The sequence below is a fragment of the Brachionichthys hirsutus genome, chromosome 18 (assembly GCF_040956055.1).
Source record: "Brachionichthys hirsutus isolate HB-005 chromosome 18, CSIRO-AGI_Bhir_v1, whole genome shotgun sequence".
NCBI lineage: Eukaryota > Metazoa > Chordata > Actinopteri > Lophiiformes > Brachionichthyidae > Brachionichthys > Brachionichthys hirsutus.
In genome coordinates, this window is record NC_090914.1 from 1,892,085 (window position 1) to 2,180,442 (window position 288,358).

The 288,358-nt window shown below is 41.8% G+C and overlaps 9 protein-coding genes across 11 annotated transcripts; 5 read left to right on the plus strand and 4 right to left on the minus strand.

Annotated features, from left to right (window-relative positions):
• Positions 1-27,680: 27,680 nt before the first annotated feature.
• pcare1 (photoreceptor cilium actin regulator 1) lies at positions 27,681-32,592 on the minus strand. Its single transcript, XM_068752412.1, has 2 exons — positions 29,327-32,592; positions 27,681-27,816 (listed from the first exon to the last, which is right to left on the minus strand). The coding sequence occupies exons 1-2, from the start codon at positions 32,590-32,592 to the stop codon at positions 27,681-27,683; spliced, it is 3,402 nt and encodes a 1,133-aa protein (XP_068608513.1).
• A 1,622-nt stretch (positions 32,593-34,214) lies between these two features.
• spdya (speedy/RINGO cell cycle regulator family member A) lies at positions 34,215-35,986 on the plus strand. The gene is made up of 6 exons (XM_068752353.1): positions 34,215-34,461; positions 34,550-34,608; positions 34,673-34,758; positions 34,833-35,004; positions 35,091-35,406; positions 35,931-35,986. Exons 1-6 carry the CDS (start codon positions 34,215-34,217, stop codon positions 35,984-35,986), a joined length of 936 nt encoding a protein of 311 aa, XP_068608454.1.
• Positions 35,987-36,250: 264 nt separating this feature from the next.
• trmt61b (tRNA methyltransferase 61B) lies at positions 36,251-40,003 on the minus strand. Its single transcript, XM_068752367.1, has 7 exons — positions 39,288-40,003; positions 38,241-38,343; positions 37,713-37,903; positions 37,254-37,345; positions 36,792-36,973; positions 36,627-36,710; positions 36,251-36,550 (listed from the first exon to the last, which is right to left on the minus strand). Exons 1-7 carry the CDS (start codon positions 39,996-39,998, stop codon positions 36,516-36,518), a joined length of 1,398 nt encoding a protein of 465 aa, XP_068608468.1. The 5' UTR covers positions 39,999-40,003; the 3' UTR covers positions 36,251-36,515.
• Positions 40,004-40,511: 508 nt separating this feature from the next.
• wdr43 (WD repeat domain 43) lies at positions 40,512-50,009 on the plus strand. The gene is made up of 18 exons (XM_068751866.1): positions 40,512-40,712; positions 41,503-41,637; positions 42,510-42,631; positions 43,816-43,936; positions 44,053-44,171; positions 44,252-44,354; positions 44,602-44,666; positions 44,991-45,150; positions 45,456-45,539; positions 45,679-45,804; positions 45,915-46,064; positions 46,150-46,236; positions 46,555-46,586; positions 46,714-46,777; positions 47,500-47,613; positions 48,057-48,126; positions 49,173-49,231; positions 49,323-50,009. The coding sequence occupies exons 1-18, from the start codon at positions 40,512-40,514 to the stop codon at positions 49,458-49,460; spliced, it is 1,950 nt and encodes a 649-aa protein (XP_068607967.1). The 3' UTR covers positions 49,461-50,009.
• A 27,872-nt stretch (positions 50,010-77,881) lies between these two features.
• Positions 77,882-241,301, plus strand: alk (ALK receptor tyrosine kinase). Its single transcript, XM_068751629.1, has 29 exons — positions 77,882-78,593; positions 144,169-144,279; positions 151,311-151,475; positions 187,299-187,503; positions 199,242-199,375; positions 208,571-208,702; positions 212,187-212,321; positions 212,916-213,016; positions 214,682-214,842; positions 216,213-216,307; positions 218,293-218,397; positions 222,427-222,592; positions 223,826-223,973; positions 224,729-224,839; positions 225,811-225,952; positions 227,994-228,161; positions 228,549-228,647; positions 229,239-229,394; positions 230,417-230,530; positions 231,586-231,772; positions 232,516-232,606; positions 232,828-232,892; positions 233,153-233,282; positions 233,426-233,523; positions 234,938-235,030; positions 238,600-238,701; positions 238,978-239,112; positions 239,381-239,471; positions 240,237-241,301. The coding sequence occupies exons 1-29, from the start codon at positions 77,882-77,884 to the stop codon at positions 241,299-241,301; spliced, it is 5,217 nt and encodes a 1,738-aa protein (XP_068607730.1).
• Positions 241,302-247,160: 5,859 nt separating this feature from the next.
• adprs (ADP-ribosylserine hydrolase) lies at positions 247,161-252,150 on the minus strand. The gene is made up of 6 exons (XM_068751949.1): positions 251,830-252,150; positions 250,650-250,746; positions 250,338-250,545; positions 250,035-250,222; positions 249,130-249,230; positions 247,161-248,790 (listed from the first exon to the last, which is right to left on the minus strand). Exons 1-6 carry the CDS (start codon positions 252,011-252,013, stop codon positions 248,408-248,410), a joined length of 1,161 nt encoding a protein of 386 aa, XP_068608050.1. The 5' UTR covers positions 252,014-252,150; the 3' UTR covers positions 247,161-248,407.
• Positions 252,151-253,092: 942 nt separating this feature from the next.
• Positions 253,093-271,320, plus strand: LOC137907522 (zinc finger MYM-type protein 4-like). The gene is made up of 30 exons (XM_068751867.1): positions 253,093-253,173; positions 254,908-255,499; positions 256,489-256,538; positions 256,624-256,770; positions 256,922-256,985; positions 257,750-257,949; positions 258,146-258,270; positions 258,881-259,103; positions 259,233-259,448; positions 259,600-259,750; positions 259,925-260,040; positions 260,141-260,485; positions 260,588-260,738; positions 261,121-261,296; positions 261,387-261,573; positions 263,086-263,199; positions 263,473-263,516; positions 264,002-264,140; positions 264,790-265,263; positions 267,563-267,702; positions 267,787-267,913; positions 268,866-269,121; positions 269,294-269,363; positions 269,467-269,596; positions 269,686-269,828; positions 269,912-270,026; positions 270,320-270,568; positions 270,724-270,856; positions 270,960-271,028; positions 271,173-271,320. Exons 1-30 carry the CDS (start codon positions 253,135-253,137, stop codon positions 271,318-271,320), a joined length of 5,133 nt encoding a protein of 1,710 aa, XP_068607968.1. The 5' UTR covers positions 253,093-253,134.
• A 1,815-nt stretch (positions 271,321-273,135) lies between these two features.
• LOC137907526 (tubulin beta-4B chain-like) lies at positions 273,136-275,852 on the minus strand. Of its 3 annotated transcripts, none has more exons than XM_068751869.1 (7): positions 275,718-275,852; positions 275,389-275,497; positions 274,828-274,938; positions 274,487-274,731; positions 274,082-274,404; positions 273,634-273,978; positions 273,136-273,543 (listed from the first exon to the last, which is right to left on the minus strand). In XM_068751869.1, the coding sequence occupies exons 1-7, from the start codon at positions 275,772-275,774 to the stop codon at positions 273,396-273,398; spliced, it is 1,338 nt and encodes a 445-aa protein (XP_068607970.1). In that variant the 5' UTR covers positions 275,775-275,852; the 3' UTR covers positions 273,136-273,395. The 3 variants fall into 3 exon arrangements, with proteins under 3 accessions (XP_068607970.1, XP_068607971.1, XP_068607972.1); XM_068751870.1 differs by having other exon boundaries at positions 275,380-275,497; XM_068751871.1 differs by lacking the exon at positions 275,389-275,497 and having other exon boundaries at positions 275,741-275,774.
• A 1,184-nt stretch (positions 275,853-277,036) lies between these two features.
• nrde2 (NRDE-2, necessary for RNA interference, domain containing) lies at positions 277,037-286,886 on the plus strand. Its single transcript, XM_068751868.1, has 19 exons — positions 277,037-277,094; positions 277,312-277,417; positions 277,797-277,958; positions 278,060-278,200; positions 278,462-278,730; positions 279,417-279,643; positions 279,983-280,207; positions 280,349-280,538; positions 281,277-281,410; positions 281,905-282,025; positions 282,131-282,303; positions 282,380-282,551; positions 282,656-282,876; positions 282,961-283,444; positions 284,254-284,639; positions 285,093-285,232; positions 285,535-285,676; positions 286,369-286,440; positions 286,555-286,886. Exons 1-19 carry the CDS (start codon positions 277,037-277,039, stop codon positions 286,678-286,680), a joined length of 3,549 nt encoding a protein of 1,182 aa, XP_068607969.1. The 3' UTR covers positions 286,681-286,886.
• Positions 286,887-288,358: the final 1,472 nt, after the last annotated feature.

A 288,358-nucleotide genomic window follows, 5' to 3' on the forward strand; every position in this document is an offset into this window, starting at 1 on the left:
TCAGATCCCTAACCGTGCCTCGCGCTCGCTCCCCTGGATACATCAATGCCAGCGCCTCATAGTTCGAGACAGGTAATCAATATCGGTAGCCATGGCGTCCAACGTCATATCGATTTTGTTTTTCAGGAAGACTCCATAAAGAGTCGCTGGGGAGATTCTGCCATTGCCTGTTCCATCCCCGAGCATTAAGGCCCCCTTCATTGCCAATGAAGTCGAGAAGTTTCGGACAAGCTCTGCTGCCCGTATGACCACTAGAATATCAAATAAGACAGAATTGAGACAACACTGCCTCTTTCCAGCGCCATCAAAGTCAAGGTTCAAGATTGTGATCAGATTTCGACACCTGTCTCCTGTGGTTGAGTGGCGACACCATATTTGTTTGATTATTTTAGGTGTATTTTTTACATTTATGAACCCTCCCTGCACTGGTATCAACCCACCCTCTACTGTATTACACATTTGTATTCTAATACAGTATGAGAAAAAGCTAGGAAGAGAAACTTTGAAAGTTGGATAAATTTAAGCATCTCACATGGAGATTATGAAGAGATTATGGAGATTTTTTTTTTTACCTTTTCCATTGATTACCGGTACACATAACCCACTAGATGTATTTAGATGAAATTGCATAGAATTACTGATGTAACAAGGATGAGGTTATATTAGATTTGTAATTTTCGCACTATTTTAACTTTTGCGCAATCCACCTGACAGATTCTTGCGAAACGCAGCCAATGGAGCTGTTTAATATAAAGATGGATCAAGTTTACAAGGCGGGTACATGTTTTTATTTATTTTTTAATAGCTGTAACAGAAACCTTAGACGAGTCATTTCAATAGTGTACATGTTTGGCTAAAATTGAATTAGGGTTTAATTTAATTCGAGGCGACCTTGGTGGTCGTGTCCAATCATTGTTATAGTTTTCTCATACATATCACAGCTGCTTTTACAAACTTTGTCTCAAAACTGATGTTCATATATTATATAATTAAAGTGGACAAGGAGTGGGACATACATTAATAGCTTGACACTGGAGAGAAAATTATACTGTACTCTAAATGTTCTTCCTGCCTATAGATTAAATTTTACGAAGCACCCTTAGAAATATTGAGGTTTTAATGAACAACATTTTACAGTAATTAATACATTTTTATTGCTGTATTGCAAGGTGCCCTGCAAAACCCGATGGAAATGCTATGTGCTGTACCTACTCAGCTGTTTTAGCATGCAATATATTCAGCCTGCCTATGTCTCAAGTCTCTTTCTACAGCTCACACACACAAATGTAATTATTTGTGGAATCATGTAGGAAGATAGACTCTTGTCTGCGATAATTCACCGGCAAAGGAATCTATGCAGTGACGACACGTAGAGATGTACTTACAGAGCACACAGGCGAGATTATTCCCAGCATCCTACACATCCCCTATAGGGAACATGTGGGATAATCCCATTAACAAGAGGCCACAGCTCATAGCTGTCACAATGATGTCGGGAATAGAACAGGTGACAAAGCTCGGTGGATAAGTGAGGACCATCTTCATTTGCTGTAGTATAAGATGCAATGGGTGAAATGAGTCTCCATTCTTCACTGTGGGTCTACAGGAGTGGAGTGTGGGTAGTACTGGGCGTGTATGCTGATGATGTGTTAATCTTGTGTACTAATGAAAGCCCAAACTGACAGTCAAACAGCTGGTGAAGGGCAACTCAGGCGATCGCTTTTAGATACGTCCATTAATCATCAAACTTTATTTTCCCGCGCTGCCATTCCCTTATTTCACGCTGAGAGCTCATGCATGATGCATCCCGACAGAACGGCTTTCTCTTTCTGTACTTGCAAACAGACGCGGTTGATACGGTATGCAGCATTATTAGATTAGCATCTCAAATAGAAAGCTGGACCATATCAAAAGTTTACGGTTTGGACTTTTCATGTTCATACTTTTGTGTTATTATTCTTTGAACGCTTGTCTGCATGATTAAAATCAATAACCTTATCTCGCACTACTGCGTGTTTAGGACTGATGAGAATTAGCTTATTGTATATGAAAAGTAATATTTTATATTGTTATGAGCCTCACCAATCCAGTTATGAGCTCCCAAAGCCCTGGTGGCATTAGTTTGTACCCTTGTTTGCAAAGCAGGTTCATTATCAGTCAGATAATTGTGACAGACTAATTTCCATTTACACAGCTGTTAGACTTTCCATTGATTCACTGTATCACCAGAACTTCTCCTTCTCCTCTAACTCACCTCCTACCTGTGGAGCGTACCCACTAACAATATTCAACATGACACCCTCAATCTCCAGCCTCAAACTCATCAGTATATCTGACACTCGATTCACTTCTAGAACACTCTGCACCAACTCTTTCTTCACGATAACGCCTACTCCAGTCCTCTTTCCATCAGAATAGAAAAGAATAGAACTTTATTGTCATTGACAGCACAGTACAAGTACGGTATGAGTGAGCAACATTCCTCTTTCTATCCCCTCCGTTATAAAACAACTTGAATCCTGCTCCTCAGCTTCGAGCCTTGCTTCCTTTCCTCCTGGTCTCCTGGACACACAACACATCAACCTTCATCCCCATCATCATGTCCACCAGCTCTCTAGCTTTTCCCGTCGTGGTCCCAACATTCAAAGTCCCTTCTCTCAGTCCTAAACTCTTCCATTTCTTCTTCTCTCACTGTTGATGTACCGGTCTTCCTCCTCTTCTTCGTCTCCGTCTTCGACCCACAGTAATCCAATTTCCAGCAGCGTCCCGTGGGTTAACAATGGTGCTGGCAGTCATTGTTAACCTGGGCCTCGACCAATCCGGTATGTCTTTCTTATTTACGGTGATTTGCATATTTTAGTTCATGCCATTCCTGACGCAACTCTCTGCATTTATCCGGCCTTAAGACCGGCACAAAGGAGAAACTGGCAATGCTACTTTAGCTCCTCCAAACCGCACTGCCTGTACTGTTGTTTTCTTTTCTTTTACACCGTAGCAATAAAAGGCACTCATTTTTTAAATGATAATTAAAATGGTGACTATGCATCAAAGATTGTATTTTAAGACGGAGACGTCATGTTATTGAGCTTTTTTCATCACTGGAATCTTCCTGTGTGACCTTCAGCTGGCTTGTACAAAATCGGAGCAGTTATTAAGAATCACATCAGCATAGCAGCAAAACACAGACTGCCACACACACCCATTGTGAATGCCCCAGATCATGAGTCTGGATAAATTGCAGAGAACCAAATAATGATAGCAAACTCATTCAAAAGACAGATGGAAATGCAGTGAGTGACATCAAGCGTATACAAACAGTCTGAAAAGAACAAAATGCATTTCATCTCCTTGCTGCCTGATAATGCACACTACGCCAAGCCCTTTTTTAAGCCTGCTTGTTTAGTGTTGGGATTCCTTTGTCTTTCTTTTTTTGCCTTAACATATTCAAATTCCTGAAGTGCACCTGATCTGCCTTCTCCTCTTTTTTCCTTCCCTGCTTCTGTTTCCAGCATGAACATGATATAAATTTTAATGCAACTATTTGTTTTTAAATTAGTGCTTTAAAGCTAATTATTAATTTACTGTTGTATTATCTTGTAGCTTGTTAGTAGGAGAACGTGTTTGAGAAGTCGCATCATGAGATCTTGTTTGAGAAAATCAAATTCAACCTCAAACCATCCGACATCATAAAATAGTCTGGATACGACCAGAAAAGGATTGTTGACAACGGAAAGCAGAACAAATAAGCCTTTGGATGAATAAACATTACAACTAGCATCTGTTCTCTGATATCAGCTGAGAAAATGATAATAGATGTCTGGTTTCAAATTGAAATACCAATTACTTTATCATCCAGACAGGAAAAGAAGCTTCTCAAGAATTAGTGGTATGTCAAACAAAACAGCTGCAATTCTTATTGAATTAATGTGATGTTTTTGTTTTTAACTCTTGATGATTAACAGAAGTGCTGACAGGCAATTATAGTGCTTTTTGGAAAACAAACAGCATTCTAATGTTAATAAATAATGAGTGCCAGTGACTGATTTCAATAATTATCTCTCACCACTTTAGCAATTCTGTCAAAAAAAGGGGAAACAAAATATACATATTCATCCAAAAATATGAGTTCTTAGACAGGAAAGAACAACTAATTCTTCTCAGGAAAGATGTTTAAACTTTTGAATGTTGAAGTACAAATATCACCTGGAGATGTTATTAACCGGTGAACCAAATAATTCAACTGATATGTATGATAGTGGTGGATTTAGATTTAAAAAGCTCTACTCACATCTACATCTCTTTTAAGCCCCCTATTTAGATTTTCATAACTGTAACAGAAACCATGGAGCCAATTATCGATCAGCTGCAGGTACGCTGGCATTCATTAGGAGGACGGCTTCACCATTCTGCCACTTGCCTTCGACTCATTTTTCCACAGGAGACTGGACGAAACACCAGCTGCTCCCGTCACAGCCAATCCACACGCTAATAGAAAAATAAAATGAAGATGGAATCCATATACTGTGTGAGCGAGGAGCAGACAGGAAGTCTTCACAGTGATGGGAACTAATTGGAAGTGACAGTGAGCTGGGGGATGACATGACTCAGCTCCTGGTAACACTGAGAATCTGATATCATTCACCACCTAAGAATGTGTTCTTTTACTACGGCTTTCTTTTCAATTATCACACCTTTAATGCAGTACGTAATGTGTTGTGACCTGCATCACACACATTTATTAATGAGTGCATGGAAATGTATAAATATCAATCCCACACCAATTTGCTTTAAAGATTAATGTTTGTATTTCTAATAAGGCTGTAAACTAGCAAAAACGAGTAAAAAAAAAAACAATAGTCTTTTTTCTTTAGTAAGGGGAGAACTGAGGAGCCGGAAGAGGAGCCTACAACCTCCAAGAAAAGAGTTTATTTTAACAGTCATACTTAAAATGCGGCTTTGCTGCAGCTGACTCATGCACGAAGTCCACTCTGCTTATTATGTGGAGACAAGCTAGCAAATGAAGCCTTCAAAACTGCTTCGGCACATACAAGGACGAAAAGGACTAAAATATAAGAACCTGGAATTTTTTTAAAGAAATAAAATGTGAATTTTTGAAGGACAGAAATAATTATTGAGCCCACAACTTCAACAAATGTCTGTGAGTATTGGTGTAATAATTGTTTAATAGTTATTAGAACTCTGGCACAGTGGTTAGTTTTGTCTAGCTGCATTTCCCTCTTTCCAAATAATCATTAGCAATTTCTGAACTGAAGACATGGCATCATCTTCCAATGAGATGGAAATGCCATCTATCATTTTCAAGCTGCTGCTGGCATCCATGTACTTTATGCAGATTCCCCCTGCTATCAGTTAATTCCTGTCACCTGTGCTCCTGTCACCACCTGCAACACATCTCTCATCTCGTCAGCCCGGGCTCTACTTAAAGGCTTCTGCCTGTTGAAGGGAAGTTTTTCCTTGCCTCCGTTGCCAAAGTGCTTGCTCTTGTGGGTCAAGTTGGGTTCTGTCTTTCCCTGCTACTCCTGTAAAGTGCCTTGTGATGACTTTCTGTTGTGCTCTGGCGCTAAATAAATAAAACTGAATTGAATTGAATCTCATCTATGGGAAGATGCATGGATGCATGGATGGATCCATTAAAATGAAGAAAAAAATCTATCTTATTGTTGCCTCTTAAAATAAAGCAATGTCACATTTAATCCCCCAAAGCATCGAGTATTAATCATCAAGCATCTCCAAATGAAGGGTTATTAATAAAATGTCCAAACTTAACAAGCATGAAGATTAAGCCATTACAATCGCACTTCATGTATGTGAAGCTATTACTGCTACCACAGGCCACTGACTATTAACCTGTCTCCTCTGATTAAGTGCGGCTATGAAAGCGCCAGCCGTCGAGAAGAAGAGAGAGATTTGGAGCAAAACGGTTGGGACGTGACAAGCATGATGGAAATGGAGCAGTGCAATGACTATATTTCTGTCCAACATTGAAAGGGTTCTGCAATTAATTTTGTGTCATTTAGATAATTTTAACTGAATATAAAAAAGGTTCTGAAGATCAAAAGTTGCCAGTTGGAAGCAAACATTAGTTTTCCATTCATCTAACCACACACTGCTACTAACTGAGGATTTAACATTAATTAAAAGTGTTCCTCGAGCAACCCAAGCTCGAGGTCAGTTTCTGTGCTACACACACAGACCATTTTGTGTAAACTCCATATTTTTTATTCATTTCATTTGATTACATCATTAAACATGCAGAATGTTTATCATTTTAGTCTCTGCAAAAGGGAAAGCCTCCCTGATCATCAGCTTTCCCTTATCCTTTGTGCTCCTAATCAAGTTACCAATAAGCATTATAAAACTAAACTGTGCAGAGATTTAAGGTCTTTAGGGTCAGATCAGCTTTTTTCAGACTTAACTGCATTTCATGCATGGATCATTTGCTCATGCGGCAAGATTACTCTACGAGTGACAGAGCCCTGAAATGTTCAATTTCTTTCAGGTTGTGGAATGTTGGAATACAAAAATTGATGATTTCAGCTCTTCATACTTCAAGATTCTGCTCCTTACAGCACATATTTTACCAGTTTGACAAGTTATGTTTTTTTCCAAAACTGTTTTTCTGAAGATGACAAATGGAAAGTGTCAACATTGTTAATGAGGAAAGAATGCCAACCTTAAACCATTTTTGAGCTGCAGCAGTGATACCAAATGATCTCTGTCCTCTGAGTCCATGACAGATGATCAAACGCTGACCTGAGACCAGCCCCCCCTGCATGAAACAAATCATCACAAGGTGCACCAAGCAATATCCCTTGATTTATTGAAATATAGATTTTGTTGGTAAATTTCAAATTTAAAAGGGCTGTCTTGGTGACATATGGAGAGGGAGATGCATGATTAATGTTGGGAAAAAAACATACAACAGAAACTGTAATTTAATAATTGCATCAGTGTTGTGAATTCAAAATGAGGCTGATAGGGGTGGATGGGAGAATGCAGGGTCTCATCCTCATCCAGACATACAATGCTCATTATTCATGCTAAATCCTCTGGGTTGCATATATTTAATGTGATATCTTTTGAGAAATATAGCAGTTTTATCGTGTTTCAGCAGACATATAAATGTAATGTAAGAGGTCAAGTTTTAATCATTTCAATGCACCAATAAAATATTTATGTATATTGTGCATGGAATAAAAATATGTACACTTGTTTATTCGCTGCCTAAATCATGTTTCTCATTTTATTCATTGTGCTTCTTGTTCTGTTTCTTGCATTTTCTGAAAATATAGCAGCAGACAAACAGTCCATTTCAAAGAATTTCATTGTGATTTACTAATACTATCAAAATATTCCATTAGAGTACTCCAAGCAAAAACAGCTTATAAAGAATAATGACTCTATAAACTGCAGAAAACATGCGCTTAATGAAAAATATATGCACTTTCTGTGAATGCCAAGCATATTCCCAGCACATGACTACTCACTGGCAGGCAGATCTGTAATTGTTTTCCATACTTGAGAAACTACCTAGCTTTTCTTTTTGTTTTTATAGAGTGCATTATTAGCGTGTGCAATGCAGGTAATTATGCTGTATCTGTTCTGCTCTTTAGACGTCCACCATGGACAATGATGCCTCCCTGGAGGAAAGGATGTGAGAGCAAAGTGAGTATTTAAAACTAACCTAGATGAAGAATTTTGAAACAGCCCCACCTAAATGAATGGTTTAGTGTATCAAGTGCCCACCTAGATCTAAAAAGATAGGAAAGGGATCAATAATCATAAATGGGTTGTATTATTGTATCAGAGAAAAGAGTGTCCATCTTGAAAAGACTGCTTCACTGACTATCGGGAAAACTGAGTGTCTGAACGGTGTTTCTTTGCTAAAGCATTCTTTTATTGGATGATCTGAATGCAGCATGTCAGCCAATTACCACTGATACCGTACAATAGTTTAATACTTTTATAGCTCAAGTAGTGCAGTGTCACCATCTTAAGATCAAGTACAGTTGTGATATGTAATAAAAGTGTACCGTGAGATATACACCGGCATGGACAGCTCCATTCAATCTCAAGGCAGACCAGAACACTTTATAGAGGCACAGAGTGAATCAAAAATAAGACAGTAAGAACATAAAATACATTAAAAACATGAGAGACCATTAAAAGACAGTAAACACAAAATTTAACACAGAGCATAGGAAAGATATTATGATGATAAACAACAGCAGATAAAAGGTGTCTTGAATTTATGGGACAGTTTCATTAAACAGTAGAGCTTTAAGACTTCATTTTATATGAGCTGACAGTTTGAGCAGACCTCTGATAGTTTGTTCTGCAGTCGAGGTGGGCGAAAAACAAAAGCTGGCTCACACTGGTTAATTTTGAATGAACAAACACGAAGTAATCATGTTCCATAGGACTGGAGGGGTCTGGCTGTCTCAAAAATAAATCTGATATGTATATTGGCCAAAAACAATGTAGTGCTTTAAAGAGTTGGCCTTACGATATATATTTTGACACAATGAAGCCAGTGCAGTTTCCTGCAGCAGCACTCTGGAATATGTTTTTTGCATTTCTGCAAAGTTTTATCACGATATTTGGTGAAATTAAAGTGATGTTGAATGGCAACGGTAAATTGACAGGTCTCCGAAATGCCTAGCCTCATCAAAAATACAAATACACCAGTCTCATTCAGGACCTCCTGCACCTCTATGTCGCCTACAACCACTGGGTTTTTTACAACAACAACTTCTCTTTGAGAGCTTTCTTAAAACAATAATCTTTGTACAAAGAGAGAAGAGACGTTTCAGTCGATAACTGTTGGTGAAACAGTATCTTTATACACGGAAATGAGGTAGTGAGTGGATGTAGGCTACTGATGCGTTGCAAGATAAGCACAGCTTGAAGTCAGCCGATTGGATTTGCCTTCCAACAATCAAAAGGTATCGCATATCTCTCTAGACAAAAGGATAAGAGGAAGCAGCACGTTGAGCAAAACAGAGCTTCCATTAATGGTCATTATATATTAAACCTGTTCACGTAAGCATTTTCCATTACAGAGACCATCTATGTTTTAACATGGGTTGACTGGAACCTATGCCAGCAGACATTTCTCAGAATAGTTGGGTTTTGCCAATTTGTATAGCAACAATATGTGTGACATTTTCTAAAGATTACACTCTGGAACCTTTTTGTATTTCTGAACCCCCACAATGCCACTGTGATTTGCTACAGGTTGTGGACCCATGGGGCTCCAGCTCCATGGAGTTTATTTAAACAATTCTAGATAAAGATAAAGCTCCTGCCACCAGACGTTCAACACCAAACTCCAGAAAGTGCTGCTGGCATTAACATGAATGAGGTGGAACAAGTTTTTGCCAAATCATTGAGGTTAGCAGAATCCAGCCTGCTACAGACCATGCAACATACTGCAGGATAATGCAGTAGAAAATCTGTCCATCAATAAATCAAACAGTGTGTCTTATAGTTTCTACATTTTTCTAAATTGCTTCCTCATAAAATATTAAACTCTGGAGAAGTGGATGCCTTTTCAGTGAGCAGGAATCCTACTGCTGGATAATTTTTTGGCTGCATTTCAGAAGTACACGGACAAATCTTCTGCGCAAATATTTCTCTTCGACTCTTCATTTTCCCTGTTCTCAGTCAATGTGTTGTGACATTTGGTGCCGCTAGCTCGGCTAATTCCTGTCTGCTCAACGCTTAACTCAAACACCATTGGCTTTATGTTGTTGACACTATTCATAACACAGCGTCTGTTGCATGTCTGCTGGGTGAAAAAAAGTCTCACAATTTACTCTCAGGCACTTGACTTGGTTTGTAAAAGGATTATGTTTGAAGGTTGTCCACTTACATTAATTGACATAGCATGAAATCATTTAAACCAATCAATCAGAACAAGAGGTTCAGCTCTATAAGAAGAAAAAAAAGCAATTACTGCAATTACACTGGCTGATAATATAGGTCACCTGCTCCCTTCAAGCCAGTCATCTGGGTAATAAATATTACGACATAGTCAGTCAGAACAGGGTCAAAAGGTCAACTTATTTACGCGTCCGGGGGGGGAGCCTCCCTGTTGGTTCATGTCGCACCGGGAGGAGACCACGGGGAAGACCCAGGATGCGCTGGAGAGACGATGTCTCTCTGCTGGCCTGGGAACACGGAAGAGCTGGAAGAAGCGGCCGGGGAGAGGGAAGTCTGGGCTTCCCTGCTTAGATGATTCAAAGCATTTTTATTCCATTTATGTTGACAGTTTTTACAACATTGTTCATCACATCGCCCCGCTGAACAGTCTTGGCACACAGTGCTTCTTGGTGGACTTTACAGTGCATCCGAACAGCCTCACCTCCGCTCTCTTTTCCCTTGGTGCCCACCATCGATGCCATTCCTTTCAGCTCGCCCGTCATGGCAAGCTCAGTTGTTGTCAGTTGTTACTCCACAGAGCTTGTCCCATTTAAGCCTGTTCTTTTCATCTGCCTCTGACACAGCTTCTGAAATATCACTACCCCTCGTTGTGTCTTTTAGGCTCATCATATCAAGCCGCTTCTCTGTACATCAAGTGTCTGTGGCTTCTGTGCTCTCATCGCATGCTATCGAGGAACATTCAAAAGCACAAGCTTTGTTTCAGCTGAAAATTTAAGTTAGCTGACAAGTCCTCGATTCTCAGCACCACTGTATTTCTGGATAAGCTCACGCTGTTAAAATCCTGCACTTTTTCTGGGCACCTTATTGGCACTTGGCATCACTTAATTCTCATCATAGCTATTCTTCCCTACGGGCCCCAAAGGGAACCCTGCAACGCTTACTTTGCGAGGAACTGTGATAACTAATACATATTACCTAAACATAATACGCCCACAGTCCTCCACATTAGCAATGAGCACACAATTATCAAAATGTATCTCCCTTTGACCTGAGATATTTGTGCTTTCTAGATGGTTGATGAATAAAACAAAATAAACTGAATTGTTCTGTTATCTTATTTTGTGAATAAAAATGATCCTTGAAAAAGTAGTTAAATGAAATGCAATGAATCATGGCATCTAATTTAACTACTTTTTTATGTATTGCAAAAAGAATTTATGTATTGCAACATTAGTATCATAATGATACTAATGTTGCAATACATAAATCCATTTTTAATGAGACTCATTTTATCCTTGTTGGGAGTCTTACTTTTCTGAGAGGCGAGTTCCTGGGACTCATTACATTCCAGAGGTAAAATGACCTCTGCATGTTTGCCGCTTACTAGGGAGTTAAAAAAAATCCCAGACACAAATTGATTGTAAAGATCTCAGTATTTAGTTATTGCCATCCCTGTTCATGCCAAGCTTTGCCATCTAGAATAGAGCATACCATTTTCAATGATGACCGAGGCAGATTCAGGACTTTGTGCCATCCTTGTGTAATAATGGATTTGTACATGAAAGGTGTAAAACATGAAAACAAGTTATTTGAAAATGTGAACCTGCAAAATATCACAAATCAGTATTTTCTGGTGATTTTTGTATTCAGTAATGTGAAGACTGTCAGCTAAACTTCTCAAGACTATACCGGTACTCTGTCTAGAACAGGGGTGGGCAAACATTTTGACTCACGGGGTACAAAAATTTGACAGCTGGACCGGGCCAGGAACAGATGGATGGATGGAGTGTTTGAGTGAACTAATATAAATGACACGTAAAAGTCATTACCTAAAAGGGTTTGTCCTTTTACAGGTAGCATTACAGGGAAAATATCAAATGAAAGAGGCTTAATTCTAATCAAATTTAATTCAATGATATAATTTGGACAAGTTCGGCGGGCCGGATTAACAAGCCCCCGGGCAGCAGTTTGCCCATGCCTGGCTGAGAACAACATAGTGCCTCTGACATTACCATTAAAACATATTTCAAGGGTTGTTGGCAGTCTCAATTCAGATTGATGGCGCATGACTTCAACACAGATAAGGTATTAAAACTGAGTTGATCTCATAGCTAATAATCAGAATCAGACTCAGAATACTTTATTAATCCCAGAGGGAAATGTCATCAGCAATATAGCTCCATTCAAAATCTCGCTGTGTTAGACAGGGCAGCAAAGAGTAAAGGCAGAAATGAATGTGCTATCTCACAACCTTGAAAGTCATGCAGCTTTTTTACTGGTGGTAATAGGAGCTAATTCGCTTGTAGCTGACATTTGAGGAGCACTCGGTTAAATTAATTCCATCTCAGCTCTAGTGCTTCCGCCCCTGTCAAGGAGATTATACATACTTACTGGTCTGTTGAAAAATCGACTGAACTGATGTCCATGATACTTTGTGTTCCAAGTCATGGATGCGGCAACCTAAAACAGATAGGGCATTCCTACACCCTTGTCAAGCAACACTGCCTGCTGCCATTCTAGCTTGTTTTAAAATGTGAATAAGGAAAGCTTTGCTTTCTTAGATATTTTGTACTTGAATTATTCCATGTGATACATCCCTCTTAATGTCTTGAATATGACTTTAAAAACCTCGAGGTTACATGCTGTGCTGACATTGTAGCAGAAAATATTGGTCACCAGTGTTGTACATTTAATGGCCAAATGCACCACAAAACCCATAAAGACAGCATAGTCAGGCTTGCATGTGGTTCCTACAGCGCTAAGGGCTAGTAACAAAACAGCAATAAACTGAATTCCCTGTCGGCAGTTGGCAGAGATCCAAGCGTTCTATATTTACAGACCATTGTTTTTTAAGTGGTAAACTGCAACTGACAGGCTGATGCTGTGTGTTAGACAGGGCAGCAAAGGGTAAAGGCAGAATTTAAATAAGGGATCAGAGCGTCTCAAAAATCTTTGTGGAGTTTCAGACCACTACAAAGGGGCCAAGAGAGACATGTATTTTAGTGGAAAATTGGCATGGAAAGTCATGCTTCTGCATGTATTGTGATGCCAACAGCTGAGAAGAGAGAGCAATGCAGGAGGAACATATTTTATTAACTACTCAACTCTGAAGGGTTTAGAGGGGCAGTTTGGGCACCTAAAGTGACTCTCCAGTATATGTGCTCAGACTTGTGAATTATTTCACTTTTTATTCCATGTTGTGAGCCCCTCTGCACCACTGAGAGAGAGAAAATAAAGAGAAGCACATCCACAGGCTGGTTTGTCAGGGTGGCAGCACATCTGGCCAGATGCTACTTGACAAAAAAGATGAAGACATAGACAGGTGAGCACTTGCAGGTATAAGTAGAAACAAAACAACAACAAATAAAACCAACATGCTACATTTTGGAATATGTGAAGTTTAAGTTTACTCCTGCAGCGCAGCTGGAGATAGACCGTGAGCAGAAAGAGTCGTTAGTTTCACAGCGTTCAAAGACCTTTTTTTTTTGCTTTGTTGTTTGTGTTTTGGTTTGTTTTTTGTTGTTGTTGCTTACTTTCTTTTTTGGAAAGCCTTTCTGTGGGGTAAAGCGCTGCGAGCTGCGTTTTGTTGGCATAGGAATTAAAGTCAGTGTTTCGACGCCTCGTGAAAATGTAAGAAACTAGAACAGAAGCAGAAACAGTCTAAATGCAGACATTCCTCAGTTTCCGAGTCGGGACCTGAGCCACCGGCAAACAAAAGTCAGACATGAGCTTTGTTATGTTTAAAAATGTTCCAAAAATAATGAAGTAGCTGTAGGTGAGTATTTAGAAGTGTCTGCTGTTCCTTTCATCAGTGGCTGGAAGTTGTTAGGAAGTCAGATACTTTGTAAAGTTTTCAACAAGACAGCCAATTTGAATCACGGCGCTCCTGCCACAATAGTTCTAGTCGAGCAGGTTTAATTAGAGGCAGCACCAACATGTAAAAGCTGAACGCTGGGTGCATCACTTTCAAGAAAGGCACATGCATGTGGAATGCACACAGTTGTTGATCTTATTGTAGAATAGAGAGCGTGTTTCAGAGTGTTTGTCCTGAGTACACTGCCATTCAGCCATTGTTTCTGTGCAGCAGCAGCCTTCATGTTTCACCTTCCATTTTAAATTGAGAATTGGTTTGCTTTTATTTTATTCAAAGTAAATGAGTTGAGATGGATGATTTGGGTGCTGCCAGCTCATCTTTAGGGGGTCAACATCAGGTGACAGGTCCCAGTTCAGGTCCCACAACGCTGGAAGTCAAGTCTCACTGACGAAGTGCGATTGGTCCTATTAGGAATAAGAAAAGAAGCACAAGCATCCAGTTACACACTCCCCTTTCATTTTGCGTCACATTTGACCATTGCATCCTCGTTATACACTTAAAGATGATGTCAGGGTTCCTTTTGGTCATCGATTTTGTCCGTTTGTGTTCCTTGTGTTCCCTCACATTCATTCTGTTTTCCTCTCAGCAGTAACTCTAAGAGGATGGATTGGCAGAGCGTAGCAGACACGCCTGAGACCCATCTTCCAACCTCCAGGCTTAAATCACTGCCCACCTGTTCTATTGTTCAGCGGATTATGCTTTTGTCTAGTGTGCCTTTATGCCTCCATGCTGTCCTCATCACCCGTCTCTCTTCCCCTGTGATGTCAGTTGGTCTTCTGCCAATTTGCAGGTTGTATTTTTGTCTTAAGAATTGTGGTGCTGTATTCTTTTGCTTTTGTTTTTTTGTTATTCCAGCCCATCTACCTTGGTTTCCTTTTTGGCAGTGGATGTTTGGTTGCATTTTTTGACATCCAGCCCGTCCCTCCTCAGTGTGTTTTTCTGCTGAGTGTTTTTTGTTAGACTTTATTAAACTGACTCTCTTGTCTCTGTCTCCGAATTTTGGGGTCCACATTTCTTCTAGTTTCAGAGTGGAACTAAAACTGTGGCCTAAAACTCCACCAGCATCAAATCATCTCAACACTGTCATTGTTTCACAAATACTTTGTAAACACTGTACACTACTAATATATTCATACATTTTATTCATAAGTAGAGTGTGTATATCCAGTCATCTTTTATTCTGCTGAGGAGGGATATGAGCTACCATCAAATCCACCCACCCGTGGCTTACCCTAAAAACACACACGAGCTGTAGTGTTTTTGCAGATCTGTATTTTCCATTGTGACAGAAATGTCTATGCTTGCAAAATTACATCTTTCTTGTTTGGCTTTTTTTAAAGCATGGGATGTTGTGAGACTGTTTTCTCTTTTGATCTCTGTCCGTCTCCCTGGATGTCTGCAGGGGGATGTACTTTAAGTTGGTTGCTCTTTTATTCTTACTCTATCTGCTGTCTGAAGGATACATTGTTGAATGATTGCTGAATGATTGTTCCATTGTTATAGGCACTAGTGATGACCAGTGTAAAGACGAATAGAAGGTCTTTTTACACTCTTAGAGATTTTGTTTTAAATCTCACTTTCAAGTCTTTTATCTTTGTCAGGGGTGTATAGTCAATAACAAACACAATAGTAGATTAAGATTAAGATTTCATGAACACAAATCAGGTACAAAGTCGGTGAGGATACAGTGCTGGATGCAGTTTCTTGCATTTAACTCATTGAGTGCCAGCTGTTTTCAACCCAGCTATATGCTGAGTGCCCCAGTTTCCGCGCAGTTTTCCAGATTTTCCAAGCCCCACGGAATATTCTTTACTACCGAATCTACCACAAGAAGGATTGAAGCATCTTCTTTTATCAGTAAAAGAAAGTGTGTTCCTACCACGGAGTTATTGGCCGTTGAAGAGAGGCAGATTTCAATGTCAGGGTTGGCAGTGAATGTTTGAGTTTCAATAAAACGTCTTTAGACGTGGATGGCACTCAAAGAGTTAAGTTTCAAAAAGTACAAAACTTTCTGAAATTAGAAAAGTTCGCTATCAGTCTCAAATTCTAAGGATCCATCCAGTCTTCCAGTCTCGGAGAATTCGCCCTGAACATAAATATGAGGTGTAGAAAATAGACCTAATTACTACAGCTGGTTGGAGCAGTGGTGATATATTTAACATTGATTTAAGCACAGCCACTTCTCACCTGGACCTTGCGATGGTGCCACCTCGGTCTCTTGAACATGTGAGATGGGGATGCAAGGTTGCCATAACTTGTCGAGCCATGGCGCCTTCTTGACCTTTTGTCTTGCAACCTGTTCATTAGTCTGCCACTGGCTGCAAGCTGTGGCTGTGAAGATACGGCGGGAGGGATACACTTCCTTGACAGCTGAGGCTGCTATGGCGGCTCAGAGATAAAGTTGACAGGAACTTGAGCTGCCTCCTTATGATGTACTGCATATAAAATCACCTCTGTTACTGCTTCATGCCAGCGGTACTTCGCCCTGTAGTAGAGGCTTGTCAGTGAAGAGGGGCTCATCTGTCTGCTTTGGCCACTGCTATGTTCTCTGCAGGCTTTCATTGTGTGTACTACTGCGTGTGCATAGATGTCAGCTTATAGGAACTGTCAACCAGTCCTTGCAGGAGAGTGCACACTTGAACTGAGTCTATACTTCCCATATCCTCCAACCCACACATAAAAACTGAACTCACACATTTCCAAATTAAAATGTACCTGAAGTTATTTTTACATTTAAGGAGGAATACTTTGTTGGACATGTTAGAATTTGTTTTATTGAGTAATTGATTCAAGCTCTTCGGCCATTGCTTGAATAAAAGGTCATATTTGCTAAGGGGTATTTATTTATTTATTTATTTCGACCACGTAAACAACAAAGAATAAAATGATAAAACAACGCCAAATACATGCGCACACATATACATTAACATATATATACTGTACACACATATATAAAGACATATTCACACACACGCAGCACATGTAACATTAATTAACAATAACTCAAACAATAAATAATATCCATAATGCACTAACTATGCAATTTACGTGAGCGAAAAGGAGTAGGAAGAAGTATTAAGAAAGACTGGCTGCAGGCACAGTGACAGGACTTCAATACTGGTTCATGGTCGGGAAATAACTTATTCCAGGTTCACTGGAACAATCTTACAACGTTTGCATTCCAAGCATCATTGTTCAGTTCCATTGAGTTCCATTAATCAGATTTGCTTATGTTGATGATTCACATTATCTGAATGAATCTGTCCTTCAAATGGAGCAAACTCATCGTACTCAAACTGAAATGAAGAGAGAGAGAGAGAGAGAGCAACTGCAGTTGGAGTTGTGTTCACACAGTTCTATAAGAGATCATATTTGCATAAGATTAAGAAGAAAAAAAGGCTCGGTTTAGCCCTTGTAATGCAGTAATGAACAATGTTCTCCTCTCTGACAGGGGCCGGTGTTTTATCAGCACATCTATCCACACTGGCCTCCTCGCTATGTAACATCACCCCACCACCAACTGAAGTTCTCCTTTCACAATCAAATATAGTTTATAGTTTATAAAATATAGTTTATCCAATATAATTGAATCAGATGTCAGTCCAATTACTTTTTTTTTTAGGTAAATGGTCCATTACCAAGTGCTGTGAACGTAACAGTTGGCGCCTGGTCTCATAATTTGTAAAAGAAATATGATCACAACAAATCAGCCGCAACTCTTTCCATGTATTTGTCTGATGTTTCAGTTTGGTGTGTCATTTATATATATTTTTTGCCAATGCAGCGGATGTTTGCTCTTGATTGGTCAGATTGGTGTCATTTACTGTGAGATGTGAGCTTATTAACAGGAAGCCTCCTCAGTGCACAACATGGCTCTCGGTGGTCATAAATCATGGCTGGGGACCAATCTTCTCTGGCATCAGATGAATTCCATCCCTCAGTAAATGTTCCGTATCCAGGGGAAATCTCAGTCTGTCACTTGTCTCTCCTGCTGATTCGTCTGTTGCTGCCTCCCCTCGTCTCTTTGAGGACCTCAACTCCGGGTTCGACAGTCATCGTCGTCTCACACGTCGAGTTCTTTTCTCAGTCACTGGCACACTGGTGCGAGGCGGCGAAATGCAGCACAGTATCCGCGAGTAATACAGTCCAATGCTGTGGGATCTCAGACTGGGCTCGTTGTTTGAAATGTTGCTGATCAACCTGAGAGACCAAAAAAAAAATTTCAGAAGTCAGAGCGACTGTAAACCTGTTTGATATTTCAATCAACAGATCAGTGGGAAATGTTTTCTTCGTGGCAAACCTGCTCTCTCAGCTGCAGGAACCGCTGAGCATCCAGTTTGCTGTCTTGCTGGACAATAAAAAAGTGATGCTTTTGACAGTGTGCATTTCGTACTGTGATCTAATCGCATTCCACTAATCTACACCCTTATAGCGCTCATGTTTAAACAGTTTGAATGACATGTTAATCACATTTGTTCCCCTTTACCCCTTCGATTTAAAGCAGAGTCCTCTCACGGTTCGTTCATGATTTAATTCCTCTTTTCATAGCAGATGTGAAGCATTATTTTGTCCTCCAGACAACACTTTCTCAGAGTCAGCTGCGCTGACACAAGTAATATCTCCATGGACATAAAACAAACAGAGAACAGTTGTGTCTTCCAGGCATGCGTTAGACAAGACTGCAGTTTGTCTCAATTTATTTACAAATCACATCTAAGTTGAAGCTTGGAGTCAAATAGAGCTTCCAAATGTACAACTTGTCTAAGTGGGTTTTGAACATGGGGTGCCTTGGGGAAGGCTACGCCGTCCTCTGTTATTCCTGTTTGTGTGGCTGCTGTTCCAGAGCTGAGGGCACTCAAGTGAAAACACTTACTTTGCTATTTATGACTTTCACAACAGCATGTTTTCAATTTTGTACAATTCAGGAATGTGAAAAACAAACTATTTGAATCCTAAGTTTCAAGCTGACGTTGAAATTTTATTGCACAATTGTATAATAACAAATAAAGCTGCTATTTCTACAGCTGTATTTCTTCGAAAGTGCAGCCGTAACCACGTCTGTGCGCCTGGCTAAGCTCCGAGGCGGGGAGGGCTTCGAGGATGCAACAGAGGACGAGTTTGATAGACAAACATGATGCCCCCTTAAATGACGGCATGCTGTGGACGAGTAAGGAATGACTGACACAAGAAGAAAAAGATTCCCAAAATGAAGAAGAGCCCGAGGAGTTATCTGGGCTAAATACATTTAATCACATGTTAACTAAGGTTACGTTCAGACAGCAGGCTAAAGTATCCCACATCTGATTGTTTTGCCCCTATGCGACTTGTATCTGATCTTTTCATGAGAATCTGAGCAACACAAATGTGACCCAGGCTACTTGGGCTACGTTCACACTGCATGGCTTAATGCCAAATTTAAATGTTTTTGTGTTAAATCAAATTTTTGAATTTATGACAATTTTTGTCACACAGTCTCAGGCAGACTAGTACTTTAACTGCTTGGGTTCCATTTGTTAAAAGGCAGCTATGTGACGATACCTCAAGAATTGACATCCAGCCTTCTTGAGTGTCAGAATAAAAAGGAATGAATGACTGGTGTTAAAAGCAGAGATGAATTCAGTAAAAAAAAAGAGAGAAAAAAAAACCAAGCAGAAGCAAAACTTTTCCAGAGATCAGTAAACTTTTGAATATCTCAGACTTGTTGAACAGTGTGCCACTGTATTGGTGTTAACTCTTCTCCACATGTTTTAAAGAGAAGATATCACACAACCTTTTACCCAGGTTAACTCTATTCCTGGTGGCTTGAATGCTGTGGGATCAAACACGATAGGAATCAGCCTCAACTTCCTGCAGATTTTGATTATTCATTCATTCATTTTCTACCGCTTTTTCCACGGGTCACGGGAGTTGCTGGAACCTTTCCCAGCTTGCTATGGGTGAGAGGCTGGGTACACTCCGAATCCATTGGCACCGCATCGCGGGGCCACACAGACACAAACAACCACTCACGCACACATTTGCACAGTTCGGACAAGTTAGGGCAGCCAACTGACCTAAATTGCATGTTTTTGGAGGTGGAAGGAAACCGGAGAACCCGGAGAAACCTCACGCAGCCAGGCGAGAACATACAAACTCCACACAGATAGGATTCAAACTTTCTCACTGTGAGGCGGCAGTGCTAACCACCCCGCCACGCCTGTGATTATTCAGTAAATCTCATTAGTCATGCATAGATATTATTCCCCAAAGTCTCTGGAGCTGTGTTTTAGAAGCAGCCAGTGCATACTAATATGTGAGTAAGTGTGTATGTGTGCGTGTATGTAATATTTCTGCAGCTGTGGGAGTTCATCTGGTGCAGTTGGCAAGTGTAAGAGCGCGCAAAAATGTCTCAACTGTGGGAAGGCAATCGTTGTGACGGTGACGCATCCAGAATGCTGAAAGAGTCTCCCACTGAGACATCACTGAATATCAGACCAATGGTTGAACTTGATACACTGATGTTGAATAAAACACACAATGAACTACATTGTATGGGCAAAGGTATGTGGACGCGCATCTTAATCATGGGTGTTTCAGTCAGACTCATTCCCACAGGTGCATGAAATCAGCGAATCAGACATGTTACCTATATTTATAATTAAGAATGATTTGTGTTAAAAATAATGATGATTTAACTCACAGCTCTGATAGAGAGACTCCTTTGTCTCCATCCACAGATGGGGAGCGCTCCTGATCTCAGTCCCGAGGGGAAGCTCAGGCCTCCAGGCTGTATGTGCTGCTGGTCCACAGTGGATTTATTGTAATTTATGTAGTTTATTGTCATTCATTGTCATTTTGCATCGGTGGTGTAAAATAATTTTATTTTTCTAATGTTACTTTGCATCAATTGAGTAACTGAATATTGGTTTTATTTTTATTTGTCTTGTGAAATTTGTATTGTTAAATGTCGATGATTTGTACGAAGGACTTTCAACGGAAACAAGACCGCAAGGGCTTTTTAGAAATGCTCCTCTTAGACAGGATGTTTGACTTTATTTGTACTGTAATACATGCTACTGTGTGACTGTACTTGTACTCTAACATTCTATCTAATATATTCATCATCATCATCATAAGGAAAAAAGTTGCTGACACAACTGTAGTTAAGAACCGGCAATGCTAAAGACGACTATAACAATTTATTTGGATCAGTAATATCCAATTCTTTTGTGTTTAAAAAAAAAAACATGTTTCAAAACAGAAAGAACGGGAAATGTAATATTTAAGAGGAACTGCATTTATATTGTTGAGTTTATTTTTGTGATTCTACTTCCAGATTGGATAAATCCTTTGTTTTATTCACTTTTCAGCCAAAGTTGAAAATAAATGTTTTATGTCTTTAGTTTAGCCTTGCCAGAATTAAACTTTTTATATAACTAAGAAGCCTTAACAGTAGTTAGTTATTTAAATATATGGTAATTTGTTCCTGTTTCCAAGCTGCATTCAAACAGATGAAAACCACTGAATAAGTTGACTTCTAAGTTGCCAGAGATTTGTGAAAAGCTCCCGCCTGAGTCAGGGGAAAATAAATTACAGTATTTAATCATCTTGTTGAATAAAGTTTCTGTTGCAGTGAAATTAAGATGTAGGAAGACTGAAGATGGAAATCAATAGCACTCCTTTAGATGTGGGTTTTGTTCAAAATATAATTACAAGTTTGTGGGAAAGACAAGACACATTTTTTGGTAACATTTTTGACCCTGCAATAAACTGGCGACTTGTCCAGTGGCCAGGGTGGGCCCAGCCTCCGCCCGTAGCCAGCTGTGAAACACTCCAGCATAAACCTAGCTGCGGCCGTGATCCAGATAAGCACCTGAGGACAAGATTGATTGTCTCCCCTTCAAGAGAATTAATGAATGAAAGTTTCTTTCAAGTGAGCACGTTATCAGTGAAACGATTTTTAGAACCTGCTCTTGCCTCGAGATGCTTTCCTTAGTACAGGTGCAGTTTAATGTGGTGGAACCGGGAATGTAGCTGCAGTGGAGCAGATGATGTTAGGGTCCTTGGGCTTCACCTTAGGGGTAGCAATAAGGTTCAGATTAAGAGACCTTGATATACTGACAGATCAACTGGCTCTACAAAGTGCTTCTCAACAGTCATGAAATGTCATCGCTTTTGCATTCTTAAGGACATTAATTTGTATAAAATGTAAAACCAGAACTATTATAAGGAGCCATGACGTACAAGACTAAAATGTGCTGTCTCCTTCTCCATTCAGTGGTGCATGCTTGCTGATGAAATCTCTGAGTGCTTGTCCCCCCTTTCCCCCCCAGGCCAGATTTTGTCACTCTGTTTACATCAACTGCGGCCTACCTCCAGGCTAGGAATGCTTGACACAGGCCATCGTCAGATTGTTTTATCTGGGCTTTATTTGTCGTGTTCGGGGCAGCGCTGGGCACATGCAGGGCCTGATAAGAGGCCTCCGTGGCAGCTGGTGGGTTTATGCTTCTCCTCAACCCTGCTGAACCAGCGAGTTCAGTCGCAGTGAGCCAGTCCAATGATTCAGGCTGTGCAAATAGGATACAGAGAAACAGCGTGGACTTGTGCGTTTTAAAATGTTAACGGCTGTGTGTGTGTGTCTTTCTCTTCCCTTTCTTCATCCTCTTCCTCTATTCCTCTACTCACCATTTTTCAGTAAAGGTGGTGTGAAGACGTCCACTTGTACAGATCTTATATTCACTAATGCACCTGAGCTCTGTTCAAATGCAGTGTCGAGGACAGTGGGTTGTAGCGATGCCGAAATCAGGGGTCAAAAATGTAATCCAGATTTATTTTTATCTGTCATTAACAGTCTGCAATGGGCTGATGTTTGTGACCAACTGGATGTAAATATTAAAAATGTTTATGGAAAAACTAATGGGCGTCAACAAGCACGCCCCAGGCATGGAAGAGAACTGTCAGGGGTAACAGTGCACCAACTTCAGAGGGGCAAGGACAAAGCTGCTGCTCAGCTATCAGGGAATTATGTGAATAAATGATGCTAATCCTAGAAAACAAAACTGTGGAAGATGTTGAATATACTGATGTGTAAAAGGAAAAAGTCAACTCCAAAGTTTGTGGCATGCGAGGGGACATATATCACCAGGCCAACAGATGTCGCCAATTATTTTAACAATTTCTTTACCAACAAAGAAAATGGTTTGAGGCCTCAGATGAATTCAACTGACATCTGCTGTGCAATTATTCACTTTAATCTCAAGACAGTTGATCATAAAACTGATAAAAAAGATGTTGAATGGTCTCTCAGAGGACACAAACAAGATGACCAACATGATAACACAAGCTGAGATGCATGAAAGCAGGGAAGGCAATAGGGAAAGGCGGAGGTTACATGCTGTCTGTACGTCCGTCTGTTAAATAACTCAGAAAGATCTGCACGGATCTTGATTCTATAATTAGCTCATCTTGAGGAGGCCCTGTCTGGAACAATGTCCCTCAATTAGAATTTAGTTCAAAAGCTAAAATCATGTGTTGATTCAGATGCTGTCCGCCTGCTACTTTGATCAATCTGGAAATAATGCAAGCTTGAACAAATATGAACATTCCCAGATGATAATGCTACTGTCTTGTCTGCACTTGCAGCACACAGCTTAAAGTTCTTCTACAGGGACAAAAATCCCCATCTACGAATGTAAACAGCAACAAGCAATCCTAATTTATCCATCCATCCATCCATTTTCATCCGCTTATCCGGAGCCGGGTCGCGGGGGCAGCAGCCCAAGCAGGGAAGCCCAGACTTCCCTCTCCCCGGCCACTTCTTCTAGCTCTTCCGGGGGGATCCCAAGGCGTTCCCAGAGACATAGTCTCTCCAGCGTGTCCTGGGTCTTCCCCGTGGTCTCCTACTGGTGGGACGTGCCCTGAACACCTCACCAGGGATCCTAATTTATATTACATATAAAACAAATTAGAAATAAAATGTATTTCATAAATAAAGTAAGCCTACTCAGAACTAATTTCTGCTCTCATCTCTGCTTGCTGTCTGCAAAGCTTCCTTTTTTTAAAATTGTTAATAGCCTTGATTTATTTCTTCCAAGAGCTGCAGAAACCGGATTTTGGATAGTAATAAATCATTGGGACAGCAGTTTTTTTTTAAGAAAAATAAATAACACAGATGACCACCACCAGACTTTTAACGATTTTAATTGCTTCTTCAATGCTGGTGCAGCATGACTTCCAAATAGCATGAACCTTTTGCTGCACCTGTTACTGGGAGCCTTGGAATAGTACAAGGGCATCATTGTTTAATGGATTGTGGAGGAAATTTCCATAATAGGAGGAAATTGCACATGCTGCTGCACGCTTACACAACAAAGGGACTGCACTGAGTTTTACTTGATCAATACTGATCATGTTAAATCACAGCAGGGTGCTGGTTTCCCCACCAACTTTGTACATGAATTACATTCATTAAATGCTTAAACTTTTCTTAACGTCTCTTTATTGACTATAAACCTCGGACAGAGATAAAAGAACCGAAGAGAGATTTCAACCCAATAGAGACGGAGCAAAAATAAATCTCTAACAATTGTGAGTGCCTGCCTGATCAACTTGCACAGCTTGAAAAGAAGTCCTGACTCAGAAGCAGCATCTCTGTGTTGTCTGCAACGTTTCACTGTTTGCTGATAATGGTATATCTCAGGATGCTGCTTTGTGACACTGAAAAGGGTTTCATTCAGCTGAGTGGACGGGAGATGTGTGGCAAGATAGTCCTCTGGTGGAGAACAGATCTCATTGCAGCCATGGCTTTACAGAGCCTAAGGGGTTAATTAACTGCGGATAGGTTGATGCAAATCTATTTATAACCAATATTTTTTGCAGAGACCACTTTTGCAGGAGTCAAGAAGTAGCAACAAGTCAATCTTTTCAAAAGGAAATTTCAAAAAGGTTTTTGGTAGATTTCGATAACATCTGCTTTTATTGAGAATGTTTTTATTACATAAAATGGTGTGATTGTGGTCAAAGCATACTTCACTTATTATCTTAATGTGCAAACCCTTGCTTTTGGAATTTCCATTTTTTATTTATCATTCTCATTATTTTATCATATATAATATAATATAGTAACATAATAGTTTACATATTATATAAAAATGATCCCTACATATTTGAATCTCTCTTTTCTTTTTGTCAGTGTTTGTGTTTCTCTGTTAAATGTGTTTAACGTCATGAGCATCTCATCAGAGAAGGGAAAGGTAACGTGGCCCTCACAGGAAAAGATTTGGGGACCCCTGGTATAAGCCAATGACAGGCAGGTTGTAATGAAGAAAAGCGTCCGTTTTGCATAATGCTACTAAAATTAGCTGTCATTACTTAAACACAGAGAATGTCTGCGAGCATGAAAAGACTGTTTACAGCGGAGGGAAGAGTCCACATGTCCTTGCTGCAGTGGGGGGAGTCGTTTTGTAAAGGGAAATCAGGCGCATTTGTCCACAGCCTTGGAGGAACTCTGCCAACGACACGTGGAGACAGGGGGAGAGAGAGCATTATGATGAAGTGTCTCTTAATGAAGGTCAAGAACTCCGGCTGTAGGTTTGTATTCATCTCAGTATTCATCGGCTCGCGGCTTTAGTTCCCAAACTTTCCCAGCTCAAACACTAACAGCCACGCCTCTGGAGCTGCAGGGTGCAACCTTGATGTAAAAATATGACACAGATCTACCAAAGACACAATAGAAAGAAGAACATCCTTTGTTTCAGTAATATGAAATGTACGACGTTTGCTCAGACCGCCTGACTCTTACAATTTCAGTTACTGAAAGCAGAGTTTGAAAGTGTCAAAAGTCATAATTGATTAAATGTTAAAATAGCACTTGTGTAAAATGCAGTCACTAATATGAAGAGACTTAAAGTTCATTCATTCATTTAAAGTACCTGATATAACACAACTTAAATATGACTATCTGAAAGATGAAAAACATAAATAATTTAAAAATGTGTAACCACAGCATCAAAATGCAGTTATAAATGGACTGAAATTCCCACATTTGCTGTGCCCAAAGCACTTTGCATTAGGCCTCACATTCACACTGCCATCGCAACTATTGCCACTCCAGATACTGCCAGGCCGACTGGGAGCAGTGTGAAAGTCAGAACCGGGATTCGAACCGCTGACGGACTGGTCACTGGATGACCTGCTCTACCAACAGCCACAGCCGCCCTGTAATTTCAGGACACTGTGTTGTTACTGTGCCTTTCACCCCAAATAAATATCTAATAATATTATAGAACATTTGGGAAGTTATCACAATTTGTTTCTCTTTTCATTTTACTCAGCATCCCAACTTTTTTGGAAATGTGAATACTCAAGTGTTCTCATGGTTGATAAAGCAGAAGCTGCCTCATCTTTGCCAGCGGAGAAGACAGTGGGAAAATGGCAGTGATGACGGGAATTGATAGCAGCTAAATGCATACCTTTTTACTTAGTTCAGAAAAAAGACACCGATTTCAGTGTCCTATACAATATGATATTATCATTGGGTAGTACTTTGTGCACTTTGATGCACGCTTGGCCATCAGTATGGAGGGCAGCATGTGTGATTCCAGAGATACATATTGTGTATCGACAGAATATTTTAGAAGCTCCAGTCTCTGAGTGAAATCAATGCCACATATCCTCTGCCTATCATCTCTGCCAAGCAGAACTTTGTTGCCCCTGCTCCACGCCATTGTAGGTGGAGGTCAAAGCCATACCTGCAGCTGGATTCACTGTGGGTTGTTGTCTTTTAAAGATACTTCATGGCCTTCATAACTTTGACGTGTGATATTTTTGATGCCTATCATTGAACGTTGCAACACAAGCACAAGTGACGGCCTCTGTCTTTATTCAGGAATTATAATACATATTTAGAGTACAATATCAGATCAGATTAGAATCAGAATCAGCATGGTCTTTATTGGCATCTGCCATAAAGCATGATTTCCCATTGGCTCTGTCGAAAGCTTCATATAAAATATGAATACAAATACAGGATCAATGTGAATATCACTTTAATTGAGAAATTGTACTGAAATACACATTGTGCAAATCACCCATTATAAATAAAATACCATTCAAAATACATAAAGTAAGTACATATAACATAAAGAATAAAGAACATATCTGTGGATACTGGCAAAGAGGCAGGTCCAACATTCTGAAGGAAAACAATGCAAGTCCTCCTAAAATAATGCATAAATCATGATGGATGTCCAGTTCTAGCAATATTTCCAGGTTACCGGTAGCTTGATTTATTCTGTAGTTCTCGTTGGATGGCCAGATCAGGTGCATGTAAAACAGGCCCTGGTGGAGGTATGTGCTCTATTGGGTGCAAATCCAGTTTCCAAATGTGACTCGTGAATCAGAAGTAAAGTTGTTGTTTTTAAATACAAGATATGTTTTCCCTACAGCCTGAGTAAAGCAGCTCCAGTGAAGGAATCGTGTGGCTCCTTACGCTTGCAGGCGCATCAGTTCGGTTCCTGGCTTCTCAATAGAACATGTTTGCAAGTAAACACTACTCAAGAGTGTCCTGAAGGCATTTTTCGGAAATTCCAGGCTTCTGTGGACATTAAAGAGGGGAATCAGTAATTTTACACATGAAGGTCAGCATAACTATATATATATATATATAAGGACACTGTAGTAAAAAGCAACATTTTTCATCGGTCTCTGTGTTGAATAAAGTCAACTGAACTTGTAGGAAAATCTTGGAAACGTTTTGGCTCTCATTCAAGCGGCTTCTTTCACATACTGTATTCTCATCATGATGGAGCTGTGTTAATGTGCCAAAGTGGGTAAAATTAGCTCAGCCTCTCTTCCCAGTGGAATAAACAACATCACGTTAAATCCTTGGTAAGGCCTTCTAATCCATAATCCCACTGACCTTTCATTGGCCCATTAAGTGTCTTTGCAAGGCCCGTCCAACAACACACAGGTCCGGTTGTGATGCAGAACGGCGAGTAGCTCTGAGAGCTGATTGGCTCGGCCATAACTCCTCCTCTCTTGTAGATTCGTCATCCAGCCTGTGCCAATGAAAGGAGAACGTCACTATTATTATTATCAATTAGGAAAATGATACAAGTAGGTTTGTTTTCAACTTAAATGGGGACGGTGTGATAAAATACATGTACTGAAAAGGCCACTACAGACTACTGTAACAAATGGCCCTCGTTAAACTAAACATTTGAACACGATGCAGCATCCATTATATGCACAGCAACACTAATAACTACGGAGAGTTAAATTCTGAATCTAATTGATTGTGAAATAATCAGTTATCATCTATGTCCTTGATGTACGGTACTTTCAATAGATGAAAGCAATTCCAAGTTGGTTTTGTACAAAGAAATGTTATTAGATTATAGATGATGATCTAACATTGTATAAGAACTATGCACATAATCCTGAATCAACATGCTGTCAATGAAGCTACTTACTCAGAAAAAGAAAAAACGAAACAGCGAGTAATCAATTTACCAAGCTGGAAAATGTGTGCTTACATCAGCAGGTCACCATGTTTGTATCATGATAGCTGTGTTAAATATTCTGATGCCAGCAAAGCTAAAGTAGAGGTTGATACCAGCATTCAGTAAAAATGGCTTATATTTGTGTGGGTCAGTCTTGTACACTGTAAATAGATGTTTGAGCAAAAACATAACTGTATCAGAATGATCCCTTTTAAGGAGATCTCAATGGATTAACAGTGAGCTGTTGGGCCTCTTTTGATTTCCATCATTATTTAGGAAATCCTGTTTGGTTTGCTTGTATATAGGAAGTTGAAAGCATTTAAAAGGTACGTTTGGAGGACTGAAGAATGTCACATAAATATACAGTATGACAAAATGAAGATGCTCCAAGTGCGGTTGAGGTATAGGTAAATATATAATAATCTAGAGTAGCACTCAGTGAGCGCAGACCTCCGCCAAGGGGCTCATTCCCCTCGTAAGTGGATTTACATCATCCACGTGGTGATCTGGATCATCATCAAAAGGTTATAAATCTTTCTTGGTATCTTTATATACAAACCATGAAACCATGACTGTGTCAAATTCCATAAACATCTGCCAATAATCAACCGAGATATTGAGGAACAAATTTTGACTGCAGCGTTAACGAAAATTTCAAAGCCATCCATAATCCAGGATCGAATCCAGAATGAGGTCAGGAAATAAAACAATTATTTTAACATTGAAACAGCCATTTACGGATGAAAAAAATGATGATCTGGATCTGGACGTAGATGGTGTAAATCCAACTACGAGGGGAATGAGCTGCTTGGTGGAGGTTTGCACTCAATGAGTGCCTTTATAATTTTACTATTATACTTTGTTTATAATACAAATAAACAAGCTTATCATTTTCCTGTCACCAATCTAAATGGTACTGAAATCCTAAGCAATAACAGCTACAAAACAAGACTTTACACAGTCAAACATTTAAAAAGAAGATTGGTATATGCTTAAACTTCCTCCAACGATGACTGAAATGCCATATTTAATGATTTATGTTGTGTAAAACATTTTAAACACTAACTCCTGGGAATTTATTGCAGGCTCGCTCCCACAAGTCTCAGCCACTGAGACGCCTGGTGATCTTGGGGGCAGACTTGGACTTGGCCTTCGGTCTGACTGGGTACGTCGGATGAAGGTTCGAGGTCCCCGAACAGATACAGGAAACCTGCCTCGATTCCACCAAGTGCGTGAGAGAATAGAGACACCAGTTGAGGTCCATGCTTCAGGGGGTCGGGGAACTGGACAAGGCTCGGCTTCAAACAGGGATGGAGATGCAGGGCAAAAGACAGAACGCACATTATTGATCATCTGAGAACTAGATGGGTCTTCGCTGCTATTCTCCCTGGAATCCCTTTGTAGTTTTGGCGAGGCCGTTGGAGTTGCTGTTTTGAACGGGTGGGAAGAGGATGAGTTGGAGCTCGTAATGTTCTGCTTTGCAGCAGGTGGACTGACGAGTCTCCTCTGAACGGCTGGTGGCGTAGGGAGGTTCCCGTTAATCGAGGAGTGCGCTGAAGCCGTTGGAGAGGGTTGTCTCTTAAAATTGTAGGGACTTGGAAGTCTTCTCTGCAGACTGTTTGGAGTAGAAGGAGTAGATGGTAACATCCGCCCCCTTGCCATGGGTGGGGTAGCAGACGCTTGGCTACTAACTGCTGAAGAAGGAGTCACATAAGATTTATTATTTCCAGAAAAAAAAAGGTTAATGCCGTCTTGTACATCTGCCAGTTCTCCGTGACTAGTAGACACGTGACTTGGTGATGATCTCTCTGAGTCTAGAGGCTGTTTTAGCTGCATGATCTTTCTGGCTTGCTGGTTCAAGGTATCTTTTTTCTCTCCTGGATTTTTCTGAAGTTCAACGTCTGATGGGCAAACCTTGGATGTGTCCTTTTGATTTGTTCTAGCAAGGGGCGTAACCTTGGAAGATTGTGGAAGGCTGCCTTTGCTTGGCAACACTGTCACTGAGTGAACGGAGGCCCTCAGTCGTTGGGACACCACAGCCCTTTTTAATAACGGTGATTTCCTGACTTTTGTTGCTCCTTCATCTGTGACACCAGCTGAAACACTGTTTGCACTTTCAAAGGAATTGTCCATTAATACTTCAGGTGGAGGTGGAGGAAGGCTATCCAGATCAAAAGAATCCGATTCTGGTCTACAACTGGTTATCCCACTGCTTAGCACGGCTTCTACATTTCCTAAACCGGGTAACACAGGAACACCACACTTCCGAACGCCTTTGAGAGGCCCCAGAGCTTCGGGGTTATATAGTTCCCCTATACCTTGACTGAACGTATCAATCAGTTTCTTAACTGAGTTCTGACCTCTGTGAATGCCAGAAGATGGTCGTGGTGATGAAGGAGGAGTCGGGATGAGTGTCTGGGCTTTGACAGGATCTTTGGATTCCTTGTCATTAGATTTACCTTGTTCAACGTTGTTGTTTTCTGCCTGTTTTTTAACGCTGAAGCTTATGAGGCCAACTCTGTCTTTTAGTGGTTGGGGATGGATGCCGTCTTCTTGTTTGCGAATAATTGCTGGAGATTGTACTTGTGAAGATCCTTTATTTTCTTTCGAAGGAACAGTCCTAATGTTTCCATTTCCCTTATTTTTGTTCATTCTCTGTAACCTCTGGTTTAAGTCCTTCTGGGTTCTGCTTAGTTCTAGTAAAGTAGGGTCTTCCCCTCTGCTCCGTAGGGATTCTGCTGACCGGGAACGTCGTTCCATAGCTGCAGGGGTCTTCTTTACTGCTGGCTTTCGAATAGCTGCTGCTGTTTGAGGTCGTTTTGAACATTGTTCATCGACATCATTCCACTGGCGTCTATTTGTTTTTGGGCTGCCAACTCCCTTTGCTTTGACATCAGAGTTCTGTGATGGGACAAACTGTATCCTTCCACTTATTGCATTTTTCATTTTGAGAGTCATTTCTACATTTTGGGGATTCTCTACATGATTTGGGGGTAGGCGACGTGGGCATCGTTCAAAATTTACAGGTGAAGAATTGGATTGCTTTATAAACCCTAACTGCATAACTCCTATGCTTCTATCCATCTTCTCATCATCATCATTATCATCATCATCTTCTCCATCATCTAAAGAGACTGATCCCAGCACTGAGTCTCTTTGGTCATGAGCCAGCATGGTGTTTGTAGAAGATATTGAGTTGAGTGAGGACAGTGAAACACTTGGACTTATTTTCCTGCCAAGCCTTTGCTTTAACACTGAAGAAGTTCCATTTGTCCCAGCAGACTCACAACTCTCTCTTCTATGGCATCTTTCAGATCCAGCAAGGGATTCGATCTCAGCCCCGATACCACTGTCCTCACTAAAGAGAGCAGAATCCTCCGTCCCAGGTTTCCTTAGAGAAGTCATTTCAATACAAGATAAAAGCTGCATCAGCCTCGTCTCTAATGCACGTTTGACTTTTAGTTTATCATCCAAAAGTTCTGAAACAGAGGCGAAGTATTCCACTGCCTCCTCCAATGCGGAGTCCCCAATACAACCGACAGTCTGGCTCACGTTTCGCATTCTCTGTGTGGTGTACTGTAGCAGCTGTTGCAGCAAATCTGGTGGACAATCAAAGTTAGCAGAGTCGCATTTCCGAGTTGACGATGGGAGATCTTTCATTTGTCTTGGCCAAGCAAGATGTTCTCCATTTTCTTTCAAGACTTGTTCTCCTTCTTCCGCCATCTCTTCCAGCTCCTGGATGATTTCGTCGTAGCGTAGAGCCATGAAGCAAACCATTGGCTGGACAGAAACCTGTGTTTGGGTTGCCTGTTCCAAATGCCCAAGAAGAATATCATATTTGTTTATGCTTGGATTCAAAAAGGCATAAGCAGCTTTGTGCGCTTTCACCAAAGGTTCTGGGAAGTCAACTTTCACGTCGATAGGTGTTCTTTCTTTGTCCTTGCCTTTCTTTTTTAGCACCCTAACACCTTTGGCATTTTTCTTTGGTTTCCTGCCAGACTTTTTTTCTGTCGTTCCCTGCTTGTCAATGAGTTTCTCGTTTTTCTGTGAAACTGTGATGCTGTCCATTCCTTGACTTCCCATTTTATCCATATTTGCAGTGAGTGGGTCAGTCACAAATCTCTGTTCTTTGGGTGTCATATGAGGCTCTTTCTGTCCAGGTGTCTTTCTCTCCTTCGCACCCCCATCTGTTGGTCCAGTTGAATTATAATTCTCAGCATTTTCAAACTTTGAATCTCTGAGGCTCTCTGGAGGTGCAGAGGGCAGCATTCTCCCCTTCCTGCTGGGGCCCAGTGTCCCAAAATCGTTCCCTTTGGATGGTGAGCAGCCCATTTCTGATGTTATATAATACAATTAACAACACAACAATAATACAAGAGATCAACAGTTCAGAGAATAATTCAAAGAATGACCCAGCTCTTTAGGAATCCGCTGTCTCTTTCATTTTTGGATGGCTGGAGTACTGATTAGATCCCTTTCCAGGAGTTTATCACCAGAAAAACGATTAAAATAAATCCATCATGCAAATTTCTCCTCCATGTCATAGATGGCAAAATAAATCCAGGGATCAATGGCCATTTCGCGAAAGAAATCTTTGGGTTGTGCTCCGAAATATATATTCCCCTGTACCTTGCGACAGGACAAGCAGCTGAAAGGATTAGAGAGGCTTTCTGTGAACGCCTCAGCACGCACACGTCATGTTAATCCATGTAAAACTCACGTACTTGTAAGAACATAAGCTCATTTAATGCAGGATCTCTCTCTCTCTCTCTCTCTCTCTCTCTCGCTCACACTCACACACACACAACCCTGTAAGGATAAGCATCTACGAGTGAAAAAACAAAACCAAGGTTAGAATGGACTCGAGTCGCAAAAGCAAAATACACAGCGACGACAATAAACACAACAATACAACCTTAACCTTGGCAGAGGACTGATTGGCAGCATGTAGCAAAGCACATATAATCAGGGTAGCACAGCACCATTAATGTTATTTTTATTGATTACAATTATTATAATTATTACTATAATAGTCGTTTTTACATTTCCTAATAATATCAGTTAATTTATTTTTGTAATTTTGTATTACCTTTCTTTATCTCTGGTTCTATATTTAATACATTCTCTATATAGTGTATTCTATGTCTTACAGGCGTTTGACAGTCCCTTTGTCATCCCAGGCTTGTCCAAATGCCTTAGATTCTTCCTGAATTGTAGCGATGGACAGTCTTTGTCATATTATACACGGAATGTGTTTAAAGCATCATATGCTGAGTGATTCCCTTTTCTCTGCTCCAGAACATTCAAACTAAATTTAAATATGCATAGCAAGTACTTCTCAGTACGTTTTCCTTTTCTTTGTAAAGAAAAGGAAAAATATCATCCCCAATTAATCAGCAAAAGTATTTATTGTTATTGCATCCTGTCCATGAGGGAGGGGGGGGGCGGGACTGGCGGGGCCCTGAGGCGCGCGCGTGTCGTCATCACCTGGAGGGGATTACGTCACGGCTCGTCTCTTTCAACTTTCTCCGCGGTTTATCCTTACTATTGTCCTCTTTTGTTCGCCTCTGCAGGTAACGCAGCGGTACTTACTCCGTTACTCCTGTGGAAGAAGCTGCTCTTCGCAAGTAAGTCAAAAGGAAAGAGCTGCGGAGGTGAGAATTAGTTTTACTGGTGTGAAAGTGCGAATTTAAGAGATTAGCTGGAGCTACAGCGTTACTACAAACGAGGATGACGTTTCATGCTAGCCCGGAAGCAGCTAGCTTCCGTTCTCCTCCAATGCTGCAGTGGAAACTCGTGGGAAATTGGGGCCTTCTCCTGACGTCACAAGCCTGTTAACATTCATTGTGAAGGAACTTTGAAGCTGCAGCTTGTACGTTTTGTCACACCTTCCTATCTTTGCTCAGAACGCGCTGCAGATCTCTGGACCGCGGATGAGCCGGGCTGATTCCACGATGAAGCGCTCACACAGGCGATGCAAGACTCCTCCGTCGGTCACGGTGAAGGTCAAACCCAGCAACAGTTCACGCTCCCTCCAGGCCCGGAGGGGGCTGTGGCTGCGGGGAGCCGGCGGCGCCAAGGCCCCGCGAGGAGCCAGTCAGCGGAGCCGGTGCTGGGACGTGATGTATCACGGCAGAGCCGTCATGCCCCCGACTATTGTCATCCATCGGCAGGAGATGACGTCGTTCTTCAGACTTTTTAGTACTTAAAATGAGTCGATCAATCGTGCACGACCTGGAATGGTGAAGAATGTGTGTTATTTAATCGTCCGTTTTGTGTTTGGCTGCAGACGATGACCTGATCCAAGACTTTCTGTGGATGGACTCTTGCTATAAAATGTCTGACAAGGTAAGATGTTGGATTATCTTCTGGTGAAGCTCTATGACCTTAACTCTATTCCCATATTCACCAGTACCTTCTAGCCATGACCTTCGTGTACTTCAAAAGGGCCCACTTTACTACTGCCGAATACACCAGGAAGAATTTATTCATTGCACTGTAAGTCTCCTATAAATCAATCTTGCATCGGACCTTTGTATCTCGCCTTTACAAACATGGCTTTCCATCTCTAGGTATCTTGCAAACACCATGGAGGAGGATGAGGAGGAGAGTAAGTATGAGATCTTCCCCTGGGCGCTGGGGAAAAGCTGGAGGAAGGAGTTTCCCAGTTTCCTCCAGCAGCGGGACAAGCTGTGGGCTCGCATCCAGTTCAGGGCAGCCGTCAGCAGGTGGTGCTGTGACGAGGTACACGCGAGAGCGATGAGAACCGTTCCCATTGGTTCGTGTTCACGCCAGATTCTCCGTCTCTGTTGTGTCTCTCTGCCCTCCAGGTGATGACCATACTACCCGCTCACTTCTTGTGGAGACGAGAGCGGTCGGAGCGCCACGGCGGCGCTCGGAGGCAGGGCGGCGCCCCGGACGGAGCTCGTTTCCCACGCGGGCCCACGGCCTCCCCGGTGTCCTGTGCCATCTGCAAGCGTGACTCCAGGATACGGGAGGATGCAGCTTCCTGCTCCAGAGGCACTTCTACACAGAGGCCACACCCACTCACCGTGAGTCTGGAAGTCACCCCTCCGAGAGCTGCAGCCTCTCGCAAGAACGCGCTGGAACCAACAACCTCCTGTCACTGCGCTGAGAAGGTTCCCCGCCGGAGTCGCTGTGAGTCTCGTTCCCGCCTGCTCGCTGTGAGCGTTACTGCACTAAGTCATCTGCGTTACGTCTGTGGGTCACGACAGAACTCTTAATAAGGCCCTGTGTCGTATGACGGACCCGAATTAAACTTATTTTAATGTCATTTTTAACTTTAGAGGGATCATATGTGTAGTTCCTTCTGAGGTGTGATGCAAACAAAATCCCATCTGAAGGGGGCTCAGGAACTTCAGCTACTGCAGTTACTTTGATAATTAATGCTGTATGTATAATTTCCTACACTTACACACAGCGTGTATAATTACAAGGTGAATTTGTGAAATTAAAGCTGCTAGAATCTAGATAATGGCTCCTCTAAAGTTACGTCTTTGCTCGGCGTATTCTTTGAACTTCAATGTTTTAGCCTAGCGTGGATTACACGGTAAAATGGAATGATCAATCATGGGAGCGAATCCAGACTGGACAACAACTGAAACGCTCCCTCGTACCAAATCGAGTCTTTCTACTTTCCCATCTGTCAGGCGACGAGTCTTGTTCTGCATACGACACCTCGATGGACTGGATCTGTGAGGAGTAGAGCAACACGCCTCCGACTGAAGCACAACTCGTAACGTTGTTACTGGTTCGACCCAACTGGTCAGGACAAAGTTCCCCTGCAAGTTACTAGAAGGAGCCACAAGCGTGGCGTTGCCCTCAGGAGGGTCTAACTTATACTCCGTGTTATTTAAGCTGTTCTTACATTGTCTATTTATTTACGGTCAGCAGGAAATGATGTTCAAAAAGGAACATTTAACCAGACTTTTGCATCTTTGACATGCAACATGTTATTTATTTTGTTGGCATAGTGCCCATTTAATGAGTTCTAAATTAAAGTTCCCTGTTTTTATGTGCTTCATTTTTCCTCTTCTTCACACGTAACCATTATATTACAGTATATACACCGATAAACATGCAGCACATCATAATGAAATCTTTTGCAGAGGCAGTTTCACCAACTTCTGTGTGATTTTGATTAAATTCCTTCTTAAATAAAAACTGAAAGCACCAACACTTCTACATTGGCCTCGTTTATTTTCAGCTGAGAGAGGAGGCGACTCGCAGGACATCTACGGCATGCACTTCCTCAGCTTCACCAGGAATGCTGAAAATGGAGAAGGAGACGATTATTTCTAACATCACATATGAACAAAAAATACTGAAGTACAGTCATATCTGACCCGAGTGGCTCCTCTGTTCATGATTGGGTCGGGTAATGTAGGGGATACTCCCGAAGGCCGGCTGGTTCCCGAAGCTCGTTTCCTCTGAAGCACAACAGCAGAACTACAATCGATCAAAAAGAAGCGGCGCGGCGTCTCTCTGGTGCTACCGGTACTTTGAATCACCTTTGTCGGTGTCGCCTGACGCCCCGTCCTCTCTCAGCTGTTTCCTGATAACGTAACGGCCATCACTCAGGAGGGCCGGCGTCACCAGCCAATCCCGGACGGGAACCTCGATGACGTGCTCGCACAGCAAAGGCAGCGCCAAACATCGGACGCTTTCCAGGAGCTCGACGATTTGTGTGATACTGTTTCAGAGGGACAGTGAGGAAACAGTCACGGCTGGAATATGATGGCGGTTAAAGATTCACTAACAGTAAAGACACAAATAAGGCTTGATGAGAGTCTTATATTATCCAGTTAACAAAAAAAAAAAAAGATTCATCATCAATTTCACTGAAGTCTTTAAAAGAAAAGTGGGACGGGCAACCAAAGACTGTTAATTTACATTTAGTTATAAAATAAATATAAATAATCAAGACCAGTGTGATACATTGCCTGAATGGGGGGGGGGGGGGGGGTACACACTTGACGAGGTAGACGGCACACACAGCTCCCGGCTGCAGGTGTGGAAGCACAGCAGGTAAAACCAGATGAGGGCTGAGCATGTCGAGAGCCACCTGCAACAGATGGAATCCAGCCAATCAAAGCGTCTCCATCACAAAGTTCCAAGTGAGACGACATCAAGGGCCATCTGAGCCCCACCCCCTTCAGCTTTAAAGGAACAGTTCACCTCAAATCATGAACAGCAAACGGGTGACGCGTCTCACCACGTATCTGGTGCTCCGCGAGACGTTAGACAGGAAGTCGTGGTCATTTATTGGATACATGTTCGATCCAAATTTTGGGAAAGTAACCCACCCCTCTGTCTGAAATAATGCTGCATCACTGTGCTGCTGTGAAGCTCCAGACATTTGTTGGACCAATACGCATCGCCTGATTTTAAATCGTCAAGACCCGAGTACCCCCTTTTTAACAAACACTGACCGCATGGAATTCCTGGCCTGCGAGGAAGGAGGGCGCTGTGCGGAGGTCGGTGTTGTGAAACTGGACGTTGTCGGGCCACTCCTCCCCTCGCCGCACTTCCCACGATGCCCTCCAGCGCTGGTAGTTGCGCACGGCCCTGCTGTGGTGGTCCTCCCTGACCTCCACGCTGACGACGCCGCCCTTAGAGCCAACTGGGGGAAACAAACGCCGACGCCTTCGGCTCTTTTCATTGCAACAGGTAGAAAAGCACCGCAAGCATCACACTTAAATACGCGTAACCTTTTCTGCATCACCTTTTGTGACCTTCGGTGAGCAGAAAATAGACACACCGACACGTTCCTTAACCACAAACACACAAGGATACTCAAAGTTCTAGATAAATAGCTTTTAATGGCGTTTAATGAAGATTGGTAGCAGTTACGGAGCATTTTGTGGAACCTAAATTTCTTTACTTGTTATTAGTGCCTGTAATCAATACCACAATATTAACCAGTTCCTTTTATTCTATACTTGAGCTGCATTGCAGACCTGCTCTGGACAGGAACAGAGACATGCTGCCGGACCCAGAGCCGGACTCCAACACGCGGTCCCCCTCCGTGACATCCATCATCATTAACATGGCGCAGGCATCCTGGGGAGGTCAGCAGAACAGCCACTGATCGATACGGGATCATTACACACAGGTGCACGTGAAAAGACGTCTGCTATCACAGACCCGTCATTTAATTCAAACAGTGCAACTCTCATTTTGTTTCGTTTTATCCCACGTAAATAAATAGAAAACATTTCAAGCCTTGTTGTTTGAATTTTGGTGATCAGGAAAACCGGTTCCGAGCGGTTTCTGTGGACGGACGCAACGCCGTGCTGGAAAAGGAAATCCGAATCCTCCAGACTCCGGGACCTGGATTTCCAAATGAAGCGTAAAAGTCGCTTTCATCTGAAAAGAGGTCTTTGGACCGGTGAGCAACGGTCCGGTTCTTCTCCTTGGCCCAGGTAAGCCTCTCCTGAAGTTGACAATAGGAAGGAGACACTTGTCGTCCATTTCCTGGACACGTCCTGTGCGTGGAGGCCCTCACCGCTCCGAGCGCAGCCTTCGTCCACGTCTCGTGAAGCTCCCGTAACTCGTCTTTCCTTTAGCATCGTCTCAAGGCCGCCACCATCCTGCTGCTTGTGGACATTGTCCTTCCACACTCTGTCCATCCAGACATCTTTCCCATGAATATGCTTTGATGCCGGGCTCTGTGAGCCGCCAGCCCCTCCAGCAATGATCTTCTGAGTCTTCCCCTCCTTGTGAGGAGAGACAATGAGTGTGTTCTGGACAAATGTCAAGTCAGCATTCTTCTCCATGATTGCAGTATTGTGTATTGAAACTACGATTCATGTATTTATACTGCATAAACAGTGATTTACTCAAAGTATTTCAATATTTTGACACACTGTACTTGTTCTATTTTGAGCTGTGCTTATCTAAATAAATAAAACATGTTAGTTCATACGTAATGAGTCTCGAGTATAGTTTTCATCTCCCGAACAAACGTTTCCACGACGGTCTAATTTCCTGAAATGCATCTGTACCTTAGGGAGGGTGATGGCCGCCCCCCTCCTCATATACAGCACGTAGTCCTCCAGACTGGCCCGGCGGACGAGGATGGGGACACCCTGGCTTGTCTTCAGGGACTGACCAGCGGGCTGTCCAACTATGTCACTATGCCTGATGGCCCCCCAGCTGCTCTGGAGACTCATTCCTGTCTGCAGCTGGAACATTTTCCTAAACTCCACCACTCCTTTCTTACGGTACTCAGCAATAAGCAGCTCCCCGAATGCCAGCAGGCACTTCCCGGGAAGTGTGGATGATGCCACAGTTCCTTCTCCATCCAGCTGAGTGTCAAAAGTATCTGGGTCCTTTCCTCCATCTGACGCAAGCCCGTTCTCTGACTCACCCTCTTTAGGGACGACTACATGTCCACTGTCCTCTGGTGCCCTGTGGACGGCTGCTGGATGGTTGTTTGGGTCTCCCTGGAGCTGCATCACCTCTGGACTCAGTGCCTCCGGAGGCAACAGGCCACTGATCCGCTCCAGGGGGGACAGGGGTCGCCTCCTTCTGGACAGGGGTGTCTCGTTTCCTCCATTCTCGTCACATTTCTGAGAAGCGCTTGAACCAGTTCTCATCTCCCGCCTGCATCGGTTGGCTTTGTCCGTGTTCGTGGGATGTCTTTGAATGATGCCGATACTCCTCACGAGTCGGTGCATGAACAGAACTCTAGGAAAGGGCACTTTCACCGCCATTACGTCACATTACAGCCCACACAAACTGAAAGTTCAGTTTATAAATCCGGAGGCAAACTTGTTGTTTTAAAAAAAAAAGATAAATCAGAGTGAAGGTTGAAGTTTTTAAAAGCAGTGGGATAAACTCCGTTCGCAACGCTGCATCCGCCCGGCTGCACAAAAGGAGGTCGCCGTGCAAGAACACGTGTTCGATGCGTCATAATCGTGCGACACACGCTTTGATTTTAATTGACCAGAAGATGGCGATAGACAGAATAACTGTTTATTTTGTTTGGTTTACTTCTTTATCATCATCATGTAAAAATTGACAGTACAGTACAATTAATAATTGATAATTTTTTAACCAGAGTGAACATGTGGCGCCGACATTTTTGCCTCGTCAGAGAATGACGCGCTAATGCGCATGCGCACACATTGTCACACGTGGCTAGTGCGACCCCCCCCCCCCCCCCCCCCCCTACACACACACACGCACACACACACACACACGCAGATTCCAGCAGTGGCTCAGAAATGGCGGCGGACGGTGGTTGCGCCTCGCTACCTTGCGTGTTTTCACCCAAATCGCGACAGTACTTGGCGGTGTGCGCGCAGGACGGCAGGCTGCGCGTCTGGAACACAGACAGTAAAACACTTCACCAAGAATACGTGCCTTCAGCCCACCTGAGTGCCGCCTGCACCTGCATTGCGTGGGGACCATGCCGGGCAGCCAAGGTACGTCAGGGCTGCTTTAGATTAGCATGCTAGTAGCTCCGGTAGCTAGCGAGGCCTTAGCTAGCCGCTTGTGCGTTACTAACTTAAGCGTACATTTTAAATACAAAACGTGTTATTGCTTGAGGCGGAATTATGTCTGAATTCGCGGGACGGTCGGTTCGCTTTCAGCGCAGACGCGTCCTCGTATCGCGCGTACTTGTTTTAACATAAGTGCTAGCACTTAGCGTCGGCTAGCTCCCGACTTCTGCTGAGGACGCACATGTTAGTCCCACATGGCAGTCAGGAAAGCGTGGGCAGCGTCTCAGTGTGGTTATTTCAGTTTGAAATCGCTGCCAAAAATAATAACAAACACTCCTCACAACGGCGAAAAGTCAAGTTACTTATCATCGTGTCGACGCGCGTAACGACGCAGTAAAGTCGTTATACACGCTAGCACTAGCTTATCGGAGCGTCGCCATTGCTACATCTGGAAGGACTGTTAACAAAAAAGTTTACATTTGTGGTTAACCGTCTCAAAAGTCTTTAGATTATGACTCGTGTGAAATAATAATTTGAAAAAAAATGCTGAAATAAATACTGCTTAGAGTCGATCCTATCCGTGACGGCGGTGGCTTTGGAATGTCAACTATTGACAACGAATAGTAGTTTATTAAAATGATTTGCATAAATACAAAATTATAATTAAGACAGAATTATTTAATGAATAAGCTGTCACTGCTAACGCAGCCTTCCACCATTACTATTCCTATCCGTTTAGTCGAATAACATGCTTCTCTCTTTCTTTCTTTAGGAGGGACCTCAGAGGAAGAAGAGGAGATCGGAGGCGAGTCGGGCGGAGGAGAAGTCGGACCTGTTGGCGATGGGCACAGCAGCAGGCGACGTGCTCATCTACAGCACGGTGAAAGGAGCGCTGCACTGTACTCTGGTGAGTCCGATCGCCAACCACGCATGCATGTTGTAGAGGAGAATGTAGTTCTGTCTCAGTGCATGCATCCCTGTTTTATAGTCCGGCACGTTCACAATCTGCTTGCGGACAGCCGGTGATCCGTGTCTGTTCTCAAAGCCCTTAAATCAGAATTGAGTGACTTAGGTCAACAATGTAGAACAGGGGTTTGGGAACACTACATATTTTTACATGTAATTCCGTGAGAGCCATAAAATATGTTTAAAAGTGCATTTTATGTAATAACACTGTTAAAGTACAATAAGTCTCTGAGTACTTTTTAATTACATTGTTATGCTGTTGCCAACCAATGATGGATATTTCTTGCCATTAAAGCGCATTCTGGGGCTGCGTGGTTTTGCTGATGTCTCTGCGACTACAAAGTGAAAAGTACGATACTCCTCGTCCTTTTTCTTTCAACCATCTTCTCAAAAGAGTTTCTAAAATTAGCGAGCTGACAACGCGATTAAAAGAAGGGAACCGGCTTTCTAGTCGCCGGTTCGCATGCACAAAGGAGTGTAACAAAACCATTTTTATTATAATTAAAGATTTGTCTGCGAGCCAGATGCAGCCAGCAAAAGAGCCACAGGTTCCTGACCCCTGATGTAGAACATCATCGGGGTGTACCCGGGCTCTCGCCCGTCGTTGGCTGGGGTCGGCTCCAGGAGGATAAAGCGGCTGGAGATGAGACGATGGAAATGTTTCATTTATTTCACACAGTTCCAGATGTCGTACTTTGGCATCTGAAGAACCTTTAATTTTGGAATTAAATGTCACATTTGGGTTAAAGTATTGCTCTTGTGATGAATATTGAGTGTCTGTTTGCCATCAACTAATCCCCAACCCTTCATCAGGATGGAGGCCATGTCGGAGGAGTGAATTGTGTCGAGTGGCATCCTGAAGAGAGTTTATTGTACAGCGGATCCGACGATACAAACATTATCGAGTGGGAACTGCAGACGGGCAAGAAACGAAGGTCAGTGTTTTAATGGATGTGTGGCTCGGGAGAGGGATGCTCGTCCAGAACGCACAACTGTTTGAAGCACATTCAAGTTGAAACCAGTGACATTGTTAATATGGGGTTATTTGGGGTCATACAGCGGCACAGACCCGGATGTGGACCGGTAGAGGGAGGCCACGCTCACCTGGGGGTCCAGTAGTGTCTCCGATGTTTATCTTGGTGGTGCGATGGATCTGAAGGATCTAAGATCTGTTCCCCGTCATTAAATCCCACAACAGGCTGCCCGCAGGGCGGAAGCTCCACCTCCTTTATCATCTAGCATGAGATCCAGGATAGATGGTAAAGATGGTAAACGGGAATAATCAGCAGGTGAACCGAGTCGGGGAAGTTTGTGTGTTTGGCTTCACAGTATTTGTCAGGTTAAAACAGGCTCTGAGAAATAAATCTTCTCTTCACCACCTGACATTAACTTTCTTTGTCCTTATTAAGGGGCGTTTCAGCAACGTCTCTTTCGGTGCATGAGAGAACTTTGCTCCAAAGAACGTCTAACATTGTTTTTTTTTTACAAGGGAGAGCCTTGTTGTTATTATATTATTTATACAAAGGAGGTGCACACATACCTTTATATGGTGAGCATGCGCCTGCTGGCTCCTCCTCCCCTGAGGTCAGAGTGCGTTCTTCTATAATGAATGGTTTCAAGCAGCACATAGGAGTATTACTGCCACCTTCTGGCAGTAATACTTTAGTACTATCAGCCGCAGGGAAAGACAAGGGGAAAACTTTCTTATGACTAAAGGATGTGTAATTTACTAGCAACTCATCTAATACTTAAAGATCAGTGCCCATCCCCTGCTGACGTCGTTCAGAAAGTAGGAGCTTTAACTTGATTTATATTCAGGTTTTATTTAAATGAAGATGTGGGTGCAAAAAAGTCCTCCTTTTCTTCTTTAGAGTTTTTCTTCAGAAATACATAAACGTCCCTTTGAATGTCGTCATTTCCTTTGATAAGAGGATCATAGCGGTATGGTTTTCTTGGCTTCCTCTCGTGCGTTATAATAAACGGAAGGATGACCATGATGGGACTATATCATGTTAAATCACCGGTGGAGGAGGAATCAGAATTAAAAAAAAATGCTGTTTAATAAGCATACGCTAAAATTTTCAAATCACAAAGAGTCCTTCTGGGTTTCTGCTTTCAGTAAATGGAAGGCGGACCGCGCAGCAGTAACCAGCCTGTGTGTTAGCCCCGATGGCAAGCTGCTGCTTTCAGCCGGTCAGACCATCAAGATGTGGGACTTGGACACCAAGGAGATCTTCAGGGTGCGTACGCCTCGCCCCAACGGCTGATTGACGGCACGATTGTTGATCTATCCGGCCGTTCTCTTTTCTCTTTGAAGCCTGAGATGCGATTTCTGACTGTTTTCTCTCCCGTGCAGACGTTCACAGGACACTCCACCACTGTGACGATTCTACGCTTTGCCACCACGCGACCTCCCGATGGCAACGGCCTCTACTTCCTGTCTGGCGCGTCGCACGATCGGCTGCTCAGCGTCTGGTGAGCGCGTTCGTAAATCCCAGGGCTCTGTTCACAGCCGCTGCCGCGTCAAGGATTCACATGGAGTTTTGTCCCGGCAGGCAAGTACGAGAGGACGGAAAGGACAAGAATTCCGTGGTGTCTTTCACGCTGACGGACGAGCCGAAGTGCATCGACCTCATCGCGTCTAACGGAAAGGAAGAGGTCAGAGTGACGCTGGGCTTTTATTTCTACTGAACTCTTATGCCCTGGGTCACCCGGTGCGAAACGTCTTCCATTTTTTTCATATCACAAGATTTCATTGACCAAAATAAACATATTTAAATGCCCCCCCGAGTCACGCAGCCCTGATCCGTAACACTCGCTGAGGAGGAATTGTGTCTGAGGTCCCGCTTGCTTGCTTCACCTGCCGCCATCATTAATATGTAAACGCGTGTTCTGTTTTCCGCAGGCGCTGAGGCTGGCGGTCGTCTGCAACGACGGGCAGCTGCACCTCTTTGAGCACTTTCTGAACGGGTACAGCTTCTAGCCCTTTATTGCATGTTAGACATTGTGATGGAGACACAAGAAGGGCTTGCTGTTTGAGTTGGGAGCGCATTTTCTTTTTGTTGTGACGCTCTGGTGGAAGAGATGCATGTTTAGATGTTCCTTCCCTCTTGTTTGGTGTTTGCTCCTAACGGCCATTATGGGGCGCTTGATTACCGGCAGATAACAGCGATGAGGGAATATCCAGCTCTCCTCTTGTAGAGTTTGATACGAGGTCCAGTTTTTTTTTTGCATGTATTTATTTTTTGCTTGATTCCGTGCTGAATGCTGAGGTCTGAACATCTATGCCCGCAGGCCCTGCAGAAAGCCCCTGTCACCCTCGTCTTCGGTGCAGGTGTCGGACAACAAGGACTCCCCGTCGCCTGTCCCGCTATTGGCCGCTGTCCTCGGCGCTGAAATGCGGTCCGTACTCCTGGCCTACGGGAACCACCTGCAGCCGGTCATGGAGCGAGTGGTGAGTCCGTTCGGGGTGGGCTGCTGCGGCGAATCGTTTGGTACTACGCTGTAATATAGTTATATTTACTGTGATAATCCCGACGCAGTCTCCATCAGAACTGGAGGGAGGCGTGTTTTGAGGGCTCATCACCTGTTATTCTGCAGGCCTAACGCCGAACTTTAAGACGCCCGGCCGTTGAAGCGTGGGCCTTGCTCTGCTCTGATGGCGCGTTATGGATTATCTGTGCACCATTAAAGGTGTTCCGCCTGGCTGACTTGTGTTGATCGCTCTCGCTGGTTCTGCCTCGTTGTCCCTCCCACCAGGAGATCAGCACAGAGAGAGACGTCTGCTTGACCCGGGATGTCCACGCCAGCTTGGCCCTCTCCATTAAGACCACAGTTTCCAAGGTAACGGTGGAGCCTTACGTTTTTAGGAGTCTGCTGTGTTATCGTGGTGACACCCGCACCTCGTTAGGGCTGGTTTTACGGTGCTCTTTAAATAAAAACTTTAACTGGGCTGCATTTGAAAACCTGCGTCTCGTTTCAGGTCAAAACCCCAGTGAGCAACGCCAAGAGCAAAGTGCTGGTGCCGGGGCTCCCAGGTCACCAAGCCCCCATCCGGGCGGCTCCTCAGGGGTCAGAGAAGAGAAAAAAGGGCTCCGATGTGAAGCAGGTGGGTTCAGCGTCGATCGTACACCGATCCATGCCCCCGCCACTCCTCTGCTTGCTGCTGCGTTGGCGTTTCGGCACACAGCTAAGCTAACGGCCCGCGTTGCACTGCAGATGTCTATCACAGAGCGACTTGGAGAAATCGATCTGTCTTCAGTGTCCGGCGGGAAGAGCGCGCGCAAAGGGACGGACGCCTTGCAGACGGATCATTTTGCGGTGCTGCTGGTGCAGGGTCTGGAGAGCCGCGACGCCAACATCCTAAATGTGAGCGTTCCGTTGATTAGAGTGCAGCTCGGTAGAGTTCAACGCTGAATCGTTCCACCACTCGGTGATGTTTCCCCTTCCACAGAAAGTCCTGCAGACGTGCAAAGAGACGGTGATAAAGAAGACCGTTGCTCGGTTACCACTGCCTGCTGTTTTACCTTTGGTGGAAGAGGTGAGGGTCGATTATTCGGTGCCATTAATGCTGCAGCTAATAGTTATTATTTTCAATCGAATAATCAGCCTAGTATCTAATCAATATAATGCCAAATAACTTTTAAATATCTTGCTTTAGAATTACCCAGAATCCAAAGTGGCAGCTTGAAATAGCTTCTTTTATCCAACGAATTTAAGAAGCTGCAACAACAAAAGGGAATTGATCGAATCAACATCGCAGCAATGAATTTCCGCGTCAACCTCTGCACGTCTTCCTTCGCGCTGCGCGTTATTGATCGCTGCCCTTTTTTAATCAGTCTTGTCTTTGTGTTTGTAGCTCACAAAGAGGCTCCAGGGACACCCCTTCATGTAAGTCGCCGCTCAGCTGATCGCTGCGCATTTGATTGATCGCTGCTGCTTGACTTTCTGCTATTAAATCCGCGCGGACATTTTCCAGTCGGACCGTTTCAGCTCGTACCTTTGTTCTGTCCCACAGTGCGTCTTTAATGGTGCGCTGGCTGAAGGCCGTTCTCATGCACCACACATCGTACCTGGCATCGGTGAGTCCGCCCGGCTCTGACATTTCTGCTGGTGCGACGCCACCAAACTCCGGTTCATGCGCCGAGTCCGAGTCACCGAAACGACACCGGGCAACGAAGCGGTCCGCCGCGTGCATCGGTTTCCTTTTGTCAGCATTCACATGTTATTTCATGCAGTGAGTTTTAAGTTGATGATTGATCCCACAAGAAAATGTTTATTTCTACATCGCTTTACTGCTGCCGGCAGAGTGGTTTATAAAATGCGTTGGCAGATAATAAATAAAGGCCAAGAAGCGACTGATCAATGCTGCTGAAGTCCACTGGGGACCAACTAGAACCATTAAACCCTGGAGAAGTCATTTAGCTTGTTTTGATGCTGTCCAAGTTGGTTCTATACTCATTTGTTGCTCGGCGAATGGTAGCGCAGCCACCCGATCAGCCGTAAGGCCCAAAGGAATCGCGTATGACCAAACCGGATTCCCTTCAGCTGGACGGCTAAAGGGGATTGAATGCATGTCTTACATTAGTTTTTTTTTTTTTTTATGTAAATGGTTAAAATCAGTTGTAGTTGTTTTTTGTATCCGGAGCGGTACCAGGATCACTTGCAAAATTTAATGGGATCTAATTTGGACCAAGACCCACCTTCATCAGCATTTTTCTGTAGTCCTGCTAGAAAACAAACCAAATCCCATCCAAACCATGGCCTCCTTGGCCGAGGCAATAATCCAACTGTGTGTTAACAGCTGCCGGACCTGGTGGCCCAGCTGGGAGTGCTTCACCACATGATTGAGAGCCGAGTGAAGATGTTCCACAAACTAACCAAGCTGCATGGGAAGCTGTATCTCCTCATGACACAGGTTGGTGTTCCAGGTGGAATGAAACTGTCTGACGGGCACATATAAGTTGAGCGAAAGCTTTAACTGGGGTGAAGTAAATGTTTCTCCCATTTCACCCGTCTTTCAAAGGAGCAGTATTTTAAATGTTTGCTGCTCTGATACTCTGATCCAGTTGAGGTTGTACAGAATCTGAGGCCTGTAATTGGCTGAGAGTTGCAAGAGCAGGACAGAAGAGAAGTGTCGGGCTGATGAACAAACATGTAGGCAGATGAGATTTACAACCATTTAAATGGCACAAGTTCATACTTTTTTTTTGGAAATGATTTAAGAACGATCAGGGCTCTGTATTTGATCACATATTTTTATGTGAGTACGCGCTAAATTAGAAGTGACTGAATAGAAGCTGAAAACAGACGGGATGTTGCCGCAGATATTGGATGACTAATACTTCCTTTCGCCACTAGGTGGCAACAAGCGACAGCAGCAACGCCGTTGCAGGCGTAGACCACACAGCTAAGCTGGTGTACGAAGAGGGTGAGTCTTCCACTGATGTGCTCAGTCTTGTTACTCTTTGCTTTAAACCTGCTTCCCGGTGGGAGCGCCGCTTCTTTCGACACTCTGGTCTGGTGTAGAATCCGCATCCAAAAGTCTCAGCGACGGTTCCGTCTGGTGAGCAGCATCAGCTGGCGGACAGAACAGATCATCACTCCCTAATTCATCACACGGCCGTATTGGATGCGTGACTGGATAGAGTGGCTCCTCATACCTGCTGGGTTGCGACTGGTCGCCCCGTTCACGCCCCGTTCACACCCCGTTCACGCGGCGTTCCATGCATCTGACTGACATCGTTTCGACATCCGTCCTGTCTGTTCAGCTCAAGTCATCCTGGACGCTCGTGGAAACTGCGCAGAATCGGTTAACATTTATCAAGGCAGCGTTGCCCATCATGTGGCCACTCTTGACAATGCACTGCACGCAAACATGGCTTCTGTTGCCTGGCAACCTGACCGGCAGCTTTCAGAACCTTTTGAGCAGAACACAAATGTTCCGCTGTGTGTACTCGCCTTTCTCCGCACCGTACTGAATAAATGCTTTATTCAAACTCACAAAAAAATTAGCTTTCAGGAAATAATTACGCTGCACTTGGATCTGTTCACGGATATCAGTGGCCCTGCTGTTAAGGATCATTTAAAAAAAAAAAAAAAAGTCCCCAAATGGAGCCGATGAAGAGGAGGGGTGTGACTAAGTGGTTCCGAGTTGGGTCAGGTTGTGTGGACTTTGCCTGTTGCCTCAGTTCCAAGATATTTAGTGTGTTTAGTGAGTTCCACTGGTGAATGTTTGCAGTCGATCCTGCTTGGCTGACCCACTGGGGCAGATTGCCACAGCAAATCACGCCGCCGTCCCGCCTTCCTGCACCAAAGAGCGTTGTCACGGCTGAATGCAAATAGCTGCCATGAAATGTATAAACGGTTGAAAGCCCAACAGATTTATCTTTTGCTCTCACTGCTCTCTGATGTAGGCTGTCGGAACCGATTCAGCAGCGTCAGCTGACGGATGTCTTTTCCTCTGTGCGCACTTAGAATCGTCTGATGAAGAAGAGGCCTCTGGTGATGAGGGTCTGCCTCATGATGACTCTGATGTAAGTTTTAAGAAACAGACCTGTCAGATGTTCCCACTTTAAATTGTTGTTGTTGTTGTTTGTGCGACTGAAAGTGACGCTTGGTCCTCAGAACTGGGAAGAGGAGGAGGCGATGGAAGAAGACAAGAGCGAACAAACGGATGAGGAAGAGGATGACCCAGTCAGAACAGGTTCCAAAGCAAATGGAGAGGAAGACATGGAGCACGGGAACGAGTGCGAAGAGGAATGAGGATAAATGGCGATCCGATGTTAAAATGGACCTGAAAGAGTTCTATATACTTTCATTTTATTTTCATGCTTTGATTTTATTATCAGAACAAAGTGCGGTTTTTACACAACCGGGGCCAGCTTGGCCCATTGTCTCCCCGCAGCCCCGTAAAGCCTCCGCGCCGCAGATGCCACATTCTGGGAAGAGATGCGGAACCAAATCCAATCATCTTTGCGACGGCAGCGCCGGTCCTGTGTCACAGCCACATCGATTTGTATTGAAAAAGACTAGACGTGTGAGGCGGTGTCCAGTTCCCTGTACTCTGGTCTGCATTTGACATTTTGTTTGTAATAAATGCTATTTGGTGAGTATTGTACGACCGGGTCAGTAACTCGGGGGGTGTCCCGGGGGTCCATTCATCCTGAAATGCAAAGAATGGTCCTTGGTTCCAAGGCGAGACCACACTTCCGGTTTCTACACAATGTAAATCTGTATGTACAGCTCTTCCCTCTACCCCCCCGCATTAATCTTGGGGATTAAATAAATTCCTGTAGAATCTCTACAGCAGTATTTTTGTGCATTTAGTTTTTGACCATGCTCAGAGGTCGACCGTCTTGAACCCACGGCGGAATGGAGACGGTACAAACCTTAAGCAGATGGATAAATGCATTTTCCAAAAGGCGTGCTGTGTTGGGAATGGAGGGGCAGGGATGCGGAATAAGTCTGGCAAGACGGACTGAAAGCCGTACGTGTCTTTATTAGTGTGCCCGACGAAGGCAGAGCAGATTCCTTTCAGGGATGTCAAACGAAATCATACGACTGCAGCTCAAGATGGACTGATGGGGGGGCAACACTTGAACTGTCGAGTTCAGTATCTGCAGTATGAAAGCGGCAGCCAGGCTGAGTTTGACAATTGTGTGAAACCATTTAAATTTTAGGATCATTTATTGAATGGCTAATGTGAAGATCACGCAAATACAATATTGCCACAGTGCTGGTACTTCGACACTCCTTATGGATCTTATTCTGCCCATCTGTCTATAATCATCGCTCCACTGCCGTCTTAATGGGCGCCATCGATTGGTGCGACTTTCCTGGAAGACAAGACCTTACACGTTTCATCAACTTGTTCACATCTAATGAGAAAAACTAGACGTTTCTTCAGGGGCAAAGAAGATGACGTTCAAAAGTAAAAGAGCGCTCTGAGCGCAGACTTGTTTTCATCCTGTAAATGTCAATGGGGCTTCAGTAAATTACACTTTGATTAAATTGACTGTATTTATGTGGAGCCCTGTCGTGATAACTGCTTCTATTGGGTGACATATTACCCTGGAGAAATATCAGCCCATTAAATTAGTATCATTTTAGTAGTCACTATAATTTCTTGTTTACGCGGCAGAGGGCAATAAGAAACATTTCAATATAGATAAAATCTTCATTGCTATTATAGCTTTAAGAAAAACATATAATGCCCCATAAAAATGTCCTTTTAATTTGGTCACTACTAAATCTCTTTCAATGAAGGGTTTTTGAACTGGTTCCAAGAAATGCAGTAAAACATTTGTATTTTTTTTGCAAACCATGAAGAGCAGGAGCTGTATTATATTTATTTTATCTGCATGCTCGGCAGGATTGATATGGCCTCCTTATCTCTGGACTGCCATTGGGTGGATGGATCCTCTGTATTTTTCTCACCAGCAGATTCAGTTGATTCTCGCTGAAGGGTCATAGATCAATGATCATTTTGTTCTAACTCCTCCAGGTGAAGATCTTCCTCTGATGGCGGAGGCTCAGATTATTCAGAATTGGGATTTATATGTTCAGGAATAAAATTGAGCTTGACCCCGGAATTTTCCAGTATTGATTGGTTGGCACCTCAGTACTCCGTGTTGGGATGAAGCGCTGCCCTTCCAGCAGGTTTCGCATCGCTAGCTTTGAAGCATTAGCCCTAAAATGAAAGAATACAGTTTCTCCCTCTCGCTGCACATGCAGTAGCAGCTCCCGATGCTGGTTCTGATTCAATCTTATGCTGCCAAGTCAGATAAATCTGGGTGCAGCGATTTGAGTGATGCATTCACATAATTTGGTCCCATTTGGACCTTACGTATTCCACATTTCCAATGTGACTGGAAGGCAGCATGTGTAATTCAATCATTGTGTCTGACAGAAGAAATCAAATGTGTTTCAGGGTGACTTTCCAGCTGCAGAATGATATGAGTGAACGTTGATAATGTTTTTGTTGTTGTTGGCTTTATTTTTTGCTTTTTATGTTCCTGTTTGTGCCCAAAATTGTACCACACGATTTCTTCTGAGTGTACCTGCGTGCCAGTGATCACATAAAATATCAGGGTTTAATTTGGAGTGAATTTATGATGTATGAATGGGAGGAAGGAAGATGCTCTCAGTGCAGCAAAAGCGCTTTGTGATTTAGGCTGCCAAGTCAGGTGGGAAGCTCAGAATGTCCTGCAAAGTGTCTCTCTTGTCATTTCATTGGTCGTTTTACAGGAGTAGTATCCATCATGCATTCTCCGGGTGATGTTTGACCTCCTCTAAAGGAGTCCGGGCTGCATACCAACCGGGTCACGTCAGGAGAGTACTTGTGAAACAGAGAATATGGCATCTAAAAACCTATACAGTTGACAGAGATGATGGAGGTGATGGAGCATGAGCTCTGGCTCCCCTGCTTCTGGACAGTGTTACAGTCGATCTGACAGACTGGAACGCTGTTTTCTTCCAAATTGCCCCTGGCTGTTCTGAACTGTGAACACAAGAGAGAATGCTGCCCTTATCATGCAAACAAATGTTTGCACACAGCTCTCGTGGGCCACAAAAGATTTAGTGGCGTGCCACATTTGACACATATGTTCCAGTGTGTATGTGGTAAAAGCAAACTGCAGTGTCTCCTTCCTGTAGGAGGTACCAAACCTACTATGACATCATCATTGACCTTAAATCTGGATGGTTTTCTGCTGTCTAGAGAGGCACATGTGGTTTTTGCTGCAAAACCATGAAACATTACAGTACCTGTACCTGACATGCAACCTTTGAAGTTTATTTAGCACAATTTGGAGGGGATGACCCTTTTGACTTCAGCTCAAGGCAGCCCGGTGGTAAGCAGTGGTAAGCGCTGTTGCCTCAGAGCAAGGAGGTCACGGGTTCGAGTCCGACTTGTGGCCTTTCCGTGAGGAGTTTGCATTTCTCCCCGTGTCCGCGTGGGTTCGCTCCGGGTTCTCCTGCTTCCTCCCACCAACAAAAACATGAAAGTTAGGTGAAATGTTGCACTAGATTGCCCGTAGGTGTGAGTGTGTGTGTGTGTGGCTAATTGTCTGTCTCTGTGTTGCCCTGCGATGGACTGGCAGCTTGTCCCATTGACTGCTGAGATAGGCTCCAGCTCGACCCGTGACCCGGTTCCAGACAAAGCGATTGGATGGATGGATACTTCAGCTCATGAAAAATTTGACATTTACATTTTCTGTCGAGCATATTTTCCTTCTTCCTCACAGTGCAGAATGATGCATGGATTTGATACAACAAGGATGTTTTCATATATATCTGCTCATAGCACTGTGTTTCTCTGTGCTCAAGATAAATCGGATTTAAAGGAGGGGGCCGAGAGCCGCACTGATATCACGACTCATTAGGAAGTCAGTTGGTGTGCTGGAGAAACTGAAGCCTTTGCAGTAAATCTTTTCAAATGAATAATTTATATATTCTTAGATTCTGGAATTTAAAATGATTGAGTGGATGTCCTTTTAGTGATCACTTAGTGATGTAAATTACACTATTTGTGTTTGGTACATATCTGGAGGGGATCTTTAATACCTTTTGCTTCTTGTCAACAAGTTGTGGGCCAATTTATTTACTTTTTTATGGTTATTTTATGCTTTTATAGCTGTTTAATGTCATGTTGCATTTTGCAAATGATTATTTTAGTACTTAAAAAGAGAATTATAAGGAACTGAGCAGCACCAAAAACAAAAGTGTAAGTTCAGCTCTACTCAGGCCGAAGTATAACACACTGATCTCTCCCTGCGCCCTGTGTCTACCAACAACTCTTTTTATACTGCTTTATTCAGCCTTATTTCTTTTTAACTCTCTTTAATTACTAAGTCATTTGTGTTGGAGAGGATGGAAGCATTGGAGTTAATGTGACTGAGCAAAAACCTTGTTAACGATGCACTGAATGAATCCACCCTAAAAACAAGCTGAGCACCTAGCTGAGTTAACATTCGCAGCAGTTCAGAATCTCCCCCTGGGATCAGCGTCGTCGTGTAGCCCTGACATCAAACATCTGTGAAAAGCTGCATTCCTAACCATGACTCTGCTCTAATGGGGGCTGGAGTGTGATTGTATCTCTCTGTAATCCAACTTTAAACTGCCAAATCCTTTTGGGAACTGAATAAAAATAAATCTTAATACTCTGTCAAAAACAGTCATTGTTGTTTTTAGCTGTCCTCCGGCTCGACGCTTTGAATGACTCTGTCAACGATCCACTCATCATTTACAAAGGGAAAGGGATCAGTGGGTGATAGCTGTTTTATTACTTATGTATTTATTGGTCTTAGAAGAAGATATTTCTGAGCCAGTGGGCTTTGTAGTCATACTGATGGGATCTACTTCGCATTTGTCAAAAAGCAAAACTGTGGTTTTCAACTAGATTTACATGACTCATAAATCACATAAATCACTGATAAAATGTTTAACAAAGGAAAGGAGCCATATCCCAATTTAAACTTTCCACATTTGAGGATTTATGTTTCCTTTCAACAATTTTAAAAATGTCAATTAGCTGTTGGTTGAGGTTTGGCCATTCATTGGAACACACTATAGATTTTGAAACTTTTCACACCAAATGACCAGCTGAAATAAACTCAATGGCACAACCAGGAGACCCAGCGATAGGACACTGCTATGTTCGCTACGTTTTGCTTGTTTTTTTAGTGTCTTCTATGGAGTTGTCACAGCATGTGCCCTTTCCACACCTACTTCAGATTCGCCCTGCCATCAGCTAATTCCTGTCACCTGTGCTCCTGTCACCACCTGCAACACATCCCTCATCAGCCCGGACTCTACATAACCTCACCTCAGACACCACACCCCTGCCAGATCATTTGGTGACATGCTCCTACTCCTTCCAGCACCCTTCCTCCCTTTTTTTTTTATCTTAGACTATTCTTTTTGCGATTTTATGTTTCGTGTTGCACCGAGAAAAAAATCCTAGTTTGTGAATCATTTTCTCTGACAATGGCAAACAAATCTATTCTGATTCTGATTGAATCGAATCAATACTACCAATAATATAGTAGATATTCAGTAGTATTCCTCTCCAAGAACAATCTGCAAACATAGGTTCCTCAGCTTCCACTCATGGGATGGAAGCATGGAAATCTTAACTCACCTGCTGGATTTGAATTCTATCGTCACGCTTCTGGTTCCTGTATAAATGTATGTAATCACAGCTGATCACAGTCCCACAATGCCTTGGCACCTCTGTCAGAAACTTCTGGATGTGGCTCCACCAGAACTGCCTCCATGAATTTCCATAAGCCCCAGTAAGCGTTGTCCCATTTCAACTGAGCAAAGCACAGGAGATGAAGTGGGTACAGGACATTGCTAGATGTGCTTCAACTGCCAATGAGAAATGTCATTTCCTCCCACAGACAAGGAATAACAAGTAGTCCCTTGAGTGCCTCAACAAAAAGAAAATGGCGGCTGCAACAAACTAAGCGCATGGCGTGTCTAAGGAGAATTATGTATGACATGAGGAAGAACAGCCTCCTGATGCTGGGGCAATTTATCTCATCTAGTGTTTGGTGACAGTTTGACAAGGGCATCTCACATATTTCACCACATTTTTCAGGGAATGCAGCCAGGACCGACATTAAGAGCCATAAATATAAAAGGTTAAGTGTTATTTACTTCCGATATATTTTATTTTGAGCTGAATATTGATTCAGTGTTTATGTCACAGATCAGCAGAGATGCTTATTTCAAGTCAACATTTTAGTCCGAAACCCCTACACTGGAGCAGTGCGGTTGTGGGAACTGGCCCCTCGGTTACAGTTCAATTTTGGTTAATTCTTAAAGAGTTGAGTCTAGGTTAATACACAAAGACACGAACTTTGTCAAGGCAGCCAGAGAACAGGTGAACGTGTTTGTGTTCTCTCCGAAGCACTGTGTAAAGGTGTTAATCCTTTGGTGCTTTTTGCTTCCTTGGGCCATCACAAAGAGGTTTCCTACACACACCCAATTCAGAAGAGTCCACAGAATATGTGCTGGATGGTATTATTGGGGAGATGGAAATGTAACACTGACCTTTTCATGTTATACAAATCGTTTGCTGAATAAACCTCTGCAGCTCTCATCAGCTGGGACTAAATCTTAAGACTGACAAATATTCATACATGTTTATCAGGTAGTTATGTCGTCAAAGTCTGAACTTTTTTGATGTGTTAAAGACAAATATCTTACTCTGAACAACCTCATGCATATCATCTCAAGAAGCCAAACACGGTTGTTTCTTTATAGCTAAAAACAAAAAGCAGGGTAGGGGTTTACAAAAAATATTTAAATTTCAAAATATCAAATATGATGTTCATTAATCCCTATCCCTTTCTTGTGCCTTTGCTTCAACATGTGCTCAATTATAATAGAATTACAGTGGTACTACATTTCCAAATAAGCTCCATTGAGACATCACCAAATTACACTTCAGCCTTGGTGACTTGTCTTTCAAATCACATTACTAGTTGTAAAATGAAATGACGTGTAACTGCTGATTAGAACAGTGTGTTTCCACATGAGCGCGACAGGAAGCACACAATGGCAGTTTTCTAATCGCCGGGTGCACTGTCGCGTGGGATTACGGGGATGAACTATTTGCTTCGGATGAAAATTGCGGCAAATCAATTTTCCATTTTCTTTTAGGACTTCACTTATATCTGGTGTCAAGATAATGACATCATGAACCACTGGGACGGGAGTCATTCATCAAAAGGGTTTAAAGGCAAATGGCAAGCCGATGCTTTTCTCTTCACTCATTAGTTCAGACAAAATTATTTCAGAGGCGAGATGCTTGCAACTATCATGTTCTGCTTGTAGGGGTGGAGCTGAATGAATTAATACAGTTTAAATTTGGTTTGACATACTTATGATTTGATGGTTAAACACATGCAGTCTGAATGTTCCGGATGAATCATTAGGCTAGGACAGACACGTATTGATTTAAACAGTTGACAGACAGTTCGTTCACATGGAGTGTAATATCATCTCACATCACAAAATGTCTCATGAAAACTATGCAGACACTGGTGTAAAACCGAGAGAAAGAAAGTGGAAATGACATGAATCTCTCATTCATGAGCACTCTCATTCAAAGTGCTTACCGCACACTAAAAATGTTTAGCCCATTTTCACAGGAACATGAGTTTGGCAACACTGCCGTAGAGCGTGGATGGGCAGACACACAATTAGTTGCACATAAAAAAAATTATGTTCCAATATTTCTAATCTTCTTCCTCTACCTCTGTCGCTGCCATGATTCACTATAAACAGAGTGAGAGGCAGGCATGTTTCTAGGCATCAACATTCATGAGCTGCTTTCCATTAGCCAATTATGGGTGAGTGTGTGGATACGTGGAGCATTGGAAGTGAGCCAGATCCATGTGTGCATGTTTCTAAGTAAATTCATTTATAAAAGTACTGTTCGCAGGCCATGGTGCTCTGAATACTTTTGTCTTCACATTATATGCAGCCTTTGCACTGTTACGTAAGACCATTGTAAGTGAAAATCAGCTGTGCTTTGAAAACGGGTCACTACACAGTCCATTTTGTCCATTTCGTTTTGTCTGTTTGTCAGCAATACCGCTAGTACAGAAAAACTGCAAGACCAATTTTAATGAAGCATAGCAAAAGACCTCGGAATCACCCAATAAAGGAGCCATTAAATTTTGGAGTGCAGCTAAATCACAGGGCAGAATAATATTTTCGTCTTGCAATAAGTAGGTCGGACATTATCATATAGAGATAATCACATTTCCATCCTTTCCTAAGCCACATTTGCTTGTCATACTCAAGCAAATAATGCAACAAATCTTATAGATAACAGCTGCACTTCTTTTCCTATCACACATTCAAACACAGAGCGGGTGAGAGAGAGAGGCCACAACAGTTATACCCCGCTCATATTTGTATTTGCACACTGTAAATACTGCTTGAAAAACAATTCCCCCTCTTTCCATCATCACTTTGCTTTCACATTGCCACAGTGGAAAGATGTACAATTGAACATCTGCATACACAACTAGAAAAGGACTCGGAGAGCGCAAACCTCCACCCAGTAGCTCATTCCCCTCTTGATTGGATTTACACCATCCATATGGTGATCCGGCGCATCATCAAAAGGTTATAAATTGCCCATTAAATTCCATTAAAAGTAAATGGGAAAATGCAGATTTTATTGTATCCAGACGGGAATCCGGATCGTCTCAAAATTTAATGGGATCTAAGTTAGACTGCTCATGTTGAGAGTGATATTATATGTTACATATGTGCCCTGGCTTGTAGATGCTAAATAAACAAATAACACGTTAAATGACAAACTAACTACATAATAATCATTCAGTGAGACAATGTCAATGTTTATCTTATAAAATATAATGGGATGTCAAAGGTATGTTTGAGGGATCTCAGTCACCATGGAGGAACTCGGAGTAGAGACGCTGCTCCTCCACAACGAGAGGAGTGCTGAGGTGGTTGGGACATCTATTTCGGATGCATCCTGGACGTCTGCCTGGGGAGGTGTCCTGGGCGTGTCCCACCGGGAGGAAGCCTCAGGAAAGACCTAGGACATCTTGGAGAGACTATGTCTCTCTGCTGGCCTTGTAACATCTCGGGATCCCCCAGGAAGAGCTAGACTTGAGGAAGTGTCGGGGGCAAGGAAAGTCTGGAAATCCCTGTCCGACTGTTGCGTTCATGACCCGGCCCTGGATAAGCCTTGGAAGATGGATAGATGAATGGATGTCTACAAATGTTTTGAGGTTTTAATTTTCTAAATGTCAGCTGTTTTTTTGGCTTACTAGGCAGGCTTGTACTTCAGTTAGGATAGCTAGGTTGGCTAGTACGTTAATGGCCTTTAGATGTTCCTTTATGCTTGAAGTGGAGTCTTTGTTGCTGAAGTAGAGCTTGAACTGGACTGTGATGTCCAGTTCTTCATCATTTATCTGGTCTTGATATGTTGGCAGGTCGGTTGCGTCCAGATATGATGCATTTCCTTGAGTAAAAGTCTCCCGGGTAATGCGTTTTATGGATGCAATTTAATTTATTTCATTTGAGAGCTAACATCTAGAGCCCATCAATCAATAATTTCAAGTCATCTATTGAATGTTCTTATAATCTAACTGTATTAAAATGACCACTGCCATAAATGGTTACTCTACTGTCATACAGTCTGCTTGTGGTTTGTATTCACTGACATTACTTAACATTGGCTAAAAAGATAACAATTCTCACATTATATAGAGAGCATTAATTATATCATAAAGAATGAATATAGCTCAAGTTAAAGTATCATTGATTAAATACGATTGTTATTCTCACTGGAGCCTTCTTTTCTTCATAAAAATATGGCCCAATTTCTAAGCTCACAACAAGCAGGGCTCACTCCATCTCTGACAGCTGATGTCTTCATTTCTGGTTTATATGGAGGTGCAGAGAGAAAGAAAAATGGTTCTCTTCCATCTTAACAGCTATGATTGCAGAGCGGGAAAAGCTCAATTACTTTCTCACAGACAGCGTAACTGGAAGCAAAAATGTGCTTTAATGACAGGCTGTTACTTACTTACTACTTTTCGATGTATCCCGAATTCACCATATTCTATTGTTACATTAAACGCAATTGGACCCCTATATGTGAACAAAACTCAGCCTTATGAAGCTGGCCAGGAAAAAAAAGGTCTGAACATCCTTGAACACAGAACCCACACTAGTGGAACAGGTCATTGCATATATAGCCAGAATTATTCACTTTATGATACTAGCATGACATTTGGTACATATACTCTTCAAACCTCACTCTTTTCAAAACTAACGCTGGCCATTCAAAATTCCAAGATGGCTGCTGCAAAATTCTGTTTATATTTACATAGTCATAGTACACAATATTCTGTGGGTCTTGGAAAATAGGGCAAAATTAGCGAAAACAGCTGAAGCTCTGGGGGATGGCTGTTCTGAAAATGCTGGCACTCAAATAGTTAATAACTCGAAATGCATTGATTTTAAGCCCCATAAATGTATTAAAATTTACTATAACGTTGGGTATTTTTGATACCAAGTATATGTCTGTATTACAGCTCTTGAGATACAGCATATGAATACTTGTACAAACTCAGGGGAGCGAGACATTTGTAAAATTGATTGTTATCAAGTGAATATGGTTATTTGAAAATTTTATTTTCATAACTTGAAATTTTCAGTAGGGTTATGACTTAAAATTCTAAAACCGTCAGGATCCGAGTGTTGATCCTTGGTGTGTGTTTTTCTGGAGCGGGGCGGGGCCGGAGTCACCACTCACCGGCACACCTGCCAGCCATCAGCAATCAAGCCACCTTCACTCCACTCTGAATATAACACCGGCCCAGTTCACGGCTCATTGCCAGATTGTCTGCTTGCCTACGCATTCATGTTTTTTTTGCCGTGACTTCTCTGGACCCTGCACATTCCATAATGACAGATTATGAAAATAAAACTTTCATGTAACTATATTCACTTAATAACAATCAGTGTTGCAAATGTCTTGCTCTCATGAGTCTGTACAAGTGTGTATATATGCTGTATCTGAAGAGCTGTAATAGACACAGACATATACTCTGTACCAAAATATCCAACTTTATATTCAACTTTAATACAATTATGGGGCTTAAAATTAATGCATTTTAAGTTATTAAGGGTGAAAATTATTTGGGCAGCCATCTTGGACATTCATGGCCAGCATTATTTTTTAAACAGAGTGCGGTTGGAAGAGTATATGTATCAAATTTCATGCTTGTATCACAATGTGAATGATTCGTTCATTGTCTGCTCCACTACACAACGAAGCCGCTCCCACGCTCTCTTTTATGTCCCTTATCTTGTTGTCTGAGGTACTCGCCTTGCCTTTAAATCATTTTCCTCCACATGGGTTAATAAAGTCGAATTGAATTGAACACGAACCGGAGCAGATGTGAAGATGTGAAGGTAGTGTGGCAACACTTTTTCAAATATTGAAATGAAATTTAATGTGCTTATCCTTAAATGCCTCTGACAAGGAGGATTTAAGGTCTTCCCCCTGAGGAGTTCAGCGTTAACCCCCCTTCATACACAAACATACACACCCCACAATTGTGTCGTAATTGCTTCGGTTTGGTTGGAGGATGCAGGAGAACACATCACTCTGACTCACTGATTCAGAAGTGTTATTTATGTTTGGTCAACTCTGCTGCTGGCTCTGGGCGAAAACTGGACCTTCTCTGTCAGCATCGTGTGTTGGCTGTAAAGGAAAATGTAATGACATGCCCTGCGTTGCTCTTGTTTTTCCAGACGACTAACACTATTTAAACCGTGGACGAGCACTTCTTGGGGCGGTGCTGCTGGTACTAAATGTGACGTTTCCCCGAACATAACTTACTTTAGGAGGAGTGTGTTTCATGCATGTAATCCTGTGATAACATGAAAGGAAGAACTTGATTTTCTTCTGTATTAAATAATACATTTTGTGCTCCGGTGCAAATGTATCAATACACCCACTCACGGTAATGATACTGGCAGCGATAATGATAAACAGCCCGCAGCATCATCCCAGAGGCACTGTCAAATGACACAATTTATATTCAATATTTGGAATCCTTGTTACAGAAAAACATCCCACGGTATGCATCCGTAGTAAGATTTCCAGCTTTACTGCTCCACGAAAGAGGCATAATTTACCTCAACAGCTGGTTCCTGCAAGGTAAACCCCCAAAGGGACAGGACGGCTCTAACCGAAGGATTTCGCGGCTCGCATCATCGCATTCGTTAGGCTGAGAGTGCATCCTATTCCTGTCACCAGCTGTCATCCTGAGCGAGCGTTTGAGCTGCAGCATGTCTTGATCACAGCGATATGGTAAATAGTGCGATACTGCTAAATAGCTTATAAGGTTCTCGGGCAGATGGCAACTTTAGATTCAGGGCCTATACATTATCTTCGTTGGCAAGGAGCTCACTTTTGTTGCCTTTGATGAAAATGTCATCAACTGAAAAATAAATTGAAGGTAAAACTAACGTTTTCTGAAGTGGCTTTCAAAAGAAATGGTTGTTTTAGTCATAAAATATCACAGTCTCTTGCACTACATTCGGTAGGAGCAAAAGCAGTCCACATGCAAGCTCATCTTTGATTCATTCCCCACAGTAGCACTGCCTTAACTGTGATCCTGCTTTCCATTTTAAATGACAATACTCAATGTTTTAACACAGCTCTCATCCCTCTATACCACTTTTTCCTTCTACAGCCACTTAATGTATTGCCCGGTAACATCCAATCATATAAGTTTTATGCTTTCCAATGTGATGTACATAGTTTTTCAAATAATTTTCCTATTATGAAAACCCTTCATCTTATCAGCTTCATATTTGGCAGGTGACTTGCTGGGGGCCCGTGGAAATAATTTCATCGCTTTGGTGCAATGCGATTATGTAATACTCCAAACATGAACACATTTATAATAACAGGCTAACAGAGCTCTATGCAGTTGAAAAAGAGCAATGCCAGACATACAACTTCCCTTTGAGTTTCTTTTTGGAACTCTTCTCAGCCCTGGCTTATAAAGGAGGAACTCAGTCTTCAGATTTGAGTCATCAGCATGTTAATATCCTGCCATGATGGCCTTGCATGTCATTAAACAGCACCATGGAGATAAATGGAAATTATTCTAGGAGCAATTAAGGACAACGTCGCAATTTGTCTGCAGAACATTCATTCACAGTCCCCTTGGCCACAGAAATGGGAAAGATAAAACAAATAAATGATGCACAAACAAAATATGCAATTACAGAAACTGAAAGACAAAGAAATAAGAAGTACTCTCATATATTGATGCATAACTATGTTGAAGATGACTAGATGAGTGCAGTACGTCACCATGTTCAGTGCACCAGAGGAAATTATATACATTCCCACGCCGCTGTGAGTCATGGTTGATGATTATTACTTTGCCTCAGGTTAAAATGATTCCATTAACAAGTTCTACAAAGCAATTATTACTTGGATTGAATTGGACTTCTTGGGTTTTACCGGAAAACAAATATGTGGTGATAATAAAATTTCTTCATTCAAGAATATTAAAGACTACACAAACTGTCATCCCTTTTTATTAACCCAAAGATGTTAAAGTTTTATTGAATTTGATCTGCAAAGCCAATCAAAAAACGATATATGAGTATCCGATGGTCTCACTGAGATGAAAAAGAGTTCTGCAGGTGTCTTTATGTATTGATCACATTATGCTGTTCTGATTGGTTGGCTGTCCCAAACGCCACTCACACCAGGTCGACACTGGTTTAAGCTTCTGCTTTCTGAATATTCAAGTTGCTTTCAAGATTAATTTTCATTAAGAGCTACAGAGCTCGTGCAGGCTAAAATTGCAGATGCATTTTTCATGTATGACTTGTGTGATATACATATAAAGTTATCTTAATCCAAATAAGATCAACTGTAATTTGCCAATCACTCAAGGTAAAGCTGCAATGATTCAGCTGTGTTATATGGTTTATATCTGATTCATTTGTATACGCTTTTTCTCACATCTGGCTGGAGCAGATAAACTGTTGAATTACATTGAAAGGAGCCAAATTAGGTTTAATTCTCTAATCATGCAATCATCTATTGGACCATTACCTTTTGGAAGATGTCCTGGTAACTTTAAATAGGAGGACGCATGTCCCTGGCATAGTAACAACTTGGGATCCACTGGGAGGAGCTGGAGAATGTGCCTGACATTGGAATGACACGAGAAAATGGATAGATGGATGGATGGATTCCACAAGACGTGGAGCTTCTGCCATTATTTCATAATGTTTGCACAGGAAGATGATTCATACTGACTCCTACGTGTCCTTAACATCAACCCATTCACGTCTGTTGATCATTGTTGGCCCCACAAGCAGCTCAGAGGGACACAAGCACCAATAATGTCAGTCTGGTATTATGCAGCAAATTGTGATGAAGTGAAAAATACACTTGGCTCTAAGTGCTGCTCTGAACTTCACACCTTCAGAAAGTGGATTAAGAGGAGAGTGTGCTGTGTAGGAGTTGGGACTGGCCCGGACACTGGCAACAGTAAACCTACATCCAATGTCCCTTTCATTACCCATAATGCTGTGCAAAAAAGTAACAGAGGAGCTGCTCATAGAAACAACACCTTGGATATGACAGCTTCTTTTTGGGGAAATGCTTAGTTTGGTAATTCTTAGGCAAAGTCAAAGGTTTTCTGAGGACAGGCTGCAGTATGTTGTATCCTTTAAGAAAATATAGTGTGAAATTCAATTCAGGCTGCACTTAAACAACACCAACGCGCCAAACACACCTTACTCCACATTGTCTGCACCTACCTGACGCATGCACAATGTAGTTTTGTTGGAACTACATTGTCTTAGTTTTGTATGAGTCACACATAATAACTTGTTTTATAGCTTCACTTAATGTGCAAGTTTATCATTCTGAATAAGTGTGTGACTGAAGAGTCTCACTCGCAAGCTATGAATCGTTCACGCTGCTAGATTTTGCACAATGGCCTTGCCAACACGAACACTCACAGACCAATTGCATACATCAGCAGCTACACTGGGAGAGAGACTCCCGACACCCTGAGAAACAGTTGGATGTTTAATGTGCAATCATTGTGAAAAGGAAACCACCCACGAGTAGCTCTCATCAAGCATCTTCATTTGAAGGAGAGGATGAACATCAGCAAGCCTCCTGCGGTGGCCGATAGTATCGTCTCTGACTCTGCTGCATGGCTATAGCTCTTATCATCTCAGCATTGATGCTTCATGATGACACAGTTCATGAAGAGAGAGTTGTCTACTCATGCAAAGAAATGTATCTCACTTGACTGAAGCCCAGCAGAAGCAGATTCATAAACTTGTCCAACATTGACACCAATGGAACCGAGACTTGTTTTAAAAGGAAGACGGGATTAAAATTGTACTTCAGGAATGTTCACACTGACCCATGAAGGCCGCATTGTGTAGAATATTTGCATATAGATTATAGTCTGAAATATGTCAAAGTTGTGTATTAAACACTTTGATTTTATGGTTGTTATTGGCCAGAATAACAAGTTTGTCAAGTCGACTCAAACGGTTTACTTTAATTAATCCTTCTGTCTGTCTGTCTCACACTCTCTTCTGAGCTCACTCTGCAATAATGGATAGACATTTGAATCATGCTGTCGATAGAATACGTTTTTTTCTGAGGAACATTATTGCTAAAGAGAAAAGATGATCAGCAGAAGTGACGATCTTCATTGATTTAAAGATTGAGCTGAGTAGCAAGTGCGATAAATTAAGACAAATTACACAGCAAACTGCGATATTACTTGAGCGACAGCTGTTTTAGTGGCATGATATAACCATTCACAGTTTTTATTTTAGACTAAACTATGTCATAAAAAGTCCCGGCAGTAACTGCTCACTAAATCACTGAATTTAAAGTATCCATCATCTCTCTTGCATTTATTTCACCAGGGAACCAGGCCTTCAAACACGAAGTTGCTAGACTCATCTCTCAGAGAGCCCTGGTGCTTAAATCGCGTGTTTCCTGCCTCTGTCTCTTGGCATCATCAGGGAGGTCCACTGGAGATTTGCAAAAAATTACCTAAATATATAACAAGAGGTCCAACGGAGAGACACGTGAATGATTAATGTTTTGCTCCAGGCCCATTCAGATAAAGGCTTGATAAGGTACATTGGTTTCAATTTTAAGTAAGTAGACACAGGAAAGTGTGTTATCTCTAGCCCCTCTGGTCCGGACATCTAACGGGAAAAAACACTGCACAGGTTTCACTTTATTTGTCTCTCCATCGTCACCCTTGAAAAGATGAGTCTCAACATCAGATGTTTTCACTGTCTGTTTTATAGCCGTCTACAGTGCCTCTGTTTTCAGAAACTTGAAACAGAAATGAACTGCAGCTAATTCTAATGTAACGACATTTACAGTACCAAGTGTTTTAGTTGTGATCACCCATTTGATGTGTCTGTTCTTTTATGCTCTCCAATAAGTTTTAATAATGCATAGGGCCGCTGTGCAGTAGTGCTGAGAGAGGAAAAGTTCCGTCCAGTTTAATCAGCCATTGTAGTCTACCTAAACAGAGCTTTTGCAAAACGACCAGGAACAGCGCTTGCATATTTTATCAGTGCCCAGGGCTTCTGTGAAACCCAATAAAGTAGTTCGCACTGGGTTGGGATTTAATCACAACACATGTGATTGTGCTACTCTGGCTCTGTCATGGTACTTAAAATCCATCAAGAGTGAGAGATGGTAGCCCTTTGCATTAATCGATACCCAGGAAGTAGTTCTCAGCTTCAAAGACGTTGGTGACCACTGCTCAGATGTGGAGGAGACTTTGGTTCCAATTGTGTTTTGGCTGAATTAAGCCACAACACAAGTGATGGAAAACAACAGAGAATGATGCATTCCTGATTATTAATGTTGTGACATGAGCAAGAATCATAAATTGGCCTGATCACTAACCGTGATTTGATTTGTCTGTTATCAACAAAAGAGAAAAGGTTATGGATGGATCTGGATTAAATTTGAAACAGATGATTACATTTGAGTGGTGATCCAGATCACGCTTACTAAAGAAGATGCATGAATACAAGCTACCTTGAAGATGCAATATACAGAATTAGCATTGAAATCAAATGTACTTAATAAGCTATATATGTTAGCGGGCTAAAATCAGATATTAAAAAAACCCAATCTACTGCCATGATGTAATTTTTGCAGCATCCATTACAGTATATATCCATCAATTCACAGCTTTAAACTCTAAACAATAAGATGAGTTTTAAAAACTATTTAATCAGAAGTCATTTTAGATCAGAAACTGCATTCATCCACTTTTCAGTAATTAACCTTTAGCCATCCTGTTCAGTTGTTGAGGAAACAGAGGAAGTACAATCCCTGCGGTCACGGCAGGATTTCTGTCTGACATTTATTACCCACCGTGTGCAGAAACAGATAGAGATGATTAACAATGAATTTGTCTGATTCATGTCTCCAGTCATCTTCTCATCTTTTACTCTCTTTTCTTTCTCTCTTAATAACACCTCACACTGCAGCACACTCACTCTCACCTCGCTGGTTTCCAGGTGGCAGATGAATTTATTATATCTGGTGTAATGGCGCTACAGAGGAGTGTTGAAATCCTGACAGTGGTGTTCATGTGGGTGGCTATGTCAGAAGGTGGAGATGGAGGTATCAATTAATAGCAGCAGGAAGTGCAAACAATTACAGTGTTTGTAAAAGAGACAAGGTAGTGCTGAATGCCTCAGTACAGGGCAGAGTGAAGGATCAGGGATTAAGTTTGCAATACTTGGAACTGGATTGACTGCTCTGCTTAATGAAGATATTATTTCCAGAATGAGGTCACAAAAAATATTGAATTTTAACATTGAAAACCCCATTTACGGATTAAATAAATCTGTTAAAAATACAAATCAACTCCGATTCACTTCATGGTTGGTGTATAAAGACACCAAGAACAATTGCACTCTGCAAACTCTTCCAGTTCATCAGCTATTCTATGTTCTGAGTTAAGACTTCTGTGACTTCTGAGTTATTTTGAAATGTCTTTGTTGATGTATTATCAGAAAGGAAATGGTTTCAGTAAGACCGAATGAAAGAAGAGTCCAGAGCATCATCATCATCATCATCATCAGGATTTAGATATATTCTTATAGATGTTTCTGAGATTATTGCACATTTTAGGTTATTATAAATTTAAATACTGCATGTTTTAAAATGACTTAGTGTTCTGTTTGTGAAACATGTTCTAACAAAACAATATAAGATGCACACGATCATCTCTGAGATAATTTCTGTTGCAGCATATCAACGATTTCAACCCTCATCCATCCTAGCCAATTTTGGAAAAACAGTGGAATAACAGGAAACGTTCAAACACAAGGGCAAACTTTCTGCAGCATCAGTAGACATCATTCTTCTTCATGTCTTTGCTCCTCTGCCCGGTGCATTTCAAACTCCAAGCTGATGCAACTCTGTGCAGGCAGAATAAGCTTATTTTTGTCTTTGCACGATTCCCCTTTTATGTGGCACAATAGCAAATCCTTTTAAGCCTTATTGACGCAGATGAAGGTTGCAGTATTGTGAAACAGTTATAAAAATCATGCTAGTAAATTGCCTCTATGACTGAAATCAATAAAAGGTAAATCCTGCATGGTGACTTTTGATTTACTGTTTGCTGGTTAACAGAAGTTTAAAAACAACAACATATTTTTCATGGTGAACAATGGTGAACAGTGACAACCCAGTTAGTGCTGGGCTCCATTTTCTCATGCTAATGATTGGAGGAGAAATCTCCAATCACTATGTGTTCCTACCGTTTTCCGTTCTGGAGTTATCGGCCGTTGAAGAGAGGCAGAAATCGCCAAAATCAGCAGTTTTCAACAGAAAACTGAGAAAAAGAGTTTTTTGTTCAGATAAACTTTTCAAGCTGATCAATGATCAACTCTAATATTTATTGCTTTAGTGATATATCAAACATCTCAACAGTTGTTTAATTCTAGATAACAATAAAAACAACACTGAAAAAGAGCTTTTGATGTTGTAATAACACATTTATTTCCAAACAATAATGACTGAAAGTAAAAAAGAGAAAAATAGCCAAATAGAAAAACTAGAGGAAAAGCAGACAAACAAAAAAAAAATCCAAGAAGACTTCCTAGATGGAATATGGGTAGAGCTCAGCTTTATTTATTTATTAAAGCGTGGAATGGAGACAAAGTTAATGTGTATATAAGTTGGAATGGTCTGAAGATACAGGCAGGAGTTTGTATGTGAGTAACGGAAAGACTGAGATTATATGGATCAAGTCAAAATACACCCCAAAGTACCAGCCCTCCACCACAAGCCCTGAAAAGCTGGAAGATGAAATTCTTGAGTTCAAAGCGTAAACTTTGGTAAGAACGTGTTTTTGAGGCGGCTGTGAAGGAATTCTAGTGTGGCCGCCAGCTCTTAGATTTCCATTCTTCAACACATATTCGGTGGGAATAGAACGACTTGACACTTTCAAAAGAGACTCTTCTGCAAATATGTGAGATTGTGTTCAATACGAGAATGTCAAATAAATCGGATCAAACAAACCTTGCCTTTTTTGTTGCACCTTCAAACCGCGAGAGGCATGCCTTCATTGCCTCCGTGTAGATCCCACATGTGTGTCAACCCCGTGAATTGAACGCGTCTCAGCTGCAGAGTACAAAAGCTTTTTTTGAAGAGATGCTGATGGTAGCGTGCGTCTCAGGTCCCTGCTGTTTCCCTTTTCCCCCAGCGAAGTGCGGCGTCTGTCTAACGACCGTCTCCTTCTCTGTCAGGAAGTTTGCATTGGGTGAAGTTGATGCCGAAGGCTTGTTTACAGCCCCCCCCCCCCCCCCCCATGGGAGTAACGTGATGTGAAATAAGAGCTGGCTGAGCTGTTAGAGGGGCTAAGGAGGGATCACGCTTGGATGTGACGGCGCTGTTGTTTAAAACCCTTTAATCCTATGGGAGGAGTGCAGAGTCAGCATAGAAGCCTTCTAAAGTCTGCAGGTCTTGCACTTGTGATGCAAAGTGTCTGTAGGAACAAGGCAGAGCAGCAGAACGTCCAGTGAGGATTAAGTGGAGCATCCTGAGGGACAGCAAACGGTTTCAGGAGAAGTTGCTGTAGACTTGATTGTTTCAATCGGATTTCCATGTGCATTAATGATGCAGTTACTGTTGGTTTCTTTCTGCATCGGGAAACATGAAGATATCTCGTTTGTTTTCCATGGAGCCTTGGAAAGAAGCTACTGATGAGATGAAAGTAGATGAAAGTAGAAAGCGAGCGCATCGCCACCAAAGCCACTGTTAATACAACAGTCCTTTCTGATAACAAATTAAATGAAAGCCATTCCCAAATTCTTTGCTTGCTCCCAGGTAGAGTAGTGGGTCCCGTTTCTTTAGGGAATAGAGGCCATCTAGCCCGCCAGATTGCGAAATAGAGATTTGAGATTATACTGAAAATGGCCAAATTCATTCTGATGTGTATCTGCACAGATTTAAAAAGATAATACAGATACGTCACAGCCTGTTAATTACTTTAATAGTCCTTTATTATTGAGAGACAGACAGTGATCAAATATAATAAATGGTAAATGGACTCCTCATAATTGTATTGTTAACCTATTCTGCTTACCTTCACTGTTTCGACATATAAACAGACCAGATTTTTCTCTGTGTTCAGAAGCCGCTTTAGCCTACGCTGTACATATACTGCCAGACTGACGCCTCACTGCTACCTTTTTCCTCTGCTCGCTTTTACACGCTACATGCCAGTCGCTCACCCACGCCGAGTGACTATTATAATAACTGGGATAATGCTGCATAATTCCAACTAATTTATAAAAAGGACTCCCATCAGAACAAAATAGGAAGTATACATATGGTGTGCATTTGTAAAGATACTTTTCAGTAGCACTCATACATATGTATTCACAAAGGAAAAGGAATGACGCAAATGCCATCCAGGTGGTCAGCTTCAAAGAAAGCTGAAGAGGTTTCTGCTCTCAGAACATTCCCAAATGCAGGCAAAGGAATATTTGAATGGATTTCCTGCTGCTGCAATTGAATGCAAGTTCGATTCTCTCTATGGAGCACTGGTTGGCAGTATGTGACACATTATGAGCACTGATGATCCTTTAGTTTGCAGACTGCATAGGCAGCTATAAATTGAATGCATGGAAAATTGTTGATGCCTCCTGCATTGCTAGGCAAAACACAGACAGTATAAAATGTTACTTTAGTAATGCTCAGAAGACCAAATACGAGACGGACATCAACATTTTGTGCTTATGTGTGAATAGCCCCTGCAGGTAGGCCAGCGTTCGATCAATACATCTAAGCCAGGGCACACATGAGCAGGATGGGTGTGGGAGTCAGGGATAGTGTTTGGAGCCTGTGTCACAATAAACTAAAGCAAAAGCAAGTGAAACATTGGACCAGAATGCCAGTTGATTTGGGATGTGCGGGTGGAGGGGTTGGGGGTGCATGTGCTTTTACTAGTAGCAATTTGGAGAAAACAAGATACTGAAATGAGGGCAATTTCTTTTCTGCTGGCTATGTCCTATTTGGATGGTCAACAAATGCTCTAACTGCTTGTCCTCTTTTCTGCATGAGATTTACTGTAGTTCATTCGGAGTATTGGCAATATATTCCCGCAGCTGTGCTTGTGCAGTCGTGTTTTGGAAGGAAGGAGAAATGAATTCTCTCAGACATGCATACTAAACCAACGCTGTGATTTATATTCCTGCGGACGAAAAGGATCACACACACGCATATCTGTTACTAAGAAACAGGGGTGAGATGGAAAGAAATAGGGAGAGGCAAAATAGACTGATGCCGCTCCCAAGAAGAGGGAGAAGGAACCCGACATATTGAAGATACACAGATGAGTGGAATTGCTGAATACTATTTTAATGATCCCCCCCAGGGCTTTACCCCATGTGCCACGTGTATTCATTTTCAGCTCGAGTCCTTCATACAATGTTTGCTTACTTCAAAGACGTAAATAATTTTTTAATGCTCTTCCTGGTTGTGTTCATCCCCAGACACCGACCCTCCCTCTCCTTCCTTGACAATAGGTAATTGCTTATTAATTCACATCTAACCTCTCGCCTGTGATGCAGTAAGTTAGAGTCAAATACAGAGCAGGGCCTTTACCCTGCACTAAAACAGCACTGTATAATTTTCAATCTTCAACATCTTGCAGCACAAATCTGGCAAATCGACAAAGAGCCAGTGAAAAATCACCCCGTGCCCTCAATGAGGTCCTCTTCTCTCACATCCTTTATGTCTGAGAATCGTGAAGATTGAATTGGCATTTGTCATCCAGCCACCAAATTGCCCATCTCCAGTTTCAGAGTGTGAATACATCAGACGTGGTGCTGAATTTGATGGCCAGTGGCCTATTAGGCTCTCGCAGGTCGATGGTTAACTAGTTGAGGAGAGCTCGGTGGTTCCTCCGCCCATCCATCCGATCCATAACTGCGATTGAATGATCAGTCAAAATCCCAGTCTACTCAGGCTGCCTTGATTGGTCAGGATGACTTATATGTTGAACTCAAACGGATGTTGATGCAATGCGGCATGAGGAAAAGCCTTTCTCCTCCGCATTCACTTCTGCTGGATAAGGAATAGTTAGAGTTAGGAAGAGTAAACCAAGTTCCAGTCGTTCTTTCCGACATAGTTGGGAGTAAAAACTTCAGAGATGAGACAGATAAAGCGAAGTCAGTAAAATCAGCGTGAGCAAAAGAGGCATGAGACTGAAGCTATCCACCGACAGGCCAGACATTTCACAGCTGAGCCGTGAGAGACAAGCACAGCAATCCCACTAATCTGCTTCTTCTTCTTCATGCCTGTAAGTTTTGTTTGTGTCCTACACAACACTGATTTATAGATGTGCACTATTGCATATAACGGTCAACTAAGGCAGTTGGTAGTTAAGTGAACATGTTTAAATACTGCAGTAAAAACAGATAATTTACAAATGATTTTATTAAAGAAGTAAGTGTTGGCACTTTGGGCTTGAGTATATTGTCGCGTCTTGAAAAAGGTTGCCTCGCCCTGATATACTTTTTAGGGCAGCCTATGTGACAGTGCATCACTTTTTCTCTGCTAATAAGGTACCCAAGAGAATACTTCATAAGACTGTCCTGCATATTGATACCACACTGGAGTACACATTACTATCTTTTGTCCAGCAGCAATGCAGAGTGTATCCTACCAATTGATCATAGTGTCCAATCAATACCTCTGTGCGACAGTTTCAACAAAAAGTGAACATTATAACCTGGCTGAGCTAAGATTTAGTCCATGGATGTTGAATTAGACTGCAGTATTTTAAGCTCAGTGTATCTACAGTACAAAACTGGCAGCTGAGTGTTTATAGATGAAATGCAGATTACATAAGTGAAGTCAGTGTGTCTCCAAATCCTCCAGAGCCAATGAAGACATTATTTGACTGTTTACGCACGCTTAGCGGTACTCAGAGACTTTAATGCGTAAACGTGACAAGCACCTTTAAGTGCTTATTTCCATTTATGCAACACAAGGCTGAGACGCTGTATTTACATCTTAGAAATAACAAGGGTGCATTAATATATGCATTATTGTATAGTATGGAAGCAGCAGCAGGAGAGATATTAGTTGGCTGGTAAATGTCTTGGAGCAGAGCTAGTCGGGTCAAAAGAGTCATGACAAAGATGCCCTGCGCCGCATATACGCTAAAGATTTTGGATTGATTATCCACTTTGCGTGGATCTAAGAATTCAGGCAGTTTTTCACACCTTGCCCAGGAGAATCTGTCTCACGATCTCAGCCTTTACAATGACTCATTTGTGCCATTAGTCCAAATAACTGGAGCCACTGCTCATCTCTGTCTGAATCACATTCCCTGTTATCAAGGGAATTGTGGAATTTATCGTCTAACATTTAACAATTTTAATCAGAATAAGACTTATGTACTTTGGGGATATAGGAATAATTTGTGCAAGTCAGTACTGCTAGCGACATGCTAACTACCTGGGTAACGTTAGACTCATTAATCATTGCCTTGGAGTGCCATGATTAATGTGAGCACCGTTCATGCTAAGAGATCAGTGGACTGTAGCTAAAAGGCATTTTTCAAGTCCACTACCCGGGGACTTTCCACTCATCACAAGTTTATCCCTGCACCTGCGAATGTGCCCCGTAAGAGATGACTGCCCCAAACTCTTATTACAGCTGTCAACAGGAAACTCCAAGTCCTAATGCTTTCTCTGCAAAATCCGCTTTTTCTCCTTCCCCCAAAAGCCATTTTTCTTGTGTTCAGTTTGTCAAGTCTAGGAGCTTGATTTATGGAACAAAGAAAAAAAAACACCCTGAGCTGGGGAAAGCCAAAGGAAGCTGGCCTGTTGCCTCGGTGCAGCAGAATGCATAACTCGGGTGCGTGAATCTCAGCAGCTCATTCCTCAATCATGGCGCAGATGCGTTGTCCATACCTGAACCCAAAAGCAGACCAAGGACGACAGTTCACTGTATTAAAGCAGGAGGAGAAGTGGAATGACAACTTTTGAGGAATGTGTTCACATTTAATTTGAAACATCTCTGCTGCCTTCCGCGTTGGAGCCCTGATGAAACATGCAGAAGTGTATTAACCTGGCTGTGAAGTCAGGTGACGCTGGCTGGATGGACTCAGCTACTGATTTATGAGGTTTACCAGACGACGGGAAGAGAGGTGCTTTATGGGGGACGGCTTTTTGTAGGAACTTATCTGTTTGCAATTTATCACACTACCACTCCCCGCTGACCTTTTGCCACCTGTGAGCTGGATACCAAACATGCTTCAGATGACATGAACAGCGTAGCTTGTCATTAAAGTTTAGCGCTGTTGCATTGTGGGGGTAATGCATATCCAGGCTTTGGTTCATGTTGCAGCATAAAGACTTAAAAATAAAATGAGTGATCATGTTGTGAATTAATGAAGTTGTCCTTGGTGGCCTGGTGGATGGAGTTTAAAGTGCATGCACATTTCAAACCGCCGTGGATCTCTGCAGCCCCCAGAACTTTTTTTTTTTCTTTGCCCTGCAATGCTCCAGCATCAAATCACATGGATCACAATGATGCATACATATTTATTCATCAATTTAGTGTGTAAAATTGAGCTTGACTTTACTGGGTTCTGTCTGGAATCATCAATGCATGTAATTTATTATTAACAAGTCCAGATGTTGTCTTGTTTCAGTGAACACTTTAAACTTAGCTGCAGCTGCATGATGAGGAAGCTGCAATCTATGGCTTACATCTGCACCTCAGCAAGAGCAACTTTCCACAATGAATGTACAATATGATGTTTAGACATAAAGCATCACACCAACAGCTTGGCACTTGTGGGTATAGCTTTGCAGATGAGCTATTGAACGGAATCCAGAGTCAGCATCTCCTGCTCCATACAGGCCTTCCTCCGGGCCGTTTATGGACCATTACGTTCTGCTATAACTAAAAGGACTTGCTATGAATAATCTTGTGACATGATAGAAATAGAATTTCTTCTCTGATGGGTTCTTATTTGCTGTTGGTGCTACTGTGTGTCATATGAAAACAGCAACCAGTGTTTTATTCTTTATTAACTTACTTTATAATAAACTTAATTTAATCAGCCAACAAACAGGGAGACCTCATACATTTCTCATGTGACACAACTGGAGTGTACAATAATTTACAGCGATATTACTGTGTCCTCCATCAGCATTGCAGCAGTAATCCTCCTCCTCATGGATGGGAACATGAGGTCATCCTGTGGGATGGGAGCCCACTGTTCACTCAGAGCTGCTGAGTCTGTGAAGGATGTCCAGGCTGGAGCACTGAACCAGCCTCACAGGGGTTTTTGTTTTTTCAAGAGGTCGAGAACTTCCAAATCACCTCCAACATTCTGAAAATGCAATTTTCTACCCAATCTTCACATTTGTTCAAGCATGTCAAAACTTTATATCTTGAGAATTATCAAACAACCTGTTCTAAATATAGATGAAGCACCAACTTTAAAATAGAGATGTTTTTCTCAAATTTGAGAAAAACAAGCAATTCCTCTGCTATATGAGCATGACTTTGCAGAAGGAACAGATGCATGCACCAGGGTCAAATGGAAGTGGGGAAAACATTGAATTTCAAGCAATCTCAACTCTGTACCTGTGTGTCTATACTACATCGCGAGTAAATCAATACTGGCTTGCCCAGTCTTGGCATTGGAGTATATATCATGGAAGCAGACGAATAGGAGAGTAGAAACCCTGGATCCACTCTGCAAAAGGCAATTCCATTATTTCAAAGTTATTATGCAGGAAAAAAAAGTGATCAATAATAAATGCATCCATAAATGTCCAAGTGCATTTCAATTAACTCATCAAATTGTTTTCTAATCAGGACAGAAGAAAGATTAATTTGATAATACATTTGGAACCAAACACAAGTGATGTTGCTTTACGAGTGAAAGATGGTAAACTTATAGCGGTTTTCCAGCTTTGCCATGCCCGATTTACAATTTGGTCTCACATTCACCCATTCACACACTCATTCACAGTGCAGTGGGCAACTGCCATGCAGTCAGGGCCGAGATTTAAACCTCACATTTGAACTGAGTGCCTAACATTAATAATGTATTACAATTGTCTATATGTTGATTGCATCTTAAACAAGGAACCTGCAAGACAAATTGCAAATAATATAGGATTAGAACATCTCACACTATTACTATGGGATGGAGATAATAAAGGCTTTGGTAGCTCTTTGTACTTGACCTTTACGAACACCACTTGCTCATTTGTAATATATGGGGAAGAACTGGCTGGTCAGCATGTGCACACACTAGGGATGGGAATCTCTGGTCTCTGTCCGATTCGATTTGTATCTCGATACACTTGTCATGAGCTATAATCGTGATTAACCAATACAATAATCTGAAATATGATGTACTCTAAAGTCTATCCCTTAAATTAATCGATCCGCCACTGCACACGCATCAGTGTGCAAAATGGTGTATCAATACAAATCGGTTTATTTCCTCAGCACACACACAGACGCACACACACTTCCCTGAGAGAGGGGTCGAGGATGTTCCTGACTGGAACATATGACCGTACTTCTGGGCTGTACCCCCTCCAGTCACTGGAGACCCCTCCCCCATCATCCTGACCTGAGGAGCTTCTAATGCATTGGTTTTATATGGTGCTTTTCTTTTCTATACAGAAACTGGGTGACGTATCTTGCCCAAGGACACAACAACAGTGAGCACTTGCCGGAAATCGAACCGCCAACCTCTCGAACCACCTGTGCAACCGTCGACCCTAAGCTTCACAAGCAAACAGACAGAAACTAAGGACAGAAACCCGACTTCAGTGTTGACTATTTGCCAAACATTCCATATGTCTGAGCTCTGACTTTATTCTGTGGATTTTTCTGGGATTTCTTGTGTGAAGCATTCAGGCCCTTATCCTCCTCTACAGATAAGGTTTTAATGAGACAGTGTCATAAAAATTTCACAGCCATTAACGCATAAACGGATGTCAGAGTGGGAATTACCATGAGGATGTGATTACGCCATCTAGTGGAAGTCTCATTTAGGGAGAGAGAGAGAGAGCGAGAGAGAGACCCTTGATTCCCCCATTAAGAAGTAATGCTCAGTGTAGCAAATGAACTGACAAGACGCAACAGTGACTCTTGACGTTTTAGGGACGCGCCACAAGACAGAGAGCCAAACGGGCTCCAGTTTAAAACGCCCCTCTGAAGCTATTCCATTTGCGTCAAACCAAAAGAGCGCAAATTCAATCAAACAATCACGACAGGAAGGCTGTGGAGCTGCGATGCCATCGCTTCTGGCATAATTAATTTTAATAACGACAACCAGGGACCTTTAGCTTGAGCGGCACGCACGATGCATTCGCGTTTGGACGAAACTGCTTATATTGACGTCAAAGGGACGCGTGATCGACTTGGGCGCTGCAATGACGAGCGGAGAAGCAACTTCTGAGCAAATGAACACCGAAAACAAGCAATTCCTCCGCCAGCCTGCCCAGAGCCATTCACGTGTGAGGAGGATGTGCGCCGTGATCTGTAATCTGTGACATTTCATTTTTAATCCACGCCCTGCTTCTCCAAACTCTGTGAATTCGTGATTTACTTGTGAGGGGGGGGGGGGGGGGGGGGGAGACGCTGCGTCCCTCTGATGACAGAGACCACTTGTACCGCTGTACCAAAAGATAGGCAGTCTTTGAAAGCCACCGGAGCGGACCGGACTGGCATATCAATCAGCGTCCCGGAGAGCGCGTCGCTGGGCTCACATCGCCGGTAAACGCTGTTGTCTTTTGTGTGTGTGTGTGTGTGTGTGGGGGGGGGGGGGGGGGGGGAAGCAGAGAGGGGAAATGGCAGTTTTTATCCATTTGAAGAAGTAACGACAGCAACAGAGAAGCAGTGTAGAAAACACATGTAAAAAAGCCCGTCTTTCCTCGGGTGCGCGCCGGCTGAGAGGCGCAGGACCCGCAGAATCACCGATTCGCACTTTGCGCTGCGTAAGCGAGAGAAGAGCAGAGAGGTGCGCGGTGGGATTAAAGACTCCCCGTGAACGGCAGGCTGATATTCAACCATGAGCGCCAGGATGTTCTTTTTGCTTGTTTCTTCTGCGGCATTTCTCGCCGAGCTGCAGTGCGCCTCGCTAAGAATCACCGCGGAGACGGACCCCCCCGCCGCCGGCTTCAACGGCGGGGAGACCGGGGGCAGACGAGATAACAACCAGACCCTAAACTCCAGACTCAAACGGAAAACCTTGGCTGTGGATTTTGCGGTCCCGTCTCTGTTGCGCTATTACCTGGCAGACTTCATCAAAAGACCTCCGAAAGGCGACGGTTACGCGGTGCGCGCAAACTTAAAGATGCATTGTGTACCTTTGCAGAAAACCATCTCTGCTTTCATAGACAGTCTCTCTGCCACCGACTCTGCGTTGAGGAACGCGAGCGTTCAGGGACAGTCCCCCTTCTTCCAGAAGCGACCCGCGTCCAAAGTTCTGAAATTGGACTTGACGAAAGCGAGCAGGAAATCAAACCAAGTCGTGGTGGAAATAGGAGAAGATCTAGTCAGGATGGGATGCGGGGGGCTATTGGTGCACGAGGAGGCCCCCTGGCTCACCTTGGAAGTGGACCTCACGACTATCCTGGAGTGGTGGCTTGGCGCAGACGGGGGGAGGCTCCGGGTCCGGCTCATGCCTGAGAGAAAGGCGCAGGTAGCCGGTGTGGAGGATCGGTACACCGCGGCCATACGCGCTGCAGACCCCCGCCTCTTTTTTCAGATATCCTCCCGGGGTAAGTTCTTTCTCCCCCTCCCTGTCCCTGTGACACCCCCTTCCTCATCACCACGCATAAACACGCACATACACAACCCGATTTGAGTTCTGCTGTGATTCATTTTTGATGTCGGATCCTGCGCGTTTGGGCCGGCTCTCATGGAGAACGACCTGATCGCCTGCAGACCTGTGTGGAGACAAGGGTGACTGACACTGTGTGTCAGAAGAACGAGCCCCATGCATTGAGGGTGTTGCTGTAATACATACTCCTGTTTCATTTTTGTTGCCCAAAACAGTGCATGGAAATGAAATGCAATCTGAAATAAGTCCCCAGCTGGAGCCACCTGTGCATTATCTTTCAATGTATTTAACATTTCATTTCAAGAGGGGGCTCATTTCCTAATGAAACGACATGTGTACGTCATATCAAGCTGGTAAAGTGAAATTTAAGGCCCTTGCCTATAGCTCCCACTCATCGCCATTGTCTTCTCCTCAACACTGTCGTCTCAGTTCACAGAGAACGAAGGTTATGTATTTAAGAGAACAGGCTTTATTTTGATGAGGCACAAATTAAGCCATTATCTCCAAGAAAGCTTTAACACTCAATACCCTCGGGTCCACCTCTCGTTCTTCTGAGCATCGGCACAATCAGTGTAATTGCTTAATCACTTTGATGAGGTAGGATGGCTCACACAAAAAAAAATGCAGTGGAACCAATTAGACTGAAGCAAGAGAGAGGAAGCAGGGGGAGGGGGGGGGGGGACCCTGCAGGTTTCATGCATGAATGTGTGTGTGCTTGTGTGTGTACAAATACACAGACAGAGTGCATGACGTGCCGTTTGATTCTTTTTATGTGGATCACTGGCATGACGAATGTAACAGAAATGCCAATGGAGGAAACGCATCGGCTGCACTTCTGTGAAGGCAAAGATCCGCACACAGCTGGGGTGCAGAAGCATCTGAGGACCCCCCCCCCCCCCCCCTCCAACAGCTCCCAGCAGGCATCCCGGCAAAACAGCTGGCAGTCTGAGCATGGGTGTGGTGCTGTTTGTTTTGGCTGTTGCATCATCGCAACCATCTAGTCGCCTTTGGGGAAATCATCAGGTGGATATTCTCAGTAGATCAGGCTGCTGGGGATTGTGTGGCTGTGAATGTGTCGTGTTGGGGTTACAGATTCGTGCCTCGTGTTTGACAGTAAATATCTGGATGTAAATTCATGTTTGAGCGCTCCAGCTATGCACATTTCTGCAGTCGGCTAAAATGAATCATTTCATATCTCCGCAAACATAACCAAGGAGCTTCTGTGACCATCCCTGAAAGTGCAGCAGCATCAGGCGGCTGCATCCATCGCTCCTCTTTCATTCTACTTAGATTTAATGTGTCCACTGCAGCTCCCAGCAGGCATGTCAACCAAAACAGCAGCTTGTGTTTGCAAGTGGGAAACTGGCAGCGGATATCTTTTCATTAGAGACCCAACTGGACTTTTTTTTTTTACTATCCAACCACAAGTCCGTCCCCCCCCCCCATATTTAATTCTCTGAGTGGCTATTACTCTAAAAGGAAATCATCTAAACAAGTTAAAAACAGTCTCATCCCCGCAGCAGTGATATTTCAGAGTTTTGAAAGACCCAGAAAAATATGATTAAGTCCTAAAAGGGTTCAAATGAGGAAAGGCTTCTACTTTCCAATCAGGAAATTTAGGAGCATCAATGAGGAACTTATTTCCTCATTTAGTTTCAATCACAGAAGAAATTCAACTACAAGACACGAGTTCTCTCATTCCAATTTCACAAAAGTGTCCTTCAAATGATAAAAATTTGAGATCAGTATATTAAAGCACAAAATATTATTTTAGATTCCTTTTTTAATGTGCCCTAATATGTGTGTGAAGGGACAGCAGTCAGGCTGCCATCCATTGTTCCGCTTCAATGATCAGTTCTCTTATTTAAGGTGTCCTCCATCTTCCATCCTCACATACCCCCGAGAATGATCGAGCCTGTGATCATCAATGACATCTGCTGCTCAGAGGAGCAAGGGGACAAGTCCTGGAGGAGGCTTCGATGAGTGTGGGAAGGGGACTTAATTTTCACATCGTTTCACACATAACTTATAATAACAGTGTTCGTCATAAAAAACCTAAAAATATCAGAGGAAATGTTTTTTTTTTAAATGATGTCACATGTCTGTAATCTGAATATTACAGACATCTGCATTTCATCTTAAAGTGTAATCATGCAACTACAAAAATGTGAGTTAGAACAGTGCGTTTTGCGCAATTAGTAGTAACATTTGGTTTAAGTCAAATGCACACATCCTGATCAATACATGATATTTGTGTTTTATACAACTCGTGGGATGCTGTTGAGTTTCTGTAAGTTTTTTGTTGCAGCTGTTTTTGAATCAAAGACCAATTTCTTTTCACCTCGTCCTTATTGTCTGGTAAATAAAAGTGCTGTTATGAATAGTAAAGACATGATGGCTTCCCCTGCGTAGTTTACTCTGCTGCATGTTTGCAGGTCTACCATAATTAATAGGTAATTACATTATGAGAGTCTACAAGGTGCAGTTGTGCTTACACATGTGCTACACATCTTCGTTGTCCCTCCTGCCTTTGTTGCAGACTCCATCCTCCAGGTACAACGCCTCATCTCCAGTGTGCATCAGTGGGGTTTTCCACCACTGATTGGCTGAGTGCTTCCATGTTTATGTAATATGCATGCTCCACTTGTTTATTCCAGCCTCTGTTATGATGCCGACTATTAGCATGAGATAAATACAAACCATTACGACCGCAATAATTTGATGTTTAGGCAAACATGCCAGTGGGAGTTGAGACGTTAAACTCTGCCCAATACATTTGTTCTCAGTCACCTGATGGGAGGGATCATTAATGGGAAACCTATGAGTTGCTGTAGCATCGGAGAGCAGAAAACGGTGCCTAGTAGGTGGGAGAAGGAGTTGACCTCTACTTTATTAACCTCGGTTATCTTCGCCAAGTGGTGCCATAAATAGGTTGCAGGAGATTCATTAAATTATCTCGCAGAGGAAGTGGGAGGAAACAAGACCCCTGCTCCATTAACCTTCCCATACATACTGCTGTGCTTTTTTAAGATGCTGAAGCTCTTTGGCAAACAGTTTACAATGGAATCTTTGTTAATCAACCTACCAGAATGCGATTGGAGCCTCAAAATTAGCCGCCGCCACAGTCACAATGGCGAGGAGAAACTGTGTGCGCTCTGGCTTTCCTGCCCTTGTTTGCCCCTCAGCACTGTTCCACAACCAAACACACACACACACACACACACACACACACGCACACACACTGACAGTTTCCTGCTGAGTCTCGTAACACTGGCATTTCATTTCAGAGGCTTAGAACAGAATCCCTGCGCGTAGACGTTTGAGCCGTTAGGCAAATATCACAATATCTTCTGAGTCACAACAAAATTCATCAGTACATTTGTAAAGTGAGATTACACACATGGTGCTTTGTTTCCTCTAAACTGCTAGTAGCCCCTTTGGAATAAATGTTGCCTTTTTAATTTGAACCCTCTCAAATTATTAGGCCCGAGCGCCTATCCTAGGCGTAAGGGGCTATTGCTTTTGCAACGCAGAAACCGAACCGAACCGAAATTATATTTTAGTTTACCGTTACACCCCTAATAATTACTGTCACAAACACAGGAACCAGTGTACAGGTCAGCTGACCTGGCCTGCATGAGTCGGTGGGACTGGTCATCAGGTTGTTTGTGTTAGAGCTAATCCGTATTACTCTCTCGATAACATGGTGCTATGATCATGAAATTCTGGCTATAACATGAGCTTCCCATCCAGTGACAGTGACCATCAGATAGCTTGCCAACCTCCACCGAGGATGACCATTCAGTAATTCAATGTCCATCTGTTCTACTGAATCTGAATATTCACCCTGTGAAACCGATCATGTCCCAGGCTGTCCATTACAGCAGCTACCTGGCCTCTGCAGGTGACTCCAGATGCCAGACAATCACAGAGCACAGAGATTTATCAGATGGCGAGATAACACTTCTTTTTCAAAGGCCTGTTATATCTAAAAGTAGGACATTTATTTTGCTTCCTGAGATCCTGAAGATTGTTTGTTTGTTTTGTTTGTCTGATTGGATGAAGTTTAATGTTAAAACCTCGTATTTACAAGTAATTAAACTCACTTCAAGTCGAGTTAATATGTAGAAAAAAGTCATCTAATTACTGATTAATCATTTAGACTGAAGACAACTATTTTTCAATACTGAAGTCAAAACATAACAAGCAAGTTTAAAATGGCATAAACAGCAAATTGCTCAGCATATCCTCTCGTCACGGAGTTAAAACAACAGATCATTTTATATCTAATGTTATTTGAACATGAGGCAAAACGATGCCTTATTATCACTGTATTCCGCCATGGAAATGAGACGTGTGAATCCAGCTTGGTGAAGTTGTGTGGATTTCACTCCCATCACTGTAAATAAGGAGAAAGTGCATGAACACTTTGGTTCCTCAATACAGCACACCTGTTGACTTTTAATTGAGCCCACTCAGGCTGCAGAACCACAGGACAAATGACATGACATTACAAGAGAGTGTGTGCACTTTTGGCAATCAATGATGCTCTCGACATTTAAAGCTTCTATCAATCAGCAGCTAATGGGAAAATCAATGCGAAGTCAGGATGACATGCTACTTTATTATTTATGCATTTCTATGATCAATTCCCTCAAGGAATCTGTCACGCCCACAGCGCCCTGGCAATCCCCCCAGGCCCCGCCCAGCTGATAAACACGTTAGCCGGCAACTCATCTCAATTTGATAAAGGAGCAGGTTGTGTAAATGTTTTCTTTGGGTGAGCTAGTGAGGAATTCGAAACGAAAAGGAGAACTCGCTTCTCATTCTCGGACACTTTGTGATAAGTGCCACGGTTGTGTAGCGGTGATGACAGAGAGTGTGTGTGTGTGTGTGTGTGTGTGAGATGTTTCATCAGAAGTAGCTTGACTGATTAATTTATTCTTCTTTCAAAATGTGAATAATGAGGCATTCATGGCAGCTGCAATTTAAACGCCTCCAATTTTTTTTTTTTTTTTACATTTTGTGGGCAAGAAGCAGTGATATCATTCCTTTACAGTCACCATTTCCACAGTCACACACACACACACACAAACACTCTGTGTTGTGTTTCTGGCACTTTCTTCCCTGATGGTCCCTGGTTAAGAACTCCACTCCATGTCGGTGTTGATAGTGAAACAAATCACACTTCGTATCGACATGACTTCTGACTATGCATCAATGTGGCTCCTGTCGGTGTAATGACATGTTCCTGGGATGGTATATACTTTATTGTCATTGGCAGCACAGTACAGGTACGGTACGACAGCGAAATGACATTCGATGAGTGATCATCGGGCTGCAGCAAACGCTGTCGCGCTGCCATTACTCCCTTCTTCGAGCCATTCGAGGGACGGATAGATATGGGATACAGAAGTGAAGAAATCAATTTGATCTCCCTGACGGTGAAATATATGGCTTTACCACCAGCCCTCACAGCAGTTGGCTCCACATCAAGAGGACAGCTGTTGCCCAAAGAGACAAGCTGTTAGCATTCCATAACCAGCATTACTTAAAATGTGAAGCTCACCAAACATGGAGCCACAGATAAACACCTTGACAATATAAACAGCAGCTAATATCTTTTAAGACATTAATAACGCTCATTGTAGTTAATGCTTGTGTCACTGTTTTCTAAATTAGCAGGACTGAAGGTGACTTTGGCTGTAATTTCCCGTTTTGCTTCTTCTTCGGGACTGTCTTTTTCCCGCTGCTTTCCCCTGAGGTTTTAGTTATTTATGCCACTTGCTTGTTCTTTCAAAAAAAGGAAAAGAAAATGCAAGCTGCCTGTTTGATTAATGGTGATGCTTATAAGAAGCCTTGGCGCAGGATTTGGGTTCTGAGCGAGGTGCTGAGGGAATACTGTATGTGGAGGAGCTGCACGTGAAGCTCACAACCCCAACATCATCCACTTTTATAATGAGAGAGAAATAAATGTGCATAAAAGAGTGGCAGTGCTCTGCTGGAAGTTATATATATTATAATATGATATCATTATTGCTGTCAAGAGATTTAACAATTGGAGATATTAACTAATAATAATCTGTAATTAATTAATCTATATAATGTGTTTTTAATCTCACTGAAAAATAGCTGAGAAATTCAATTTAAATGCAAAAATTGCTTCACACAGGAAATGTGGGGGAGGTGTCTTGCCCAAGGACACAACAACAGTGGAAACAGGTGACATAGCTGGGAATCGAACCACCAACTTCTCAATCATAGGACTACACGCTCAACCACCTGCACCACCTTCACATATTTTAAGGTCCCTTAAGGGCATGTTAAAGACAGAACTCCAGAGATAGGACGATGTATAAAAGGGTGAAGCGCTTTGAGATGTTAAGCTGTGCTTTTCCCTGTTCTAAAGATTGGTCTTGGTTTTCACACATCTTAAGTCAAGCCTGCATTTTAGATAATGATGCTAACTGTTCAGCATAAAGCAGCAGACAGGAACAAAGAGAGTCTGAAGAATAAGCTCACCTACAGTCAAAAAGACGTTAACAGATGTGGCACAGACGCACACAGTTGCTCCACAGACAAAGTCGGGGCAGCCGTTGCAGTGCAGCCTGAGAGCTCTCGGGACACATTCCCAGCTCCCTTTATGATCTGTAATGGGATTGTTGAGGAGCGCCAGCAGAATCCTCATCACAGGACAAAATCCACTTAATGGGATATGAGTCGCCATGAAAGGGCAAGGAAGAGTTTCTCACTGAACCCACTTATCCCCTGAAACCTCCACATGCCCCGCATCCACAGCCTCTGCATTCACCGTTACAAGAGGAAGCTGGTGTGTCGATTCAGCTTTGCATCACCCCTGCCTCTACTGTGGCATAGCGTTGTGTTAGCGAGTGTGTGTGTGTGTGTGTGTGTGTGTGTGCGCTGGATGGAGAACTGAACTGAAGAGAAAGAGAGTGCAGAAAGATGCTCTTTGTGGCTTATCTGAGCATGACGTCCCAGCAATGGCCTTTGTGTTTACGGGCAGAAGGGATGCTGTGATCGCTGGAAGTGTGCCGTCACCGTTTTGAGTTCACCAGCCCCTCAAGTCGGCTTATCTTCTCAGCTTGAGCACAGAGGGGCACGCTGAGAAAGTTTGATGAAGACTTAAATTTGATTTGTTCTAACTTGTGGCAACAGGAAACATGAGCCAAATGCATGAAACAGTCTTAGTGTGTAAATAATCGCAGTCTTTACTGAGATTGGAGTGGGTGATTATCCAACAGAGAAGCAAACAATCCAAAACCTGGACTGGGAGGCAGGGAGAGGCTTTTCAGGACTTCACACAGGTTTGGCACAGAATGGCAGGAGAACACAGACAGGACAAGAGGAGGTGGGAATGACAAGACACAGTTGAAGACAAGGCCCGGTGGGAAAAAGAAACATGAAGGAACCTGTAAAACCGGAGGAAGAGGTAGCAGAGAGACGACACAGAAAACAGGACAGGTAAAAAGAAAGACATGACCCATCAAACAGGATAGCTTGTTTTTGTGAATGGAACAGCCGAGTCAAAAACACAGACGATTTAGTTCTTAGTTTTGTTCATAAGGATGGATAAAAGTTAAAGCCACAACAAAACAGCACAAAAGCAGATTTTACAAAGCTGCTAAAACAGTTTTATCTTTTGTATCGCTGGGTGAGCTTTCCCTGACTGAGTAGCCTTGATAATGTGCCAGAATTATGGTGTTGTCATGGAGACTACAGATTTTCAACAGAAGGCTTGTGATATATTTACCAAAGAGGCAAAAGACCAATAAAAGAGACTGATAAAATGTTTACATTTCCCGATACAGTGGAGCCTCGGCTCTTGGAGAGCTCGGTTTTCGAACAAAAAAAAGCAAGTTTAAAATGCCTCGAAGGTGGATGAATCACTTTAAATGACTTTTTTACCCTTCTCATTAGCTCAGCGTTCTTAAGAAAAGTTGAAATCATTGATTTTGACATACAGTATGTACTACGCAGCAAGATCCGAAACACGGACGCTGTTTCCATATTTGGTGATAATTTCCTTCTTCAAATGAACAGTTGTTCTCACTACTTTCCTCTTTTCTTTGCCAGGCGTCTTTCTGCTGTCTTTCTTTGGATCCTTCTTTGGAGAGCTCAAAAGAATAAATGTGAAAAAACATGCACACAGAGCGAACGATTTGAACAGGCAGGTCGACTCAAATCGAACCTACGCCGCCTTCTCCCGTGTGTGTTCGGTTCGCCTCCACTCGTCTTCGATCTCCAAAAATCTGTTAGACTCCCGAGGCATTTTAAACTAAATTCTTTTGGTTAATAAACAAGTTCAACTTCCGTGTCGGTCGAGAACCGATGTTCCATTGTACTTACATGCTACTGCACATTCTGAAACTTGCCAAGATACTACTATAGATCACAAGTGTAGCGAATAAGTTAAACTATGGTAATGTGGGTTAAGAAGTTCCATCCATCCATTTCCTGTGCTCCGTTGTCGAGTTCTGGGGGGGTTGGAGCCTATCCCAGCTGGCGTTGGGGGGGAGGTGGCGGGTATGGCAGTGACAGAATATCACAGTGCCAGGTATGAAATAATTTCTGGACTGTGGGAGGAAGCCTGAATACCCAGGGCGACACAGGGAGGAACCTCACAGGTCCTCAGCTGTATGCGAAGCCAGAGCCGTGTTGCTGTGATGCAGCAGTGTCACCCACTAGACCACCACGCCGTTGGCTTTAAACATGAACATCCATCTGTGACGGTGGCGTCACTCAGTGATCCACTGCAGGTTTATTTCAGACCACAGCACAAAGCTGTCATGGTCACTTCCCCACTATTTGATCAATAAAAGAGGTATGCAACTGAAAAGCTTTCTGATTTTAAAACCAGTGTCACCACAATGCTGAGAAATGTTTTTACACTAGTTTGCCACTGCTAGGGGTTTTGTCCTTGCTATGAAATCATTGACAGATTTAGGATATTTCTAATTTAGGGACCATAAATTGGTAAATCTGTTGTTTGTTTCCTATTTTGTATTTTTTGTTCTTATGTTCCACTTATTTGTGTTTTAATCTGCACATGTACAGCACTTTGTGTCAGCTGCGGTTGTTTTAAAGTGCTTTATAAATTGACTTGAGAAATCTTTTGCACAGAAGTCACATATGTGCAACGTCCATGCTAATGCCATTCAACGAGATTCATCCAGCAGAGCCACACAGTGAATATGTTTTGGAAACTGCTTTGACCACAAATTATGGGTAGAATTTCTTCCGGATTCCTCCCACCACCAAAAACATGCAATTTAGGTGAACTAATCACTCAAAATTCTGCGTAGGTGCGAGTGCGTGCATGAGTGGTTGTCTGTCCAAGTGTGGCCCTTTGATGCGCTGGTGACGTGTCCGGGGTGTACCCCGCTACTTGCCCGTAGTCAGTTGGGATAGGCTGCAGCAACGCCCATGACCCCCAAGGCGAATAAAGTGGCTGTACAATCATCTACAAGATGATGAAAATTCTTCATTTTAGATTTTTTAAAAAGAAGTGTAGAGAAAATGCAATACGGAAAATATATTTTTCCAAAGTATGCATTACATGAAATACATTTGCAGTAATACTATACATTTTTACATTATACTTGACACATTTTTGAAGTAATATATTTACAGTGGGAAATTAAACCATCCATCACCCAAGTAGAGTTCAGCGTCCCTGGACCTGGTGATCGTCCACCCAAAAAGCATTATTGCAGGTACCGAGTGGAGGATGGTCACAAATACCAGAAGATGCGTTACTCGTTTTAATTATTAATACAAGATTCAAGTAAAAAAATGTTTTGGGGAAATGCTGCAAAAAGCTACAGGGGAGACGATCTGACATGCACGTCGCTCAGAGAGAAGTGACAGGTAATACGGTGATAATATGAATAGAATAAAATTATTTTATGCCAGAATAACATTTTTGTGTTCCTTATTCCTAATCACAGAGAGTCCGCTTCATGATTAGGTTAAAAAATATTATTAAGTTCATGTCTTATACTGTTATTTTGGTCACAAATTATTAGGACAACATTAGCCTCATAGTTTTACTGGACCAGTAAAATGCACATGACTCATTATTCAAAATATTTTATATAGTACAGAAGCAGTCATGTCTCTGACCTCATCCTTCCCTGCAAATGTGCGTTCGTAGAAATGGAGTGTGACAGGCAAACACTGAATCCCCGTCAATCTAAACCTACCACTGGATGCCGAGGTGCTGGAAAAGCAGGCAGTACTACAAACAAGCAGCAGCATTGATGGGCGGAGGAAGCGCAGGGCCACATATAGAGGATGTGTTTACGGGCATCCCAGAAGGATGGTTCCATGTGTACACAGCAATGCAGCTCGCATTGTGTGCCTTGCTGGCTCACAGGCTTCACTGCATGCATGTGGACAGAACAAGGACTGTCCCACCTTTCTATAGTGAAGCATAGGAATCCCTGCTTATGATCCCAGAGTGAAAGGTAACAGTTATAGTGATCAATATGTCTTTAAATGCACATGGTCATGAGTGAATATTTATGCTTGTAAAAAGGAACTCTTGGTTTGGGTTCAGTCATTTTCATGAAGGAAACCAATATATTCCAGTTTGAAAAGCTTTTTATGCAATGGGGCCAAGACATAATCATCCACAGTGGGTTTTGGCTTTCATATCACATACCCCCCACCTACTTTTAAACTCCACACACATGTGGACGTGTGTGTTTGTACTTGTGTTCAATTTCGTGTGCATGTCCGCCAGGGAGCACTGGGGTGTTTCAGGCAACACAAAGCCTCCTCTCTCCCTCTCTGATCTTACTGGTACAATATGCCGGGGCCAGCAGCCGCTCCAGCAGTGCCACATGGACCAAAAAAAAAAGCAGCTCTGTGTTTTGTTTTGTTCAGTAGTAGCTGGACGACATCATGTTGACCTTGCTGTGTTTGTACGGCCATGAAATCAAGTCACGGCTCTGGCCTCAGCACCCTTTACACAATGCACACAACCTCTCTTTCTTTCTATTTTGCCGAACATAAAACATGACAGACGCACATTTTTACATTCGTAACTGAATAGAGGTACGTTTTCCACTGTTATGCTGTTTTATTTTAAATCAAATCTTGCTCTAATTTGTAAATCTTGGGATTTAATTGCCTGATCATGTTTGCTTTTCATATTCCTCTCTGTGCTTTGTGAATGTGGTTTGACAAAGATCACTGTTAGGTCGATATGTTGCTGAATTAAAACTGCCGGAAGCTATTAGCAAGAAGTGCAGATCCTTTGTTTGATTCTTAATGAGTAGAAGAACACAGAGTTGTGTGAAACAAGTCTTCTGCTGCCGGCAAGTGGAACTGCTCACACACCAGGTGGTACTTCATTCCATTACAGTGCAGATTTGCTTTTCCGTAAATCTAAAGGGTTTTGCTGTCCTCTTTCATACTTGAAGGTAATTGACCTCTGTGAAAACAATCTCTCAGGCTGGACACTGCTGAAGCTTTGCAGCTGCAGATGCCCTGCAGGAAGTCTCATGTGTAAATTGCCACCACACATCTGCAGTGGTTTGTCAGTCCAATTATGTCCAAAATGCCCCTTCTGTTGTCTGCCTTTTGGTTGGGTGCATCCCTAATTTAGACGCAAATTAGATGTGATTAGCCAGATGCAAAAATAGGTAAGATTCTTTTAGCTACAGGACCAGATGCAGATGCAGTCAGTTGGGCGAAACCTCATGTAAGCAAAACCGGGAAAAAAATTGATTTTCAAGTAGCACCATTTTTTTCTGCAGCCCTCTGAATGAGACTGTTTGAATGGCAATGTCAAATGCATCATGTAGAGATAACAGACACTTATGGTGAGTGCCATATGGAATCTCATTTTGGAGACATAAGCACTTTAAGAAACATATGATTTAATCTTTGACTCTTACCTGCCACTCTAAAAAAAAAAGCCTTGCTCCACTGTCGTGTACTCCAAATTCACGCTTCAAGTTTCCACTGGGCAAAGCCGCTGACAGACAAGCATGAGAGGGACCTTATCTGTCACCTTACAGACATTTCATTATAAAACTGCTTGGCTACTGCTCTATCAGAGGAAATATGGTGAATGCAGCTGCCTTGAGGCTGACAGGGCAAAAAGCAGACATGCTTTGGGCCAGATTATGTAAAGGTTACAAAGTGAATTTGGACGCAGTCGCTTTTGTTGCAGCCCGAGACATTTTGCTTTGTTTGACTGTGTCAGTATATTTCTCACAGCTCCTTGTCTCTGTGGCAAAATACCACAGGGCGTCACTAAATGACACAAGTGACTCAGCCTGTCGACCCAAAGCAATGACAAATCACGTAATGGACTTGGTCCGGTGCCTCAGCCTCCTAACTGATGGTGTGGCTCTATGGAGCATGACAACTTTGACATGGTCAGAGCAGAGCTCATGTGGTCAGGCCACCAGCCCATTTAGAAAAAGGCCAACGCGGTGGGGAGACCATCTTGAGCTAATGACCTAGAGAGAGGTTGAGAGTGTCTAGATATATCTCAACGCCTTTCCCTTCTGCCCGAGACACTGGTTTGTTCACTGCTGAGGAGCCATGCTCATTTAGCTGCCCAGTATTTACTGCAAAGTGCTCGGTAATGACTGTAAGTGCAAACACGTTATTATACGAAAGCGGCGTTTAACTGATGAAGAACAATAGTTCACATCCCTCTGCAGCAGGGTGAAATGTGTGTGCTTTCAGATCTTTAGCTAAGGGCATGGCTTCACTTTCAGGGATGACATAGTAAAGATGGAGGGTTGAGCCTTGGTCATAGAAGAACACAGATAATTCATTTTTACTGGAAACATTTGCTGCGTGACAGAGATGTTGTTTGGAGAGATGCTTAATTGCTATCAACTTGCGTTAACTCTCTGCTCATCGTTTCCTGCTCCCACAATAAATATACCTTCGGGACAGTTATGGAAAATTAGCAAGATCTTACCCCATACTTTCGGCTTGTCCCGTGAGGGGTCGCCATAGTGAATCAAGTTCTTGTTTTGGTGTCAATCTCAGCTAACCATCAGCGACTTTGTATGCAGGAAACAAGGCAGACATATCTTCTCATCATTTTTATCCTCCAAAATTTTAAATGTTACGGTGGTATCAAACAAAAACATTTCTGTTTACGTGAACAAAAAGATACTACACTTTCAATCCTTTCATCCTTAAATCATCAAATTACTTCAGATGGGAGTGGCTGCTCATCTGTAGCTATCGCTCCTTCTTCTTCTCCTTCAGCTTGCGTCTGTTAATAAACAGCTGTCAGTGCATCCATCTTTCCCAACTGATTGCCATCAGCAATGTAATAACAACGCTGAGGCACATCATTTATAGTCCACACCATGTCAGAATGTGGTAAATTTAGCTCCAATAATTTGTGTGTCATCTTACATAATGCTCCCTGGCTCGCTCACACAAAACTGATCACTTCTGAATCTGCTGCAGCTGTACGTGCAATTTTTCACAATGATTCATGTCACATCTGCGATTTCACCTGTGTCCTAAGAAAAGTTCATTTTAGCGTAGCATCTTGTTATCAAATCAGCCAAGTCCTATAGATCTGCGGCAAACATAAAAATGTCAAAACATACTTTACGACGTTTATTAAATTAATCAACTCGTTGTTTGAGGAAGAAAATTAAAAAAATATTTCAGAGTTTGAAGTTTGTGACTTTATGAAGTTTTATATTTGTTTAATCTGTCTGAAATGTTTATGAACTCATGCATTACATGCAAAGCAAAAATTGGGGTGAGTGAACTTTATATAGTGTATATATGTATAGTGGGATGAGTAGAAATATCTTCTTGATGAAGCAGTTTGGATGATGATAGTGAACCTTGTCTGTGAGTATGGGTTAGTGAGTGGAGGCATTAATCACATGTGGCTGTGAGACATTTGTCTCCAACCCACTTGCTGCTTACGTATTGACCAGGACTCAGGCAGACCAGCAGTGAATGCCAGCTGGCTGTTGGGGCAGTCGAAGAAGAAACAAAGAAAAAAGGGAAAAATGAATTTGTGCCAGCAGAAGTGTGGCGAAAACCAGCTCTTACCCTGATTAAACATCAGAGCAATCAAAGCGGAGGAAGCCATTAGAGATAAAATGTATTGACGATGAGGCGATCTGAGATTCTACTTTAAAGGAAGACTTGTCAGCACAGAGAAGTTTGGGTCTTTTGTCCCACACCAAGGATGTGTCCGGTCAAGTCGAGTGAAAGGAGAATAGCTTCTAAATATGGATTGAGTTTTAATTCATTCAGTGCAAATGTTTCTAAGTAGCGTTTGCACACAAACAGTCCAAGGCCAAATCATTAAACAATAAAAAACATATGCAGAGAACTATCACCGGATAAAATCCATTGTTTGCAATCATGTATGCAATGAAAAATCTCTGTTTGAGTATCGAGCTGTGCAAAATATAAAATATGAGATTCAAATAACCTCACAAGTCACAGAATATTATCAGTCATTCATTTTCTGAACCACATTGTCCGTTCCTGGGTCCTGCATTTTACCCAGATGTCGTTCACATACCTGAACCAATGGATGAGTGTCGTCCTTGTAAAAGAGGCCAGGTCCTTGCTTTCCACCTCTTTCCATATGCAAGTTGGCTACTATCGGCGATACTGATGAGCCCATGGCACAACCATGTTTCTGTCTGTATTAGTTTTCTCTGTAATGGAAGTAGGTGTTGGTCTGTTCTGTAGAGTTTGGTCTTGCAGAAGTTCTCTTTTGACTGCCTTTACTGCTTCTGTAGTGGGAATGCAGATGAAGAGTGATCAACAAAATAGCTCACCTGAGGATGCGGACACCCCTTCACCTTACGGACGCTAATGAATCGTGAGGATTCATTAGACAGGTTTTAATGACTCCCGGGGAGTCTTATTGTCTTGGTGGTTTCTGTCTTTTCTTTATTTTCTGTTACAACAGAGGTTTAAGTGTCGAGACCCCCTGCCAGTTATTTACAACTGAAGAAGCATCTTGGAAGAGAGATGAAACATCTTCAATAAAATGTGTACCTGGGATGACTGAGAACCGACACAGATAACTGCACAATAAACCCAAACTCTAACATTTGACATTTGAATAAAAAGGGAGAAACACTTGTACAACTATGTAATAATTTAGATGAAACGTGTGCTATTAAATAATACAAAACATCTACAGTGCTTATGGTATGATACAATACACTTTATTCATCCATACAGACAGAGTCCTCTGGAAATTGAGGTTCTCTGGATGCAACACAGAACAAAAGCAGGTAAAAGAAAAAGGATAAAGATATAAAATATAACAATTTATATTATACATACCACACAAGTATTCACATTAAATATTAAATAATTAAGTAACAGTTAAATGATGGTGACTTCATTGTACTGATGTAATTGACAAAAAAAAAAACCAAGTAAGTGAACATTAGAAAGCACTTTTTTTCCACTTTCTCCATGAATTTGCTGGGCAGTAAGACAAGCTTCTTATCACCGAAAGGTGATAAACTTGCTCGTGGGGGGGCCATTAAGCGTGTTCTCCAGGTCACTGTCTCATTCTGATGTCATTGCAGTGTCAGCACATTTTGTGCAGGAGAAGCATTCAACCCGTAGATGCCCTCGCTTGAGGAAGCAAGCTCCGGGCCGAATCCCAATGATGAGGACAGAGACTTGAATTGCAAAGCAAAAATCTTTAATAATGCACAAAGCACATCAAAGGTGAAATGATGAGAAATCAATGCGGGGGACGATTCGAACACTTCTTTCGCCTCGTTTAAATGAGTTACAGCTTTTCTTCCAGTGTCTTATTCGACCTTTTCTAACACCTAGTACTGAAATTGCAAAAGCAGCCCTTTTTTTGACCCAGTAGAAAGCTGTGATTAATTACATCTCTGTACATTGTCTTCCACCTGGCAGGGTTACTTATCTCCCCAGGATAAATTACTGCTTAAACTGCCACCATTTCAGTTGAAAGTATTGGCACTTTTTGGGCAGAAAGTCACAATAATTTCAGTTTAAATGAGCCCATTTTTCCATTTATGGAAAGTAAGTTCTTATTAATGTGCATTTGCAACACTTTTTGTGATATTAGACAGCCGTGGCTCTGGACCTCAAGGTATTCCCAAACAGTTCAAGGAAAATATGGTTTGAGGTTTGTGCTGTGAATGACGGCTTTCAAATAAGGTCAGATATTCCTGGAGACAGAAAACATTCCTCCAAAACATCTGTCTGTTAACAAATGAGCAATCGTAATGATTTAAAGTGAAATCATGAAATAACCAGGACAAAAACCGATACAATTGTCTACAAGTATTTTTACTAATCCATTTTAAACACTAGAAAAGAAAATATTTGTTTTGGTTTTTAAACATATTTTTCATCTCTGCTTTTAGAAGCTATGTCCTTCGTACATCGTGTATGTCTCATGTCATTCTGTAGGGAGATAATAGGTGACAGGATTTAGCTTGGGTGGCGAGAAAGGAAGGGAACACTGCTGAGGTATTCAGGCGTCTTCAGACTGAGCATTCAAAATTGGAGAAAATCTTGCACATCGCTCATCTGTCTTATCCTTTTGGGTATTTTTCTTTTTGAAGTTCTCTGAGTTGAGATCAGGGTTCATTAACTGTCTTTTAATTGGAAGGGAAAAGTGTTTTTTTATTCCCGTATTTTGTTTTATCTTATAAGCTGGTCTGGTGAACAAGCTTATTTAAAATAAATAACTCTTCAATCACAATCACCTGTGGCTTCTCAGTTCTTTTAGATTATTATTTCAAGCAGAAGAAAGGCTTTGGAATTGTTACCTGTGTTTATTCTGTTCCAGCGGTAACAGGAAGAACTGGGAAGGAAGTTTCACTCAGAGGAAATGAATTAACCTCTTTCTGAAAAATAGATCACAGCTATGTTAGTTATATTCAAGTGTTTGCAAGATGGGTAGTGAGAAAGGGCATAAAGTGTACAGATGATGAAACAAAGTGTTCTAATGAAGATGCACAGCTAAACAAGTGGGCATATGCCTTCTTAGGTGCAGCAGTAGATCCGACTCCAGAAATGAACAGAACCACATTCCTAACTCAATGGAAAATATTGTGTGTAAAAATTATACATCCCCATTTACAAATGAAGCACTTTGTTTTTAAGAGGTTACTTTCCACACTGGTAACCAACCATAGGTGCAGGAAACATATCGACCCCTTCTCCTTGACCCAACATCTGAAATTCTGCCAAAAGTATATTTTATTTCAAAACAGAACTTCTTTGACAGATTAATATCCTGCTAACGTTTAAAATGACAAGCACATTTCATCAAGAAATAAAACACAAGAGCTCAGAGTCCATCTTGGACTTAAATGGATTTACTCTGAGCTGGTAACAGAACTTTAGAGCATTATGCTAAAGTTAGTGTCTGGGGAGGCAAGGCGAGAATGTGTCCAGGCCTTGATATCGCCTGCTTCGATGGGTCTCTGAATAGTGAATCAATGATGCTCCACAGCTTTGTAACCCCCGCCCCCCAGCTCTCCATGAGCCTTCGTCTTTTTGTGCCCTGTAGAGAGCACTGTTCATGCATTGTCCACCATTTATCTGAATATCTCAAGCGTGGTGACCATGCTGCTTGCTCACACAGAAACTTTACAGACGGCTTCAAAGTGTGTATTTCTTGAGCAAAGAGTCTCGCTGAGAAAGGCGAGAGCTAGCAAATTTTCAACGCTTTACACAAAAAGGGGTTTTACAGTTCAAGGCTGCACAGATACGAACAAACCTTCAGTTTACATTAGATTCAATATACATTTCTCATAAGCGGTGTAACATGAACAGGAAGTGCAGACGTTTATACAGGAAATGAGGTTGGCTAAGAAGAAGTAGGACATTGAGAGGACAGAAGAGAGTAAACAGGAGGACAGGGAGATGAGACTCAAGGCAAAGGCCAAACAGAGGCTAGATAGATCTGTACAGGCTGGCCAGACAGAGAGACAGAGATGGGAAGGATGTTCAGCATGTTAGAGTGATGTAGGATAGAGATGACAAGGTGACAGAGGCCAGCAGTGTGCGAGGAAGATGCAAGAAGTATTTTGAAGAATTAAAGAATGAGGAAAATGAGAGATACATACAATGAAGTTAGGTGGTTGAGGCTAGACTGTGGCATGGAGGCTTTGATCTGATATCTGGATGGTCAGTAAAAAACATCCCAATGAGAAGAGACTAGGAAGAAGCAATGATGCACTGAAGATAATAAAGTGATGTAATTTATTATGAAGCAGAGTTTAGTCTCAACGGTTAGACCATGACAGGAAGTACATCACTAAGGGAAGTTGTCCAAGGAATTAGAGTTTCTGCTATGAATGAATATATTACATTAACAGCTGATGGCTTTTTAAAATAAATGGAAGTCAAATCTAAAATTAGCCCGCAGTGCTCACAGCACTTTTTCGTGCTCAACATGAAATGACAACACCATGCATTGTCATTAGCTGAACCCCCTAGTTGAAGCTGTTCGCTTTTTCAAGTCTTTGCAAACTGACTTTCAGCACACGCTGTGTCCACTTAACTCTGAGCTCATCCCCCGTGCAGAAGAACCAGATGATGAAAGATGACCTAGATTGCTTTCGCCAATTCGGGCTTTGTGCAGTCTGTGTGTGTGAGTGTGACAGAAAATGAGGTGGCATATCTGGGAAGCTAAGCTAGCCGTAGTCCCTCTGGCCCCATAAACAACAGGCACACACATTACAATTCTCCACAGACTGGTAGAATTAAAACTGTCTGAATACTTACGCATCCTTATCTTTGTAATGTGTAAGCTTTTATATCTCTTCACGACGAGCTTCGGCAGATATTCTTGGCAATGTCTCAGTCTAACTCACATCCAGCCATCTTAATAAGACAAGTGTAATTTCTATAATTTTGCCTTTCTCCAGCGAGCTCCGCCATCCAAACAGGAAAACGAGTGAAAAGCATTTATCCAACCAGAGCGCTGCATCGCGTTACATATATTCTTGAACACCGCTGACCTTCATGATAATTCAGAAACTTTCAGCCATTCTTACAGTTTAGAATGATCCCAATCAAATTGGCCTTTGAATTTAAATCTCCTTCACCGCTGAACACAAAATGGGGAAATTAGAATGTAGCGCCCCACAACCGCTATAATTAGCAGGCAAAGAATATGACTTTGTTGAATAAATCAAAATCTGTGTTATTTACAAATGCAAAATTGGGACTCTGCTAATGAGTAGTTAATCACGACTGCTATACTCAGAGCACACACTCAATACTGTTCATAGGAAGTGTTTAGTCAATATGATTCCAGCTGGGGGTTTTTGAAATTGTGATAAATACTCTTTGATTTCTGGAGTGTAGTAAAATTAAGATTTTTAATCTGTCACACAAGTTCCCACCTCCTGCCCCAATGCTGCAGAGCTTAATAGCTGTATCATGGCTAAGAGAGTCTCCTTAAATAGAGAGCGTGCATTCATCCCCATCCCCATGAAGGTTAAAAGCAAACATCACAGTGGCATTTTATTCTAAAGTCTGGATAAGAGTGAGGAAGGCCTGTCAAAAATCTTTTGTTTGTTCATCATAAAATCTCAATAATCACTTACTTTAACAGCACAGTAGACTTTTTTTGTTTTTGTTTTGTTTTGTGTGTGTGGGGGTGGGGTGGGGGGGCGTTGATTTAAAATTCATGGAGTAGTACACAATTACATGCCATTTGGCCAATGGCAGCCATCACAGTAAATCCTGTGTGGGAACATCTGGACATTTTGCTTTAGAACCGTCTGTAAATGAAAAGCAGTCAAATTTGGCATGATTGCTTGAAGCAGACAAGGAAATGATGTTGAATGAAAGACAGTGATTGCTTTAAACATTTTGACTTTCAGCATCTGCGTTAGGCAAAGAAAGTTGTTGTTTCATTACATTGTTTTTGGGTGTACACTCATCCTTTATTGTTATTCAGCTGAATAACAACAACACATTACGCTTCTTTTTGCATTGTCAATCATTCAAAACTGCAAAGATAATTTCTACAGCTAAAAGGGTCCCAATCAAAACTTCAAATGTAAGTAAAGATAACTCAGGAGTGTGAGAAAATCTTAGGGTTATGCAGGAGGAGCTTGGTAGGCTGCCTAAAATGAATGGAGGTCCAACTAGAAAAGCGCTCAATCAGATTTATTATGTTTTTCCCCAGCTTGGATTGTTGTGAAGTATGTTTATTGACAATGAGTTTTAGTATACTTTCACGTATTTACCCAAAATACGTGAAAGTAATAGAGTTTATCACTTTACCAGTAAAATTGTCCCTGAACACCACAGCAAGGCCTCATCCATGCATCCCATAGACCGAGCATCCGTCAGGACAGAGTCCATTTAAATGAATGAACTCCGCTTCTCTCTGCCAAGTCTGCCAAGAAAATCCAGATTATTCCTGGGAAAAAGTTCATTCAGGGAAAAAGATTTGTTTGCAATGGCGATCCCAATTCCAGAGTTGCAACAGTTCCAGAAAACCGGGCACTGCGATCCGGAGATACTAGTCCAGTGCGACGATCCCTGCATGTACAGCCCGTCTGCGCTTGAGTTGGATGCCAGACCTAGAGCCTCATTCCCTAGTGGTCTTATAAGGACTCAACTACATGTCCTTGATGTCCTCCCCATAGGCACATCACTGGCTTAGCCAACAGATGGAGTAATTTAATTAATGAATTCCTGATTGTGTTTCATTACTGTGGAAATTATTTTGTGATGGCTCAGAGCTTGGTGTCTCTTTTCAGCATATCGTAGTACAATTATATTAATGGCAGAACACATAGCTTCCTTTTTTTTTTTTGTTGTTGTTTTTTTTTGTTTGTGGTTTGTTTTCTTTCTTTTTAGTTTAGAACACATAGCTTCCTGACGACAACAGGAAATAAGAAGCGCAAGAAAATAATTTTTTATACCAATGTGTGTTGGTTCTGTTGGATTCTGTTCTTTGTATTTCACGCCCCAGCAGGAATGAGTTTTTAATCTTCCAGAGATGCATATTGAAGGCACATGGCGTGATCCCTTCATGTTTCCCAGTGACACGTTGCCGAGGTTGACAAAAAGGGGGGTTTATTTGGAAGAAGAGGTTTTTAGTGCACGAGGTCAGCGGAGGGCCTGAACAAATGAAGACGGCAAGTGCACAGAGACAATATTCACACACACAAACACTGAGCTGTCGGGTTAATGAGCACATGACGAGCATGTGATGTTTAAGATGCATGAAATCCCAGCAGAAAGTACTGATTGTATTTTTAATCAGTGCATCATTATCCCTATCTGTGCGGTTTGTATGTTCTCCCCTCTGCATCGGTTTTCTCCGGTTTCCTCCCACCTCCAAAAACATATAATTTGGGTCAATTCATTGCTCCAAATTATTCGTTTGTTGCTCATCTGCAAGAAAACGGACGGATGGATGCATCATTAAGTTTCCCCACATCCAGCTGCAATCAGAATTTCTTATTCTTTCAGTTCTCTTCTAGATTTTCACACAGTTATACTTAGCAACAGTGACCCAGATAATGCAGACTTTAAATCATGATTCAGGACACAAGAGGATTCTGGTCATCCTTAACGGTTGTCTCATCCTTTCCTTTTTCACCAGCTTCCAGCTTGAATCAACATGCATCGGCTGTAATTAAGACGAGCGTCTGATAAGAGCGATCGACAGGAAACATATGATCACATCAGTAGCGTTTATTGATACATTTCCCTATTATAAATGGAGCTCCGGAAATCTCTTGCCTAATTAGGACCAGATAAGAGTGTGGCTGCGAACGATGGGGGTATTCTGTGAGCACCTGCCTATCGAGAGATCCCCAGACCCCAGCACCACAACGGCTGGTTTAACAGCCATTTAACGCTGCTATCTCTGTGCACCCCTGAAGCCTATGAAGGCCTCTGTGCACGCTATTTGAAATGGACTGAACTGATGTGCTTTCGAAGACAATACAAAGACAGGAATCACTCGAACAGCATTTACTTGTAGTAATTGACAGCTCGGTCAGTCAAGTAGGTGGTCTAGTGCCATCTTGAGGTCGGTGAATTCCCTCTCGCTGTCATCGATCAGCTTGGGCAGTTCAGGTACAGGAACAGGCTGCTTCGGTGGCTGGAAACTGTATGAAGACTGCGGCATGGTGTGCTGTGTTGGGAGAACATTATATGCCTGAGGAGAAGGACCTGGCATCATGGGCACCGTCTGGTAGAAAGGCTGCACTACAGGAGGAGGCTGAGGCTGGATAACCTGTTTTAGAGCCAGTCCTGGCTGGTAGCTTTGTGATTGGATCATGGACTCTGCATTCACACCAAGCGGAGGTTGTTGACTTGGTCAGAACGTCATTTTGGCCACGGCTGTGGCTGGGGGGAGCGGCTCTCATAACTTGGGGCAGAGGCGCTGTGTTTGCGGTGTTCACCCAAGTTGCATCCTCTGGCATGAAGCTTGAGTCAGCTTGTGGTGATCACTGTGAAGCTGGAGAACCTGGGTGACTGAGGCAGTAGTCTGTGAAGGTGTGGCTTCACAGGCTGAATCCACTTAGGGCAGGAGATTGTGGCCTTCCACACACTGTTGGTAAGCTAGGATGTGCGCTAGTTTGTGGTGCTGTGTTCCACTGGTTCACCTTATCGACTGCTACTGCTGGGGAATGTCAACATGGGAGCCTGAGTGCCGGGAGTAGCTGGCCATCATGAGTAGCAGATCCAGTGTGCAGACTAAGCGACTGCAGCTGCTGGAACTAAAGTTTTCACCCTGCTGAAGAGCAGAATAAGGCATGAGGGACTGAGGAAGGCTGACCTGGTAGCCCTGGAGGTGAGCTGGTAGCTGCCGTGGCCGTCCTGTTGCTTCACTTGCATTAATTGATGCTCACCTTGTATCCATTTGGCTGATATGGGTGAAGTAATCCGGCTCAACTTGGCTTTAATGATGAAGCACGACTTTGAACAACACAGAGCTGTCTAAACGCCTTTCACATCTGTCTGATTGATTCTCTGTACTGGTATCTGCAACGGATAAATGAACATACATGAGAATGTGTGCTAGCTTAATGAGCACATTAACTTCAACTTAGTGAACAGTTACCAGACTGTTAGCACATTAAACATCAATATAAACACTGCTACACAAGGAACGTTAGTTTAAATTAGAGGCGAAATTGGCGGTTCATTTACATATTAAACATCTTATTAGTGATCGTTACGACCCACCTTCATCACAAACGCAGACAGGCATCAACGCAGAACAAACTAGTACGTCGTGAATAACGGAACATTGATTTCCCCAAGGACCCCTGAGCTGCCCAAGGTGCCTGATGTAAAAACACTAAATTCAGCACTGGACAGTTCCTGTATAAAACACACAGTCATAATAGGGAATTTACCACAGTTACTAAGTGTATCTAAACAGGTAACACAAAAGTGTATCTAGTACGAAAAACAAAAGCATAATTAAAGTTAATTTAACACAATTCTATATCATTTACTACCCTTTTGACTGCGTGTTGGCAGGGAGGGAAGGTAGAAGGGTTAGTCCTTTGAAAGGGAGTTCTCCTCCATAAAATGACTGTGTAACTGTCCTGCGTTTTTTTACGTTCTCTTTTGCTCAGCTTTCTTTTGTGTGTGTGTGTGCGCACACGTCTTTATGTTTCTGCTTGTCTGTATGAAAAATAATGCACAGTCTCTCTCCCCCTCCCTCTGTCTTTCTCCCCTTCTCTCTCCTCCCTCTCTCCACCTCCTCTCCTTTTCCAGTAGTATTACTGCTGCCTTTCTTTAGATCCATTACTAAGACACACACAAAGCAATATATTTACAGTCTTTCTCCTACAGCAGGTCGACTCAAATTGAACGTACTCAGTTAGACTCCGTCTTTGTTCGCATCTTTGGTTTGCCTTGGCTCCTCTCGTGTGCTCGATTTCCCAAAATCTGTTGGAGTTCTGAGGCATTTTAAACAAAAAAAAAATTGTTCGAAAACTGAGATGTTCAAGAACCGTGTCGTTTGAGAACCGAGTCTCCACTGTATTTTTAATTAACTAATGTATATTTACAAATCAGTGAAAAAAGCGGCTGCATATGAGACGTTGGGGATCTCATCTCGAAGAAAATGATTAAATATACACATTGCATCCTTTGATACTATTTATATAGACATGTATTTTTGAATAATAGCTATAATATAACTGGGTATCTCTGTGATATTGACTTTATGTGGGTTTTCTGTGGACAACTTACATTTATGGACGCTAATCAATACTGATCAATAACTCACTGAGATTATCCGGCCTGACATAGAACCACAGCTTTATAGCCGGTAGCTAATGATAAGTATGGCAGAGACTTATGGCATGAGTCTCATCCACTGTTAGCATTAGCATCTCTCGATAACCGGTTGGGACAATGATGAGCCCGACTGTCCGGACAGCAGCAACATAACGGATCTGTCATTTGCAACATTTGGGGGTCACTTTTCTTCTCTCCGCATCTTCAAAACTTTTTCTTGAAGGAAGCCGGGCTTCCTCCCAAGCGCCTTATTTTTGTTGCTGATGTAGCTCAATAACCAGAGGGAGTGAAGAAAAAGGGGTCTTATCAGGAACTAATTAAAAACTTGCTCATGAGAGAGAGTGCCATCCCTTTTAATCAGCTATAAAGACATCGCCTCCACAGATGTCCCACTTTCTGAAGGAGAAAGGGGGAGGCTGGGATGACTCAAGGTGGTTTTGTGTTTAGTTTATGAAGCCCCATTTTAAGTCGAATCCAATTGGCAATGGTAATGCTATTAGGATGCTTGATAAGGATGAGGGAGAGTGCATGTTTTTGTATGAAACTTTTCTTTTCTTTTTTTTTTGCTGAACAGGAGGCAAATTAGAAAAAGGTGTCAGAGTGAATGTTTGGAATTAATTACATTTAGTGCCTTTGAATCAAGGATGTGAATCAGGCTGTTTAACTTATGAGCAGTTTCCTGGTTGAGCATTAAACGGCTGTAATACGGCATTGTGAAAAAAAATGTACATTAATTTCAGAACACATCATGATGCATCAATGCACTGCTGTGGCACCAGCAGGAAAAGAAAAAGATGCAGCATTCACTACATGTAGAGCGGTGCAAAAAAAATAACAATAAATCTGCAAACACATTCCCTCATCTGTTGTTATCACACAGCGGTTGATCACATTATCATAAAATATCATTCTCCTTGATGGTTGATGTCGCACCAAACAGCCGGGGCAGATTTCTACTCGTAAAATCCGGCCTTAGGCACAATTGTAGCTCTAATCTGTAGCTCATGCTTTGGTGGAGAAACACAGATGTTTCATTGCATTCAAACAGCCTTTTTCACATCTGTGCCACTGAGTGTTTCTCACTTTTGCTCGTTTTTGCAAACACAAAGCTGTTGCTTTCCTATTTTTCTGCTCTCGACAGTCTCTCAGCCCTCTGACATGTTCACATTGGGATTTTCCGTATCAACACATGATGAATAGATTTGTTTTCGCTGGAAAGACGGTCAGAATGAAGCACATTTTCAATACATGTGCTTCATAATTCAAATGGTGTAAATGCTTCTAATGAGTCAAAGAAGGACGCTCTCTTGCTAATCCATGATGGGATATTTGGCGAGTGATTCATTGACACCACATTTTCACATGATGGTATTTGCACAGCTCTCAGATTTCAGATTACTTTGGTTATTTCAGCCAGGATAGCAGCCACTACTGTAATATTCATGTTTATGGAAATGTATAGCTCACTCCTGAGAAAAAGGCAGTTTGACTGCATTTTGAACCCATTTCATGCAAATGCCTTTCCCCTTAATTAGATCTGCAGGTCTGTTGTTTTCCTCTAGACCCCCCCCCCCCCCCACACACACACACACCATCCATAATTGCATTAGCATCAATTTTGTGGTGTAGCAGAAGACAGCTGTGCAACCCAGTGATGGACATCCCAGTCAATACTGAAAAATAAAAACCAAGCCAGCTCTTTTTGTGCCATCTGATGAAGGGTGTGTGTCAGCCTCTGCAGAGAGACGACAGACAACCCGGCAGCCACACTGATTGTGATTATCGGAATAATTCCATTAAGCCGTTTACATGCAGTAGAGGAATCTCTATTAATAGTCCCATTTCCATGCAATCTTCCCACAGTGATTGCTGATGGAGTGGATCATCATGATTCTCTGCCTCCACCAGTTAAAAGCCACATGGGGGGTCATATTGCTCTCTGTTGTATTTCTCTCAATAACATATTGCATTCTCACAATCCGTCCATAAACAAAACTTGAGAGCTAAAGTCTGAAAACTAATGTCAAGGGGCTCTGTATGCTTACAGGAATAATAGACTTAATATGCTTTTTTATGTCAGTAAAATTGTTGATCAAATGCCATCCCACAACTTTATTTGACCACATCTAACATGTACATGCAATTTGAAATTGGATTGATGATGTATCAATCAACCAAGCCCAAATCAGACACTTACCCTGGTATTATTTTGACGAGTTGTATTTGCTTCAGTAAAACCGTGTTACGCAGATAGAGTACAAAAACAGCAAATGCATTTTAGTATGTGCTGCTTTTTTGACATTTTTATACTCCCACATCATCCTAATAAGTAAGCACCAATTTCACATCTTCAAACCAATTATTAGATACCAATATCACTAAAGAAAAAAAAAAACAGCACACACTTATTTGAGATGACTTAAGAGCAAAGTATTTGTTCCTTAAAGATCACATATTATACTCTTATAGGTATCGCAGTTCCCAGACACTTATATGAAATATCTGTAAAGGTTTTTGTCAAAATAGCAAACAGATGCTGCAGGACAGCTTCCCTCTTTTCTGTCTCAAACAGCTCTGTCAGAAAAGCCTCTGAAAAAGAAACTGAAACTAAGTTAATTGCGTGCCCGCAGCTGTGCGCATGCACACAATGAATGTGCATGCATGTACGTGTACATCTTGTGCACGTTTGCCCTCTGTGACATCACAGGGTTCATGTGACACCTAATTTGTGCTGCAGCTTGTTATTGTCCCGGATAAAATACCAGCCAGATGAGCCCACCATCAATAATTAACTGGCATATTGGCTTTCATGTTCTATATGTTTAAGAGTAGATGCAAGTACACACATTGCACATTTTATCATCTCGGTTCATAACATCATAAACGGTTTCTTTTCACCTCCCTCCAGTCAGACAGAGCAGGAAATAAGAAAGTTTACGATAAATCCTATCAAGAATAATTATTTTATACCTCATTGATTATGCACAGAATGTTCTCAACCTGTGTCAGCACTGATAACACAATTCATATTCCCACCTTGCTACTGATCTGTGCCGAAATGATGTTTGAACTCTCCTCATTTCATTTGAATTCCTGTATTTTAAAGGTCAAATCATGTATATCAAAATATAAAAACTTTATCAGAGATACCAAGGGCTGCTAGGCAGACAGAGGAACCTATGTTAGTATTACATTATAGTTAGTCTGTTTGTTAAAAAACAAGTAATAAAAAACTGTGTTCAGGATACGACATTAAAATTGAATTCAGAACACAGAAGTACTTTTTCTGCATTGCAGAGCAATGCAATACAAGTGTTCAAAAATAGATGACATTCCACGAACTCGAGCTGCTGAGGTCTCCAGAGCTTTCATCTGTACGCTCAGACACCCTCCCTTGTATACACATCAGGCTTGCTCACCTAAGACTTGTCCGCCTACACAGTTGGAGGCTATAAAAAAATAAACTGATCACACTCGCTTCACGTTTCCTCTACAAAACAGAACAACTCTGATGCTAACAAATTTAGCACATTACTCACTCATCAATATTTTCATTCTCAGCAAGAAGACAACGCATTCACCCACTGCAATCAATATCAGAAATCTAAAATAAATCTAATACGGTAATTCACATGGATGGATGGATCTCACTACGCACTTGAGCTGAACACGAAGTTGCATCTTTGCATTACCAGCACGCAATGCAGTATCTCCACCACACTTTCTAAAGCGTATATGACCTTTAAATATAATTACATTTGCATTGACTCTGCTGTTGAGCAACAAATACATTCAAGCACGCACTTACCCCAATGCTCTGCAAAACAGAGAAGTAGGGGTATGGCACAGTCTACAAAAACACACACAAACACACATACTGAAACACACGAATGTTTTCCTCAGTGAGAGGTTAAATCAACAGCAAACACACCACTCCGTTTCTATTTGTATGGCATTGATGTCAGACTAATGCTCCCTGGAGACCAGAACGCTTCTCTTCCTTCTTCCTAAGCCCTGGACAAATGCATCCACATTGAAATATGCAAATGTTTATAGCTGATGTTACCGATGTGCGTGCACTATTTAACTGTGATTTTGTTTGATTAACAGGCCTGCATTCATCCCCCCCATGTCAAAGCAGAATATTTTTTGATCACTCCAAATTGTCCGTAGGTGTGAGTGTGAATGGTTATTTGTTTATGTGACGTGTCTCGGGCGTAATTCACCTCTTGCCGGTAGTCAGCTGCGATAGGCTCCATCACTATACTTTACTATAAATGCCCATATATATATATATATATATATACATAAACACATACATACATCCACTCACACAAGTACATATACATACATGCATGTACATTCACACCCACCCAAATACCTAAGTCCGCAGACTACCATACACACATACCTTTATGTCGCAATTTTGCGACTTTGGTGCTGTAGGAGTAAATGGACTGCACTTATATAGCGCTTTTCCACCGCTTCGCAGTGCTCAAAGCGCTTTACATGTGGCCTCACATTCACCCATTCACACACACATTCACACTCCAGTGGGCGACTGCTGCCATGCAAGGTGCTGCCAGACCCACTGGGAGCAATTCGGGGTTCAGTGTCTTCAGGAGTTAAGTCATCCACCTCTTGATGATTGATCATAGCACGCGAGACTGCTTCATATGATTCTAATAAAAAGGGCATTAGCAATTGGGCAAGGAGAAAGTGAGCAATCAAATTTCCTGATTGATGTCCTTATTAATCAAACACATCTTTGAGACTTTCGATAGATTGCACAACACTTTTCATCCAAGCAAGCACGGAACATCGTCGCACAAGAATGCAAACTCAAATCCGGCAGGTGTGGGTGTTGGGACTCAAACACTTGACCATTTTGCTGTGACGCAGCGCTAATACACAGACATTTATCAAAAATAAGACAACGCTGTCCAATACAGATCACTTTACTGTGCCTTTGCCATCCAAGTGCACAAACATGTTTGTCAAAAGCCAACAAATTCTCTCTTCATTCCCACCACAAACAGAACAGATGGAAGAGACGCACAAAGAGAGCAGCGCGAGCACCTCCGGGAAATGTCTTGGCAACTTAGCAACTTCATTTTGACTTATCTGCTTCACAAAGTACAATAATGAGAAAAACAATACTCAAACAGCCGTTTATCCAATGAAAACCAGGGTGGTGATTTCCTTAAACTGAATGTTCCATGTAAGACATGCCCTCCCAATGTCCCTGTACCTAACGGTACGCCGCTCTTGGATTGGTGCCGAGATGATTCTCGTGTTCCAAACAGGCTGGGAAACCTGCCACAGCTGCCAATCCTCATCTAATAAAAGGGGAGCTATATGATCTCCAACAAGGTTACTAATCCTCTGAAAATCAGGTTTTGTGTTACGATTGTAGAAAGAGACAATTATCACTCTAGCATTCAGATTTCAATGGCCAGCCTCAAAAGTCCTGTCCAGCAATCTTTAGACACAGTGAGCTCCTCTTTTGTTCTCAATCATAGTGACTGCATTCGCATCATGAAAGCATCAGGAAATCATTTTTAATCCGACTTGGTTTCACACTAACCCAGCATGGCCTCAATTACGGCCTTTCTCAGTCACACAGAACGTCATAGCCGTAATTTATGAAAATAGTATGAAGTCAGTCGAATCGCGCCTATTCTTCTAGGAAATACAAATCTCACTTTGGTGCCGAATGTTTAAAGGAACCTAATTTAGCTACAATCTTTGTGATAAATTAGCTATGATCAATCACTTCATTCCAGAATGGTGTCACTGTCAACAGGGTGTGCCAGTAAATTAGCCTGTTTCTCGTGTCTTGCAGATATGCAACTGTCAGATTTGATTGTGTTGAGGTGTTTAGTTCAACCATCAGAATGTCATCCAAACAAATCACATTTTCATTGCTTTCAGTGTGAGAGCGAAGTAGGGAGCCATCTGCTTTAATTTCAATAAATAGATGTTGATTTATTTTGAATTTATCCCTCATAAACGGGCAGATGCACTTTATAAATAAATGATTATAAGGATAGCCTTTGCAGGTGATTGGCAGAATAAACTAATCGCAAACAATTTAGATTAGCATTGCTGACGAGAAAAAAAAGGACATCTCTCTGAAATATCATGAATCTGAAAAGATTGCATAATGAAGATGTGCTAAGACAGACATGGGCAAACCCAGGCCCGGGGGCCATATGCGGCCCGTTGGTCTTTTTAATCCGGCCCGCCAAACTTGTCCAAATTATATCATTAAATGAAATTGTATTATAATTAAACCTCATACATTGGACCTTTTCCCTGTAATGCTACCTGTAAAAGGCCAAATCCTTTAATGCAATAGCTTTCATGTGTCATTTATATTAGCTCACACAAATACTCCATCCATCTGTTCTTGGTCCGGCCCCTCTGTCAAATTTTAGAACCTATTGTGTGGCCCGCGAGTCAAAATGTTTGCCCTCCCCTGTGCTAAGATCATAATGATCCTGTTCAGCAGATGTCCTTTATTGATTCACAGTTTTTCTTGAAGGCATGCAGTCTTGATTTGCATTCTGTGGAGCTGAGCGGTAAGAGTGAAATGGGAGGGAACGATCACAGCGACAGCGCATTTGTTTTCTTTCAACAAGAAATTACTTGAGGGTTGACACCAAAACTTGAGCTGATTGTTCGATTCGCTAAAAGATTTAAACCACCGTCTGATTGCAATTTGAAGTTGTTAACCTCTGGGTTGACGAAATATTTTATTTTTGCCATATACAATCTGTGCCTTCTAAAATCACCCCAAAATCAGATGCAATAACATAGATTACCTGTGTTTAAACCATTATAGCAGATTCGACAAATTCTACATACATGCTCAAGAAATTCCTCATTTACAGCAGCAGTACAATGTACAAGCAAATTATTTATTAAATTTACAAGCAATACACTCAAAATTTGCATATTATTATAACACAGTACAAGCAACATGAAAAAAATTGCATGTTCATTATCCATTTTGCCATTATCACAAGCAGCAGCTGACTCGCGTCAGATTTTCTAATTCCCTATTTCAGAAGCTTGAGAAATAAACGCAGACGTTCAAACTGTAAAAACTATTAATTTCTTCAGCCCCGTAGTGTCATGACATCATATTACCTCCATAAATGCCATATTTTATGGGTGGAAGATGTGCCAGTGGTAGACTATATTGTTTAGCCGCAGTATTTTAACACTTCCTTGAATCTTTAGTCTGAGATTGTTGCTCCAGCGCATCCTGGCCTCCCAATGAACCAGATGTGGTCACAGCAGCATTGTGGTCTTTTTGCAAACTTATTATTGGTAATGAATAGTAAGGCTGGAAATGAGTGCTTTGGCTTAAAGGGCCAGAGGCAGCTCTTGTAATAAAGAGCCACGGATCTGATCATGTGATTAGGCATCTTCGTTTTGCCGCAAAGCCTCTTTGAGGCAAGGTTGCTTGCTAAAGTACGACATTTAATCGCGACCGTCTGGACTAAACAACTTCTCTATCCTCCCTAAGCAGCCTTTCACTTACAGTGCAGTTCAATTACAAACAACATTACCCTCTAGATTCCATAAAAACAACAATTCATCTCGGATTAAAGGGGACTGGATTTAAAAGTATGTTGTCTCGCCTGTGCAAGGTTCCGCTACCTCCTTCCATTTGTTCTGTACGAGCAGATTATATGTCTTTGTTTGAGTCTGTTTAGATGGCTTGTAAATCGAGCCCACAATGTGGCTAATAAAAAGCAGTTGCTCTCGATGGCTTTCACTACCTCGCCGGTATGGGTATCACATTGAATGGGAGCAGCATAATGCTATTTAGACTAGCTCACAGACGGCACCACACAAACGACTGACGGTGCACTAACTGCACACCAGCAGTACCTTGAAGGCTGGGATGGGGATATAAAGGTCAAGGTGCTTTATATCTCACAAAATCAATTCAGTCGATTTTGCTCTTTCTTTGTAGCTTCAAACATGAAATTATTCACATCAATAGTGTTATTAGTTGACTGCTCTGACAGCAGTGGGAAGTCAAGATGTTTGATTTATCATCGGTTTAAAAGAGGTTTAAATGTACAAAATTATCCCCACATTAAACAACTTGTTCGCCCCCCCCCCCCCCAAGTCTGCTCACCTTGAGGAGACATAGCATCAGAATGTCATTTGCAATCTTTATAAAACATCGTTGTAATTGCCTCTGCAGTCAGTCATCCAGTTTATAACCTTTACAGTTACAAAGGGAGAAAGTATGAAAGACCTGCAGGCATCTGGGGAACTGACATCCAAAGTATATGAGGTATTTTCAGCTGCTAACAAGAAATAGTAATAATATCCAGCTCAGACTTTTATGTGACAGGGGAGGTTTCTAAAGGGTTACTACGCAGGGGTGTCAAACTCGATCACACAAGGGGACAAACTTTAATACACGGTCTGTGTTGCAGGACAAGCAGAATGCATATTTATTGATCACCTGGACTTGTTTAAGTTTGACTGAAGACGTTTCACCTCTCATCCAAGAGGCTTCTTCAGTTCTAAATGACTGTGGCTCAGTTGGTGGAGTGGGTCGATCAGTAAATCAGCGGTTCAAATCCCAGCTCTGACTGTCCGCTCCGCTCTGACACTGAACCCCAAATTGCTCCCAGTGGGCCTGGCAGCACCCACTGGAGTGTGAATGGGTGAATGTAAGGCCCAATGTAAAGCACTTTGAGCACCACAAAGGTGGAACAAGCGCTATATAAATGCACACACTCTGTTGAGCTGCACCCAGGTGTGGCTTGGGCTGTGGATTTTGGGTGACCAAGGTCAAAATGTTTACCAACCCTCAGCCACACCTGGATGCAGCTCACCTGAGGGTTGGGGGGGGGAACAACAACCCTTCACATATTGAATACTAATGACTCCTGGGGAGTCGTATTGTCCCAGTTTGTGTTTCACTCCAACAGGGGTAAAAGCATCTGGATTCAATACCAGTCATTTAGAACTGAAGAATGGAGGAGAGGTGAAACGTCTTCAGTCAAACTTGAACAAGTCCAGTTGACTCTTCATTTTTGCTCTTCTCGATTTACCTCCACTTGGATGACTAAGAACCTGCAACAGACATGCAGGAAATAAGTGTTTCAAATGTTTTCACAAGCACTCGTGACCAAGGCCGCTGGGCGTCATGTAATACCTTTGGAAATCTTCTCTCCTCAACTGGAACACTCACATTGTTTTTATGGCATCTGTACAGCTGAAATGAAGATATTGGGGAAACTGTCAATAACTTGCCTCTAATATTGTTAGACCTCTCCTTTAGAATTGATCCACCGAGTTTAGGGAATCTTTGGGCATTTGGTGAAGATTCAGTCTCATAAAAGCTGGATTTCTGAATTCATGCATTTAATAATATTGTGTAAATATATTTCAGCATAGAAGTAGCAAATAAAACGAAACTTCAGAAATGACTCAGGGTTTAAATGCTCCTGGATGACAATGCTAATAAATACTCTCCCGGCTGTCTTTAAGGACAGGTTGAGTGTTAATCACTTACTCACTTGTGAGAAACACTTGCCTCCTATTTGTTGTCTGTTAAATTCTTTATCCAATCACTGCACTGAAGTCCATGCTCAGCTGTCCTCCTCTTTATCCCCACCAGTTTAGTATGCAAAAAGCTAATCTCCTGAGAAAGGAGGGCGAGAGCGCGGCCTAGTGAGAGTAACTGTAATCACAAAGCAAGAATAGGCCTGTGTGTTTGGTCTCATCAGCATCTGGAGAAAACCATGACGCAGTGGAGCAAATGTGAGCGATGTAGCCTGACAGAACACGGAAAGGGCAAGATCTGCCCCCCTCCCCTCCCCACCATCACCATATGCACGGTGAATGCTGATGCACTGATCTGAAATCAAATTATGAACACTAGGGAGATTTTGCCAGAAGGGATTCTGGGAGATGAGCAGCATGTGTCTGTATTATATGGGCATGCACGTCTCAGCATTCCAAAGACACACCAATGCCCTTAGGCCAATAGGTATGCGTGTGATCTTCTTTCACTCGTTCCCATTATACCTGTTTCTCTTTATGTATGTCTGTCTCCATCGCTTCGTACATTCCTAGAGCTCTCGCCAGATCCAGAGGGGTGAGCTTAGCATCCACATTGCAAGCGAGGACTTTGAACAAGTGCAAAGCGGCAGACCAAAGCAGCTTAGAGAGGTAGAGCACACAGAGGCCTCGGTGTCAGTGTCTTTATTTAGCCACAATCATCTCATGTTCTCAGCGGGGCGTTTGGGGAAGACGCCAGTGTGTGATCGCACATGATGGAGACCAGGACAGCGTGTGTCTGCCTCAGCGTAATGCAACAGCCTCGGTGTTGCTCTCTGGCTGCACTCCAGCCATTTGAATTTCATGTGCCAGAGACTTCTACGTTGCTTTGATGGTTTAAAAGACAAACTGCATGTCTTTAGCCATGCATTCATGACATACAACTGCTGCCTTTTTGTTTTGGGATATGATGCTCTTTAACATTTGCCCTTTTCTTTTATTCTTTGTTTTTAAGCGATGCAAACGTTTGTAAGCCAAGTAAAAGTAAACGGGGTTCCAAAAGGTTTAATGGTTTTGTCAAGATTTATTTTAAAATTGAAAAGATAATATCATAATTTCTTTCCTCCTGGCTTTACAGTTGCACCAATACTCAGCTGATTAGCACGTCAAAGGCGGTAGTTAGTATGGCAGTAGCAGTTGCCTGCATCGCTGCTACTCCAAGTAATTTGAGCCTAAAAGAATTTTCAAAGCATTATGCTGCAGGAAAAACAGAATGAATGAACCCTCCATGTAAAACGCATGGAAAGCAGAATATATACTCTATTGCAGTTGAATGAGAGAATAAGGGAATTTCATGCATTTTCTACACATTTCTGAAACCTACTGATCCTCGTCTTGAGTAAAAAATAGCATTGCAAGACATGTGGTCCTGAAACCACTTTAATTGCAAGTTATCGTGTCTGAAGCAATATTACTTCCCTCCTTAACAGCTGAACAACACTGCACCCGTGTTTTTCTAGTAAGGTACATTTACAGGCTGTCAAATCTGGGATGAAGACAAATCTAGCTGTCTGTTTACTTCTCATCTCCATTTTTGGCTTTAATATATTAAGTTATGCTAAAATCTGCACTTCATCTGCATCTTATATTTTTGCACCCTGAATGAGACCTCACCTCATTACCTGATAGGTTCGGCTGTACTGATTCTCACTTTAAGACTCTCACATTAAAACTCCTAACAGTACTTGTTCCTCTGCTGAATTCTGTGAAATGCTTTTTTTTTTTTCACAGTGTGTGGCCTATTTTATTTGATTAGCACACACTTACATCGCCTTGGAGAACAGGAATCACATTTCCTGCGAAAGGCAAACGTATAACTGTGGCATTTAAGTGAGACTCCTGCCTGCAGTGTAGCCTGGCTCATGGAGAAGTTGTGCAGCGGTGTTGCGAGCCTGTAGTGACTGCTGCTGAGGCAGACAGTATGGGGGGGGAAGTCAGGCAAAGCTGCCTGATGTCAAATCTTTCATGCTGTGTCCATGTGGGAGCAAGCAAGATTAACTCTCTATTAGCAGTCCATGAGAAGAACAGCTGCTCATGAAGTGTTTCACCTCTCGTATAGCATGGGGGCATTTCTATGCATGCACTGTGTGTATTGACTGTCTAGGATGTGGGTGTACAACCTTCTCCATCCTTCTTGACTAGTGAATTCTGGACTTGCAGTCCTTGTTACACTTCCTATTGTCCAGTCTTCCGGCCGACAGGTCACTCACATGTTCTAACTTGTGCATCGAGCCCTTGCAGCACTTTGGTTTGGACCCAACAGGAGGTCAGGAGTTGTTGAGTTACACCAGAAAGGCTGTACAAGTGAGCCTGAGAACGGCGTTGCAGTGTTTGTGGACGTCTGGAGTTGAACTTGTGTGCATGTGGGAAGATATGTGGGAGTTAAATTGCCCGTTTTCTTCTTCACCATGGGCCATTCCTTGTTTCTTACCAGTGGAAGTGAGGAGTATTATCTTGAGTTAAAAATGCCTAAAAGTGCTCCCAATACAGGGGACTCATGAGAAAATAGTTTTCATTGCTGAAAATCCTCAACTGGCAGGAATCATTTTGGATGGATGAGAAAATGTGATTATATCTCTATGCACTGGCATGGCATACAGTGGCTGTACTGTTGCTGCTACAGGTGAGGTTCATTCATTTCCTTTCAGGTAGAACTTCACAGCCTGCACAGCTTTAACGTTTAGCAGAGCAAGGTAAATAGCATGCCTCTGCATGGAAAAGAAGACAGTGGTTCATTGTACGTCGCAATCTACCATGTCGTCTTGTTACCGTGCTGCAACAAAGAAAGATCAAACTCATAAATATTGCGTGTTCTGGGACTAACGAAGAACAAACAGCCAATTAAAATCCAGCTTGCCTTTGCTGGTTCTTGCCTTTCCGCAGTCCCCCTTTTTCCATCTTCTTGTTCTGTCTGTCAGTTTGTACGATTTATAACCTAGGTTTCAGAACTAGGTTGCAAAGGCAGCTACAGCGTATTTCAATGATTAGGGCACAGGTAGCCCGGTCTACCAGAACCTCTCCTTCATGTCAAGCCAGTACGTTTCGTGTCTCCTTTTTTTATTTTATAAAATATACACGATGCTGATCGAATCTTTTTTTCTAGGTCACATGACTTTGTATTTAGAACACTTTGGCTGTGTTCTTGCCCTTTAAGGTGGTGGCAGCTGCACTGTTGTCTTTGTCCTTTGCTGGGAAAGGAACAACCCCATCCTACGCAATGGTGTCTTGTCAGTGTGTGTGGTAAATTCCCTATTATGACTGTGTGTTTTGTACAGGAACTGTCCAGTGCTGAATTTAGTGTTTTTACATCAGGCACCTTATGCAGCTAAGGGGTCCTTGGGGAAATCAATGTTCCGTTATTCACGACGTACTAGTTTGTTCTGCGTTGATGCCTGTCTCTGTGACAAAGGTGGGTCATAACAAACCGTTAATGATCGCTAATTATTTGTTTGATATGCAAATGAGGGCCGAATTTTGCTGCTAATCTAAGATAACATTCCCTGTATAGCAGTGTTTTATATTGATGTTTTTTGACTGTCTCCTGGTTTTGTAGCGTGGCTGGAGCAGAAAAATAGGTCCATCACATACCTGATCTGGGAAAGCACAAACACATTCACATCGTGTCACCTTCTCTGTTTTGCGGAAAAAACTTGGATATTGTCTGCCCCACTTGGTAAACTAGGCAGAATTTTAGTCATTCTTCACTGTCAATGCCTTCTACTTCTTGAAGCTTGTCAAATCTTGTCAAGCCATGTGTCAGTATAGAAGAGGCCGATTAGCTTTGCTTACCCTCTCCTTCACTCCTTACTCCAATGGCGGATGCCTGCCAGCTTTTCATGCCCTTGTTGGATTCCCTTCGGCCCCTCTCACTTCTCCCCTCAGTGTTTTTTTGTCGGGTGAGTGTTCACCATTCAGAAGGTTATGCCAGTGAAGGAAGGGTGTGAAACATGTTCCAGTGTATTTTTGAAAAGTCATTTTCCATTTTCCCCCAGTGAGCTCATTTGAGGTGAGATGCTGAGACATCGAATGAGTGAGGAGCAGTGCTGAGTCGGTTAAGCTCAATTCACTGTTCTACTTATTTTTGCAGTCTTTCATTCCCTCCTCCTGATTCTCAGTACTGAAGTTACGACTGACAGGTCTTATCGTGCGTCATATGGAGTTTGGAAACAAGGTGAACAACTTCAAAAATGTAAGAAGTTAGGAAATAGACAATCGTGGTTTCTGGAGCTGGACTGTGGCTGTCTTTCAGTGACTGAAGACTATTAGCGATTTATCCAGGCTGCTCATAAATAGGTGAAGCCATGGGCGGAGTTTGACATTTGTGCCAGGGGGGAGCAATTTTTTTCAAAGTTCAGTGACATCATGGCACGCATCGCAACGTCCCATGTCACATGACTGCTCCAAAATGAATTTGTCATGAAAACAAACAAAACAGAATTTAGATTTGTTTATTGCTGTCATTCCATGTGTTATATTATACAAAATTACCGTGGCATTGCTATGGTCTCTTGGGGCTCCAAGCAAGAAATCCCTGGTGCCCCCACCCGTGTACCCCACAAACATTTGAACATATTAAACAATATTACAAACAACTACTCACAAACTATGGACTTTTTTGTGTGCCAAATTCACCTAAATTGCCTGTTTTTGAAGGTGGGAGGAAACCGGAGGACCTGGGGAAAACCCACGTGGACACGGGGAGAACACACAAACTCAGCATAGATAGGAATCAAACCCGTTACCTTCTTGCTGTGAGGTTTCAGCGCTACCCACTAGCAAATTCCTGATTGTTGTTTTAAACTTGGACTCTTAACAAGTTGCTCATGTAATGGAAAGGGAAATTAACCAATTATTTTTGTATAGATTGTGATTCAGACTATTTTTAATTTTGATTGTATGAGTAAAACGTTTAGCCCAGGGATAATTACATGGATCATTGTTTACTGGCATCACTTTGATATCTCTTATGAAAGACTAGTAGCATACTACATGTTGTATTCTTATGATATGGAATTTAAGGCTAAATTATCACTCTGAGAAAATGGAGCAGATCTCGGGCATCGAGTCTGAAGATCCCATTAACTGTTCTACTGGAGCATGAAGGCACAAATAGCTGCTAAGATGAGTCCTAAAGGCCTGTCTGTGAATGTGGGGCTCTTGCTCCAGTGAGTCAAAGCAAAGATAACGAGCAGACTGTGCGTTGACCAGCTACCATTGGCAACAGTTTAATTGGCTAATCAATAAGTCAGTCATTTGCTCAACTTTCCCATTAGTTACTTGTGTGTGCTTTGTGCCTCCAATCACAAACATAAGGGTCACTTTAATTAAGTATGGAAATTGCCGCAGCTTCCTGCTCCCTGCTGTTCCTCTTCATCAATGTCTGTTTGTCCTCGTTACTGCAGCGCTCGCCGCCGTCATTGACATGCAAATTGTCTCCATCTTGATCATCTCTCTCGTGCTCTGTCCCGTCCCCACTGCTAATTAAATTGCTGCATACTCAACAAGGGAAAAGCATCGAGTAAGGCTCTGAAAGGCTGCTAATGTTTCCTCATCAAGGGTCATTAATCACACTTTGAGAGAGATAAGCGCCAAAGTTTCACAGCCTCATCTGCTTACGGGACGAGACTGCCTCGACATTGATGCTTGACTGTCTGATCTCTATTGTGCTGCTTAGTGAGTGAAAAGAGCATGTGAGATTTTAATATGTCAAAAATAGTATAGTGTTAAAACAACATAAACTAGAAAACGACAATCAGAGATTGCAGACCCTCGCCTCCAGAAGACTATTTGATCTTGTGAGACAGTAAACAGGGCTTCCGGATCAGAGGGGCCAATCCTGCTCTAGCTTGCTGCTCCGGAACATACTACAATTGGGTGCATTTGTTTGTCTGTTTGTTTGTTTGTCTGTTTGTCTGTCTGTCTGTTTGTCTGTCCGAACGCATAACTCAAAAACTAGTAACCCAATCGACTCAAAATTTTTACACAAGCAAGGTTCTGTCCGTGGCTTGTCATTTGACAAGAGTGACTTATCTTCCATCCCGACATTTGAAGCAAGCCGTTTAAATCCTGCATAGGTCTTCCATTATTTATGATTTCTTGTTTTAAATGAAAGTCCAGTTTTGAGATTTTTTTTTATCTATAATATAGCATCTTGTTAGGGTTTTTCTAAGCCCTCTTCCGGTTCTTTTGTTCTCCTTCGTGGGTGCGTAGTCAATGAGGAGAATGTAGATTTTATTATTATTTTATCAGCACATAGAGAAATTGACTTTTATGTTTCACGTGTCTGCTTTTTGAAAGTCAGCTGATAATGGTCAGTGGGAGTTGGATAAAATAAGGGTGCTCGGTTGGAAAAACCTTATTTTGGTTGTTAACATTGTTTTTGTCAACATTTTTGTTTAAATAATGTGTGTGTTGTTAGTGACGAGATCGGCCCAATTATTCAGCTGTGACACAGCAGACTTGGACACTGGTGAGGCATCAAACGATCTAATTACTGCAGCAGCTTTATCAGGGCTGAATACCACTGCAATATGTTCTGAGCTTCCCACTTGTCTATATCTCATGTTAAATTATATCTGATTGAGATGAATCATTTCCCTGGCAGATGCCACTCTAATTGAATATTGCAGCTCCAGTTGGTGGGTTTGTAACTTGGCTCCACGCCTCGTTTGCCTCTATGCCTTGCATGACACTGCAAAAATATAATGGCACTCAAACAGAAGCTTTGACACACTGCGCTGCACACGGGGAAAATCCTTCCTCGTGAGGGTTAAGGCCTTGGTGCATGTGCCTTTGTATGGTATGGGGGTCGTGGATTCTGTTTTCCATCACTATGTTCATCACTGCCCTCTGATCCAATTACTGTGCAAAGTGCTACAAATAAGAATCAGTATGGCTGCTGTATCTATTAGATTCCATCAGACCACAATTTCATTATATACAGTGTGCTCCCATTAGGTCATGCTATTTATAATGATTGTATCTTTTTGCCTTTTTATTCAGACAAACATCGGCCTGTGCTGCTCCAACTCTACGATGCATCACTGTTGAGATGGAACACAATTAGTGTTAACTTTGCCATTGTGAACTTGAGATTGATCTTAAGTGAGCAGGGTTATATATAACTTATTTCGTTTTATATGATCAATATTATTATTAGCATGTATTTATCTATACATTTTTTGGTTATTAGTATGATAAGCACCTCCACTTCAGACTTCAGACTTTGCACACTTTTAATGGCTTCATCTGTGGTCATACTTTGCTGGATATAGTCAGCGGCAGGAATCTGGGGGGACTCGCACAGACTGATTGTGCTGTGCATCAGAGACTGGAGAGATCTCCCGTCCTTCTGATCAGCATCTGTAGAAACCTCTGACAAGCGTCTGCCAGTCACGCATATTTTATCCTTTGGTTTTTATAACTCCCACTTCAGGTGCAAAAATAACAGAACATGGCTGATTACATTTGGCTGAGCGGCAGCCTGAGGTGCACATCACATTAAGTCTAAACGGTAGCATACAGACTGGGCTGAGATGAAAGAAGAGGTCAGGTCAGGGTATTCTTTCTCCTGTTCACGTCACACATGTGACAGATAACAAAAAGCTATCATTGCTTTTGTCTTTGAGATATTTAGCTATTTAGCAGCAACACATACAAGTCTGCCATTGCTGGTAACTATACAGGAGTTGGAGGTAAATCGGGGGATGGATGTTTAAACTCCCGTATGTTAAATAATCTTTATGGAATACAACTATCTGAAAATGACATAGCATATACAATCAGCTGGTTTATATAGCAGATACTGCTGCGGTTTTTCCTCTGATGTCCTGTAACCATCCTGAGCAACAACTAAAAAGGGCCATCGAACACAGACTATATGCTGGGAGCATAACAAACAGAGCGAAACAACCACAGGAAGATTTTAAAATCAATAGTTAATACCACCATAATTAGAGAAAACTGTGGGTGATCCCAACATTGTTCTACAACTAGACTGACCTTTAAAGTGTCTTGTGTTTTCTCAGATGTAGAGATCAAATACTGATAGAAAGAAGAACTGCTTATTCATTCTACAATGTACCGTTCTTGCCTTATATATATTTCAGCAGGGAATGTATGGATTTATTTGAACGTGGCGCAGGTGGTTGAGCGGGTCGTTTCCTGGCTCCGGCACTTGTGTACACTGTCGTTGTGTCCTTGGGCATGTGAATGTGGAGAGTGAGTGACTGTCGGTGGTGGTCAGGAGGGCCGATGGTGCAGATTGGCACCCTGGCTCCTGTACCACCACCAAGTGTGGAGTGAATGAATAATGAACTCCAATGGAAGTGCTTTGAGTTTCTCATAGAAAAGCGCAATATACGTCCAAATCATTATTATATACACATTTCGGCATTAAATGAGTTAAGATGCTTGCATGCTCATCCACTGCTTCTTTCCCACACGTGTATGTAGGTTATATTCTCTCCAAAATGCCAGTGCTTACCATGTCTCGCACGTTTGAAATCAATATTGCAGCCAGGTCTCAAAGACCAGTGCTGCTTTGTGGACAAAATTCAGACCTGCATTGTAAGTCTTCCTTCTAAAATTCTGCAGCGCAAGCACTGCACAGATAAGAGAGCAGCCCCGTTAAAACGGCGTCGCAGCAGCCGCTGTCTTACCCACGTTGACAACAGCAAGATCAACGCCTTACCTGTGAATGCATGTATTTCACATTTCGGATCTACTCTTAACACTCCATACACATCCCTTCACACATTCACCTTTCATTTAAGAGTGAACACTGCTATAGGACAAAGCTGATGTAAAATATATAGCCTGACCTTAATAGTGGTCCTCTGGGAACAATTCTGACAGAGCGCAGGTAGAGGGTCCATTAGGACACCCGAGTACTGAAAATGAACTGTTAGCTTTGCCTGTGGCTCAGTTTGCACAATAAACACCCTCCTCATACCAGTTCATCTGTTTAACCTGTTCCATCATCCTCAGTCTTTTTAAGCAGACTATTTTTTGGTAATAGAAGCAAGAGGATAGCTGCGCTACGGCGGCCAACAGTGACACTCAAAGGAGTGTCTTTTTTCAATCTATTCCATCCTCAATTGAAATGTCATATTCAACTATTCCAGCAGAATGTTTCTTTATTTCAGCAGAGGCTCTTTGTTTGCACACAAAGGAGACGTCTGATGTTCCATGAATATCTGCACACTGATGGTCCGACTAACACAAAATCTATTGCAACAAATGCTTCATGCTCGGAGGTCCTTCTAACCTCAATGTGTTCTGCCTAACCTTATTCCACCTCATCTGCTGTTTGCCTCAACTTTGCACTGCCACGTCTTCTTCTAATGGATTATTAATCACGTTTTGCTCCACTGAAACAACATTTGAGACAAAACCCGTATTGTGCTCTGAGCATCGCCTCTTTAGATTTAAGTCAGGGGATGTGACATTTTATGAAAATGTATGTTATAGTATTTAGCACAGTTTCTTAAATGAACCAACACTGTATTCTCCCATCTTCCTGTTTTGCCTCAAAGGCAAATGGTGCCATCTCCCATGTTAGCAGCGGAAAAGCTATTTGCATGTATTCACAAATAAAATACATTATACAGCACAGAACTGGGAGCTCTGCATAAATCTGTGATTAGACACACATGCTGTATAATACGCATAAACACACTGATGTAATGCACATATGAGGACCCTTTCATCTTTCATCTCTGAAGTCAACCAGATAAAAATTTTAACCTTAAAATTTCAACTCCCTGATGAGTTTTGCAGCAGCAGTGTCCTCGTCTTCTCATCTCAATACACAGATTGTGCAGGCGGGGGATTCACGCACATACGCCCTTACAAACACCTGGTTAGCAGAGAATAATACTCATATTCAATAAGGTGCGTGTCTATGTAGGTCACATGTTACGTGCGCGCAATGAACTTAGTGTAAGTTTCATTTTCAGAGGCTTTTCTGACAGAGCTGTTTGACACAGTAAAGAGGGACGCTGTCCTGCAGCATGTATTTGCTATTTTGACAAAAATCTTTACAGATATTTCATACAAGTGTCTGGGAACTGCGATACTTTGTGGAAAAAGAGGCTAATATGTGATCTTTAAACCTCAAATAATGCAATCATCTTTAAATAGAAAATATGATCATTATCACAGTTGTAGCTCTGCTTTGCCTAGATTGGAGTGCAAACTGGTAATGCCAAGTGCTAATCAGCATTAAAATATTGTCTCCACAATCACCTCACATCCCTTGTTACCATCATCTCATGGATAGTGTCATCACCTAATCCTCCGTGTTAATCCAGATTGTGTCCAGTGTGATTGTGTCCAATAAGTGTATTGAATGCAAGAATTTTGTTGTACAATTACTTGTATTTATCTGCATATATGCCTGTAAATGATAACACTAATGCCTGTGCTGGAGGACATATTATCTACTAATATCTATAGGGAGCAAACAATAGAATGATGTAAAACCACATCCCAGACAGAGGCCTGCTCAGATGGCTCTGGTGGTAGGCTGCCCACAGTGCTAGAGGCGAGAAACGTCTCCTTTGGATCCCAGAGCAGTCTGTGTTTTTCTACGGGTCTGATTCATATGAGGCAGCCCTTGTCCTTTAGTTTCTACTGGATCGGATTGCGATCTCAGACCTGAAAACTGTGATTCATGCTCAGATAAATCCCTCCAGGACATGGCATTGTTTGACAGCAGATGCATGTGCATTTTGGTGCTCTAAGGGAAGTAATACTGGTCACCGAACCAACAGGCTTGCTTGTTCTCCATCTTGGTACCATGAAAAATGTGGCTACATCTGAGAAGAAATGTCACAGTGAAAAATTTGCCTAGCCTGTGTTTGTGAAAGATTAATTGTCTGTGATGAGAGCTTTCTGGAGTCGGGGGCTCAAGGAGGTACAATTGGAGTTCTGGCCCATGAGCCAACCTCTCCTCTTCCTCTTCCCTCCCCACCCACTCAACTGAGTTGTAAAAGTCCTGGGGAACACAGTTTGGCTACAGATAAGGAATCACTGACAAATGATGGGGTGCTTGTTTTTTTCTGAAGTAAAACTGAAAGCAAGGAGAGACAAAATCTCTGCTGACAAAGAAATGGGATGAGGACGCTAAGAGAGCACTGAAAAAGAAAAGAAAAGAAAAGCCCTGCAGGAGGCTGCAGCAGCAGCATAGGAGAGAGGAGACTGGCATGTGAGCCCAAATAGGGTTAACATGCTACTGCTTGGGCAAGCATGGCTATTCATGTGTTATGATTCACTTTTAATTGATAGCATGATTTAGATTTAAATAGCATGCAGTGTAAATGTGTGTAATTAAGTGTACATTTTAAGGGTAAGGTTCTATTATTAATTGCAAAGATGCTAAAAGACAGTATTCAGTGTATTTTTCAGTGTCAGCATTGGGAAGAAATGACAAAGAAGTACATGAGTTCTGATATATAGTTCAGGAGGCTAGTTGACTCTGTAAACGCTAGAAAAGCAGCAGATATTATATACCCATTGATTTGTTATTCTTGCAAAGACATTTTACGATGTGATTAAATTAGATTTAGTAGCTTGAGACCCAATGGTCTCTCCCGGCATATTGTTTGCCCAGAGGGAGTACTGATTCAAAATGATTAAAACTCCAAACTGACATTGCTCACGTTGCATATATTTAATCTATAAAGCGCTTGATGACTGGCTGTTGGTGATTGGAGCTCATCACTACCAAAGTAATGTCATTTGTATTAACTAGATGAGCAGGAATTCAACCGGGTTGTTGATGTCAGAATCCCAGGTCCACGCGAGCATCACTCATTTGTCATGGAAGCTGCCAAGCTTTTCCTTATTAACTCTCATTGGTTCTTTTGTCCCTTTAGGAGGTTTATGATCAATGAAGGCAGCATTTGAAAGATTTTAACATTTAATAAAACAATTCAGATACAAGTTGGTGAAAGTATTTCAGACTGAACACTGATAGATCAAATTCCTCTTGGGCTCTCTTCTAATACTTCCGCCGATGTTGAATGCAAAGCTATCCAATACCTACATGGATCAGTACCTACTTTGCATTATATAAATGTACTGTAGTGCTGGGGTTTTTCTAAACCATCTTCCGGTTCTTTAATCTCCTTCGTAGGTGCGAAGGAGAATGTGGGTAAAAGTTTAACATCTATATAAACAACAGATCGGTACAATTGCTTCGCCCCACCCAATCTTTAACCCCTGTTGATCAGTGTCATATGTGTCGTCACTAATGAGACGTTCATTAAAATCAGTTATAGTAATACGAAAATAAATGTTGTGCCTTCCTAGTGTAGTGTCGGCATGTTATCATGTTGCGGATTTCCATCTAGTATGGAAATTCCCTACAGCAGTGATTTAATGTGATAAGTATAATCAATAAAACTAAATGTTGTGCGATTCGTCTTGTTTTTTAAGCGTGTGGCTATGGAGTTTCCATTTATTATGGAAATTCCCATCAAAAACAGTCCTCATGAAGCAGCTGGCACTTTAATACCACTCTCCTCAAATGTGAGTTGCAGTAAAAGCGAGTGGCCAATCAACTCTGCAGTACAAACACAATACTGACAAGAAAATACTGTACATATAAATTTCCAATAGTTTTTCAATGCCAATAAATGGATCTGAGATGTAATAACTGGACAGTAAAGGAAACACAATGACACTATCTAAAGAAATCAGTTTGTTTTCATGATTATGGAGTTTTTTTTATTAATTTTTGCTAGTTCACGTCTGTTTTAGTAACATATCACGTAAAGCATGAAAATTCACAGGCTAATGTTACGTTGGTGAAAATCTGGTCCTTTTTCAAAATAAAACACCTTTTAGACGCTAACAATCGATACAATGGAAATTGTATACATTAGTTATTCTTTCTGTGCGGCCCGGCAACAAATGCCTCACGGCCCGGTGGTTGGGGACCACTGTGTTAAAGCACTCGTGTGTCGAGGTATTACTGTAATTTTATTTATCATCTCCTTAGAAGAAAGCTGTCAAGATGATAACATCTGAAGAGGGTCATGGATTGAGAGTTAGGTGGAGAAAGGCGAGGGAATGGGGAGACAAAATGGAAAAGCTGAGGATGGATTTAAACTCACAAGAAAGTTAAAAGGGATGCAGGGAAGTGTTTCTGCTCATGAAGACATCACTGAAAAATGCGTAAGAGGAAACAGATGGAAAACATTGGATGAGAGGAAACGTTCAGTAAGAATTGTGGATGTGCTTTAGGGTGTTGGTGTAATATAATGGAATACCATCCATCTATACTGCCCTTCAGGACCTCATTAAAATGCATCAACAAACACAGACTGTCACTAATTTGGAGCATACATTTGATTCAGAATGCCAGGATAGAGTGAGGAGCCGCAGATGTCTCGCTTTGAGGTCCTCCGCCACTTTGTTTACGCTTGATCCATCGACAGAAGTCACGGCACGCGCGTGGTTCACATGGTGAACAGGCAGTGCAGTGAGTTCTCTTTTAACTCCCGTCTGTGTTGTCAGCGCAATCTTTGAAATGCATTTGTTTGCATAATTTGTTGTGGAGACATGAAACAAAGCATACAAGCACGTGCAATGGTAACAAATAGCAGGCGCTGAACTGAATCATACATTACAGTAAAGGATGAGTGCACGACAAACACTATCAGAATCTGTTGCAGCACGACCGTTTTGCAAACTACAATAGATATGCTGACAGTTGCTGCTTGTATGGCAGCGCTTATGGTGTCTCGGTTAGAACACAGTAGTTGCAGAATATGGGCTGCATTGGTCTCGGCTCAGGAGGCAGATTGGGGAGCAGCTGCTCAGAACAATTTGTTTGTCAAGTCAGATTGTTGAGGATGGCTCCATTACGACTTTAGCAACCGACTCTCACCAAAGATTCAGCTCCGGTCCCAGTTCTCCTCCTTGGCCCATCCTTGTATTTTGCATGCTGTCATGTAGGCCAGTGTGTTTAATTTCTTGAGGGGATGGAGGGGTAGCACTCATCTAGACCTCCAGATGGTAATTCAAATAAAATAAAATGCAAACTCAAATTAAGAGGGGTGATGGAAAAATCATACAATACAGTGTGAATGAAAGATGGCTGCTCTTCCGGTCAAATAATTGAATAAATGTTACATATCTTCACAAATAACCATTCAAAAAGGTAAAAAAAAAAATAGTGGAAATGTCTGATTAATGTCGATGCAAATTAATATTTATCTGGACTCTTTTACACTTTAAAATAAACTGTAAATAAAAACAGATTTGTCACTAATTGATGATGGCAGCAGCAACAGGCTTAAACAGAACTCCAATACTTTCATGTTTTCAAGGAACGTCTGTGCACGCAATCTGATTTCTAGCAGAAAGGAAACATGCTGCCAAACTATTAATTTACCAGCATGTGATAATTAACTTAACAGCCGTGTACTTCAACAAATGCCTTATTACACATCTGTTTGTTTATGTACAGTATATGCATCTTCCTCCATCCCACTGAGATTCAAACCTGATTGTGTCCTTACACCCAGTCTGCTTTAAATGCATAGCGGGAGAGTTGTGGGTCATTCTCAAGGACCTTTCTTCAAACAGCATTGGTGATTATTTTGCCGCTGAACCTTCTGGACTCTCTCCTTAATTTATAACGCATTCAGTGCAACAATGTACTGGTATTCCTTGTGAAGATTTTGTGAACTCATTCTGGAACATATCACTATTTTGGGACAGCACGGTGGCCTCACAGCAAAAAGGTTCCAGGTTAAAATCTAGCTTGGGCCCTTTCTGTGTGGGCCTGCAATAAAGTGGCGGCTTGTCCAGGGTGTACCACACCTCTCGCCCATTGACTGCTGGGATAGGCTCCAGCACGACTTGCGACCTGGTAACGGACAAAGCGGTTTGGAAGATGAATGAATGAAGTATCAGCACATATTTGTCATGGATGCTGATCAAATTTCAGCTGCAGGATTTCTTCAGACTGTGGTTGCATTGCAATAAAAACATGTGTGTCTGATTCATGGCCATGTGTGGTAGCAGGTCAGAATCAGATTTAGATAATTCCAATGTATTGAGCAAAAGACTGAACACTCCACAGAATAAAATTAGTTTTTCTTCAGAATTTACTAATCTGGCAGTTAGCAGTCCACGGTTCTAATCCTTAATCGACTGTTTTGGTGGAAATGTATGTAATCGCGGGTTGTTCCACGTGAGATGTATGAAATGATCACATCGTGACCATCGAGTACAAATTGTTTTAACGCATCGGTACGTAGTTCTCTCTGGAGTGTCGCTCCCTCACTCTCTCCTGGTGCAACCAACCAGCACACTCCCCCGCCCAACCGGAAATCTTTCCTGCGTGCATGCGTGTTTTTGTGTTAAGAGAGAGCGAAAAAAAAGTTAGGATCCCAGGCGAGCTTTAAAAGCTTTTGAGTGCAGCAGCCCGATTTGAAATAAGAGTCACTGAACTTAACATGATTGTGATTTCTTACCCACCTTTTTGCAAGAAAATCTCCAATCCAACAGAAGGGTCTGCTTCAGTCATTATACTTGTTTCATTTTATGCATCAAGGAGTTGAATTTAGCATTGCTGCACCCACACTTTGGAACACACTCCCACAACTGCTACGAGCAAACCCGGATCTAAATTCATTTAAAAAAGATCTTAAAACGTATCTGTTTAACATTGCTTTTACTTTATAATTGCACTGTTGAAATTTTATTGACTGCTTAAACCGTGTTCACTTTTAATGTATTATTTTTCTGTTTGAATTTTATTGATTCTATATCCGTGTTCACATTTTTATTGTTTGTATTTTTTGTTTCATTTTATTGTTTTTACTATGTACACTGTAAAGCGTCTTTGAGTCCTAAGAATAGCGCTATACAAATAAAATGTATTATTATTATTATTATTATTATTTATATAGTGATTTAGAGGACTAATCAGAACATGGAGAGATACAGAATATCGTGTATCGCAATAAAGCCTAAAAATATAGAGATATTGGTTTTACGGCATATCGTGGCGTAAAAGATGAATAATCACAATTTGAAGGTGTTTTCTGCATTGGCCACAGATGCACCTACCTAAACATACAGCATGACTTTCAGCTCACATGCTCCTGAGTTTATGGATTGTTTATCCCGGTGTTCCTGTGTCTCTGCTGCACATCGCCTTTGACAAGCATGCATTTTCACACTGACACCCTCCTCATCCTGATCCCTGACATGGCATCTCACCTCAAAGATGATGCTTCTCATATCTTACCCCTTTCAGACTCCCCTCTCCAGCTTTTGGGCAGTGCTGGCAGCCGTCAAACACAGAGTGGCACCCAGCGAGGCATTAGACATTCTAGCTTTTGCCCGGTCTCCCTGACAGTAATTGACTGACAATGGCTGCCAGCCTGACAGTCCCTCACCCAACTTCCCTGTGGTTGCAAATGTTATCATTACTGCAAGGAGGGATGTCATAATTTTCTTCCCACTGTGCATGGAAGCACTCAGAGCAAATGTGGCAGCAGTGCACTGTCATTCAGTGTTGTGTGAATGACAAGATATTATAGCCTCTGTAGTGACAATGGTTCGTGCACGCCCTGAGCCATAAAAGTGATTCATAAGCTGTTTCCCTCTGCTTCTAAAACAAATGTAAAATGATATGATTCAACCTTCAAAGCCCTTTGGTTGGGGATATGAGCTCATGCTTGGAGACAGATTTTGTTAATGCAAGCTGGAATCCAGAGGTGGCAGATGAGAAGTGGGGAAATAATGAGCAGAGAAATCATTAAGGAGAATTGCTTTCTCTTTGAGAGACACTCTCGCCAAGAACAAACCTCGTCAGCCAATCAGAAATTAATTCTGTCATCAATAAGGCCTTAATCATTGTGGGCTAGGTCAGCTGTCTCTTTGAACAATGTCAAAACAGACTGCAGGGATGAGAGAAATCAAAATACTTTATAACTTATAAGAACATAATTTAAGAGCACACATTAATATTTTTTATGCGATGGTCAACACTGGCAGATGAGAAATGAAATCTTGAATGGGTTTGACCTCAGATTTCATAGGTTGAGAGTGATTACCACTCAACTTAAGGGGGGAGGTAAGCCATTCAATGTCACACATAAAGCAGTTCACCTGATGGTTTCTGCTGTGGAACAGGTTCACATCAGATTAACAGCAGGGACAACAATTCTGATTATTTTCATGCCCTCTACTCCATTTGCCACTTTCGTCTCTTGCGAGCTGTGGAATAGAGAGAGAGAGAGAGAGGGAGAGAGAGAGAGAGAGGGGGAGAGTAAAATGTAACATAGGCTGCTGAACAAGATGCTGACTAAAGAGCTGCTATATAAAACTATAAATGCTAATGCTAGCAATATTGAAATCAGCATTGAGGGCCACAGGTCCAGGTTCAGCACCATGGACAGAGGACCTGCAGACTGAGACAGAAAGAGGGACAAACAGAGGGAGAGAGAGGGATTAATGATATATATTTATAACATGATAGAGCGGGAGGAGCTCAGTGTGTCATAGGAGGTTATGCTACCAGTGCTGGTCTATGACAGCATATTGATTATTGTATTGATTAACTATAAGCTTTGTTAAAAAGGAAAGTCTTTAGTCTCCTCTTGAACACAGAGATGGTGTCTGTCTCACGAACCGAAACAGGGAGCCGATTCCACAATAAAGGAGCTCGATAACTGAAAGCTCCGCCCCCCTGTCTGCTCTTGGAAATCTTTGGAACCAACAGCAGGCCAGCATTTTGGGACTGCAGGGTTCTAGTGTGGCAATATTGCAGAATGAGCTCTGTAAGGTAAGGAGGGGCCTGGCTGTTGAGGGCTTTAAAAGTGAGTAGAAGGATTTTATATTCAATCTGTGCTCTAACATGAATCCAATGCAGAGACACATAACAGGGAAAATGTGTTCTCCCAGTCTGGTTCCTGTCAGAACACGAGCTACTGTGTTCTGCGTAGAGCTTTTGCGGCAGCCGGATAGTAATGAATTGCAGTAATCCAGCCTGGAAGTTACAAAAGCACATTATTACCTGCTTTTAATTCCCTCTCCCTGCACTCTGTAGCTGCACTGGCCCATCAGTCACACATGAGATTGCGGTGAACCTTCTCTTTTTTCGACTGCAACTCGAGGAAAATTGCTACTTGAGACGAAGATGTGGGACTGGAGAGTAGCATTCAGTGTTAAATTCACTGGAAGACTTGCGAGGATATCTTTGGACATCAGTTTAATGCCATCGTGTCGCCTGGGTATTTTCTACTCAAGCTCAACACAGCGGCGGAGGACACTTGTCACTCTTCACAGGTATTGATTGATCTGTTAGTTTGTTTACGCATCGATAAATGTGCAAGTATGCATATAAACAGAAAGACACTTACACCCTCACTGACGCTGACTGACATTCGCACGTCCATATAGACACACACAGTCCTTTACTCCTTACTTCCCCTTGCTTGTCAAACACACACACACACACACACACACAATCTCAGTCTGTGTTTGCTACAACCAGAGAACAAAAAAGAGGAAAAATGAGCCAAATAATGTCAGACCAAAGGCAGCACCTATCAAATGCATCAATGAGTCCCAGGTGTGTAAGGACGGGGTGAAGGCTTTACGACCGCCCCCGAGCATAAATACTATCTGAATGTCTGTGGTGCAGAGATTTCTGCAGGGGAAAAAAATATATATTTTATGGAAAATAATTTTTTTTTAGGCTCCACAGCTCATTGAAACGTGTTCTTTAAAGCAGCTTCCATTTGTGAACATGCTGAATACTAACCCGAGAAATCACATAAACACGTCACAGAGGATTAACCTACAGGGGTAGCCAACAGCAAAGAAAAGCTTCTGAGCCCCTGCCATCCGCCCATCCGCATCAGTGCTGACAGCCTGTGCTGCATTTGCAACATTTCTTATCACAGCATTTCCAGTGGAAAAACATCCAAAATATCGAATAACAGAATATCGAATAAAGATCTATCTTGATATTATGAGCAACGTTCTGCTCCTGCTTTCTTCACAACACACATGATTTTAAGTAATTTGCTTATATGCTTCACATCAAATCATGAAACTAGATGTAATCACAATTTTCATCTCCTGCAGTAATAATGCATCCCTATCTAACTAACCAAAGGGAAAACTGTTGATGCTGTGATCCTTCAGCTATTAGTAATGACATATAGACTGGCATGCAGCATAATCTGTATCTTGTAAGGTCTTTAACAATAAAAGAATCCACCGCTGATCTATAACTGTGATATGAGTTTCAAGTTTCAGGTTCAGTCATTCTTTTGAACATAGTTGGACAAGGGAGTATTCATTTATTTCAAGAGGAGACCGGGTGATGTGTGCCCTTTTCTGTGAAAGTGCGGAGTTGAGATGGATAGATAGATTTTTATTCGTCCCCGTAGGGAAATTTTTCTTCACTGACTGAACGTCAGGACGAGTGTGTGGCGTCATTTTGAGACTAAACACGAACGAGATGAGACAGATAAAGCGGAGTCAGTAAAAGCAGCGCTAGGGAAAGAGGCATGTTTGGAAACTTACACCTACAGGCCAGACATTGCACAGTTGAGCCGTGAGAGACGAGGACAGGGATCCCACGAAACGGCTGCTTCTTCTTCATGCCTGTAAGTTTTGTGTGTGCCCTACACAACACTGATTTATAGCATGACGTATTACAAATAAGGGTCAACTGAGGCATTTGTTAAGTGAACATGTTTAAATAAACCTGTAAAAAGAGATAATTTACTAATTATTTTATTTAAGAAATAAGTGTTGGCACTTTGGGCTTGAGTATATTGTAAACTGGTACGAGCCATGAAAAAGGTTGCCTAGCCCTGCTATACATGTACACTTACCACTGTTTGGCATCAAGTATCATAGATATTGATCTGTGCAGGCTGTACCCTTGGGCAAGGTGATTTTACACTTATCTCCCCCAGCAACGCCTCCTCAATGTCTGTCTGGTGTCCTCCTCACTGTGCTCTGGGAGCAAGGAGGAGGATTCCCTCTGGATGTGTCCCTGTCTGCTTGTCACATCGCAATTGTCAGTGTATAACTGATGCATTAGGTCACTTGTGCATAATGCATGAAAGGGGCATGTATCACTCAATCTCTTGTTGTCTCATGCACAAACGCATATAAATGCAGGTTTTCATGTTCAATAATGGCCAGGTTTACTCTGAAAATAACTACAATGTGTAGATATCGATCCAAGGGGTCCTGTGACACTGCCTCATCTGTTTCAGTCACCAAAGGTTTGTGTAAAGAAACAAGGGATAGAAAGCAGACCCTGTACTGATCAGACACATACACCTTATACAACACCTGATACTGCTGCACACCAACTGCCTATAGAGTTATGACCAGTAGTTGTTGTTATTGTTTTATGGAGGTCATGTCTAAATCTAAAGCTGCCTCAGATGTCTCTGGTCGAACTCAAAAAAGCCTCTCATTGACAAAGGTGTATTCTTTATGTAATTCTGTTGCACTGACCCCAGGCTAAACAATAGAAGCCTTCTTAATGGATTCCTAACAATTGATAACGCACTTTAACACACTGTTGATTATTTGGGCGGGGCAGCGATTGTCAAGAGCCCAGATTCACCACTTCAGCGGAACACACTTGGATTAAACACGCGTTCAGCCCTGGTGACACATGGATGACAGCCTCAGCCACTCCACTACCAGTAGCCAGGTGCATTCGTTTATGGGATTGTGATGATAGGTTGTTGAGAGGAACATGAGGAGGGTGCAGCCTGCTTTGAGAGGGTTTAGCATGATTGTGATGCCAATGGGAAACCCGAAACCTAGAGGGTGACAAGGAGGAGAGCGAAAAGGGGGCAATTGAGAGCATTGTGATAATGTGTTTGCATGCTGGGATGAGCAGCTGCCGCTGTGTACGTTTTTGTGTGCCAATAGAGATGGGGAACTTGCTTGCAGACAGACATGGTAACTGTGTATCTCCCTGCTTAGTGCCTTTTCTGATGAGGCAGTGCACACAGCTTTGGACTCGTGGGGGTGTGGAGGGAACAGCGGGAATCAGAGAAGTAAATGGTTACCATTTCTACATCACAGTGTGCCTGGCATGGACTGCATGGTTTAAAGGCTTGTGTGGTGTAAGAGTTGTTTCTTTGCATTGTCTCAAGGCCATGAAAATGAGAAGGAAGAGACGTCAGATTTGCAGTGAAAAGGGGTTTTATTACAAAATATCTATAAAACTACATTCAAAACTGTCTAGAATGACGCCGGTAACCAAAGACATAAAGCATAGTCGAAAGGCGTTGAAGGCGGAGGAGAGTCTCAGCTGGAGTGAAGGAGGAGTGAGGACTGGAGCACCGGGCCCAGGTGATCCCAGTCAGCCTTAGTTCATGCACCGCCCATCAGTTGACCTGTCAGAGACATCAATAAGAACAAAACAACATCAACAGGCTCAAGGCCGTCACAGCATACACACCCTGGCGGTACGGTGCCTCGTCAAGCTCGGGTCCTCTAGCAGAGGCCTGGGAGCTTGAGGGTTCTGCGTAGGATCTCATCTGTCCCCAGGACAGGCCTCTATTGATCTTAAGTTTTAAGGCCTGTTCTTCTGCTGCCATGATTAGTGCCTCCGTTTCTCTCACTCCTGCCTTTTCCAGCCACTGGTATGTTTTGCAGGCTAGGGGCTTGTCCTTCCACGATAGCCTCTCTGGCTCCGCCTCCTTACTGGGCTTCTGTTGCCTGAGGGATCCACTTGGCAGGTCATCATCAGGGACCATTGTCTTGATGTTGATTCTTCTTCCGGACTGACGAGAGCAGACGTCTTTCTCACTTCTCCTCCTGCCTGCCTGACTGGTTTTAATTTAACGTCCACGCAGACAAAACTCTGCACTATAACCAGCCAAAGCTTCACTTAACCACCGAGAATGGAAATCAACACAGCAGCTTATTAGGAGGGACTGTTCGCACTAAATGAGATCCACGAGAAGCCTGCCGACTTTAAGGTTGGAATGTGGATAGCATAAAGATCCCGTGTGGGGGATTTATAGGAAGAAATAAAATATATGTTCATCACCAGAGAAGTAATTTCTAAAGACATTGCAGCAGTAAATGCTGGAATATGAAAGAACCAATGCTGCACTGCAATGCGGTCTTTAAAAGTTGAACCATGTACATGTTATGTGAAAAATGTGGAATATTTTTGGGTTTGTTTGTTGATGCTGAATTGAATTTCTGCCTTGAAAGGGTCTGAAGTAAAGTTGGAGTTGCAGCTCGGAGCTAAACTGCATAGCTGACTATCAATTTAAATAGAGAAGAACCTGAGGGAGGAATGAGCATATGTGAACATGGAGAATAAATTAATTTGTCAGAATTTAGAATATAATGCAGAAGTTGAATAGTACGCCATACCAAACATATGGAAGGCAGGGTTGTTGTGCCCTGGCATCAAAACCAAATACCCAGCCGCCAGTCATTTTATTCTAGCACAGACGTTCTTTTTTGTAAAGTACCTAGATTTTAATCACTCTAATACGTACCCTGTAATGGAGTACCGTTAATGACAATGTATTCGGTTTCTCCCTGAGCTTGATGCAAACATAAGGTTTGAAATGAGTTTCTGATGCACATTCAAACGTCTACGGGTTTCACACCCAACTTGTAAATATCTCACGAGAATAGGAGTGTTCGTACAAACACTCCTAGAAGCAATAACAGCAGTATCACTGAGAATACATGCTGTGTATCTGTCAGTGAGAGATAGTACTTCTACACATGTCCCATAGTAGTAGTGGCAGTATGATATTAGTATTTATAGCAGAATCAAGCAAGGATTATATACTAAGTGAGACAGTGAGAAAACTAAAAAAGTCCAACAAACATCCTGCTATCAATGAAAGCAAAGATGCATGAAGGGATTGCATAATGTTTCTGACATTAATGATGCAACCCTCAGAGCTAATATTTGTGTACTTTTGGAATAACGCACTATGATCAGTTTCTTTTTGAGCTGTGAAATGTAATTTGCACCCTTTTTTGAAAGGTGGAGGTAACAAAAAATTAGAAAACTGGAGGTGATGAAAAATGCATATACAGTAAATGGAAAAACTGGAGCAGCACAAGTGGAAGATAAATGAAAAATTGAGTGATAAATTACAAAGCTATTTGATTAATTTAATGGCAATTTGATTCATTCATTGTTCAAGGTGCACAATTACCTTTAATCATGTAAGGGATGTTGCCTCAAGGGTGGAACAAAAATGAAAAGATAAAAAGGTGAATAAAAATGGATGGGAATGTTACATTATGTTCGGCGTTGCATCAGCCTGACATACTGAACCCAATCACAGTTTATGAGCTTGAGAAGAGGGCTTGATTGACAATGAGCATCTTGATAAATATGATTAGTTCTTTGAGGATTCTTTGATGAGAGAAAATTCCTGTTGTTTTTGAGAATCGATTTGCTTCTCTTTCTCTTTTAGGCAGTCAGTAAATTGCTCTCTGCCATGCAGAAGATGTGAACACAACGGCCTGTGACATAATGTGCATGCTCTCTGTTTGGTTGTACAATAACTATTCTTTCTGTGTGTTTAGTTAAAGGTCCCATATTATGGTAAACTCACTTTTTGATTTTGGGTCCTTATCAACCCCAAAGCAGCTAAACAAACCATCCAGTCAATCCCTTGTAGTTTGGGTAGGTCTGTAATCACCTACTGAAACACGTCTGGAAGAAATCCCTCTCAGCTTGACGTCAAGCCGCGCGACCGTGCACAAGATGTGCATGCCCGTGCATCCCTGTGTCAGTACAAGCTGCTGAAATGACCTTCCTCCGTAGGCTGGCTGGGCTCCCCCTTAGAGATCGGGTGATACGCTCAGTCATCCGCGAGAAGCGCGGTGTCGAGCCACTGAGAGCAGCCAGGTGAGTTGACTCGGGCATCGTATTTAGGCGTCCGGCGGGCGCATCCCTGGATGGATGGAGGATTCAAAGCATTGTGCCGTGTGTGCGTGGGTTCATTGGCAGATTGAGCTGAAACCACACACGCTATTAGTTCAGATCTGTAAGATTCATGTCTTGGTGTGACAAGTAGATGAGGGAGAAGTGTAAAATAAAGACTTCATGACTCTCCCTGTCTCCTTCATGAGCCGAAGGAAGAAGAGCAGAGTGGATAAAGTTTTTTTTTGCGGTAATGTTCCAGCAAAAATGGCCAAAAAATGTTTTGTGTGTGCTGAAACGTCCCTCACGTCTCTTTACTATGGTAGCGCTGCTGCTCGCTATGAACGTACTTTTGCTTCTGGGTTTGGAGCGTTTCTGGCAGAGCTGTTTGAGACAGAAATGACGGACGCTGTCCTGCAGCATCTGTTTGCTATTTTGACAAAAGACTGGCACAGATATTTCATATAAGTGTCTGGGAGCTGCATTAACTTGACGAAGCCCATATTTTCCCCATTGACGAATATGGGATTGCCCATTGATCCTCTGATGATGAAACAATCGCTGTTACGGGAAATTCCCTCACAAAGAAGACATTTAATGCATCCATTTCCTGGCGCCAACACCACAGACTGTAGGTTCCCTCACCAGTCATGCTAACAGTAGAGCCTCAAATCATTTGTGACTTCATCTGGATCCATGGGGGGGGGGGGGGTTCAGCTCCTGCACATGTAGCAGATTCCTATGCTCATCTGGGAAGGACCATGGGCTGAAGAACAAATTAAATAGCTGTGGACCATGTCGAACACGCGGCGCTACTTCAAATCCATCTGATACCTTTTGTAGAACGTGTGTCTTCATGTGCAATCTGTGTATGTTTCAGTTCAATGTGTGTCTGATGCATCTTCCCTGTAGTTAAAAACAAAAAGCTAATAGATGGATGACAGCATGATGATCATTCACCTGCTGGATAAAACATGTCATATTAGCATGTGAGTGTGTCACACTTTCTTAACGTCTTCTGACATCACTGCAACATTAGTGGGAGCAAAATGTAATTCACATGCAGAGAGGACACATTTAAGTCATGTTTGGCATGTATAATATTGAAAACGTAATTTAAAAGCATTTGTGTTGGTGTTAAATTTCACCGCTGTGTTATAAATCATCTTCTGTTGGACAAAATTAATAAAAATAATAATATAAAATCAGAGAAGTAATGCATCACTGCTGCGTAAAGTTGCTGTTTAATACTGTCTGTGGTTAAACAATGAGATGTTTCATTATTTTTCAATCCTTGAGTAACACAGTGACAGAATTTTATGAGAGAAGTGTCTATTGTGCATGATATAGGTGTAGTGCTCTCTATTGTGATTTAACGTGCTCAGAATTAATCAATAAAGCTAAGTGTTGTGCAGTCCCTTTGTTGTGTAAGCGTGCAGCAGCATGTGGAACAGAAACACCACTCCACCTGTGACCACGTTCGTTTTTCTTGCTTTTTGTACTGCACTGGTCAAAGCCAAGATTTCATTTTTTGCTGTAATTACATTCGGTAGATAGTCTGTTGTATACACAGTCTGTAAGAACACCGCTGCCAAATATAACATCTGGATTTAAAGAGCCCAGTCACATTTTTTGCTTTTAGTCTGACATGACGCTGTCCTACTGGTGGACCACTGAGCCATAAACTCCCATAAACTCTTTTTTCTTGACAGTCACCAATTCCAAAAGCAGAATTTATTTGTTGTTGTTGATTTTTCATTTGCATCTTGCACAGAACAGCTTAAAAAAGCAGGGAAACAAGCAGAGAAACCCATTAAATGATAAAGTAAATTAGGAAATTCAGTCTGTTTGTTTCAGAATGGTATTTTAACACAGATAGCTTTGGGCCGTACGCTCCTGTTCACACAGTTCAACAGATTTCTTGAAGTCACCCAGAAAATATCTGTAAATGTCTGTTACACATACATGAACAGACACACACGCATGCATACTTACTGTCTCACAAATCTTCTAGGCCACTGCTTTCCGAGTACAACTTTCCAGACTGTGAGCAAATTAAAATATCATGTTTCCATGTGAAACAAATGTTTACATTAATGTTTAAAGTAAATTGGAGTCATCTGAACTGTATTGTTAATAGAAAAAACTGATTTTGAGATATGAATCCACTGTTAATCTATTCAATACATAGGGCATTTCACAACACAGTATGTTCTCACATCAGTAAAAAAAGAAAAGACCCATATTTTCAAGTCGGTTGAGGGCAGTACTGGACACCCACTTGGACAAAGCTCATTGAAGAGCTGTCTAGGGACAAATTGCTGAGGGGCAACAGAGATGATTTACTACTGGTGCTTTCAGTTTTGTAGTGGAAGGGGATCACAAAAAAGAGCAGGAGAGCAAGGAACCTCAAAGAAAGAGAGACTGCATATGTGAAGAAGGTGCTGCAAAGACTGACTATTGCACGTATGAGAAAGACACTCAAGCAGAACTGAACACAAGTGAAGAAGAAAGATGGCTGGTCAAGGTACAGGCCAGATTTATGGAGTACCATTTCAGATTTTAAAAGCCTGCCCACATTACATTAACTCAAAGAATTATGGGGAGAGTCAGAAGGCGTTGTGGTAAATCATGTCCACTCTTGTACAAGTCGTAACTTTCTCGTGATTCTGTTTGTTAGTGGTGCCTTACGCAGAATGCATGTGACATAGCCAAGTAATGGTCGCATTTCAGAAGGCAAGGGGAGAGAGTGTCGATGTGATGTGACAGTGTTTGCTTTGTGGTTTCACAGTCCTGCAGTTCAGAGAAGCTGTTCGCATCAGGCCAGGCATCTGAGTGGAGTTTTCGAGCGTCTCCTTTTAAATTATTTTTTTTTCTTGATCCGTGACTCGCAGCAAATACTTCGACACATAGCTGTTGGATAATAATTTACCAACACACACTGTACGATGTGTGTTGGCACTGAATGTATCATACAACAAGCATTTATTTCATGGTCTGAGAAGAATATTTATACTGATTTATTTGTTATGTTGATGTTGATTTATTAAGACCAGAATCAGAATCAGACGTAGTTTATTGCCACTGTCAGTGAGTGTTCACTGACTAGGAATGTTTCTCTGTGAAGTCGTGCTACATCTAACAGTAATGACAAAATACAAAAACCATACAAGTACAGACACATCAGCAGCAGCAGGATTGGATACACAGATGTGTACTAGCAGCAGTAAACTAGCAGCAGTAAACTAGCGTAATCACAATGTATTTCATTATTCTAAAATCCTATGTAAAAAAGGGGTTAAAAAGATAGATACTACAGAGAAAAATACAAGTTATGCATGTTACTAGGGTAATGTGTCCTTCATAAATAAGTGAGTTCATCGGTACAATGTGGTCATGTAATTACAAGTCATTGTAATTGCAAAAGGTCATAAAATATAGTGTATAGAAATAAGGTCTAAAATGTTCCACAAACTGAGAAGATAAATGTAATGTTCTACAGAACTTTGATTGAACTTAATTATATAATATTGAATAAGATGTTGGACTATAAATAAATCTGTTCTTTATACAGGTCAGGTTTTTGTTATTGTTGAAGCAAATTGACACAGTGTTTGTGTCCAACGAGGTGTATCAGCAAATCAGTTGATGGCGAGCCTCCCAGTCAAACTGTGAATCTCTACCACACAATTCAATGGATCCTGTGGTAGGATTGTGTCAGTCCTCCTTCTGACCGGTACCTCCTGTGGATGTTTTCCTTGACTTTTGACTGTTCAACCGACTTACTGACTTGAGCTGATATTGACCATACATCAACAAATTCTGAATGGAACAATTTCAGTAAAGGACAATTTATATTAATTATTTTCTATTATTTATTTATTTTCTATTTTTCTATTATTATTTTTATTATTGTTTTATTCTTGTGCACATCGTTATTGTGCATACTGTGTTATAAACTGTTTAAATATTTTTGAACTAAAAGTTTTCATTTCACTACGTTCTACCTGTGTTGCTTGGTTATTGCTTTACCTCTCAGCTCCTATGAACCTAGGTAGCAAGGTGCACATACTCAGAAGTGGGTTACAGAAGGATGGATGACGTAATTATTGTAGGAAAGTCCTTTTCACCTCACACTATGCACCTGGTTCTCCTTTCTGCTCTAAAACCTTGTCAAAGCAATCATCTCACAGTAATATATCCACACGACCCACGGAGGAAAGCTCTGGCAGGGCTAATCATCATTAAGTGATGGGTAGAAAAAGAGTTTGAATCATGAAGCAAATGCTGCATTGTACTTCAATTATGGTCCCAAAGCTCAAATTATGATCTTTGCATGTCTACAGTAGGACGTGCAGGGGCCCACAGTGGGCTATCTACAAACAGAAGCTAGCTTGTTACTTAATTTATTAAATTATTACTTCCATCATTAAAACCTGACACCATGTAGACACAAACAGTTTCACAGAGCAAAATAAAATAATCTTGATACATTTATCAGCTGCTGTATGTTTCAGAGAGCAACTGGCATAGCTAATCCTCAAAGACAAAAGGGCATCAGTGTTTAATAGCAAAGTCATTTTCTTTAATGAGCCTTAGTGAGACTTGGCTGACTCCTCAATAGCCCCCTTTTTCCTCTGGATAATAGTTTCATACTCAGCCTCATGATCTGTTTCTTTGATCAAATAATGTTTGCTTGCCTGGAGCAATAAAATGTTGCTTGATCTTATGGGTACACATATCTAACAAAGACAATTTACTTTAGAGATACACTCAAATTCTGTCAGAGAGCATTCCTGTAAGGAGTTCGAGATTGGTCTTTCGCATGTTTCATCATAAGCCTCTGATCATTACAAAGTTTACTTTTCTTTTTTCCCCCTTGTACTCGAAAATGACATCATACATGGTGTCAGTCATTGTTCGAGCTTCATGCACTTTGAATTAATTTTTTTAATGTGACTGTGACCATCAGCCGCCCTCTTGGCAGACTAGCCTATCCCGTTTTATTAAGTGCTATTTCCCAAGTTGCAACATCGAGGGCTGTGCCAAACCACAGCGAAGCATCGGACCAATAAGACGGACAGAGAGTATACTGAGGAGAAAGTGCAGTGGATTGCGGAGTGTAGGATCCTCCATCGCACAGCGGTCAAAGTATTTGATGAAATCTTCGAGTTCCTCCACGCTGGGTTATATTCCACATTGGCCGTTGTAAAAAGTTGAGAAGAGGAAAAAAATATGTGGTGGTTTCATCAAATTTGTTTGAAAACAGAGCTAGATTTGATGATTTCTGATCTTAGCATCAGTCTCACATCAGTGAATTTGTACTTTGTTAACAGTTGACATAATGGAGACCGTATGTTTAAAATCAGTCACAAGCAGTTCATAGACATGCGTTCGTGTGTCACAGTTAGGGAACTCTATATTTACGGCTCTCAATCTAATTTAAATTCTGCCTTTTCCACTCTCTGCAGGTTATAATGCAGTTGTCTTGTTTTTATACTTCAGTGACAGCATCTCAAGAGGGAGAGTTGAATTTGCTGAGCTGAACTCTTTTTGCATCATTGGCGGTCTTAAGTAAGGCTTCACAGGCAGCTATTCGAGGTAATAAGTGTGCGTCCTACAGTCGAATCAAAATCCCTGATTTTACATGACAGGGTTAATGCAAAAAAACATGCTGTACCAACAGCTTATGACAAATGCAGAAAGCCTCTTAGAAACAACTTATCCCCCACTTAAAGCTAACAACAAACAGTAAGTGACACATTATCATGAACACTCTACATCTGCCTCTTCTGTTTAACCCCATTATTATTTATTATTTAATGTGAATATGCTTTTTGTTAAGGCTCGCTAATTCGGAGATGGTTCAGGCATCACCTCTGCTGGTGGAGGACTCTGTTGGGAAGTGCAATCGCACGTGCCGATGTGTATTTCAGACTTTGTGAGCAATGATTCTGGAATGCAGCAAAGGCCTTTGTGAAAATTGCAGAGCTTAGTGGACATGAGGGCTGCTGTGATGTAAATCAATGTGGTCTTTTGTAGCAGAGGGAGAGCAGCCAATTCCAGGTCTAAGTTACCTGATGTGGTGCTGCCAGATTTAGATGGGCATTTAATGAAGCGTCACTGAGCTCGACAGGTAATCAATTTATTTAGGCAGTAATGTATGTATCCCAAGGTAAATCTTTAATTAAGGGGTAAAAAGAAGATGACAATTGTGATGCAGAAGGCCAAGCTATATGAAAATTGACCAGAGTAAATGGCTGGCTTCCTTATTCCATCTTTGTTAAGCTTGATTTTGCCACCTTGTAAATGCAAGACAAGCATCTGTCACCAACATATTAGAAACATTTATCTGATCTGAGTGATCTGAGTCACTTTTTTGCGTAGACCTATAAATCCACTATCTCTAAACTAATCTTCCATTTCCTTTTAATGGCATTATTTCTAAATAATTGCACTGTAGTAAAGAACAAACCGCTCAAGAATCACAAGTACCATGTAAATTGTTACAATAGAATAGTTTTAAAAACTTTTATTTGTTTATTTATTGGAATTATTGGCCAAATTAGTGGCTTTTATTTAGTTATTATTTAGTTCTATTGTTTGCATTTTTTTCAAATAATGCATTTTAAGGGGGTTTTTTCTGCCTTTTTTGTACCGAAAATTAACCGAACTGAACCGAAAAAGCACTACCGGTATGTACATACAGTTTCTGTTTCTTTGTTGGGGTGAAGCATTTCTGCTGATATAATTTCCCTTTGGGATTATTAAAGTATTCTGATTCTGAATGACATTTTAATGTACCGTTACACCTCTACTGTATGCCACATAATTCATTCCTGTCCAGTCATCTCATAGACAAACACCTGAGATTTGTGTCTCACTTTCCCATAACTCATGTGAACACTTTGGCCTGCCCACATGGCTTAAAAAGACGCATCAGCTGTGTGACACCATTAAACCATCTTAAAAGCAGAGTGGCAAAGGTTTCCTCCAGGTCATTGGCTGCGTGCGCTGGCCGAACTCACATTCAGCAAGAATAAACCTTGAATGGTGTGTCTTGTATGGTCTGAGCCTAAATGTGCTCTGCTCAGCGCTGTGAAAGGCAGCGTTTACGATTGATGACTCTTCAGGCCTCATTTGAACAGAGTAGAGGATTTACACAGGAGGCTCCTTCCTGGGCAGTGGTGTAGTGGGCTGTGACTGCGCACTAATTAACAGCAGAGAGAGAAAGCTCATTTACTTCATAGTGAATGAACTTCACTTCAATCCTGTGGTAATTAGCCCGAGTTTCCAAGGCGACAACATCAGACAAACCGTGGGCAAACCTATCCTCAGATAACTGTGCAGCCCATCGATATCCAAGAAACATTCATATGAGCATGTTTTTTTTTTACTATAACTCATATTGCCTACGCTCTTCTTGTAAATCTTTCGATCTATAAAATCAATATTTACAGATTTCATTTACTTAGAAACTCTGAAATTTATATTTTATTTTAAAAATTAAACATCTTCATTAGTCAAATTGCATCATATTTGACAATAAATGAAGACATTCAATTAACTTAAAAAAGCAAGCTCGCCTAACAACATAAATCAATGGCAAACATTTGTCTATCACTAAATGTGAATGCTTTCATTCTGACTGTTCTATCCATGAGTGACACGTGCCAATGTGGGTTGTCTGTCTTTGCAGGTGACCTTTTGACTGGCAGGACCAATGCTGCCATTCCCAGTCGGTACTGGAACTTCTCCTGGGTTGCCGAGGACAGCCTGATCTTTTCCAATGACTCCACACCCAAATCAGGTGAGTTGGCCTCTGTCCTAAGGGCTTCCTGGATTTAAAAGATCCTCTGCTTGCTACAGGCCATGACACCAGGCATCATCTCCCATCAGCAGACAAAAAGGTCTGTGTCCAGCCTGCCCTCTAGCATCAGCAGCAATGTAGTTTCCATACTGGAGCCTGGCTGGCTAACTACCTGAACTACAACCAAATAAAATAAAATAAGATGTTGGGAAGAAAGTGACAATATTATTATCCTCCCCATAAAGTCACCTATATTTAGCTGCTCGCTAAAATCAATATATGTAGGCTGTAATGGTATTTGCAACTGTGGAATGATGATTCATCACTCAATAAAATAATATTGATATTGAGTACAAGGCAGACATACTAGTGATGTTTTATGAAGCATTCAAATATTTATTTGACAAAAATAAGTTAAAGAAAGTGAAAAGAAAAGGGTAGTTGTCTTAAGTCATGTCTTTTTTTTCTTGAAAAAACCTGAGACACAGAGATATGATATTTGGTAGGTTCCTTGTTTGCATAGTCATGGTACATAAAATTCTGTGGATCTTGGCATACAAGCCAAAATGAGCAAAAACCGCTGGTACTGAATGAGTTAACTGCTACTAAGCAAAGAACAATGATGGAATATGTTACCTCTTTTTATTTTGTATTCCCAGCCCCAGCAGTAGAATGATTATAGTTGTGTCCTTCAAGCATGTTGGTTACTTTCTTTGCAGCACTTCACCTGCGCGTACAACAGTCAACTTGGAATACCTCGGCATGCACGAATGACGAATACCTAAATAAGATTCTGGATCTTCGTATCAGAATATAATCCTGCTCATTATGTCTGTTAAAGTTTTTATTCTTGATCCAGGAAGGGACATTGTTGAGGTAATTTATTTGACAATTGAAAGCTTTGCTCTGCACATCCAGCATCTCATTTATTCAAAACATATTTAATATGCACAACTGGGAGCAGACCACAGTTGACACAATTGATTTACATCTCAATGACATTTGGCTTTGAAAGGTGACACAGCACTCAAACTCTACTCCCTTTGATTAATGGAGTAGGGCTTGTGGTGTCATTATTGGGTCATTATCCATTCACACACTTACGATGCAAAGGACATGGGGAAGTGGAGAAAGTTGATTTGCTGTGGCGACCCCTCACGGGACGAGCTGAAAGTACAGTAGCAGTAGTAGTATCCATTCAAAAACTGACATGAATGGAATGTGGAATGTGAATGGACTGACATCTTGTGTGTGTGTGTGGATTGATTGTGTATACATATATGACATTAAAAAGTGTGTTTCATCTTTGCGTTAACACAGACTCAGTAACACTGGAAATACTTTGCTTAGTCATTTAAATTTACCAGTGTTTTTGCAATTTCCTTTAAGGCACCAAAGGACATTAATTGTAAGGGCAACAATATTTATTAGTATTCAGTGATAGGCTGTTATACGTTATTAAAGTGGGATCACTCAAGAAGTGGCGGCTGCTCTGTCAGTGATCTCAACCACATTAGCCAGTGGAACGACTGAAATTCAAAGACATGAGTAATCTATTACCATAGAGTATTTGACAGATGCCTTTAAAAACTTCACTGATCCAAACTGGTTGGTTCTGGCTTCTTGAATGAAATAATAATCCTCTCCTAGTGAAAAAATATATTTAGAAAACAAAAATTGGCCATTTTGAGACTCACATAATTACATTCTTTAAACATTCTCTGTCAATTTACATATGGACATCCTGTGACGCTCTTTAGGTTTGTGAAAACCAGTGACCACCATCTATGGGATATTACAATGCATGTGTTGTCTTTATCATGAAAACGTGCTGAGCGCTTGGTCATTGAGATCACAACACTGTTTGAGTTACAGATCCATTAAAACAACCATGATGTGATTATAATCAATACTCTTGCCTGAGAGCATTGTAATGTATTGAGTTAGAGGGCTGATGGAATTATATTCAGATGAGATAACACTAAATTAATGGTGTGTATTGGGGGAGAATTAAACACTTTGAAATATTATCTCTGTTCCTGCAGATGGAAACTTTTGATTCAACTGCACTCTAATCAACAGGCTGAATATCTTACCATAATGATAAAAGCAGTGGCAGCAGTGGCCATTATCTCTCTCCTATTATAACAGTAATACGTTTCATCACGTAAACTCATTGTTTTTTGTTTTTATGACTTTTCTGGGAATATTTTTTGTGTATTAGACACTGAGCAATTTAATCTGGCATGGACTGTAATTGGTAACTGTATTAGTATTTCAGGGGTAGAGCTGTAAAACCTCTGTGCTCTACGTGTCCAATTTTCTTCGAGAAACAATTCATGCCCAATCAGATGAAGGGTGATCCGCTGTGCCAACGTGCTACTCAATAGTTCCACTCAAATTTAAAATTATTCCAGTTCTGACCTTGTTGGGGCAGACCTCCTAAAGCTCAACCAATGAGACAAAAGCATTTGAATTTCACAAAACTCAGAAGGGTCCTTCTCCCTCATATTAATATTAATGTGCAACAAATATTTTTAGATTTTTCAACATGAAAACACACCTTGATATCTGGCTAATCCAGAAGTTTTTTTTGTAGTCAAGCAAACAGCTAAATCTGTACCAAAATGTAATAATCTGTTCCACATCATGATGCCCATCTCGGACAGACATTTCATGTAAATCGCTGATATTTTAAAGTTCAATGGTTGCCCTAAAAGAAAACATAATCATGTATTCACTATTTTATCCAGATCTAGTACTAGATCAAAGTACAAAATGGTAAATGGACTTGTCACAGCTTGAGGCGGGCCTATGCTTTTCCCCACATTAACTTCTCATGTCTTCCACATCCTCTGTCAGCAATCAACTCAAATCCGGTCACCTGTGCTCCCATGCACACCTGCAGCTAATCTGTCATCAGCCCGGACACTACATATACTCAGCCCAGACACCGCACCCTTGATCCTACTTTCCAGCACTCGTCCTGAACCTGCCTGCCTGTGTACTGGCCCTGCCTGTTTTGTGGATTCTGCCTGTGTGCTCTGGTTTCAGAATCGGAATCGGAAGTAATTTATTGCCATTGTCAATGAGGGTTCACAGACTAGAAAGATATATTCAAGATATAGACTGCTGAGCAAGCAACTGACTAAAGAGGTGCTATATAAAACTATAAATACTAATGCTATATGGACATCAGATTTGACAGCCACATGTTGGAGCAGGCTGAGTTTGAAAACAGGTGAGGTCAAAACCGATGAAGAATTACACAACCCTTTAGAAATGGGTCAGTAAACACGACACAAGGGAACATCACAAACTACCACAGATGGCAGGAGGAACGCAGACAATAGCAGGTGAGAATAAAGAGGCATGGGTGAACAGTCAGGGCACACAGACAGTGCCAGGAGAAGACATAAGGGGCAGGAAGTCTGAATTAAGATGGATGCGAGCCTGAGCCACGAGAGTAAACAGCAAAGACGTGTACAAAAAAAACCTTTGCTGCCCCCTAGACCACCAGTTTGTTATTCCAAGCAGGAATGAAAAACAGACTGGATTATTTATCGTACTCACAAACAGATTGGCAGCTGACTCATATGACTTTTGGTGCAATCTGTCTCCACACTTGTCTGGTACATCCTGCATATCAGCTCTTTTTAAAGCTTTATCTGCATGGCCATGTCTTACAGCCTCGAGGCCATTAACGTAAAGCTTATCCTTGATAGCCTCCTAATTACTACTTAATGGTAATACGTGTGGACTTGAATTCTGATCTCAGTATACTTTAATGTATTTTAAAGTGAGCTCTTTCTGGATCACATATAATCAGTATGTACCGGTAGTCTTAAACGAATACTATCTGCACCTCTCAATCATTGACCATATCATTTCTCACACCTAATTAAACATGGCACATGAGATATATTTTACTTTTTAACCACTTATCTATTATAATTATTCTGTAAATGCTTGGTCATGCAAGAATTTGTTGTTATAATGTGGAGTCTTTGCTGTCAGCCCATTCTTAACATTGCTCAACCAAAACATAAATGGAAACATTGCAATGGGGTCACAAGGTAAGTTTAGCAAAGATAAAAAGAGGTTTGCGTCACAGAAGCCGTGTCCTGATTTTTTTTAGTCTTCAGTCCTCTGGTCTGGGTCGCTTTGCTCACGCAGAAAGTGGGCGAATTTGGATGGTGAATCCGCATGTTGCTCAACACAGTTGAATCATATCTCTCATGCCCGTTCGGCAGCACAATGTTATGTTTAGCTCTTCAGTATGCCAAGTGGATTTCTATATGCCTGAACATTGCCATAATGTCTGAGGGTGGGTGGAAAAATGTGACCAGATAGGCCTAAAAACTTATGGCGGTCTCAGTGAGTGTGTAAAGTATGCAAATGTATGCACATGTAACCTCTTTTTCAAAATATAGATGCAAGTAAACTAGAACATTTGGATTGAAATGTCTTTTTGTACTTATACAACCAAGACTGCCAAGACCAAAATTAGGAGGAGCGTCTCGATGATCCATGCATTGATGAAATAGCATCTATACGAGTCAGAACACATGAGCTTTTCAAGTCTATGGCCACTGCATCATTCCAGCTATACTAGATAGATTTAATTGAATAACAGGAAAAGAGCTTTTGATGTAATCTTGGATATTTAATTTTCCACATCTCATTAGCCTTCAAGGTACCCCATTTGTGATGAGCCACTGAAATCAATGTTTTTGCCAAATTAAACGTTTTGAAGATGGAATCCATTACCTTAACTCATAGTAAGTGGGTGGGAATGACTACCTCTATGATTTGTCTGAAAGCAGCTGCCTTCTCAAGTGGACAGCCTTGTAATTGAAGGCCAGTCTAATGCTTCCTTGATGTCACCTCATTAGCTAAGGCTTCCTTTGAGCGTTTAGTCTAATGTCTCAGTTCACTGATTGCTTATTCAGACTTCATTCTAAATCTCATAATGAATGTTAAATACAAAAATATTTAAGAGGATTAATAATTAAATAAGTCTTATTGTAGAATATTTAGTTGAAATTTTAATACCGCTGCTAGCCTCATGGCATAATTGCCTATTCCTATTTATGATGGGCAATTCTGCTATGAGGCTAATGATATGCACTCATTGGCTGGTCACTTTCCAGTGGTGGGCCGTGCATTTCCAACTCATTCATGGGTTAAAAAAGCAAGTTTATTTATATTAGATTTTTCTGCTAACGGCTCCCGGGTGTGTCTCTGGTCACGTCTGGTGTGACTTTGTCGATCTGCATAGCGCTGCCCGGCTCTCACAAGTGAGTATCCAATCACAGGACGCGTACATGTCACGTTCAACGAGACACCAGCTAGAAGGCATTACTGTCGCCAAATCTGATGTCCGAATAAAAGTCAATCACATTCAGCACCACCTTAAACACAGACGCAAGTGCAGATTGCAGTAGGACCATATGATATTTCCATATATTGCACATGACAGATTATCTATATGATTTTTTTTTTTTTAGAGGATCAGGGAAGACTTTGTCTCTTTAAAATCAACACCCCAATTCATGTCTTGTAGATATTCAAGAAATGCCTTTGTGACATTAGTTAATTCAAACAGATGCAGCAAGTGTGTCTGACAGGATTCATGCTGTGTGTGCTAGAGTCTTTGCTCTGAAGAACAGCACAGTAAACGATAAGGTTTTTGTACTTAAGAGTGGTGTCAGCATTTTGTGTGGGGAACTAATATTCAGGAGCAAAAGTTTCACAGAAAGGATAAATGAGTACTATTGCTCTAAAATCAATACAATGAATCAATGAAATTGCTTCTGAATCTTACTGACAGGCAATATATGGCGATGTTTTCTTAGCACAGTCTAACTACCCAACAAATGCTGAAAAAGTACTTTTCCCTAGTTGTACTTAGCCAGACTGTATTTGTTGCGGTAGTGGAAAAAGGCCGGCTGAGTGTATCACACCTGCTGTTTTTTCATATTTTTATTTCGAGTAAATATGTTTTTGTGAAGGATTTTTGTAAATATTTCTGCCAGTGTCCTTTTAAATTAAATTAGCACTGATGTTCTTTTTACTATCAGCTAACATTTTAGTCTGATAATGAGGTTACAATTAGAGTTCACTAAATGTCGCACGTTTTCTAATTTTTTTCTGAATCTTCATAAACCTTCTAAAATTAAGACGTTGAAAATCTGCATTGTTGTTGCTGCTGTCATAAAAAATAAAGTCAAAGCTTATATATAGTGCATATTTTTATTAACTCTACCGATTAGAATTGCAGGAGGTGTGGCTGATGTCATTTGTTTGGATTAAGTAGTTTTTCTGTTTGCGGCAAGACTTTAAGCCAATTCAGAGGACATAGGAGGTGGATCCAAGAGAGGTAACAGTTAAAGAGAAGGATGGAACGGAACCAGGTTTTATTTTTATCATTGTTTTCCTTTCACGCATCGCACTTTGGTCATACCATGACCCACCCAACTTGGCCTTCCATTGGCTTGGTATGTTAATGTTTTTCATGCATTCATCATTATTTTAGTGTATTTGAGGGAAAAATATTTATATCAGACATAGAGCGTAGATCACTTTGTGATATTGCCATATCGCCAAACACTTTAAGCTTGAATAGTTACATTTCTCATATTCAGGATGTTTCTAAGTGTTCAAAATGTACAGTTTTAACTTGTTTATTTATGATTTTATTAATATATTTTGTTCCAATAAAAGTTTTAAAAACTATTTATTTCAAATATCACCCAAATCGGTGGCTTATTTATTGATACAAATTATATATTTTGTTTTTTCTGCCTTTTTTTATACTGAAAATGAACCGAACCGAAATGACAGTTCAGTGTACCTAAACTAAACTTTATTGAAGTTTACACTTCATTACACTTCAAAAAAGAAATATGAAATGGATGAATCTGGTTCAGGCTTCAAAATTAATTTAAGTTTGAGTGTTGTCTGCTACCATTATGACAGCTAAGTATATGTAGAATTACTTACAATGTAAATGTGCTTTATTTCACCAGACCACCAGTGTCCTGGCAGTAGCAGAGCATGTGACCAGTACAATGAGGGGGTCCCGGAGTTCACATGGAGCATTGTTGCTGCAGGGAACCTACACGAAGAAAGGAATGAGAAAACTGAAAAGAAAGCAGGAAGTCCCCAGGGGTGGGAGGAAGGTAAGGACGAAGGTATCACATTCCCTCCTGACAGGGGAATTTTATTTTTCAACAAACCTCAGTGTATTTTGTTTTATCTGTAACCACTATCTTTTCATTTAATCATGTTGAACACCTCTGCTCTTGATCACTTCATGCCTTACATTGAATGCAAACAGCACACACAGTATGGAATGTTTGGTATGAATTGCTCTTGAGATTTCAATATTCATTAAGTTTTTCAGGTAAAGCACTAAAGACAGTTCACCAAGTCAATAATCTGCAACCCTCGTGTCGGCCTTCGAATGTCCCATAGCCTTCATCATCATTCATTTTCATACTTTAGAAGATGAGAAAACAGTCTCTGTCATTTTATCTCCCGGGCTGATGGTGAAATGGAGGGAGAGAGAGAAGTCTATTTATTTCCTTAAATGCTTTTTTCCTATGAGTCACAAGACTGACCCCAGATAGGTGGGGTGCTGGATGAAATTGGAAAAGTGAAATATATTGACTGGTAAGAGAGAGTTAGTGTGAGTAGACGGGAGAAGTGATTGATGGCCACCCTGGATATCTGGAACACTTTCATCCAGTCAACAGTTTCATCCAGTCGGCTTTCCGGAAGTTCCAGTGCATCTTTCTTGGGCTGTTTATGGTTGGCAGCTGTAAGCCAATGTGTATACGTGAGGTTTGTGTGGGTACAGACAGTACATGTGTGCACTCTCCCTGTGTCTGCGCTCCGCACGTAAACGCTCTCCCTGTGTCTCGTGCATGAGTCGAAAAAGAAGCAGAGTGGATTAAGTTTATTTTTGGTCACAATGTTCCACTTAAATTTGAAAAATGTTTTAGGGTGTGCTAAAAAAGTCACCTCACCATTTACCATGGTAGCGCAGCTGCACGCATTCTCACTATGAATGTACTTTTGCTATCGGTTTTAGAGCGTTTCTGAGAGATCTGTTTGAGACAGAAAAGAGAGACGCTGTCCTGCAGCATCTGTTTGCCATTTTGACATAAGACTGTCACAGATATTTCATAGAAGTGTCTGGGAACTGAGTTAACTTATGGAAAAAGGATATAATATGTGACCTGTTACATAAAAAAAATTCACTTAAATTATAATCCCAAACAAGATTGTTTTTTGTTTGAACACACTCCTCTGTCACCATTATCAATTCACGGTACTTGATGAAACTGTTATTATATTTAGTATACACTTTGCGCATTACCCTCACATAATTCCTTTTTTTAATATCCCTCAATACCTGATCAGATATTAATACATGCTTTAATGTAGCAGAGACATTATACAATCTTGCTTTTTAGTAACCAGGATTAGAACTTCATTAAAAATACATTACACTAAACACATTTCTCTGCCCACAGTGTGTTTTTATTGATTAATTGTAAGGATGCATAAACCCCAAGGTATTCAAATACAAATGTTCATATTATGCACACATATAAAACAGATTATCTTTAAAGAAATGTAATTAAACGGCGCGGCCTCGTTCCTGACCCTGTAACAGCCACAGATAGTGTTGTGTGCAGAATAAAGCTGATCATGACCGAAGGTGCACAATGCAGAGTGCACAAAGAAATATATGTGCATAATCATGTTCACACCCTCCCTTCCCCACAGTACAGTTGCCGTGTTCTGCGTGAACTAAGAGACCTGCTGTCTCCATACATTTCAAAAATACTTTGTTTAAAATGAATATAAATAATGTATAAACACCCAAAGGCTGTATCTGTATGATTATTAGAGATGTTTCCTAAGTGATCCAACCCTTCCGCTGTTCGGTGTCGGGGAAGCTTCGTGTGTTCAGCTGTGTTGTGTTCTACGATGGTACGGTGGCCATGCAGCTGTAACTACAGTGTGTGCGTTCCAAAAAAACATTCTTTCCCTCTCAGAAATTAACAATAAGGAATGGAGGAATAAGGAGCGCCGTCCACACAGAGATTGACAGGAAAAGAATAGCTAAAAAATATCAATTCATTTCTTTCCGTTTGCTGGAGCTTATCCCAGCTTCCTATGGGCTGGAGACGGGGTACACACCGAATAGCCAGCCAGCCTCAGCTTGATGCTGGTCTACTTAACTTTGATAACCTTACGATACCTTCTGTCAACATTCTTTCTCTAGCAGCAACAGAACTGGTTCAGTATCTGGTAGAAACATCCAATTGTTCAAACAAAAAAGAAAACTTATTTCACATGTTCAGATGACAAATTGTTAAAATCTTTCCACAACTGTCACAACAATTTTGACATATAACCTTATGGAATCCACCCTCTATATGAACAGTATGTTTTCTTGACACTGGCATCATAAGTGAATGAATATGAGTAAGTGTGTGAGTGTGTGCGTGTGCATGTGTGTGTGAAAGAGTGATGGGTGTCAGTCAAGCAACAATTTCTTGTTTATCTTGAGAAAAACTCGCTGCTCCAGTGATGTCGTCATTCTGTTTCTCAGGCCAGATGACAACAGTCCACACACTGAGTCCGCAAAGGCTTGTGAGGCAGGGGCACTAACAAGATCTAGTGCCACAGGGGCAAGTTTCGGATATACAGCCTCTCTTGATTTACAGAACTGCAAGGGTGTCTCACTAAACACAGTGTGTTTGACGTCATCACTATATTTCCTAATTTCGCTTAAAAGACTGTTGGCTCCATCAGGCCCATTCGTAGATGACACATTGAACTCCATACGGGAGGCAAGGAAGCGGTATTTCTGAGGGACAGAAGGAGGGGAGTGTGCTGCAGTTTGAGTGGCAATGACATTATCCTGAGGCGTTACTGGGTTAAACTGAGCTGCCAGGTTCTGCACTAAAGTCTGTGCTGCCCTCCTCAGTGGCATCAGGTCTCGTGTTTGAAGAATCATGGAAACACTCAGATCGAGCAGGCAGGCTGCTGCTGTAGCATCAAACTGTGGGGAGTCGGGGCTAAGAATCGCAGCAAAATGCTCTCGCAAGGACTTCAGCAGCACTTGCGCTAACTGCTTCCCAACCGTGGTGGTCAGCAGGTGTGCTTCAAGGTTGAGCAGGCATGGCACTACTTGTGAGAGTGACTGAGTGTCACTCTGAATCTGGTCCGTGTGGATGGCAAAGGGCTCCAGCAGTTTGACTAGGATTTCCATCTCTGCCCAATCACTTGTGAGAAGTGTGTCCATGCCCAGCTCCTCAAGAACTTGATTAAGCTCAATTCTTATCTCCAGCAGGCTCCTCAGCATATCAAAAGTGATGTTCCAACATGTGCCACAATCCCAGACCAGAGTTTTGCCACACTTTTTGAATAATGTTTTATTTGCCGCTGATGATTTCCTGACAGCGTGGGCGAGCTTTCTTGCTCTTGATATAAGCTTGGGAGCTTCATGACAGCTTTCAGGGTGAGCTGAAGGGTGTGAGCCAGACATGGCATCCTCTGGAACCTGTAGCTTTCTCCATCTGGCAGGTCAAGCGCTGAGCAAAAAGAACAAACAAATGTAAAACACACAATAATTCTACAGTTTAATAATTATTTACGAATTAGGACTTTGTCTGTAATAACCCTTGTTTTTACAGCAGGGATAATAACGTTACTTGTTTCATGATATTTAATTTCTTACACTGTTAGCACCCTAAATTATAATGAACGACAATAAAGATGATGTCAGTGTGACAATTATACATTTCAAGTTTTAGTGGATGTAGGTTCTAACATTTGTGATTGGCATTCTAGGTTTTGGATCAGAATCAGTGCTTGGCCTCTATCTCTAAGCAGCTGCACAGCTTTAACAATGTTTGCACCATTATCAGTCACAATGAGCAGCACCTTGTCCTCTTCTATTGCCCTATTGCTTCTAATGTCTCATTGATGCAGAGAGCGATGTTCTCCCCAGTGTGTGGGGGCTCCAGTCGGTGTAGGTTAAGCATAGCATGGTAAACCTGGCCTCTAGGTGGATGATAAAAGCATTTCTGACACACCCATGAATGATGCTGTTAATCCCCTCTTGCTCCAACCATCCACACAGAGGGTCAGCTTCCTCGCATCCTTTAGCTCCCTCAGTTTCTGCTTTGCCGTTTCCATCTTTGCTCCAATAACGTTATTCACTCGTGCAGCACCGGGTCATTTGAATTTTGGTTCGAGTGAAAAGGTAAGCTTTTTGAAGGCCATCGAGTCACACAGTCTTGTAGACATACCCGTCTCAAACATATTAACGAGTGTATCTTCCCGCTTTTGGTGTTCCTGTGTGTTTACGAACCAGCAGCTATTTGGTTGTCGGTGAAAGCAGTCCATTATTGTGGTCTCCTTCGGGGTGCTGCTTCTCTTACAGGGGGGGCGGGGGGGCTACTCAGAGAGGACACTTTGTCCATGAACTCGCAGTTATAGCCTTCTTGTGCAGGCTTTGAGATTCGTGGGTTTTTTTCCCTTGATAAGAATTCCACATATTTTATCGCCCGTTTCCACTACAAGGCACTTGCTTTTGTCTTTCTCGCCGTCGTAATCAAAAAAATCCCATATGGGGCTATGCCGCTTTCTCCCGACTTTCGTCGCCATATTACCAGTGACGTTAACAACCCGACTCCAAACGAGCAGTGACTCGAGTTGCCGTGAGAGGAGCCGTAAGGAGCCGCCAGCTCACGTAAAATGATTCTAGCAAAATAAATCCATTTCAAAATTGATAAAGACGAAAACGAAGGGATTAGTGCCTTTTAATTTAATTCGTTCGTTTTAGTTAACAAAAGTTAACAAAAATGTTTTTTCAATTTTAGTATTTGTCTTTTTGTTAGTATTCGTTAACGATAATAACCTTGATCCGTATGCATTTTTTGACCACACAAAATGTCTGCCAAGTTGTCGGTTAACAGGTTTTGTTTAGCAACGGGGTCTTTGGAACGTAATTGCGTCCTTACGCAAGGACTAACTGTAATTCATTCCTGGACCGAGCTCGTTCTAAATCATTCCTATGTCAAATGATTTTTTTTTCCCATGCATATAAAATAACTGAAAACAATTTAATCCATTCCAGCTGTCTAAAAACACCCAAATCGACGGTAATAACAATGGAATGTTTTGTTTTAACTTGCATTATAGACACACACACGCACAAATTATATAATAAATGATATACAGTATTACTGTAAAATAAAATGTGGTTTTATTATGAGTTTTACCTTTAAGACAGACGGTAGCGCTAATGGCGGTGTGCAGTGCAAGGAGGAGTGTATACAGTCCACGTACACTTACGCAATCATCTCAATTCCACATTGCCCCCCCCCCCCCCCCTCCCCAGACAGTGGGAATATGATTACATGTTGATTTCTTGTTCTCGTTCTCATACACGGAATAAAGAAGCATGGGCTGCAGCTGACTGTCAGGAGGAGATATCTAGTAGGACTCTTTTTGCTGGAGCTGTTGATTTGTTGTTTTGTAATAGAGTGGCCCCGGAGCTGTCTGTCATCTGCCAACTCGGAGTTACAGGTATCTGGACTGTTGCTGTTGTTTTTCCAGCTGGACTTGGCGGTATTGGTTACAGGATGAAAAAGCAAAAAAGGAATGAGAGTTAAGCTATTAGCATGTGTACTGCATGAGAAATGAGCATGCATCAGAGAAAACACTGTCAATTCATTTTTAAATTGACTTCTTTGAACTCTGGATTGGAGTTATAACTTCACTCTCCTCTCTGGCAGTTTGTCTGTTAAACCAATGTGCTTATGTTATCTTATAAAATTAAAACTTTGAAAATGTATTATAATAATTTTGCATGGAATAATTGTGGCTACCTTGATGCACTGGTGACGCAAATCCAAATAAGTAAGGGTGGTGCTATACTCCAATACAAATAAATTATTTTGTTCATAACTCAATGTCATTGTTCTTATACAACAAACTATTTTCTCTACCATTATTTAGCATTATTTTTTGAAAAGTGAGAAAATTAAAATGATCATTTATTTCTCTAATTCATGATTATTCTAGCAAACTAACCTCTTAATTCTTTTTTTTGTCTGATCATCGGTACTTATTTTTCACAGTCACGTATAAATTCTGCATAAAATGCATAACCTAATGAACCAAAATGGTATCGACTACATAAATCCCATATTTTGTCTTCATACAATACATTTGTTCCAGGTCCACATGCACCTACAAAGCAACCCACACACGAGAGAAGGCTAATAATTATGTGATGCTGACTGGCATTATACAGTATTTGTTTTCCAGATGATTATTTAGCAAGCACTTTTCAGCCTACTAGAATAGAATAGAAAGCCTTTATTGTCCTTGCATAGTGGCTACGCAATAAGATACTGTGAAGAAGCGCTGTTTTTTTTGGCTCACTAACTGCTTGGCAAGAATGATGTTTGCAACAGCATTTGACAAATCGAAGGCTGCAGCAGATGGCCAGTTAAACATAACTGCTCACAAACCTTTACAGTGTCTTCCATCAGTGCCTCTGGTCTTCTGGGAATAGCTTCCTGATCTATCTCATATGGGCTGAAAAGGCCTTGGATGACTTTGTCCTTGCACAGTCCACAAGATTAAAAAAAACAAAACTATAAAGACCATTTCAGTTGATCCTTATTTATGTATTAGATGTTCTGCACAGAATTCCACAAAGTCTGATTTCAAATAAGCAAGAAGAAAACCATGTGACAGCAGCGCCTTCGCATATCTGGTGAGATTGCATCAGGTTAGATCAATGGTCCACTCAAGAAACAGACTGGAAAGCCATCCAATGCCTTTTTCTGCTTTCAGACCCTTTCTGATTCGAGCAAGTAATTATGAACTATTACCTTTGGATGAGAGGCAATTTGTTCAACTTATGTGGTTTGCAGCTGGAAAATAATAGTCCTGGCTAGACAGTGAGCTGGGATTGACCCCTCTTACGCAACCAGACCAGCTAACATGGCAATACCATGACTTGGGGGAAGCAGTTGCTTTCACAAAAATATATTTGGGCTTTTAGAACAAGCACAATAAAAGGAGAACACCCAGTCATTAATAATAAGAAAATAAAAACACTTGTCTTATTATATTAGCATTGATTATGAATATTGTTTGCTAGATGATGCAACTTTAGACCCATGGTGCTTTTTTCAAGATAAGCCTTCCTTTCATGCATGTTTCAATAGATCAACCGCTCCTTTTTTAAAGTAAAAGACAGGCAGGACATCGGAACATGATTTTGTATCCTATTACAATACCTGGTAGGAAAAATTATTGAAATGATTCAGATCATCTAGAAAAGGGCATCAAACGACTGCTTTGATCAGATATAGATTGCACTCAGTCATAGCCTGTAGCTCAGCCAACGCCTGCAGTGGTAATATTACCACAATCATAACAATACCCAAACCTACGTGCACAGTTAGTGATCCACCAACTGAGCCGCTGTAAGCCCGGCAAAGCTTCAGGACCTGATGGCATCCTAGGAAGTGTGCTCAAGACCTGTGCTATGGAGTTCTCTCCAATACTGCACTCCCTCTTCTGCCAATCTTACTACAATACCCACACTATGGAAAACTGCAATCATAATCCTGGTACCAAAAAAACCCAGACCCACAGAATTTAATCACTACCGCTCCATAGCCCTAACATCCATAATAATGAAGTGCCTGGAGAAAATGCTGCTGAACATCATCCTTCCATTTGTCACCCCACACCTGGACCCCCTCCAATTTGCCTACAGGGCAAATAGGGGCACAAGAATATCCTTGCACTTCTCTCAGATAACAAATCCACTCTGGACTATCACAACACCAAGTGGTGCACGGACAGCCATCTTCAAATCAATGTTACTAAAACAAAGGACTTACTGACATTACCCACCCACTAAAGTTGTCTTTGATGGTGGCAGGGCGGGGGGGGGGGGGGGGGGGTGCACATCAAAGGGTTACCTTTTGATGTGATATTCCACTTTGATGTGCTGTTGAAGTCATCTGGAGGAAACCTATATATACGAACACGCGAACACTCTCAGGTATCTTCCAAAGATCAATGACAATTACGAAGATGCAAGCATCACCGCAGAACTCCGAGGACAAGGCTCTGGCCCTCCATGCACAATCCACTTTACAGCTCGGTGAGCTTTTCACAGAATTCCTTGGGAATCTCACCAGGGAAGAGTGGGAAGGCCTTCAGTCAGGGACCGTCGATCCGAATACTGACGCACGGCTTGGGAATTTGTTCACAGATTTAGTTCAAGTCGTAACTGATGATGTGCGTCAAGCAGTTCTGGAAAAAGCTCCAGAACTGCTTGAAGAGATTCCCAATTCTCCCCTGAAACCAAAAACGTCAGGGACCGGCTTTGCTGTTGCACACCAGCAAGTCCAGGAAGCGCTGGAAGACGTGATTCCACCGGTCCTTGCCTTTACAATGGGTGTTCCAGAGGTCGTTGAGGTCATGACACCGTATGAAATGTCACGGCTTTTATCCAACGAGGTGATGAAGAGCTTATGCTCTTCGTCACACAGCAGCCCCGTAAAAACAGCGAACACGCCGGAAGGAAGTGGGCCGCATGTCTTCAAAAATCCCGGGAACAATTGGTTGAGGATACTGCTGCACTTCAAGGTGCTCCTCCAGAGATTTGCACCCAAGGTCCGCAAATTCCTCTGCAGGAAGAAAGCGAAGGAAGTGTCGGCAGTGAATGTGGGAGATTTTATTCCTCCAGACGACGTGCGATGTTCCATTAAAAATGCCGCCGATGCCGTCGTCCAAGACATAGAGAGTACCGATTTTAAAAGGGAAAATGTCGTCTGTGAACCCACAGAAAGGAAAAAGGAATTTCTTCCAGAGCCACCAGAGGCCATCATGGAAGAGGAAGATCTCCCCACTGCAAGGGTCTGTGGTCAAGAAGAGAGGAGTGACGTCCAAACAGCAGCGTCGCCTGAAGACTTGGAGAAGCGCTGTCGCTGGATTGTCACAGTGCTCTTCTCAAGGATCTTCCAGGGGAAGAACGTTGACATAACGGACATGATGGAAATGACCGAGCTGATGACGAGTCTGTTGGTCGCCAGGATGCAGGAGTCGAGCATCTCTCTGGAGATGGACCTGCAACAGGTCAAAAAGCTCGCCAAAGCTGTCCATAAGCAGCTCTGCAAACTGATGGACGACACGTGGACAGTCTGCATGATCCTGATGGGGAAGAAAGTGCCAATTTACACGCTGGTCGTCGACATGCTGGTGACATGTCTGGAGAACACAAAGACACAGAAGAGCAACGCTTTTGTTCGGGTCTTCAGGTCTTTCTGTGGCCTCTTTCGGAGGTCAAAGAAATCCGAAGACCCATCCAAGTCTTTTCGTTGAGACAATCAGGTCCGTTGTACCCCGGCCCCCCCACGCCTTGCAGGTCATAGGTGTTGCAGCACCTATCACCGCTGGCTATGGGCGAGAGGCGGGGATGCACCCTGAACATGTCGCCACACAGACAACCATTCACGGCCCGGCATCATGTACCCCCCGCCCCCCCCACGCCTTGCAGGTCATAGGTGTTGCAGCACCTATCACCGCTGGCTGTGGGCTAGTGGCGGGGTGCACCCTGAACATGTCGCCACACAGACAACCATTCACGGCCCGGCATCGTGTACCCCCGCCCCCCACGCCTTGCAGGTCATAGATGCTGCAGCACCTATCCACCGCTGGCTGTGGGCGAGTGGCGGGGTGCACCCTGAACATGTCGCCACACAGACAACCATTCACGGCCCGGCATCGTGTACCCCCGCCCCCCACGCCTTGCAGGTCATAGATGCTGCAGCACCTATCACCGCTGGCTGTGGGCGAGTGGCGGGGTGCACCCTGAACATGTCGCCACACAGACAACCATTCACGGCCCGGCATCGTGTACCCCCGCCCCCCACGCCTTGCAGGTCATAGATGCTGCAGCACCTATCACCGCTGGCTGTGGGCGAGTGGCGGGGTGCACCCTGAACATGTCGCCACACAGACAACCATTCACGGCCCGGCATCGTGTACCCCCGCCCCCCACGCCTTGCAGGTCATAGATGCTGCAGCACCTATCACCGCTGGCTGTGGGCGAGTGGCGGGGTGCACCCTGAACATGTCGCCACACATACTGTATTGACAATTTAGAGCAATAAAATTCACAAACATAAATGAATTATTGAATAAAATTAGAAAATGTCTATCTTTGTCTTGTCTATTATATTGATGGTGTAAATATTTACATGAATCTTCAACAAGAAAAAAAAAGTCTTGTACTGTATCTTTATTCACTATTTGTGGTCCTGGAGTCCACTTCATTAACTATTTGTAGTCCTGGAGTCCACTTCATTAACTATTTGTAGTCCTGGAGTCCACTTCATTCACTATTTGTAGTCCTGGAGTCCACTTCATTCACTATTTGTAGTCCTGGAGTCCACTTCATTCACTATTTGTAGTCCTGGAGTCCACTTCATTAACTATTTGTAGTCCTGGAGTCCACTTCAGTCTCCAGCGACTTTGTCTTTGTTAGAAATGACTAGCGTTGTGTAACATTTAACATGGGAGAGGGCGGGACTTCCCCTTCTACTTTGTCCAATCGACGAGCGCCCCTTTCAGCCACGCGACGTTGCTCCGAAAGTTCGTTTCGTGAATAAATCACAGTGGCAACGCAGACCTTTTTAGCGAATTATAAATGCAGGAGTTTGCTCCCAAAGGAACCGAGTCCTCTTGGTGCAGTGTGAAAGCACCCCTAAAGAGGCTCAGATGCATCCATCCATTCATCCATCCAACAACCATCCTTGGAGACGAGAGGTTCTGGTTGGAACCCAGACCATCAGAAGGTTCTAGCTCAGACATGGGCAAACCACGGCCCGCGGGCCGTATACGGCCCGTTATGCTTTTCAATACGGCCCGCCAAACTTGTCCAATTACCAAAAAATTCAAAATCATAACTTTCATTTTGTCCCTGCAATACCCGTGTTTCACCAGCAGATGGCGCACTGACAACCGTTGGCGTGTAGCGAATTATTCTTTGCATTCGTTTCTTTTTCCCCATTGCTCTCTGACCCGTCTGTAGAAATGAGCGGACCAAAGAAGAGCAAAGTAGACGGTGAGGGCCGAGTGTTTAATAAAGAGCGGACAACAAGATTTCTTTTCACCGAAATCCGATCTACGGCTGCATGTCTGATATGCCAAGAAGCCGTTGCGGGTTTTAAAGAATATAATATCAGCCGTCACTTTGCCACAAAGCATGCAAACTACAGCTAGCAAGCAATCAATGCAAGAACGGGAGTTCTTGCACAGAGTTCTGCCGTCGCTTCTCTGATTTAAAAAAAATTGACGCATCACTTCAGCTGGTGTCCCGTCCCGTCACAAGACCCTGAAACCGACCCGCAGGAGCTGCAGTTGGAACTGATCGATCTTCAGTCCGACTCCGCCTCAAAGGATAAGTCCAAGTCTCTTAACCTGAATTACTTTTATGTCTCACTTAACGAAGCAACGTTTCCAAACGTCCGGAGGACGGCACAGAATATGCTGCTGTTTGGCTCGACCTACGTGTGTGAGCAGACGTTCAGCGTCATGATCAATAAATTCCGTTCTTTTAATGAAGTGCGCATTTATGCACAGCAGTGGAACAACAATGAGTGCAGCAGAAATGATTGAGATTTAGTATTTCGTGTTTTGATATGTTTTGAATGTTTTAAGTGATCATCTTTTTTCAATAAATGTTGATTTATTTAACTTTACACGTTCATGTGAAATTTATTAAAAACAGACGCAATCACCAGGTTTGACAGATCACAGTGTCATTGCTATTTTAATCTATTTACATTTCTCCTCACACTGTTGTGCCAAAATATGTGTAAATGCTGCATCTTGCATATTCATTGAGACAAACGTACTACCTGGATTAGGGCTATTTTGCACATTTGAAAGACGCAGTTCTTTGTACACACTGTTAGTAAATCGGGTTGTACATTTATCTGTGTGTGTTTACTGTGCTATGAGGTTTGCTGCACATTACACGCAGCGCTTTAGTATATCTGGGCCAAACACTCATCCAAAAGCTCCTGGCCCGGCCCCTCTGTCAAAAATTTCAAACCCAATGTGGCCCGCACGTCAAAAAGTTTGCCCACCCCTGCACTAAACCAATACATCATCCCACTACCAGATACAGGACTATCAAGTTTAGAAAAGCCTGATCCCTGCGGTTATAGCCGCCCTGAACAGTCAACCTCGCTGATCTGCCTGTCTTATATTGCTTTGTCTTTTTCAATGTTGTGTCTTAGTCACATATGGTTTATTTGTTGTTTGTTGTCTGTGACGTGCAATGGTGTCCTAGATGTAACGTTCAGTCAGTGAGGCCAAATTTCCCTACGCGGACCAATAAATATATTTGAACACAGTATCACCACCAATAATGCGTATGTATGTTTGGGCACAGATTCAGCAAGGTTAATAAATTGGTTTGTGTGAGCAGGAAAAGGTTTGCTGCTATAAATTAGAAAATAGAAAAGCTGTGGACAGGAAGGGAACTAGGTCCAGGTCCTGGTGAAAATACTTTGCAATATGCCAGTATGTATGAATACAGATCCTAATTGTTTCATTTATTTTCATGGTAAGGCCCCTCATTTCCAGAGGGAATTATCATGATGACAATTTCTGACAAGAGGGTATGCCAGCTTGATATCCAGAAGCTGGATCCGTGCTTTCAAAAGCTCCAATGGAGTAACAGCTCATTTTCATTAACTTCTGCAAGTTAAATGTTTAATTCACTTCCGCCCAACAGCTGCCCAAACTATATGTACTACATTACTCAATAATCTGTTGTGAAGTGATGAATTGCACTCAATAGTGTGAAGGCGGCCCCAGCACAGGCGCTCTTCTCTTTCTTCAGGTAATTATACTCATTCAGCAGTATAGACTAACTAGTACAGAGCTAATCGAGTGCAGTAAAGTATTGCTTGTGAAATGCACCCAGTACATACAGACTACACACAGAGTTCATATGTGTCAAATCCTTCTCATGGCATAGACTGATCAGCTTGTCATTCCAATAAAGGCTGATCGTCTAATGAGTAACCGATCTCTGGGAATTCTAATTACCTGTGCAAACTATAAAGACGCTGTCATTCTCTATTATTTCTCTCTTCCCTGTCTCTATCTCTTGTGCTTAATGAACTATGGTAAAAAGACAAATTAAACAGAAGGAAGCAATTACAGGGGACATCGTACCTTTCAAAGACAGAAACAAAAACTCATTATCTAAGCATTCATTATTATATAATTACGATCTAATTTGAATTCCTGTTGACATTTCTTCCAAAGTGTCTACTGTTCCAAAGCATGTGTATTTGTCACTTCATGTCGTTCAAATTATCATGAATGCTTTCAGGAGAAAGTAACATGAAATCATCCTATCAATATATATTTGCTATCTGTTCTGTCCCTTGTGATGTGCATGAAGAAACAATAATAGTTCATGTACAGACCTTTTAATTTTTCATGCCACACACTCAATGTAATTCAGTAAGTCACAGAAATGCATTTCTTGCTACTACGACTTTCATTTCTGCTTGTCCTGTGAGGGGTTGCCACAGTAAATCAACGTTCTCCACTTCACCCTGTCCTTTGCATCGTCCTCCCCAACACCAGCCACTCTCATGTCCTCCCTCACTACGTCCATGTATTTTCTCCGAGATTGTCCTCTAGCCCTGTTCCCTGGCAGCTCCATCCTCAGCATCCTTCTACCGATATAGTCCCCGTCTCTCCTCTGGACATGTCCAAACCATCGGAGTCTGGTCTCTCTGACCTCATCTCCAAAATGTCTAACCTTCACCGTCCCTCTTATTGTCTCATTTCTAATCCTATCCAACCTGGTCACTCCCAAGGAGAACCTCAGCATCTTCATCTCCTCCACTTCTAGCTCCGCCTCCTGTCTTCTCCTCAGAGACACTGTCTCTAAGCCGTCCATCATGGCTGTCCTCACTACTGTCTTGTAGACCTTTCCCTCCATCCTCGCTGACACTCTCCTATCACAGAGCACACCTGATACTTTCCTCCACCCGTTCCAGCCTGCCTGCACATGATTCTTCACTTCCTTTCCACATTCTCTCCATCAAACTTCACTGTCTCCCCTGAGATCTTCTCATTTACACACATGTACTCTGTTTTACTCCTTCTCACTTCCATTCCTCTCTTTTCTATGCAATGCATTTGTTACAATGAACCTATTTCAACTGTTAGATGCTTCACTTAGTCTTGAGTGGATCATCGACCCGTAAATGTCAGATCGATTGATTTGTCAAGGTCTATACATCAATCCCGCACCTGGGTCCTGGCTGCTGCCATGACATTTCTCCTCACTCAGTCAGTCAGCCTTTTGATTCTGACCTCAACATGAGGGCAATGAGGATGTGTGTGCGCGTGTGTGTCTGTAATATTAAAAGAAAGCGGACTGAAACCTACATTCATCCCTGGAATTACTTTTCCTTGGCTAAATTGTGCCCTGAACTTCAACTCATTTGTAAAATTGAAGTAAACTCATGCCAGCAGCAGTTGAGAGAGTTCTTGGAGTTCAGCAGCCACAGTGCTGAAATGATGTTGGGAGGCACGGGTGGAGTTTGATGGCTATGGGGGGTGCTGTTTCACCTGCGCCAGAGCTGTGTTGTATTTGATTAATTATGCTCTTTTGATGGTCTCCCCAAAGGCTCCTCTTTTGAGGAGAGAGAGCATCCACAAGATCGTACACTCCTCAGTTGTACATAAACACTAGAATGTCAATCAGAGATTGCAGACCCTGGCCTCCAAGTGCCCTATCTCGTAATGTTAAAGAATCCTTTAAAAAAATTCTAGAATCTGGATCCAGATCCAGATCAACGCCATTCTCGGGGAGGACTGAGCCACGGACAGAACCTTGCTTGTGTAAAAATTTCAAGTCGATTGGGTTACTAGTCTTTGAGTTAAGCGCGTGGACAGACAAACAAACAGACAGACAAACATACCCAATTGCAATACCCTCGCCTCCCCTATGGCGAGGGTAATAATATACATACATACATACATACATACAACAGCATGCAGCGCATTGGCAGGAGGGACCTGCAGAGGGAGGGTGTGATTCATTCTCCATTTTGCACGGGGTTGTTGCTCCAGTTCCCTGGCTGGAGTTCAGCGTATCTCACATGAGAAACCCTTGGTGTGTATCAAAGTTTGGTTGTACTTCTCCGAGTGTCTGTTTTTCCACATCAGGCATTCAAAGTAAATATTAAAACACATAAACCCAGTGTCATGCTGTGTGTTTTTAAGAGGTGGACTGACGTTTTCCACAATTTTTATGATAAAGAAAATATGTTTGGTAAAAAAAATATCTAAGATGCTATAAAGTGCCTGTAGGAATCGATGAGTGAGAATGGTTGTTGATCTGTCCATGGCCCTGTAATGAACTGGCATCTCTAACCCAGTGTCAGCTGGGATAGGCTCCAGCCCCTCCACAACCCTGCACAAGACAAGCAGACAGCCAAGGAGGATGGATGGATGGATGACAGGCTGCAGATTCAATGCATGCTCAGAGAGATGCTTGCTTGTTTATTTATTTATTTACTGATATTCCAAGGTTTTCACCTTCAAAATTATGATTTGTTATTTCCTTTTGATGTTAAAATCATCTGACAAACAGCTGAGAACCAGACTCTGATTCTGTCTACGGGTAGAATCAATGACGCATCCACATCTATCTACCCGGTAGATAGATGTGGATGCGTCATTGTGTGTTCAGTTATACAAGCATTGTCCTAAGAACACATATACAAAACAAGCATAGCTTGATTGACATATTGATAAACAATTTGTTATTGATTGTTGGCACTGAGTGTCAAACAAGGACAAAGGATCAAGTATCAGGGATTTCAGAGTATGAGTGAGTGAATTTGTATTTCAAGCAGTGGAACAAATTAATACAATCAGATTAATTAGCATGCCCATTTAGTGTGGATGATAATGTATCTGATTGTATTAATTAATTCCCACTTTTAGAATATTATTCTCACCAATCAACAAAATCACACAAGGACAGGTGAGTGTGATACATGATATTTTCTAAAGATATCCCGTATTAATATTCCTCCACATAATGTCTATTGCATTATTTATGAAGAGCATGTCGACTGCTGTCGAAGCTGCTCTTTGAGTCAGTGTTAAAAAGGAAATAGGAGCTTGTTTGAAGACCAGTGTGCAGCCTTGATCAGATGGAATCTGTTTAGATCAAGGCTAATCTGACTGGATCAGAAAAGCAAGTTTACCTCAGTCCACAGTGATAGATGGCTCTGATAGCAGGTGGGATGGAAATCCAAATGCTTGTTTCTGTGCAAATAATAACTCACACAAATGCATTAATGCATGCATGCGATCGGGGATTTGAAGACGAATAATTTAAACCAATAAGCAGTGTTTATCGCATTTGGCTGTCGGCTTGGTGCTTGGGTCAAAAACCATTTTGTGATACTGACTATTTCTGTCTTTGATGTGAGAAGGAAACATGAGAAAATGTGACAGTAGCCTACACACACACTGTGCACTTTATTATCTTTATCCATTTTGATAATTCGCTCGGCTCATTGCATTCAAACCTGAGTCCTTCCTCCTGAGGCGATGTGCATTCTCGTCCCTTTGAGACTGTGGCAGAGGAAAGACAATCAGTGCTGTGGTCGCTGACTCAGCTCCAAAAATGTTTCCTTTTCAATGTTCAGCTTTTTTATTCTTTTATTCCCCATTCATGACAGCGCTGCCAGCATAGCCATGGAAAATGATGGATCAGGAAAGGGCACAGGAAATTGTTGGAGGGCCAAGAATGTGGAAATAATATTAAAGAAATATTAAAATAAGATAAATGCTGTCAAAGACTAAGTGAGATAAGTCTGGAAGAAGGATTAGGGGCAGTTAAGGGAGGAATGTATTTGAGGAAGAGTAAAATGATATGACGAGCTTCAGAGGACTAGCTAGACCAGATGGGGAGCAGAAGAGAAATGGAGATGAAAGAGATTGTCTCTGATACCGGAAGACAGTACAGACGATAGAAAAGTGTGCCTGGCATTTGATGAGCCTCATTTATATCCCCAGTAATTTATTTCTACTTTCTAGTCGTCCAATGTCGAGGCGAGGTCTACCTGCTATGGGAGCGTCGAGCAGCTTTGTATCTGTCTTGCGGGTCTGAGTCCTGTAAAAGCAGTTCTGCAGCATTCTGCCCCAAACCCACTGCAAATAGACCCCTATATTGAATTCCTTCAACTTAGCGCCATCTCTATTTGTTCAATATATTCCATCAGTCTTGACAGCGCTGAGGGATACTTTTTCTTCACTTCCAAAATTTTTTAAACCGCTCTGGCAGGAAAGAAGAGCTTCAATTAGTGTCTTTCTTTCACTTGTCCTCCATTCCTAGCATGACATATGGAGGAGTTGAGTAAATATAGAAAGGAAATGTAGCTAACTGGGATTCGTCTGTGGAGAGGAATATTAAGAAAGATGGATAATGGTGGCCTTTTTTCTTCCGAGCAGTGCTTAATGATGTCTTCCTGCCCTTCTTCGGTGTAAAATAATATGACTTACTGTTCTTTGGATGGCATTTCCAGCTGCAGGAAGTCGATTTCAAACACAGGGAAATGTATGAGGCTGAAGATCAATGACTTTAAGACAGAGGTGTTGGATTGGACTCAAAAAAGTGCATGTTTTTGTTGGAGAGCAGGAGCCGCTCTGGCTCCGTGCTCAACTGTATCCGATGCAAGAGAAAAATTATTTTGCAGTTATTGCAATTATTGAGGAGGCAGAATTGGGGTGATTGTTTTTGCATGTTTACTGAAACAACCAGACACCAACTGATTGAAAGATAAAGGGGCTATGCCAGATAATTCAGGGCTTTCAATCAGTCTTTTGGGTTGGTTAGAAGAGCTAATGTTTCACAAGCATCCCTCTCAGAGGTCACGGAGCTAATGAGGGCTTTGTAAAACAAAAGCTCTCGCTCTCTCCCCTTTAACTGAATGTTCAGCCTGTCAAACTATGGCACTAATGGACGTCAAGGGTTGTCAAAACCTTGCTTGTTTTTCCAGCTCAAACCAACAGTAATTACTATTTATTCTCTTTTTAATTTATGCAGAAACATTTCAAACACTGGAAAAGCACTCAGTGAGCGCAGACCTCCGCCAAGCAGCTCATTCCCCTCGTAAATGAATTGACACCGTCCACATGGTGATCTGGATCATCATCAAAGGAATTATAAATGTAGTTTTCAATGTTAAAATTTAATATTTTTTCCTGACCTCTTTCTTGATCCGATCCAGATGAAATTCGGCGGTAAGATTCAATATGCATCGGTCAATAGTCAACCGATATATTGAGGAACAAATTTTGAAGCTCCATTGATTGTAATGTTAATGAAAACTTCAAGGCAATCCAGGATCTCTTGTGGATCATCTCCAAAATGTAATCATCTGTTCTTGGTAACATTCCCAACATTTCCTGAACATTTCATCACGATCCGTCAGTAACTTTGAACAAAAAACAAACTGTGATTACACAACCTCCGCCGGCGGAGGTAATGACAGAACCAGAGTCGCTTACTTGATACAATCACCGCCACGCACATCTAGTAGGTCAGAAGTGATAATTTAGAAGGCTTACTTTTGTAATGCATACAATATATATAAACTTTATTACAGGCTCTAGACCCAATAGTAAAAACATACAACACAAAAACACAACAAAACATCATCTTATTCAAGTATTAAGAAACCAAATAAATTCCCTCGCTGGGCGACATTTGCTCTCGGGGTTAAAATCAATCCTTCTCTCTGTGTGTTTCTCTTGGTTCTGGAGGTGGTCCAAATTACACCAAACCCAGGGGGACTCTTGTTGAGGAATACAAATGTTCTTACTTTTTTTTTTACTTAAAGGGGACATTATGAAAAACTCACTTTTCCCATGTTTATACACCATTATGGTGATTTTGGGCTAAATAAACCATCAAGTCAATCCTTCGAATCACCTCCTGAAACAAGTCAGGAAGAAATCGCAGCCCTTCTGATGTCAGGCGGGGAGAGTGCACATGCTTGCAAGCATCCCCGTGTCTGTGTTCTGCCCGTCCACGCTCTACGGCATTTTCCCTGCATAAAGTTTATTTTTGGTGGTAATGTTCCGGCGAAAATGAGCAAAAATGTTTTAGTGTGTAGTAAACACTTTGAACGAGACTGCTTTATGGAGCGGGAGATAGACAGAGATAGACATCGGCGCAGCATCCACGATACTGCTGACGCTGCGCCGATCCGTCAGGGTGAAGATGGAGCTGAGTCGATCTTCACCAAAGACTGGCACAGATATTTCATACAATTGCCTGAGAACTGTGTTAACTTGTGGAAAAGGGGTATAATATGGGACCTTTTAAGACGATCTGAGGGATTTAGATATTGAAAATGATAATTAGATTCTGTATTGGGTAAAGTCTCTGTTGGGCTGAACATTTGAAGAAGCGTTCTAATCATGGTCATGATATTGTCATGGTTTGCAACATGTTAAATGCCACTGATAATTCCTTAATGCACTTCTTAATATTGCACTTTTGTCATCAGACCCACACACACGGTGAGTCTGATGGAATTTGATAATGGTCTGGTTGTCATTGGGATTCGTAGATATTCAAATATTGTTTTTGTTTTGTTTAATAAATAACTCCTTAAATTCTAGTGAGAGTCCTTGGCACTGTTTTCAGCATTCTTCAGCAGGAGAGCTTCCTGCTGAAGAATGCTGAAAACAGTGGCAGCTCTTCTGTCCTGGCTTCAACAAATACTAATGTGCCTTGCTAGTGCAAGGCCATACTGTTCCAGGATAACAAGACTGGCTTGAACATAAATTCAGCCCAAGTGTGGTTCTCTTCTAAGAAAACAATCCCTGTCCGTTGTGATCAGGCAGGTTGCACGTTTGTTGTTGGGAACTTGTAATAATCAATTTGACTTATCAGCATCAGCAACATGAATCTGAGTGGATTTGGCTTGGCTCTTAATGGCATTGGCACTTGCGCCTGCGGAGCATCTGGCCTTCCCAGGCAGACGTCGGATCCTGTTGATTATTAACGGCTTTTATCAGTTTGAACACGCACACACTCGCTGACCCTGCTCACCTTAACTCAAACCATCTCTGTATTTCCTGCTCATTTACTTACTACATGCATAAATAATCCACAGGAACCCCCCCCCCCCCCCCACACACACACACACACACACACACAAAGGGTTTTCTCCTAGGAGGCCCAACATGATGCTCATGATTTGAACTGATGAGGCCTGTCAACGCTTAGCGCACCCATGCTAATCTCATCACATTGCTCGTGGGTGGGAGCCTTAGCGTCTGGGCTAGGTCAGCGCCTGCCACCGGCCCTACATTTATGAACTCACATAGCTATGTATCTCACCTAATATCATTATTGTCAAATGGTTTTGATAAAGGCCAGTGCCCCCCCCCCCCCTTGCTTTATTATCTATGTTACTTCATCTTCCACTGTGTGTACAGAAGTTCTGCCCTGCCCACTGAGATGTAATGCATGTAATAATGCCCCTGTTAAAGGGCAGGAAGGCAGAAATGGCCTTGTGTAGAGGAAGAAAGATATCATGAGGAACAGCTGTGCTCAAATGCCACAGTCAAATACCACATTTTAGTGCTTTGACCTTCCTACTTATAGAGTTTTCAAGCAATAAGCTATTAATATGTTATAACCACAATGTCACCGTCTGCTTATTGATAGTTTACAACTTTAAAATTGAATTTCCCCATATCAATTTGGAATATGTAATTGATTATAAGTGTGGGACCCATGATGTGTAGCATGTAATGGAAACGGACCCCCCCCATTCTCATATTTAAGTTTGTTATTTTGCAGTATGTAATATTGTTCAGTTGCATAATGTGGAATATTCGGATGCATATGTAATATTGCTGGTGCATTGTCAGGGGTTGAATGAGTGAGGTTCATGCAGGCGTTTTGGGGGGCAACTTCAGCGGTCCTGGGAGTGCGCGGGTGGGGGAGTAGAGAGACGCGCGCGGGGAACGAGGGGACGAAGAGCCGCTGCATGACGCAGCCACGTCGAGCTCCGCACCGTAGTTGTATCTGTACGAAGAACCGGATTAAAGGGATATAAAGTTCACCCATGCCCGCTTGGACATTCAGTTATTGTGTCCAAGTGTGCAACATGTGCACAATTGTAGACACTATAATCCTACTCTGATGAAGTCATTGTCTGTGCTGATGGTGTCTTATCACATAGCTCAGTTTGAAGGCGTTTTGCCCTGAAACATTCTCAAACAAGATGCACCTCTGTACACAGATGTCTCTTCCGACATCTTGTGTAACTGGCTTCTTAGCCTTGGTGATTTTCCAGAACTCTTCACTGCTTCTGCCAACACCATAAAATGCAACCCCTCCTCCAGTCCCAGAGATTACTTTTTTTCTTTTATTCCTTTCAGCATCAATCCACACAGTTGATACATGCTTAATGTCTGTACATCAGGTTAGAAAATGCATCTCCTACAAAACACAATTAATGTAGTTGTAATTCATCTTTTAATTGCTATTTGCAATCATGTTGCGCAAGTGTATGATGTATGCATATTTCATTACTCTCAGCTTAAAAATCCTGCAGGTTTAAAAGTGACTAAATTTTATTCATAAGCCGTTTCTTCAGTAGGTATAAAACTGCAGATGCGAGTCCCTGCGTTGATATACGTGAATCTCAGCATGCCCCCCTCTCTCCACTAAAGTCTAAGTTGTGGACTCGGCATACTTGTTTTAGCTTTTATGTCTAAATCACTGTTGCAGAGGCGATCACCAGCGTGAGTTTGAAGATGTATCCATTTTCCCAGACACCCCCCACCTGGGTAATTTCCCAGTGTTTTCTTTTCAACCAGTTATTCTCTATTGAACTGAGTGGTGACGTGATCCAGCAGATGGAGGAGGGGATAAACTCATTCATTCCTGGCTATAGTCTACGGCAGCAATTGTTCACCAAGACAAATGGAATAGCCTGGGGCCAAACACAAAACGCTTCACACCGACACGTTTAAAATCATTCGCATCTGTCAGTGAAATTTTCTGTCTATAATCAGTCCCGTCGTACCGTATAAAGTAACATTCTTGTAATGACCATTAAATCCTAATGACTTCATGAGAACATTTTAGCATGAAGTTTTTAATGTTGCATTCATGTCAAGGACAGGATGCTGGCTCAGAGATTAACACTTAAAAGTTGCAGGTTCAAATCCAGCAGCCTGCTGGCACCTGTTAGTGTCATGGTTTCCCTGTGCCTCTGGGTTTTTGCTGAGATTTGTGGATTATAATATCACTATTAAAACATGAAATATTCAGAATTTGTCTTTACCTCATCGAATGTTTTGTCTTTTGTAATTTATTTATATTTAATTCACACATTGTATATTCTTTATTCTTTTCAGCTGTATAATGAAAGGTAACATATTGCTGTAAATGTTAGGCATATAAGCTTTTGCTTCTGCCTGCTTTGGGCTAATATGATTTCTTATGTAGATGAACATTATTTTGTGTGACTGAAACAAATAAAACTGAACTGAACTACCCTGCATGAGTCTACGTGGAAGTTCTTGCTGTTCTTCATCCCCTTCTGTGTCACACCTCTGCGTGTTTCCGTTCTGCTACTCTCGCTCGACTTGTAAACACAAGTTCACTCTGGCTGTGTAGTGCCCTTCTGGGTCTGCGCTGTTTGATTGCTCTTGCTTTCATGTCGAGACAAAGAGAGACACAAGGTACAAATCCAGATGGCCTGTAAATCTGAAGCAATCAGAAAGGAACTGCATGTACAGCTTGTTCCTACTGAGGCTGGTGAGACCTGTTGTTTTCAGCTGGGAAGAGTTCAAGATACCAAAGGAGTCTGTCATTTGGCAGAGAGGGTTTCAACAAGTTGATATCCTCCTGTCCCCTGATACTCTCCACAGTCATTTTCTCCTCATGACTACAACTATAGATACGTTTTGAAACATAAATTGCATTGACATGTCAACATAACTCAGATCACACTCTTGCACTTGACATTTCTCAGAAGCACAGCAAGTGCTGTCCGTGGTGCTGATTCGTTACCAATAGGGAAGGGAAAGGAATGGAAGTGAGAGGGTGAGGAGATCGACAAGAAGGCAAATTTCAGTGACAGAAACATTCGTTGAGAGGGACAGGACAAAAGAGATTGGAAACAGAGTGAAGGCTCTGGGAGATGGAGCAAAAATGGCAGTAGTGAGGGACAACTAATGCTAAGATGAATAAACTGACACAAGAGAAAGAGAGAGGAGAGAAAAAGATCATAGGGTCGAATAAAATATGAAGAGATTAGAGGAAGGAAGATTGTGAGATAGTGTGGTCGACAGAAAGATGGATGCCCGAACTGAGACAGATGCAGAATATTATATAAGACAGCAATAGTGAGAGAAGACATCTTTGGCAGATAACAGTTGTGACCTACTTACATCTGACATTTGAGAGGAAACACAAAGGGTCCTTCAGAACAGAGCACAGAGAAAAAACACCATGAATCTGCCACAGTCAATATTTTGAAGAGTAATTTTGCACAAAGTACTTCATGTATACAGGTGTCAGTTATTTATATAACTAAATAGAAATTATTTTATTTATAAAATGGGCAGCACGGTGGCGCAGTGGTGAGCGGTGTTGCCTCACAGCAAGGTCACAGGTTCGAATCCGACTTGTTGCCTTTCTGTGAGGAGTTGGCATGCTCTCCCCGTGTCTGCGTGGGTTCTCTCCGGGTTCTCCGGCTTCCTTCCACCACCAAAAACATGCAGTTTGAGGAAATAAACTCAGTGCTCCCATCTTCAATGAATGGTTGCCATTGGTTTCTGTTGGAATGGAAAGTACAGCAGCAAGTATTGTTGCAATTGCATTTCATCTTTCAATATAATGCAAGTTGTGAAATAACCTAAATTATAGGATTGTAAATACAATTTATTAACATGTGTGCAGTGCAACAATTGAATAAAATGTTTACCTTTGAGCTGCGAGCATTTGTTAAATATTGAAGTCTTAACCCATCTAAATAACATGAAACAGTTGTTTGCACATCTGACTGAAGACCTCGTGGATCAATCATGCATGCAGTTAGACACTCTCGGTCAGGCGGCTGATCTCATAGTTGCTGACAAGAGTTCCCTTTAGGGTAATGGTGGAGCAGCCAAGCCCCTATTAGTGTCCATCAACGGCTGCACTAAATGCCAGACTGACAGTGTAACTGTTTGGAAATACCCCAGGCCTGTGTGCCAAATGAAGAAGTGAGAGCCATGCCCTGATGGCAGCATCTCTACTGCCAGGCTGAGCTGCTGCCCCAATCCAATCAAGAATACAGAATCATTCCAAAAACAGCAGACGGGGTGCCAGAAAATATCTGATGGAAACTCAATCCAGTTGCCTTTTTGCTCTGCATTGTTATTTGGTCCCTGCAAACGAAATTAATTCATATGTAAGTGTATTACGCTCCCAGTACGCAAAATACTTCTATTTGTTTGATGGCCATTAGCAGAGATTTACCAGCCTAATATCTTTGCCCTGCTGCAAACTAGATATACGGAAATTAAGTCATTGTAGTAAATCACTCAAATAATTTATTCTGCTGGCTACATTAGACTAGAGACAAATTGTTTTTGCCATGTTATATGGTGAGTATAGCATATGAACTATTATTTGTTTTTGTGTTTCTCTGTGGAATCAAGAGGGGAAAATGTAAGGTATAAATAGAAAAAGACAGAGAAGTAAATTTTACATTCTTTGTAAATTTCTCACATGGAGAAACCTGTTTTTCTCTCTCGCACCAAACAGTCACTTCTGCTTTGACTCTTCCTGGGCTCGGGTAATTCAAATAAATAAACATCATTCTCTATTCGGTCCAAAATGACTCGGCAGACGAATTGCTTCGCATTAGTGGCAAACACAGCACTAGATGAAGGTGGCCCGCCAATGAAATGCAGAACTTAAATCCTCCGGGGGAAATAATACTTTGCAATTCCTATTATTTTTAAACAGCTTTATATTTTTCTGTATTTGTATAGTTGGATTACTTTATGCCCGGCTGTCCAAGATTGCCTATCAAAAAGAAATCACAGTGCAGTACCACGACAGCAAATATTCAGTTCTTTCACATTGAAGGGCTCATCTTCAGCAATCTGGCACTGTGTAGTGCCAGTTGCAATATGTAGATCTAGGCTCCTTTCTTCCCTCACTCGTGAACAAGACCCCGAGGTACTTGAACTCGTCTACTTGGGGCAGAATCTCCTCACCACCCTTTTCCAGCTGAGAACCATGGCCTCGGATTTAGAGCATCCCGGCCGCTTCACACGCGGCTGCAAACCGATCCAGTGAGAGCTGGAGGGCACGGCCTGATGAAGCCAACAGGATCACATCATCTGCAAAAAGCAGCAACCAAATCCTGAGGTCACCAAACCGAACACCCTCAACGCACCCAGAAATTCTGTCCATAAAAGTTAGGAACAGAATCGGTGACAAAGGGCAGCCCTGGCGGAGTCCAACCCGCACTGGAAATGTGTCCAACTTACAGCCGGCAATGCGGACCAAGCTCTGACACCGGGAATATAGGGAACGGACGGCCCATATCAGCCTCATGTTACCTCATTGGGCTGTGCCCAACCGGCCCCCACGGGTGAAGGCCTGGCCACCAGGCGCTCGTCATCATGCCCCACCTCCAGGCCTGGCTCCAGGGGGGCCCCGGTGACCCACGTCCGGACGAGGAAAACCCAGGACCAATTATTTCGCTCATCATACGGGGTATTTGTGCCACCCTTTGTCTGGTTCCTCCCCTAGTACCTGTTTGTCATGGATGGCCCTCCCTTTCCCACAAGCAGAAATGGACAGAAAGCAAAGATGAGACAAGAGAGGATGAGTGGCTCTCAGAGGAGCACATTAAAACAGGCAGAAACACAGATGGATTTAAGCCCCGAGGGTTAGGCTTGGCTCGCTGCTAAAATATTGCCTCCTGTAAAGACAGAAAATATTGAAGAAGAATAAACGTGCTTTGTTTATCAGCCATGATGATAAAGTTTTTGTTGCTCTGGCCCAGGGAATTTAAGCCTCTCATACTCCAACCCTAAAACACCACAGACTACCCTGCACTGCTCTAGCCTCCAAAACCCAATCAACGCATTCAGAGCTTTAAGATTCCTGGTTGATGCTAAGCATATAGTCATCTTCTTCTTTTGATCTTACTTTTTATTAATAATCCACCAATGATCTTCACATTTTTGGATTTTGAATGTCAACATTTTAATTTTAAGTTTTTTTTTTAAGGCTGTACAGGTACCCTGCCGTACCCTGCACCAAAGATACCGAGATCCTCATGGTCACAAGCAGCTATTTTGGTCTCACCTCCTCTCTCTCTCTCTGTCATGAGAGAACTTTTTGTTGTGTATGTGTGCGTGTTTGTGTGCGTGTGCGTGTGCGTGTCAGCCACTTAGTCACACTAAATGCAGCAGTGGCTGGCTCTGACAAGAAAAAGGGAAATCAATATACTCCAGTAGCCTAACCGTCACTGTGCCGATCGAACTGTAATCATTGTGGCTTCTGGCATATCATGTGGAACCCATTTGTGCCTGTAATTGGGACAGTTTATATTGCAATGCTTCATGACTAAAGCTCGACCTTTTTTTTTCTGCTGACCTGTTTCATTCTTCATGTCTGCACATTTCTGTGGTTCATTAACACAAGAACTGGCTCACTAATAACTCCAGTACTGCAACGAAATAAGTTATAACTCAGCTTCTCTCAGAGGAAACAGTAAATGTGTGTGTTATATCTCAACAAAATTGTCTGGAAAGACATGGGCAGCTTTATTCTTCAGCAGTGCTCCATTATAGTTGTCATTTAAAGAAATCCAAGGTGAGATTATTTTTCTGCAAACTGCATGCATCCATGAGTAATTAAGAGATGCACCTGTTTATCTGTGCAGCTAATTCAATTAGCTAGCGCTTTTTGTATGTATATGGTGCATGTGTGTGAGTTTTAGCTCCATGCACGCACAAATGATTTAACATTTTAAATTGAGTGAGGCATTTATTTTCTTACAGGGGAAACCTGGTTAACTGAAACTGCTGATGAGTTTGAGTTGCTTCTGCAGATTTGTGGGATACTTCCCTCACATCATTACAACCAATCTTTGTCTGCAAACACACACCCAGACAAACAACCTCCTGAGCAGGGTGCCACTCTCTGCAGAGTTTAAGATACGAGGCCAAATTAAGTGTTTGTTTATTTATTTGTGCTTGTGTATCTTAACCAAGAGAATTTGATGAGTGTCAATAAAGTGAAAGGCAAACAACCGTTTGAGTGTCTGATCATGCATGCCACATCCCTGTATGCTTTTGCATGTGTTGGAGAATTTCTCACCCATAGCATGAAGCAAAGACTATCTGATTATAAACAGAATGACCTCTTTATCATTCAATTGTGCTAAATATGTGATGGAGAATGGCTCCTAATAAAAGCAGACAATTCGCTAGCTCCCTCAGCAGCAAGCGCTGCAGGAGTCTGTGTGCACTTAGACTCTCACCCACTGAAATGAAGGGGCTGTGCAACAAAAAAAAAACATGCCTTGTTTATCGGCTCAACCACAATGAAATTAACTCCACCATACACTGACAGAATGCTTCATCACAAATAGAATTCCAGTCTAACTTCATGTCGTTACCAAAGGCATAATGGTGAATTCCAGGCAGTCATATTTACTCGCACAACCATCAAGCAATGAAAATGACACAAATTACACAATTTTGGTGCGTGGGGGGGAAAGGGGAAAGCACATAAACTTCTTATCGGCCCAGTATACTGGGTTGATACAAAGTTATTTATTTAACATAAATGCAGTCAAATGATGAACAAACAAATCAATTTAAGAGACGGGGCCATTGGGTGCTGATCAAATCTATGAACAAAAGACACACTCTAAGGTTCAGTTCAGCTTATTTGCCATTTGCAGTACCAACCACAATGTAAAAGGGTGCAAAAAATGTGCACTGTCAACATTTACAGGACAAGACAGACAAAAAATGCCACATAAAATACTTACTGATAAAATAATGCAATACACAATAAAAAATCCATAAGAAAAATTAAAACCTAAGAATCAAGATACATTATTTAAAACCATCACAGCTTGTGGAAAGACGCTCTTAGAATGATGAGCCATAGAACATCCTGGCAGGATGGCCCGAGGAATTATGAATGCTTTGTAAAGCACGAGTTAAGAGTCTTGTTTTTATATGTGGCCTCCAGGAGCGGCAGAGTGCAGTCAATGGTCCTGCTGGCTCAGCGAACTACTTTGTCCAAAGCATTTTTTTATTTCAGAGAAAGATTACCAAACCACACAAAAAAAGAGCTTCCTAACACACTTTCAACCACACAATAATACAAGTTTAAAAGAAGCTTTGTGTTGTGTGTGAATCCTCCGATAACCTGTAATTTGCATACAAAAACATCCACAGACTCCAGGCCACACTGAAGACACCGTGGGGGCCGTAATGCCCATGCAGACATGTGGAGATCATAAAAAACAATCTGCACAGATAGGATTTGAACCTGGAACCTTCTTGCTAGGGACAATAGGGATATCCACTGTGCCAACATGCAACCCCAATAAAAATCAACATAAAAAAAAAAGTTACAATGATTTTGGCAGTATCATAATACACAATATGTACACTCACATGTATTAGTATCAAACAGAAGCTAATTATGGCATAGAAGAACTAATTGATACTAAATCAGCTGATTATTGGCCGCGTAATGTTGCTATTCTCTGCCAAAATATTTTGTTATCTATATCTGATGTCCCATCCCAGGTCATAATGTAATGATGTACTGCTGTGAACAAGCCTGTAATGGGGCTTGAAAGAAACTTGAACCATGTGGTGAAAGTCCAGCAAGTGGAACTGGCACATACTTTTATTTGCGCCGTCGTGGCAGAAGTACGCACTCTGCTGAATGCCAAGTAGTCCAGCCTTTGATATCTGCAAAATGAATATTTCTGTAACAACAAATAGCAACACTGTTAAGATGTTCGCAAGAGAGATTGTTCTTAGATTTGTTGTGGTGTTTGTTAGCTCACTCACACAATATTGGCACCAGATTGTGGAACCAGTCGCTGTGTAATGTGGACTTTTTGCCCCACCCTGTGGATCCCTGCATGGACAGCACTGGGCGTGGTCCCGGACGAGATTCAGGTGTGGGAGCAGACACACCTGCTGGTAATCACCGAAAGGAGATAAAGGAGAGCGACGCAACGGCAGGAGGAAAAACGGCAAATGGAGCCTTGATGACAGAACCAACCTTCAGGAGGAGAAAGAAAGGGGCTGGGGGTCGCTTCCGTGTGATCGGCGCAGGAGACTTGGACGAGTAGCCGCCCCACAGACGTTCAGGTTTGGGCTAGGCGGAGTAACCGTTAGATGAGCGGTAATTCAGTTTGAGTTTTGTTTTTGATGCCGCCAAGAGGACCTTTGGGGGTGGACCGTACGAACATATAAAAAGGATACTGACTTTCACGTTTTGTCTCCTGCCCCGTTCTTATTGTGTTACTTTGTGACTTTATCCGTAACACGGGTAACAAACAAACATCACTTGAACAGAGTCCATACAGCCCACTGCACAACTTCACATTCACGCCACCTCGTTAGCCTTCTGTGTGCTTTTTGGCTGCAGTCTGCATGATGCCGCCGTGCTTCTTGTTAAGAGCTACTGCGGGAGTTCTCCGTGTGAGTTGGCCAGTCAGTAGGGGTTGGCAAATGAAGAAATCAACTTTACCCACTGGTTTGTGAGACATCAATTTCCTTTACATAGCTAAGAGGCTTCTGGCTGGCAGGGCATCAGTCCGCGGCCAGGCTCTTTTCAGCCATTTGAGACCATAACACATACTAAAAAAACCAACAATCTACTGAACTAAACTGCCTTCCGTTGGAGCAATGGTGCTCCCATATCAACTTGCAGACACAAGATGCATTTTTCTAGTCTTGGTAATTAATTTAACATGCACACAAATTATAGGCTTCATACTTTTTTGCAGGAACATGCAGGTAATGTTCTCCAAATCTTCGGAAACAAACAAGAAAGGTATAAAAAAGACACAGATTATGGCAAAATAACAAGTCCTTAAGAAAATATTTACAGCCATTTCTCTCCAATGTTCCAGAATCGGACGATATCCTAACCTTAATGACGAATGGCAAAAAAAGAAGAATCAACTGGACTTGTTCAAGTTTGATTGAAGGTGTTTCACCTCTTATTTATTTTTTTTGCTATTTTTGATTTACCCTGACCTGAATGCCGGAGAACCTACACAGGCATATCCTAACCTTAAACAAAATCACTCCAGATGAACTGTCAGCCTTCATTTTGAAAGGAATCATCGAGCTATCTTGTCTAACTTCTCTTAGACTTCATGGTTGTTAGTTTCATTAGACTTATACGTAGCCAAGAGGGATTCAAAGATTTTTCCATGAACGCTCGGATGCTTTTTGCAAACAGATGCTCTATTAATTTATGTATTCATTCCTTTTTGTCTCAACTACAAAGGCATTGTGTGTCCCAGTTCTTTATATATTTCCCTCAGCTGTTGGATCTACTTGCCAAGATAGTGTGCAAACTGATCCCATCCATATCCTCACCATGCCTCTGGAGTTGATTGTTTTTTTTTTTGTATCATTTGTCAGTATCCAGTCAATCCGTATGTAAGACTTTAATTAAGTTCCTCCAAATGAGGATTATTTTTCCTGACCAGTCACTTGGAACTCAGGTTCATTGTGTTTGGCCATTCCTGGTTGACAACAGAAACAAATATAGAAATAATCTTGTTGAATTGGGATGACAACATTTGCTCTCGTGTAACCAGGAGGACCATATTCAGATTTACAGCTGAAATGTAAGATCACTTTCTCTGGCCAGACCTTTCTGGGGTTGTATGTTTTGATGTCTATGATTTTTATTTTTTGCAGCGGACCAAGTATTCAGACTCTTTATTTGATTAATGTTAAGTAAGATTCAAAAACTTTGTTTCAGACTGTAGACAACCGTCAGCGTCCATGCCCCAGTATTCACATCCTGTTGATTAATATGTTAAACACACCATCCGGTATTACACTTCCCAAATTTCCCTAATCATTAAAAAATCTGAGCGAGATTTTGGTATGCATATTTAGAGGAGATCTTTTAATTTCAAGGACCCTGAAATAACCCTTGGGTGAGAGCATGATTAATCCAATTATGTCTGTAAGGAATAAGATAAAACACCCTGACCTGGCTGAAGGCAGGGGCAGACTGGGACCGAAAGACAGAGCTGGACTATGACCGGCCCGGCCCAAATTGTGAGGTTCGGCTATGAGCATTGCATTCCTTTCCACACATTCAATAATGCTATGATTGTTCAACACTGCTTACAGCTATAATTGTGATTATTTCTCATAGTGTGGAACTGCATTCTCTCCAACTGATTCATCAGTGTTAGCTTCTTGACATTCAGGGAGGGGGCACATTTTATGGGCTCAGTTTTGCTTTTAGGTTTCCCACGCAGGGCATAGCTGTGGCCAGAGTGATTGTATTTTCAAAAATGTCCATGTATCCTCCTGTATATACATTCCATTTTCATGATTATTATTCTCAAGGGATGCTTTCAGACAATTTATTCAAATGTGTTACAAACATTCACATGGATGCAAGAATAAACGCATCTAAAATTTGGTACTTTGTAGGCATAACTGAATCTGAAAGGATAAAGAACATGAATATGAATGGATAAAGTCAAGATTGGCTTTTTCTACATGAGTACTGCTCAGTGCTCAGTCGACAGCAGAACAACTGAGTGGCTGAATGAAGGCCTGTGCAGCAGACCCTCTTCACTGCTACTTGACTGAGTTACAGGGGACCCTCTGCTGTGGTCTTTACAGACATGCACGTGGTGTCACCAACCATTTGTTTTCAAGTGGCACTTTAGTGGCTGCCCAAAAACAATTGTGCTCCAAGGCTCAACCAAGCTACTGCTGGGAATTAAAAAACAGTCCAGGTTGAGTCTCACCTGAAGTGTGACTTCATTCAATTTCCAGCAGTCAGAAAATAACAGAATAGATTTTTCGTGGTCTTGAAATGCAGCAGTATTATCATCCGACGAGCTGTAGCGTATACTTTAGGAAACCTGCCGGACTGCCAATGTACTGCTAACCTTTTCCTATGCTCTGTTTGCATTCACTTATGCAGCTCACTCTATAAATCACTCAACCGCATAAGAATGACAGGCTGTGCTGTTCTGGAGCCGCCAATGTGCCGCTCAAATGTTAACTTCCAGACAAACGCATCCATTTTACAGCATTGCTCTTCTTAATCTCACGCATCCTCCAACTCATCTGGGATGTGTTTACAGATTAATTTTTTTTCACAGTTCACCCATCATTATTTCTAAGTGTTAAGGGGAATACCGACGGTAACGACAAATCGGTATAGCTGTACCAGATACATTTAATTTAAAAACTGTACTTTTGAGTTGAAACAAATGATGGTAAAAAAAAAAGCCACTTCTTTCTTTGTATAGAAAAAATATCGAACTGACAAAATACCAAACCGAACTGTGAATTTTGTGTCATTGCACCCCTACTGCTTATTGTATGTAAACTGTGCAGTATCTGTCTTGTGTTTCATGATTGAACAACAACTCAGCCCTCACACAGTGATTCAACCAAGTTACTGGGCAACATGAGACGCCATGTGCTTATTAGGAGAAATAAACATTCAAACAATCATTCCCATGCCAGTTTTAATGAGCTGAGGTTTGAACCACTGACCTTGCAATAAATGGATGACTGCTCTACCTCGTAAGCCACAGTATTCAACCACCAAATTCATATTATATTCCTACTGATAATACTAAAATAAAATAAGAGAGTGTGAATGGATTTTTTGAAAATTATGAACGCACAAGGATAATGGTGAGTCATTTCCAAACAGCAGCTAGAAGATTTGTGTGCTCGGACGCAGACCGATTTAATGCTTCTGTGTATAGACAATAACCTTTATCGTGGTAGGACAAAAGCAGAATGGCACGGAAATGTCCTCTGTTCAACTGTACGGGGTTTTGGGAATATGTGGACAGATCTGCTCAGCTGGGACAGAAAGACCGGCATGTATTATTTATTCCGTATTTCATAGGTTACATGAGGAATTGAAATCTCGGTTATGGAAATATCAGAGCAGTAGCTGGAAATTACACTAGTGTCAGTGCCTCTTACAGCAATAAATATATACTGCAGTAATGGAACATTTTGTAAACAAAAGAATCTCAAACTGTCATTAGTGACATTTTATTTTCAGTCACTTGGAAGAGCACCACTATTTTTCTTATACCAGGGATATTGCTGCTGTAATTATTTTAACAAACATATCATTGCTTGTAAATTGTGTATTAAAGTAAAAAAAAAACAATGACAAGGCAGCAAAAGTTCATGAAAGTGACTAATGGAATCCTGAGAGGAAAGATTTTGCAGTTATAAGCAGGATAATTAGCACGATAGCCTGTCCGGGCTAGTGTAATTTCATTTTCATCTGACTCCTTGGACTTTAATTATGGAATCAAGCAAAGGAACGGGCTGCAAACACAGAGACATCTCATTAAAGACCAGAGGCTGAAATGCTAAATGCAAACGTCAAACAAACAGAACACAACACTAAATGTAAACAGTTTGCTAACTCTGATCTAGACTATGTGTGGAAAAAATATAAACTGGAAATCGTGTTGTTTTGTTCTTGTTAAATGTCATAAGTAATTTTTTCTAGCAAGTGGACAGGCCTTCTGAAAGATAATCTAAAAAGTTCCCCTTCCCACTTTAGTTCTACTTTGTTTACAAATAATCCATAATCGATATTTTATTTATTGGAGCTCAGACATTTTATTATGATGCATGGGTTTTTAGACCATCATTATACTTGCACAAGCAAATTTGTACTGGATTGTCAGTGACATAGAATTTGCTTTAAATCCATGGTGTCAATTAAAAATTGGTAAAGAGTATTGAGTTAATCACAATAATTGACTAATTAATCAAGATTAAAATAGTTTGTACTTACTCATACCTTTAGGGGAAAGTGGAACAAAGGCCTGCATAGTGCTGACACTAAAAAAACAAAAAAAGATTTATAGCAGGAGACTGATATTTAGTTAGATGTATAAGTAGTTCAGTAAAACGTCTCGTGGAGTTTGTGTCAGAGTGGCGATATCACCATTTTTCCGTGGCTATGGCTAATATTGGAAGACGAAATAATAGTACCTTGCTTTTTTTTTTTTAACTGTCCATTATCAAAAGTGCAAATAGTTTTTAAAACTCTTATTTCACACCATACAGTTTAATACATGTGAGGTCCATTTGATCTATAAATTATAATCACAATGTGCAAACATTGTGATACAGTGAAAGAGGCTACAGAAATGAGCCGCAACTCTTTTCTACCAGCCTGAAGCAAACATCAGGAAAGCACAGTTAGAAAGTAGCTGCTAAAATATCTAATTATTTAGCAGCTAAAAACCTGATATTTATGTGTCTGCAGGGATGAAAACACGTAATAAACTGGAGTAATATTCATCGGGTCAACACTAACGAATGTGCAAAAGATGGCTAAGTTAACCTAAAAACAACACTGTTTCTATTGGTTTCAAAAGGTTAAAGAAATTAGTTTTTCACATTAACAGTGAAAATAACTGGCAGAAAATCTTATTCAGTATAATGAATGTAAATTAAAATGTGAAGGCATCACACTGTAGAAATATTAAATACTGGTTCTGACCCTGAGTAAATACATTATGCAACAAGAGGATTTGTCAAAAATAAAAAAATTAAACGGGTTTGTTTTTCTACTTCATTCAGGCCTTTAGCTGCAGTATTATCTGTGGGAGTTCTACTCTCACCAGCACTTTGTCTGATTTGGTATTCTGTGTTGACAAGAAGCTCATCTGATTGAATCTGTATCTGCACAGAGAGCAACAACATAGTCTGCCAGGTTAATTCAATGACACAGAATTCAGCTATTAACTTTGGATTTAAATGTTTCTACTCCTGCTTTCTTGGGCTCATCTTCCTCTTCACATGGGTAATAAGTAAGTGAGATTTTATACATGGAAACAAACAACAAACCGTCTCCAACATTGTCTATGATTCTGGAAAAACAGTCAAAGTAGTGTTAAAATAAACAGTGAGAATAGTTATTTATAAGGAATAGTGTAATTCTTGAATAAAGAAAATGATAAGGCTGGTTGAAATAGAAGCTGTTCATTAATCTGTACCTGTTTATCTGCTTAGATACCATCAATATTCACGTTTGTTTGTTGTTACTATGAATACATTTCTAAATAAGTGTGAGGCTGAAACTATTTCTGATTATATGATAATAGTTTACCAAAGAAAATTTTAGTTTACTCTATGGTCTAATGATCAATAACCATGCAGAGTAATACAAATCACAACCGTAGAAGTTTGCCAAAATACGAAACGCAAATCACCGTAAATAAGAAAGAATGAACTCAAAAGGTCTGAAAGTGAAATGGGACTTCATTTCAAAGCCTGTAAAATCATCTTCCCCATCTTTTTTAATAAGTTGACATTGAAGCAAAGCTGCTTTAACTCCAACGATTTCATCAAAAACCACTCTCAGCCATGGCCAATCAAAGACCATCATTCATTTGGATTCTGTTCATTAATGAGATTTCATATTCAAACTTCTGATCTGTGTTTGTGTGATCAATATGTCTCTAATCCAGTGTCCTACTGTGCTTCTTGCTTCCTGTTTGTGGCTTCATTTATTTGTTCTGCATACTGATTTTATCCTTTGACCCCCTCAGGTCAGTTCCTCTGGGTGAATAGTTCAGCCTTTGGGGGCCCATGGGTGCTGAGTCCTTGGCTGCGAGGCAGTCAGGGTCCCTGTAGCTTGGATATGGCTGTGTTCCTCCACCCCAAGCAGAGTGGCCAGTACACCATATCACTCATAGAGAGAGAAACCCCTCCTCTTGCTCTCTTCTCCACTGACGCGCTGCCACGCATCACAGGGTAAGCACTTGTTTTATGCATTGAAAAGATAATTGACACAAATATCAGATTTGATATTTGATAATCAGTGAATGTATAAAATGGCATCTGTCAAGGAGAGAACGTTGCCGTGGACATAAGGTTGTGTGTTCCCTTTGCTTAAACATGTAATTAGTTTGGTTTATTTGTTAGTTTAGTTTAGTTGTTAGAGTTATGCAAAAAAATGAAGGACATTTTTATTCCACATTTATATAAGTTACATATTAACATCTTGACACACTGTCCTTAAACTTGCTGGAGGATTTAACCCTGCATCAAAAATCCTTATTTTGAAGGAATATGAAGGAGACCATATTCCAAGTGGAATTTGGATAAGGTTTAAAAAACATTTTAAGGGATTGTAGAACCTAAGTTGAGGGTTCCAATCTGTTGAGGGTATTTCTCATTAAATAATGAGCACCACTTTAAATAACTGACAATGAAACAATACTTTTTCTTTTTCTAATAAACCGCCTTTAATATGTAAAGATGTCATATATAATTGTGTATAGGGCTAGCATGGCATCCTTCTGACAAACACTACTCACCACAGATAATTGTTTCCAGTGGAAACATTTGGGTGCCTTAACGGCAAGGGTTAGCCCGTTGTTGTTCAACACTCCAGAGTATGGCTCAACTCAATGCATATCAGCACTGTGTGCAGGATCAAAGTGATCAAAATGTGATTTATCAATGTCTAAGTATAGATTGTATTGAGTTTAGTGTTTTCAGCAGCCACCCAGTCATCTTCATCCGGAGCGACAGGCAGAAAAAAAGAGAGCGAGCGAGCAAGAGAGAGAGCCAGCCATACAGACAGCGAGCTTGATGGGACGTGAAGTCAGAATACACGGATCAATACTTTTGTGTTGCTATAGACATGTTTCATGCTATTTATGTGTGTAACACCATTAGAGTATTGGATTCAAAAAAGTCTTTCATTTTGTTACAGCCATCTTTCTGTTGCTGTTTTTGTGTATGATTACACAACTATTCACATCACTAAGGACGCATTGCAGGGATGTGATCATTTCATGTGTGGCCGATTACGGCGTGCGTCTCAGTGTTCTCATTTGTAGTCGGAGGCTGCCATCCACCCACACCATCTCTCCCGTTCAGAGACTTGTACAGTCACACTCCTCATATCTCTATTCCAGTGGGAAATCACTTATCATACTGCACTAAAGGAGGGCAAAAATAAAGGCAGGTAGAGCCACCCCCCACCACTGGAAAGATCAGTCAGTTCACTAATTGGCAACACAAGTTCTTGCTTTGGAATTTTAATCCTGCGTTGTGTCATGTTTGGACTGGCAGGGGTGGGAGGTAGGAAACATCGGAAACAATCTGGCAGGGGTGCGGCGTCTGAGCTGGGTATATGTAGGGACAGGGCTGATGGGAGATGTGTTGCAGGTGATGACGGGAGCACAGGTGACAGGGATGAACTGATTGCAGGAGGTGGATCTGAGAAGACAGGGGGAGTTAGTGCGGAAAGGACACCCACTGTTGCCTAGTAATAATTAAATCTTGTAGCAGCATTAAAACAGATCAAATTAAAAGTACAGTAAAGTCTGAATGTTATGAGAAAAAAAATCTGTTCCATTTTTGACAACAAAAATTTCAATTGTGTTTAAATCTGATCATGAAGAAACTCGACTATGAAATCAAAGTAGAGAAGATGAGGATAAGGCGCCAAACATTCCAACAATAGCTGAGTGAAGGTTATTAAAGCCCTTTTATGTTCCAGAGAATATGTCTCCTCTCTGGTGTAGAATACTTCTCAAAGTCCTTCTCTTAGATTCCATCATACAGTGCGTATACCAGTACCCTGATTGAAGTATATTTCAGAATTTGAACGCAGGCAGCGAAGGACTTGACTCATCAAACACCGTCAGCATCCCAAATATCTCCATCAGCACAGAGAGAAGCAGAGCAAAGAGCTGTGTGCCTCTATTCATAGAGGAATGAGTTTTGCCTACACATGAGTTGTGCATGCTGGTGTAGCCTTTACACACGCATGAGTTAAGATGTCTTATTTTCCACCTGGTGTTTGTAAATAACCGGGCCAGTCTTATTTTGTGAGCGAGATGGCAGAAGCCGTCAGAGTAATGCATTACACCACTGCTACATTTTCATCACAGGACTACTTTATGCCTTCTTGTAGTGCTTCCTCACTCCCAATATAGTACAGTTCATATATTGCATGTTAGTGCGTTCATTTATTTTACATCGATATTATATTTTCCAAATCTTTGAGAATCCATATAGACCCATAAGACTAATACCCAACAACCGTTTAAACATGTTTGAATACAGAACACGTTTCATGAAGGAGGTCTCTGAGGTCAAATGTATTAGGGCCAATCTCACCCCGAGCTCTGTGAGTGATTCATTCCATTTGACCTGGTCACACAGAGGAACAGTGTGACCCAGCCTAAACCATTTTAGACACCCGCATACTTTACAAGATTAGTTTATCTCCCATAATCTGTCTTTCTGAACGTAAGTAAATATTTCTCAGATGGTGGCAGTGTATAAGTTATGTGATTGTCATGCACAAACCAAAAAAAACAACCACGGTGGGCAAGACAAAGAACATTCCCTTAGTCACCTTCAGGACCAGCACTGGACAGCTCCATATGTAGCCTGCTACATGTGGAGCTGTCTCAATATCAGTGCAGTGTGCTTCCTCGCACAAGATAAATGGGCCTTTCTGCAGTCTCAGATATGTAATGACTAGTAATGCTGGTTATTGTCAGACTTGTCTTCATGGCTACCTCAATTAGATTGGCAGAATGTATAATCCATCAGATGGTTATGCTTCAAAACAAGGAACCCACATCACATGTAATTTGTACACACACACACACACACACCTTTTTCATCGTTGGCAGCCAGCAGGTCCAATCAGCCCAGAGACTTGGCAGCCAGACCCTGGCAAATGAATCTCAATCTTATCCACTACATTCATTACACAAACCGAGAGACTTTCTCTGGTTCCTTTGTACTTCCAGACACCGTCCTTTGAGACCATAATTGATGCACCATTTACTTACCTGTATTAGCCAGATGTTCCATTCACCACCCCTGTGGCCGGCCATCAGAGATTCCTGTTGAGGTCTGGTGCCAAGCAGCACTGTACTCTGCATTCTGAGCAGCATCAAAGCCAGCTTGTGTGAAATGGCCAGGGACCCGTCTCCCTAACAGCTGCACCTCAGTGAACATACTTTTTTTTTATTCGAAAAGTGATCCTTTCATTTCTACTAAGCCATGGGATGCCACATACACAAACCCTGCTCTTCGTCTAACACCCACTATGTGTTTCATCCCTCCACCCACTCTGTTGTGATTGTTATGTTTACCGAGACAGTGCTTTGGTAATGAAGATGCATCTGTCCTTCAGTGTAACTCATCAAATGCTCTTTTCAAGCTTGTTCAGTATTTAACCAGTGAGGCATGTGAGATCATCACAGGTGAAGCTGTATCAAAGTTCATAAGGTCAAACTACCACAAGCACTTCTCCTATCATAAAACGGTAAAATCACTTATCCTGCACACTGTCCATTATCAGGCAGCAGAACAAAGCCTTTGGTCCTGAATATTTTATTGCTTTCTTCACCATGTCCCAGCCCAAACAGAGACTTACTGTATGACTGACCGACTTGCTGAGTGAGTCCACTGGACTTTCAAAACCGATCGCGGGCAACTGCATCCTACTGTGAGCAGTATGGAACAAGACAAGTTGTAAGATGTGTTGTCTTTTATATATATATATATTGCTTCAGTAGTACTAGTTCAGTCAGAATTCACTGTTTAAATAATTTATTACAGCAGCAGCTTTTTTTGAGTTTGGGCTCCAGCCTCATCACTCCTCACATTGTTATAGGTGTGATGGCGTGATGAGACAAACTCCTGAACCCCCTTACAGGTGGATACAGGTGGGTGGTGGTGGTACTAAAGGTGTACCAGCAACATGAAAAAGCATATACTGTAGGCAGAGAGAGAGATAGCACCTCAAATACACTGCTAATTGGCGAGTGTGTTTACATCTGATTGTTCCGCTGTCACTCAGTACCCCAGCAATTTGTAGTTGAGTATTTTTTACGTCCATATGCATTGACTTAGTAAATAAACGAGCAAAAAACAGGGTAAATACTTCAAAAAAGTATGAAGACTTTCTTATTTAAGGTTATTGCATGTTATTTTTTTGTTGCACATTTTTACGCCAGATGCCATTCCTGACACAACCCTACATTTATCTGGGCTTGGAACCGGCTCAAAACATTAAACTCAGATTTAGCATAGAGAGGTCAACTAACTACATTTTCACTAATTGATCATACATAGTCCAGTATTCTACTAGCTTTTGATGCTGTATGATGTCACTAATTGTATGATGTGAATTTGCTGATCAGTTCTCACTAACTGATTAGAAATTAGACGCAATTTCTGTAGGAACAATTGCCTAATTCATTCAGATATTACATATTTGATGTGTTCCACATTCACACAGTCACTGTCTTTAGGAGAACTGTTCTTTCATGAAAATGCATTGATTGTTGTACACTGTACTCGCATTGTTATCCTTGATACAAATGGATATGGTTGTAGCCGCAGCATTCAGCATCAATAAATCCTTCAATCTCCCTCCCAGTCTGCAAATCATAAACGAGCAGGAATAAAACCTCCATTCACACAGTATATAAAATCTGATACAGCTTACATGAGCAAAAAAGAAAATATTCAGTGAGTCAAGATTTGACCATTTTATTAGTCTTTTTATTGATACAATTTCCATATATATTATAATAAATTATTTTGCATGTGATTTTCAGTCATCTGGTTTCTGGGCCACAGCCAAATCCGATATGAGCGACCTGTTTCATGCTGGTGATGTGAAATGTACAGACCTGCTGGGTGAGAATATAAAAATGCGTACTACAAATTCCTGTGGTGTACATGCAAGTATAACTCCAAAATAAAAATATGTTTAAAAAGATTTTTAAAAATATGTAAGCATATTATAAAATGGAAATGTATTGAATAAAAGGTATTTTAGGTTACCTTAAAACTAAAACTAAAGGTATTTGTAATACTCCCACATGTACCATTAAATATGTACTGAGCAATACGGAGCCATGTTCCTGGGGGATAATTTATTGTACTGTACAACACACATAATCAGAAGCACCAATCCAATCATACCAACACAGTTTTAAGTCACATCTGACAAGACCCTAATGCAGCAAATACAACCAATCTATTGAGAGGGAAGTTTTAATGAGGTGAAAAACTACCCAAATCAAACAGACGGTGCACTAATTGCATGTGGAACAGCTGTGAGTGACTTCTCCAAGAATTAAAAAAAACATTTGTTGGTGAGAGGGTCAGTATGTGAGAAGAAGACTGTTACGTCCCCCTTAGCTCATTAGGGGATGAAAGAAAAAACAGTTTTGTTTAATTATTTATTTACACAAATCCAATAGCTAATTTAACAATGAAAGAATCAAACATTAAGGGTGACATATTATACCCTTTTTCCACAAGTTAACGCAGTTCTCAGGCACTTATGAAATATCTGTGCCAGTCTTTGGTCAAAATAGCAAACAGATGCTGCAGGACAGCGTCCCTCATTTCTGTCTCAAAAAGCTCCGTCAGAAACGCTCTAAACCCGGAAGCAAAAGTACGTTCATAGCGAGCACACGCACGTTGCCATGGTCAAGAGACGTGAGGGACGTTTCAGCACATACAAAAACATTTTTGGCAATTTTCGCTGGGATATTACCACAAAAAATAAACTTTATCCACTCTGCTCTTTTTCTTCACACACACGGCGCGATGACGGCGATAATCTCAGGATGGAATAAAAATACTTTGAATCCTCCATCAATCCAAGGAGGTGCCCCCACGGACGCCTAAGTAAGATGCATGAGCCACCTCACCAATCAGGTGACCAATCAGAGTTGGGCCATGCATCATGCATCATTTTAGTGGCCACTAGGGGCAACAGTGAGTACATGTTTAGTTCTCTTTTTGACCTCTAGCGGCATTCTATAGAACGCCACTCACATAAATCGTCTTCAAATGTTTGTGGCAAAAAGATCCCCTCAAAATGATATAAGCATGCAGGGATGATGTTGGGGGGTTGAGGGGCATTCATTTTCTTCCAGGTCCAAAGTTAATTCCTACCTCAGTGGAAACTGCTTACTTTTCCTGCAGCTAGGAAGCTGCATTATTTACTAACACAATAGCCTATGCTGCACTTACTGTATCTGTTTACTGCCAGAATGACAATTATTGCTAACTTTTTCACCTACTCCACACACACACACACACACACACACACAGAAACAGACACACACGCACATATATACATCACATTTTGTTATATTCAGGTCCCATCTTACCTTATAGCTGGTACTTCCTTCAGTTTTGTTCTGCTTTCTGTCCGTCCTCACCAACTGCCTCATTACTGAGAACTCTGCAGTGGAGTATGAGACACCTTATACTGAAAACCCCATTTCAACTATCATGCAGGGTAAAGTTCTCCTTTATAAGTCTTAGCTTAATTTAGCTGCTTATAGCCGGGGAGTAAAAGCATGGCATTTTTCCCTCCAGTAATGCAATGTGATGATGCCTCTAGCCACACTTAAACATATTGCATCAACAATTTAAGTGACGATCAATGGCAATCTGCAATCACAAAGGTCGGCATATTTCTGCAGCACATATTGACCTTAACCAAGGCTTTAGGCGAGGCCACAGCACCATCAATTCATTCATGAGCAGTGCGTACCACTACACGTACTTCTTATTGACGCATTCTAAATACCATGAATTTATGCATTGTTTATATTCAAATTTTCACTCTCTTACTTTTCCTCTCAGAAATGCTGCTGTTGCTTTCCGTTTGACTTCAATTTAAACAGTCGATTCCTTTCACTGAAAAATGCAACAGACACTTAAAAAATGTAATTTGTACACTGCATTCTGCAAACGCTTCATCAGTATGTGAATATATACATTTCTTTTGCTGAATATTACCTATGTTAAGTATGTCGAGTATTTGATACACTCAACATACAATTATGCTCTTCAGTAGCAACATGATCACCTTGATATCCATTTTTATCCATTGCCCTATCACAACACTACCTTATGAAGAAACAGACCCAACCGTGGTGATTAATTTCTGCTGGGACTCTTGCAAAGTTTTTCAGTGGTTCAGTGAGGAGGTGGCTCACATGTTCAGAACAGTGAAAGGCAGCAGGACAGGTTGCATGATTGATTATAGTGTGGATGTAACTTGGACATGATTACAGTGTCTTTTGAGCACAGACTCCTGCGTATGGTATTTAGCAGAGTGAAAGACAATGCCAATAGTTGGCAAAGCAATAGAAAGGTGGAAAGACAGGCTGGGGGTCATGGAGCAATTCTGGATGATTGAAGGAATGAGGACTGAGCTTGATGGTCACCGTTAGATTCGGGCTGATCGCTCTGCCATGACAGTCTGGGAACAAACGATCTGGTTCACGGATGAGGAAACTGTGTGTGGTGATTTTCAGTGTTCCAAGGATGATGCAGGAGGGTAAATGTTGACGGCAGGAGGATATCAAGAACACTGAGTTCACCCAAATAAACCTTCAGAGAGTGTGGGTGATTTTTCTAACTTACTTGTGTGACAAACATAATGTTGCTGAATGCCCTTGAGGTCAAAACTATCTTAGACAAAGTTAGACATGATGCAACATCGTTTTGTGGTCTGTATGTTTAGAATCTAATCTAATCAACACTGATAATGCCTTTTAGAGTGCTTCCGGTAGTCATTAAATAAAAACTCATGAATAGATTATTTTCAAAATTATTATGTGAAACACGGCTTCTAATTGTCAGCATTGCCCAGTATCAGCTCGAGTCATCTGGTTGAGCCCTAGACTATGAAATGAAGGTCAAATCGGAGGATGAAATTCTCTCAGCACAATTCTAGTTTGAAAAAGACAGATTGGTTTGGCTTTCCACAATTTGTTTTTTACCAATATGTGGATGGCATTATAATTGATTATAATAATGCAGAAAGAGAAATAGAATCTTCAGTATAAATGAAATTATGATTTTATTTTTATTTTTTTTAATAGGGGGACTGGCCGGATTACCTTGATTCCTGGTGATCTGCCAAAAACAAAAAGCCAGCTCCATTAGCGGTCTCAGAGGAGGCTTATGCTGAAAGACATCAGTCTTATGGTCCCATAAATATGTTATGTTGCAAATGTGACAAGTTATCAGGTTGTTTACACTGCAATAAGTATAGTATTTTAATTGGGCTTTGGAAGATAATTCGAATTACATCTAGGAATGTTTACTTTTGAGTAACAATTTCTTTTAGACATAAATTGTCAAGACATACCAAATTTATAAAACTGTGTAAAACATTTATTCTTTTTTTGTGCTTTTGCACACAACATTCTGGCCACATGTTTAAAATAAGAATGTGCAACACAAGTCATGAAGAACTGAGATCTGGACCCACAATGCAGACAAAAGACGGAATGGCTGGTAGTAAAATACAAAAGGGTTTATTAATTGAAAGTTGGGGTGGCTGGGTCTTGCGAGGTGTCCAGAGGTTATCCAGGCGAGTCGGCAGAACGGAGTGAGGCTTTCTCAGGTGGGGTGGTGTGCAGGGTCCAAAAAAACCATGAACTCGTAGGCAAGCAGACAATCTGGCGATGAGCTGTGAACTGGGACGGTGTTATATCCAGTGTGGAGTGAAGGTGGTTTGATTGCTGATGGTCATGGAGAAACTACAGCTGCCATGATAGAGTACCAAAATTAGTAAATATACTGCAAAACAGTACTATCACAACTGCCTGTAATTATGCCATAGAACAGATGCTTTTCTGTTTGGATTGCCTCATTGGATTAAATGCATTCCTGTACTCCAGCAGCTGTTATAACTAATGCATTATCTTTAAATATAAATAAATATATACCTGCTGTCTCACCCACTTTTACGATGCCTGGGCCTCAGTGTTCACAATTCAAACGTCCCACAAGGCTGGACGGATGTATTACTCAGACTATTAGAAAGCTGGACCCTCAAGGACTGCAAAGGTGTAGTATAATTTAGTGTTTATTGTGATATTATTAGGTGTTTTCAGAAAGGAATGCTGTTTGCATTGTCATTGATGATCTGTGTTCCTATTGAAGGTGTTGTTTAGGAAAGAGACTGAAGAGAGAGGCGGAGGCGATTATTTGTTCTGTCAACATCTCATTTCGTCTTGTTTGTTTCTCTGTCTCAAACTTAAATATTAAAAGTGTCTTCAACCATTAAAGAGGTGACATCCATTTAATGGGGCTAAGCCAATCGTAGTCTTTGCTGAGTTACAGAAGTACCTTCGTTCTGCTTTCTTTATGGTGACACCTACTGTCGAATGGATAAAGCCCATTCTTTTGCCTGATTATAGCTCCACGACCAGTCTGAAGGCAACAAGTACATTACTTCCAGTTATGGCTTCTAATTTGCAGGGTGTGCTGCACTTTCTCAAAACAGTGCCCAATTACACTCACCTCATGCGGTGCCATGATTAAATTTTGTGCAACCAGTGGCTGCTGCTTGCTGCTGCATATAACAGCTGCATTAGTCATCCCCGTCCTCCCAAAATTTGTGAAATTGGAGCAGCAGAGAGAGACTGGCTGGCTGTGATGAAAATCATGATGTGACAGAGCAGCAGGCTTCCATAGATAAGACCTTTTGATATAGTAGACACTATATTTAGTGTCTGACTTTGATGCTCCCTGCAGAATACCGTAAAGCTCACTGCTGTAGTCGCACTGTCACAGAGTATGGTTACCAAACTTAATATCGCAGTTAAGAGCCAGAATGTGTAGTTTGAGGCCAGCTGAAGGTCGGATAAAATAAAGCAAGAAACAAAACAAAAATAACCATTGGATTGAGGGTTCACAGACTAGGGATTTTTCTGTGAAGTCGTGCAACATGTAACAGTAATGACTAAGTTACAAAAAACGTATATGTACAGAACGCATCACAAAAACAGCAGCATCAGGAGTGGATACACAGATGTGTATTAGCAGCAGTAAAACTAATAATATTATCACGCAGTGCAAACAGAACAGTGCAAGTTACCGGTTGTATAATGTTCATGAGTCCAAGACAGAATTATTGATTGTTCATGGGTCCGATTCAGAATTATTAGCTAGCACATTGAAATGAATACAGAACACACTCTTTTGTGTATTGCTTGTCCTGATGGATGGGACTCACTGCTAATGCAAACCAGAACCCACAAGAGAAAATAGGCCTTAATGTGTTTAGGACACAAGCATCCTGCATCCTCACGAATAAGCATGGACAAACAACGCAAATGCACACACATCAAATTAAAATGAAAAGGACCTCATTAGATAGAGCAAAGCACTAAGGGAGCATAAATTAATAGCCGTATGAAATGAGAATTGTCAAATGTCAGCAACGATTTGTAGGCCTCAGCTGCTTTGCTTTGCTTGATACGATGGGGAAAACTACTTTTGACTTGTGAGAGGCTCCCAACAGAGCGCTGAGCAGGAGTCAGGTGATCTTTAAATAACCGACCGCTGGGACACAAAGGATCATAATGAGAATTATTAGTCATGTATATCTGATTCCCACATGAAGGATCTTCATCATTTATTTACATTTTATTTATTTATCATTGGGTTACAGTGTGAGTGATGTCTCCTGGCAACCCCGGATGCAGGGCCACACACATACAGACAACCATGCACGCACACATACACAAACGACAATGTAGACTAGCCGATTCACCTCATTTGCATGTTTTTGGTGACGGAGAAAACCCACGCGGTCATGGGGAGAACATACCAACTCTGCACAGAAAGACCACAAGTCGGATTGGAACCCAGTACCTTCTTGCAGTGAGGTGTACATGAAAGTGGTGATGGATAATTTTCATGAGGTTACTTTGGTCAGGCTGTGTTGTGTTTCATAAATATGATGTATTTTATTGTGTTTTCTGTCTGAGGAAAGGGGGTTCTTTTCTGTATTTGTGCTGTCCCTTATGTTGCTGCTTTATCTTTTCACTATGGGAATTCCATTTATTAGAAATGCATTTACAGGGCATTCTCGATGTGTGGAGCCATCGCTCAAGAATAAAAGGATGAGTAAAACCAGGAGGGCACAGAGCGATGAGGGCGAGAGAGAGACAGAGCAACAGAGGAAGGTTGTTGATAAGCTCGAGCCAAAGACCAATCATCACAATTTGCTTAATAAAATTAAACCAAACAAAGTCAGGCGCTGGTTTAAGGAAGCCAGCATTCAGCACAGGACTGCAGCTCAGTAACACGCCAGAGCCTGACCTGAGTTTGGTGCTGTCTGCTGCTTTTGTGGATTTAAATCCTCATTCCTGCCATAAACCCTCAAACTGAGCCATGACCTCGCATCTCGCCACCTTTAATTTTCCGCTACAACCAGAGGGTCTGGGTTGTGCTCTGCAGAAAAAGAAAGAAAGGGAACCTGCCAAAATGGAAGGAAATGAGGAACCCCCCACGTCGACTTCCGCTGAAACCCTGGACAGTCCCTCCGCTCAGACTTTAGGAGCTCAGGCAGAGCAGCCCCAAGCTGCCCTAACCCCCAACCCCCACAGGTGTGGGTGCTCCTGTCAGCCATGCTGTCTGGTCCTCACATTCACCCTACTGCTTTCTCTCCTTGGCAGCTGGGCGGTGGTCCACCTCACCCTGGGGACCCAGAGAGGAACACCGTTCCGGCTCACGGCAAGCTACGATCAACGGACTCTCCAGGATGACACGGCCACTATCGAGCCCCACTTCACCACCAATTGCACCATGGGTAAGTTGGCTCACCCGAAACAATTGCTTTGCTTAAAATGCAAGTGAGCAACGTGGTTTATTTCGTAAAGTTTGATACTTTGAAAACATCTGAATGACAAATCTGTAAAACTATAAGAAAAGGATTACAAATGAAGTGTTGTTATGTCCGTTGTTTTCTCTGAGTTTCCTGTCATAGGCTCACTAATAAACAATGGCTGGGCTAAATGTGTCTCACATGTCTGCGGAATGACCAAGTTCCAAAAGCAGCATAAAATGTCAAACTGCAAATTACACAGCTACCTTCTGTTATTTTTAACCTCATTACACCATGTTGGGAAATAATATGCGCAAACAGCTCGAGACTGAAATAATATCCTTCTCTGTCAGCTGCAAAATCTCCTAAAATTTAATTAATATAACTGATTCAATTTCCTCAGAAGTCTGTGCAGCAACACAGTAAATCCTGCTTACAAATAAAGTGTCTATTGCTCAGAAAATATGTATAAAATCCTGTTTCAAGCAGAGGAATACAGACTGTCAAACCCAGACAATGTGGTTTTAATGAAACATGTAGTACACACATATACTGCATTTATGCTTTATAAGAGAATGGTTAGAAAATGTCTCATTTCAGGCTTGTGTAATCTTGTTGAGCAGACCATGTTAGAATCTGCTGAAGTCAAATCAAAGAGAATATCAAGGCAGTGTGACCAAGAGAAATGTTCCACAATTAACTCCTTGTCTTGGACCAAATTAAATCCGGCAGCAGTGATCAGCAGTTGTGATATGGTTCATCTGATATCTGAGATCTGTTTCTCAAACCAGGTTTCTGGTATTATATCCACAATTGTGTTCTAAGATTAGTTCACTGGGCTGTTCATGATTCATTTCCTTTCTTTTATGTATGCTGATAGTTAAATGTAGTAAAGAAGTTACTTTATATTTTGTGGGTTATAGGCTATAATCATATAATCAGATGCTCTATAGAGTTGTATGGGATGTTTTATTGCATCTCGAGTACGTAGCAGGAACTAAAGTGGATGTTGGCAGGTGGCAGATCCTGAATTCTGCTGAAGTGACAGACAAAACAAAATATGTTATATCTTGAATCATTAATTCATTCATTTTCCTACCGCTTTGTCCGGCACCGTACTCAGCAGTCAGTGGGCGAGAGGCGGGGTACACCCTGGACATGCCGCCAGTTCATCGCAGGGCAACACAGACAGACAATCAGCCACACACACACACACACTCACACCTATCTAGTGTCACCAATCCGTCTTCGCACTTACAATCCTAATTGTCTTTCGCTTCTTCTCATGTATCCAAGTTTGAGTCAAAAGGACTCATTGCAAGAGGCGTAACCAAACAGAAACATCTATATTTCAGAGACATGGCTGCTGAATCATCTGTCTGTGGCTTGGAATTGTATTTCATGATCCCTAATAACAACTTCAATGTGTACTTTTATAATTCCCAATATGTTCTTATTTTGCATAAATAATACACCTATGAATGTAAAGTATCATTAAGAAATGCAAGCTGCACAACATTTTGCAACGCACCACACGACCGAGCAAAGATTTGATCTCTTATTTGATGATCTTCAGCAACTAATTAAACTTTTCAACGCAAGAGGAAGTGCTGCCAGTGCCACGGTTGCATATTCCAGCTGTGTGTCACATCCTTTCACAGGTGCAGAAAAGACTTCCACAGAGAAAAATGGTTAGATCAATTTCTGGGTCACAAGCAGCAAGATGGAGAAGAGATGAAACAAGGAGGTGCTGAGGAGAGAAATGAGAAGACCAGATAATAGAGACAAGGAGAGGGAAACTAAAATAGAGCACGCATGGATGCATATTTAATTTTGTTCTGCATATCTAACTTCTATTTCTGATTTAACCTACGGTAACCTTTTCAGGTCATAATCTTAAAATATTTAATTAACCAAGGAATTAGAAATTGGGTCACTTGTCCTAACTTTCCAATATATATTGGAAAGTGTGTATATATATTAGGACTGCAGCTATAGATTATTTAATTAATCAATTCATCTGTATCTGCTTGTTTAATGTGTACTAAATGTGCTTGTAACTGCAACTTATTCCATCCTATCCTAAAGACACATAGCAGCCTGTTAGTGCACACATGCTGATCTATAAAGTATTCTGATATTGATTAATTAATTCGAGTAACCAGATAAAAATACATTAAAATGTTTCCTTGACAGATGAGGAGGGGTATTCGATCCTGCTTGTGTGTGCTTCTGTGTGTGTGTGTGTGTCTGTGTGGCATCATCGAGCGCAGTGGCAGTGGTTCGCAGTGAATGTTTGGATTATAAAAAATGTCTTTAGAAGTCAATGGCATACAATGAGTTAATGAGGTCTGATCTTTTGACTGAATTGAAAATTTAACAATGCCCATTTCCTTCCTTGTTTGCTGGAGTAGAAATACAATGATTACTCAAACCAGTAAAGTGTGTGGAGTTGGAGTCAACACAAAATAAATAGAGCAGTGTCTAACTTCTTTTGCCACACCCTTCCACTTTAATTAACTCATCAGTCACAGGAGGGGCAAGCAATCCAATCTGTTGCCCATGAAGTGACTTGTGTGGTTATATCCCTAACTCTGAAGCACATCCTCCTGACAAGAAGTTAGAATTCCACCTTCTGCCAGTGTTTCTGATGGTTCTGGCATATCTGTGCAGAGAACGTAATTATTCAAGCACCTGAACCGCTGACCTTCCCTTCCGTCACACATTTCCTTAACCATTACAACTAGCTTAATGGAGCGGTACAGCAAGTCTATACTTTGCGATTAGGTACACTGCATTGCAAGGCTGTCCCCAGGTCCATCAATCACACCCTGCTCTTTGGACTCAATGAAGGAAATGGGTTTGTTGGGAGCTGGCAGAGTGGGTGACTGCAGACAAGGGGATGGATGAGTGCCGGGGTTCTGAAGAGGAAAAGAAAAACACCATTTGGTATCTTAGCATGGTATTTAAATTAACCTTTTAATGCGCATAACATATCTAGCATAAGATTATAATTGCTTTTCCACTTTGTTGGAACTGTATTAATATATATAATAAATGTAAATATTGCATAATAAATAATACACAATATAATAAATGTAATTGGACACACTAAACTGAATTTCATTTGGATTGGATCCAGAACAATGCTTGGAAAAAATATTACATTTTAACATTGAAAACCCATTTACTGATTAAAAGATCTGTTAAAAACATCAACTCTGATTCACTTTTACTGTTCATGGTTGGTGTATAAAGATACCAAGAACTATTTATAACTTGTTGATGATGATCCAGATCACCATGTGGAGGGTGTAAATTTTAGCTGCTCGGCGGAGGTCTGCGCGTTGAGTGCTTTTCTAGTTTTGTTTGTAGTCAATAGAAATTACATAGTTTCTGATTACCTATATATGCTACACATTGATGAAAGGGTGGCACAATGGTTAGCGCTGTTGCCTCTCTACAAGAAGGTCTGGGTTAGAATCCTATCTGTGCCGAGTTTGTATTTTCTCCCCGTGTCTGCATGGGTTTTCTCTGTCTTCTCCGATTTCCTCCCACCTCCAAATATTTAGGTGAATTGATTATTCCAAATTGTTGCTAGTGTGTGCGTGAATGGTTGTCTGTCTTTGTGTGGCCCTGCGATGCGCCTCTCGCCCATAGCAAGCTGGGATAGGCTCCTACTCCTGTGACGTAAAAAAGTGGAAGACTGGATAGATGGACATTGATGAAATTTATTTTGTTATAGTGATTACATTTTTCCAAAAAGTATGGCTTCTGTTGCTATTATGATTCTTCAGCATATTTTAAAACACATTGTCAGCCAACAATGATGAAAGGATAAAAGGATGAAAAGTACATGTGACTAAAAAGCAAAAGAACAAAACTCTTCAGAACGGAAGATCCAACCTGTCAAGGCAGGAGCTCTGAACTTCACCACATCCCACCTTTTAATCTTTTGCCTCAAGCCTTTCCGCTAGCAGCATCGCCTCATCACAAAGCAGCTTTCTGTTGCAGGCTTCTCTCCAAGGCAATCTATACAGGCAGTTTAGTTGTCAGATATTGAGCCCGGGGCACAGAGTAGAGTGCATCTATATGCCAAATGAGCAGATGCCTAAATTAACCCTGACCCGGCAGGAAGTGTTACAGACTAAATAAGTATTGATTAACAGGCAGTCATAAAGGGACCTAGATCAATCGCTACGTAGAAAGAACAGTTATATTGAAAGTTAGCATCTTCAGCACATATTTAACTGTGCAGCTACAGTGGATAAAACTGTGGATAAAAATTGGGGAGACGGTGGCAGGTGGTTGAGCGAGTCGTCCTAGGATCAAGAGCTCGGCGGTTTGATTCCCGACTCCGGCATGTGTTCACTGTTGTTGACACTTCACCCATATTGCCTGTGTGAATGTAGCGAGCGAGTGAATGTCGGTGGTGATCAGGAGGGCCGATGGCGCGAATTGGCAGCCTCACTTCTGACAGTCTCCCCCAGGATAGCTGTGGCTACAATAGTAGCTTCACCACCACCAAGTATGGAGTGAATGAATAATGCCCAGTGTAAGAGCACGTTGAGTTTCTGCATAGAAAAGAAAAGCGCCATATAAAACCAATGCATTATTATTATAAAAATATCAAATGGTTAAAACGCCTGTCCTTTGTTGAGTCAGATTTGCAACTATTAGTAACTTCAACACGGACTAAATTTATGTCCTTAGAAAACAGCTTTAGCCAGTACGTGGTGAAGCAAAATCATGGCCGTTGCTTCTTCTGAGATGAAGAACTCAGTCACACTCACACGTTCATATCTCAAATCCTTCATATTTCAAACCTTAAAGTCAATGCAGTTGTTTGGCATCTTGTTTGGAATGGATCCAATCCTCCGAATTTATATGCAAATATGCAACTAAAATGAAATGTTTATACTAGTGAATCAGAGCTCTTTGGCTCTGAGGGATTCAAAGTGTTTAATCTCACCACATACACTTTTTCTAGGGACAGATGCTTTGATGTCCGCAAATTCAGTGCTTACTCGGCCGTATAAACAAGAAACGGGTCGAACAGGGCACCTCAAAGATGAGCAAAAAACATCACACAGTAAGATATAGTATATCCATCCAAGACAATCACTTTCATCTCATCTACAGCCGCTTAGAAGCCGGATAGAAGGCGAGTAACGGATGGGGTACACCCGGATGAGATGCCAGCTCATCGCGGGGACACATGAAAGACAAGCAGACACAGACACACACCTACGGACAATTTTAGTGTGTCCAATTCACCTAAACTGCATGTTTTTGCAGGTGGGAGGAAGGAGAAAGCCCACCTGCTTTGAAATGCTATGAATATATAAAAGTAAATAAAATGTGGTGCAGGTAAACGGTCAAATATACAATGTAAAAAAATACATGTCAAGTTTTGTATTGCATGATTTCAATAATCTGAATAATTGTAATCTCTTCTATAAATTAACCATTTAATACACAAAACGTATTCACACATACAATAAAATGTAGACGGGACTCTTCTTCTTCTTCTTCCTCTTTCGGCTTGTGCCGTCAGTGGTCGCCACAGCAAATCAACCTTCTAGTCGATACAGGCTTAATACTGGCAAAGTTTTACGCCGGATGCCATCCCTGCCGCAACCCTCTGCATTCCGCCGGGCAATACATTGCCACATGTAAGATAAGAGAAAGCAGTGATTCTAAATGTGTGAATGAATACAAAAAGAAATGATATAGCTACATCTGAATGTCATACCAGACTCAATCAATCCCAACATGGTCTGTGTTTGTGGGTTGTGTTTTGTCCATACTGTACACATGAAGCCACGCAATTCTTCAAATAAATTGCTTTGTTGTTGCAGAGCACACAGAGGGGTTTCAAGATATGAATGGCATGCTTGCTGATCCGTAAGAACGCAAAAGCCATATTAATTGCACTCTGAAATTACCCTCTGCTCTCCTCATGATTAGAGACTCATTTTTCAGCTCGGCTTTGCTGCGCTTGTTTGTATTCAAATCTTTGAGCAACATCCACTAAACCATAGCAAAGGTTTTAGTCAACTGGAAAGATAAACTGCTTTGCATGACCTCATGAAATCCTGCATTGTGGGGGCGGCGCTTTTGGGCTAGCGGGTTGCCCATTGACCGACAGGTCAGTTCTAATCCTGGCTTGTATGGCAGCAGTGTGTGAATGCGTGAATGTGAAGCCTACCGGTAATTGTAAAGCGCTTTGGGCACCGCGAAGGTGTAGAAAGCGCTGTATTAGCGCAGTCCATTTACAATTGGGAGGCATCTCTATCAGAGCAATGTCAAAAACATTTACCGTAAATTCCGGACTACAGAGCGCAGCTGATTAAAAGCCGCACGTCACTCACTGCAGTCTCCTCGTTTTCGGTGTCACTTGATTGCACGCCGTCTTCTTCATCATGCAGCGGTCCAGCCTTTCAGAACCCGTTAGTGATGGTTGACGTTTTGACACGGCTCGACGCATTTAGGATCCACTGGCAGGCTTGAGTTAAAGATGCTTGTTAAGAATTCAGAAAATTCAGATATAAAAGCAGAGTATGGGCCCAGAGGGCGGTAAACTATAACAATCAGGACTGGCTGGCTTGATTTCCATATTGGGAGTGACTAATATAACTTTCAAACGAGGTATAGTTTAATTTAGGTTTAGGGTTAATTTGGAGTTCCGAGTTATAGATGGCTCCAACTCTCCAACTAACACCTCTTCTTCAAGTTTCTGTACTTGATTACAGAACTACGCAGTATTGACTGGAGGATTTATTTTGCTCTTTTTAGTGTAGAAACATGGGAAAAGTGAGTTTTTTATAATATGGAAACTTTAAAGTAATTCAGAATGTCATTTTATAATTTCCTCATCCATCATTTTACCTTTGCATAGATTAAGCACCGTGTGGCATCAGTGAAACAAAAAGAGAACGGACAGATAAAAATGAATTGATTAATTTCTTCCTTTCGTTCTCTTACCTCCTGGATGTCATCAGTTTTATGGATTCCCATGTTCTAATTCACTCTTGTCTGAATGCTTGTTCATCATTCAGCAGTTACACACTCAATGATGTTATGAATCAATCCTTGTTACTCAGGTGTGATTGATGGAGCTGGCTATCCTCCCTCCCTCCTGAAATTAGGACAAAAGCAAGAAATGTAGAGGAGTACAGCAGATGAATGTCTGTCTCACTGGCTCTCTACTGTTTCTACGAAGTATTAACTGATTAAGTGTGTCAGTGTAAATGGAGCCCCGTGTCCTCTCTGCAGCATCAGGTTCTGTTGTTTTGGCAAAGATCAACAGAAGTATGTCAATATGAGATGCTCGGAGCAATCGCATGGTTGGTGGAGGATGTGCTGTCGCGCTGGATCACACTCTAACACACACACACACACACACGACCGTCACACTCGAGACTGGAGATGAATCACAGGTCATGCTTTTTTGGTTTTGAAGACATTTCAATAACCTATTGCCTATTTGGATTAATCTAAATTTTCATTTCCGCTGAATATTGGATCTATTATGTGTCCAGTCCAATTTTTTCTTGTGCACAACGCATTCTGGGTTGATGACATCAAATGGCTGCAGCCCTAGTTATGCACAGCCAACATAACAAATGGACTGCACTTATAACACTTTTCCACCTTCGTGGTCACCAATTTACTCACAATAATATAGCGCTAACATGTCATTATAGTCAGGGATCCCTTTAAGCAAGAAGCTGGAAACACCTTGACATCCGTTCAGTACTTCATCACATCACTGATCTTTTTTTTAAATATAAGACAAGATCACATAAGATAAGACACTGTGGGTTTAAAGTTTGTACATGCATTAGAAATGGTTTTGGAGGGCTGTGAATGTTCTGTTTGTGATGAGCAAAGATGAGAATGTGTTGACTTAGTGGAGTCTGTGGAGGATTATAATACCGGTAATGTCATTCTTGTCTAAACTTTCATCAAGATGGCTGCATCCAAAAGCATACCATGCTTTATAACCTTTTTCAGTCCAAATGGAACCGTAAGTTTCAAACTGAACATCATGTTGCAATGAAGATAATGTGAGTTGAATCAACAGCAAATAGTTTTGTGGGGCAATAAATCAAGTGAAGAACAAAAACATAATCTTCTCCCTAAGCCTAAATACAATTAAACTTTGTTTTGCAACCAGTGGAGTTCAAATGTAGTTATGAAATCCAAGAAATGTTTTTGCAGACATGTTTTTATTGATATCATATGCAGCAATTCTAAAAAGAATTATGTCTAAATTGATAATTAAGAGTCCTTGGATGGCAATTTGTCCCTCTTGATTAATTCCTATTGACTAAATACAGTGATTTTCTTGATATTAATAATATTTACTTAATTGCTGGAAAAGCACATTTAAGCTCTTTGAGTGCCAGCTTTGTTCGTTTTGCTTACACGTTTGGGCATTTATCATACACCAGGAAATGCTTTAAATCACTATACCATTTACAATAGCTGCAATCTGGATCTCAGCAAAATCAAGTCAACCTTTAGCAATGCTTTAAAAGTGTCCGTATATTTATGCACCAAACTCTCTTCGTCAGTGTTTCCACTTTTGCAAAACAATGCTCAGTCAGTGTATGGGTATGCATGTGCGCTCCCTCTCCTTGTGCTACCTGCACCAGTATGTAGGCCATTACGTATGCTGCTTGTTCTCATTGCCTGATGGATATGCACTGCATTCAAATCCAGATGCTAATGCAGCCTGGGCTCAGTTATTTACAATCTTTTCAGGTATGTCTACGGATGTCATGCAGGCTTTACAGTCAGGAGTTATATTGGTCTTTGTCACTGACCAATCCATTTTTATGTAGCGGCTGCATATTTTCAGCAGCCTGTAATTTGTTTTTCCTAAAGCCTAAACGACTGATTCATGTTCAGTGTCTAATGCATAATTCTAGCAGTGAAAGTCAATAACCTGAAACATAATCGCTTTCTCAGCTTCAAAGGCCATTTTTCTGATTGTTTTTGTCCTACTTTTGTTTCCTGATTTCCCAGCCATATCATTTTCTGGAATCTGTGTAAAACTATTTTGTTCTCAAAAAGTGCTTTGACAACAGCTGTGTGAAGAAACATTTGCTCATCGCTGTCTGTCTTCTGTTCTTCTCCCTGTTCCTCCATTCCTCCACTTCTTCCACCCAGCATCTTCACCCAGCCCAAACATCACATTGGAGGGCCAGTACCACTGTCGCCATGGACCTGGGATCCCACTGGACAAACTGTGCGACTTCACCTCAGACTGTCCTCTCGGCGATGACGAAGGCCATCAATGTCGTGAGTTCACTCTTTTTCAGGAGAACATGTTCTTGTTTATATTTACATTTATTATTTAGAGAACTAACCCCTTGACATGATCCATCTCATTTTGTACGCGATCCTCATTTTCAAATCAACGAAATAAGCAGCAATTAAATACATTTACAAACAATACACACAATTAAACATAAACAAACTCATTCTCTCATGCATACAAGACTCCAGTTTGCCCACACATCTCATACATTTTAAACAAAAGTGAACACACTCATATACTACATATATACAAATGTATACATACGAACACCTGTACAACCATATACAGCATAATGTACAATACATAAATACACATGGACACATACAGGCAGATAATATCACAAGGTGTGTACAACACATTTCCAAAACTGAGTTGAAACAGCTCCTAGAAACCATTGCAATGCTTTTTAGATAATTGTTTGAGGCATTTTTATAAAATGGAAATGTCATCAAGGAACGGATAGAAAGTGGAAGATTATTCCAGTCGCGTGGTGCTTTGTACTGAAAAGCATTTGTCAGAGTTTAGAACCACGTGTGTGTGTGTGTGTGACGGAACTATTTCCTTTTTTATGTTGCTCTCATAATTTAGAATTTCTCACCCATCATAAAATGTACATGATTAATTAGTTCACACCCACAATGTAAGTCAGCCTCCCATGTGGCGTTCATTGAAATGATTGCTGTTTCTTTGTCCATATAGATTTGCTAACTATGTAAGATGAGAGATGAGATGAGAAGGTAAAGAGAATGTGAGCATGCCAACCAGGTACAGATTGTCTATAACTCTAAGAGGGAAAAATCCTCATTTCAATGTTGTGTTGAGTATTTTAATTATAGAAAAGCCACAATTGGAAAGATGCGGATAAATAATCATCCGCCAGCTTGTGCACACAATTGACTTAATTCCGAAACCGTCTGCAGCAAAGGATTATATATTACAACCACATGAATATTTGTGAATGATGTGTTGGGATAATAGGACATGGTAATTTCACGTTGACAGACCAATGGGAAAGGCTCAAATGCTGTGAGTCGACTGGGAAATGAAAGATCTGATGACACATGTCCACTCATCTTTTCCATTGAGCGCCCACATAATTCTGAGCGCACAGAGGCATGAAGGCCAGCTGTCATTTACTATGAATCAAGGGTCTATCTCCGTCAATCCATTCTTAGAATCGCTGGAAACTTTATACTCTTTGATTGAGGACAAGGACCAGAGATCCGCGGATCCTTCATCCATCCACCTGACACTATCATCCGTGTCTCTCTTCTGTCAATCACAGACTACCTTAGCCTCCATATTTGTCATCTGTTTCCCTCAACACAATTACCCCCACTACCAAAATCAAATAATGATCTCTCTCTCTCTCTCTCTCTCTCTCTCTGATGCTCTGTTCTCTATGATTCATCCTTGAGTTATCTTCATTTGGAAATGCCTGTAGTTGAAGTATTTTTGGTCAAATTTGTCTTGACTTATTTGGAGACTGGAATATCAACGTGACAATAAATCCACTGCTTTCACAGCATGTCATGTTTGGCTTGTAAAAGTTATTCTTAGCTTGCTGTCAAATACGATCATGTCGTTATGCTGCTGTTGTTTTAGCCATATCAATGCCTTTAAAGATCTTTGGGTTGAATCCATTTGTGTGTCAAGATGGGCTTGATTTTGAACAGTAGTGCACAAAGTTAATGTGTACAGATGTGACAGAATCATTGGCTTCTTTATTCGTATCATGAGCTGCTATCATATGACGTGACTTTGCATCTCTGTGCTTTGGATGAGGAACATTTAAGTGACACTAACTGGTTTATATAACAAGGCGAGTGAGTCATCATATCACAAGACGCAGAAGAAAATGAAATTTACTTATTATCCAGGAAGAAGAAAGAGAAGCACAAAGAGCCCTTTATAAGATGAAGAAAAACCACACAAAAACATGGCTTTTAGTGTTTTTCTTTGTGTTACTTTAGCTTTACCTTGACTTCTTTGGGTTTCTGAAACTTATAAGTCTTGTGTATGCTAGAAATAAGTGAAAAAAAACTAGTGCCATTGATAAACTGCATTTCCCTTGCATTTCTTCTTCATAAATACAGTACCTGCTTTATGATCTGTACTCAGGCCAGTTTCACTTCCATTATCTGGAAGATGCCATTTCCAAAAAGGAAACTGTTATCAGCAAATTCATGGATTTGTCTAGGTAATGGGCACTCACCAAATAGCAAGAGATAAAAGAACATAAAACAAACTTTCAAACACTGAAATGCTGCTCAAAGACACCTCAGAGGTGTCAACGGTCAACAATACCATTTTCTTTTAACTGAAAGTGACCCCTGAAATCATTAAAAAATGATGACGATGGTGGTGATTTTACAACTGACTGCTGTTGGCGAGTTTAAAAACCATTATGGTAAACTTCTGCAGTATTGCAGAACACATTGAAGTGGGTATGAAGTGATCAGATACCAAATAATAAATCTTAATGGATTTCTTTTACATCAGATATCAGCAAAGAACGTTACAGAACACAAAAAACGTTACTGTAGATTCTGTCAGATAAAACTACAATTTTTATTCATTAGAAATGAATTCCTCTTCTCCAGACTATAAAAATTGTTTAAAGGAGACATATTATACCCTTTTTCCACAAGTTAACGCAGTTCTCAGGCACTTGTATGAAATATCTGTTCCAGTTTTTGGTCAAAATATCAAACAGATGCTGCAGGACAGCGTCCGTCATTTCTGTCTCAAGCCGCTCTGGCAGAAACCCGGCAGCGCTACCACGGTAACCCGTGAGGGAAGGGAGTGTGCCGTTTACAGCACACACAAAAACATTTTTGCCAATTTTTGCTGGAACATTACCACAACAAATTTACTTTATCCGCTCTGCTCTTCTTCGACTCATGCAGGAGACAGGGAGAGCGTTGATGTGTGAAGCGGGAAAGAGTGTCTCTACACACACACACACACACACACAATGATCAGTGAATAAACTCAGGATGGAATAAAAATGCTTTAAATCCTCCATCTGTTTGTCCATCTCCAACTCATTTTACTCATTTCCTTTCAGGTCCTCTTTCTCTATTATCCCATGTCTTCTTCGTCAGGTCTCCATGTTCTACTCTTTCTGCAGTCACTCTGAACACACACTACTAAATTGCACCTTCACCCTAATTGTTTCAGATTTGGTCCCATTAGTGTGTCTCCTGCATGCCTCTCTCATCTCAACCTCTAACCCTAACCTCAACCTTTCACTGTGGCTCAACTTCTTGATTCCCGATCCCGATGCCACACCTGTCCTTTTTCTCCTTGGCAGCTTGCCTGTCAGCCTTGACTCCATTATGTCTTCTCAAACCCCCTGACATGCCTTTTCACTCATTATATGCTCCCCTACCTCACACAATTCATGCCCCCTCCTTTTGATCCCCTCTTCCCCTGATACATATTTTCTCTATATATTTGCAGGCCACTTTCTCAACGGAAGTTACTGCTCTTTTGAAGAAGACGATTGCAGCTGGGTGCCAGTCAAGGGGCACGGTCTCTCCTGGAAGAGGCTGCAGTCCCCAGCCAAGGCTTCCAGACAGAGCTGCTTGGCATCAGGTGGCTCATGCATTTCTTCTATGGTATTGCTAGCACTGCTTTGTAATCAGGTTTAAAAAAAAGAGGCCTTTTTTGCAAGTTTCTGTCTTTTTTGAATTTCCAAAACTGAACATTTTACAATAAGAAAAAACCTTTGGGTTTTATATTGTTGATCTTGTATATTTGAGTCTAACATTTTGTTAATGAAATAACCAAACCTCCTGTATGTGGTATCTCATTTAGAGCTCAGCACACTACTACAGGGTTTTCAAAAATCATCTACACCCACGTTTCTTCATCACTGTAGGGACTCAGCTTTGTCTTGGTGACTATTAAGGGAGCATTAGGATTTTACCCTACATTTGGTGATTTTACATCTGATTTTATTCTCTGAATATTGTCTGAGATGACAGATAATCAATGTCATCTGGATTGTTCGGATGAGCAAAGCTTTTCTCAAAGGAATACGGTGTAATATTACGTATGCCAACGGCTCATTTTGGTTACATTAAACCTTAATATGTATTATGTATTAATAAATTCCAGAATTTGGGGTCTAAATGGAAAAAGGTGTGTGGCAGTCTACGTGTTTTACTGTTTGTTGTCTCTTCAAAGGTGCGGCATTCAGTGTGGAAGGCCAGTCCAAAGATCAGCGGAGCTCTGCTATACTGAGGAGCCCCCTCTTCCCTCCTCCTCTCAGAAACTCTCCATGCACCGTGAGCAAACATTTCTTTTATTTACACCACTAAAAAAAGTATCAAAATCGGACAGGCATGCACAATTTAGAACACTCAGCCCCAAACCCCAGACCCCCCAGCTGCTGTTTCTACATGTGTGAGCGTTCTGTTCTGTAAAAGCATATTTGTTTTATATCCATACCACTGCAAATTGATATTTTAACAAGCATCTTCAGTTTCTAGTCTTCTTTTTCCGAGCGGATGACCTTTGGCTTTCTTGATTAAATTGAAAGCTAACATAAGCAGATTATATAATTTTCATTTAAGATAACCGTAATGCTAAAATCCTGAGATAATGATATTTGTGACGTAAATCAGGAAATTTGTTTGAATAAATGATCACAATCACTTTCACATGTACTTGGAGCGGTCTGATATTCACTTTCCTGTACTTGGAGCCTTGATTGACAATGTTGCATTCAATGTTTGGAGTTATTTTAGAATTGCTCAAGTCTGTAAACTTTGGCCTCCATGTATACATTGAAGGGGGGACGGAAGTGAAGGGAAAAGATGGAGAAGCGTTGCAGAGTTTGAGAAGTCGAAAACAAGATAATGGGAGAGAACGAGGTGGAATAAAGTTTGTCTCCATGAAGGAAAAAGGAACTGGCAGTAAGGGGGACAGAGAGGAAACCCGTAGAGAGAATAATAGAATGTTGGAGAAGCTTTCTCCTTCTCAGGTGTGAATTGGAGGTGAAATGGGTGCAGTATTACACCATTGCAGGCTTTGCCTCCCAGCATCCTGGCAGACAGCCAAGGATTAGTCATCATTCCAGACTAACACTCTAAATCCTTCACTACACTGGACTGATTTTGTTCAATCCAGTTTGCCTGCTCTTGGACAAATATGTTGAGGATATTAGTTTTGGGCATTAGCTGCAGACCACGTTTACTTTCATGTCTCGCCCATTGTGCAGTTTGCAGGGTTTGTAATCTCATCGATAAGTACGATTCAAGTGCCCGGCGTGAATCCAATTGTTTGGGTTGTGATGTCTCTATATGTGCTTTACACTAATCTTTAGCCACCATCTGTTCCACTTAAATGGCGAAGCACTCATTTTTTCATTTACTCCAATGCAATGTTGTGTAGAGGGACATGGTCACAGTCCGTGCTTGTTAGCAAGTACTGGATTTCCTTTTGTCCATTTAATTCTTGCTGCTGACTGTGAGTCGCTTGGCTTTTAGAGTGGTTTACACCCACCATATCCCTCCTATACTGGCAAAAATGAGAGTGAGATGAGCTGAGGCATGAAGATAGCAAAGTAATCCAAATTAATTTGGTGGTTAAATTCTATTAATCTTAGTATAATTAGAAGCAAGCAGGTGGCTGCTGCTGATTGATTTTCGGACTTTCAACGGAAACAAGCCCGCAAGGGCTTTTTTGAAATGCTCCTCTTAGACAGGATGTTTGACGTTATTTGTACTGTAATACATGATACTGTGTGACTGTACTTGTACTCTAACATTCTATCTAATAAATATATTCATCATCATCATCATTTCAATGCAATATTTTATGCATCCTTTCCTTGATGGATAACACACTCGGCTAGACGCACTAAAATTATCCAAAGGATGATGCTGTGGTGTTTCATTTATGAGTCATGTTATTAACCTAAAATCTACATTTCCAATTTATTTCAACAGGTGAGATTTTTGCTGTGTTCTGGAGGCTCACAGAGGGGGGCGCTGTCTCTATGGATAGCAGAGAACAACACCGGACCCGAGGAGCAGCGCAAGCTGTGGAGCTCAGCCAGCGAACGGGGATGGAAACTGATCACACTTCCCCTTTACGGGCTAGTAGACTGGTGCGTCTCCACATTAACGAGGAGCCGGATTATATCAAGCTGTGTGTTCATGTTTTAATGGCAGCAGCCTGGCTCTTTAGGGGCTTTAAGAGGAAACAATCGATCAAACAAACCTCAGTATCAAACAATACTCTCACAACAAAAGAAACCTCAAGAAACCAAACCAAAAAGCTCTTCTCTCTTTTTGCCTCTCATAAATGCAGGTTTTCAACATTTACATTTCATTTTCTTTCTCACAAGACTAATGAATACTGGAGGGACTATATTTGTATGACATGGAACCTTCATGTGTACAGCTGTACAAAATATCTCCCCTTGCTCTTTTTATTCCAATCAACTGTAATAAAGAGAGTGGAAATCAATAAACAAGGCTCTAGTCTCGTCTTCCAATAAACTGATTCAACCTCAAAAAGAGAGAAATTAAAACAGTTGAGAAAAGCTTGTTCATCTCTGTTTTCCTGACTTTTTTTTTTGGCCATTCACGCTTGGAAAGTCATGCTCCCCTAAGAGTGATTAATTTTTGATTCCCGGGTTATGCAGTCAGCACTGCTCGCACTCTTAATTAGAATGTCATGTCTGCGAGGAGGAGGAGAACCTGTCTCTCTTTGCGCAGTGACCTTTGTAGAGCTTAGCTAGAATTAGAAATATGGCCTGTGCAGACTTAAGTCAGAACATTACACTAGAGTAGGATATGGTGTTACTTTTTTTCGGGGAACTGTGGGCTGACAGCAAAAATTGATACATAATATGGCTCGTGCTAAGGTTAAATCATTGGCATTAAATATTAACATTGATTATGGACCTCCAGTGTTGAATGACCAACAGTGTTGAAGGGTAATGCAATACCATATTGTCAGTCTAGTTGATGTTACTATCAGCTCCAGCCACAAATTAAATGGCAGGATCAACGCTACTCTCAGCAGTCAATTAGCATGATAAGATTAAAAATAGAAGCACCCGAAAAACCCTTATAGACTGTATTTTTTTTGAACAGAACGTCTAATTCCGTTTGTTTTCAGTATTTATGCGAAACTAAAGTGATTTGTGACAGACTTCATTTTCTTATTTACTATACAGACTATGATATTTTTTATGAATATATTTTCCAAAATGTCAAACTTCACCTTTTAAAATTTTAAAAGCAAACTCATACATTGTGCACCCATGCCTGTCTTGAATCTTTTGTGTGCATAAAACTATTTCCCGTGGACCCAGGAAATGTGTGTCTTTCCTCATTGGCACTCCATTCACATCCCCCCAAAAGCCAAACCTCAGAGGCATTTTTCTTGAAGCCCAATATATTCTTCCTCGCATCATTTTGTTCAGAAGCTAGACTGTGAGTTTGTAAAAACAGCTCTCTCCCTCTGCAGGTTCTGGCTGCTGTTCAGCATTGAGGATGGGCCTGGACCCAGTTCAGCCATCTCTCTTGACAACATCTCCTTCAGCATGGACTGCTTCCTGGCATGTGAGTACTAAAAAATGAGTCTGTCTTTTTCCACTCTTACTCCATTAGACCTTTGTTGAATTGTTGCAGGACCAATTATCCGATTGATTGACCGTGACAACTGCAATGAAAAAAATATATATTAATAATCAGGCATGGGCAAACTAAGGCCCGCGGGCCATATACTTTGGGCTATTTAATTCGGCCCACTGAACTTGTCCAAATTATATCATTAAATTAAATTTTATTATAATTAAATCATAATAAAATCTGAACATGTGTGTCAGAATACAGCTCTGACAATGGCGATTGTGTTTCAATGAATATGTGTTAAAGCCACTGCACCCTGGCTAAAACATTCAGGAAGCAGAAGCAGTCTCCCCTGCGTGCCTTAACATGATGTATTGAATGCTTATTACAAAACTGACCTTAGAGTTGACTTTTTTTTTCTTACATTTGAAGGCATAGTTAGTTTTTGTCAGTAGTCTAGCTCTTTTTGTTATAGAAATTACTTGTGAGTAATAGAAACTATTAAAACTATTGAGCTACTTTTTTATCAATTCAAACTTTCAAATTCGATTGACATGCAATTTAATTTGCAATCATGGTTGTGGAATAAATGGGTAAAAATGTGTGAGGAAAAAAAAGCTGAACAGAGAAATTATTATGCATAAAATGAGCTCTTCGGCTGAATACGATATGAGATAGTGTTGTTTCTTCAACCTGGAACGGACTTTAAACACTTGACTGGGTCAGAGACTCGTCATCTCAACAATCATCATTTTATGAGATATATTTGCACAGCAATTTTTATTTCTGAGAATCGCAGATCTGGTATGGCTGTGCTGAAGTTTCATCTATCTCTCATTCTCCATATGACAAGTTCTTAATATAGGGTAAGTATCTATTACCTACAGCAACACTTGACACAGTCAAATTTTAGCACCGATCAATCAGGTCTGATGATGGGAGATGCTGAAGCTCAGCAAAATATATCGTTTCCAAGAGTGATGATGATGGGAGGCCCGACATTCCACTGTATATGTATTTCTCCCAGCCTCATCAGCCATCTTTTCATTTGCATGATTCATGTGAAATTATGATCAGTAGTTGGAATCAAAATATATTTTCAGAAATTAACAGATAAACCAACGTTTTCGCTGACTCCCCCCTTGGTGTCTCATCTCTGTAGCCATGTAAAGGCTTCATAGATCTCCACATGCAACGAAAAGGTTGTCCTGAATTTCTGCATCAACCTCCTTCTGGAGAATTTCAAAACTCATAGGCTTTCACAATGAAAATGTTATTTTGAATATCCCTGACTAAGGGCTAGAGAACAAAGAAAAAAGCATGCACACGAAATTAAAAATGCAGTCTTTCTCCTATGGCAGGTTGACTCAGACTGTCCCTACTCTGATAGACTGCCTTTGTTCACGTGTGTTCGATTCGCCTCGGTTCGATGCATGTGTTCGAACTCCGAAAATGTGTTCAACTTCCGAGCCAAACTCCATCATTGTTCGATAACCAATGTTCCACTGTATATATGGGTTTGTGTGGGTGGGTGGGTGGGGGGTATGTGGGTGTTCGTGTGTGTGTGTTCCTATATCTTTAAGCACAGTTGGCAGGTCATGTGCCTGGAAGACTAAATTCTGGGGGGGGGGGGATTTGTAGGAAAGAGATCAAGCTTCCAAAGCGCTTATGAGCTGAGTCTTGGCAAGAGCTGCAGGCTTGATGAACTGAATGTGCTTCCCCATCTACTGCACAATGGAAAAGAGACAGTTGGAGATGAATGGAGTTGCTTGTTATGAATTTATCTCCCTCTGTGTTGTCTTCGGTGGTACAAATGATAGAATGACCCCTCCTGGTGGTTCCACCATTTCTGTGACAGTGTGTCTGGGGTGCTTCGTCTTATTGTAACATAAACGGGATTTTATTGCTGTACACACAAATGAACACACAAATGAAAGTGAAAGCTTTTTCAATTAATGCATTATATTTCATTTCAGCCAATGGCGAGTTTCCACCAGTGGCCACCAGCATAACCAGGCAGCCAATCACATCAACCAAGAACATTTCACCCCCATCCATTGGAAGCCCTGTCTCAGATTACTGTAAGTGTAAAAACATGGAAATAAATAACAAACGACCCTGCTGTATTCTGTCTTCTCACCTTTGCTCAATGTTAAATCTGCTTGGATGCATTGATGATTCTCAATTTTCCTTCAAGAGCTGAGCATAGGCTGCAACAATGCAAGTGTGTTCCCTACTGGTATGCACTATGTCCATATCTGACAGAGTGGTGCAGGGATCTCTTTTGGCAGTAAATGGAGCAGGACGGGCAGTTTTGAAGCGTAAAACCCTCCAGTTTGTTTCCTGAGAATGTCAATGGAGCCGCTTGCATCCACCTGACATTTTCCATTTAGCACACCCTCACTTATGGCTTTAAAAAGGTGAAGACAAGCAGGTATGCAATTTCTACATTGGAAGTCATTCACTAGATTTACTTTACTAGATCAAGTATGCTCTAAAACATAAACCTTAGCTGGTTGCATTGAATTGCTGGGGGTGTATTGGACTTGAAGCCTTCAGTCAACATGTTTTCAATGTTCTATTTCTTTTTTTTATAATTACAGAAAACAAGATACTGATGAATGTGATCCTAGCATGTGAGAGCACTGTCAAAACCAATCATCTGTTTGGGGACATGCTTAGTTATAGTTATAACTGGTCATACCAGACGAGGAAAGCAAACCCCATCCTCTCCCTGACCTTGGGACATCCAAGTGATCTGGACACAGATTTGAGACAGTGGGTGGAGGACATATTTGAAGAAAGCCAATGCCTTGCCACAGCCAGAGGTGACAGAGACCACATTCGTTTCCTAAAAGAGATTATTCCCCGACATAAATCGTTTAGATCTTACCTCTCTGGAGTGGAGTGCTGGCTCCATACTTCCATGGCTCAAGTGTCACATCAAGTTCTGTCACGCACTAAAACATTTTTGCCCATTTTCCCCGGAAAATTATAACCAAAAATTAACTTTATGCAGGGAAAATTCCGTACAACGTCAACGGGCAGAGTGCAGACATGGGGACACATGCACGCATGTGCACTCTCATTGTGCGCGATTTCTTCCAGACGTGTTTCAGGAGGTGATCACTGAACTACGCAAACTACGAAGGATTGACTTGATGGTTTATTTAGCTGTTTTGGGGTTGATAAGGACCCAAAATCACCATAATAGTGTAGAAACATGGGAAAAGTGAGTTTTTCACAATATGATCACACTCCTCCTGCATTGTGATTATCATAGATATTAACTTTGGGGGAAATAAGTTATACATTTGTTGGTCGATTCAAAGACAAAGCCTCAGGTGATTAACATTCGTCAGGCATCTCCCGTTGCCGCTCCTGGAGGTGATGCTTTACACTCGCAGGGCAGGATGACAACCCTGACGAGAGTTTGGCTCAGCGGACCTGTCGCTCCAACAAGGGTCTCTTCTAACCTCAACACATTCATCAATGCCTCCTGTCGCGCTCTGCTTCATATCTGGGCCGAGCACACGTTGTTTCATTCTCCTTTTTCATTTGCTTCTCATTTTCATCATTTAAAAGCTTTTCATTAGCTGTCCGATAGTTCACATTACCTTCCTGCCGGCCAGCCTTTGTTCTCTCTGTCAGCGTTACCTCTGATTTCAGTCTGTTGCCAAACTTCTTCCCCCTGTTATTTTTTCCTTCACCCTGACTTCACCTTCACTCGTGTCTTTCTTTTTGCTCTCTCCCCTCTTCTCCATTGATTCCCCACTATTCAGGCAGCATTTCATTTCTCACCCCCGCCACGCTGTTTGGCACCTGCTTCTCACAGCTGACTCATCAGTCGAGTCAGCTGAGGAAGTGACAAAGTTAGTGAGTATTCGTTCTTTGACTACCTCTGCTGATGGAAAAGGAATGTGTCACAAAACTCTAGATGAGCTCTGGGCCTATTTGTGTGTGTGTTCGAGGGTACGTTTAGTGTTTTCAAGAGACATTAAAACACTGCAACGATGTAACAAAAACCCCCATCATCTTCAAACCTTTATCTATAAAGGTGACATAGGATGTACGAGCATTGTTGGAGAACAGTTTTAGCCTTTATGGTCATGTTTATGTGTATTTCTTGTATTCTTTGCCCTGCCTTTATGTGTTGCATTATTTCCTGTGTTCTGTGTCCGACCTCTTTCCCTCTCGTTGTCACACCTGCTCCTCGTTCCCTTCGTCACCATGCCTTCTTAGCCCTCCCTCTGTCGTCAGTCCTCTGCCAGTTCTATGAACCTCACAGTGTTGTTTCTGAACCTTTGCATGTTTTTTCACCTTGTCTTTCACCTGCTGATTTAGATACCCCGGCGAATTTTAATCCCTGTGTTATGTGACGTCACTGATGACACGTTCATGAAAGTCAGTTATAGCAATACCAAGATAAATGTAGTGTCTTCCTAGTGTAGTGTCGGCATGTAACCACATTGTGGAATTCAATCTGGTATGGAAATTCCCTACAGTACCGAACCCTTCTTTGGATTAAACCATTCTGACTCTTTACCGTCAGTCTGTGCCTCTGCATTTTGAATCCATACCATCCTGTTCAGCGTTCTTAACATTTATACGCTCACTAATAATCTTCAGAGAGGAATCTGCTCATAAACACTCGCCTGCAGCTATTGGATGGCTAGCGGTTGTTACTTGAAGGGAGAACATTAGTCACTCAGACAGATATGAGACTGACAACAAGCAGTGCTATGCAAAACACGCTTCCATAATTAATTGGACTCTTGAGCCCCATAAGCTTTCTAGTTAGCATTTAGAGACGTTCATGGAGCGCCAGCTTTGATCCATCTCAATAATTGCTGGCCCAAGGAGGACATCTGTCACCAGGAAAAAAAACAATAGTGCTAAACTGTGTAATATTTTATCTACAGTATGTTTGCGGTTGTCTTTTGCCTTTCCAATAAAAGGTGTAAATAGTTCTGTCATAATGATAACCTCATAAATGGCCTTTTCTTTAATGGAGGCAATTTTTGCTATGATGATGGCAAACTACCAGTGGAAAAGTTCACAGAGAAGGAGATCTATATCATTCATTCATTTTCCAACCGCTTCGTCCGTTATCGGGTCGCAGGCCAAGCTGGAGCCCATCTCAGCAGTCAATGGGCGAGAGGCGGGGTACACCCAGGACAAGCCGCCAGTTAATCGCAGGATTTATATCACAATCAGGCAAAATCAGACTGTCCAGGGAGCTGTAAGAGAGAGAGTGTGTGTGTGTGCTGCAGGTTGATGTGCACACCACTTATTAGAAAAGACAAACATCTTTGGGGGCACATCTTGTTTGTTCGGCCAAGAGCCTATCACAGACTGGCTCATAACAGCATTTGGGTTGTGTGTGTGTGTGCGTGCGCGTGCGCGTGAACCCACTCATATTGATGGACCAACAATATTGATCAGCGAAGCCAAACTGTTCCCTGGGGAGATGGGAAAGAGGGAGGGAGTGCCTGATGTCAAAAGGTCAAGCTCACTTTACATAACAAAGGTCTCATCCATATCCAGCACTGAGAGTTCACCTCTTGTTCAGCCTTTAGCGTATCCCACCTTAACTGAGTGACATGTCAGTCCCACTACCCACAGTGGGATTTACATCTGAAACCCTGTTTGGCTTTAGAGCCTTTTCTGCTCCAGTGATGCGTTTATTTTAAGTGTGTGATGAAAATACTTACTTCAGTCATCGGTTCACTCCAGTTGGCCACAGCAGTGTTTTAGTGCTACGCTGTGGAGCTTTTGAGAGCCTTTTTGCATCTCAAATGAAATGTTGGTGAGGAGACGGGCACACCAGAAGCAGTCTCCAGGTTTGAAGTGAAAAATATTTGACATCCGGATTTGAGCAAGAATACTTTATTGATTGAGAGAGGAGCAGAAGGAAATGATGAGGACTACATGCGAGACAAATGGAATTGTAATGATTCTATGGTGCGCACTGAATATCTCTGTCTTTTTTATTGTTGCCTATATGTGTTTTTTTTTTGTGTGTGTAAATACACAATGTGTGTCTCTACATGCAGTCTCCATTAAGAAACACATGTTTTTTTCCTTTTTGTTTTTTCCTTCATGTGCAGCCAAAAAATGGATATTTCAAACTTGCGGTGCTGTCGGATCTGAAGGTCCAACTCCCACGCAGTGCCTCAACTTCTACAGGAACAGAAACATCAACGTGACAGTCGGCACCCATGGGCCCTTCAAAGGAATACAAATGTGGCAGGTTCAGGAAACTGGGACCTACAGGTACAGCTGTTACTGGAGTGTGAAACCCCAGAGCGCACTAACACCAGACACCACTCTGTTGCCTTTTTCACACTGAGATCACACAACAGTGCCTCGATTAAGCTCTCTTCTCTGCCAAGTTATTTTTGCTTAATACCAACTTTTGTCTCTAAACGCACAACTTATTTTGTGCATCAAACAGCCAGAAACGTCTTTACTATCAGAATCTTGCAGGAGGGAGTAGAGGCTGGAGGTATTGCGGCTAAATATCGTGAAACAAACTCTCCAAAAAAAACACCTACCACTGTAGCGAAGGTTGTGGCCTCCCAAGTAGCTCAACACTCAGCCTCAGCACCTTGACCTCAAACTGTGCCCCGGTGAAAGATTAATACTGGAATATCCACTACCTTGTGCTGAGATCAATATTCCTCCTGTGGATCTTCATGACAACAAGAGGCTTAACTTGTATTTGACTTGAACGGTTCAAAGTTAAATACCTCTGAAAGCTGGAGACATCCCAAATCGACTCAAAACACACACACACACACACACACACACACACACCATGAAGCTCAGCCAAAACCTTGAGTGTAAAAACACCCAACTAAAAAACGTATGGACAACACATGTCCCAGAGTTTTAGCAAACAGCATCTGTCTCCATACAGCTCCACCATCTGCAGGCCAAGCCTGTAGATGAAGCTGAAAGACAGTTGCAGAGATGAATACGCGCTCTGCATGTCCCAAAAGTCATTAGGCAAACAGCTGAGGTAGCTACTGAGCACCGGGCAGCATTCTCTCTCTATTCACCAAGCACCACCAGGGAAGAGAAATATTGAATCCCTCCCACAAAAACTATCAAATTGGGTTTTTGTTCTGGCAAGAAAACTGGAACTTTTGAAATTTGTGTCTTCTGCTTCAAAGGTGTGTCTATTTTTATGTCTTAGTCTGTGTACTTGTGCCCATGCAGACACTCTGGGTCAGTTTTGTATGTGTGATAGAAGACTGGCCAGGGTGAAAGTGCTGAATTAATTTTGTATTTAGTGATGCGGAGCACTTCATTGCTCACTGGATGACTGTTAATCAGCTTTAGAATATTATGAAAACTAAATTACAACTCATGACATCATCACCTTTACCAACAAAAAATGTAACCATCATCTGCCTTCTAACAGTGGGGTGATTGTCCTGCTGACTACTTTAATGTATTGCTTGTATCAGTGTGTTTATTTTATTTTTTTCAATTAAACCCCAGGATCACAGCCTATGGTGCAGCTGGCGGTCGAAGCGTATTGGCCATGAGCAGGTCACATGGTGTCTACATCACGGGAGACTTTCTGCTCAGGAAGGGTGAGCTGCTTTACATCCTGGTTGGACAGCAAGGAGAGGATGCATGTCCCAATGTAAGTCTTTTTTTTTTTTTTTTTCGCTGTAGTTCTATAGATAGAATGCCACATGACACTGAAACACCAACATTATAAAAAAAAAAACTGATTCAGTGTATATGAATATACTTTAAATTAGCCGTAAATGATTTGTGCTGATAGGAATCAGGAGGTGTGGTCTACATAATTACAAAATAAGATTAAAGTTGCTTATAAATTTATTGTTAAATGGCTTTAACTTTTAAAAATAATTTTAAAAAGGTCTTTGTGGAACTAGTGTAGTTTTCTTCTATCAGTTAGCTAAATGGTAAGAAATACAATTTAAGTTCAATTGGGCTGACACTCCAGATCCAGTTTGAATTTAAGGGATTTAGAGGCAGAAATGAACAATAATATTAAATGTTTTCATTCATGTGTAATCACCTGAAACTAAGCCTTTTACTAAGCCTGTACTTCTCCATTGCTAGCCTCAATAAAAACATTGCATCTGTGGTACTTTTCCTCAGCAAACTAGTGGAAATGAGTAAAAAAACAAAAAGTCTTTGGAGATATTCTTTGCAAAGGCCAACTGTAATCTATACATTTAATTAACTTCAACCTATAATTTAACAGCATATTCACAGTATTCCTTATTCACCTATTAATCTGAATTCCTCACTGTAAAACATTTTTTTCCTCATAATTATGATCCTACAATCTTAGCAGCGACGTAGCTTTCTCATAAAGAGCTAACTAGCTAAAAAAAATATGAAATGTTCTTTTCTCTCATGCAGTCCAATGACATGTTGAACAAGATCTGCAAGGAACAGAGCGGCCCAATGGTGAACAAAACTCTTGTGAAAGGAGGTGGAGGAGGAGGCGGAGGGGCCACCTGCGTATTCAAGGTGAGGACAAGCAATGAGGTGTCCAAGCAATGACACATTCAGGGACAGGGGATATTTTATACTGGTTATTGAACACAAGTAAATAACAGGGATTTTAAACTGTATAGCATACAGTGTGTGAATGTGGTTCCTTTTCTGTATCGGTAAAATGCTCTGTACCAATCTCCAATTTATATTATTGTGTTCATATTTTGGGCCTGTCGTTATTCATTACTGCAATGATCAAGAAGCTCTGGAGTGGAGAGTGCACCATTTATTTTGGTGTCTGTGCCCTCATCACTGAACAGATAAGGTGATAGGTTAATGTTCCACTAATCAAAGTTTTCATGAATGAACAATTTAGCATTTTGGGAAATACATGAATTGGTTTCTTTCAGATTAAGATTAATACCAGCAGCCATTGGTCTCACTCATGGTTGAAAATTTCTTGGCCGAGCAATCAGGACTGGCTGAGAAATATGTTGTTTCAGAAAGCATATCAACATACCACTTAATATGCCAGAAAAATATTTGATATTTCCCAGCTCACAGCATGTCCGGTGCAGTATGCCAAAACGCCATGTCCTGCTGAATTTTGAAGTATGCAAGCCAACATGCTTTTCTATCAATGTCTGCACTATAATTATATTGTTAATTATATTTTATCTTGTCTTTGTTAAATTTAATCTGGTTTACCTTAATTTTGTTTACTTTATCTTATTTAGCTTGTCAGGTTTGACAATTTGAGTCTTATTTTAATGATAAAATTATAGTTTAATTTAGTCACTTACTTTGAACAAGTTTACCTTAGCTTACTTTTTCTTAATAAAGTTTACCTTACAGTTTTAATTCTCAAGTTTTAATGTTTTAGAAAATGTCTAAAAGTATTTCAGGTTAATATCAAAATTTCAGAATTAATTCTCTCGTCTGAGTTAAAAGCCAGTGAGTGTTGAGCTTCTGCCTGGATCTAACTGTGAACAACAATGACCCAGTTGGACAAGGAGCAGCACATACCCCTTATCGTCGCTGCTGGGGGAGGTGGCCGGGGCTACAGCAGCCAATCAGAAACCCAGCTCGAGCAGATGGACTATCGCCCCAGCCAACCAGGACGCAATGGGAGGTCCTATGCTGCAGGTACCCTGCACACAGCTTTGGTATAAGCGTATGAGCAGAAAAACAAAATATTCAAATGTGATGTGTATCAGTGACAGATCTTGATAATAGATGATGTGTGGTGTGTGTGAGATTAGATGAAGGACAGTGACTGAAGAGAGGCAGGCTAGACCTAAGTACATGACTTATAACTTATCACAGAACTGCAGTGGGTTTTGATTTTCTTCCCCTAATTTACGGTGAGAAATGCTGTCTACCCCGTTCCCCTCTGCAGGCATCAAATGTTTAGCCGGAAGTGTTTATTTGTATTCCTACCTGTACCTGTGAACACCTAATTTATCCTGGAGATGTTTGCTTCTATCTTAATGCATACGTTTCATAGATATTCCACCTCTGTTCGAGTGTTCTGATTTTGGCAAAAACAAAATATTATTTGACCCTTCTTCAATAATTCATATGGAGCACTTTTTTGCCTTTAATTATAGGCAGAGCTGTGTGTGCTCTTCTGCCTTCGCAACGCTTCATTACTGCTCACCTTAAGTTCCATTATTCATATGCTCAGAGTTGTAAGGCACCCAGAAAACAACAGATATTGATTTTCAAATCTTCACAAAGCCAGAGTTTTACTTTTGAGGAAAGTGTGTGGATAAAGAGTGAAATAGTCAGCATGTCTGGGAGGGATTTTCACTGGCGTGGCGAGATGGGGGTTTGGGTTTGTTTGGGTTTCACCAGGTCTCACAGGCGGAAATGAAAAGAGCAAAATGAAATTGACTAAAGTTCTGTAATATGGAAGGGTTTATTTTATTGGCTGTAACTTTGAGCTCATGTTAGCATGTTAATTTCATGTTTGCCAAGAAGTGCATTGTAGATAAACAGACTGCAGCTATGTTGGGTTGTCGCTTCCAAAAACATCCACCCAAAATTCTCCTGTAGTAAATAACACTGCCTTCAAGAGCAGAATGATGAACTGCATCTAAAAGGTTTTCGTGTGGAGGCTGGAAAATGCATAATTATCTTGCCCTACTTTATAATGCGTAAAAATGTTTGATGGGCAATTTGCTTTCTTCATTTCTGACTTGATTCTATAAAAGTAATTCCAACTTTGTTTTCAATTTACATGAATATTTAAACTGTAACATACAGCGTGTGGCCATTAAGTCAAAAACGAAGGTATTAATTATACAACTCAGTCAATATTAAATTATGCTTATTAACATTCACTGCAGCAGTTCTTAAGAGAAAATAACAGTACATTGTTTTATTGCATATTTTTTAGGTGTAATTAAGCTTGCTGTACAAAATAAGAGCATATTCAGAATGAAATGAAAGTTGTGTTTTATGTGTTCTTTGAAAACCTTTAGATAAAGAAAAAAAAACATTTTCGTATCGTCACAGGATAGCATAATAATGATACAAAAATCCATTGTTGTTTAGTGTGCATCATGCAATATGTTCTACATTTAATTCCAATGCAGAAACAACGAGAGGTTATTGAACACTTCTGAATTAAGCCATTGATTGCTTCTGGTGGCAATAGTCTGTTTTGTGTTGTCTACAGTTAATTTAATGTTGTCAAGGAATCACAACAGCAATCCCAATATCACCATAGGCCTAATTAAATTAGATTGCTCCTTCAGAATTGTGTTTTGTGTATCAAAAGGTTGTAATTTTATGTCGCTACCATGAAAAAACACCGCAAGATTTAAAACACTGAGGTCTGATTGTATAGATAAAATCTCTGAGCAGTGTTTATCCTGAAACTTCAGGATGTAGTGGAGCAGGAGATAAACTGAGTGAGATTAAGACTTTATCAGGGAGTCAGAACCATCAATTTGCAATCGCAGGTGCAGAAAGTGAAGGATAGAACCAATAGCCAATACGATTTTTCCACAGAAAGCATTTTGGCTAGCATTCAAAGCTATTGAGACAGATTAACCAAAGTGGGTTAAAAACATGAGAGTTATGAAGAGAAAAAGAAAAATATTTATTTAACGTGCATCATGGTATGTGTGTGTGTGTGTGTCAATAGGCATGCTGCTTTAACTCCTGTGTTTGCTGACAGGTGGAGGTGGAGGCTGGAATGGCGGTGCTCCCATCAGTCAGGGTGGCAGGCCGCTGGTGCTGGGAGGCCATGGAGGGCAGGCATGTCACAAGTTCTGGCTGACCCGCGGCGGCTTTGGGGGTGGTGGGGGCGGCTGCATGTCCGGTGGCGGCGGCGGAGGCTACAGAGGTTAGTCCAAAAGACTGTGTTTCTGCGAGAGTTGAATAAATATAGATTCTGACCCATCAGGTACAGCTCAGATGCACATCAGGTGTGTGTCCTACTGGAAGTGTCAGATTTAATAGATGGGCCGGGGGGGTCCTGCATGTCCTGTCCTTTAACCACGTCATCAGTTGTACGTTGGTCCTGATGAGACCTTGTGTTTCTCAAACAGCATCACAATGTGTCGGCCTGTATGTCTTTCTAGTTGGTGTAGAATAGTCCTGATAGGTTGAAAGGAAGCAAATTTACAAAATAAAAAGAAAGCTCACAGGTTGGTAGGGATGATGACACAATCCTTGTTTCTCTCAGGGTGATGTGAGATCATTTGTTTCACTCTTTTAATCCTGCTTCTAGGTGGTAACACCTCAATCGATGACAACCCAAAACATGACGGCGATGATGGCACGTCCTTCCTCGGCCCGGAGGGCCTGCCCTTCCTCTATCCTCTGAAAGGTAGGATGACAGGATACGAGGTGGCATTCAAAAACAGAGGGTGACACTTGGTTGTAGTGTTGTGGTACATTTGGGTACTCAGATTAAAAGAGTAATGTAGGTTTGTACTGAAGAGGAGTCCTGTCGTCCTGATGACTGCAATCCTCCTGTAGATTTTCGTCCAGTTACATCAAACTGTTTAACTAACACACGGAGTTAGAATCCATTGAGTGTGCAGTAAAGTCAGAGTTAGCTGGAATCTTTCACACATATAAAGCTCAGAATGTTTGTGATCCACTGTGAACCAGGGCCTCAAATGCAAAACTCTGTTATCTGATATCCTTGTATATCTGATAATAAGACTGCATTGCCATTTTGTTTTTGCTGTCAGATGACCGAGAATCCTATAAGTGGTAGGGCGTGATGTATGAGAGGGCTGCTGATATGTTTCATGTGACTGGTGAATGCTGTTAGGACGGAACCCAGAAAGGCATCTAATGGCTTCCTCTAATCAGGATCACATCTCCTAAATTACACCGGACTTCCGGTAATTTTACTTTCTGAATATGTCTAATCGCACCCTGCCATGTGTGCGTGTTTGTGTGCCTGAAGCTATGGAGGGGGATGGCGAGGTGATCATTAGTCCAGTGCAGAACTGCAGCCACTGCAAGAGTGGTGAATGCCACGAGATCATGGACCGCATCATGTGCTTCTGTGAGGATGACCTCATCCTGGCATCAGATGGCGTGTCCTGCATCAACTCTACAGGTCTGACATACACACACACACACACACACATGCATACATAGACAGAGAGAGCGATAGACTCCCAATGCTTTCCAAACAGCGGAGTAAATCCCAAACTAAGCTGATGTGAAGCTGATTGTGACTCAGTGAACAGATAACAAATTGATCTCCAAAAGTAATTGAGCCTCGGAGGCTCTGCTCTTTATTAAATCTTTATCTGAGGAAAGGTTTTTTTAAATAGCATCTTAATCATTTGTAGATACTAATAATCTTTAGGATAAGATAACCTGATAATGAAATGATTCTACCTGCAGCTGATATCAAGTCCTGTTAGATGATTTTTTTTAATTTATCTCTACGTTGAACTACGATAAATATTCTTTATCTCCTCGTTGTCAAAGGTTTTTCGGAGAAAAGGCTTCACCTGACGTTTTGACATTGTACGGTGGCTTTTGTGTGATCACATTAGATAAAGGGTTTTTTGGATCTAATGCCCTCTGGACATTAGAGCATGTCAACCTTGGTGAAAAAATCAGTTGTGTCATTTGTTCTTCTTCTGGAGGGAAGTGATGTGGACAAACCCTTGGGACGTGGAGCTGCCTTTTCAATTAGGATCTGTGCTCCCAGTAGAATAATGAGTACTATATGAATTGAGACCTTAAATTAATTCATATGGCAGATTGTAACTAGATAATTTGACATGGAACAGCAGTACTATAGCCATCTCAGAAATATCGTAATGACTTGTTCTCAGTGATGACAAGCAGTAAATAATCCATTGATGGGAAGTCGCACAAGGTCACCGTTTTAATATGGTCTCTCCCGGCGTGCATAATTTGTTTCTCAGCTTGGAAAAATGAAATAAGATCTCCCCCTCATCAATGAAAAGGAATTGATATGCATCGCCACTATACTAAACTCTGTTGTGTCATCGCTTTCACATCATTACTTAAACTGGGGATTAAGTGTGGTGAAATGAATGTTAATCCTGCTCTGGGGAAGATAACAACTGTGGAAGGGTGTTGTTTCCCCTCGTCTTGCAGAGGGGACCCTGATGCCTCCCCCGTCGTCTCTCTCCCACCTGGCGCTGGGTCTGTCTGTGGGCACCTCGGCCCTCATCGCCGCCCTGCTGCTGGCCGTGTCAGGAGTCATGATAAGTATGTATCAAACATGTCTGTGGAGCGTTTATATTACAGACACACCAATTTATCAATACGAGATACCGCATCTGGTGTGAGCAACCATAAGCATGATTCTAGAGGCTAATAGACGTAAAATTATTCTGATACAACGGAGTCAATATGATAAACATAAAATCATGTTTATCATATTTAAACTCTATGTTGTTGTTTTTTACCTTTATGAAACCAAGTAAGTGAGATGAGAACCTGTTCTCATTTACAATTACGACCTGAAATTCAATGTAGTTTCATGATGGATGGCTCATCTCTGGATGTTAGCTGATATTTGCTGGATAAGTCCTCGCAAGGTCATATTTCCACCACTGACTTTCCTCCACAGCAGTAAATATATTTAAAACTTCATACGCTCTTAAAAATATTTTTTTTTAAACAATACTGTACTCTGAGTGTCTGGCCTCTGCTTCCAGGCTCTTACAGTCAGACATATGCACTCATAAAGCCATCATCTTCTCCGCATACACCCACACAGACCAGCAATGCATCCACTCTCACAACGACACTCATCAGACGAGGCGAGTACAGAGGAGGTGTGGAACTTCTGCTGTGATGGATGAAACGTGCTAATAATGGATGGCTGCTCAGCCCGTGGCTGACACGACTCGTACATTAGACAATACTTAGTAAATAAATAACTCCCCAACATGCGACTAATATGCAGCCCCTGTCCAGGATCCCGGCACTACATTGTGTGTTTTTGGACAAAGAAAAAAAAACATCTTTATACAGTGGGCTGCTTTTGTGTTTGTTGGCTCCGCAAATGGAGGCTGAGCAACGTGCAAACTGTTGCTGCGTTATGTCTATACGGTGCATTTGTAGTATTTATATGTCCAGGGTTGAATTCTGAAACAGCATCTGAACAATTTCCGACTGCAAAGCTGACATCAAATGACAACGAATCAATATTTAATAGCCGCAAAGGAATTCTGCTTCATAAGATTCAGCAGGTCCTTAGAGAAATAAAAGCGTTAAAGGTTTTTACGATGTGGATGAAATCCCCCCCCTCTCACCAGTGTACCGGCGGAAACACACAGAGCTGCAGTCCATCCAGCTGGAGCTGCAGAGCCCCGACTGTAAACTCAGTAAACTGAGGGCCTCCACCATCATGACCGACTACAACCCCAACTACTGCTTCGCCGGCAAGACGGCAACAGTCAGTGACCTGAAGGAGGTGCCACGGAGGAATATCTCCCTCACCAGGTGAAAATGGTGTTAAGGATCACATTACATCTGCAAGCAAACCCATCTAAATCTGTGGCAAGATCTTAAAAACTGCAACATATAGTTCAGTTAACTGCTAATTGCAATGAAAATACATTAGATTCACTACTTAAATAGACCTGGTGTGTTAAATAAACTGTTAAATATTAAAGTCTCACAGCGTATGGGTCTAATCCAATAATCCCAGCGGTTGAGATATGATTTTTTTTTTGCTGCCGTCTTTTCAATTTTTAATGCATCTTTCATGTGTTTATAGCTCCCTCGTTTATTATTCTGGTGCTCTGAGATGAATCCTTTTTCTCATGGACGCATGAATATTTACCCATATCTTTATGCAAGTTATAAATCAAGTGAAATAGCCACAAAGGGGAAAATCCCGACTATAATTTGGTGCTAAATGTTATCACTTCGCACTGACATCACACAGAAAGTGTTTTTCTTCTGTGGGCTGAAAAGTCGGGCAAATTGCTGTTTTGGAATACTGATTGGCGTCTCTGCCAGAATTTTTGCACGGATTGCTTTTCTTGATTTTGTTCCACAGATCTCATTTCCTCACCTTTTTTTTTACTCTGTGTGTATACAGATTTGATCAGGACATGTTGCTCTGCTTCGAATCATTTTAAATTTCAGTTTGAACAGTGCTCCTGTATGAACTTGTTTATTAAGCTTTCAGTTTATGTCTGACCTGTATTTTCAGATGTTAAATTTATTTGTCTCTGAAGGGGTCTGGGTCACGGTGCTTTTGGTGAAGTTTATGAAGGGATGGCAGTGGGGATACCGGGTGAACCGAGTCCACTGCAAGTGGCAGTCAAGGTAAGTTTTTACCCATTCTTTGACAACAATAAGAAGACTTGGAAGGAGCTTGACAACAAGCAGTTTTGATCAGTTTTGTTTTCCTTTCAGCGTTGCAGTTAAAGCCTTTACAGCTCAAGCCCTATATTACCTCCTGTCATTTATGAACTGTTCAGCATCACTGAGACGCATACTAAAACATACTGGATATAAAGCATGCATTATTTGTTATTTTACTACAGACCCTGCCTGAGGTTTGCTCTGAGCAGGATGAGCTGGACTTCCTCATGGAGGCTCTAATCATCAGGTAAGAGCCACAAACATCTCAAACTGAAATGGGACATTCAGGGCAGGGGCCTGCAGTGGGTTTTTTGAAACCACATGTTGCATCTATGTTCTGGGTCGACAATTATAATAGAAATAAAAGTATCTCCTGTTATATCATTGACACAATGCAACATAAAGAGACAAGATATTGCATGTGTGGTGCATTTAAACATACCATGACACACAAACTATTCCTTAAACCGTACTAATCATTTTCCTTGTGTTCTTGTGATCCTACAGTAAGTTCAGCCACCAGAACATTGTGCGTTGTGTCGGGGTCAGCCTGCAGGCAATGCCCAGGTTCATCCTGCTGGAGCTGATGACCGGAGGAGATGTGAAGAGTTTCCTGAGGGAGACTAGACCTCGGCTGGTGAGACACCGCTGCTTCACGCTCTAGTGCACATATACAGTATAGCCTTCTGTTCCTCTCAGAGTTCCAACATTGAAGACATTATGATCCAAGTTAGATCCATCATGTATTGATATACTCCTTACATTTGTCTACGGGATCAGGAGCAGCCATCCAGCCTGACCATGGTGGACCTTCTCAATGTGGCCAGAGACATTGCTAAGGGCTGCCAGTATCTGGAGGAGAACCAGTTCATACACAGGTACTCGTTCATGCAGACACGGAGAGAAGCAAATACTAACAGTATGCAGCACATATGGCTGCACATGGCACATGAGCTGCAGACATTCTAGGGAACAATGCAAAGAGTTATGAACTTGCTGCATCTGTCCAATCTTGAAATATGGAGTCTGCATGCTATTTGGGTCAAGTATCACACAGTGAGAGATGATGAGTTCAACATTGGAGGCAAATGGGCTGTGTGCGCACAGTTTGGCAGGGAACCATCACCCACAGCTCATCAGTGTATCTCAGGGAGTGAGACTTGAGTGCAGACCATGATGATGGCCTCTGCTGTATTTGTTTTGTTTCTTTGTTTGTTTTTTGTCATACATCATGAAGCCTTCACAAGAAACTGTTTTGTGTGTAGAACTTTTTATGGCAAAATATTAAAGTTAGAGGGGGGGGGGGGGCATAGTTATGCTCAGGAAATGTCACATAATGGATGGAACTTATTCCTTATCGCTTTGAACTAATGCAAATCACATGGATGCCCCATACGCAATTACTTTTCTTAGTTAACACTAAATTTATATAAAATCAGACTTTAATTTGTACTATATTATTATACATTGCATAGCTCCAAACACTTCTGCATGCCACAATAAAGTGTGACAGCTGTGCATAATTAATCTCCAATCTTAAAGCCCACAGTTTAAATCAGTCCAAACAATTACTTTGTCCTCATTGTGTCATTTCACATCCAAGTTGATAAGAATCAGTCTCACTACTAGTTTTAGCATTCCCAGCCCTGCCCTGTCTCACACTCTACTTTGAGTGCAGTGTCACATGATGCTATTTTGATGTGATATTCTGTTTTACTGATGCACACTTGTCTTTACTCTGGTGAGGAGCAGCGTGTTCACGATGTCATGCCTCTGAAGCAGATTACAATGTGGATAACTACATTTCCTTCTCCCCAGATGGGCATTCTATGCGAACGTCTGTGTTCTCACAAAGAACAGTGAAACCTGGCGCAGTGCAAATATGAGTTTTTTATTAACTCTCCCTTCTAAACACCTCTGCCTGCATATTTCAAACTGGTCCGTGTGGGCAAAGCAATAAAGATGTTGGAGTAATAAAGATGTTGGAGTAAACTTTAGCAGCTTGCTTCCAGGAAATTGGTTGTTCTTACAAGAAGGGAGCATCTGTAGGTTTTTCATACATGGAGCTGTTTCATAGATGCAACTACATTTAATGAGAACCTGTGAAGAAATGAGCTGTGCTATGCTCCTGTCAGTGTTCACTGTTACAGTTTAGCCAATGGTTTAAAAATCAAATACATGTAATTCAGACTGGACCAGCGTCAGCTTCCAATTAATTGAATCATCTCCTTCAATCCATGTGGAAAGTGAAGCAAATATTTGACCTGACAGTTCCGGTTTTCCCTCTTTCAGGGACATTGCAGCTCGGAACTGCCTGTTGACCTGCAAAGGATCAGGCCGGGTGGCCAAGATTGGAGATTTTGGGATGGCTCGAGACATTTACAGGTACACCAACACAGGTCACTGACGACATGAGAAAGAATGCAACTGCCTGCAGGTCAGACCCTGCTAAGAAAAAAAAAAGGGTTTGCTTTAAAACTGAAATGTTTTTCCATTTCATTTTAAAATATTCTCACTGTAAGGTTTTTGAAATGGTTCTGAGGGGGTCCATAAAAATGCTTAAAAACGTTATCTTAAATAAATGACCAAAATGGAACATTAGTTTACTATTGTGCCACTAGTTTTAGTGTAAAATCATTACTGTTTCAGGTCTGAAGGGGGCGGCGGTTGAGCATGTCGACATAACATTGGCAACCGGTCTGGATGCCAATGGTGTTATCTTTCATTGTTCTGCCATGAAATTCTTTTGAGTCTTGAGAAAATAAGAAATGAAAAGCAAACATGTAGGGACACATAAACGGCCTGGGGAGGAAAAAAAGCTTTTAAAAACACTCACATGAATTTTAATAAAAACAATGAAATGATTTAATATCAGGGTTTTCACTGCCCCCTCTGGCCTGTTTAATATCTGTAGCCCCTCTGAGAGTCCATCAGTGCTGGAGACAGTTTGGCTGAGGTCAGGAGTGTGTACTTGGTGGAGGACGACATCCTTAACGCCTCCACTTGCTGTTCTATGCTGTGGTATGAACATCCCTCGCTTCCCACACTCTCTCCAGCTCGACTGCAGTCTGAGGATTTTTGATCTGGATCTCGAGAAAGCCTATGACAGGGTGCCTTGAGAGGAACTCTGGTACTGCATGAGGAAGTCTGGAGTGGCAGAGAAGTATGTCAGAGTAGTTCAGAACATGTATGACAGTTGTACAACAGCAGAGAAGTTTGCAGTAGGAGTAACAGTGGAGTTTAGTGTAGAGGTGGGAGTGCACCAGGGATCAGCTCTGAGCACCTGTTTGCAGGTGACATTGTGATCTGCAGTGAGAGCAGGGAGGACATGAGAGTGGCTGGTGTTGGGGAGGACGATGCAAAGGATAGGGTGAAGTAGAGAAGGTTGATTTGCTGTGGCGACCCCTCACGGGTCAAGACAAAAGTAGGAGTAAAAGGCAAACATAATTTAGCTGCTTCCCTTCATGCACGCTATTATCTTAAAAACAACTGGCTAGCCTTCTATTTTCACTGCATGGAAATAATAGCGTACAATTCTATAGTTTTAAAAGGTTGTTCAGCTGTTAAAAAGTTTTTATTCTCCATCAAGTTTGTCGTACCTCTATGCTATCTTTTAATCTGCGTCGGGAGCCCCGTCTCATTATTCTCACCTCAAACTCTTTAATATCACCGCGACACCGTTTAAATGAATGCGCAAACCAGCAGGGAAATCTTCCAAGGTTTTCATCTGGTAAGACATTAAAGCAAGGGATATACTGTTTGTCACACTACCAGCGGCACTTTTGAATCACTCACGAGAGTCACACGAGAGCACAGGGTACACAGGGAGGGTGTTTTACAAGGCCCACGGCGGGCCACATTAGGAGCGCTTGATTTAAATGTTGATGTCAGTTTTCAGGTGCCTCGATCTAATTTGGACTTTATCGCTCAGCCTTAAGCTGCGGAGCCAAGACTGGGATTGTTTCCTGTGCCATCAGTGTGTTGTTTTTGTTTTTTGATGGTGTGGCCCTCCTGCTATGTAAGGGAGTTCTTTTGAGGACGGGTGTCACACTGAAGATGAGGATTTTTATTTTATATTCTGGGATGAGAGCCACAGGCGCACTTTCACATTTTTGCAGCAGTAAATCAAAAGTCAGGTAAACAATAGTACCCATTTTATTTTATAGAAGAGCGGTGAGTAGCATGCTTTATGTGCACACCTGGTAAAAGCAAATATCTTTGACTCTATGAAGAGGCACAAGAATCAGGCTGCACATTGTGTTTTCTCTTATTCCCTATTCAGCGCAGTCTGCCCGACTTCTCTGTCTTCCCCGTCTCATTCTGCACACTGAACATCTCGCACAATGAATAAGCGCCTCTATCTGTGCTATAGATTTCCAGGAACTGTAAATCTCCCTAATCTTCAGCTCAGCTTTCCATCTGTGTTACTGGTGTTCCCAATCCTAATAGATATGCCCATAAATCCCTTCACAAAATCCCCCGATGGAAGGATTATCAGTCTCATACTCTAAATTTCGAAAAATTCCTCCATATTTTCTGGAGAGTTCAGTATTTTCTAGAGTTTTTAGTGAGATTCACTTCCGGGTACTGACTGTGGCAGAGACAAGTTTCATTAAAGTCTACCCTCAAAGCACTGCCCTTGAGAACCCCCCCCCCAACTACTGCAGGTGTGTTTGCAGTGTAACATTTGTAACATTTCAATTACAAAATAAAAGCTTTCTTTCTTGGCATTCTATAGCTTATTAGCGATGTTATATTATCCTGCTAGTAATTACATGATGTTTCATATTCAATTTTTAAAAAAATATTTGTGTGTGCTGAAACGTCCATCACGTGTCTTTACCATGGCAGCGTGCGTGTGCTCGCTATGAACGTAGTTTTGCTTCCGGGTTTAGAGCGTTTCTGACAGAGCTGTTTCTGACAGAGCTGTTTGAGACAGAAATAACGGACGCTGTCAGGACGATGTAAGAAAAAATACAATACAAATATGTGAACCAAACAGCATCACTCATTCAACTAATTAGCACATGTAGGGCAGTATGCAAATGCAAAGCCTTTGCTAATATATTTATTACACCTGCAGCACACAGTATGTGTTTCACAGTCCTTCTTTGGCAGGCATAACTGACATCTCTTCCTCTTACTTGCCGCAGCTGGGGCAGCAGCTGTGGCAGCTGGATCCTCAGGCTGATCAGGAGTTCTGGCATTCTGAATAGCTTACACAACGGCTGCAGAGGCTTCTGTGCGTGGGGGGAACGTGCTTCCTTCTTTCAATGATTGGAATTACAAGTGCCTTTCCTAGCTGTTTCTGGAACACCCTCCTCTTGTTCTGCTCACGAGGCATCCAGGTCGGGTTGATCTCTCTCCAAATCACAAAGGCATTGTAGGAGGAAACATCGATGATGTTGTAGTAATTGACCAGGCAGTCATGCTTCTGCATATGTACGTTCCAATCACCTTAATGGCCAATGCGAATGATCTGTGTCCATTTTTCCATACGGACACCGGAAGGGCAGGGAGCTGAGCAGATCCTGCTTTGTGTTTTGTTCACTCCTCTGCGCCTCAAGCAGGGCGGGTGACCTCCATCAGCACCAACTATTGATAAGGAGATCACATCAGGCCATTTCTCAAGGCACAAGACGGCATTAAAAACATCTCAGATGGGCCTCAATTGTCTTCTTTCCAGAGAGATAAGGAGCTCGGACAAACTAGTTGGGAAGCAGAACATGTGCTCAAAACAAGACTTAATTACCAAATGATTGATTTTTCATCTGTGGCTTCTTTTCCTGTGGCATTGCCATAGTTACGGTACAGGAAAACTAAAAACGCTGGTTTTCATTTTACAAAAAACCTTTTTTTAGATATTATGAGGCAAATAGCACTGAGATTATTACCAGCCAGGACTGTCAAGCATTTAACACTTCGCATGTGTGTGTGTGTGTACGTGCACGCAGGGCCAGTTATTACAGGAAGGGTGGGCGTGCCATGCTGCCAGTTAAGTGGATGCCACCTGAAGCCTTCATGGAGGGTATCTTCACATCTAAAACAGACACGTGGTGAGAATCTGTCAGTTCGTCCTCTCTGCGATTTCAGACATCTGCAGCCTCAACCTTCCTGCTTTCCTCCTATTCTTTTCTTCTCCTCCTTCCTTCAGTGCCAAACGTGTGTTTTCTATTTCTCATCTTGTCCTGCATCTCTGTGTCCTCCACTCTCATCCTTTGAGGATTCAGCACTGATGATGCTCATAATTTATGACTCGGCTGTCCTCGGTCTCACCCTCTTTCTTGCGTTGCCTTTTACTAACCCGCAGCCTCATCTTCTGCCTTGCTCAGGTCGTTCGGGGTTCTGCTGTGGGAGATATTCTCATTGGGCTACATGCCATACCCGAGTCGCAGTAACCAGGAAGTGCTGGAGTTTGTAACCAATGGTGGAAGAATGGACCCGCCGAAAAACTGCCCCGGGCCAGTGTAAGTGCAGCTCCACGCACAGACACTGAATACATTCGTGTGCTGCTCGTGACAACAACGTGATCCTTGGGGCGCTGACTACATAGAATAAAAGAAATAACAAACCAGACATGAAACACAAAGAGCGTGTGAACCAGAAGGCAGTGGAAATGATAGGGAGTAGATTAGACTTTAATACTGAGGCAATCCCAGGGTCTGTGAAACTGTTGCAATAGATGAGTCTGGTTTCTCCACATCTGCTCACGTGTGTGTTTCTGTGTGTCTTCAGGTACCGTATAATGACTCAGAACTGGCAGCATCAGCCTGAAGACAGGCCAAACTTCTCAACTATCCTGGAGAGAATTGATTACTGCTTACAGGTAGCTAAAAGAGCAATGCATACTAACTTGTTGCCTCTGGTCCGATTCAAACGGTGCAATATTTCTCTAATTTGTGTTAATTTACTCTCAATTTAATGCTGAGCAGTTAATCTATAAAGATTATAAACCACATTGAAATATTTTTGCTCGCATTATAAAAGCTGATACAACTTTAGCTGGGACATACCAGCAGCACTTTACCATCTCTTAGCGATGGGATGTCGCAATATTTTCAATATTAGGATTGTGGAGATATATTAAACTCTATGAAATCTCCAATGTTGGAGGGCTGTTATAGTGAATCAGCTTGCAGAGAAGTTATGGCTGGCAAAGGTTTATTTTTCAGACATTTGTGAAGGAACGTGAAACTGAAAAACATGATCCATGTATGAAAAAATATATAAATACACTTAATATATACAAACTCCTTAACAAATGGTCTCTGATTATATAAGAGAGCACATTTTTATTTCTCTGATCTCATTTCTACTAGTATCAGATAAGACGGTTCCTCTGGCTGCAAACTGTCATTGCACATCTTCAGCAGGTGACGTTTGAAGGCCGTCTTTGATGAAGTATTAATACAACGGGCAGTCCTCAATAGATCTTGGTGTATTTTTATACTCAGTAAATAGCTGCAAATAATTTAGTTTGCTGGTGGCAGGTTTCCTGAGATTATGCCCGATTGAAAAATTTAACAACACAAATATCAATGATAATACTAGTACCACTGAAATATAACTCTATCTCTCCACCCAATGTTAGGACCCTGATGTGGTGACCGTGCCCCTGCCTGTAGAGTACGGACCTGTACCTGAAGAGGAGGAGCATGGAGCCACACAACCCGATGACCCCTCAGCGCCGACCGTGATGGTGAATGCCCAGCTGCCTGATGAGGAGGCTCCACCCCCTCCCCCGCCCCCATGCTATCCTACAGAAGAGAACAGGAGAGTTGAGCACACTGTTGTGATTAGCACAGTGCCAGAGGCCAAGGCACAAATGTCGGGCCAGCCCCAGCCATACCTCCACCAGCACCCGCAGCCTCAAAAGCAGACCTCCATCTCCATGACAAACAATAACACAGTCACCTCCACTGCCAAAGGTGCTCCCGTCACCACCCATCCCAGTCCTGAGGGTGGCCACATCAACCTGGCATTCGCCCAGGGCCACCTGACAGAGAAGGAGGCCCACAACGGGAAGAACACCAGCCTCTGGAACCCAACGTACGGCTCGTGGTTCCTTCAGCAGAGGAAGCAGCAGCAGAGGCAGGCAGGAGTCGGGGGAGCAGGAGGAAGCATTGCCCGAGTGCCAGGTGAGGGGCAGGAGCATGTGGGCCGGACTGTGGCCGAGGTGGCGGGGGCGCTGGGTCTCCAGCAGCAGCAGTTCCAGCAGCAGCTCCAGCAGCAGCACCAGCTCCAGATGCTGCACCATCAGCAGCAGCAGCAGAGCCTTTGCAGACCTCTGTTGCCCCCTCCACCACCTCCTGCTGGCCAATCGCCTCTGCTTTTAGATTCAGCCGCATTGCCCCCAGTTCCTCTCTACAGACTGAGACGGTTTCCCTGTGGTAACATCGGCTACGGCTACCAGGAGCAAGGTGTGCAGCTGGAGGTGGCCCAAGGTAACCCCAACCCTCCACCTCCTCCAACCCAGCAGGGCGCATCCATCCACACCTCCTCAGCAGCTCACCAGAGGGGGGCCTCCGTTCCCACCTCAGTATCTCTAGTCCAGTCGGCTATTCCGGAAGACAGCCATCCACTGCTTGTTACCATGGGGACAGTACAGGACCCCAGGCTGCCAAGGATGGAGGGCCACAAAGCCACTGTGCTTTAGCCAAAATGCCTGCAACATTTCTTTCAGGCCCTGGCTTTAGAGAGACTGGAAACACAGAATCAGGACAGACAGTTTTCAGCACTCCGCTGTCCCACCATTCCAGTTTCTTCCTCCACTCACAGAAATAGAGCTGGATAAGCCCATTGAGCAATTCCCACGTTGACCCTTGATGTGTGTTAAAATCTCCCATGGATGCTAAAGCACATCAAAGAAGTAAATACGTTTTGGGAAGCAAAAAGAGGAAAGGGTCATTTTAAGAGTTTAAAATTTATTTTTTCAGCACTGGAGGGAACGTGACTGAGAATTTTGACAAAGGAACATAAGGAAGGCACGTGTTCACGGACAGCCTCTGTGAACTTCTCTCGTCTTTGAGAAGAGACTCCACCAAAAATCTCTATATTTTGCCACACTTTCAGTCACAAACTACAATCGAACTGTAGGAACTGCTTATTTGTGTCGCTTCTATTACACGAGCGTTAAACTGTTCCGTTTTCAACATCCTTTTGGGAAAACTTGTAAGAGACTATTTTTCAAGAACATCGCCGAGTTAAACACTGGATGCATTTATTAAAAGAAACTAAAATACTGGGGAGATGTATTTGTTGATGTTTGCTTGCCTGCTTGTTTATTTATTATTATTTTTATTTATTATTTGTAAGTGGCTCTGTAAATTATTCATGAACATCCTTCATCAATTTCAAAATCTTTTTTACATCATTCATTTAAAAAAATTATATATTCACCACTAGATTTTGTTTTTTCGTATATTTGACAAAAATAAATACCTGACGTGTTTGTAAATCCGGTGATGCAGGGCTCCGAGGCATCGTTTCACGGTGGCCTTTAAATGGAGATGAATAGGAAACAGCAGCAAGTCTGACAAAAGAAAATAGAGCACTAAAAGGAGCCATCCTCAAGAACTGAGCTTTTCACTACTGCTGAAGGTTTGTACTAACTTGTTGTCTCTGGTCCTATTCAAATTACTGTTCTCCTTTTGTTCACAACTCCATTCCGCTAAAAGAGTGCTTTAAGAAAGTGGAGCTGAGGGTTTTCTTTACATATCATTGTTTCAGTAACCTTTTATTCATTCATTTCCTGTTGCGGATTATTGCTGATTCAAGCTTAATCTTCACATTTTATAGCACTTCACCTTCCTGAATTTGCATATTTTATCTTTTCTATTATTGGGTGACTGTTGGGTCTGAGGGTAAATGTCCAGAGGAGAGACAGGGACTATATCGGTAGAAGGATGCTGAGGATGGAACAGGGCTGGAGGTCGACCCAGGAGAAGATACATGGACGCAGTAAGGGAGGACATGAGAGCGGCTGGTGTTGGGGAGGAGGATGCAAAGGACAGGGTGAAGTGGAGAACGTTGATTTGCTGTGGCGACCCCACAAGCCGAACGTACTGTAGTAGTATTAGTAGTAGACGTTGATATGCTATGATTGATGCTTTTGATTTGCTTGAACCATCACGCGTGTGTCACGACGCCCCAGCGATGACGACAGATGCCTTTCAACGGGACGAGTCAGAAAGTGAGCCGAAGGTCGACCAATTAAATATATCTTACTTTCTCCCTCGTGTAAAACTGCATTCATTCTGCGTTACCTTCATAGCTACATGTCTATTGTTGGTGACTAAGAAGCTGAACTGCACCTGTAAATGTAATTGTAAAGTATTGCTCTGGAAAAAGCTGTAAATTGCCCTTCAAAAAACATTCACCCCCCCAAAAAAAAATTAATTACTGTGTAAAACCTGTTTTTAACACATTCATTAAACAAACACATGCAGCTCGGTTATGGAGCGACACCTTCTCTGTTTTTTTTTGTGTTTTTTTCAGAAGTTGCCACAGCAAACCAACCTTCCCCATTTCAAATCATGGTTAAATAAAGTTGGGCATTGATCAGAAAACACACTGGAGGATAAATTTAATTCAGACTGGGGGCGGCAGCAGCTCAGTCCTGGTTCGATGCCTACCCTACCCAAGACTACATGTATGTAGTGTGTATTGTATTAAAATGTGAAAAAAGGTTTTTCCCCCGTAATTCTTCTTCAGACACAAGTTTATACAAAACTTTTGATCAGAATAATTAAACAGACAGAACAATGGTAGCACCATCCATCTGCCACATCAACCTGGCATTCACCCAGGGCCACAGCGGGAGGAACACCAGCCTCTGGAAGCCGACATATATGGCTCGTGGTTCCTTCAGCAGAGGCAGGTGGGAGTCGGGGGGGAGCAGGAACATTGCTCAGGTGAGGGCCAAGGAGCATGTGGGCCTCCTGGCTAGATCTCCAATGGTAGTGCAATGTGGTAACAATTAGCAGTAAGGTTATGTAAATGACCTACGATCTATGAATCTACTTGTGTTTTCCCTGATGTTATTTCTGATTGCTTAAAAAACTATCATGAAGATCAATCAGTCTCCATCTCCTCAGCAGACAGCTGCTAGATTATTTAAAGAAAGAAAACTGGAGGTGGTTTCAGACGGAAAACAAATGAAAGGCAATCTGATGAATCACAGTCTCCCCTGTACCCCCATCTCCATTCGGGGTACCACCATCACCCCGGACCTCAAGTGGGAGCCGACCATCAGCTCCCTTATCAAGGAAGCGCAGCAGAGGATGCTCTTCCTGATGTTCTCCCTGAATCTGTCCTCACCTCCTCCATCACTGTGTGGTACGCTGGCGCCACCACCAGGGACAGACACAGACTGCAGCGCTTTGTGTGTGCTGCGGAGAAGGTGATCGGTTGCAAGATGTCATGTAGACTGTGACGTGCAGGTGGAATCATAGCCGACCCTTCTCACCATGGACACGGACTGTTTGACCCTCTCCCCCTTCGGACCAGAACCCCCCCACCATATAAGCCCCTTGAACACTTAATAAATCTATATTTTTTATTTAAACCTTTATTTAACCCGGTAAGTCAATTGAGAATTAATTCTCTTTTTCAAGAACGACCTGGACCGAATTTGCATGTTTTTGATGGTGGAAGGGAGGAAGCCGGAGAACCCGGAGAGAACCGAGAGAACCCACGCAGACATGGGGAGAACATGCAAACTCCTCACAGAAAAGCCACAAGTTGGATTTGCACCTGCGACCTTCTCGTCGTGAGGCAACTGTGCTAACCACTGTGCCACCGTGCTGCCTATGGAGAGGCAGCTTGCCTCCTGAGTGGTTATATCAGACTCATGAACATTTTATAATTCTGTATCGCAGGGGTCCCCAACCACCGGGCCGCGGCCCGGTACCGGTCCGTGGGGCATTTGTTACCGGGCCGCAAAGAAAGAACAACTAATGTTGTATCGATTATTAGCGTCTAAAAGGTGTTTTATTTTGAAAAACGACCGGATTTTCTCCAACGTAACAATCGCGTCTTGATACGTTGCGGAAAAAAAACCAGCCGTGAACTCGCGAAAATTAATAAAAAAAAACAAAAGTATTTGGAGAGCTTCTTTGCTCAGGAGAAAAGTCCTACTGAGGAGGAAGAAGAGGAGGTGATGACCTCCAAGAAGAGAAACCAGGACTAAGACTTAAAACTCGGGTATTAACAGCTGATTCGCGTTAACGAGCAATGAAGGGTTCAAACCTGCTTCGGCACATTGAGACCAGAACCCGGATTAAAAAACAAGAACCCGGATTAAAAGACAAGAATGTGGAATTTATGAAACAAAAAACCATGAAGGACAGAAGTAATTATTGGGACTACAATTTATGGTGAGTAGATATTGTGTAACTATTAATTATTTATTTAATAGTTATCGCAAGTGCATAATATAAAGTTTATTGGTAAGATTATATTCCTCTTTTTAAATGTAATTACCGGTATACCGGCTGGTAACTTGCCCTGTTCTATTTGCGCTGCGTGATTGTGCTGCTGCTGATACACATTTGTGTATCCACTCCTGATGCTGCTGTTTGTTTGTTTGATGTTCTGTACTTGTGTTTTTTTATTAACTATTTAAGGGCATACTCCACAGCATAGCTTTGTAGCTTGATTTATTACGTTACATGTTTGCACGATTGCACCAAAACAAAATTCTTGCCTGTGAACCCTCATTGACTGATTTTAAACACACCTGAATGTCGACGATTGTGCTGCTGCTAATATGTGTCTTAAATGATTCCTCGAGGGCCAGTTTAACAAATGTGTGCCTCCATCATGTAGAAAAGCAGACTGGAGGAACAGTCTGTAACAGGAAAAATTGAGGAACGGCGTGCACAGAAAGCAACTTTAAGCATCCTTTCAGATATCTATTTATTTTACAATCATAGCACAATAGAATGTGTCCAGGCTGGCAGGAATCAAACAATGGCACTTCAGCAGGCTTTTTCAGCGTTGGCTCAGATGAGTCTCAGTGGAGTCAGGCAAGGGAAGAAGATGTGTAACCATTTCAAAGTGCTTGTGCTATTTCATTTTTGGTCCCTGCAGACTCTCTTGTGCACATGAACATTCCAAGAAAGCCAAGAAAACTTTTTCATAATTGTAACTTTACTGAGGGCTTAAAAACATAATAGTCAACATAAGGTGAAATTAGAATGTTTTATTTTATAAAAATATTTTCCACAACCCATAAAGGCCAAATTTCCAAACTCCCCACAGACATACATTTCATATCAACATATCTGGAATTTCATTTAGGAAAAAATAATAGTTTTCCACTTGGATAGACTGGCAAAATATATTCATTTGAAATCAGACATGCTTGGAACATAACTGGGACTGTAAGAATACGTCAAATGGAGTAGAAATTAAGCAGTAATGAAGATCAATTCAAATAAAAATAATTGAAAGACAACATTGTTGATCAAAAAGGAAGATGAAGAGACTCCCTCTCTTCCATGGCATGTTGCTTGTTTCTCCTCGCCTTGATCTCTGACCAGAGCTGCTTTACAATCACATGAGTCCTGACGAAAACAACCAAACAAAAACAACCAAACAGCAAAGTGCAGCATCCTTTATAAATACTACTTCATAGAACTGCATGTCTCGTGACGTTAATACAACAATGCGTCAACAGTTTGGAAAAACACACAAAAAAACAAGAGCAGCTTGTGGAGGCTTATTTTCTTTACTCAGATTTTATATTATTTCACCAAGGAACTGAGGAAATAAATGTCAGTGCGGCACTCAAGTTGATATAAAACCATGAACACTGTTCTTGTCAAGCAGGGTAATAATGCATTTTTATTATTTCAGGTTCAGGTTCTTCTGCGTGTGGCTCTGGTGGGGCCCCGGGGGTCGTTCTCGGGGTGCAATTATTTTTTCCATGGCGCCACATGAGAAACAGAAAATATTCTGGAAGGCCGGGCCAAAATGCTGAGCTCAATTCTGCATAATATTAATTGTATTTCTTTATAGAAAAGCCGTAAATAGCGTTGTTTGGACAAACTTGTAAGAATGTCATAATTAAGCAATGAAAAATTGAGGTTGCCTTAGAATTAATTTTTATTTAATTAAATTTCTCAAAACAATGGTAAAATAAATGTGAACGTGAGTTACAAGTTCTGTTCCTGCAGGTTCAGATGTTCCTCTTTCTGTTGGATTGCTTCCGTTGACATTCAATAGTAATAGGGTGATATTATCTTTCATTTCCAGTCATGGAAATCTACAAATGAGTTTGAAGCTGGAGATTGAATTTTTGAGATTCTAAAATATGGTTCAAGAGAATATAAATCGAAAATGTTCCTAACAGAATTAAAATCAATCGCTTGTATGTGAAGCGGCAGCAGATTCATTTAGAATTCAATTGTAGAAGAGAAATTATGTTCTTTGAATGCATTACAGTACAAAAAAAGTAGAAAATCTTAAACATTTAAACATAGGCAAGTATTATTTTTTCATTAACTAATGTTCTTGCATAAAATATATTGTTCTCCAAGTGAATCTAAAGCTGGGGGAGTCTTCAACAGCTCAAAGACTTCTGGAATAAAAACAACCAAACAGCAAAGTGCAGCATCCTTTATAAATACTACTTCATAGAACTGCATGTCTCGTGACGTTAATACAACAATGCGTCAACAGTTTGGAAAAACACACAAAAAAACAAGAGCAGCTTCACAAAAACGATTGGATGCATTTCTCTGAGGTTCTGTATCTAGTTTTGGTGAGAGATAATTACATCCTCATCGATGACTGCCGTTAAATACATAACAGCATTCAGGCTGCTAACATTTAGAATGTAACGTATACATTACGTTTGCTAGTAATAAGATCGGTGAACCACAGCGACCAAGTACAACTTTAAAGGACTGAAGACTTTTTATTTAGTATTTGTGGCGTTCGCTTATCGACCTCCTGCATTTTACCGCGATCACGTGAACACAGCAGATGTGAGAGGTTTAGGTTCGTCCTTGAACTGCCTCCCGATTCTACACTCGTTCAGTCCCGCATATTTCTAGATGTAAGAGCTGGTACTTTCAGGTTTAGATTTAATGTGTCAAAGGTTGAGCAAAAATATTGAGCTCGCCATCTGGCTCATGTCGTCCATGCAGATTTGGATGCACCCTCGTTCAGAGTGACTAACGGTCGGACAGGGTGGAAGCACATGACCGAACAGGACCAGTTCCGAGTGCACACGTTGGGGGAAGTATTGATTAAACAAACTGGCATGATGAAGCTATGACTTAATTGCCTGGACCCAATATTTATAATTCATTTTGCATGCATAAAAAGACCAGCCATGTGTATGACAGTCATAGTCTAGATTCAGCCTGTCTGTGTTTTGTTTGTCCCACCCAAAAACAGCCTCTTTGTTTCTAAGTACAATCACAAACTGACATACATAACTACAGAATGTACACTCTGTGTAAGTATAGGTCATACACAATCGTTTATTATGAATATGACTTGCAGTATGTCATGTATATTTGTTCTATTTCTGTGTGACCTATTGCTAGATGGAAATGGATCATTTATTACTTTTGAAAGGGAGTAGGCGTTAATAAGCATTTTTCTTCTGCCTACTCCTTTTGGGCATTTTATGTTTGCTGTTTGAAACCATGTTTTTTTTTTTTCATCTCAAAAATTGAAGCGCTCAAATAAAATAAAGGAAAAAGTAATTTTACCATTTAATAATAATAAAAAAAAAACAGGATTGGGTCACTCAGTTTCAGTTTTCTTCTCCGTGCCATTGGAAGGGGTTTCTGACGTGACGCCACGTCTCTTGTCCCCCGTCCCGCTCCCCCCTCCTCGTGATGGCTGGTGATAAAGCATGTGGAGTCGCTCTGCATTCACATCTGCGTCCTCTGCCCCCTCACAGCACTTGATCCACGACTGTGGAATAGCCTCGATTCCATAGTGTGCACCGGCAATGGCCCCTGCCATGCAGGCTATGGTGTCTGTGTCCCCTCCTAAAGCCAGGCTGTATGCGATTGTCCTCTCCAGACCACCGTAGTTCCCTGGTAGGCATTCCTGGGGCTGCAAGCAATGGAGGACACAGAAAATGGCAGTAGGGACTGACTGGAGTGCTGCAATGCCATTACCTGAAAGGAAAGATATGAACAATAACTAGAAGGCACTCCCTCTTTCCCCACTTTGTCATTCCACCTAAAAGCAATAGTTCCATGATAAAATAAAAAGTGAGGCTGCAATGCAGACGCCAGCAACATCAATCTTTATTTATTGATCCCTCGATGAGAATATTCCTTTTCCCTCTCTAGTATAATACACAAATAATTTCAACCACTCAAATAAAACAAATTCAAAATAAAAATATTAAGGAAAAAATAGAATAATTCCTCAAATAGAAAATGTCCTTGGTTCATTAATCCGCTGCTGCTGTGAAAGGGGCAAGTTGAAGTCAAAGAAACAAAGATACTCACCCAGTTCAGAAATGACCTCCTCTACGCTAACCTTCTTCTTCTCCATCAGGTCTCTGACTCTGTGGAGGCGCTCACAGAAAGGCTTCTCTGCTTCCTTTAGGCTGGACAGAAACACAGTGTTAAGGGAAATTTGGCAGAAGGCCTAACTCAAAGTTTCCTTTAAGATCATTAATTGACCCGATTTTACATTCATACATGCACATAAAGTCTCGAGCGTGGGTGTTTTTGCAAAATGATTTAAGTGATCCCTGTGCTGTTAGAAATACAGACATTCCTACAAATAAATCCCTAAATAAAAATAGATTTTAAACACTTTCATAAACTTGAGCTTCACTCGTTTGTAGATGTTGAGTTGACATGGATGTACTTTTCTACTGAATTCAAAAGAACTCATAAACACGCTCCCTTCCCCAAGTTCAGGCTCAAAGGTCGTAATAACCCCGGCTTTTCAACCGACATAGGATCTTACTTTAAAGACAGAGATGGGTTTCTGGGTTAAAGAACCCCCCTTCTCCTTCCTGAACTACTGATGTAATCTGTCCCCCCCTGGATCAAGTCTAAAAAAAGAAAGAATATCCCCTCTATTTATAACTATTTGTAACTATCTGGGTTTCCTTATTGACAGAAAGCTGTCGTTTAGTGATCATGTTTCCAGGTTGGTTTGACCAAACTTACAGTAAATGTTAGCTTTTATTAGACACAAATCCTGTTTCTCACTCAGGGCTCAAAGGTATATTGTGTTTCTTCCTCTGCTCGACGATGGGGATGTTTTTTACATGCCTGCTTGTGCCAAATGGCTGCAATCGTTAAAACGTTAAAAAACATTTGTTACTAATTATTTGATGTCACATTTCTGAACGAATCCAAATCTGCGCTACGGACGCTCTCGTCGATGTCGTGCTCACACTCTGGCGTCATTCCGGGCCATCTCGTTGTCCTCCACCTCCTCCATCTCTGCGATTAGCTTGCTGATGAACTGCTGAGGCCGGTCAAGTGCTCCCTGCGTGGAAAGGTGCACCGCTAAGGCCTGCAGCACAGCACCATTATAGCCCAGAGAACAGGAGTGAGTCAGCATGGCACCCAGACGGGCAAACTGGAGAGGAGAAAAAAAGAATTAAATTGGTCCACGACAGACTTATTTAAGTTTTAGACATGGTGAATCACGAAAGGCGAGTAGCTTTGACATTTAGGGAAGGCTCCTTGCTCACCCTTTTAATATCAGCCATATCCGGGAAAGCCAGCGCAAAGGGGGCCGTCCTCATGGCCCCCCCATTGCCGAAGGAGCCTCGGCCACTAAACTGGTCCCTGGCCGGCTGGTACACGTCATTGAGATGAGGAGAAGACAGCTTCTTCAACACCTCGATCGCTCCGGTGCCGTAACCGCGCCCTGGAGACGCGCTGTACTCCTTGGCGAACCTGGAGGCGAGACGCCAGGTCTTCAGTCTGAGAGCGTGCACGAGTCTCAGCGTTCTGTGAAACACCGTTTCTGTTAGTCGTGTCAGAAGTCTGCACTCGTGTACCTGCGGGCCATGTCCTGCTCATCGAAGCCGGCGCGGGTGAGGAGAGACTGGACCACACAACGTGCCATCGCCGTGTCGTCACTGTAGTCAAGGATACCTAACACACGAAAAATATACGAGAGGCATTGTGGGCAGCCCGAATCACACGGAAACTGATGTTCTCAATTCTGATCAGGGTCGCTCTGCCGACGTTCACATGCTACTGTGTGACTGTACTTATACTGTAATACATGCTACTGTGTGACTGTACTTATACTGTAATACATGCTACTGTGTGACTGTACTTATACTGTAATACATGCTACTGTGTGACTGTACTTATACCGTAATACATGCTACTGTGTGACTGTACTTATACTGTAATACATGCTACTGTGTGACTGTACTTATACTGTAATACATGCTACTGTGTGACTGTACTTATACTGTAATACACGCTACTGTGTGACTGTACTTATACCGTAATACATGCTACTGTGTGACTGTACTTATACTGTAATACATGCTACTGTGTGACTGTACTTATACTGTAATACACGCTACTGTGTGACTGTACTTATACCGTAATACATGCTACTGTGTGACTGTACTTATACTGTAATACATGCTACTGTGTGACTGTACTTATACTGTAATACACGCTACTGTGTGACTGTACTTATACTGTAATACATACTACCGTGTGACTGTACTTATACTGTAATACACGCTACTGTGTGACTGTACTTATACTGTAATACATGCTACTGTGTGACTGTACTTATACCGTAATACATGCTACTGTGTGACTGTACTTATACTGTAATACATGCTACTGTGTGACTGTACTTATACCGTAATACATGCTACTGTGTGACTGTACTTATACTGTAATACATGCTACTGTGTGACTGTACTTATACCGTAATACATGCTACTGTGTGACTGTACTTGTCCTGTAATACATGCTACCGTGTGACTGTACTTGTACTCTAACATTCTATCTCATAAATATATTCGTCATCAGAGGTTGCCGGCTCGAATCCCCGCTCCCTCCCACCACCACCAAGTATGGAGCGCATGAACAATCCACAATGTAAAGCGTCTTTGAGTGTCCAGAAAAGCTCCATATAAAACCAACGCGTTATTATAACTATTATTATTATTATTATATATGGCTTCTTTTGCTGATGACACAGACCGTCCCCCCTGGTGTCGTCCAGGCTGTCGAGGTGCTGCAGCACGCTCTCCATGGGAACCTCCTCCGCTCCTTCGAACTCTCCGCCGACGCAGTCTCCGAGCACGGCGGCGACCAGCGCTCCCCTGAAACGGGACAAAGACGCTGCGCCCCCGGCCGCCGCCATTCTGACTGTCGTCGTCGCCATTCGTCCGCCGTTAAACGGGCCTCAAGCTCCACCGGCGAGACACTCCGACCGTCAGTTCGGCGGACTGTCCTGCGAGGAAGTCAGTAAAACAATGTCAACATATGTCGACGAGACACTTCCTCGCTGCACCCGTCTTCTTCCTCCCTGATAAACCATCGACTGATTGACGCGCTTTAAACGCATTACCGCCACCGTGTGGACCGGAGGTTGAATCGCAAGGGTTTTTTAACTGCGCTACTCTCTGTTCTTCCATCAAATGTTACTGCCATTATATGAAGATATTGACATTATGAATAGATAATGACTACCCAGTAATAAAATAAATAAGAGATAAGGAATTATTTCCGTTACACGACCTACATCAAAGTTTATCCCTCATCGTGAGCAACTTACAATTCAATACGGTTCATTATGTTATTACTTTAATACTCAGTTTTCCATCTATCTGGAAAATTTGAGGAAGACCCTGACCCTGTCAACCCTCACCCTCGATAATTCATCAACCAAACGTGCGCCCTGTGTCCCGCCCCCTCTCACCACTGGCACAAACATACTCCTCATGACATTTTTAGTCTGTTCTTTGACTCAGTGTTCAAGCTACTGTACCAAAAACGCAAACAAATATGCACGCAGGAATCTGGCTGAGGGCAACCATTTTTTGCCTGGATCGACATCACCCCGTAGGAGCTCGAAAAATACCAGGGGCTGCTTCTTTTTATGGCTCCCATAATTGTCAGACTTTTGGAGGCAACAAAGTGCTTTCCATACCTCTGCAGCATGAAAAAAATAAACATAAGAGCAGAGAGCTTTTATTTATTTATTGATATTTAATTATATTTATATATTTATTTTCACATTTATTTCCACATATATTTTTACTTTTTTAATCTTGTTTTATATTTTTCTATTTATATTAACTTTTTTTATATTTATGTATGTATATATTTATATTTAGATATATATTTTCTTTTAGTTTTCCCCCCATTTATATTTATTTTTAATTGTGGCAGTTTTGGTCCCAAATGTTTCCCAAATGTCTGATTTACCTTGAACGCACCACAGCATCAGCGGCGGGTGGAGGGGGGGTGTTCGCAAGCGCGGCTTCTGCAGCGTAACGAAACATGGCGGATTCAGAGGAATTTAGACTTAAAAGAATAAAGGTAACAACACCGGGACATGTTCAAAGGAGTAACCGGATAGTAAACTAAAGCGATAATCTATAGCCGCATTGTGTGACATGTTGCTGAGCTTCCGGTCGGGATGTACATGTTAAAGCTAACGTTAGCTAGCTAGCTAGCTTGCAGCCTTCTAGCTCACTGTTATTCTTCATTAACGCATTTTGTCACGCCAGATAACGAAGATAACCTGTAAATCACACACAACTGAAAACATTAAGATCAAAGTCTACTCGTGAGCGTTTGTTATCCCTTCGCTCTTGTAATCGGTAACGCTAAATCCATTGTTTCACAAAGCATCGCGGAGGACTGCTGGAAACAAAATAAAGTGCAGATTTTATTAAAAGACGAGTCGTGTGAATCCCAGTTAGGATCACAGCATCGAGTTAAACTATTTTAACTGGATGTTTGGTGTGAATGTTTGTGTTCGATTACGACTATGCCAACGTGTGATTGATCGAGTAAAATGAGGCCTGTGGCCATGATCAATAGCGAACGTGTTGTTTCCTAAATCGTTTATATGCAAAGGTTTTATTCATATATGTATATTGTTTTGCAAATAACGATTCTGTAACTTGTGTTTTGTACTGTCAGTGTGTTTACTCTCCTCTTTTATCATGCATAGGGGGCAATCAATGAGATGCAAATCGGGTTTGACTAAAACCTGATTCAAATTATTTTTCCATCCTTCCATTCACACTAGATTCCATGATCCGAGGTCAGATCGAGTTGTTATGTCATGGTACAAAATATAGCTTTCCAGAGCACCTCTAAGCAAATATAATCTGTATTCCATCTCGTATTAGAAACAAGTATTGATACCCTGGAATACTTCATAATTAAATGGAGAAAGAAGGATTTTGGTGACATTTTTATTCATGGAGCATATAAGAATGTGGGATAAATGGTTATCAAAACAATTTATAATATATGAAAGGTCTATTTTCATATGGGATCTATCCGTGCTTGGTCGCTTTTTTTGGTTGTTTCAGCAATAATCCTTCTAACCCGGCCAGCATGGCAGGTTTTCTGAACGCTTTGGTTATACACGGTAAAAGTACAGCAGCTTTGACCAACTTTAAATATCAAGTTTGACAAAGTTTTTTTTCTAGCATGGATAAGCAGCATTTCAAAATGAAGTTCTAATAATTAAGTTAACGTAGTATTCAGTATTCTGCCATTGAAGCTATGACAATGTGACATTGATAATAATAATTGCGCTGAACAAATAAGACATTTTTGCCTTACATTTTGATCCCTGGAATGGATGCAACATTGATTTGGCCTCAGTTTTACAGATCTCATACATTTTTCATTCACAGAAATATCCTGAAGTTATCTCTTACACGAGGGTACAAGGGCTCAAAATACTGAATTGTGTACTTCACGGGACTGTAAAAAAAAATACAACAAATTCTGAGGGTTTGGGTGATTGATTTTTCAGAGAATGACACAATGTCAACACACAATTGACAGAGAATAATATGTTCTACATAAGTACAGTTCGTGTGTATTGTTTTTATGAGGTATCTGAAAATCCTACGGTTCATTCAGTTGAAGAGATTGATGAGATGAGATTAATAATTAGTCCAGACTCTAAAAATACAGTATAGTTACATTTTAAACTTCATTTTAATAAATTAAATCAGTATTTTTTCCATCCGACGTGAGTAAAAGACGTAAATAAGCAGCATCAAACACTTTCTTTCTCCCCTGCAGCACGAGGAGCATCTGTCCAGAGTGTTTGACGAAGTGATGGGGCTCGGACAATTTGCCGATTCCTCGCGAGGCTCTGCAACCTCTTCCAAGAGCAGTGGCCAAGACGACGCAAAGGGAACAGACAAAGTGTCGGGCCAAGGGGAACACCAACAGGTAGATGAAGACAGCAATGGCGGCAGACGAGAAGAAAAGATGGAAGAGGGAATGGGAGAACCGTCCTTGCCTCTCATTTCTTCCACTTCCTCCGACCAACATTCCTTGTTTACTGTGGAAACTAACAAAAGAGGACCAGGAAGAGGAACAGGAAGAAGTGGGGGGGGCGCCTTTGATGATGCAGTGGATGGCCTGGAAGATGATGAAGACTGGCACTTTGCCCTGCCAATGGGCAGCCTGGAGGATGCTAATATATGTGAGGCAAATCGAAAAGAAAGCCAACCAGGAGCGGGGCACAAGGGGCCTCTTTGTGATTCTTTGACTTGTCAGCCGCGAGAGGAGGAGCAGGAGGAGCAGGAGGAGCAGGAAAGGGAAGGGAGCGTCGGATCTAGTAACACCTCTCACTCCTCCCAGGAGCACACACCTGACAACAGCCAAGGTAAGGCTGTGCATATCAGAATTTAGACCATTCTAAAGGGCAAGTTGTGTTTTTGTTTTTTTACCAACAACATATATCAGGTGTCTATCCACTATCTAGGACAAATACCTTTTCTGTTTGTTTTTTTGTTAAGGTATGGCTCCTCTGTCTTAGTTACTGGCCATACGACCAATTTACTTACCGGTATTTGCATGTTTTTGTGGCGGGACAAAGTGTTTATTGTTTTATAGTGTGTTTATAGCGGTACTGTGATTGGTCTTCGGGCATTTGACTCTCAAACTTAAGAGTAACGGCATCGAGTGAGACACGAGGAAGTTTAATAACATTTCACGAGCTTACATGCGAAGAACACTTCCGAAACCATGTCTCTTGTTTACAATAGTGCCAGAATCAAAGGCCAAAGTAGCCAAAATCAGCGGAAACAAGCTGATAGAGAAGGTTGAATTGCTGGTGGCGGCAGTTTTTGCATCTCTGCACCATAAATTTGTGATTTTGCGCGTTTTCATGGGATTTCTCCTTTCAAAAGGAAAAAATTATGTGTGTACATTATACTGTATATGGGTCATTAACTAAGACTGTGAAAATGGGTGACTTGTGTGTTTTCCTTGTGTCTATCATATTTTATCTTGATTTAACTAGTAGACTTTAGTCGCAATATTCAAATGAAGACAGAACATTTTGTGGTCGGCTGGGTGCATCCCAGTCGTGTATCAGCTGGTTCTCCGTGAACCGAATCGTTATAGTTGAATGAGAATCGGAAAGCTTTTATTTGACACGAGGAAAAAGGCAGAAATGCTCCAACTGCTCACAGAAACAAGAGAATAACAATATAAAACTATTTCAGGTATGCTCTAGAATTATTTTCCATGTCCATTATTTTATTTGTTCATTGTTTCATTCACAGTTTGCACAAAGCGTGTGTAAATTTTAAACTCTTGAGTGTGTAATGCTTTGAAGAAAGTCGTTTTTTCACACTACCTTTCTGTCAGGAGGAGTCCAGAACCAGACAGAGGAGACGGAAGATAGCCAGGAGGGAGAGGTGTGCATTCTGACTGATCGTCAAAGTAACTTCACTTTACAACTTTTCCTTCAGTCGTTGATTGAGAATAAATCTATTGTTTCAGAAGACGGAGGCTGCTCCAGCGAAGGAAAGCAATCCCCCGATTTCGCCAATCAAGATTAAAGATGAACCCATTGACGAGGGCTACGACGCAGCTCTACTGCCGCAGAGCTCCATCAGACAGATAAAAGAAGAGCTGGAGCATCATGAGGTGAGTGTGGGGGGGGGGGCTAAGCTATCGGTGTGCATTTGCTGTTTATGATCAGTGGGGGGTAGGTTTGATTTTTTTTTATAGCAGAGTAATTAGAAGAAGTCACGAGTTGAAAGAAATCAGATTTTGTTTTCCCGTGTTTTCCTTTCAGGAAGAGTTGAGGATCAGCTCTGTGTACTCTGTAGGTGGAGCGAACGCCTTCGCAGCCCCCCCCAGTGAGTCGATTTCATTTGTTAATTGTAACATATAACATTTCTCTCATTTTGTTTCTGTCATATTAACCGTGTCTCAATTCAGGGACTGCATCCTTCCTTTCTTAGAAGCTGGGGAGGCCTTTGTGGAACTCTGATGCGCTGTTAAATGCGGATTCATAGTTTACAGAGAGTTTTATTTTCACTCTTGCATAAACATCTTGCCTGTTTCCAAGTAATATCGACAGCTGAAGTTGGATTTGTCCATATGGTTTGACCATAACAGTAGTCGAGAGGGCTAGTCTGTGATTGGCCCATAATCGGAGAAGGCTAATTGCTTATAGATAATAATCGATTTTTTTTACGGATTGTTCAGGAGCACAGACATTAGGGAAATAATTTACTCTCATAAATTGGCAGTAGTAAGGCCGAGTCAGCGAGATGCTTTAAATGGAGGGTCTTGATAGAGTTTCAGTTAATTTTTTTTGGTTATGATGTGCATGATGGTCACTACTTCTTTACAGCACTCGAGGCGCTGTCGACGGGCGCTGCACTGTTGATTGTCAGTACGTGTGTGTGTGTGTGTGTGTGTGATTTAGGCCTGCGACCGAAAAGAGAGGGAAGGGGTTAATGAAGTATGCCTTCTCCTCTTTTTCTTATTTGCTAACTGAATTGCAGTGTTTTAGAAGCGTCAGCAGCCAGTGGTTAAAACTACACGTTTTCTATGCATGGGAGGTGCTATTAAAAACAATCTAAATAAAATAATCTCTCTTTTTTATCTACTCGAGTGCCAGCAGCAGTCCCAGCACCCCCACCAGCGACCATTTTTATACCAAGTACAAGTACAGTCCTGCAAGCCATGGCTCCTTTCCCAGTCAGAGCGCCTCCATTTCAAATCCAGAATTCACTACCGGCTCTGACCCAAGTGCCCCCACGCCCACCTGCACCCCCCGTCCCTGGTAGTGTTTGCTGCAGCGGCTGTTGTAAGGTACTTAACGCTGCTTATTTTTGAAACATTTATATGTCAATGATACCAAAAAAGTCCGAATTGTAGTTGCTATTCATCTTTTGCCGTTGTAAATATACGGCAATTATTTTATACGCATTATAAATGACACAATTTACACGAGTCGACAGGAAATGATTGTGCCACGTGTGCATGTGTTCATTATTGTTTCTTGAAGGTTCTGTTGAAAGGCCAAACAGCATTCCAAAGAAAAGGTTCTACGCAGCTGTTCTGCTCCACAGTCTGTCTGACTGGCCATCTGCCTCCAGTCAACAAGAACCGATCCTGTTTCCAGTGCAACAGGTATAGTCGCGTGGCACGCAGCTAGCAGCTAGCTCTGTAGCGCACAGATTTTAGTGCATGCGTGTCAAACTCAAGGCCCGAGTGCCACGTCCGGTCTGCGGTACGATTATATCTGGCCCACGAAATAACTTAATGGCCCACCAATATGAAGCGCTGATTACACGCAAAATACAGATCCCATAATGCAGTGCAACAGCTGCCTTACCGAACTATAGGCTCCCCAGGATCATTCCCCCATGAGTCTTTCAGCCTTTCAGAATCGACGGGTATATGTTTACTAATATTGCCGGTAAAACTGTGTCCTAATGTGGCTGTAAAAAAAAAGAATTTACCGTAATCTAAGAAGGTACGATGAGACGAGACATCAGGAAAAACCTGAATGCAGAGCTGGAGCTATAGAAGAGTTGAAGAATTTGAAAGCTGCTGTGAAAGCACGTTTTATTGCGGCAGAGGAGATGGCCGAGTCAGCCCGGCCAAACTTGGCGACAATAAAACGTGTAATTATATTGTCAGTCTGTTTTAAATATTAAATTCATCCGTTCTTTCTCTAACCTTTTACCTGCATCCTGTGATCGTCCACTCTTAATTTCTTGTGCTATTCTTTTTCAAGGGAGATTCTCCAGCCGAGGGACATGGTCAGGATTCCAAAGGAGGACAATACCTACATGCACTTTTGCGGCCAGTTCTGTCTGTCTGTCTTCAGACACAAGAAGAAACAAGTTGATAAGGTTCCCAATAAATGGCCTGACAAAGGACAAGAAAGGAAGCTTGAGAAACCAGCAGAGCGACTCCCGGAAAAACCCGTTTGCAATGTCTGCAAAGTCTCTAACAGGGTAAGAGAATCACATTTCTGATTCTTACAGTGACGACAGATTCTGCCCCTCATGACATGATAAAATTTACTTTCAAATTTGCCTTAATTATTTGCATTTCCTTATGTCTTCTTGTCATTGTCTCTCCAGCTGATTGAGCACGAAGTCACCCATCATGGCCGCCTCCACAGACTTTGTAGTAATGCTTGTTTTGTTACTTGGCGAAAGATGCGGCAGTTGGCCATGAACTGCTGCGAAGGCTGTGGACTTTACTGTAACAGCAGCTCGGGCTCCTGTCAGACGCTCACTATCGATAGATCCCAGCTCAACTTCTGTAGTCCTACCTGCATTAGCACATACAAACAGGTACACGTTAGAAAAATACTACTGCTTGTAGTGTGTAGGATGTTTTTGCAATATGACTTAAATATAGTACCCACAAATCAGTCTGCGTCACAAAAACAATTCCGTCGAATGCATCGGGCCTCTTACCGACTACTTTCTCCTTTTCCTACAGACCTGCAGAAAGATGGTCGAGTGTGCCAACTGTCACAAAACGACAACAGCGTCCTCCACCATCATGGAACGAGATCAGAGGGGCAAAGTTCAGCTGTACTGTTCACCTGTTTGTGTGGAACAGAGTCGACCAGGCCAACACATCCTCAGTGGTAGGAGAGAGAGACATTCAGTGCCAGGGTCAGCTGATATACCGTTTCAGATCCCCTGAGACAACGAGAATATTGAATATAGAATCTATTCTTGTCACTGCAGTCAGGGCACACTTTGCTTTATTATTAATTCACGTGCCACCCAATGAAATGATTTAATTTTTTTAACTATAGGTGCTGCATTCCCCTGCTGCCGGTGCAAGATATCTGCTGTTCCTCAGTACCATCTGGCCATGGTGGACGGCACCATTCGTAACTTCTGCTCCCTTGACTGCGTTTCATTGTTCAGGGTATAATCTCTCGTATCTGAAAATGTTGACGCTGTTGGTCGACAGCTTGCCTTTTTTTTTTTCGGATTAAATATGTTATTGTATCTTTTTCTCCTAACAGAAATCTGGTCACGACTCTCAACCAGACCTGATCAATGGAAACCTGACTCCCAAAGATGCCCCCAAACCAGGCCCTTCTGTCGGAACCAGCTCCGTTCCTCCCGTGCCTCAGAACTACCCATCTTCCGTCCCCTACCAGGGTCACCATCCCGGTCATACGTCAGTGCCTCCACTGGTGCCTCCCTTCCCAGCCATGTCGTCCCCTTCCCCAGGGCAAGCACAGCTCAAAGTCTCTGCTGGTCAGCCGTTGAAAGCAGCAGAGGCCAGGCCCATTGGCGCGTCCAAGCTAACCTGCCATCAGTGTAGCAAACAGTTCAACATCAAACCGGTGCTGTTCAGTCACCAGGCAAGGGACACGGCTCACATACAGACTAACCCCTGACCCCAAAGTCCTTACCGGCGCTGCATGATTTTAACACTGATCTGATTTTGTTGTTGTTGCCTGCAGGGTCGTATTTCCATGTTCTGCAGCAAGGTGTGCTGTGAGCACTACAAAACCCAGAAGAATATCCTGGTGGTATGTGAGTTTTGTAAACAGGAGAAAGTACTTTTTGATACCATCAACTACAACCAGCAGGACATGGTCTTCTGTAGTGAGAGTGAGTTCATTTAACGTGGCCTTTTCATTTGATCTATCTCTAGCTATCTCTCTATCTACAGTATCTATCTATCTCTATCGCTATATTTCTTTTATATATATATATATATATATGCACCTCGGCAGTGTCCAAGGGGTACGAATCCACTCTCTGTATTGCAGTCTTAGTTAATATAAGTTAACTTTTATTAACAAATTGCAAAAGCAGAATGTCTGATTAAAGACATTGTCTTTGTCACCGTGTTCCAGCGTTGGGGAAAAAAACAAGCCTCAAAGTGCTGTTCATAACTAATAATCAAAATAGGTCTAAGAACAATCTTGAAATACACGTTTGCAGTACTCTGACCCAAATTATATTATAGTCCAATCACCCTGTGTTCCAGGCTGTAAGGCTCTCTTCAAACATGAGCTTACGAGACACAACAAGGAGCGTCCCTGGCGCCCCTGCACTTACTGTTCTGGCACCAGCAAGAAGATGCTGCACAGCCATTATGGAGGCAGGATGGAGGAGTTTTGTAGACCTCACTGCATGTCCCAGTACACTATACTCTACTATGGGGTGAGGACAACGATGTTTGCACAAGTGTGGTTGTGTGATCATCTTTCACTGCCTCTAAAGATCTTCTCTCCTCCTCCTTTTCCTGTCCAGATGGGGAGGTGTGACGGTTGTCGGAAGCAGGGCTGCATGGCCGAGAAGCTGCAGTGTTTGGGTTCGGTCCGTAATTTCTGCAACCTGCACTGCTTGCTGCATTACTGTTCCCTCCATTTTGAAACGAGCCATCATACCAGTAGTAACGGTACTGGAACAGCCCCGCAAACACCCTACGGTAAACTGCGTCATCACTTCTCTTACGCTGTGTGATAGTTCATGCTTCCTTGCTAGTTATATGTTTCCAACGAACAGAAAAGTAGACCCTAACTAACCCAACACTGTGGGAGGACAGCCATACTTCAATCAAGATTGTAATGTAACTTGACCTGTCTTACTATCTCTTCATCCGACCTCAGAAATGCTCTGGTTAATCCTGTAATGTTGATGTTTTGTAACATGATACCAACTGGAGCACATAGTGTGACTGATGTTTCTACTATTTAAATCCAGATGATTACACAAAAGTTTAAGCCCTTGGCATACATCTGTTAAGAATTCAAGTATGCTGGGGTTTTGTTTATTTCATTTTCACAAGTTGTTGAAAGTACTCTTGATCCTGGTTGAGAAATCATCTCACTTTTAAATCCCAATCCACCCTCATACCCCTTTATGTGTGTCACTTTCTTTAATTTCTGTCATCTATATGATAATCTAAATACTAATATGCAATTAAGTTTAAAAGTCCCATATTATACCCATTTTACGCAAGTTAATGCCGTTCTTAGGCACTTACGGTATATGAAATATTTGTGACAGTCTTTGGTCAAAATATCAAACAGATGCTGCAGGACAGCGTCCCTCATTTCTGTCTCAAACAGCTCTCAGAAATGGTAGCAAAAGGAAGAGACTCAACTCACACGGCGGCGCGATGATCCGTGAATAAACTCGGGATGGAATAAAGATGCTGTGAATGATCCATCCATCTTCAAAACGCTTATCCATCCTAAATAGATGCTCGAGCCACCTCATCTGGCTCCTCTCAACGAGTTGAAACCAAAGATCTAAGACGTCTTCTGCGTACACAAAATGCCTATTTCTCTCAAATGTTTGTTTAGCACCTCCTTTGGAAATAGGCCTTTTGTGTACATAGAGTCATAGAAGATGTCTTAAATCTTTGAATTCAACGTGTGGAAACATTTGATCAAAAACAAAAGTTTTACGTTTATATTTTTGCTCGGTGTAATTCCTGATTATTCCAGAATCAATCACCAACCCGTGGCGTTTCATAGAGGTGTACAGTAACAGCTTGACATACGAGTATAATTTGTTCCAGGACCAAGATCGTGACTCAAATCACTCGTATGTCCCAAAGAAATCTCCAATATAAAATAACTGAAAACAATTTAATCTGTCCCGTGTCTAAAGACACCCAAATCAACACTAATAACAATGGAAAAACTTTATTAATTGCAATATTGATACACACGCAGTGATAAAATAAATTATTGTTATATATAATGTGGTTTTATTATGAGATTAACTTCGAGACACATGGTAGCATCTGAAAGTTGTTGCTCGCAGGTTTGCTGGAACACTCGTATGTTGAGGTATTACTGTACTCGCATGTGCCATGACGAAACGTTCTGTTTAATAATATGACATGGCTCCCAAGCTTCATGTCAACCCATTTTGTGAGCGATTTCCAGGTGGGGAAGCAAAAGCGCTTCAACATGAGTCTCTTTCTCTCTTCCTCCAGCTCTGGTGCAGCCAAACCACTGCACAAAGATGAATCCCGTCATAGCTGATGTGGTGTCACTGGCCAATGGTTCTGCCACTCAGCCCAGCGTGTCTGCAGATATTGCTCTGACAGGTTAGTTCATTACATACGGTGGCGCAGGTGATTGAGCGGGTCGTCCCATGATCGAGAGGTTGGCGGTTCGATTCCTGTCTGCGGCACATGTGTCCACCGTTGCTGTGTCCTTGGGCAAGACACTTCACCCACATTGCCTGTGTGAATGTCTGTAGTGGGGCCAATTGCACAAATTGGCAGGTCTTTTTTTTTTACATGTTGAATATAATCAGGAATAAACGGTCTGTTTCTCACTCGGGTTGTTGATGACATGCATTTATTCTTCTTTTGTAGGAGCACTGCCGAACTCCAGCATTGATGGCAAGAACCTCGACCATGTATGTTTTGTTTGTGTGTGTGTGTGTGTGTGTGCGTGTGCGTGTTTCCTGGTCTGAACTTGTAGCTGCAGGACATGACTTAAAACTAGGGATGTCTTAACCAGGTTTGTTTTGCCTCCGAGTCATTTGATTTTGAACCGATACCGAGTTCTGATCCAAAACTTCTATTATACATCAAGAAACGGATCTGGGATGTCCTTTATTTTTTATTCTATGCATCTTATTTCAACATTTAACTCTAAAACATCGTACGTCTATGGCGTAGCTTTGTTTTGTCCCGGTTGATGGCATGCTGAAAATTGCTATCCATATGTATCCGATTCCGATTGAGTCTGGAAGCTTGCAATCGGGCCCTATTTCTAATTGCGGGACTGGATCGGGACATCCCTACCTAATACTGCTAAACCGTAAAAAAGAATAGTACCGGTTAGAAATAAAATTGCTGCATATTAATGATTGTGAATATTTTTCATGTCTGTGTCCAGGCCAGTACTCAAACCGATGCCGTGCAAGTGCCTTTGTCACGTCGACGCCAAATGAAGAACAAGTCGGTTCTGTGTCGTCCCTTCACTATGGATCAAGAGAGCTTTTGCCAACTGTCTGAACCTTCTACGGGATCAGCAGGTAGCTACCAACAAAACGCAAATCGATTGCATAGCAGGACTGTCATCTGCTAGATCCCATGCTAAAAGAAAAAACGGGAAATAATAGTTTTAGAGACATTTGAAACATCAAGTCATGACGTATTATAATCAGTCTTGTCAGTTTAAAATCAGTTTTCTCTGCACACTTCTTTTCGCTGCATCTTCACTTCTGCTCAGTGTCTGGAGAAAACCTTCCGAAATATCTTGTTTCATTTATTCCTCCAACCAAAGTTGTGCTTGTTTGGTATTAGACTTTTCTTCGAGACACTCAGTTTTTAAAATGTTCACATCACACAAATCAGATGAACCAATTATAATTGAAATAGCAAACTGTCACCAAAGCAAAAACAGAATTTATTGCAGTGCTTCTTGTAGGAATAATATTGATGCATCGGGCTAATGATGAGCTCGTACATATAAACTATCTATTTAATATATTTTCTGTTAAGACATTATCTAATATTATAGCATTATGTATCCGACAGTGCTATGACAAACACTAATTTATTTAATACCTTGTTGGAATAGAAGTAACCATTCGCCTTCTCGCTATGTGTGTCTCTACGTACACACCATCTAATGCTTTTATTTTCTTTTGGTTCATTCAATTATTCGTTGTTCACAATCAGCTGTATCAATAAGTGCACCAACTCTGCTAGATAGCGCCGTGCGACCTGGCCGGTTGACCGTGGACGCATCCACATCTCCAGAGCTGTCACTAGAAGTTCGTGAAGAAACGCAGCCGTGCAAAGGTGTGCCAGCGCGCCTTACGGGACGCCATTTCCTGGGCAAGAGGGAAGCTGACTCTGACTGCAAGGTTTGCTCGCGTCACAAGAGGAAAAGAGGGGAGGAAGAACGGGATCGGAAGGAGGAGGAGAAGAAAGAAGCAAATGAGGCAGATGGAATTAAGACTCATGATAAGAATGAAGGGGAGGAGCACCGCGACAGGCAGGATGGTCAGCAGCAGAGTAAGACAATAAGGAGTCAGACGTCGTATTACTGCAAGACGTGCTCAGGACAGCCCGACCTCTGTCCAGTCCCCTGCTTTGAACTATACCACACCAGACTGATCTACAAAACGGCTCCTGAACTGGAAACACAAGGTGAGCCTACAGAGTAACACGACAGAACATACTCTCGACATTTAATATCACAATTAAACATTAAGTAACAAATCCTGTTGTGCTATAGCTTTGCTTATTTATATATTGTGTATTGCATATTTTTTGGTTATTTGCAGCATGTGCGAAGAACTCTTTTTTTTGCATCTATGCTGATTTCAAGTAAATTCAACTGACTTTTTTTTAAGAGGGTCGAGTGTGTCACCCAAGTTTTTCTCTCCACAGCCTGCTGACCTGCTGACACGGAAGTTGTTCCCTGCTGTGACCCCCTGGACAAAGGACTGGCGCGGGATTAGCTGCTGCTGTTTACAACTGTACGACTTTCAGATCTTAACGTGCGTTTTTGGGGTTGTTCCGTTTGAAATAAAAACCTTTGTTGGCAGTAAAGATAGTAATTAGATGGTACTTAAATGGCAGTGCTTTTATAGAGCCAAAGCAGCAAAAGGGTGCACTTATTGGGTTACCTTTTTTTTTTTATAGAAAACTGAAGAAAGCAGTAATTCTGATCCATGCTGTAAAAAAAGGCAAGTGCAAAGGGCTCGTAGCCGGTGTAATAGCCTTAGCACACTTCCCTCAGTGCTTCCTTGACACACAGACCATTCTATACCATTGCAATATGAGTTATCAGCATGCAGCTTGATTATATTTTATTTAGGTCACTCATAGCTGGGAAAAGCATACAACTCGGTACAATGTTGGAATACAGTATTTTAATATAGACGTTTCTGTGGTGTTGAGGTCCACACAGAATCACATTTCTGATGAGTAAAATGTATAAACTTTGTCGAGAGAAAATCTATTTGTGTCAAAATCCAACTGGAAATGTATTTAAATAGGAAGTGCAAGGCTGAAGACTGAAGTTGTTTCATGCAAAATGTGCTGCTTGATGTGCTTCTACATTGACTGAAATACTTGCGTACTGAATTAGTATGAAGTTATTTTTTGTATTCTTGTTAAACAGCAACTCGTTGAGGTTTTCACTCGTGTGAATGAATTGTGTGAAACAAGTCATCTTCATCTCGTTGACATTTGCTTTGAACTAGAGTTGTTACATTTCTAAGGCTCATGTTTTATGTCTGTGTTAATTTGCATTCAGTAGTTTGTATGTCGTTTGTGTTGCCTCTCCGTGATGGTTTGTTGTCCTAAGCTGTGTTATTACAAGGACATGGATGTGAAATGTAAGGTTGTCAACATCTGAATGCAAATGTTCAAGTTTTGTTAAAACTAAAACATGTGAATACATTTAAATTTGGAATAAAAATGTCTTTGTATTTTATAATTTCTTGGCTCCTTCAGTGTAAAAAATGAGTACAAAATGAAGCGTCAGAATTTTCGGTCCTTTTTGAAGCAAACGGTTCATGTATGTGAAGCTGAAGCTGAACCATTAAATGTTGTTATAGACTGAATGATGAGCAGAGGATTGAAGTGTGCATCTAAATGCACATTCAGCAACGGTTATCTAATAATTCATATTATAAATCTTTATTTTTATGTCGATAAGAGTATTTTGCTTCATTCCTTGACTCATACAGGACATTGACAGATTTTAGAGGGGGATTTTTTTTTCAATGGTATTTTCTCTACTGTCTGATATTGATCTTGTGTACGGTAATAATAGATTTTGTATATTTGCTAAAAGCAGAGTTTATGGTCAGGCATGACTTCAGAAACATGCAGATTGTTGCGTCCAGAAATACCTCAGGAAGGAGAATCTTTTCATTCCTGATATTAAACATTAACACATACACTACCGTTCAAAAGTTTGAGGTCACTTAGAGATTTCCTTATTTTTGAAAGAAAACTTTTTTGCAATAACTTTACACTAATCAGAAATACACGAATACATTGTTAATGTGGTAAACGACTACCCTGCAAATGTCTGATTTTTGGTGCAACATATACGTCGGTGTATCGAGGCCCATTTTTCAGCAGCGATCACTCCAGGGTTCTAACGGTACAATGTGTTTGCTCATTGCCTCAGAAGGCTAATGGGTGAGGAGAAAACCCTACAATGCCTTAATATTGTGTGGTTTATTTTATTGAAGTATATTAAAGTTGTAAGTAATATTCCTGTAATGATTTTATCCTGTAGCTTCTATTAGCCAGCTGTGAAATTAAAGCATGCTTTAAGTCAAATCTCTCTCTTCTTGTTTATAAAGTCAGTAACAATAAATGTCCAAATCTAAGAATGTAAAAGTTGTTTATCTTATTTTCTAAGTCTATCCATTTATTATATATTAATATTTTGTCCCCATCTCTCTCTCTCCTCTCCCTGGTCCAGCTCTGTCGGCAGTCAGCTCCTCAGCAGAAGAGGAGAAGGTGAAGGTTGTCATGGTGCCTGTCCCGGTACCGGTCTTCATTCCAGTGCCTATGAAGCTGTACTCCCAGCACACACCTGTCCCGTTCACCATTCCTTTGGCTGTACGTTCCCATTACATTACAAACTCTGGCAAGTCATTATGGGTAGAATCAAATGTTAACCCTTTTCTCCCCCCCTCTTTACAGCTACCAGTACCCTTTGTCGTACCACCACAGAACAAAGATACGAGAGACGTAGCTGTCCAATCAGAGTATTTGGCTGAAGAAAAGGAAATACAGACGAATGAGCGTATTTCAAGTGCAGGTGAGGGATGCTGCTTGTCTGTTTGACATGTGTGCATTCATTGATAGTAAAAAAAAAAATGAGGTTGTGATAGGAGATGCAGGAGAGACAGTTGGGCAAATGGCTATTGTGGAATGAAATTCATAGCAACCACTCGGAGACTGTAGCTTCAGAACATACTAACCACTATACTCACCATGTTTTTGTATATATAAGTCATATCTATTGTATCTGTCTCATATCTAAGTAATTTGTACGTTTTTCTAAAGTTTATCAACACAAATGTCCAAAGCTTAACTGGCTTCAACGTGCCTGTAATACGAATTGGACACTTTGTAGGGTTATCAACATCAACATTACATTTCATCTGTTCACATCTAATGATTTGTTTTTATCAATTTGTGTAATTGTTGTTTTTTTATTTGTCAATCAGTCTCATTAACGATTTGATTATTCTAAAGAGTATTGTTATGTTATTAACATAAAATGAGTTAAAAGTCAAACTATTAAGGAAAACTTGTCAGACCTCCAGTCCAAAAGGACTGCAGTGACATTTGCTTAACAAGAAGACTATATTTCATAGCAACCATTTACATGAACTGGAGAAGCAACAGTCTTCATCGCCTTGAATGACATGGGAATGATATGTCCGTACATCTGTCCATTGTAGTTTAAATGTTTTATTGTGGGGCATTTGACAAACAGTTTTGTGTGGAGTTGTGATAGAATATCATCTTTAGATAACTTGTTACTGAAGTATTTTATCTATAAATGTCATAACATGGATTGATATAGTCGTAGAAGGAATGTGTACTTACCGGTAATATATTCACTGGTATATGGATGTATTTCTAAGTCTGTATGTAAGATGGTACATCTTATAACAATATAATGTTTCACTACCGTAACAGCAGTAGTGATCTATATGTTTTATCGTGAGATGACACAAATTTCACCTTATCTATGTCTGTGTCTGTGAAAGACCAATGTCCTCATTGTGGGGATGTAAAGACAAGTGAGGTCTCTCAAACAATCCGTGAAGAGGAGGAGACTCAAAAAGCGGTACAAGCTGAGCTGCCGCATCCTGTTAGTCCACAGAAGAGCACGGAGTCCACTGATCCCCATTTTAATACACGACCAGAGGAGAGCACGACGTCAAGTGACCCACAAACCATGGAGCAACCGCCCTCCTCTCCAATAATGGACTTGGAGACCGACTTCCCATCAGGTGACACGTCATATAATAATCTTTGGACAAATAAAACAGTTGCAAATTAAAATATTTTCTTGTGGATATCTCAGCAGCCTAAAATCTTATTTTACCAGCTTAAATGGAAAATACGTTCAACAGCAAACACACACACTGACATTCACTTACTGATGTTTGTGTGTTTGTTTTGCAGAATCTTTGGATCAGAAACCATCAGCTCCGCGGCGAGGAGTAAAGAGACCGAGAGAAGGTTACCCCGGCCGGAAACGGGTAAAAAGATTAGTGGATTTTAGTGGAAGCCTGGATTTTCTCTCAACAAACAGTCAGCCTTTCCCCTCTCTATCTAATATCCATTGTGTTTGTGTCTGCCCAGGGTCGGAGGCGAACGACTCCATTAAACAGCGGTGCTGCTGTGACTCCAGCCGCCCCCAAAATAAACCACATATATGGCGTTAAAGCCTGGAAGAGCTGGGTCCAACAGCGAAACAAAGTTCCGAGAGAAGGTGAGCGCCCTCCCTTTCTGTTATGTGTTTCAGGATTCGTCTGAGGCGCCGTTTGCCTCACGCTGTTTGTTTGTCCTGGTTTCATCCAGTCGACGTGAAAGAAGACGTCCTTCAGTGCGACTCTGGGGAGCTGAGCTTCGCCCTGTCTCGCTTCATTAGGGAAGCAAGACGTCCTAATGGAGAAAGCTACACGCCAGACAGCATCTTCTACCTCTGTTTGGGGATACAGCAGGTACACACACACACACACACACACACACCGAGTCCGTGGTGTTCCTTGGTTATTACTTTCTTTCTGCCTCTGTCTTTGTTCAGTACCTCTTCATGATGGGCCGCATAGAAAACATCTTTACTGATGAACTGTACAGTCAGTTTGCAACAGAGATCTCTGGGATGCTGCGTCTCTGGAAGCCTCAGCTGCTGCCCAATGGTATGATCACTTAACTATTTTATTTTAATGTATTTTATCAAAAAGGTTCACCCCATAAGAGAGAGACAGAGAGAGAGCAGGATCAGAAAAAAACATCATGTAACTTAATATAGGCTGCTGGATAAAGAGCTGCTGTATGAATGCTAATGCTAGCGATAGGGACATCAGAGTTGGCAGGTCCAGGTTCTGCAGCACCGCGGACAGAAGGACCTGCAGCCTGAGAGAACTTGTTGAACCAGTTCATGAAACACGAGCCGCATGGACTCTCCCTCTGCTTCCTCCTTTCGTTCAAGGTGTCGCTTCCTCCCGCGTCGTGGAGTCGTACCTGTGGGAGTGTAAGCAGCTCGGCGCCTACTCCCCCATCGTTCTGCTCAACACGCTGCTCTTCTTCTGTACCAAGAACTTTCACTTCACCACGCTAGCGCAGCATCAACGCCTCTCCTTCACCAACTTCGCTCGATGCTCCAAACCCTGCAAAGGAGCCGGCAAAGTTCTCTACCTCCGACACCACAGAAGCAGTCCCGCTGCGCCGCGTGAGACGGGTGGGTGGCGTGAACTAGAAGATGAGCTGTGTATTTACATGATCAGCATTAGAACTGTCCATAGTTAAGATAAAATATCAGGTATCGTTCATTTGAAAATGTTTCTCTATTCTCATCCCAATAAACAAATTCTGTTTGGAAATATTTTTGTCTTTTGCTCCGTTTTCTTGCGTCAGAACGATTAAGAAAACAGCAAACAGAAGAAGAGAGGGACCTCGAGATGCTTGAAAATGTCACCAACCCTCTGCACTGTCCGGTCAGACTCTACGAGTTCTACCTCTCGAGATGGTGAGGCCACACACACACACACACACACACACACACACGCACACACACAGGCCAGCTAACGAATGAAGACGACTCATCTTTTCTCCCTCTTCCTCTCCAATAGCCAAGAGTCGGTGAGGAAGAGGACTGATGTGTTTTACCTTCAGCCGGAACAAGATGTTCATAGACACAGGTGGGTCGACCAGCGTTAAGCAAACCCCGTGTCTCATGACTGTTGAACAAAATGGCGTGTGTTTGTTTTTAAGTTCCTGAACGGAAGTTATAATTCCATTAAAAATGCTAAATTGTTAAGACGGCTTTTTCTCTTCCTCAACAGCTCCCATTGGTTCACCGCTGAACCATTAGAGGACGCCACTCTGCAGAGCATGCTCACACGCATCCTTGCCGTGCGAGAGGTTCACCATGGACAGGAAGCGGGCGGACGCCGGTACGCGGCCACCGCTGAAGACAACAGTTTACAGTGACACGGAGCTCTCCTCATTCACGCCCTGATGATGGAGTATGGGTATGTCTTATACCCATCGGTCACTGAGGCTGAGGCTGATCTGTCCATGAAACAGAGACACAACGGAAGCCAGTTCAGTATATCGAGGTTTGGGTCAATAATCAATAAGAGTTTAGTTATTTTAGAGGCCAACCCCTCCTCACGTGAACATGTAATGAGTTTACAAACATCTGACACTCGAAATATGAAAATAATAACACTTAATTTACCTCCAGTAATCCATTTCAAGCTGGTGAGATTCACTTTGAGAAACAGACTCCTGCGATCTGAGACTCGTGTCGTGTCGAAGCCTTCGAGCACTATCAGATGCTGCTGTTGAAACTGCCTCCAGGAAACATTTAGCGCTTTGAAAGTTCGCCGAAACACAGACCGGTGGCATTTCTGAGAGGGTTTTTAACAGTTCAACATTGTGACGTGTTCGTACACAGCAGCACAAGCTTTTGGTGAAACGTCACTCAGTTGTTGAAGTGGAATTCTGCCGACGGACATCCAATACAGTTTAATATTAAATGCAGAATTAAACAAACGTAATCACATTCACGCGTTGGAAGCGAGTGAAACTGACTAGTCATTTTCCATTTCATTAAACGCCTATTTTTGGGTCTAATAGGTTGTTAAACCAGTTTACCGCATATCAGTGTAAATACCTGTTCCAAAAACATTTGGGAAATCGTGTAAAATATCAGGCAACACAAGACAATGTTTTGCAAACCGTTTTCACGTAAATGCAAAATAAACAGTACAAAAACAAGATACTGAATATTCAAATGGATAAATAAATACATTTAATAAATGTAGATTCATCCTTAATTCAGTGCTTGTGATGCATTTTATTCAACTATATGAAACATAGACTCGTCAGAACCAAGGAGAGTTTTCCTCTGTGGGTAAAATGAGCTCAGGCCCAGAGATTATATTATGAATTGTAGATGGTAAAAGCTATAAATACTTACGCCTGCATTAAGAGGAAAATGTTTTTTAACTTCCCCTTGGATATTTTTAAAGTTGTGAACCTCACCCCATCATTTCTTGTGATTTACTGAGCCTTCAGAGAATATCACTGATTCTCCATCTTCATAGTATCATGAACCTATGGGATGATCTGATCCACTAAATGAGGTTAATGTGGTACAAATACTGGTTTTGGACTGTGTTTCTTTGAATTTAATTCATTAAGAAATTATTAGACTGTTTTACTATTTTACAGCGTTTCTCAACACATTTGGAATTGGGCTGATGGAGACTCGTCTTGTTTGACTATTTTCTATTCATCTAATGACTGTACGCTGTTCATACTTCATGGTCTTCATCCTTTGTGGCAAATCTTCCCTCAGCAATGTTTCCCTCATCTCATCTCACTTTGTATGTAAATAAGGATCATCTCGATTTACTCATTGTGTCCACTTGCTTTTCTTTCACGATTTGAGGAAGTGTTAAATTTGTGGATAAAATGTTTTGAGCAGACATCTCAGATTAGTGCAGTGCTTCTCCCAACCCTAAACCTGAGGTATCCGATACTATAATCATGTGTATGGTTTAGAGTATGTTTTGTTTCATACAATCATGAACAAATACATTGGAGTATTTCAGACTTGCTATCAGAAGAATGGAACTCGGTACTTCTGCCAAGGCCAGCAGTTCTGATTCAATCAAGCCTGATCCAAACTCATAACCCCGTAAGCATAATTTAAGGATACTGGATTTGTAAGCGACAGTAGAAATCCATTTATAACAAGTCAGTTTGACGTGAATACACAATTAAAAGCGACAAATCTTAACTTGCACAATGAAAGCTTTATTAGAGCAATTTTTCAGTGTCAAATTATCAGAAACAGTGAACAGTTCCCGGCACTTGTGCATTACTCCATCCTTTAATATTAAATTTAGCTTCACGTAAACACCGAGGGCCTTAACTGGTCAGAACTACATCACAAACAGCCCATTCAAGAATCGAGGTTCCACTATTTAATCACAATTTGTTGGAAAACAACTGAACAACGACTTAACACTGAGAGTAAGGACGTTGTTATGCATCTAGGCCACTTCCTCTTCGCCCTCCTCCTCAAACTCCCCCTCATCCTCGGCGGTCGCATCCTGGTACTGCTGGTACTCGGACACCAGATCGTTCATGTTGCTCTCCGCCTCCGTGAACTCCATCTCGTCCATGCCCTCACCGGTGTACCTGAAACACAAACGGTGTGTTTTTACAAATGTGATCGACGAGCAGGAATTACGGGGACGGCCCCCCCGACATCATCCATCCGTTACTCACCAGTGGAGAAAGGCCTTGCGGCGGAACATGGCAGTAAACTGCTCGGAGATGCGCTTGAACAGCTCCTGGATGGCGGTGCTGTTGCCAATGAAGGTGGCGGCCATCTTGAGGCCACGAGGAGGAATGTCACAGACCGCCGTCTTGACATTGTTGGGGATCCACTCGACGAAGTAGCTGCTGTTCTTGTTCTGGACATTCAGCATCTGCTCGTCCACCTCCTTCATGGACATGCGGCCTCGGAAGATGGCGGCCACCGTGAGGTACCGCCCGTGCCGCGGGTCACACGCCGCCATCATGTTCTTCGCATCAAACATCTGCTGGGTGAGCTCAGGAACGGTCAGTGCCCTGCAGAAAGACAAAAAAATTCCATAGAGACGATCTCATAATGCAGCAAATACAAAATGGCGGGTCCGAGAGACTCCCAAAGAGCCGTCTCTCGGCGCTCTACCTGTACTGCTGGCTGCCACGGCTCGTCAGCGGAGCGAAGCCCGGCATGAAGAAGTGCAGCCTGGGGAAAGGCACCATGTTCACAGCCAGCTTCCTCAGATCGGCGTTGAGCTGGCCGGGGAAGCGCAGGCAGGTGGTCACGCCGCTCATAGTGGCGGAGACGAGGTGGTTCAGGTCACCGTAGGTGGGCGTGGTCAGCTTCAGCGTGCGGAAGCAGATGTCGTACAAGGCCTCGTTGTCGATGCAGAAGGACTCGTCCGTGTTCTCCACCAGCTGGTGGACGGACAGGGTGGCGTTGTACGGCTCGACCACCGTGTCAGACACCTGAAGTGGGCGGAGAGAGAAACGACACGCAGTTAACAAACTAAACGACTGAATCTAAGATACGTTACTGCTTTCTACACACCTTGGGCGACGGCACCACGCTGAAGGTGTTCATGATGCGGTCCGGATACTCCTCTCGGATCTTGCTGATGAGCAGCGTTCCCATGCCAGACCCGGTGCCCCCCCCAAGGGAGTGAGTGAGCTGGAAGCCCTGCAGGCAGTCGCAGCTCTCGGCCTCCTTCCTCACCACGTCCAGGACCGAGTCCACCAGCTCGGCCCCCTCGGTGTAGTGGCCCTTAGCCCAGTTATTACCGGCTCCGCTCTGGCCTGCGTCACACGCAAAGACAGGCGTTAGAGCCGACTGGATATAATATATATATATACATATATATATATATACAATGTCATCATTCAAATTCTCACCAAAAACAAAGTTGTCAGGCCTAAAGATTTGGCCGAAGGGCCCGGACCTCACGGAGTCCATTGTCCCCGGCTCCAGGTCCACCAGAACCGCACGAGGGACATATTTTCCACCTGGGAAAAAAACCCGACATTTCTCTTGTTGGAATGCATTCAATCCTGTCTTTTTAAACGCTGGGCAAATATATGAAAGCATTATTAGGCTTTAAAGGTTTATTGAAGTAGTTTATCATTTCCATTTGTCAGAAAAGACGGTTTTGCCTGTCATTTACTAAAACCTTTTGTTTAAATATATATATACATATATAGTCGTTAGCTTATAGAACATAGCAACCGCGCAAATCAGAAGCTAAACCTCATGTCGCTGGGGTAGCTTCGTTAGCTCGGTGTTTAGCTGCATCACGGGGGTTACCGAGCAGTAAGGGCGGCCCCGTTTACCGTCAAACCGGATTCCAGTGGTTTCTATGGGTTACGGTCCTCACAGACAATCACAAGTGGTATTGAAAAATTATTGATCCCCATTTACAGCGCATAAACCGAAATCTCGGCAATAGCCGGGCTCACCTGTCGCCTCGTTGTAGTAGACGTTGATCCGGTCCAGCTGCAGCGCGGAGTCTCCCTGGTACGTCCCGGTCGGGTCGATGCCATGTTCGTCACTGATCACCTCCCAGAACTACGACGGGTAAAAACGTTTAACGTCAAACGGGCTGGTTAACCGGAACAACGTGCCAACGCGCCGGGCTGAAATCAGCCTGCGGCCTGATAGGGCCGACGAAGCTACCGTTAGCTTCAGCGTTAGCTTAACCGCTAGCTTCAGCGTTAAGTCAGCTAATTCGACTTCCCCGCCCTTCAGCGAGTTTAGTCTTAAATTTCTAACAAAAAAATATTCTCACCTTAGCTCCAATCTGATTGCCGCACTGGCCGGCCTGCAGGTGAACGATTTCCCTCATTTCGACTGAAGTTCTAAAGATGTACGCCACAAAATCGAACAATTGCTCCTACAGCACTCGAAGGGAATGACTATGAGGACAGCGCAGTAGGGCGGGAGCTATTCGCTTTTAAAGGCTTATGATAAACACGATTGGACAAACTCGATGTCATTCAAACCTGACCAGAGATCTTATTGGTTAATAAACCTATATTGAGTTCTGATTGGATAGTCCAAGTGGTGCTTCAGTTTCCTCGGTAACTTAAAAAGAATGCGACACAAGCGCTACTGCGCATGCGCACAGACACGCCTAACGACCATCTTGTGAAACAAACGATGTCTTTGCAAACCCGACAATAATTATTTTAATGAGTTTCCGTTTGACCAAGGTACGGATTAAACAAGATGGAGTCAAATACAATAGGTATTCAATAAAATATTGAAGCTGGGAGGCGATATCATTCAGGGTTGTGCGAAGGATGTGTGTGTGTGTGTGTGTGTGTGGGGGGGGGGGGGGGGGGGGGGGGTGATGAGAGACAAGTTGAGACATCTGGGGGTACAAGGATTAGTAATAATATTAATAATACATTTTATTTATTTATAAAGCGCTTTTCTAGATACTCAAAGTCGCTTTACACGTTGTACATAAGTTAAAAAACAGCAAAGTAATAGAGACAATAAAACATAAACATGAAAATAAATTAGATAGACCTTTTAAAAAAAAGTAAAATTAGACATTAATAACAATAGCTGTTAAGGGAAAGAGTGCTGCATGCCTTGGTTTTGAACCCAGGATCTCCTAGCAGGGAGTCGGGCGCACTACCCACTACACCACCTAGACGTCCCCCTGTCGAACGTTAGGATAAATTTAGAAGATAATTTAAGACATTTACGTGCATCTTACCGTGAAAATACGGTAAGTTGATATTACAGAACATCGGAACATTAACTTTCTGGCCGTATGTGACTATGACATATGTGACCGTATGTCATTAAAAATAAAAGGGGGGCTACTCATGTTGTATGGAAAGGAAAATAAGTAAATTTTATTTTGGGTCTCTGGTATTGTTCAGGGGGGCAGGCCAAATGTGGAAATGGGCCGTAGTTTGGGGACCCCTGCGCTACAGTCTGGTAATGGAGATGAGGAAAGTAGACTGAACAACACCCCGGATCAGTAGGGGGCGATAATGCCACCAAGAAGAAGAAGAAGAGGAAGAAGACGGCGACTTCATTTTGGGTAAACCCGCCTGCTACGTCATAATCCTGCGACTGCTTATATGCGACATGTCTCTATTTCCAGCTTTTGCGGAAGAGAGCACTAAAGTTGAAGTTTCGTCAAAAGGTGATCACTCTGTTTAATCTTTTTTTTTAATCATTTTTAATACTGTGTTGACTTTATGTTAACAAGAAAAACCTGATGAATCTGGTTAATATAAGCCATCCTGCGGCACAAAAACAACTGTAATAGTGACATAAACTTCATGACTAATAGCCATCATGATTATTCTCGTCTGCTTATTAATGACTAACTCTGTTTCATGACCACACTCTCTTTGTAGAATTAGACTGGCTGAAAAATGCGAGTTTTCAGTCGAGAGATGCCGTCTCTATTCACAGTCAGTATTTGGAGAGGACCAGTGAGAATCCTCAGAAGAAAGAATCAAGGTACAAATTACTACTGGATTACCGCACAAAATGTAGATCAATCAGGTTTATTAAAAAAAGAAAACTGGTTCCTTTGCTTTTATATGAGAATCTATGTAGTTGGCAGTACATTTGAAATGCCTTCTTACAGTATTTTTGTGTATACTACTCCACCTGACCACAAAATATAAAAATATGTTCAATGTTCTTGCAGCTGTATTTACTTGATCCACCCTGAAACACTCAAGTTCTGTTTAGAAATCTGAAAAATGAATAATTTTCCAACCACTTTTCACTATTACATGAATTTGAGAAATAATTGAGGCTGGGGTTTTGTCTTAATGCGTTTCCTTGTGACTCATTGATATTTGTCTCGCCTTATGGTCATAAATGTAAATAGCTCTGCAGAAAGGGAGAAAGGAGGAGACGTGCCATCCAAAAAGAGGAAAAAGAAAAGAAAATCCAAAAAACCAAAAAAGAAGAGTGGCCGATATTCAGACAGCAGTGGGCCCGACTCTGAAACCGTTTACCCCAGCGACCTCAAAAGGGAAGAAGCAAATCGGTATGACAATGCTTACACTCTATGACTTTACAAACAATATTATCTGCTTACTTCTGGGTTTATTCATTGGTGTGTATGGGGCTGTGTGTGCATTGATGCAGGCCCCAGGCTGCTCAGTTATCAAGTACCTTCTCCTGGTTGGATGACCTCCAGTCACCCACGGAGCAGCTGTTCTGTGTGGACCGCAAGGCAGACGCAGCCAACTGGACATACAAGTCACTGTACAGAGGGGACGTAGCCCGGTAACACACACTTTCATACATGCCCTCTGTGCTTTGATATATTTCTTTTGGATTTGATCAGATTTGTACATTTCATGGAGAATAAGTGTCTTGTCTTAGAGACTAGCTACCTGATTCTCAAATCGAGAACAGATGCATCATAAAGCTTAGGAGATATTATGAAAGGCTGGTAGCAACACACATTTCCATAGAAAACCAAGCCGAAAAAAGGCAGTCTGTTGTCCTTTTTAATATAATGATAAAACTCCATGTATTTTTCAGGTATAAGAGAAAAGGCAGCACGTCCTTGGGGCTCGACCTTCGTACACAGGGAATCGGCTGGGAAGACTCGGAGACAGCTAAGAAACATAAAGGTAGAGACAAGAAGAAAACCGAAGACAGATACTTCTCTGCAGTCAGTCGGCAGTCGCTGCGTTCCAATCCTTCCATTCCGACATTAACAACACTTCCCGAGTGCAGCGCTGCCATCGGCCCGACCTCCTTCCTTCCACTGGGAGAAGAGGAGGAAGCGAACAAAAGAGGAGAGGCAGGTAGGAGAAGCATTGAAGAGGTGACTTGATGTCTAAATAGAACTTCAGCTGGTGTTATTTCATTACAACTTACAAACTCCACTTATACATCCAGGCTGAGAGATTTTATTTAATTAATGGTATAAGTATGGCATTTAGAATAGCTTATTTCAGCAGATGTATTAAAGAGGACTGTAGCGCCGCATTATGTAATAACACAGCATTATATTTTCATTAGTCAAAACTTATTCAAATGTACTGTTTATTATAATAATACAGTGTGTTTGAAAGTTCAGAGACAAATAATGATACATTTTTACATCATGTAATAACCACATTTTTGAACAAACTTCTTGAATGTAATATGTAGTAAAGTTTGCCGCATTTTGTAATAAGGTGTTACATATTGCACCGGTTATTACAAAATGCAGATGGTAAACTTTTTTTATGAAGAAAATGTAATAATTTGGTGCATTATGTAATAAACCACCAAAATGAATGTCTTAATTTGTGAAACGCATAATAATGTTAGAACGACATTGATTTTAAGCATTATATCGTGGCTCATGACTGAGAATTAATTTTAATAACTAGTAAGATGTTCCATTAGTCAAAACGTATTCAAATGTAACTGCACTGTAATGTCAGGAGAGGAGACGTACACACATCTGGACTACGTTAAACAAGTATTTCATGTGTCGATCCAGGAGGCAGAGTGCAGACATCGTCATCGAATCCCCTCGGGGTGTACGACTCCTCCACAGACCTCTGGTTGCAGGGAAAGGGGCTGCAGGAGCACACAGAGCAGGCGAAGCAGGACACGCCGACGGGGCAGAGCGCGCTGCTTTTGTCCGGTAAGACTGAAGAGTTCAACAAACGGCTCAGAGAGCAGCCAGCAGACACACAGCTCTGGATCGACTTCATAAGATATCAGGTGACGTTTCTCCATATTCCATACTGTCAGGTTTGAGTGAAGGAATGCCTCGTATGTTTGATGTAAATAAATAATATTCCAAATCTCTGGATGTTGTTGATGCTGTATATTTGAATATTAGAGTCTAAACTAAACGCTGCCATAGTAATATTCAGATCACGTACAAAAATCAAAAGATGATGAGATAGCGCTTTAGATATTTAGATCTTCAGTTGAACTGATTGTTGTAAAGCGTTAGGAAATGATCACATTATTAATGCTTTAAAGACTTGTAGTTTTAATATCAGCCCCAATAATGGAACAACCAATAACTAGACTAAATCACCTGTCCCTCTCCAGGATGAGCTCAGTGCTGCAGCGTTTGGAGGAGAGGGGGAGCAGCAGGGTAACCATTGGTCGGAGCATCGCAAGTCTTCCCACCGAGCAGTCCTGGAGAAGAAACTAAGCATTGCAGAGCGTGCCGTGGCCACCAACCCTGCCTCCATAGCTCTGCAGCTGGAGAGACTCAGGATCTACCAAGAGCTCTGGGAGCCGTCTGTTCTATCAAAAGAGTGGAAGAAACTGGTCTGTCTAGATTCTACAGTTTTTACGGCCTTCTAACGAGCCTGGAACAGTCATGTGCCTACCCTTGGTCAATAAATCTAGTAAAGTCATCTTATAGTTACTCAAACTTGGTTAACCTGCGTCTCACCCATTGCGTCTCAGGTGTTCCTTCACCCAAACAGTGCCCCCTTGTGGCGGGAGTATCTGATGTTCACGCAGAGCTACTTCAGCAGCTTCACAGTGTCAAAGGTGAACTCTGCCTACGGGAAGTGTCTAAGCACACTCAGCGCTGTGCGTGATGGCAGCATGGTGTCCCACCCCGCCTTGCCAGGGACTGAAGAGGACATGCTGGGTAACAGAGTTTTTGTTTGAACAGTTACTCAGTCAGTTTATTAGGGAGCCTGCTTTTATTACCATAACTCTGTGTGCCTACGTCTTAAAATCTAATTTCTTTCAACGTGATACATTATGATCTAATTTCTTTGAGCATTAAAGTCTTTCTTTGTTCAACAGTTTTTAAGAGGCTATTTTTTGCCACAGACTCTGGTGGTGATCAGGAATTTCATCAGTCCAGAATTTCTTCAAATCATTGCAAGTCCAGTGACGATGCTACAAAATTTGATTAAAACTATATTTTAAAATCCCCATAAGATCTACCGCACATCAAATTCTGTTTGATCCAAGTAATATTCCAGATATGGTGATACAAAATGATGACATTTATAGGGCTCATGAAAAATTCACTATAGTGTAGTGTAATAGCAAATAATGCAAACTTAAACAGATGATTTTTTTAAATGAAATTGTGATGATTGTGTGTAATTTGACAGATCTTGAAAAATTACATATAGAACTAAGAAATCAATAACTAGAGAAATTCTGTAAATAACTATTTCTTGATTCTAATTCTTGAATAAAAAAAACTACTAACATTAACAGGTTAGATCTTCATTGATATGGACTCACATTATGAAGGTCAGATTATCATGGCTTGCTTGCTTTTAGGTGAACTAATATAGTAACAGGTATGTTCCCTCTTGAGTGCTGTCGACTTGACAGTTCTTTTTTCCCTTGTCTTTTCTTTGTCCAGATTTGTTCACCAAGCAATGTCATTTCCTTCGCCAGTGTGGCCATTCAGAGAAGGCCATTTCTCTGTTTCAGGCCATGATCGACTTTACTTTCTTCAAGCCTGACAGCGTACGAGAAATGTCCACAAAGCAGCAGGTAACATATGAGCACATACAAGTACATACGTACCATCAGGTTATGGCCAGGTGGAACAAGAGGCCAGGTATTATTCTGTCATCGTGAAGGCCTTTGCTGGAAAGCCGCACCTTGAAGTACTTGGACACAAAACGCAGAAAAACGAGTGCTTTTTATACAGACTCAAGGAATTTCAATCATCGTGTATTTGACAAACATGGCGAGAGCAAGGAGCACATGAATGTGGCGAAAGTTATTGCTAATGAACAAGCTAAGTGTTTGGGAACTGCGTTAACTTGTGGAAAAAAGGGTAGAAAATGTGACCTTTAATGGTAAAGCAATTATCATGAAAATCCATCAAGACTTTTTGTGTAACCTCCTTACAGTCAGACTAACAAACGGAATACTGGTGGGTGACGTTCGGGAGTACATTCTTTAGAGGGCCGTGAATAAACACAAGTGTTCCAGTACTGTAACGTGCGTCTTTCAGTTTACGGCTCTTTGCGTGTGCACAGGTTGAGTTCTTTGAGCCATTCTGGGACAGCGGAGAGGCAAGAGTTGGAGAGCTGGGAGCCAGAGGCTGGAAAGCTTGGATGCTTCAACAAGAGCGAGGAGGCTGGCTACAGCCCCCTGCAGGTAAAAGCACAGACCGATTCTTAGAGCGATGGTAGATACCTTCTAGTGTTGATTTAAATTAAAATTATAAAAGCAAAAGTGATCCGTGCTTGTCTGTTTTCACAGAAGAGGATGAGGAGGAGGAAGAGGACGAGGAAGAGGTGAAAGATCGGAGCAAATCCAGAGGAACGATCTGGTTGGAGGTGGAGTCGTCCCGTGAAGCAGCTCACTGGCTTCCCTGGAGGCCCGACAAGTCCAAGGGCGGATCAGAAGAGGACTGTGAAGACCCAGACAGACAGGTGCTGGTTTAGTTGCTGCTTGTCCTAAATTAAGAGAAACCATCTGACTGTGACTTCTTCGTTTCTCTAACTTCAGGTGCTGTTTGATGATATCGGCCCCTCCCTTATTCGTCTGTCTTCACCGGAGCTCCAGCTCTGTCTTCTTCTCCATTTCTTCTCATTCCTGGGGCTCCCTGTAGATTCGGTTCTCTCTGCCGCCCCCTGTCAGCCAGGTCTGCTACTGGAGAGCCTTTCTCTCTTCACTCAGGGTAAAAATGGCACCATCAAAACAAAGGAACACAAACTAGACATTTGCACCAAGCACTGTTAAGTGTATCGTTGCTATGACAACTAATTCCATGCTACATTCTAGGTAATGACCTCCAGCATCCTCTGACCTCTCACGACCTCCCTGAACTTGGTATTAACTCTGTAGGCCACACAACTCCTCTCCAGGGAAAAAGGAAGTGGGCGGGGCTAGGGAAGCAGGGCCAGACATTTGTCTCTAACATGTTCAGTATGGTCCAACCTGTACTTCCTGCTCATCACAGGGCTGCCCTGGCACTCAGCTGGATGCAGTATGAGAAACTCAAGGTACAAATCAGCATTTGGAAGAAGCGGCTTGTGGTTTAAGTTAGCTCCACTGATTCATCTGCATTTGCTTGTGTTTTACGTCAGGTCTTCCGCTGCCTGCGTGGTAGCAACAAGAAATGCCTCCGCTCTCAAGGCAAGAGCAGCAAACGCGTTGCAAAGCAACTGCTCAAAGAACCTGACAACCGCTCGTCACTGGCGCTGTGGAGGGAGTACGCTCACTTGGAGTGGATGCTGGGTAACCGCGATGAGGCTCGCAAAGTCTTCTCCACGGCAACGGCTATAGGCGGTGAAACGCTAGGACTAAGGAGCCCCGCCCTCTGTGACCTCTGTCTGCTGTGGGCCCAGCTGGAAGTGGAGGATGGCGCAGGTGCGGGAGGAGAAGTTGGCAATGTCGCCGCGTCCCCAGCTGTGTGTGTGCTAACGGGGCTAGCAGAAGGAGCGTCTTCGTTCTCCCAGCCGCTCGCTCCGGTTGCCATCCTGAAAGCCAGGAGGTCTTACGAGCAGGCTCTGTCGGCCGGCTTGTCGGCTCTTGACCAGAACGGCCACCAGCTTCCAGCCAGCAGAAAAGGTTAACTCGTATATCGCACGTCACAGTTTAGCATGTTTGACAACATACATAGTTGATATTCAAAACATAGAGCAACCCACATGTAAAATCCACAACCGCGAGTTGAAAAGTTATAAACACAGTCACCATAGAACAGAATCAGATACCAACAGAACGCCATATTAAGGCGTTTATTGTGCAGCCAGTGTTTCCTAATAATTGTAGCACAGCATGACTGTATGTAAGAATATGTAATTTATCACATGGAGCAGTGTGAAGGCATCTGCATTGGCAAATAATTTAAATACTGAGGCTGCCGCTTTAATAATATGAGGTGTCGAGTATATTGCTGATAGTTGTTGGTTTTTAACAACCTTAAACAACATGCCATGGATACCATTTCCTCTCCAAACACCTCAGCTTGGTGTCTGACAGTGTCCCGGACTAAACATTGGTGCAGCATTCTCTTCTTTAAGACTTTAAAAGTCTTTATAGTTATATGGCAGTTCTTCCAGGTGTGGTAAGAGCACGCAGGTTCATGCAGATTGCAGACGGTAAAGCGGAAACACAATGGAAATGATTACAATTTGCTCTGATACACGAGTCATCAGGACGGTGTATCTCTTTTGAATGTAAGATCCACTAGGCCTCTCTTACAGGAGACTTTTTGACATGGGAAAGCATTTTTTTTTTTTTTTACTTTGACAGCTAAATCATAAATATCATTTTCCTGCTCCAAAGTCAGATTATTGTGCAGGGTGACTTGATGTCACGCTGTCATGTCTCTTTGTAAATGGCTTTGAGTAACATCCCATCATGCCACCCACCAGGTCAAGAGGAACTGCTCGGAGAGAAGCTGAGGCTGAGAGGACTGGCAGGATGCTATGCTCTGTTCCAGTATCTCACGATGGGCATCCATGCAGCTAACGCCGTCTACAGCCAGGCCAGAGAGAAGATGGAGGCTCGACACCGCACATTAAAACATGACAGTAACGAGGACAGTAACCATGGCACCAGCTGTTCTTTAGCGGATCTAAGCAGCAGCTATGTTAACAGGCTAGCTTCCGAGTGCGAGGCATTGGCAGTACAGCACGCGGCGTTGCTTCGGCACCACAGCAGCATCGGCGTGTTTCCACTGGCAACGCTGAGACGCACGCTGACCTCTGCTATCTCCACCTGGCCCGGCAGCGCCCGTCTCTGGAGCATATATGTACAGGTTAGCCACCGTCTCCTCCTAAGATACCGCATGTCATTTAATTACAGCTGGAAGCAAAAAAACGTTGTTTATTAGTTTTACAACTAAATACTAGGAAAGCATTAAGAAAGCGCAGGCCTCCGCCAAGCAGCTCATTCCCCCCATAATTAGGTTATCACATCGACATGGTGATCTGGATCATCACCGAAAGGTTAGAAATTGTTCTCGGTGTCTTGATACACCAACCATGAAAAGGGAAAGTGAATTGGAGTTGATTTTTGAATCCGTAATTGGCGTTTTTTAATGTTAAAATGTGAATGTAACGTCACTCTGGAGCCGATCCGGATGCAATTCGGTTGTAAGATAGATGAGTGTCAAATTCCATAAACTACTTTAGCTTGTCCTGTGAGGGGGCAATGACGTGCACCTGCTCTAGATGTGTTTCCCAGCTCTGTCATATGGCCTGCGTTTCAGATCGAGAACCGATACCATACCGCAGGTCGTGCACGTCGCTTTTTCCAGTCTGTAACCAGGGACAACAGCGGTGTGCTGCCACACCTCTTTGCCATTTTTGCTGAACAACAAAGGAAGCAGCTGGTGGATGCTGCTCTGAGGTGAGCACAGACAGGCAGATGAAGAGATGAAGGGTTATCCTGCACTCATGGACATCGACATGTGATCTGCCTTTCTCTATTCTTTCTAGCTAATAAGCCAAGAGAACTCATATTTACAAATATTCTCTCTTGAAATTCACATATCCTGCCTTTATATATTTAATAATTGCACAAGAATAATCAATTCAGAAAAACAGAAGAGAGGCTTCTCTTGCTAAATACAAGTATAGTCAAACCGGTGCATTGGTAAATTATTTGTATAGTTTAATATTCTGTGTGTATATATTTTATGCTCTTTATAGATCTTGTAGCCATGATGCTGCCTTGCCCATCCTGCCAGAGAATGGCCTCAGTCATCGTATATGTGGACTATTTGAAAGAACCATATCAACAGAAATGGGTTCCCATTGTCCTTTGCCTTGGAGGATGTACATACACTTCCTGGTGAGATCATAAATACTGCACACAAACTGCCTTTATTAGGACACTATTGACTTTCAAATTCTTGGCCTGTCAGCTGACAAGGAGAAAACAAAAGGAAGGGAAATTCCTGCTCATACCTCGAACACCTAATAGATTTAAATCGGGTTCTTGTAAACTGATGGATGCATTTTCAGTGGCAAAAAGCAAATAAACATGCACAACGGCTGCAAAAGCTTTACATGTCGAGGATCTGTTAAACTGAGGTAGTAATATTTCATCTCAACTAGGCTAAAGTCACTGATATGAAATATAATATATGTATATGTATTGGTTAGTTTGCAAGCTTGAAGAAAGCACAGGCCTAATCAGCTCTCAGACTGCTTAAATTACACTGAAGATGCAAACTAGAATCATTTATTCAAAAATATTTTTAATTGATCAAAATCAAACTAAAATGTGTGTTTCAGTTTTGAGGGGATAAAGCCTTTTAAGATGGCATTTTTTTCCTGTACGCAATTAATCTCTAACAGTACAGTGCTGCTTAGATTTTGGCTCATTTTCCAAATACAGATTGAAGTACGACATCTAATATACACGATACGATGAGACATAGCCAACATACTTTGCTCATGTACGGTAGAGCCTCAGATATTCCCTATAAATGTGAAGCCTTGTGTGTATCCTTTGTGATGTATTTGTATATTTGTATGAAGGTATCAGATGGCAGGGTGGATAAAGCTAAAAGAATCTTCTACAGGGCCTTGCAGAATATTCCCTGGGATAAGGTGAGACAGATGAGAGTTATAATTCCGAACAGCGATTGAAAGACATGACCCCCCCCTCTTAATGTATGCTTGTATTTTTGCAAATACTTGACTATGGTGTCTGTGTTGGAACAGGGATTGTACATGGATGGAGTACAGCTGTTCCCTGACCACCTGCAGGAGTTTGTGGATGTGATGACAGAAAAAGAACTCAGACTCAGGCTGCCTTTAGAAGAGCTGGATATACTGCTGGAGGACTGAACACGGGACGCATTCATTCTTTCAGGTTTAGTTGGGGGTTTACTGGGAAAATGGCAACCCACTATTAGTACACTATGGAAACTCAGATGTGTATATAGCTGCAGTATTTAACAGCGAAAGTGCAGAGATCGCGTCCACAAATGATCATGGAGCCATCCTTTGTGCATTATGTTTAATGCTGGTACTCTGTTGGAGTAACTGACACTGCCAATAAATGTGATTCTTAGTTATCTGGCGTGTACTACGGGTTTATTTGTGAATATAAGAGACAATTTAGTTAAGCTGCATGTTTTTGATGGAGGGGGGAAGCCGGAGAATCCACGCAGAGAACATGCAAACTCCTCACAGAAAGGCCCACACGCTGGATTTGAACCTGTGACCTTCTTGCAACAGTGCTACCCACTGTGCCACTGTGCTGCCTGCATGTGGTTCAAATCAACTTTATTAAATGACGCATTATTAGATGCCAGAAAATCAGTACCACAGAGTGCACTAAATCTATAAACACAAAATGAGATGAATGCAGAATATAAAGATCACATTCCTGCTTGTTTTTAAATGCGTCAACGTTTTTGTGATGCCAAAGTGTTAAATGATTACATGGCTCTAAATGGTATTGTGAGCCCTCTGGTTGAAAACAGGCATCCATTGACACCAAGAGGGGAAAGTATCAGACTGCATCGTCACATTTAGAACGTAACGTTCCACATGGTAATATTTTATTTGACATTAAATGGCATCGCTTTAATGATCCGACTGTATGTAATAAATTGTGTAGTGCACCTGTATTACCTTGCATTAAAAGCAAACATCAAAGTATAAGACAAAACAAAAGGTGTTTTATACTTGATAAAACACCTTTTTTTAAATCTACTGGCACAAGCCAATAGATTTAAAAGTCTTGATGAGTTTTGAAGAAGTCCAGAGAATCCATTTGACGAAGATGAGTTGGGATGGAGTTCCAGAGTTTATGGGCGGTGACTGAATGCTCTAGCCCCCATTGTGACCAGAAGTATGTTTGTGAATGCTTCTAAAACAAGGGAATTTAACATTTCTAGAATATGTGGCTCGCGACTCTATTTGTCAACACACCTGTGGACTACCTGAATACCTATTAATGTATCAAAACATTGGCTGTACTGTACACGCATTGGAGAGGAGTTGCTCCCTCCCCTCCCTTCCATGCCGCGCCGTGGTTTGACGCATTGCAGATCCACCGTGGCCAATCAGCAGCCTCTGTACAGTCTGAGGAATATGCGGCTCTGCTCTGTCCAATCAGAGTTCATCTCTCAAAAACATTAGCCCAACTTCCCCAGTGCAGTTAAGTGGAGATTTTTTTTTTAGAGCGTATCCTTCCGCTCACATAAAACTATTTGGCAAAACATAGTCCGTCAGTTTCTGTATCGTTAAAAAAATTAATTGCGCATGAATCCTTAATTCAAAGTCGCGGTTCACACCACGTTTCTTGAAAATACAAGCGCCCAATATTACATATAAACAGTACAAGTTAATTTTATTTGCAGAAAATTTGAGTTATTTGAAATAAACATTATTTCTAATGGGGGTGGGGGGCAGGGGGTGTTTAAAAAAAAATATTATTTCTTTTTTGTAATAGTTTGCCACAAATGCTACATTCTTATCTGTGCTCTGATATTTATTGGACATTTATTGATCACTG

Bases quoted from the DNA above. Each gene is read 5' to 3' on its own strand.
- alk (XM_068751629.1), top strand. From the start codon at position 77,882: ATGAGCGCCAGGATGTTCTTTTTGCTTGTTTCTTCTGCGGCATTTCTC. The intron at 223,974-224,728 runs GTAAGTCTTTTT...TCTCTCATGCAG, and splicing joins GAGAGGATGCATGTCCCAAT to TCCAATGACATGTTGAACAA. The intron at 229,395-230,416 runs GTCTGACATACA...CTCGTCTTGCAG, and splicing joins GTCCTGCATCAACTCTACAG to AGGGGACCCTGATGCCTCCC.
- adprs (XM_068751949.1), bottom strand. From the start codon at position 252,013: ATGGCGACGACGACAGTCAGAATGGCGGCGGCCGGGGGCGCAGCGTCT. The intron at 250,223-250,337 runs GTGAGCAAGGAG...TCTCCTCTCCAG, and splicing joins ATATGGCTGATATTAAAAGG to TTTGCCCGTCTGGGTGCCAT. The intron at 248,791-249,129 runs GTGAGTATCTTT...CTTTCCTTTCAG, and splicing joins GGAGGTCATTTCTGAACTGG to GTAATGGCATTGCAGCACTC.
- spdya (XM_068752353.1), top strand. From the start codon at position 34,215: ATGAAGCGCTCACACAGGCGATGCAAGACTCCTCCGTCGGTCACGGTG. The intron at 34,462-34,549 runs GTACTTAAAATG...GTTTGGCTGCAG, and splicing joins GTCGTTCTTCAGACTTTTTA to ACGATGACCTGATCCAAGAC. The intron at 35,005-35,090 runs GTACACGCGAGA...TCTGCCCTCCAG, and splicing joins GCAGGTGGTGCTGTGACGAG to GTGATGACCATACTACCCGC.
- trmt61b (XM_068752367.1), bottom strand. From the start codon at position 39,998: ATGGCGGTGAAAGTGCCCTTTCCTAGAGTTCTGTTCATGCACCGACTC. The intron at 38,344-39,287 runs GTACAGATGCAT...TGACCTCCCCAG, and splicing joins CGGCCATCACCCTCCCTAAG to GATGCCTGCGCCATGTTAAT. The intron at 36,711-36,791 runs GTGATTCAAAGT...GTTGTGCTTCAG, and splicing joins GTCAGGCGACACCGACAAAG to AGGAAACGAGCTTCGGGAAC.
- pcare1 (XM_068752412.1), bottom strand. From the start codon at position 32,592: ATGGGCTGCTCACCATCCAAAGGGAACGATTTTGGGACACTGGGCCCC. The intron at 27,817-29,326 runs GTTAGTGTTTAA...TCATTGGCACAG, and splicing joins CCTGCAATAAATTCCCAGGA to GCTGGATGACGAATCTACAA.
- LOC137907526 (XM_068751870.1), bottom strand. From the start codon at position 275,774: ATGAGGGAAATCGTTCACCTGCAGGCCGGCCAGTGCGGCAATCAGATT. The intron at 274,939-275,379 runs GCTATTGCCGAG...TTTTTTTCCCAG, and splicing joins CGAGGCGACAGGTGAGCCCG to GTGGAAAATATGTCCCTCGT. The intron at 274,732-274,827 runs GTGAGAATTTGA...CGTGTGACGCAG, and splicing joins GCCTGACAACTTTGTTTTTG to GCCAGAGCGGAGCCGGTAAT.
- nrde2 (XM_068751868.1), top strand. From the start codon at position 277,037: ATGTCTCTATTTCCAGCTTTTGCGGAAGAGAGCACTAAAGTTGAAGTT. The intron at 278,201-278,461 runs GTAACACACACT...TGTATTTTTCAG, and splicing joins TACAGAGGGGACGTAGCCCG to GTATAAGAGAAAAGGCAGCA. The intron at 285,677-286,368 runs GTGAGATCATAA...ATTTGTATGAAG, and splicing joins GGATGTACATACACTTCCTG to GTATCAGATGGCAGGGTGGA.
- LOC137907522 (XM_068751867.1), top strand. From the start codon at position 253,135: ATGGCGGATTCAGAGGAATTTAGACTTAAAAGAATAAAG. The intron at 253,174-254,907 runs GTAACAACACCG...TCTCCCCTGCAG, and splicing joins TTAGACTTAAAAGAATAAAG to CACGAGGAGCATCTGTCCAG. The intron at 259,751-259,924 runs GTAGGAGAGAGA...TTTTAACTATAG, and splicing joins AGGCCAACACATCCTCAGTG to GTGCTGCATTCCCCTGCTGC.
- wdr43 (XM_068751866.1), top strand. From the start codon at position 40,512: ATGGCGGCGGACGGTGGTTGCGCCTCGCTACCTTGCGTGTTTTCACCC. The intron at 40,713-41,502 runs GTACGTCAGGGC...TTCTTTCTTTAG, and splicing joins GACCATGCCGGGCAGCCAAG to GAGGGACCTCAGAGGAAGAA. The intron at 44,172-44,251 runs GTGAGCGCGTTC...TTGTCCCGGCAG, and splicing joins GATCGGCTGCTCAGCGTCTG to GCAAGTACGAGAGGACGGAA.